Source organism: Fistularia commersonii, chromosome 17 (assembly GCF_037954325.1).
Source record: "Fistularia commersonii isolate RoL2024-O1a breed Wild chromosome 17, RoL_Fcom_v1.0, whole genome shotgun sequence".
Taxonomy (NCBI): domain Eukaryota; kingdom Metazoa; phylum Chordata; class Actinopteri; order Syngnathiformes; family Fistulariidae; genus Fistularia; species Fistularia commersonii.
This window is the reverse complement of record NC_141300.1, coordinates 14,755,070-15,043,427: the sequence shown is the minus strand read 5'-3', so window position 1 is coordinate 15,043,427 and position 288,358 is coordinate 14,755,070. Positions and strand designations below refer to the sequence as shown.

The following is a 288,358-nucleotide window of genomic DNA, read 5'->3' as shown; positions in this document are numbered from 1 at the left end:
AATACCAAAGAACGTGACAGGAGGACCGGTGGGGGGGGTTGGGGGGGCGGACTGAGCGGAATTGAGATGTCCACAGAGGTGTTTCTGGCTATATATTACAGGGTATTTACAGCTGTGCAGATGTCTGTGTTTGTCAGGCGTTGACAGTGAACTTCTTGGCCCAGGTGGAGACAGTCATGTGTTGTAAGGTAGCTGTCTGACTTGGCAGTATTGATGACCGCCTGAGGGTCTTGGAAGGTGAGAGGTATTTATGTCTCAGCTACAAACAGTTGTTCCCTAAAAGTAATGACTACCTGTGCTCCCCCTCCCTGATTTACTGGCAGGCAGGATGCCCTGGACATCCTAAACACACCCTACGGTTGATATATTTGCGAGGTAAAGAGCTGCTTTGTGGCCAATAACCGAATCGGAACGCCAGTTCAGGTGTATGATCGGTGCCGCTGAGGAATTAGTTTGTATGATTTTGTGTTTTGGTTTAATGCATGTTGTTTATGCACAGATTTTGATCAGGGAACAGCTTTTCTCTTAAGAGGCAGGGTGTCATTTGAAAATAAGCTCCTGGGCTTTTCATCTGTAAGATTTACTAGGGATTTTTTGGAAAACACCTCTGCACCAAAAGTGAGAGATGCTCAGATGCACAGAGAATTTCACACAGTCTGTTTCTTGCCTCAAGAAACTATAATTCAGATGTTTTCTTTTTTTTTTTTTTTTTTTTCAAAATATTGCTTCTTCAACTTCAGTGTTGTGGGACAACCTGGTAAACTGAAATTTGGATTTGCTAAAAATAAAGAAAACAATGAACCCGTTCAGATACCACAACTACATGAATAGTTCATGTACATTAACGCATACAGGGATTTGGCTCTGTCAGTCCTACTGACCAGAAAGAAAATGAAGATTGGACAAAAGAACAGTGTCAAACTCATATACACAGCGGGACAAAATTCAAAACTGGCACAAAGTCACGGGCCAACATTGATATTTATTGAAAAAAATCTTCCTCAAAATATAACAGTGACTCTTTTCACCCAAATAAGTTGTGCTTAAAAACTGTATATGGAACAGGCAAAACTTAACAAGCTTACTATGCAACATATAGCTTAATATTAAAATTCAAATTCAAATTAAAAAAACACATCAACGGCATTTATTATTCAAATATAAATTACATAAAAATCGTGCGCTTCTTTTTATTTACAACCGTCTGAGTTAAGTTTTAACCTTTTACCACAGGCTGATAATAAATGTAAAAATGAAATAATAACAATACTAATAATAATAATGATAGTGCATCAAAAAAACATTAATTATAACTCAGTTTGCTACACACTGATCTACTCTGATCATCTGCCTGTTCTTTTACTGTTTTTTGGGAGGTTAGTACGTCACCAGTATTAGCATAAGGTTGCTATGATAACTGTCAACAGAGGAGAAGACGTTTATGGGTCCTGTCGTGATTTTCGTGCCAAAACACCAACAAAGGATTCTGGGATTTGTGATATTAGTGGTACATGTGCTGTAGGTTATTATTCCGGCGGGCCGGCACATACTATTTAGTATGACTTTACGGCCAAAAATAATTACACTGTAGGCCAAAAGTGGCCCGCGGGCCAGAGTTTGACACCTATGGCATACAGGATCAAAAAGACAAACCCCAATGTGCGCAATAACACAATTACAACATGTAATATTGCACGAGTGGCAGTGCAAAGAGATACTATATATATACAGTATGTAAATCATGTACAGCGTCAGGTCGCGATGTTGTGTTTGGTGATGTGATATGAACTGTACTGAGGAAGTGATGATCAAGACGTGGTTAAGAAGTTAATAATGGAACTAGATAACGGAGTCAGCTTTGTTTTTTGGGAGGATGGAGGTGGAGGGAGTCAGGATGTGTTGCTCTGCTTCCACCTAAGATTTAACTTCCAAAAGCAATGAAAACACCAAAGATGGAGATTACAAAACAACATGTGACAGGGTTACAGCTACATCTTTTATAGCCTCTGTGGTTCACCACATTTTCTTCTTCCCCAAATTGCAAAAATACAGTCAATGCATATCCAATTTAATATTCAGATATATGTTTTGGTACATGGGCGGGTGTTTGATTTTTCCATTGAATCAAGAATGTGTTTGCATCCTATAAAATCAGAGACATTGTCTTCCATACAACACCGCACGGTCCCTTATTTAACAGACTGGGTGGTCTCAAAAGTACACCACAAATGCAATGCCACCAAAAAAGATTTAACCTACACTTTACAAAGTAAACAGTTGATAACAGCAGACAGAAAGTTAGGAGTTCGTGAGAAGAACTCATGCTGGCTATTCATGACCTGAAAGCTTGGTGGCCCAAACAAGAGCAATATGGTGCTTCGACAGCAAAATGCTGCGAGAGAGACCTTTGTGATGATTAGTAAAACAAAAGGATCTGCAAATGTGCACAGGGACTTGTTAACTGCATCTCATTCATTCATTCATTCATTCATTCATTCATTCATTCATTCATTCATTTGTTGATCTATCTTGCTTATAGTCCACTCAGGGTCATGAGGGGCTTAGCCTATCGCAGCTTTCGTGGGGCAATGGGCGGTTTACAATCACAGAGCTACATAAACCATTCTCATGCTCATTCAAATGTCTTGGCAATTCTGAGTCTCCAATTCATCTCCTGCATGTTTTTGGATTGTGAGAGGAACCCAGAAGAAAACTACCTAGACACGGGGAGAACATCCAAACTTCTTCTTGCTGTGCAGCGGAAGTGCTAACCATTGTGCCACTGATCGCTAATTGATCATTTGTAGCGTATAAAATTGAACTGATGTTTTTTTTTTTTTTTTTTTGACAGTGTCGCATTCATTCGGTAACCTTTGTTCGATTTCCTTTTTTTCTGCTGGAAGTGTAGATTTTATTATCCCTGCTATTAGATCAATAAATCATGATCTTATCTTATCTTATCTTATCTTATCTTATCTTATCTTATCTTATCTTATCTTATCTTATCTTATCTTATCTTATCTTATCTTATCTTATCTTATCTTATCTTATCTTATCAAATATGCTGCTTGATCTTTTTCCAGACCTGAAATGACTGTTTAAAGATCTGAAAGGACAATGGAGTCATTGGGTTATTGTATACATTTGTCTTAATGTGCACTGTTATGAGTAACAAAGAAAGCAGCTCTTCACATGTATAAATATATAAAACATATTGAAAATAAAAATGAGTCTAAAACCAAATGTCAAAGCATATAATAGTGTATCTAAATATAAGTTAGTCTTACTGACCGTGATTGTGAAAAAAGATTTGGGGATAATAGCCTCTCAGGCTTCAGTTCTGGCCAATCAGCCCTATTCCCCACTTGGCAGTTTTCCCGGTCACTCAGAAGTATCTGTTGTGGAGGCGGTACTCATTCCTCATCGAAAGCAACCCCGCTCTGCAAGACCACACAATTACATGGCATCCTAAAACACCCCCTCAAATTCCTGTGATGGAAAACCCTTCTGATAAGCGAGACTTCTATCGGTCCAACCCAGTTAGCGTAGTTGGTTTGAGGGTCAAACTGGGAATTAAGAAAAAGGAAGAAGATATCTGAATGAAATTAACTTGTTCAGTCATACTTAGACATGAAAATGACGGTTCTCATATGCTTTTGTACGTCAACACAATAACATCCAATTAGAACAAGGCCAGATACAGCTTTCTCTGTAAAAAATTGAAAACATTCTTTTTTATCGCTGCTAAAATGTGTCATGTTAAATATACTTTAGTACACTTCAAAAACTTATACCTCTGAAAACATAGATCACATGTATTCATACAGCCCTGGCGTTTGCAATGTATATACTGTACATTTAAACATACTTCCTTTGTGTTGTAATCTGGGGTCAAATGGTGTGTTGCTATTTTGCTGACCAAAGTGGGGTCAAATGAAGGTGTGAAAGTACGAGGGATTAACCATGACCGAGAGGTTATTTCCCTTCCCCTCTCAACATAAACTTGAGGACTTTGGTTTTCCTCATGTGACTGCGATGTGTTTACAGAGTATGGATTTCCTTCTTAAGTCTTGTCCTCATTGAAAACGAGTGCTTTTTTTTTTTTTTTGCTTTTTTTTTTTTTTTTCCAGCACCTGTTTTTACTTTCTGTCAGAAAGAAGAGAATTTGATCATTAACATTTTTGACCGGCCAAATCAGAAGTTGTTCCAAGATATGTATCAACTTGTCATAGAACACCAACTGCATATTTATATCCAGGTAATGAAACAAAGGGATTATTAGCAAGAAGTTCATATATTGTCTGGAAAATTATTTTATCTAATTTATTATTCAAAACAGAATATAGCAGTGGCATGATGCATTATCACAAGTTATACATATGTACGGATGCAACATAATATTTCAGTTGTATGGCTAATTCCATCTCCATGACAACATGGATTAAATGTACTACTCTTAATAGATGCAGTCACTGAGATACAATGCATGTACTTGAAGTTCACATTGTTTATTCTAGTCGGTAACTCTAGTATATTTGATTAGATAGTCGTAATTCTTTAAAAGAATAATTTCCACCAATCATTGGTAGATATTATTAAATGTCTGAGGCCGCTGAGTGAGACAGGTGAATTTAATTATCGTGTCTCCAAATAGGCAGGTATCCCCGTTGTTTCCACTTTTAGACAGAAACACTCTAACCAGTGAGGAACTCTGCAAACTAAGGGATTCATACATCAGCAGAAAACAATTGCAAAATATTCAGCTAATTGAATGTACTTGATGAATTGGGATATCATGTGAAATATGTTCTGTATGCCTGTGTGCTTCTTATTGCATTAGGGATTACAGTGTGCTGATATGGCTGAGTATGCATGTATGCCATTCCTCAAGAGGACTGCATTCCAAATGTGCCTCTTCATTTTGCTTAAGTACTGTGCATGTGTGTATGTGTGTGTGTGTGTGTGTGTGTAAGTGTATGAGTGCAAATGTGCAAATGTGCAGGTGGGCGCATGTGTCTTTGAGTTTCTCATATTGCTGTCATCCAAAGCTCCCTTGGGTGAGCTCAGTGTGCATGTCCATGAAATGGATATGTTTTTTTCTGCAAAGTCTGATGACACACCTCATTGACCTTTAGTCTTTTAAAAGTTTTTTTTCCTATTGGCCACATATCCTCGCTTCATCCTTGCTTTGCTGGTACTCCTGTAGCAGTTCAGCTGTCAGAAAGACTAATCTACTATGTGTCTATTCAGACTTCAGTAGTTCCAACAGGGCGGTTGAGATCAGCCAATACCTTTACACTCTGTGTCGAGGTAAAGCTGTGTGTTAACTGGTGACTTAAATTAACTCCACTAATTAAAAGTATGAAAAGTATGAGAATAATGAAGCCCCTTGACCTACAAATGGAGCCAAAAGCACTACTGAAGGACGGGGGCACAGAGACAGACAGGGGAAGGGTCCTCATAGTATCCATCCTATAATGTTGGCAAGTGGTCAGAGATATCGGATGTCACAGTGAAGACAAGGCGAGCCGGAGAGATGGCTTGTTGAAAACGTTCGAGTGGACATTTGAAGATTAGTGATTAGTAGCCATGTTCGCCCCTCGAACGCGATTGCATCCTATGCCTCATCTGAAATATCAAATTACATAAACCGAGGTAGGTGGAAGCTGAAACAAAACATAATTCAGCGTCTGATGGATTGCAAGGTCAGAAAAGAAATTAAATTGTGCATCGTAACCGATAACAAGAAGAGTCGACGTGCTCTGTTAGGTTTTCTAATTCCCTCACAAAGGGACACTGAGCTGTGGGTGGCGGATGACATACAGCCACTTCATCTTTTGGGAAGCAATTTTCTTTTTTATTTCATTTGTATCGATAATAGCAGGACTCGTGCTTTCGGCCCACGTGAAGATTTATGCAATCCATGGCACTGTAAAGTGACCATAGAAAAAGAAAGAACATTTGTTCAAAGAACAATATAGACCAGAGGGGTCAAACTCAAATACACAGTGGGCCAAAATTCAAAACTGGAACAAAGTCACGGGCCAACATTGATATTTATTAAAAAAAAATCTTCCTCTGGATATAACAATGACCCCAAACAAGTTTTACTGAAAAGCAAAATATGGAACAAGCATAGATTAATATTATACATTATATGACTTGATATTGCACACATTGCTACCTAAGTAGCAGAGTGCCAGTATTAGCATAAGGTCGCTATGACTACTGCACACAGACGAGGGGGGCGTTCATGGGTCCTGTTGTGATTTTCGTGCCAAAACACCAGCAGAAAATTCTGGGATATGTAGAATTAGTGATAGATGCACAGTAGACTTTACCAGCGGCCCAGCTCTAATAGTCATTTGATATGGCTTTGCCGGCCAGATATAATAACAGTGCAGACCAAATTTGGCCCACTGGCCAGAGTTTGCCACCTATGATATAGACCAGGGGTGTCATTTTCACCGAGGGCCACATCAACATAATGGTTGCCACATGGAACGGTAACAGAATAAATGTAACTAAATGCATCGTCAAATAAATCGAACGATTCTTTAATGTTAAATAACTCTTACAATGTAACAAACATGTTACATACGCATTCCCATCTTTCTTGAAACAGTCTTCCATCTGCATCAACTTTTCTCTCCCTGGACATTTAGTGATGATTTGTATTTGTCAATCAGACCTTTGAAGATGTTCTTGCGGGCCACATAAAATGAATTGGCGGGCAACGTTTGGCCCGCAGACCTTGAGTTTGACATATGTGATATAGACAGTCACAATCTTTAACACGCAGGTAGTTAGTGATGATAAGTAAAGTCAAATTGGAATTATATGGCACCAAATCACAACACATTTGATCCGTGACACTTTACTTGTAGACCGATCGGGGTAGAAAAAGATGGAGTGTGATGGAGACAGAGGAGGATATGAGGGTTCGGAGGGACAGGAAGAAATGATCTCTGACAAATCATAATGGTAGTTCTGACAGTTACATGGGAATAGTTTAAATGATATATTAATAGCTTAAATATTCATAAAAGAAATAGCAATAGAGAATGTCCGGCAAGACGGCTACAGTAGATTAGCCCTGCAAAATGAAAGAACCCAAGGACTTGGGAAAAAAATATGAGCTTTCTATCATGCATTGATGAAGAGATATACGTGCAGACAGGATAGGAAGGGTGGGCGATTTGAAAGAACTGAGCATCATGGGATGTCCCTCAGTAGAGTAAGCCTGTGGCAGCAAGATGAAGCATTTTGAGAGTGGTTTATATTAATCTATGTTTTTAATGCTCATAAATTCCATTTATGTCCGCAAGACTGAACCATGAGTTGCCTGCATCAGGAGATCCAAAGCTTCAATGTTTGGCGCTTTAACCGCTGCACTGTCAAGATTATGGATTGTTAAAGCGGTATTGAGGAATCTGTTGAGAGGATAAATATTGTGAGTCTAACGTTCTCCAGCGTAAAACATTTGTAGGAGCAAATATTTTTTGACATGTTGTTGGGTTTGTTTTGGATTTTTTTGCATTGTTACACGGATTCGTCACGACAATTTTACGAGGCTGCAATTCGGCTGCTTTGCCAAACAATCTGTTTTTGTTTTGCAATAAAACACAGAATGTTCCTCTCCATTTTACTGCGGACAAAAGCCAAGCAGAACTATTTCGCTGAGACCAAGGGGTATACTTCATTTTTACGTACCACTGTCCTTTGCCAATTTCCCAACAGCCTCACATCAGTTAAAGGGGGGCATTACTGGGATTTGTGATAACGTAAAGAACTATTAATGCCACTGCATTCAAAGTGCTTGTCCTTCAGCAAATTAGTTCAGTACACGGTTATATTTGCTTTCTTAGTGGTATCAATTTTAAACAACCTAGCCAAAGTATCGGCTGATATTTAACGTCCCATAACACATTTACTCATTCTTGTGATCACGTTGTATTTGTCAGCGTAAAACCTTCAGCCGTACCGTCTCATGCACACTTGAGCAAAGAATTGTTCATGGGTTGTTTATTGGTAAAAACAGCCCGATAATCTAAGTTTAACAAGTACCAATAGTTCAATTCTTTCGAACGTGTTTCATAAATCGGCAAGAGTAAAATATTATAGTTACAGCTGTGATGAGGCAATGGCTTGGAACACACAAACACACACAAACACACACAAACACACACACACACACACACACACACACTCTAAACACCTCAAAAGGCAACATGCCTCCACATGGCAATAACACGTGATCATTGATCACAATGTAAATGTGCCACCCTTTGGAAACAACAGGCAGCATACAGGTAACGGCTAAAGGATGTCATATCGCAAGTACGCGATCACCGATTGCAATAATAACAAGGTATTCCATGATACTATTTGTGCAATATCATTACAGTGTAATGTGCAATTCATGTCTCAAGTAGTGAATTGGATTTTTTCTTACCTCACTTGGTTTTATAAATAATGTGTCATGCATTAGTCTCTTCAAGTAACAATCTTCACACTGCTTTTGGCAGCATTCAGATGCCCATTAAGGAGTGGAGTCTGGTTTGTGAGGCCGATTGTTTATAGCTGGAAATGAATAATGATGATCCAGGATGCTCCGTTCGTACATTTCTTCATCATTCATAAAACCAAAGTCGTGACCTGATGATCATGGCGGCACCTCACAAAGCTTCGCCATATTTTAAATTGACTGATATGATGGATTATACTTTTTTTTTTGTTTTTTGGAAAGTGCTAAGTGCTTGAGCTCCTGTGGCTCAGATAGATAAATCTCAGCCTCCTTAAGCTTTTTTACTAATGAGCACATTCTAGAGTCATTGCAAGGCAATTATTTTGTTTAATTGTCCCGAGATATACGGTAGCCTATAACTATTTATTTCAAACTATCAGAGTAACTGGGTTTTTTGTTTTTTTTTTTTGCTAATGGATTTTATTTTTTTCTTTCATTTCTCCTCTGTCCTTTCATTTTTCCTTCCTGTGGTTTCCGTGACAACACCCATACGTCCCAGTCTTCCATACCATACTTTTTGGTGTATGTTGCCCGATGCCAGACACGTTGCTATCTGTCCACACAAGTGGTATATAGTATTAAATACAAATTGCTCTTTAACATCGTAAAAATAGCAAGCAAATCATACACATGCTGATGTAATATACAAAACCCTTCCACAATCTCGCATGAGAAATAATCATAAATAGCATATATCATTCCACCAAGTCTATGCTTGGTATGAGGTTGCAAAGTACCAGTTTTGGCAAGCGTGAAGGACACAGCTATCGTCTGGGCAAAGGATCTTCAGTTTCCATCTGCGAGTGACAGATGATCCTTGTCACTTTATGGCTCTTGCAGTCATGCTTATAGTTAAATATGTGAAAGAAAACGAAGAGAGTATATTTCATGCCAGACGTTGAGGTCACGTCCACGCCATTGCAAATTTTTATAATGCTTCACATTCTCACCCACTCTCACCTGATATATGTGTGCGTGAAGGTATATGAGAAATACAAAGTAAAAGTCACATTCAAATTGACAAATGACGGGACATTTTAAATGGAACTTGTCATTCTATAAGATTCATGGCCGCCGTCTCTCGGATTCAAGGCTCATGAAAACCCCCTTGATGTGTGATTATGGATTTGATGAGTTTGAAGTTAACGCTATAATTCCACCCCCCCCCCCCCCCGGTATCGCATTAAAAAAATATCCTGAGTCTTGCATTGTGAAATGTTTATTTCAAAGGTGTTAAAGTGCGTATTTCAAAATGCTAATTGGATTAGAAATGAGCACATCGGAGAGGGACGGCTCAGGTCGGAAGTTTTGGAAACCGAGTCAGAGAGGCCAGAATGAGACGGTCGGTCGACGTGAAGAGAAGAGAGAGTGAATATATCAGTAGATGGATGTTTGAGAGGGAGCTGCCAAACAGGAGGAAAAAGGGGGAGACCAAAGAGATTTGCGGTGGGGTGGAGGAGGGCATGCAGTTAGCGGGTTTGACAGAGTGAAATGCAGAGGATAAGCAAGATGGAAACAGACGATCAGCTGCCGTGACCCATAATTAGGGAGAAGCTGACAGAAAAAGATTATGAATTAAAACATGACAAGTTGCTAGTTCTCAACAAAGTGATAATTGGCTTGAGTTGCACAAACATGCTGTGTGCTTTTCACTGCTGTTTATACAAAAACACATACCTTCGGGATACATAAAGTTGTTCTTATTCTTATTCTTATTCTTATTCTTATTCTTATTCTTATTCTTATTCTTATTCTTATTCTTATTCTTATTCTTATTCTTATTCTTATTCTTATTCTTATACTGTCTCAGAAAATTAGAATATTGTGATAAAGTTCTTTATCTTCTGTAATGCAATAAAAAAAACAAAAAATTGCTTATTCATGCTATTCTAATATTTTGAGATAGGTTTTTCGAGTTTTCTTAAGCTGTAAGCCTTAATCAGCAATATTACAATAATAAAAGGCTTGCAATATTTCAGTTGATTTGAAATGAATCCAGAATGTATGAAATTTTTCTTTTTATAATTGCATTACAGAAGATAAAGAACTTTATCACAATACTCTAATTTTCTGAGACGGTCCTGTGCATTCAGCATCCTTTCCTGTGTTATTTTTATTCCACTGTATTTGTCTTAAAAACACATTATATATGTATATATATATACACTGTATCTATACTACATATACACTGTTTACATATATACACACAAACACACATTCACATATATATATTAAACCAATATGTTTATGTTTTCATAAATGTATTAAAACATTTCTTCATGCTCATCCAATTATAACGCTGGGGTGCTCGTGTGCCAGTGTGTGTGTTACATTCAATACTCGCTCATTTGCAGTGAAGAGAGGAGCAGACCACAGTGAAACCTATTACCTCAATTACCCAATTATCTCAAATGATAGGTGATTAGCAGACATCATCAGCCATTCTTCTGCACCGACACATTCAGAGGAGAGGTTTTCCTGGCTCGGAAATGGCTATAAATGTCTCTTTTCTTCTTTGCGTCAACACACGTTCAGGAGACTCTCACATTTTCCACCCGCTGCCCTACACCTATTCTGACCGGCCTTTCAAGGCAGTGTTTCATTTTTTTTTTTTTTTCCAACGCTGGGGGATGTCGGAAAAAAAAAAGGGCTGGGTCGTGACCTCTCAGCCATAATGTGAGAAGCGTGTGTGTGTATATGTGTGTGTGAGTGATATGTGAGTAGCCCACATTGAGAGGATTTTTTTGCCGCTCGTCTATCCGGCTATTTGTCCTCAAAAAGAAGTCTTGATGAAAAATGTAGATCTGTTCGTTCACAAAACGAATAAATTACGGGGCTAATCAATCCAAAAAGCAACTCTTTCCCGTAATCAGAGTATGTAGGCCAGGTCCTCATTAAACTAATGTCAAAAATGTAAAATGCGAAGACACATCAGTTCCTGATTAGTATCCATCTCCCCCTCCGTCTCCCTTGCATCTTCTCCCCTTTACTCCTACAAGTCACGGCGTCATATCGAGCGACGGAGGACATCGCAAGTGCGCTCCGCAATTTCTAAAAATAAGAGGTTGGGTTTAAACAGCCGTAATCCATGCATGCATAACATGTTGGGTGCAACAGCTTGCATCTAATGTGAGCATGTGTCTGTATCAGGGACCGGCAAGGTCTCTCGCTGGGTCACGAGAATATGTACGCCAGGTAAAAGAACTGTCCGATGAAGGACGGGAGCTCCGGTATCTATTAGTCATCTCCCCTGTGGCACAGTGTCACTTGCCCTCCTTCTTGTCGCTTCCACGCATTCACCCACCCCTTCCCACTGACAGGCGGTGGTAACACAACCAAGGCTATTCTTAGAGTGTATGAAGCTTGTCTCTAGGGAGTTGTCTCGAGGGCTATGATACATCACGCTGACATATTCCCAAAAACACACGCATGAATGCGGGTGTTTGAAGACATTTGTATTTGATCTTTATTAGGAAATGTAGCTTTGGAACCAACATGAACAACTGTTGTCTCAGTAAAAGATGATATTAAAATTCTAATTCAAAATGAACTGACTGGTATGTAGACTGGGTGGCCCTCCTGGGTAAAGAGGTGTTAAACTCTACTAAACACTATTCCAGATCGTAAAAAACAAACAACAAAAAAATCAATCAATCAATCAATCAATCAATCAAAATATACATACATATACATATACATATGTGTGTGTGTGTATATATATATATATATATGTATAATATATAAATATTAAATAATATATATACATACATGTATGTATATATATATGTATATATATAAAGTTCTTTATCTTCTTTATCACACATATATATGTATAACAATGTCTATGGAGTATAGATACAGTGTATATATATATATATATATATATATATATATATATATACATATATGGTGTGTTTTAAGACAAAACAGTGGAATAAAAATAACACAGGAAAGGATGCTGTATGTACAGGACTGTCTCAGAAATTAGAATATTGTGATAAAGTTCTTTATCTTCTGTAATGCAATAGAAAAACAAAAAATGCTTTTTCATGACATTCTAATATTTTGAGATAGGATTTTTGAGTTTTCTTAAGATGTAAGCCATAATCAGCAATATTAAAATTATAAAAAGGCTTGCATTATTTCAGTTGATTTGTTATGAATCCAGAATGTATGACATTTTTGTTTTTGTAATTGCATTACAGAAGATAAAGAACTTTATCACAATATTCTAATTTTCTGAGACAGTCATGTACATTGCAAAAACAATATATTTTCATTTCATATTTTATTTTCATGTGTTTCATTTTGAAATCCACTCTGGAACTCTGTGCTTCTTGCTCCAGGTTTCTGACTCGTCACAATTGACGTCTCTTTTTATTCATTTAATCAATGGACTCGCTGAATCGCAAATAATAATCGATAGCAACTTCTTCTGCTTTCCTCGTGGATCAGAGTTTGCAGAGTTCTTGTGCGCTCTATCCTTCCTGTCATTTCAGATCCAACATTTGGCCAAAATCTCTCAGAACAATGACGTGCTATAAATATATGGCAGACATTACCGGCTAAACTGAGGTTTGTGGAATAAGAGCTGAAGTCATATTTCAAATACATATCATCCAAACCTCACTGATCATTGATTTATAGAATAAAGATGTTATGCGTGCCAGTGAAAAGTTGTTGACAGCGCTGAAGTTGGGAGCCTGTACATATGCTTGTAAACTTCCCGTGTGAACATTAACCCAAAAACTGATATCACTGACCCTCCCTTCGATCCCGGTAACCTTAGACTCATATTCTCCATCCTTGATAGTGGAATTTCATCTTGCTTTTTGGATACAATGTGCGTCACTTAAATGTACATTATATGACAAGGATATAAAAACACTCTCTGTACATTCATTACAGAAACACCTGGCATTCGGAGACAGTTATGACACTCTCATCCATGTAAATTTTGAGGTAATGTCTGAAGCACACGCACCTCATAACACATGCAATCCCGTAAGGCCAAATGCAAATTTTATTCCCTGCCTCAGGTGTGTGTGTGTGTGTGTGTGTGTGTGGTAATGAAAGGAACAGAAGGAAAATGGTTTGGTGTAGCGATGTAGCGGTTCAAACTATGATGAGGACCTTGCACCTCGCCATACTGTTCTAGCAACCCCACACGTGATATACACTTTGAATCAAAACTGTTCTTCAATAAAAGTTTAAGATATGTAATTTCTGGACTATTGAGCGCGCCTGAATATAAGCCGCACCCTTTAAAAATACATATATGGGTACATACATTTTTTCAACTTTGAATTAAACACATACCGGTCACGTCCACAAATACGTACTGGAAATGCTTTTTTCCGAACAGCGCCTGTAACACGGCTGATGAAAAAGATTAATAATAAATAACATGAGGAAAAATCCATTCATCCATCCATCCATTTTCTATCCCTGCTTTGTCCTATTCCGGCTGACCGCTGTCTTCGTCTTCCTCCTGCGCACTGAAACTGAACAGCCCCAGATTTCACGGTAATTGTGACGACATGAAGGTCATCAAAAAAAATCCATGAATTAGCCGCATCATTGTTTAAGCCACAGTGTTCAAAGGGTGTGGAAAAAAGTAGCGTTTTATAGTCCAGAAATCATTTATAGTCCAGAAATCATGATAGAAATCCTCCAAAATAATTCAGTTTTTCTACAAAATGTAAAGGAATTCAGCATGTGGCGCATATGGGTTCTTAGCAATGAATTTATCAGTGATAAGACCATTGACCAAACCCAATATTAGAATATGAACCAGTCAAGAGAAGCTGTACTGGAAGGTCTTGTTGAAAAGTACAACTCAACATTCTGCACTATTTTCCACAAAAAAAAAATGTTCCCTGTTCTCATCACTGCTCCGTATCTATTATAGCTGCAGGGCCAGAGATCCTTTTGTTGCTCATTGTCGATCTACCACTATTTAGTTCACCAGCTCAGAGAGAGTCTGCAGTCATTTGCTCTGCAGCAGACCTTGAATGCTACATTTCTTGTGGTTAATGGCCTCCCATGAGTCTGCCCCTGTTTTACTGCCCAACCTGTGGGAGGCAGAAAGGGATAGAGTGATGATGCCTGAGGGAAAATAAATATATATGAAATAAAAAAAAAAAAAAAAAAAACAAGTTCAGAGTTCAAAAGTTCAGAGATAGACAGCAAGAGAGAAAGAGAGGGAGGGAGAAAAAGACAGATGGAGAGAGAGAGTAACAGAGAAAGTGTCTTCCTGAATGAGATGGATTCGAAAATCATGAATTCATACAAAACTGAAAGAAAGAATTTTAACGAACAGGCGAGGTTTTAGTTTGAGACGTGGTGTAACACGACCCGGCGTCCTGGAGCGAGTCTGATTTCTTCTGATGCATGGGTTGTTCAACAGGAGATGACAGGCCGCTGGACCAAAAGGCTCGTCGTTTATCGACACGGCAGTTTCTCTCGCAGAAAACGTGCATTTAAACCGCGTGTTAAAGTTCACACGAGCTATTCTTACCACCCCAATATAAACGAGAAGATTGACAGTTAAGTCTTGAGTAAGAAAAATTCTTTTGGTGTTCTGTTTGTCTCTTTAAGCCACAAATGTAACTCAGGCCGCAAGCGCTCACCACCCTCACACGAGCTATTTACTTCACATGCTTTCTGGATGTGTGGCAATGTGTTTGTTCGCTGGTTTCTGCACGTAGCATTCAGTATGCAAAGGTCCTGCATGGAGTTCAGGGTTACATTCACAGCCATTAATCATAAAAAAGGCTCCGTTATTGAAAAAAACTGGAATCATGTCGGTTGTTTTTCCAATTCCCCCCCGTTCGGGATTACTCGGGATATAAATCAAGTCTTTGTCTTCTATTGATTCTCATGAAGATATATGTGATCTTAGGTAGCTACTATTGCGATATATAAAATATACAGTGCATGTTAATTGATGTTTCACATGAATGAAAATACGGATACATATTTTATCACAAAAGCGAGCATTTTAGTTGTCAAAGGAAATGAGTCCATCCACCCCAAAACAACAGGGAGCCCTCTCCCGGTAAAATGAGTGTTATTACCCTGGCATAAATGTATTGGATATTAAACATTTTGCTTGGATTTATTTTTACAAACGACTAAGAAGCTGTGGCCAGACTTGACATATGACTTGATAGATAGATAGATAGATAGATAGATAGATAGATAGATAGATAGATAGATAGATAGATAGATAGATAGATAGATAGATAGATAGATAGATAGATAGATAGATAGATAGATAGATAGATAGATAGATAGAGATAGAGATTTTGGTGAACGGACAGTGAAAAATAAAAGAAAAATATTTCCCGTTGCTTACGTGTCCTAATTTCTCTCTCCATACCCATTTTATATTTGTTTTGCTTTTTAGTTGGTTAGCTTGAGGGTTATTAGAAGATAAAAATAAAAGATAAGAATAAGGGTGACATCGGCATATTACAATGTATCAATCAACTTCCTGTCACAATAGTTTGCCTCGTTCTTTAGCGAGAAACTACAACCATTCTTTCACAGACTAGTAATTTTATCCATTGTTGAATTATATGCCTCATTGAAATTTATCAAATAGCAAATAAAAAAATTGTGAGTTGGAATTTCCATTGGTAATAGACACTTCTTATTAGCAAACTTGGTCTGGACACTGAATAATGACCACATCGAAAATCACTGATCCTACGCTTTTTGTCTTTTTATTGTTCTTTGTAACTGTTGTAACTATTGGCATGAAATAAATGTGAAATGATACATGATTAAATTGGTGATATTGGTACATAGAGTTTAAAAGTAGACAAGAGGCACACACTTAAAAAATAGGCATGTTTCACTAGGGATAAATACATCCATTACCTACCCACATTCCCTTATTATGACAAACACTGGTTTACTGAAGGTAGTAAAAACCCTGAACAACAACTCCATCATACCACACTGTATTTTGCAGTCATCACTGAAACAATACAGGCCAACCTCAAGATTTCAGGCACTCATACTGGTAAAAACATCTACTTGCATGCACCGAAAAGCCAGCCACGATGTAGCGTCATTCATTCAATCGTAAAAATTAGGATATAGTTCTGCTTTCATCAAAAAGTGTAAGAGCTGGACACTGTATGCAGGATTGTGCAGTTTCCCATTCATCACTGACTTTCACGTTGGTTGTTCCAGTGGAATGCAGTTTGTGTGTGTGTGTGTGTGTGTGTGTGTGTGTGTGATAGAGGTAAGTGGGTGGTAGAGGCGTGGAGTAACAGAACAAGCTCACAGTGAGGATACACTGTCCTAGTCACCGCACTGCAGTTTGTTGAGAGCTCCCATGGCGCTGGGAATGTTTTTGACTTGCTGGCTGAAAGGTTGAAGTCAAAGTTAGTTGGTGCCTGTTTCCTGGACATTGTCCTGAGATGGCCAACTACTCATTTCCTTTGACTGACCAGGTGCAGAGGCCAGACGAACGGCCAGCATGGGGTCTGTGTGAACATGTGCACATTTTTGTGACCGGAGGAACTTTCACACACACAGCTTTGATCATGTATAAATATACAACTCTAAATGGGTCGGTTCACAATACATCCTTTAACTTTTAAGACCAGTGGGACAAAAGACAGTCCAGACTTTGGTATTGTTTTGCAGAATACCGTTGCCGCGCATTGGATTTTATGAGCCTTGGGGTCTGCACGCTGGGATCAGTGACCATGTTTTTCCTGAGAAAATGTTCACTTATTCAAATCATAAAAATAATTAAAAAGAATCAATCCAGAAAGCTGTTATCCTGCACAGACTAACCCGAAAGGAATTTCTGTTCTGCAGCCCCTCCCGTCAGATGCTACATGGTCTATGTCAGTGGGTTCTGTTTCCATAATGCAGTTTCACCCAAATGTGGTCTTCTATGAATACAATGCGACAAAATCAAACTTAAACATGTTATAAAAGCATTAAGTCACCTGCTGTTGAGTCAAAAGCCTGAAAAACATTTTTGTTTTCAGCATCTGCCAAATGTCATAATGATTGGGAGTAACTGGCTGCCCACGCCGCAAAATAAAACTTGTGTTACCTTTCACCGTTGCACAGAACCCGTTTCCTATTTGTCATGACTGTGCCCAGTGTGTCTGAATTTTTGGGTTTGTTAGATGAGATGAATCCTGAAATGGGATAAACATGCTTGTTCGACTTGCTATTTGAATGCCGTTATAATCAGTATAATTGCAGTATAAATATTTGAAGAGGAAAAAAAAAATGAATCAAACCAAAAATGGTGGAAGAGAGAAGCTCAGAGAGGTCATTCATCATATGACTCATTAGTGATTTAATAACAACTGTGCCACAAGACAATTTCGCTTAAAACACTTTCCCCTGAGATGCACTAATCCAGTGTTTCCCAACCACTGTGCCGCGGCACATTAGTGTGCCGTGAGAGATCATCAGGTGTGTCGTAGAAAAATGCCCACTTTCACCTGATTGGTCCGAAAATTATTCATCCAACGCGAATAATGTGTCTTTCTATGTCTATGTGGGCAGCGTGTCCATTCGATGGCAACGGGTAGCGAATTAACCTGTGCATCTGTGTATCAGAGTGATTAGTGACGCTTTGCGTGATACATTTTTAAAATAAAAAGTACTTGTATCTGCGTAAACAAACAGGCAGCATTGTTGAAAACTACCAAGACGAGTGAGAAAGCAGTGGAAGCTGCTACAAAGTTGCTGAACTCATCTGTAAATCCCAACAGCCACACACCGTAGCAAAACATTAATACTACCTGCCGGCAAAATCATTGTAGAAGAAATGCTCGGCTCTGGCGTTGATAAAGAAATAGCCAGAGTTCTCTCAAATAATACCGTTTTCAGACATATCGATGACATGTCTTCGGACATTGAAAAAAGTGTTCTGGAAAAGTTGCACATCGGTGGGAAATTTGCATTGCAACTTGACGAATCTACAGATATTAGATATATTAGATTTCACACTAACTAAATTGAGAAAACGGTTTCATTCTAATTCGTTAAAAACTGTTATTGACATATTTATTTGGTGGAGTGACGTGTGATTTTTCTAATGTGAACTATGTGCCGTGGCTCAAAAAAGGTTGGGAAACACTGCACTAATAAACGTGTGTGTGGACCTGCAGTGCCATCACCAGCTGCTGCCACACCACTCTGGAAACTACAGTGGGTGGATGTTTGTTTGGACACACTCCGAGCAGCCACAATGTTTTTTAAAGATATATTACATTGTCGGATCTCTAAAATAATAGTACACAAAATGTTCAAACTTAGAAAAGCAATCGCCTGATAAAGATCCATTTTACAGAAGTACGTGCAAGCTTTTCCTGAGCTGGACACAATTGAATAGTTTTAGATGTGTGGGCCTCTGTTGTCCTGTTATATGCCATCTTGGCCAGGTCTCTCGAAAATGAGATGTTCAAAAGGGCTTCCAAACGTCAGACTATCACTCTGCGTATTTGAAATTGCATTTTAACAGACATCTTGATTGGGCTTCTGTGGGGGTTGAATATTTGATAGCTCATCTGTTCTGTAATTCTACTAGTATTCTTATATATACTGTATTTTGACAATTAAGTTATTTAAGCACTGCTGCACATTGGAGGGTCTGATGACTTTCAAACTAATTTATTTGTTTCTGTCATTGGAACCTATCGTCTCAATAGTATCTCAAAAAAAAAAAAGCAATCTGCAGTGATTTTGAAACCCGGAATCAATAAATGTCAGCAGGATTCACAGATAAATCTATTGAAGGCCTCTGATCCTCTGCAATCACCTACGGTGCATGAAGTTCCAACCGTTCTGCAAGGCAGGTTTCAAGAAATTTTCTTCATTGCTTGAAATAATAAATCTTGAGGTTTGGCAAGTCAGATTAGGGAGTCCAGTGTGTATTTTCATTTAGCTGAAGACAAGTGGTGCACGCTAAAGCTCTATTACCCTGCAGATGGTTCCACTCACTTTAGTCAACTGCAGAACATACTGTCTATCCATCCTGGCTACTTGATATCCTGACCAGACTACTGATATGACTGTGTGGACTCTGTGGGAGGATAGACTCCATATAGGAATTCATCAGAGATTTACCATGAGAGATAAATATCTCCCTGTCATAGTCTACATTTCTCATTGATTCAAGTTGCTTAGAAAACACAAAAAAATGACGAGCTTACGATCATATGAAGGATGAAGGAATACATTTTATGTTTGAAAATAGAAGAAAAACAAAAATGAAAAAAAAAAAAGTCATCTTTTTGTAGCAGGAACCATTAATAATTCTTTATTTTCTTGATGGACTAATTCCAAAAAAAAAAAAAAAACATGCACTCAAACTGCTGCATTTTTTTTTACTATTTGCTTGCACTGGTTATTACCAACAGCTGCAACAACTCCAGGCAGGTTTCGGTGGGAATTCATTTTGGCAATGTAGAAAATAATTAACTGATTTGATAAGGCTTTTTTCTTTTTTTTTTCTCTTTTTTTACGAAAACTGTATAAACATTGCTTTCTACTGAGACGGACTTGCCAACCACATAAACCACTATTTTCCCAGGTCGGTCATCTAACTTGCTGAAGCATGATCGGACCTATGGTCTTGACTGTGAATATATTCCTGGAGGAGATACTTCATACATACATAATAGATTTACTGTTTTATATTATTCCACTTGTAATTGTCAACATTGTAGAATATATACAGGAGAATTAAAGAACTTGATGTAGAAACAGTCCCAATGGGGACTTAAAAAATGCTCAAAAACTTGAGTATTCAACAAAAGGAATTTGTCATGAATACATTGTACATGACAGGAAAACATTTTTGCCAGAAATAATCCTACTGATGGATTTTCATGCAAAACAAAACATTCAGCTGAATCCAAGACTGCTACGCATTAGCAGTACATCCTACTGGTAACTTGTAAATTGTATTGTCTCCTTTGAAACTTCATGTAATCCAGTAGCATATAGTTAGATGTTGTGTCAGCAGTATTTGGGTCCTGCTATTATCATGATTAGTGTCACCTTTTTGTTCACCTCTGCCTAAACTGGTTGCAGGTTGGAAAGGGGCATCTATGTCCAAATGGTGCTCTTAAAAATGAATGTCAGCGAAACGATACATTTTGAACATTTTTGAAATATGCCGGTGAAGCAGCAGAGGTGAGGTTTGTACCAGCTAACACTGATTTTGCAGAATCTATGTAGGAATTAATGCTGGATTATTAGCAGGTAACAGCTGGAAGACGGTCTAGAAGAGTGAAAGTTCACCCTGATAATGAAAGGAATGGAATGACGGTTAGCCGCAGCATTCGTGTTTCTGAATGAGAAAACCCGAGTGGAACGGTGAGGTTACAGGGAGTAGAGATAAAGAGGGGGAAGTATTTTAATTACATAGAGTCGACTGTCCAGAACATTGGGGTGTGGAAAAGAGATTGAGAAAAGCTGCAAGGAGTTTGGAATGGGTGGAGGAAAATGTCAGGGGCAATAAAAGATAAAAGAGGAAAACGTAAAAATGAAAGGAAAGGTGTTCAGGAAGATGGTGAGACCAACGACGTTTGGATAAGGGACACTGGAAGTGTCCATCAGAGGGACGGCACGAGTAGATGTTTTTGAAATAAAGTCAGATCAATAGGGTTTGGACATGTGCAGAGGACAAATAGTGGATATCTGGGAAGAAAGATGCTGAGGTAGGAGATGCCGGGCAGGAGGCCTGGAGGAAGAGCACAGACGAGATTTAATCAAAGAGGAGATTAAGTTAGTTGGTGTTCGAGAAGAGGATGCAGACAAAAAGTTTATATGAAGGCAGATGATTCACTGTGGCAATCCAGAAGAGAGCAGCCAAAAGGGCAACTAAGAAACTGGGCATTTTAAAAGCTCAGGTTATTAAACAATTCTGCACATAGGAGGGTCTGATTAGTGTATAAGTGTATAATATAATCTGTTTAAACCCTCGCTTAAAGTACGTCCCAGGGAGACCTTATATTCATTTTAACATTAGGTCCCCTCAAACAGCGGGGTAACCCAAAACACAAACACACACACACACACGCACGCATGCAAATGAGCATACAAACAAGACCTGTGCCACAGTAGCACCCCCCCCCCATTTTGTCAGGCGTGAAAACACAGAAATTAAACGCTGCATGGTTGTGGCTTTTAATTTAGTGAGCTGACAGTTATCCAATAGTCCTGTGGTGACAACTTTACGGTGCAACTGAGCACAGCCTGGAACAGAGACCAGGAGAGACAACCAGTATGCTTCAAACACTTGTACGTACACACAGGCCATTATGCTTCATTAGAAGTTTAAGCAAGGAAAAATTAACCATGACTGCAGTTATTCTCTATTTTAACAATTGTTAATATCTGCTATGATTGACTGGCGACTAGTTGAGGGTTTGACCTGCATCTCACCCAATGACAGCTGGGACAGGCTTCGGCAACCGATAATGGATGGATGGATGGATGGATGGATGAATAAAAATGAAAAAAAAATCAGGATTTATTTGAACCCCTTGTTAAATAGATAATTCGTTAAGGGTTAATTTAATAAATTACTTCAAGCAAACTATGACTGGGTTTGTGTGGACTCTAAAAACTCAGAAAAGAAAAAAAAAAACCGTTCTTGGGACGGTTTTAGCGACAGTGGCTAAGATGTGAATTCCACACTTTTACAAGTGCATTCATGTGGTTGCAAAATGCAAAGAATTGAAATGCCATTTAAGTTGGGAAGAAGGTTATTTAAAGAAGTCTTCCAAATTACAAAACTGCATATTGCCAAAAGCTTGGCGTAACCTTCACTGAATTCAAATGTCATCCTCCATGGGAGAGGGGAAGAATTATGGTGAGCGAGCCTCTCTTCGAGCAGATTTGCCCAAATTCCATTAATAGCTTTTAGGTGACGAATGCAGATCATCTGACTGTCTGTTCAATAGAAGCTAAAACTGACATATTATTATGCATTCGTGCAACAGAGCTCACTACATCCATACATTTTCTCTCCAATTCAGCTCCAATTCAAGCATCCGTCTACCAAATATTCACTATCCCCCCTCTATCTCGATATAGATATTAGTGTGCTTTAAATGTGAGTGAAGAGAGCAGCGAGTGAGCATTTAATGTTGCCTTGGACATCTTTGGTCGGTTAGTATTTTATATGTCCCATTTCAGAATCATAGAAATTGCAATAAGACAAGTTGTGCATTTTATTCAGTCAAAGTCAATGCGAACCCAGGCTGTGTTAACTCCCGTCATGACAATTGGTGTGTGTTAATATGTCTTACGATTGTGCTTGCAGGGATTAGGCCTGTGCTGATACACGTTTGAAGGCTGCAGCACAAGAGTTAGCTTGCTATCTAGCGTGCCATAAGAAAGGATCTTGCAAGGGCAGTAAAGATACAGACAAAGATGCTGATTGGGCTCTTCTGATGACTGGATATATGACAGCACACTTCTCTGGTAAGTTGCTTGGTGAACAAGACGATTGCGAGCTCAGCGATTTGTCTGGTGTAGATGCAGCGGCAGTGAGTGAAGCATAGTTGGTGGTAGCAGATTAGACAACATTGCGATTCTCTAGGTGAGATAAAGAGTGGTAGGAATTAGTCAGAATTAGTATCTGGGTAGGAGGATGCTGAGGGTGGAACTGCCAGGCAACGAGGCCTGGAGTTTAACCAAAGACAAGATATATGTTACGTAGTTAGTTGGTGTAAGGGAAGAAGGTGCAGAGAAAAGGGTCAGGTGGAGACAGAAGGTTTGCCTTTGCGACCCCTGACGGGATCAGCCGAAAGTGGCGACAAAGAAATGTGGGGTTGTAAAAGGTATTTTCATGTTGTTTAACAGCTCTGCACATTGGAGGGTCTAAATATCTATATCTATATCTTTATCTATAAATCTTGCGAATTCAGTACCTCACGTGTCTTTATGTCTATGTTATATGTAAACCAGGAGGCGCTTTCTCCACTGGGAAGCATTCAAATTGGTAATTCCGCAGCTACTTCATTTTTTGCTACACCTATTTTCTTTCCCTCGCTTCTTCACTCATTGCCAAATACTGCACAACTCCGCGGCTCCCCACAGAGGCAGGCAGGCAGGCAGGCTTGCCCATCGCCAGCCCACGTCATCCTCTGAGACATGATAACGCCATTGCTCTTCTCCTGGGGCGATTGTGTGAGACACAGCAACACTTCTGCTTGAAATGTTTTCCTTTTTTTTTTCCATAATATCAATATCACAGACATGCAAATGTATAAATGGCAAATGAGAGAATGAAAATAAACAATAGACACGACTAGATGCAGCACGTACATGTATCCAGTGGAAGCCTTAACCACTGCGTATCCCTGCACTCAGTGTACGTGCAACCACATGCTTTCTTTCTCTGGGACCCGAAGGTGTTCTGTATCATACACAACTGCTTGCAACGGTACAATTATTTTTTTTTGTCTTTTTATTGTAATAGCATTTTCCATAACATTATTAGAAGAAATGTGATATGTCTGTGTTTGTAATAACTACTGAAAGGGATTTTGGAGAGTTTTGTTTTCAATGTAAGGCTTCTTGTCGAGGGCATCTCTGTGTCGAGTTGAAGAGTTCAGAAAATACATCTTTTGGCGAGGCAGTCAATGACTTTCAGCTGTTGTCGTGGCTGTTGTTGAGAAACAGATAGGGAGTCTCATTATTCCGCTTTGTGAGAAAAAAGCATGTGACATGCGATCTCAATGCATAACATGGTGTTTCTATGCGTGCTGTAAATCAGTGTATTATGTAGATAAGTGAGCTCTGTGTGTATGTTTGCTTGTGATTTATGACAGCATCCAGATTCGTGGAATAATGAATTGCTCAATGTTTTGTAATAAACTTGTGACTGTTATGGAGTAACTGGAGAAATATAATTTCTATAATTTTTGAAAGTAGAGAAGGATGATCTTTAGAGAAAAAAAAATCTCAGTCTTGTATTTTCTTGTACCTCCGAAACTCAAAGAACATGCATCAAAAGGAAAAATTTTCTTTTCTTTTTGTTACTTGAGGTCATATTTCCCATCTATTTTAGAATAATACCGAATTCTATCGTCATAACTATGATCGACGATATAGACAATGTAAAATCTTGCATAACTTCCAAAAACCACATCAGAATATGCATGAAATTTATTTATTTCTGGAATCAATGGCATCTTTTTTAGTGAGACACTGAAAAACAGAACCAAGGCAATGATTAAATTTCTGAATAGCACCAAAATGAAAACGATATCAGCATCAAATTACCTCTACATATTTTTTCCACACGAGGAAAGGAAAATCAGGAGGAAATTAGCTCATGGCAGCAAAAAAAAAAAAAACAGCACGAAACTTGAATAATTCCCTAATTAAAATCATTGTACAACAATGCGCTCAATTCTTCACCGAGTGTTTCGTGTATGGCAACACTTGCACTGTGCTGCACTGTGGGAATAGTTTAAAGGTGCCCAAAGTGGATCATGCTGGTCCTGTAACAACACAACAAACCATTAAGGAGAAACAGATAGCATTGGGTGACTGTCTCAGAACTTAGAGGAGAGGGAAATCAATAGTTTCCTCTCTGCCGTAAGACCAGTATGATGTGTGCTTTTTCACAAATGGCTACAAACTGGTGCACGTCAGAACTTTATACGCCTGCTATGTTGGGAAAAAAAAAAAAAAAAAAACGTGTTGATTTCAGCAAAAGTGGTGAACATTATCATCTGTGGAAGGATGGTACAGTTTGCCTGTCACATATATACACTTAAACTCTTTTAAGGCATATAATTTTCAGCTAAATGTGGAAAAGGAATTTTTCCCTATAATTTTGGCATCAAGTTCAACAAAGACCTCCTGATATTCTGCCATCTTTCTTTTTTACCCCAGTTCTTTAACTGGACTCTTGTCACAGCTTTCCTGTGCACGGTATAATGTTCTGGATTTCCCTCTCCCATTTTCCAATTATTTGTTTGTCATTACAACTGTGGCTGTCTCACTTTGGCCCTCATAACACTGACTGGCAATGCGGTTTGTTTTTAACAAGATGTGGGAATGAGAAGTAAAGAGGCACCAGGTTTGTCTTAATGGTGACGTTCAAGGCCGTGCACATGCCGATGCCAGAGGTCTACAGCTCATATTCTGGATATTCATTAAATTGATTTCATCCAGGCTTTTGCGTGCCTGGAGAGAAAGGTGGAGGTACAACGCTCAGTCCGTGATGATATGACGAAAACTGAGATTTACCCAATCATTGTCTTAATGCAACCTATGATTTTACTTCCTGCTCAGAACTCAATGGGGATGTCATTTAGGGCTATTGCACAGCTTTGGTGGAGAACAGGGTTCTGCAGTACAGGGGTCCCTGGACTGGTACCGGTCCGCGGATCATTTGGTACCGATCCGCAAAGAAAATCTTTCTTGGATCAAATTAGTTTTTTTTCCATTAGACCTTCCGGATGTAATTTAGGGAAATACTGTTTCCGCCTTCGCCTTACTGCTGCACTGAGCTCTGTCGTGCCATTTCACACATCAGCTACCACAAGATACCCCTTGGAAAAACATGAGCCCGACACAAAAGTCGCTGGAGAGCTTTTTCGGGAGGAAACAAGCAAACGACTAGACCGCAGAAGTGTCGTAGACTGCATTACGGTGATTTGATGTTATTGTGCAAAATGATTGAAATGGCCTGATATAAAGTGTATTCCCTGTATTCACATGAATACTGTGAACTGACATTTTTTTTTTATGCCTCTAACCGGTCTGCACAAACATTTTCATGCATAAAACTAGTCCTGGTGCAAAAAAGGTTTGGGACCGCTGCTGAAGGATCCTTGAGAAGAAGGATCCCTTCCTCTTGTCCCTTCTCATCCTCTTCTTCACTAGTTTACGAACAATAAGAGCCCTTGCTAGTACATCACTTGATCCCTTACATAGTTTCGTGAACTGATAGTGTTTCAGGTTCTTTCGGTCTTTCAATATTTACCCATTCTTTATTGTCAAGCGCAACGACATTAGAAATAATAAGTTGCATTCTAAATGTGGGTTCTTCCCTAGATACCTTCCGTAGACTAGGTTGTTGTGCTCAGTGTTTAGTGGTTTCAACATTATGTGTGTCAGGCGATGTCATCAAGTGTTTACAATCTGCTCTTTAGTGGGATAACCCACTGGGAGTCTTGGGTCATTTAATCTCTGATGTCAATGTGTTGCCAAGCTTACTGTATTCTGACTGTTCTCCGTTTAAGTCTCGTGGTCGCGGTTACAAGATGGTTGTTGTTGCTGACATCTGCCCCTCATTTTAATCTGACTTTCAGAGGAGAGCCCTGTGATAATCCAGTGAGCATCACATTGTAAAGCTGACAGCGGCATATAGTCTTTGCAGAACACTGAGTTTGTGGATTTATTCAGCTCTCTGACATTCACGTATTCCTCTCTTCTATCTAGCAGTCTAGCAGTTGTTCTAGTAAGAGCACATCACAATGACGTCATGTAGTTGGGGTAATTTATTTGAGTAGATCCGGTCATGCTTTAACAGTGAAAATCCAAGCTTGTTGGTTATTAATATCTTGAGGTAAAGGTTGTTTGGCAGTCTTTTCTCCTCCTGAAGCCTTTTTCTCTGTTTGTAGCTCAAGCGTCTGCCCTAAGATTGGCCATAGTCATCATTCAGCATTTCAGTCAGTGCCCTTGCTTTAATAGCTTATACCTTGACTGACTTGACACTTTGGCTCTTGAATCATAGTTTAGTGAATGTAGCCAGGTTCAAGTCTTATTAAGTTTACAAATCTTTTCTCAATGTATGTAAACCATTAAGGCGCTTGGTCATAAATGGAGGTCGGTGTTCGGAAATCAGACCCTTGCTGCTGTTTTAGACACATAGCAAACAGCTGGAGATTTCCAGAAGCAGAAAACCATGCAAACATGCAGGCAGCAGGCAGTATGTGACTTGAACATCACTGCCAAGGCAAAGATTGTAGTGTTTTGTTTAAAGTCACAGGATCGACGTTCCAGAATCTCATTGTCCAACAAGCTGTGTTTGGTGTCGTGGTCAAAAGAGCTGGTTTTTTAAGGGCGTTTGATGTGTCACGAGTTTCACTGACATCTGCCTCTAGACATTCACCCAAACCAGCTGGACCTACTTCAGTAATATCAGGTTTTCACTCTGAAAGGGGCTTTAGTCTCTTGAACCTGATGTTGTCCAACACGTTCGATTCCCAAAGTGTGAATCAAAAACACCAACTCAGATCATTGTAATCGCTTGAGAATCAAGTGCAACTGCAGCTCAAGACTGGATCTTGAGAACACCTACCAACTTAGTCTTCCAAAATTTGCTGTTTGAGGTTCTCCAGAGTGATGCCAGAAATGCAAGGGACTCTGCCTTGGTCTCCTCCACCAAGATCACTTTCAGTAGCGCGCCACCTTTATTACTGTCCTGAAGCGAACGACTGGGAAGCTAAACATGTGTGCCCTCCTTTCAGGCTGTCCAACTGAGGTCTCACATGTTTTTCCTACCCCCAGGCTGTCTGCCAGAGGTCTCCAGCCTGTCTGGAGTGCCCCCAGGGTAGCCAACAAGAGGCATACACTCTGTCCGACAGCTCATGTCACTGAGGTCACGCATTTGTCAATGGTGCATTGGAGGCACCAGCCTAAGGTCAACCTTCTGTTTGCCCTTTCTGTCTCCAATTGCCCTGTCAGATCTACTGAGCTCCCGATCCCTGCAACGATGGGCAGGCCATACCAAGCCACCCTCTCTCAGGTGAGAACACCTTCTCTTAGGTCTTCAACTAACCATATAAAAGATTCTTCCATATTCATCTCCCCATCCCTGTTACTGGTATATAATCCCAAACTGTAATTGAGGTAGAGCAACGCAAAATCATTTTTTGGTTTTTACCGGTAGGTAAAAAGTAAAGTAGATAAATAAACCAATGAATAAAATTTCAGAGCACCTGAAGTAATGCATCCACCTCTATAGTTGTTCTTTGTATGGATAATGAAATCAAATCTTTTATTTATGAATGTTATCTCTGAATCGCCGGTCCATAACAGGGCCACGTATAGAGGCAAACAAGGCTTCACACATCTGGGCAATCAAGGGGTCTCCAATTAACCTGCTGCACATTTTCATGACTGTGAGAAGAAATTGGAGAACCCAGAGTAAACCCATGCAGACACAGGGAGAACATGCAACTCCTCATAGAATGGCAACCTTGTCAGAATTCAACTTCTCACATTGAGGTGGACCAACATGCGCCAAAATGCCACCATGATATAAGTTAAGTTCGTAAAGTATTGTTCTACGTTTCCTCTTGTAGACTGTTATTTTCAAACATATTGAACAAGAGGCATGGCTGTACCTTTAAGCATTTCTTGTTCGGAGTTGTTATTCTTGGGCGCATGTGCTTTTATTTAACAGCATAACTACTTGAAAAATGACCATGCATTATGTCCCACATAACCAAGCACTGTAAAAAAAAAATTTCAACAAAAAAGTATCAATTTAGGTCATATCTACAGAGAATCATATCCAGAAATATCACGTTTATATTCTTTACATAGAAAACATGTGACTGAAGTTTGAGTTGATATGTTCCGCTCCTTATCATGCAGCTTGATGAGCTTGGTTTGGGTTTAGGTAACCAATGGAAATCAAACTGAATTCAAGCATGCAGAAGGATCAGCAGACTGAACTCAGCTTGAGATTGGTGGCACAGTGGTTCTCGTGTTCCCCCTCAGAGACGGAAGGTCAGTGGTTTGAGTCTGACGTAGAAGTTTTCTGTGTTGCGTTTACTTGTAATCCCAGTGTCTGAGTTGCTTTGCTCCAACAGTCAAAACACATTCAGTAGGTCAATTGGAGCCGGAGTGCAGGATAGGCAGTATAAATAACTAATGAACTTAGAGTTTTTAATCAACCTACTGCTTGTTTTTGCTGCATGAGAAGGCCAGAGAAACCAGGAAGAACCTACACATGCAAAGCTATCCACCTTGAGCCTTGCCCTTAGGCTACTGCTGCAATATGCAATACTATGCTACAACAACAACAATAACAATAATTGAACATTGGATAGTAATGAATTATTTTAAACAGAAATAAATGAGTTTTCAATCAAAACACAAGATTAAAGATAGCTTTTTTAATTTGTATTATTTTTACTTGAGATGTGTTGTGAGTTCAAAGGGTCTCTCTTTATCACTGTAAACTGGGCGGAAGAGTATTGATAGATATTGATTTTTTTTTTTTTTATGAGGTTTCATGTGAGCCAAACATTTGGCACTTTCCTTTTTTAGCTGTGATGAGACATCTGAGTGCATAATTAGCTCACAGTTTACCAATTATAACAATATCAAAATGTCAAGATATGAAAGCCTCAAGTTAGCTCTTTCAATCAACCTACTTTTTTTTTAATATGTGTGAGCAAAATGAAGGATTCTTCTTGTCAGGATAGATTGGAATTATTTTGCTTGATCTTTGACTGCAATGAATGATTATCCCCAGGTAGCACTATGTTGCAGAGGTAAAAGAACAACTTGACAATTGTGATATAATACTGATAGTGTGTTTGCTTTGAAGAAATTGCTGGTCCAAACAAATCATTACAATGAATTGCAACCTAAATATAATCAAATGTATATAATCAAGGATTTGTTCAGCTGCATTTAACCAAAGAGGGTTGTATTGGCTTTTATATTCTAATTATCTAAATGTAACTCGAAAAATAACACAACGCATACTGTGGGCTTCCTCTATTTATCAACACTGTTGTTTACATAAAGAAAACGAATGCATCGCCTTGATGCATCATCTGGATTAGTCTTTAGAAATGACTGTCAAACTGACTGTATAGGAAATTTCCATCCAATATTTATACAGTTTTCCAGAATCAGCACATGGCTATCAAACATACAACTCAAACACTCATTCCTTCAAAGCTCTAAGGATGTGACCCGCTGTGACAATTTATACAATTATGCTTGTACTGTACATGTATTTTTTATTTATTTATTTTTTTAACTTCCTGTTGTTCTCTTTCCCATTTGTGTGTGTGTAATTTCTATGAGGCGAAAGAAGAAAGAAGAAAGAAGAATGTGGAGGGTAAAATCTGAATGGCTTGCAGAATCGGTGCAGAGCAAGCTATGCCATATCAGTGGCCTTATTTTCCTGGTGTTAGTAGGTACACAAAGACAAAAACATATGCATGCAAATAATATCAAAATGAGCCTTTCATCATACTAAGCCCATTTGATCACTTCCAGTCATACTCTAGATCTCCGCACCATCCAGCTGCAGCGGTTATCTTTGTTCAACAGTATAGATTTTAGCAGAGACCCACACTTCAAAAGCTGTGAGTCTTTTTTTATAGTATCTAACCTTTGACCTCACTGACGAGGGAGGCCCTACCAAGTGACGATACATTCTCCAGCTAATGTACTTCTTGGGTCAATCGGAGCACACGCACTTCTGCACTACTTTCAGGTAGCATCAGAGGGGGAAGTTCAACATACCAGAATATCTCATTAAAGTAAGGTGACTGTTACCACATGGGGTTTGTGTCAAGTAAGGTTAACATTACTTTTCTCCTACTGCTCAACCAGATCCTATAACCTCAGGTTGGTTTCTAAGAAAAGAAGCAGCTGCGGGTTTAAATTTTGAATCAAGAGTGAGTAGTCAATCATTGAAATGATGCTATTTTTGGAAACTTGCATGATCTTATTGTGAAATGACGACATACAAGAACACAAGAAACATAATAAGTAATTGCATTTTTAAAAGTTACATTAGGAAGCAAGTTTTATGACTAAAGTCCCGATTATTAAAACAACCTGCCCTCAAGGTAAAAATAACTTATCTCTTGCTGAGGGAGACATTTTGGACTGTATTTTTTTTTCCGTGATCTTGACACAATGTCATAACCGGTAAATAGAGAGTTAATAAAACACAGAAACATAAAGTTTTAAAAGTTTCTCATCACAGCGGAGAGACTTAAAGAAAAAGGACAGTTTGTATAGTTTTTGACTCCATTTGAGGATCCTACGAAAAACAATGGACTTCAATGGACAGTGTTCCATTGTGCCTGTATGAACTCTTTATGGGTTTTGTTGCCTGTTATCAAACATTTATCAAAAACATGCAGTAGGTTAAGTGTAAACTGTAAATTGTTGGTTTAAATATTAATAACTGAAGTCAGTAGATGGTGTCCTGGCGACCATTCCAACCTATCACACACAGTAGACTCCAGCCACCTTGGTGAATTATTATTATCATTAATATATTGCGCATATGAAAAAGGGCTGATGTTTACATTTCATAACAGATATAAGGAACTTCATGTGAATCACTTTGTTCCACCTCACCGTATCATTTTCCCTTTTGCTTCTTTCCAGATCTTGTGCATTCCATCTTGTTCTCTAAATCTCTGGTCTGGAAATTCTTCACCTTTTAATTTAACCAAACACCCCACCTTAAGCATACACAGATGGACGCTCTGTTAGTTTGTGGTAACTGACCCATACAGGTGAACCTCTGGCCCACCGGACACGTCTGTTTGCAAACTGTGACAAAGTATCAGATTTACCCTTTTCTGTAGTTGCAGTAAGCATGGAGGGACATGGGATCTGGGCATGTTTCCTCCGTATAATCACATCCCCACCCGACCTCGCCGTGCAATTTCACTGACACAGGTGGACGAGCCTGTGCACGCCCCTCCCTCCCCCGTCCCCTCCACATTTTATAAAACCAAACAAGACGTGAGTAAACTCCTCACACTGTTGTTCTGAATGAAGGACAAACCTTCCTCAAAATATAGGCTGCTTTCAAACTGAATCATAAAGCGCAGTGTGTTTCAGTGACGCTCAGAACAGCCTAATTAACTAAATGAGCAATAGATTGCAGTGGAAGGTTATTAAGATAAAGTTAATGAAGGTAAAACTAATTAAGTCATTATTAATTGACGTGTCTTACACACCCATTAGCACATTATCAACTGTTACATTTTTACCACACTTATCTGGTTTCTCTGCAGTATAGCCACAGCTAAATAGACATTTAAGTGTCACCCAGCTGGTGACCTGAAAGACTGTTAGGGGAAAGATAGAATTGAATCTCCTGGAGAGTCAACAGATACAGAACTGTGTTTTTTCATACATTCATTTTCTTGTCAGGCTGACATGGTGCTGAATCACAATGCTTTTATTGTACTTGCAGGCATTTCATACGAAGAAATTACGACACATCCCCCTTAAAAGAACTACAAACATTCACGCACGTTTGGTGACAGAATGAACGGTTTCGGAGATCCACAAAGTTGAACAAAGTGCACCAAAACTTGAGCACTTTGCTGAAAAGTCAGGTCGTCGTGACCAAAAACAGCAGACTCTTTAGATGGCTTGACTTATTCTGCACCTCAATACATGATGGGTGGTTTCAAAAACAGCGATCCAATGACTGCTGGGGGGGGGGGGTGAGGACAATAAGCCATTCAGTGCCAAAGCTGGAAAAAAGACATATTCAAACATGTCAAGCATTTGAAAGCAGCAATGAAATGATATGGTGTTAAAAACGACCTGTTAATGTGGTCATACTGTGTGACTTGGGTGAGCACTGTTTCATTGTGGCCATAGAAGAAGTATTTTTGGGGGAAAAGTGTCCAGCTCATTTTGGTCTGAAGTCTCTTTTCCTGTCTTTTTTTAGTATGAATGCTATAAAATCATGTCATCACAATTACAAACACTTCCAAAAGAACTACTTTCTAGGTGTTGATTAACCTACAGCATGGTAAACATGGGTATATATTTATATTTATTGATTTAAATGGATTCTTATTCACCATTATGTAAGCGGTGTTGTGACTTGTGCTTGAATTTGAAGGAAGCAATGAGGTAGCTTTAAAATTACAAAGTCTGAAGCAAGTTTTATCAACTTTCACTTTGTTTAGAAATGGGTTGGGTCACCACTATGCAGCAGAGAGTTACAAACACTGAGCCACGAGCCAAGTTTTGTTTTGTTTGGAGAAAACTCTTTGAGTGTGTCGCACATCCCCCTCCTTTACCCCCCACAGCCTGCGCGAGTGCAGTGCTAAACTTCCTTTTGCAATCCAGAGTGACGAGATGGGGCAATAATTTGTGTTGTGTACCTTCCAAACAATATTTAACTAGAGTTTAGACTCAAAAAACTAAATTTGCTAAGGCTCTTGCATGCAAGTAATCCTAGTTTTACTCAAACAGCAGACTGGAATAATGTGTTGTTATTAGTGCAAACTAAGCGTGATAAAACAGCACTGTGAGTTTGGTTAATTACGCAATTTAACAGTAAAGCAACAATGTGTTCTCAATTACTTTTGTTGCGTAATCGGAGAAGTGGAGTGTGTGCAATGTGTCTTTTTCCGTTTAATTTGATTATTGAAACACATGGATATTCAATAGTGGTCCATTTTTTTTTGTTTTCTCCCAATATAACAGGGGTGGGCAAACTTTTTGTCTCAGGGGCCGCATTGACTTTTAAAATTTGACAGACGGGCCGGGTCAGCATAGCATACGATATATATATATATGTTAGAAAAAACACAGTTGTCAACGGTACATATCGGACTCGTCTGACATTTTCTTTTAATATAGCACCAGCTTGGCTCTGACGGTTGCTTGCATTTCATGCACAAACGGTTTTTTCCCTTGTAGCTTCACGCCCAGCTCATTCATGTGTGTCAGTAATGGCTGAATCACAAAGCCTATCGGTGTCATTCAAAATTCTCAAGCAACTCCAAAAATGAAATGATCTCCTATTTGAGCTCCCACATTCATTGATCCAATCATTCAATCATTCACATTAAGTATGAACTCCGTACCGATCTTCGGCGGGCCGGATTAAAAAGACCAACGGGCCGGATGTGGCCCGCGGGCCGTAGTTTGCCCACTCCTGCAATATAAGATTATCTTGATTAAATACGGTGAAAAATCTGCTCTCTTTCTGGTTAGTTATGATTGTTTTCCTCACGGCAGAACACGGTAGAACCTTGAGACATTGAATGAAATGCAGAGCCAGATAAGAATCCCTCAGTATTAGACTTTCTAACCCATCCTTAGAAGAATGGAATTTACTTATAATACCACCATCATAATGAAAACGCTTTTTCTGATGTTTGCAACAAAGATACTGACACCATAGTGTGGTTGCGGATAGCATGGCTGGACTCTCTGGTCCTCAGTGACAGTGGGGAAGAGCTGTTTGAGGCAGGCCAAGTGATGCAGTAAGACAGTGTTTGCAACTTTTATTTGAACGACACCTCTGACATCAAATCCACCCATGTGTCATTTAAACCCATCCAGCTCGATGACGAAATGAGGTATCCAGGCAAAAGGACATGACGCCTCAATGCGATTTGAATAAAGAAATTAGGAAAGGTAAATGGGATTTTAGATTCAGTGTGTAGTGAATGTGCTGTGTTTGATGACTTGGCAGACACTGGTGTCTGACTAATGGGTTGTGAGACACTGGGTTCTGAACGCAGGGCCAAGGGTTCCCTCTTGGCTCCGGCTTCCTGGCTGGACATTCAGTTTAATTGGACAGCTCAGCTTTTTTTTTCTTCCTTTTAAATCTACACAGAGGGATGCTGTAGATCTGTTCAGTTTTCTGAATCTAAACAGAAAAAAGTTAAAAAAAAAAAAAAAAAGGAAAGAGCAGTCGAACTACAGCAAATGAAAGTGCGCTTGTTATCAGTGTTGCTTTCAGCGCTGTAATCGGAGATTGATTTGTTTTGCTCTTGTACCTCTTTTTCTCCTCTGCAGCTCTTCTGGCTGAACCGATACAAGCCCAACAATTATTGATACATAAGCTAAAGGGGTCATGAAATAATACTCCCTTCTATTTCTGCAGTTTGAAAGGGTTCCCTCTGTCTAATTTGGAGCAGACACTTTTACTAGTCTGTGTGCTCTGTATTAACTTTCAGGAAGGCTGGCGTTTGTGCTTGAAGTGAAACTGAAGACACTATCCTTTCATGATGACTGACTTTTGTTCTCGGGGCACTCATGGAATAATGATTTTCATGTGACGAGAAATCGGATCCATCAGCAACATGTTAGTGTTTACATCAATGGAATATTACGGTGGTTGTTCAGCTGTTATTTCAGCGAGTCGCAATTAGTTTTATTAAAACTTCAAACTTTTTTTTCTTTTTACTTTTTTAATCTTTATTAATCCATGCTGCTGCCAAGGTCTCCCTTGTAAAAGAGATATATCGTCTCAAATGGGCTTAACCTGGTTAAATAAAGAACAAGTTAAAAAAAGCTATAAATATTAATTTGAAATTGTCTCTTGCATGCCATAAAAATTACAAAAAAAAAGTTGTTGCATCTAATACCTGGTGTCTTGATGGTGGCACTTTGAAGAATGCAAGGAAAAAATTGTTGGTCGCTAAGGGAAAAACAGTGAGGCGTCTCTGGTAAATTGTATCAACAGCTACGCTGGCAGGGGAAGACGGCGTGTTGTGTCACATTTTTGCAACTTTTCCAAAGATAAGTGAAAATGAGGTATTATTTCCTGTAAACTAATTACAGAGGAATTTGTGGTGCTTTATCAGCCCCTCTGGGGTCTCCGGGTTTTTAGTGTGAGCTACAGTCCTAGAAGTTGTTCAGATTAGTGCAGACAAAGACAAGACTGCAGCCAGATGTAATTTCTACTCTATATTACGTAATGGGGAATAAAATAAACCTCTTTCTGTCTCTATCTTTCTTTCTTTCAGCGGAAACAGAAACACAAAGTGGCTTGAGATAGCACCTTTGGTGACGCATTCTTTGAGTCATGCAGCGAACCTCATAATAATTTGTCAGATAGTCTTTTGCAAAGCTGCAGGGGGTTCAAGTATTGATAAATAGTTCTTGAAGAAGATAGTCTTTCAACAAGTTAAAGTATCAATTCACAGAGCTTCTCGTTTTATGCCGTGAAAAATGGCTTGTGTTACATTTTCAGCCATATTGGCATCAAAAGGCTTTATTGCCTGTTTCTACTGAACAATGGGTCATTTAACTTGCTCTAAAAGGAATTATTTCAAGAAGTTTAAAACCTTGTGGAGGCAATGTGGATGTTGTCATCCTCTAACCTCTCCTCATGACGTTTGGGGGAAGTAGCGCTTGCAACAAGGCGAGCATTTATTGAGATACTTTTCATCGGTCACATGATCAACCTAGCCAAATGATAACACTATGACTCATGAAAATGACTTTTTGGAAATGTTTTTCTTTCCCCAAAGTGTACAGCCTTTTCTTCAGTTTAATACAACCGATCAAACACACAAGAAATTATTTACTTTTTGCGTATTTCTGTACTTGCCTGCTTCGGCATGACGAAGTATAACTACAATACAAATTGTTCACAGGTCAGCAGATATGTAATCTAAATTGTTTGTATTTCCTTAACCCTTTATTTATAGTTCATTCACTTCCCCTCACTCACCAATACCCTTTCACACACCAAGAAAATGCCCTCGTCATCATAGAAAGACATAAAGACAGCATCTAAAATAGTCAATGTAAGCATCAGCATGTTGTAATCCTATCTTCCCCATGAAAGTGGAGGGTTGCTTGGAGAATATCGTATCGTATCACGATTTACTGCGCAGCTACTGCATAGTTCACCTAAAGGGCTTTGCAGACTTGTGTTTTGGACATGTACAAAGTTGAAGACAAAAGAGGTGGAGAAACACTACCCCGATGTGATACAACAAAACTCAACATGTCCATCTTCTTTTGCCTTTTTCTCGTATTTATTCAGTGTTTGGGCCTCTGTCTAGTCTGCCGCTTCCTGTGACCCTCAGAGAAGGTGCCTTATATTCATTAAGGACATAACAGTCCAAGGCTGTAAGAAGACTATTGGGTTTATGTCAGTGTCAAGGTTCTGATAGAGGGTATAAATCAGAGTGAAAGGAAGAAGAAGCACGGGTCCCTTCTGTTTGACCTCGGCTTAATTCCAGAAGCCCCATTAAAGAAATGCCCTGGATCAATTGATCATGTTCCCCCCTACCCCTGACTCCCACACAATTGACAAGGCCGGCTGATTCATCATTAAGTGTCATTAAATGTCAGACCGTGCATTGTTTATGGGTTCAATCGAAACGCCCGATGTCCGCGTTCAGGGGTCGACATCGAGTGCGGCGAGCGAAACAATATCATTAAAATTCACAGAGGGAGATCCCAAGGTCGTTCAGCATGTAGCTTATGGTGCGAGAACATTAAGAAGCAAAGATTAGGTGGAATCAATTCGAACTTTCAGACAGGAACTTTGTCAGACGAAGCGGATCGTAAGTCACATCTCAAGCTAACAGCTAACGATGCTTTTGAAAAGCATCCATGCAAACAGAAACATCTTCTTGTTAAATCAAACAAGAAAAGACCACAATTGTTTTGGAAAGCTCGGCTTAATATGGCAGACCTACTTTAGTTTAAAGTCCATATCTTAGCCCACGGGTTGGATAATTGGTACATTTTTCATTCATTTGTGCTTTTAACTTCACTGAACTGAACTGGCGATTCCTTTTGGACTATTGGAGCCGCACATTTAAAGGTCAGGGTTATCACGGAGTGACGTGAGAACTTGGCTAACCTTTTTTTCCTGATGAAACACTCAGCAGGGGTTTTATGCCAAATTGTTCCTATTGCTTTTTAATGAGTTCCTATTGCTTTTAAACACACCATATCAGGAGTGCTGACACACTTTAGGCGTTAAAAAGAAAATGTCAGATAGTAAAGGTAGCTCCCTTTTAGTAATGGAAACTTTTTGTTTTAATTTCTCCTCTGGTTTTCTTCTATTCACAACTTTAAATGATATATAATTTATATATCTGCCGCCATCAGTGGGTGGTGAACATGTGGACATGGAAAACCAGTAGTTACTCTTCACGGTTAATCATTCCTCAAGGTTTTCTCAGGTTTTCAGAGTCCATTTTTTGTCCAGTTCTAGATGGAATTCAATCTATAGCTGGACCAATGTTTATACATTTTTTGTTATTTTCCTCACCTTGCTTCCCTATTATTTCATTCCCATAAATCCAGCTACAGTACATAAAGTTTCTTATGTGAAATATAGGCTACTATATGGACTCGTGACAGATGTTATATTTCCTGTAATAGTTGAGTAATATAGTGATAATGATATGTTCAGATGTGTTTCCAGAAAGCGTAGGCTTATTTTCCAGATGAATTTTGATACTATGAGCATCTGATATGAAGACACCTCTTTTGGACAGTGATTGTGCCAATTCACCGTCTGCATAAAGGCATTTCAAAAATAACAGGTATTCATACAAAAATTTAATGCTCTCTTTGTGCAATCAGTCATATTTTGTCAGAACTGGGGGATCATATTTTCTGAAGACTTGGTTCAAATCTAATTTTGTCCATTCTCACAACTCAGCCTAAGGCACATGTACATTTTCACAATTGGAATGTCAAATGATTAATTGCTATTTTGTCAACCATCTCAATGGAATCGAGCGTTTTTCAAAGAAACGTGTCTAGAAATAGTGCAATGTTGAGCACCACTGATATTTTATTTACTACCAGAATTGCCACCCAATGCCAGAAGAAAAAAAAATCAGTAGTAACATCAGGCTTTCAGTTGATTATATGCAAAGTTAGAATTATGCACATGTTAATTCCTGAAGAAAAGATGTAACAAGCCAAATTAGAATTCATTAGCGTTTTGTGTAAATGCAAAGATATTACAAATATATTAATATTGAGATTTAATTAAGACGTATTACAATTTTATATATTAAAATCAGGTTTGGTTCGATGCTAAGTTGCAACTATGATAAAAACCTTGACAAAAGACTCAAGCTTAATATAAGTCAAACTTTCTTGAAAAGGTTGCCATTGTTAATAATCAATTCCTATTTGTGTTTATTCATTCCTTTGCTTGGAGTCAGTTCCTTTGCTTAAGATGTTTTGGACTCGAAGCAAATCCATGTAGACACAAGAAAAAACATGCAAACCCAACACAGAACAGGTGAAGGTGCTCACCGCTGTGCCTCCATGCAGCTTTTTCAACCTAATTTCAACTCATTAATTGTTTATGTTTACCCTTACCACTATATGTGTAACAGATCAGTACGCCAGCGTTGGGTTTTGATGAAGACTCGGACAAAAAATAACTTTGAATGCTAAAATCCATTTAGTCTGAGCAGAAGCAGCGAAAAAAGAAAAGAAAGGAAAAGAAAAGCGCCTGCTGATTAGTCATTATACATATCTTGTCCCTGCACAATTTTACCGGCTGTAAAATAGAGGCGTAACGTTTCCACCAGCAATGCTCCTGACTTCTCCCATGATCAACACGGACAAAGAATAAAAGATGGGAAAAGCTGCTCATAGACCGCCAGGTTGTGAGGATTTTTTTTTTTTTACAAAACAGGTGTCCGAAAAAACTCAATAATCCATTGATTGATGCTTGAACGTTATTGAATATAACGTGGAATTTGTTATTACAATATGCTGTATCACGAATGATGGTTCGATGTTAATGTTGTACAACTGACGCTACAAAATATATATGCTTTTTTTATGCCCTTGTTGGACTCTTCGCAAGTTACAATTTATAGAATGCATATAAGACTTGCATATAATTTATTCTCTGATTGTGTTGAATTTGTAAATAGGTGTCCCCAAGTCTGTTAAATAATAAGTGAATATATTTGTGTGCCATTAGGCTTGAAGAAAATAATCATCAGAAGGTAATTCAGTGTTGGAATACTTTCCTTTTGCCAAAATTGATTCATTAGTAGGTAAATGAGAAAAGGTCTCTACATCAAGTGTGATGGTTTCTCCAAGGAGGCAATTTCTCTATTTTTCTCTGGTTACTGCATTTGTCGATTTATCGGCCAAAACAGTGTATGCTATACTGCGTGTCTGATTTATGTCCTGCAACAACAAAAATTAAGATAAGATAAACTTTATTGATCCCCGTAGGGGAAATTCTTGTTCAGTATAGTGTCAAACAAAATATGGAACAGAGGGCACATATATGTGAGGGCAGAGAGCCTGAAAACATCTGATATATCATGATGAACGTTTTTTCCAAAAAGCCAGAAAGAAGAAAGTTTGGTGTTTAACAGCGTATTTCATCATAGAATCTTCCATTTCTCTAATACCGGAAAAGATATCCTTTTGACAGTGTTAAAAGAGAGCCGATTGAAGAAATGTTGAGAAACGCCCGAAGATCCGCCGAAGTTCTGACGACAATGGACAACAGCTGACTGTGCATCGACAGTGAAAGGCTAATTTTCTAATTTTCCTGAGGTCATCAGAAGCTTCAGGAAGTCACAAGGTTACCCTTCATTTGATCAGCCTATTTTCAATGTGCTAAGCTGAAAGAGTCGAATGTTTGCGTGAGTTGGCTCAGTTCAAAAAATATCAGTGGCTTTTTATCAGTCAATCAAATGACTTAATTACTTTATCTGAAAGGGAAAACTGTGAAACTTTCATCAGAAGCAAATAAAATGAATTGCTTTTTCATCGAAATAATTACTGGCATTGTAACCTAGACAACACCGCTGTGGTCTTGGTGGTTTTGGCGCTGTCTTGGTGAATTTAGTGAATATGGATATCTACATGACAATGAGAGAGAGCCTACATATAATATTGTTTCTGCATATTGTGTGTTGTGTATTGCTGTGGAACCCGACTGAGGTCCTTTTGAAGGCTCTAAGAGAAACATCAAATTTTGTCGTGCATATCCAGTGCTTCAGTTTCCGGAGTGAAATATGCATCATATAGGACCTGCCGGTTGCCGTCGTAAGGGTGTGGTTGCTTCAATATTAAAAACGATACAGTGTTCACGGTAATTTATTCATAGCTCCGAGGTTTTTTCTGTATTTTTCATCCATTTTTCATTATGAAAGAGTAAATAACCACCAGCATGCAGTTACGTTAGTCATAAAAAGTGCATATTCCTCACTCTCGAGAGTGCTAAACTGAGATGGGATGGAGTAGAAAGGACTTTGCCACTATTTTATTTGCTGAGAGTAGTGACACATAAAATGAGCTATAATTTTACAGGGTACAACCATGGCTTTTGACTGGTGATGTGATGCTAACCCTCAGCTACATATTGCCAAGATATCAGGACTCAAGTTGATTAATGTGACTGGTGAGGTGATGAAATCTTCACCAGGGTTCCATTTTCCTCAAAAAACTGTTAAAACAGCTGTGTGTGTGTGTGTGTGTGTGTGTGTGTGTGTGTGTGTGTGTTTCTTTCCCTATAGTTATAAACATATGCACCGGTCTTGCCAATCGAAGAAACTATATCCAAAATGTATATATCCACTTCTTTTTGTTTTATAATTTCAGAATGAGAAAAAAATATGATCAGATGGTAACCAGTAATGTATTATTTATGGTTACAAATTTCATGCAAAAAATAGCCATATTTTTTTAAACATTCATGCAATGATGGGAGCTCATCTTTTCTATTTTTAATCTTTTTTTTTTTTCCAATCGGAGACGAAAGCTGAATCCAATTCTTTTATTGAAGGGGTCATATTCTCGGGTATGTAGGGATCCACCTGAGCGTGGGAGGAGGTCGGAGGGGTGATATGGAGGTGGAATCGATAAATGAATCCGCAAAGTGACAAAAACGGATTTCAATGGCTCACAGAAACGATCGGATTGCAAAGTTGTAGAATAATGTGCTCATGTCGGAACTGAGTTAGGGAGTAGATCAGGGGTCGGGAACCTTTTTGACTGGGGGAGCCATAAAAGCCAAATATTTCTAAATATATTTCAAGAGCCATAGTATTTTTAACGTATTATAAATTAAATGTGTCTTGCTTTTAATGGGACCTCTGGTGCTGCATGTTCCATTTGACCGTTTCATCGATGCAATTTTATTATAGCATATTAGATGTACTGCGGATCCAAATGCAAATTCCTCCTCTGTCCACGCAGTCCGCAATGCACGGAAATCATCGTCTTTTTTTTATTTCCGCCATCTTTCCCGTTACGAGGGTTGACGCAGAAAAACTAGTTGGCTATCTGATAAAATTCATTTCTTCACCTTTACAATAACCCGAACGTGATCGGAAGCTAACGGTTCCCAACCCGACCAACGGGCGACCCGTGATATTTATCTTCAAAACCAATTTCTGTTTACTTTACAATGACACAGCATCATGAAGAAAGTATTTTAAAATCAGTTCCAAACTGTTTTTTTTCTATTTCAGCTCGAAATTGTCTGGGAGCCGTCATCGGAAGGGCCATATATGGCTCGCGAGCCACAGGTTCCCGACCGTCGGAGTAGATCATTACAGAGGTGGAGGAGCAAAACAACTTGTTTTGGGCAAGAGGTTTGGGGTGCACTTGTGTGGAAAGGGAAAGCGCTCAGGTGGCAGGAGTGTTTTAAGAAGCGCCGCGTGAACTCCGTTGGGGGTCGAGATCTGGTTCTTTCACTCGGTATCCACAGATCTCATCTCCCGCCACCTCCACTCCACAGCTCTCATCAGCCCCGATTTTGAAACCTAACATGGCTCTTCACAAATGAGACCCCCCGCACCCTTCACACAGCTGCACTCTAACATGAGTTGATGAAATGATGAGATGGTGTGAGTACTCTTGTCGCTCTGTCTTGGTGAAGAAGAGTTTAAACCATAGGGTTGAATTGGTACTGAAGAAGGGGCATTCTCTTTGAAATATTCAACTCCCTCTGGATTCGAAGGAAAAAAAAAAGACACTTTTTATTTGACCAATTATGTTCTGTATGTTTTTGAACAAGAACTAAGCTGAAGGGTGATTCAAAGAAGAGGGGGCGGGAGAGGTTCAACATTTTTTAAAGACCGTTAAGCTAAGGAAAACACGCCGAGCTAAAGTAATACTCGCACGCACACCTTTCCCCTACATTTGCCGCTAGAATGTCAGACATTGAAATCGGCACATCGACATGCGAGAGAAATAAAATTCTCAAGTGGGCCATTAATAAGCAATTTTACTTCGACCGCTCTTTCCTGCTTCAGTTAGGAAGTTCTGCGTTTTGTGGTTCCTGGAAAAAAAAAAAAAAAAAAAGTCTTGTTATATCAACACTCCAAATCCCATGTCAAATGGAAAATAAGCTTTCTGTTATAGCACCCAATTGAAATTTGTTTGAGAAGCAGAGACTGTGGCGTGACACTTGTTTCCTACAGTTATCAGTGTTGTCTCTGAGGTTTTCAGAGCGCCAATTCACATTAGCATAACTGTGGGGCCCATCTACTCTCCACAGGATTAGTTCAGCTCTCCTCCTACTGTCTGATGGCTCTTTATTCGCATAGATTAAGCCTGGTCGAGGTCCTCACCACCCCGTAGCCGCTAAAGTCATTATCATTCACCACAAGAAGGAATCAGCTAACTAAGGGTCTGCTGTTTAGAATGAGATTGACATCTCTTTAGAGTGGCCGGAGAGAAAAGACTGAGAAACTCACCTTTTGGACTGTGGCGGAGTGGCCATGCAGTTTCTTTTAACACTTGATAGGATGTGTAGGATTTTCAGTCATTTCCCTGCAAAAGCATTAAGTTTGTACGACTTTAAACCTTGTATAGCCTTGCACTTTGAATAACTTCTTCAACTGGATCACACTTACTTTCTTATGTAAAGGTTGTTTATGTCCAACCAAATAGTAGTTATCAACCTTTAACCTTTATGAGCATAAAATTGGAAATTAAATCAAACCCAGGGAAAACTCATTGTAGTGATTTTCCTCCACACGCATGTGATTGTTGCAACATAAGTGGCGCCATCACCGGACAGATGGTACCGACAAGACATACTCGTCTATCGTCCGGATAGATCCGTATAAAGCATGAACTCCAAGAGCGCCGCATCAAGCTCAACTCTAATCCATCAGTTCCAGGTAAAATGGAGTTTACTTTGCAAAGATGCCAGAAAACGACACGCAACTGTTGAAGTCTCTCTGCATTCGTGCGATCGTACGTTTAGATCCCGGCAGATAGGACCGTTCGACATCCGACATCTGCCGCCGCACGGCTCGCTGGAAACGCTGACCCTCTTGTTTGCATTACACCAAAATAAGCAAATCATTATGAAATGTCTCGTTATTGAATGACTATAAAAATTGACAACTCTTGCAAGGGTTTTGAAACAGACCGGGCCATGCGGTCGGCTCAGCTTGAATTTCCACTGTATCGTCTGCTTTTGCCGTCCTGCGTTTTCTTTCGGTTTTCATACTTGTTCTAACCTCCCGCCTAACCCTAACCTCTGCCAGCGTTTTCAGTTTTCTTTCTCTCACACTTTTCATGCTCTCTCTCACCCTTCCTCCTGCCTACACCGCACTTTTTTCTCATCCCTCCTCTCTCTCTCTCTCTCTCTCTCTCTCTCTCTCTCTCCCTCCGACTATGTTGTCTGCCTCAGCTGTTCTCAGTTGCTCTGTGTGCCTTATGCTGTGGGGACAGAGCAGAGCTGCGCTGAGTGGAGCTAAACCAGTCCAGAGGAGTGTAAAGTAGAAAGAGTGAGAGAGAGAGTCAACACAGATTGTACAGGCAAGCAGTGTGGATTAACAGCAGAAACAAAACTGGACCACTTTTTTTTTCCCTTTCTGATACAGGTACTAGATACCAAGATAGAATGTGGATGGTGAGCTAAATGGAGCTGCATGCTCTGTGCCAAGACAAGAAAGTATGGCAGTTATACCATGACCTTGCTGCTCCTCATAGCTTAGTTTGTTTAAGTTAAGCTTCCGCTCGCTGTTGTGGAAAAAGCTCTCTCGCTGTGACGTTGACCCATAATACCCAGCCCGTCTTGCAGGTTCTGCCTCCCGTGGCTTTGGACCGGCTTTCCACCTCTGGCAAAGAAAGAGTTGTTTTTTTTTTGATTTGGCAAGGGACAAGACCCACTCAGAGGCAGTCCGGACAAATCCACTAGCATCACAGGACGACAGATATATTTCTTCGACGACAGAAATATTTCCTCTAAAAGCCATTCCTCTGCTCGATCAGATCTTTGACTGACATCCAGTATCTTTAACATTGCACTGGAGGCGTACACAGAAAGTGCTGCTCTGCCTTCTGTTGCCTCGGGACCATGGGCACTCTCTGGGGCAGCGTTGCGGTTTTATTCGGGGTGTTCCTGTGCAGGACAGAAGGTAGTGGAGCCCAAAAGAACAAGAACAACGCCCCCCGGCTAAAACTCTCATATAAAGGTGAGTTCCAAGCTCTTGTGATTGTCATTTAAAACTATAGGATTCACCTCTTTCACTTTGATGGAAGCCAAGAGTAGAAAAGAGACTTACTTCTTCACCTGACCGCAAAACCGATTCACAAAGATGCTGTAACTCCGACTGCCGTGCCACCAAAAAAAAAAACAGAAAAACTGAATTCGGGCAACTACAACCCGTACATTTGTCCTTGTCTACCAGACGCTTCGACATCAATTCTGATATTTCAGCTGTAGATAATTTATTCCTGGTAACATATGTATCGTAACCAGTCAAAAAAACAGTCGTATTCAATTGAGCAAGTGACATGTACATTTTATTAATTTTGGATGCCCTGTCTAAAGGTGCTAAGGAAGTTCTTGTCTGAGCAGGCAGCTGAGATGGACAAAGCTTCATGAGAGCATTTCTGTGAAAAGGGTAAATTATCTATTTAGAATAATAGGGGCTGTGTGGAGCAGGGGGTCAGATCGGTCGTCCCCGCAATTGAACGTTCCCGGTTCGATTTCCGGTTGTTACTAATCTGTCAAGGTGTTGTTGAGCAAATCACCGAACCCCTGGCGCTGGTCTTTCCGCTCGGGGTTCGTGCGTGACGGGTTAAACGCAATGCTCAAATTTCACCGATGTTAGTGTTATATGCATAACTGAATGTGATGAATAAAGGGGTTTCTATTCGATTATTACAACAAACGATCGGAATAACTTTACTCACTGTGATACATTCGGTATTTTACTTCCAAATCAAATGAAAAACGCTCGCCTCACTTTGTAACTGCAGATTTGTTCATGTACAAAAGTCAGCCTGTGATTCATTCTCTCTTCCTGTCTCACTGTCCCTGTTTTGATCAACTGCAGTGTCAGGTTTGCAATGAAAAGTGATGCCCGACACGGATTGCCTGGCAGTTGAGCTTCATTTATCCCTCTCTCGATTTCCTTTTTTTTTTTTTTTTTTCGCATGTCATTTTCCCCTCTGCTCTTTAGTGATTGGTAATTATACTCAGGATGAATGGTGCAGGTCTGTTTCAGCAGATGGCTTTCTCAAAGTGAAATGTTCCTCCCTCAGCACTGGGAAATCCGTAATTATACACACAAGCATGAGCGCACGCACACACACACACACACACACACACACACGCCAAAAAATACACACTTACTTTCACACACCCACACACAAATACTTGGAGTCGCATGGCCATCTGTAGATAGCTAATGATACCTGTGAGCGTATCAGTCAGTTAAAACCACATGCTGTCAGTTTGGTAAAACACGCCCATGCAGTGATATCTCTATAACAAAGTCAGACCTCCAGGTAGCAGCCTGGGCTGCCTGGTTGGCTGCCGTCTGGAAATTCAGTACTTCCATTAGACTCCATTTGCATTTTGGCTGGTGAGAATAATATCTGGCATCATTATTGGCTGAGGTCAAGGACAAAGCGCAATTTTAGTCTTGATGATTTTTTTTTTTTTCTTCCACACAGTACTAGAGAATTTCAGCGCACAATATTTTTTTTTTGTACTTTCCATTTGGCAAGTGACATGGGATTATTGTATTATGAATCATTTATATCATCACATAAATGATTTATTACCCCTGCGATAGGTGAACTGGGATCAGACTTACCAATTGAAAAGAAGAAATCACAGTGGTGAATTAAAGACCGCTGCCATGCTAAACATCTTGAAAAGTTTCCAGTGCATTGGAAAAATAAAGTGAATTATTATCACATGGGATCTTGAGGTGAGAGAACTATGACCTCCTGAGGTGACAAAAAAATAGTGGGAGAATCAGTCTTAGTCTGAATTAATCTACCAATGCGAATAAAGAAGGCAGTATGTCTTTACACATCTTTCGTTCTTATGAAAAATCAATTATATGATTGCAACAGGGAGCTATTGATTATAAAAGATAGCAGTGGAGCTTGTTACTTACCCTATTGGTAATAATCAGAGTTTTGCACAGAAAATACTCATTGCTGTTAATTCATAGCAGCCACACGAGTACAATGGCATGAATCTTCAACGTTGCAATCGTTTTTTTTAATTCTGAACTACAGGCTGGAATTGTATTTGTACCCGTAATGGCTTTTTAAATTCAGTCTAGAAAGTAATAAAACCATTATTTCACCAATCACAAAATTACATTGCATTTTTCTGTTTATTTTGAATACATTCTACATTTGGAATCAAGTAGCATCTTTATGTCTTGCTATTCATAAACATCTTAATGTTCAGCCCTTAGTTGGATTGTTTATGTTTACATGCTTTTAAACCCTGAGTGACTTTTAATGGCCACAGGAAGTGATCTTCAACACTCACGGGACACAGAATTTGCAGGAATTCTGATAGTTTTGTGCCTTTTTTTCTATAATACATGATGGACATTTCCTTGCAAGTCCTTTCCTTTTACAATTGCAAATGTTGAATTTAATATGATGATATTTTGGCAACATTAATACTGAGTCTATCTTTTATAATAATTATAATACTGTATCTGTAAAGACATCAATATATACCAATCCCACTCTCATGCCTTGCAAATGAAAGCAATATATAAGTGTGTATGTATGTATGTATTCATAAGTATTTATATACATATATCTTTTGACCACAAAGTTTATTTGCTGCAAGACAATTCACAAGTGGCGGAAAATTAACAAGTGTGTGTGTGTGTGTGTGTGTGTGTAATGAGCGTTGTGTATCCAGACTTTCCTTTATCTATTTTACGTTTAATCAGAATATTTAACTTGTTGGATATGTTTTATTGGCTTAATTTAGTTTGACGAAAAAAACATATAAATTCTTGGTTCATTGAAATATTTGCTGCTTACATCAGGCATGGTTGAATGTGAGGTTTAATGAACTCATTGTCAGGCAGTGCCATCCGCCACACGTTAAAGTCATAGTCGTTGAATGAAATGACTGTTCCGGGGCCAAGCATCTGTTTTCACAAATACAGTATAGCACCACACAAGTTATTGTTTAGATGTGTTTCTGCTTTTCCTAAGGAAGCACTTAGATAAAACTCCCTATGCCCTCCAGTTAAGAAAGAAAAAGAGAAAGACAGAGGGAATGTAGGGTAAAAGAGTTTATTTTTATCAGTCTCACATGGGACTGTTGATTCTTTGCATCCATTCCATCTCCCCTCTTATCTCTCTCTCTCTCTCTCTCTCTTCCTCTCTTTTCTTTCACTTTCCATTTTCCTTTCCCTTCTTGTCACTCTCTCACAATCTCATTGTATCAAAGTATCTAAGTGTGGGCGAAAAGGATGACAAAAAAAAGTGTTTTGTAAGTAAGGACAGTTGGTTAAGCTGTTTTACTTACTTGGTTCCTGTAGGAAATAAGAGAAAGTAAGCAATAAAAACAGCTGGTTTACATGAGCGGCCTCAGGCCTGCCTTAAAAAGCTGTTGAGCGAAAGAGAAAATGAGTTAAATGTGGAGATACAGCAAGTGACACCTGCCAAGGATCCTCCAATCCACCTGTCTCTGTCTCTCTATATGCTTCTTAATTTCATAATTAATTTAATACACCATACCATCTCAATATCAATTAATACCACCCAATACCCCCACAAAAGTGTGTGTGTGTGTGTGTGTGTGTGTGTGTGCTAGACTCAAATCATTCACAATTTAAACATTAAACGTCATTAAATTGAAATCTTTATCATTTTTAATGAACGGTATCCAAACATTATTTAGGTCTGTATTTACAAATCTGTTAGTAATCGGATACCTGAGGGGAAACACCCTTGGCACATGTCATAGATTGGAAACATCCCATTTCTTTTACAAAAACACACCTCGTATAATACTTCATAAACATACACGCACACAGAGATACACACAATGCCCACAGAGTGTATGTCTCTCAATGATTATCTTTTAGTAACTTAGCAGTAGTCTCTACTGAATGGCCTGTTGCCATGGACACTACTCCCAAAGACAGCCTTTACAAACCAGAGACCAATTTATTTGTATTGTGGGTGGATGCGGTGATGCTCCCCCTCCTTACTCATAGATTCAGTTTCACGTGAAATAATAAATCGTGCCCGTGCTTGTCTAGCTGTGAATAGAAACAGGTGAATTATTCCCGAAGCAAGTGTTTGTTTCCTTTGGTTTCAATATCGGGCCGTACAAAATAAGACAATCTGTTTGTGTAATCCCGGGGTTAATTCCGCGAGTATAACTGCGTTGTTGGATTTTTTTATATAGTGTTTGTTTTCCAAACGACGTAGCTGTGTGTTATTTAATAGCTCCGTGTTGAAAGGAAAGCATGGATACTGCAATGTAGAACACGTATTCTGCGTCTTTCTCTATATGTCTCGCTGCTTCACTCACAAGCATTGTCTTAATACAGGTGAAAAAGGGTCAGAGGTAACAGGCGGGTCGTATTGTGCTGTCAGAGTAGGGCTTATAGTGGATCCACTAATGATTGATCACCATGGCTACAGAGGAACATAAATCTGGGACACAGCTTTGGACGGTGCCGAGCAGTACTTCAAAACCAAGTTTTTTGTGTCCTTGAGTTTCTTTCCTTTCTTGGTGAGGGAGCTGTGTTTTGTGGTGCTTAGTAATTCACAAAAAAAAAAAAAAAACACCAGAATTTAATATTAAAAAATACCAAAAAAAAAAAGAAAAATTGTGAAAAAATAAAGTCCAAGTTGAACAGCACTGTCAGTAATTAATAAGTACATGAAAACACCATGTTTGGTGACCTGGTAAATAAAATACATTTTCATTTTAATTGAGAGTAAGTAACTCCAGACATAAAAATAGTATCATACGCTTAGAATAGGTTTTGAATTTTAAACCAAGTCTATCCTTTGTCTAAATAGCTTACATTGCATTAAATTGGTCCTTTATGAGCTAAAATGCTTTCAAATCCCTGTGAAAATCATGTTTATTTGTCAAGTTCTCAGAAGAATTTCGGAGTGTGTAGTCATAGTATCTGAGGGCTGGGATCACTCCATGCCCGGAGTTCAGAACGTTTAAGTCTCGTCTCATCGGCAGCGAGAAACAAAAAAAAAAAGCGAGTTTTTCAATGTGCACAACAATGCAGACATCAAGTCGGACCATCTTTTGCTTTACGTGTACATGTGAATGACGCAACCATCCACCTATATTCCTGAGAAAATAGGTCAGTTTTGTTTATCTTTTATTTGTTTTTAATCGAGGGGGACACATAATTATCACGCTTTCTTTTTTTATTATGTTTACGCTTGAAAAGCCTCTTTTTTGACATTTAACCAGTTATTAAATCCTGTTTTTTTTTTTTTCGCCTTTATTAACTTTCATTTTATATTTTGTCCCCATACTATTATCTAAATAACATTTTCAATTTTTTCTTTTTAAAATAATTATGTCATTTTAATTGTAGCACATAATATTCTCTGCCCTATCATGTGTGCGTGGGTGTGTTTGTGTGTGTGTGTAAAATTTCTTTTAACTGGATTTGAAAACATAGCAAAAAAACAAATAAACAATATGAGAATGACATACTCCTGTCCCACTGTCAAAAAAAAAAAAAAAAAAATCCTAACCCATTTTTCCCTGTTTTAAATATCTCAGTAGAATTACACGGACAAAGGTCAACGCCTTGCCTCCTCTGATATGTTTGTTTCTCTCCAACTGGCTTTGCTTGAGCTTGTCTTCTCACTCTCTCGAGTTCTGACACACTTTGAAGAAGGGAAATTCTCCCTGCTAAAACATTCATGAGCATTCTTGGTATTTACTTTCAGAAAAAGAGAGAGAGAGAGAGAGAGAGAGAGAGAGAGAGAGGGAGCTCCAAAGAAACTGTTTTTCGTGCGTGATTTTCCACCCATTTGTGTGGGTGGTCAATGGGTGGCGGTGGGCGCGGGGGGGGGGGGGGGGGGTCGCTGTGTGGTTACCGTTTGTGGGTGAGAACAAAATGTAAGAGGGAGCGATCACGGATAATGCTTGCGTTTGTGTGTGCGTGTTTGCATGTGTGTGTGTTTGCATGTGTGTGTGTGCTACACAAAGGTGTCTCATCATGATGTTACTGTTATAAGGTTGTTACAGTTTTGAACGTTCCATGGTGAACACCCCATAGCCGGCATAGCCTGACATTACACAAGAAAAAAGTTAGTCCAACCCTCAGATAGTTGCTGTGGTTCAGAGAAATTGTGCAGTTGAAACGGTGGAACATTCGAAAAATTATACGAAATAATATATTCCTCCTATTTTTCCAGTGTGATAATAACGATGTCTGCTCGGCTGCTCCGGTCAAGGTCACTTCCTGCAGACAGTTTAATCGTTTTTTCCCATCGTTGGCTCTCATTTGCTGGCATCACCTGCTCAGACCAGATTTGCTTGGCAGTTATCCTTTACTATCAGCCATCTTGCCTGGCTCTGATATACAATTTATAGTCCTGAAATCATTTAGTTACACTTAGATCCAAGGTTACGTTCAGCTCTGCTAGAGAAGTAAGCAGAAAAACCTTTTCTGTTCTGATGTATTCAGCGCATCCAAGAGTCAGGAGTATTTCTTGAGTCGTGGTCGACCCCGGTATTGAAAGTAATACTGTTTCTTCAATACAGCCATTTGACATAACATAAACCATTTGAAATAAACATCTACCTGTATCGGTTTTCATGCCACCCACACTTACAGAGTGCCATTTTTCAAGGTAATCATGCTGTGTCCATTCCGCTTTTCCCTGCAGAAATGCTGGAGTCTAACAACCTTGTGACGTTTGAAGGGCTGGCCAACAGCTCTTCTTACCACACTTTCCTGTTGGATGAGGAGAAGGGAAGACTTGTGGTGGGAGCCAAGGACCACATCTTCTCCTTCAACCTTCTCAATATCAGCAAAGATTTTGCACAGGTTCAACTTCTGTTTGGTTTCTGGCCTTCTCGTTTTGTCCTTTTCATTTTTTTATACATCTATCGCATCCAAAAAAATTCGACGAATCTCCTTCTCGAGTGTCAATCGGAAGCTATTCTTTTTTCCGTACTCTTTTTTCCTGTTTCTACAGAAAAAAAATGCCTCATTAATATTTTAAATCTGTGCTGTCACATGCTATCACATGGTGTGCCAGGCATGTTAGCTACCCTCCACTCACCTGGATAAATAATGGAGTAAACTGAAACAAAATGGATAACAAATCACATTGCGACCCCTTCAGTCCCCTCACACATGCACACACAAAGGTACAGCTCTGTTGAGCGCTTCTGTAGAATTGATTCTTTTCTATCTGTCCTTGTTGAATAGCAATGTGTGTGTTGCAGATCCCCTGGCCACCTTCGCCCAACAGAAGAGATGAATGCAAGTGGGCGGGAAAAGATCTCTCGGTAATAGAATCATCCGCACGTATCCATGGTATTTATTTTCTCTGCGCGCTGACGTATGTTATCTGACATACGGACCACATGCTGCCAATCTTACAGCCTGCGCTGGGATCATCGTTTGACCTGAATCACTTGCCCAGCTCCTGGGAACTCAGTTTGAACGTGTCAAGCTGAGGGAATCGGCATGCTTTAGGGCAAATCTAGTGGTATTAAACCAGGCTTAAAAAAAAAGACCGTCACACTCTCAGGGATCTCAGGATTTAGTGTCGCTATGATAACCGATTGTAAATTTCCATTATTTAAATTTGTGCTGTTGAATCATCTCCCGACGTCGATCAATTCCGCTCCGCTTAAATCTAAAGATTTGGGTTTCGCTTGTCTTCTGATTGGAATTTTGTTAAATATGAAGCTGATAAAAGCTGGGATATTCAGCTGTTACAATCCCATGTCCCGGGCTTGTTAAAGTTTAAGAATAGCTCGTAATGCGTCATGAAACACGTTGAAAACACACTGAAAGGTTGTCTCTACCCCTCACAGAGCGCACGATGAATCCTGCCTTGAATAGCGCCGATTAGCCAATGGACTGGAACGTGAAATCACGGGCAAAGCTGTTTGTGCAGCAATTCACAGCTTGGGCATTGTCCAAGGGAAGCTCTTCTGCCCTTCAATTCCTTTGTATTAATGAAAGGCCATGAAATCCTTTATGTGTTTTCTGTAAACATTATGGCATAGATGAATAGTTCCCCGAGGGATTATTTATCCCTCATAGAATCAGAGGCAGTTGAGAATTAAAGCGAGGCAGGGAATGGATGAAGTGTGAATTTGCTGATGCTCTCCGTTGAATTGTGAGTGCACGTATTTCGCTCTTTAAGGTTTCCATCCAAATACAGGTGTTGTAAGACAGTGAGATCCTTCTACAAATAATGATTTGCCAATTTTTTTGAACTTATAATCTGAATGTTCAGCCGGGATATTAATTGTAACAGATCCAAAAAAACAAACACCTCTTCAACTAAACCGAGCCGGCCGATGACCCAGTAAATTCAGATTAACTTAGTCATGCATATTATGTGTCATTATTCTTTTTTTTTTCTTGTTAATATGTGATGACACAGTCACTTTTAATTTGAGGTCAGGTCTGCTGAGGCACGTGCTGCAAGAACACACGGTAATTGACGTGCCATATGGCGCTTGAGCCATGCATACACACTCAAACACACACACACACACACACACACTTTCATGTGGTATTGTGTATTAAATAATTTTGAGATTAAGCTTTATATATGTTAGAATATCAACATTATTGAATCACTGAATAACCTAAATTCTTGTTGCATTGATACAATATATTATGTATTACAACATGTTTTATTATACTTTAGTTTTTGTTTTTGGTCTAATAATCGTACACTTTTGCTGACTTGTTCCTGCAGTCTAACTTCATGCTGTAGTTTTCTGGCATCAATTCTGGATACATAACAATACTGGGGATGCATGCTAGTGATTTGTTGTGAACTAGATTTGTGAAGTGCTGCACTGTGGAAGATGAAAAAATAGGACATGATCTTGGATGATTATGCTAAATCAGGCCACGAAATTATTCTGAGAATTATTAGTCAGCAGAGTTGTGATGTACTATATCACGCGTCTTTTCTCAGAGGAAATACAAAAGAGTTCGGTCAGTTGTGCACAGATGTGTCTACAAACACGTATAAGGTTTTCCTCTTTGAGGGATCTGTTTGTTTATCCTGCAGATCACAGTAAAATGGATTGGCCGGGACATTATTAACTACTCTTTGGCGGTCATTCTTGTATTAAGACTTCAATATCCAGCACACGGAGACTGGACAGCATAAATCGTTGTCTTGATTTCGATCTTCACTGCCAACTTGTAAACGTTTATGACTAAAATGAACATCAGGGATATTGTTATTCTCAGAGGACTTGGGAGAAGATAGCCCCTTAGCTAGCCTTGCAGTGCTCTTCTGATAGCATCTTTAACACTATTACCATATTTGTTAGTTTAGAAGTTTATTAGGACAGTGTACAAATACATGAAGCACAGAGGCAGAGATGTTTATACCAGATTATAGCTCATAGCTAATTTCCATCTGTAGTCCATTGTCCGTTATAAATGTTATCGAGTGTACCTTACACAGTGTTGGCACTTAAGCATGTACCACATACAGTATTTATATATGTATATGTATATATATATGCACATGTAAAAGTAATTTAAACCCCCGCTGTGATCATTTTAGCAATGGTAAGTACTTTGGGGAGCAAACTTTGTCGTAAAGCCATACATATTTACAAGGTGAAAACAATACGAGCTGCACTCTGTAGACGGCGGTGACATCTTAAACTGATGAACTGAACTGCAACCATAGTCATTCTGAGAGGACTACAACCGTGAACTCATTTTTTTCATCGCAATGAAAAAAACTACTCAAAATGTGAGCGATATATTTATTCTTTATCTTTGTCTCATCAGAGGGAGTGTGCCAACATCATTAAGGTGCTGCAACCATTTAACCAGACTCATCTGTATGTGTGTGGGACAGGAGCCTTCCATCCTGTGTGTGCCTACCTGGAGGTGGGCAAGAAACCAGAGGTAGAGTCAACAAATTATATCATATATTTAACAACATAGTGCCTGATAAAATAGATTTTTCTTAAAGTTGTCTGAATAAGCTGTATGAAATCAATGTGGATTTCCATGTCTGCTCCTCTGCATGAATAAAAGCTTTGCTAAGTCTTTAAAAATTGTTTCATTCAGCAAAATGAAGTGGAAAATCAAACATTGGGTTTCAGTAGAATTTGCCGTTCATCACACTAATATGGAACCACTTTGCATGATTGAGTGTGAGTGTGTGTGTGTGTGTGTGTGTGTGTGTGTGAGAGAGAGAAGGAAATTACTGTCATCTCTTTCAAGTGTCACTGAGAAAAACTTGTAAATGTGTTGTTCCCTTCAGTTCTACAGTTATTTATAAACAATTAGAGGAAAAGAACATTTGTGTGTTCTCTGACAATTTTTCTTTAATTACTTATTCATATTTATTAGTTTATATTCTTTTCAGACTCTTTTTTTATCTAGCGGAAACGTGGTTCAAAGCAAGACCGCTAGATTATTTAAGATTTTAATTACATTTTTTTGCAAATGAAAATCAGACTTAACAATTGTGATCAAACCAACACTAGCTGGATCAAACAGCAATGTCATTTATATACAAAATGTTCAAAACTGCTGCAAGTTTAATATTTCAACACTTTGATTGTTTGGATTTGTTTATTTTCTTTTTCTATTTTTTTTTTTTTTTTTATTACTTTTGGAAGAAAATGTATACCAAAATGGAAAAAAAAAATGACCTAGAATAATGTATATCTGCTGAATTAAAAAAATGATACAAATCTGTAAACAAAACTTTTAGTGTCCCCACATTACAGTTCACATCTTTGTGAGTGACTTTCCATTTATTTTGTATAGGACAGTATTTTCAGATTGGAGCCTCATACAGAAAACGGCAGAGGAAAAAGTCCGTACGATCCAAAGCTGCTCACTGCTTCCATGCTTATTGGTAAGTGACAGACTGGAAACTCCGGTGCTGCTTTTACGTGGACAAAAACATCATACAAAACACGGGAACGTGAAAAGCAAGCACAGCTTTCCTCTTTCATTTTGCTACGTATAAAAGGTGTAAAGTAAGCGGTAGCCCTGTCATTTATTTCAAATGGATATACTTTGTGGTGTGTGTTTACGCTCTGAACTCCTCATTGGCAAAATTGTAAACTCTATTTCAGTTTGACTTTACGTCCTTCAATTCCCGGGTGTGTGTTAACAGCTGCCGCTTTACTTTTCAATTAACAAACAACTTTTGGCCACATTTTTTTTTTTTTTTTTTTTAAAAAAGACAGAACTCTGAGCATTACTTTACTGCCCAACACCAATTAATGCCAGTCACATTCTGTTATATCACAACCTTTACCATAACAGATGGCCATTTTCCAGCCCATCGCTCCTCATCTGCGCTCCTCTCTCATTGTCCTCTCCTACCAGAAGTGTTATGCACAGCCCCGTCTCATACCGCTGTCCCTCCCTATCTGTTCCTCCATGCATTCATCCAACTCCCAGACCCCACATCACCATTTTAATGTCACTTTCAACATCCAAACGCCCCTCCTGTCACTCACTTTGTGTTGTCGTTGGACACCATTTCTACCTGTGCAGTTGAGCTCCCGTGCTAATCGCTCAGGAACTTACGTCTGCATCGTGGGGAAGCGATCACAGCAGATGTTTGTCTCGTCCGGTGTTGATAACATTAAATAAACATTCTGCCCGCAGATGGAGAACTATATGCCGGAACGTCAGCTGACTTCATGGGGCGAGACTTTGCTATTTTCCGTACTCTGGGAAAACATCATCCAATCAGGACAGAACAGCATGATTCCCGCTGGCTAAACGGTAAGGCCACGGTTTTATAAAAAAAAAAAATAAAAAAAAAACAGAAATATGACTTGTTAGCAAATTTGTACGGACATGAAATAAATGTGTTAATGTGTGCCGCAGATCCCCGGTTCGTAGGTGTCCATCTGATTCCAGAGAGCGATAACCCGGAGGACGATAAAATTTACTTGTTCTTCAGAGAAAACGCTATCGACGGAGAGCATGCCGGGAAAGCCACGCACGCTCGCATCGGCCAGCTTTGTAAAGTACGCGTTCATTTATTCGCCCGCGTGTTCAAGACAATCCACTCACAGGGGTCGAAACACATGCACGCACAGAAACATGAACACACTACATTATGTGAAACCCTTGATGGGTGTCTGAGTGGCTTTTATAATGAAAGCTTTCAGGGGCGGTTATATATGATTATATTGGTTCATGCGTTAGCTCTGTTGTGCACAATTCAATCAGCTCAGAAGACAGGAACCTGACAGAAATGTTAAATGTCACCAGAGCTGAAGAGACAATACGGCTGTTATGCTAATGCCAGGGACCGGTGCTGGTGATCGGGCTCGCTGCACCCTCCAGCCCCTGAGGATCATTATGCTAAATCAGTGTTACTGGATCAGAGTTAACATTTCAAATCCTATTCATATGTTTAGGGGGGAAAACCCACCAAGATGAGCGATGCCCCGCTACAACTTCCCATTTAACGGCTTATCCCGCTTAACAGCGTGATTGCCCAGAATCTCAGGAATCTGTTATGCTAAACACAGCACAAGCCATTTATTGTGCAATATGTGGTACCGGGTAATGGACCCGTTATAATTTTTCTGCCATAAATTATCACCGAATAGATTTTTTTTGTGTGTTTCTACGCTATGTTATCTAACAACAATGGTGCTGAGGAGTTATTTAAAACACACCTAGTTCAAGACACACTCGCAGGGGTAGTTTGTTTCCTTTCTAAATAAAGAATATAAAACTCATCCTGCGCTCCTTAATAATCAGCCTGCCTTAATGAAATGTGAGTCTTCTAAATAATCTGCGCCTGTGTTAAATTTAAATTTACTCGATGGAATGTGTGAATATGTGAAAAAGAAATAGTCTGAAAAAAGGTCAAAACACAACACGATCATTGTGCAAAGAAATCACCACCACAGTGATGTACAACTCGTAAGATCAAGAAAAAAGAAAGCTTCAACAAAGTACAACTTATATGCGAGATTAAATATTATTTTATCTAAAATGCAAGACATGTATCTTTTGATGTTACACCTGCAAATAGTCTTGGTATTCTCAGTAACCCATGAATACTGTGAGCAGCATGACATTGGAAGGGTTGGAAATGAATTTGCTTTATTTTTGATCCTATATTACGGTGAAACAGGCATATCGTGATTACGTTAGTGAGAATCTTAGCTTCAGTGAAAAAAATACTTTAGGTGTTTTCTAATGAGGATGGATGCAGAATGAAAAAGCCCATGTTGCAAATGCTGGAAAGCTTTTCTGTCCTTCCCTCTGCCATGAAGCTAGAATGAAATCTGACCTTTTGACCTTTCTGACAGAATGATATGGGAGGTCACAGAAGTCTGGTAAATAAGTGGACCACCTTCTTAAAGGCTCGACTTATTTGCTCCGTGCCCGGCAGCAATGGGATTGACACACATTTTGATGAGCTACGTGAGTAACGGATTCTTGCGTTGTTCTGCTGCTCCCTTTAAAAACGGGTGTGTCTAATAAACCTTTTCTTTGGGTTTCAGAGGATGTTTTTGTTATGAGCACAAAGGATCCAAAGAACCCCGTTATCTATGCTGTGTTTACCACGTCCAGGTACTGCGGATGGCTTTCGAATGGCTTATAACCAGACCCTTAATGAAGCCTCGAAACCTTTGGCGCAATTATTTTTCAATTTCCTTCGTTTGCGATGTTTTTTCTGCACCAGCAACATCTTCAGAGGCTCGGCTGTGTGTATGTATAGCATGGCGGACATCAGGAGGGTGTTTCTGGGTCCCTACGCTCATAGAGACGGACCCAACTATCAGTGGGTACCCTTCCAGGGACGCGTTCCTTACCCGAGGCCAGGCACAGTGAGTTCGACTTTTAAAGGAACTAAAAAAAAAGACTTTTCCAGCAAATATGTTGGAATAATTCCACATTCCATCCACAGTGTCCCAGCAAGACATTTGGAGGTTTCGACACAACCAAAGACCTGCCCGATGAAGTTGTGACTTTTGCCAGAAGCCACCCGGCCATGTTCAACCCCATCTATCCGATTAATCATGGACCAATAATAGTGAAGACAGATGTGGACTATCAGTTCACGCAAATCGTGGTAGATAAAGTTGAAGCAGAAGATGGGCTGTATGATGTCATGTTCATTGGGACGGGTACGAATAATCGTCAGAAATTTGCAACTAAAGTGAAACGCTTAATTCACACCGATACAAAGAGCGCACTTCCATGTATTAACGATAGAAATGTGTATTATTGTTTGCTAGATAAGGGGACGATTCTGAAAGTGGTCTCCATTCCTAGAGGCTCCTGGCATGAGCTGGAAGAAGTCCTGCTGGAGGAAATGACCGTCTTCAGAGTAAGTCCTTCTCTCATCACTTGTATTACTTCTCCAGGTGGGTGCGGTAATCCTTAGGGTTTTTTTTTAATTTTATCCTGTTATTTTATTACAGAAGCCAACAGCAATAACAGTGATGGAACTTTCAACTAAACAGGTAATTAGCGTGATGAATAGTATCAGCAAAGGGCAGAGAGATTAGACTAAGTTCCCTTGACATAAGTCCAATAAACAATGTATGCTGCATGAAAAAAGTTTGGATTCAGCCAACAGCACTGTATGTTTTTCATTATCTTAAATTTTGATGGTTAGATTTTTCCTTAAAAGCTTAAAATGGCTTGCATGTGTTTTTTTTCTTTGATTAATATGAACAGGGAAGTTACTGTCGATGTATTTACAAAAATCAACTTTTGATTCGTGTGCCAATGTTACAAAGTAAGGATTTTTAAATATTTTTGGAAATATAAAACCAAAACATCAGACTGGGTTTAGTTATCAGAGGCCATGAATGAAAAATCCTTACCTGTTGTAAAAGCACTGGATAGTTACTTTAAATATTCTATCACTTTTGAATTTGCTCAGTTTTTTCTCACTGTATAGTTATAATTCACAGCGGCAATACTTTCAGGATTTCAATTTTTGGATTGTTCAGGGTAATTTTACATCGGCCTTTTTACGACAGATAGTGCACAGATGGACATCGAGCTGAAGGTCATTCCCGCCTGTCTGCTTTTGTTGCGTTTAATGAAATACATATTTAATGAAATACAATGAAAGCATTTGTTGTTTGTGTTGAGAAAAGCCTGATAGCACAACATGTGGTTGCCTTTGCTTGTTAGACAATAACTCATCCCGCAGTTAAGATCTTTCTCCGTCCGCCTCCCTAAAACCATTTCTTTTTACCCGTCTTTTACAGCAACAATTATACCTCGGATCAGACATCGGCGTTTCCCAGATGCCATTGCATCGGTGTGAGGTTTATGGGAAAGCCTGTGCTGAATGCTGCCTGGCCAGGGATCCGTACTGCGCTTGGGATGGTGTTGAGTGCTCCAGATACTTCCCCATGGCTAAGCGGTATTTAAGAAGCGCTGCAACTACATGCATGTGTCCATGTGTGTAACACTAAATGGAAATGTTGGCACACACGCAGTCATAGAAAGTCGTAGGCAATTTGCTCTTTGCCTAGAATTTTCCTGGCAACGCTTTTTCAAAAGGATTTCCAGCCCAACTATTTAGAACAAAACTAAGTAATATGTTTGAGAGAATAAACCCGACATTGAAACATAAAAAAGACGACTTCTTTGTTACACTTCAACAACCTCTGTAACTTTCGTCACAGTCAACCATTTGTCGCACAAATTACAAGTTACATATTTAATAAGCAATGTAATATTAATCATTTTAAGGTGAATATTGTCCCGTACTTATTTTGGAATAGCGCGCTAGTCAATGTGCTGAACATTATGAATGTTATCAGTGTTGTCGGTAGAGCATGTTTTCACCCCGCGGCGCTGGGAGGAGCGCCCGCTACAGCTGGTCGATTTCCAAGGGTGCACTGACTTCCTCCAACTTCTTTGCGGCATAAGAGCTTTTTGCTGAGCTTGTTCTAAATATCTGTCTCGAAGAGCATCCCAAAATATACCTGCGGCTACAAAACATGAGGACAATCTAGAGAAAAGGCTACATTCCCTTTATCTATTTTTGAAATGATCTATATAAAGTACATTTATGGTACATGCAGAAATCAATCTTGTTGAAAAATGACCTTCTTTTTTTTTTTAATCCAGGCCTTAATGAGGGAAACCTAGATCTGGGTTTCATGCGAAAGCTAAGGACACAGCCAGACTGTAGTTGGAAGCTGTGAAATCATTTTCAGTTTGCCAGAAACCACCAAAAATATCAGGTCACGTTTCTGCCAGAAAGCTAGTACATGAAACTAACGTCAGTGGTGTTTTATGATTTTCTTGGTGAGCCAGGGGTGAAACAGGCGTTAGAGGTTTGGCAGTAGCCGTGCACTGATCACGCAGTCTGTTTACTTGTGTGCTTGCTGCACAACCTCCCACTCATCGCTCCATTGGGTGTATTGATTTGAAAGCGAGCTGCAGGTTGCCGCTATTAGTTGCACTCCAGAATCCTACACGAACAAAAAAAAAGGAGGCAACCGGAATAAATTCTCACATCAAATCACAAAAACCCCGATACCGAACTAAAACCGGGCTTGAAATTTAGCAGTTTTCCGTGGGGTCTCCATAAGTGTGTTCCGTTATTGTTTCCACCAAATATCTAAAGAGTTATGTTTAACACGGTTCGAAATCTGCAAGATCTGCTTCCCATAGAGGCTGCTGTTGTTGATTAGGTTGGAGTTCCTCTGTCATATACCCTGTAATTAAAGTTATTTTATGAGTCTGTAAGCCGTCTGCAGTTACAGTTTACCCAGTCGAGGTGGCCTCCATTACCGCCGAACATTCAAACCGCATTAAGATTCACACCTACACACACACGCACAGCGCAAGAGCTCTCTTGATATAAAAGATAAATGTGAAAAGGGGCCTGCTTGACTTGAAATTATTTGCCGTTTCTGCAGGAGAACAAGGAGACAAGATATCAGGAACGGAGACCCACTCACTCAGTGCTCAGATTTGCAACACCAAGGTAAATATGCAGACTAGAATGCGGCGTGTCAGTAATCTTGTCACATTCAACTGAGAAATTGTTTTTTGTTTTTTTTGCCTAGATGAACTGAGCGGGCAGAAAACTCTCTTTGATAAAATTGTGTACGGCGTGGAGAACAGCAGCACTTTCCTTGAATGTAGCCCAAAGTCCCAGAGAGCGATGACATACTGGCAGTACCAACGCTCAATGGATGACCACAAACAAGAGGTTAGCACTTATCTGTTTGTCACATTCATTTTATTCTAATAAAATCTCAAAGCAGCGCAGATGACTTAATGACTGAGGGAACTTTGTAACCTGTCGACCGAAATGCTTTAAGAATCTGTTTTTTTTTTTTTTTTTTTTCGCAAGGCCATTGTAGAGCAAAGGGTTAGTCCGCTGGATCCATCATGCAGATTAGTTGACGGTTCACAGGGAGGAGGGGGGAGTGACCCTGGGGGGGGCGAGTTGTATCCCACAGCAACCATGAATGGGGACATAACTGCAGCGGAACTGAATTGTAAATTCTCGGGCCATAGTGTGCCACCAGTAGCGTCGGAGCAGGAAACCAAGAGTATGATGATAACCTGGGCGACACGTCAACTTTGTGGCGTGACCACACCGAAGGACCCGAGTCCCGAACAAATAGGCGGGTTGAAGAGCTGTTTCTGGATCTGGTTTGGTTTGTGGGGCCTCCTGGATTAAAAAGTCTCCACATCCCGTGTAGAGGGTCAAATCATACTGCATGAAGGCAGAAAGGTCTCGGCCTCTGAAGCCTCTATATCAGGAGCGGATTTGCGTGACGGTGCATCTGGTCTCTTCTTCTTAGAGCCAGAGCGGTAGGTGAAGAAAAAGTTGAAGCATCCCTGAAGGAGCTTAGCAAGGCTGCCAAGAGTTCAATCTCTTAGCTGAGCATAAATAAAAGATTTTTATGACGTGTCCATACCACAAAAGGTTTTTAACACTCCAGCCAGTGTCTCTTTTCCTGCAAGACTAGGACCGGAGCCAGCGGTTCACCAGTTGATGAAGTGATAGCTTCACTCAGCCGGGATGAATCGTCTGAAGAAGAAGACATTGGTCAAAGTTTGTGGTCTATCGGGGAGAATTAGAAAGAGCTTCTCCCACCCCCTTTATCAGCAGACATCTTTCTCTACTAGGAATTGAATGCAGGGTTGGGCTGTGAGAGAACAGGGGTCGAATTAAATAGTTGTTCAAGCCTAATGAAAGTCGCTGCCTCCTGAGTCCAGCTGAAAGGGACTGTATTAGAGGTTAGCTTAGTCAGAGGTGCAGCGACTGTACTGAAACTCCTAAGAAACCTGCAGTAGAAAGCGGCTAAACTTTGACAATTTTGTCGTTTTTAGATCGGAGTCAGCCGCTCTGCTAACATCCGAACCGTTTTAAGCCGTTCCGTCTCGATGACGAAACCGAAAACTTACTGGGGAAACATGAAATTCACAGTTCCCTGCTTTAACGCGGCTTATTTTCTAAATGTCTCTGAAGCACTAGGCAAATTGGTGAGGTCCCTTTTTCATTTTTAGAAAAAAAAAAAAAGAATGCTGTCCAAATAGACAAAGACAAATCAGTTCAACATGTTTTAAAAAAAAAAAATCACTGGAAAACAGTGGGGGCATTTTTGAGCCCAAAAGGAATGACCGGATACTCCAAATGAGCGTTCGTTCGTGTCTTAAAGGCCGCTAGTCCTTATTTACTAGAGCGGTCGTCCCCCAAATTAGGAGATTGGCGGATTTATTCACATCTCCTTCTGTCTGAGAGCTGAAATGTACTCAGGCAAAACACTGAACCCCAAATAATTTCCGTTGGCCTGCTTTGCACATTTAATGTAGTGTTTTGAGACTGCCGGGCGTGAGAAGTGTTGTAAGTTAAGACCAACAAAACAGTGAGATGCATCCGGAGGGGAAAGTAGGAAGAAGTTAGGATCCCCAGTAATTCTCTGGGGCACTGATGTGCCTTTTACCCCTGACCTCAACAAACATCCCCACCAGGAGTGTCCGTTTGTCCTCGGTAGAAACAGAAGCTGGCCTCCATGCCGGTGCTGGTGCTCAGCTGGGGGTCATTTGGATGACCGAGCCGCATCCTCTGTATGGACCGGGAAGGAGGCCTTGTGAAGGCATCAGGCTACGGTGACTGTTTTGACAAGATGATTGGCTGAGTTTCAAAGGGAGGAGGGCATGAATCACCAGGGGAACAGAACAGGCCCCGGCAACGTAGCGCAGGTCAGTCAGGAAAAGGTCAAGCATCAAAGGGGTAGTGCAGATTAGGGATGGGTGTAGGCAAACTTGGCTTTCCTGTACAGAGAGACAGGAGACAGAATGACGCAGAGGTCAAACATGATCCGGCGCTGAGGACTCGGACGCGGGGAGTTTTAATACGACGGATCTGGTGATGAGGGAGATAGGAAACGGGTGTGCAGCTGCACAACTGCATTAACAATCCCTAACCTGCAGGGGAGAGGACACAACAAGAGAAAAAAGGCCAAGAACACAAAGATTTTTTTTTTTTTACTCAAGAAGAAATGACGATCAGCAACAATTATTGCACCCATCTGTTGTTGGATTTCAAACTAAAATAATGTTTTCTTTTTTATCATGTGGATTTTTCATTCTGCTCTTCACACTATCTGCCAATTTTCTCCTCCTATAGATCAAATCAGAGGAACGTTTGATTCGCACAGAGCAGGGGCTCTTAATTCGCACACTTGACAAGAGGGATTCTGGCATCTACCTGTGCCAGGCAGTGGAACATGGCTTCATGCAAACAGTTCTGAAGGTGACTTTAGAGGTCATTGATACTGAGCGCCTCGAGGATTTGCTACATCATGATGCCGAGGCGACTGCTAGTACCCCCGTCCAGGACTTTTCCTTACCTCGAGAAACATCTAATCAGAAGTTGTGGTACAGAGACTTCCTGTCATTGGTCAACCACCCGACTCTGAATAGTGTGGACGAGTTTTGTGAGCAGGTTTGGAAGAAAGAGAAAAAGCACAAGAAACAGAAAACTCAGCTGGTGCAGCAAGTACAGCAGCAGCAGCAGCAGCAGCAGCAGCAGCAGCAGCAACATCAGAGGGTTCTAGTGAACAATCGCAGCCAAATGCATGCCCAAGGTCTGGCAGCAAAGTGGAAACACCTGCAAGAGAAGCAGAAAGGACGGAACCGTAGGACCCACGAAGTGGAGAGAGCGCCCCGCAGCGTGTGACCTCCAAGTTCTGACCTAAACTCTCCAAACGGAAATGCAGCCAATATCCATTCAGTACCCCAGATTAACTTACTCCTCCTTACCCTTCAAACTGACGGACGGACTTCTTCTTCCCTGACCGGATAGAGAAAAAAAAACAAAAAACTGTATTAGCACCCAGATCGTCCGACTGGTGAGTTCTGTGCGTGGGCAGCCATGTTTACAGTTTACATCAGTAAAGAGGACTGCAGGAAGCAAGATGCTGTATCACAACGGAGCGTATTATCTCAGCCGGCCTCCGTGGCCTGAAAACTGCCTAAGGACAGTGTAAAACAGCACAAAAAAAAACTGAAAAATCTTAAGCCGCCCTATAATTACGACTGACTCGATGTGGGGATAGTTGTGTGCTTGGCATTGTCTCATAGAATCCTAATCTTTGTCAGTGTGAAAAAAGAGAGGGATGTTATCAACTGAACATAAAGTGGATTATTGTACACGAAATATTAGCACAAAATAAGTTAGGCACACGGAAAGCTCGAGATGGAATATTTGGATTCTTTAGAGAAAAACAAAAATGCCCAAGAACTGCACAAACTGGGTGCCACACTGACCATTTGTCAACAATATAAGGATGTAGCTGTATAAATACTGAATTCTGAGACATCTCATACAAAAGGGAATGCCTTCCAGTTTTGTTATTCCTCATGACACAAGTGTTTTTAAGAAAATGTTGAGAAGAGTTGTTAAACAGGGAGATTTCGTACGCGACTGTGTGTCTACGCCATAGATAAGCTTCACAAAGAAAGGTTTTATTTTTCTGTTTTGTATCTTTTTCACGTGATATTTTTCCCTCCAGTGTGGTCATAAGGCTGACTGTCACAACGTCTACCAACTGCATCATCTCAGTGCATAAACTGTCATGAGTTACTCCATGTTCATTTCATTTTGCCTCTAAAGTTTTTGTTTCCACAATATGTGTATTTATTGATATATAATTATGTGCATTGTGATATTTCCTAATGCGTGTCTTTTTATTTCCCCAAAATAATGACTTTTCAGTCATTTCTCACGATGGATTCAATTTCCCGATGAATAGAACTAATCTTTTAAATCGATGTATTAACACAAATACTTTAATACAAGTGGGAATAGCAATGAGTCACTTCAAATCCGGTATATGTAATGTAAATAATATACACATTACATAGCAAATGCACTGAGCAATAAGAGTATCCAAACTGTTTTTTTTGCTTCCAGAATGATCACTTCTTCACAGCCCGGTGCAACTATCTTACAGCATGTAATGTAAAATCTCTAGGTCTGTGACATAGCTGTTATTATATAGTGCACACACACACACACACACACGCACACACACACACACACACACACACACCGACTAAAGTAGCTGTGAACATGTACATTTAAATGCTACGTTCCATGTTTGATAAGTATGACACTGTGTACTAGTGCATGAGAATACTATTGTAGTGTTCCTGTTTTGCTATAGCAATGATATCCTAGTCTGATGTTGTCACTGTTACTATATTAACTATTTCAAAGTTGTAAATACATTTTCTCCTATAATTCTAAAGTATCTAATTAATAACTCCTGAGGTAGGTATTCCAAAAAAAAAAAAATGACAAGGTCAACTTTCATCGAGATTTCATTGTGTCTTCAAACAGTCACACGCAATAGTCCCAACACAAAGGGCAACGGCGTCCATGGAGCTTTGCAACACATCAGTAGGTCAGACGACATTGTCCGTTGCGTGTTCACGAGCTTCGTGTATCTGTGTAATCAAAACCAGAGGAAGTTGACGATCGGCTTTCATCGTTCTTGGAAAAATATTTTTGGTAACTTTACAAGTTGGACACCTTTGGCGTGGAACATTTAATAATGACGGGCTAATGATAAGATCATCATTATGAAGAGAGAGTATCTGGTTCCTTACAGCATCAGACTTGGACATATGGTGAAAGTGAGGAAATAAAGTACTGCTGCTGCTTTTTGGCATGATGATGATGATGTATTCTGCTGATCTAATAAATGTTTCTTCATAACGTGCTGGTTTTCATTAAATCTACTTTTAATTATGTCCCGTCAAAAGCATGCGCTGAGTGAAATGAAAAACATTTACATAGATTATCAGCTTAGATTCTGGAGTACCTTGCTGTGTTTACTCCCACATTCATCAAAAAAATCTGTCAAAAGCAATGCAACTTTTTTTTACAGAGTTACTTCTGTAATTTTCATCAGTGCTGTACACTGATATAAAAACATAGCTGGGATAATACAGATTATACGTCTGGAAAACAAAAGAAAACACTCAGACACACGTTTAAAAAAAATCATGTTTTTTTCGATCGGTGGATTTCATACGTCAATAAACAGACAGTAAAGCAGCAAATGAATGACTTTTAATCATAAATAATGAGCTAATTTGGTCAGAAATAATGGAAGTAACATAAGGTCTTCTAAAGTTTTCAGCTCATCTGTTTTACATACATGTAACATTATGTTTATACTCAGCAACAAAACAATAAAACCACAGGAAAACAAAAACTCCCGAGACGACCGTTAACCGTGCTAGATTTCTGGTATCAGGTGGTACTAATATAAAACCAAATGATCATCTTTACATGGGGAAAAAAGTGACTTTATATTTTCCATGTGATTTTCAATAAAATATTGACAAAGAGCTATACTTTGGTATGAATGTAGTGGTCTCTGAGAAGAAATTTAAAGCAGATTTCACACTGACTTCTCAATAGTATGTCTGCTCACAATTTTAGTCACCTTTTTCTTTGTTCAAAAGCCAGTCAGCGCATATTTCAAGTGGACTTTGAACCAAACCCCTATGGCCCGTGCAACTGCTGCTACGGAAGGTTGCGGTTTAGGGCTGAATTCTTTTAAATGATTGAAAGGTGGGAGGGCTTCATTTGTCATAGTGATAACTGGGAGAGCGGTGTTATCCTTCCAGAAAGAGACTTTTCAAGATAATCTGAATATCGTGAAGCCGGAGGGTGGATGTCAATAGCGGATTGATTTAAAACTCACCAACTCAACATAAGTGTATGAGTCTGTAAGAAATCTGCTCGGTCATTTCAAGTAACACTTCCTCTGTGTTATTCACGGCAGTCTGTCACTTGGGTTTCGGAAAACGGAGCAAGACTGCCCTCTGGTGACTCTGGGCTCCCTTTCCTTTCCCCTACAATATTATTATAGTTCCAAGGTCCAACACCACCAATGGAAAAAAGGAGTTCCAGCTTCCAAGTAAAATCCACGGAGGAATGAATGGGATTTTGCCAAAGCGTTTTAAAAAAAGGAACACTTCATTCAGTGGAAAATCTGACACATGACTGATGGAGAGCAATTACATTTCTTGTTAAAAATATTGTATTTGATGAAGAGTGCACTCAATATAGATAGAGCATGTTTCCTCCAGGTTATAAAACTCAAGATGTCAGTCAAAACGCCCGTTCACGTTATATTGAATGATCTATTTCTTTTTTTGAAAGACTATAAACATTATCTGAATTGAAAAGAAAGTGGTGAAAATGAAGTTGATCAGGAATAAACAGGATGGAATCAAAGTAAATATGTAAGAGCTATTGTTTACATTGCACAATGTGGGATTTTTTTTTTTTTCTATCTTCAACTTGCAGCTTTTTCTTGCAGCTTAAAGAAAAAGGCATCAGACGAGTCCCCCTCCCATTAGGGGGCTTGCAAAACATTTTAAATGGAGCGGTGATGGAGTCATTTGTTTTACTCCAGTGACAATACTGGGCTGATACCTCGCTGGGTGCTGTAGGGTTATCTGAAGATATGTACTTACACATGCACAACACATGCACAGATTGTTAGTGCTTTCAAACATGTCTGTTCACTGTCAGTTAAACAGAAAAAAAAAACATTGGTTTATCTCTATGATTAATGGGAGATTACAAAAGTTCAGCATCCTAACACTGCCTTGCTCCTGAGGTGACCTCAAAGTTCTTATCACTTATGACCAGACAGCAAATTAAATTCTCCCTCCTCAACTGCCAGTGTCCTCATTATATTTAACAATAAGATGTCCTGCAAAACAGGTACACATCCCTTCCCTCAGAGATATGGTTTATATTGAATTTTTCCCCTCAATGCAATTTCAGTTGTTCTCAAAGACTAGCGGAAAGATATTGTTTTTGACGTCTTTAACAATTTTGGATGGAAGTAAAACAATACAATTTCTCACTTTCAAAGGAAACACAGTTTGAAAAAAAAGCCGGTGCTTGAAGTGAAAGCCCACGGTGTTATTAGCTTTGCGATTCTGGACTTTAAAAGAAAGAGTCTCTGTTACTTCTTTTTTTTCTTCTTTTTAATGATTATATGACCAACGAAAGCAGCCTCAGGGCGATATGGACCAGCATCTCCCTGAGCCGGTCCCAAGCCCGATGCGTCTGGCAGGGCTTACAGCATAAAACTTGCCAAAACCAAGCATGGAAATCAAACCTAATGATCTCATACCGGATCGGTCGAGGCCCGGGTTACAACGACCCCCATTGGTACCGATGACCGACAGGAAATCGGGCAACTGCGGGTCAAAGAAGGAGAGGAAGAAAATGTGTTCGGAAGCAGAGAGACAAGAGGAAAGGCAATAGTCTGGGGTTGAGAGTAGGAAATTTGAATATCGGGACTATCGCAGGAAAAGGTAGAGAGTTGGTCGACAAGATGCAGAGAAAGAAGGTGGATATATCGTGTGTCCAGGAGACCAGGTGGAAAGGTAGTAAGGCTAGAAGCTCAGGAGCAGGCTTTAAGTTGCGCTATCATGTTACTGACAGGAAGAGAAATGGAGTAGGAGTTATCTCGAAGGAGGAGTTTGTTAGGAATGTTCTCGAGGTGAAAAGAATGTCAGATAGACTTATGAGTCTGAGACTGGTAAATTGAAGGTGTGATGCTCAATGTTGTTAGGAGCTATGCCCCGCAGGTGGGATGTTTGTTAGAGGAGAGGGAGAACTTCTGGAATGACTTAGATGAAGTGATGCAGAATAGTCCCAGAAATGACAGAGTGGTAATTGGTGCAGACTTCAATGGACATGTTGGTGAAGGCATTAGAGGGAATGAAGAAGTGATGGGAAGATTTGGTAAATAGAATAAGAACACTGAGGGGCAGATGGTGGTAGACTGTGCAAAAAGGATGAAAATGGCTATAGTGAACACTTTTTTCCAGAAAAGAAAGGAACTTAGGGTAACTTATAAGAGGTAGACTACATCTTGGTAACCTGAAAGAGATCAGTGACTGCAAAGTAGTTGTAGGTGAGAATGTAGCCAGACAGCATAGGATGGTGGTTTGTAGGATGACTCTGGTGACAAGGAAGATCATGAGGACAAAGGCAGAGCAGAGGACAAAGTGGCGGAAGCTGAAAAGGAGGCATGTTAATTGGTTTTCAGGGAGGAGTTGAGACGGGCTCTGGGTGGTCAGGGAGAGCTTCCAGATGACTGGACAACTACACCTTATGTCATCAAGGAGACAGGTAGGAGAGTACTTGGTGTATCATGTAGATAAGGAGACTTGGTGGTGGACTGGGGAAGTGTGGGAACATACAGAGAGTAAGAACATACAGGAATATAGGGATATATAGTGTAAGGTGAAGAGCAAAGGCAAAACAAAGAGTGTACGGTGACTTGTATGCTTAGTTAGACAGTAAAGGGGGAGAGAATGATCTACACATGTTGGCGAAACAGAGAGATAAAGATGGAAAGGATGTACAGCAGGTCCGGGTTACTAAGGATAGGGAGGGAAACGTATTGACGTAAAAGTCAAGGTGGAGGTGGGACTTCATCCGGGATCAGCTCTGAGCCCCATCTTGTTTGTAGTTGTGACAGACAGGCTGACAGATGAGGTTAGACGGGAATCTCCATGGACCATGATGTTTGCAGATGACATTGTGATATGTAGTGAGAGCAGAGAACAGATTGAGGAAAATCTAGTGAGTTGGAAGTATGCTGGAATTGGAGCTCCCAGGCAAGAGGTCTAGAGGAAGACCAAGGAGAAGATTCATGGACATAGTGAGAGAGGATATGAAGGTAGTTGGTGTGAGAGAGGAGGCTACAGAGAACAGGGTTAGATGGAGAAGATTGATTTGCTGTTGCTACCGCTGAAGGGAAAGGCCAAAAAGAGAAGAAAGAAGAAGACCAACTCGGGAAAAATGTGTCAAATATAAATTGACCAGCACGTTGGTGCAGTGGTTGGACTGTCAGCAAGTCCCTGGTTCGATCCTAACAGGAGGTCCTTCCTTTGCATTTCCTCCCCATGCCTGTGTGGGATTCCAACTAGTTCTCCGGTTTCCTCACAAAGTCCAAAATTGCCTAGACTTGTGAGTCTGGGCTCTTTAAAATGTATTTATTTATTTGTTGTTCCTTTGCTGCTTATTTGCCAAAGGTTAATTCATTGTAAGTCATGTGTCACATCCAGCGTTGTAAATCATTGTATAGATTTTTCACTCCGTTGCTCCTCTTATCCTATTCCATCTCATCTCAGTAAAACCAATGAGATGCTTTTTTTTGTTCATCGCCTTCAGTCAGGACTTTAAGTTTTCAGTTATTAGAATTCAAAATATCATTATTCACTCGCCCATTTCCATTTAAAGCCTAATTCGGCTGCAAGACAAAACACTGAACACCAAAAGTTGACATCTAGAGCACACTGAAATACATAAATCATAATTCTATTTTCCTGTTTAATTTGTTAAGCTTTTAATCTGCATGTTTTCTTACTTTTATCAGGCTTGTAATTTTCAGCTTTTGAACCCTTTTATGACCCCTTCCTCAGTTGTATTTGCATTTTATAATTTTTTTTAATAACATTTAATACATATTACTGATGTACTGATTTGCTGATCAGAATCAAATCAGAATATTTAATTGATCCCTCAGGGGAAAATTGCTTTTTTGTTGAAAGCAGCTCCTACTATTGAGTCAAGTGGGGAAGAATCAAAAATAGAACTCTACATAAAAATAAAAAATAAAATTGCGGATACTAAAAATAAAATAAAAAGGACAGTAAAGATCAAAATAAATAAATAAAATGAAAGTTATAGGTACGTAAAAATATATGTATCGTACATACATGTGTATTTACAAGTATATGATTACATGTTGTAATAATGTGTATAAAAAGGGTTTGTTGTACAGTAAAACATTTATTGCACAGAATATAATGGAACTGATGCACATACGGACAATTATTGCACATGATGACACCGAGTGTCTGACACTCAGAGTGAAGAGCAATACAGTCGGATGGCTGCCAGCAGGAATGATTTCCTCTGGTGCTCGGCGGAGCATCGTGGTGGGATCAGTCTGGAAATGAAAGAACTCCTGTACCTGACCAGCATGTCGTGCAGTGAGTTGGTCGCAGTGTCCAGGATGACCTTCACCTTGTGAAGCACTCGCTGATCTGACACCATGTCAGAGGGTCCAGTTTCAAAGAACGATGGCAAAGAATGTGTATTTACTGACATGATAAAATCATATTTAACTGTGCAGGTTTGGACTTCAGGTGAATATATAAAAATAGATTCAATATATAAAATGACTGTATATATATGTACACATCTACAGGACTGTCTCAGGAAATTAGAATATTATGATAAAGTTCTTTATCTTCTGTAATGCAATTACAAAAACAAAAATGTCATACATTCTGGATTCATTACAAATCAACTAATATTGCAAGCCTCATATTATTTTAATATTGCTGATTATGGCTTACATCTTATAAAAACTCAAAATTCCTATCTCAAATTATTAGAATATCATGAAAAAGTAATTTTTGCTTTTTTAATTGCATTACAGAAGATAAAGAACTCTATCAAAATATTCAAATTTTCTGAGACAGTCCTGTATGTTGTAGGGTTTTAGTCAGGGAGACACCCGGGTGACGGTAAAACGTCTGTTTAATGAGCGATAGCTGTTACTGGCCACATCCACGCCACACAAGCCTGCAATACAACTAACTAGTCCTGCTCATTACCAGGTAACCCCCCCCCAAGAATTCATTGCACCCCAAACCCCATCCACAAAATTCCCAGCAACCCCCAAATCACAGAGAAAACAAGCATCAACATAAACCCCAATTTATGTATATTATTTAGATAATATTTAAGAATCACCCCCTCTCAATGAAAAATAGGCACATATCTTATTTGGCAAAGAAAGAAAGACAAGTGAACCTGAAGAAATATGACACCGTATTCAGAGCAAAAGTGCAGCCTAACATGATGCCGTCAGCCTCAACACGTCTGACCTTTTGTCAACGATAGAACGACCCGACACCATCCAGCCCGTCATCCAGGTGAGAAATAACATTTGTATGTCACACCTCGGCTCTCCATCGTACATTATAGATTATTGTTCATCCCAGTGCTCTCTTACTATGGTAATGAGCTGTTCTTTCCCCTGCAGCCTTCACTCATCAAGGGCTTATAGATTTCTGGCAATTTCCCTGTCTGCATCACTAAGTCATTTAGGATGTTTAGGAGTTGGAGTTCCTCGAATTTTCTCTTCTGGAAAACTTAATTTTGTACAATGGTGGACGTTTACTCGATCGTCGTTGGATAATGCTTTGAAGCCCGGTCAGAAACGTATGTGTGTGTGTGTGTGTTTGTCTCCGTGTGCTGTTCTCCATCAGGCCTGGTTAGCGTGTAAGCGTTTCGTTGGCATGCAGAAGCACATCCCTTGCCTGGGGTAAAACAGAGGACAGACCATATAGCTGTGGCAGCTTGGCTGCGGTCGTGCTTGTGGTGAGTTGCAGAGATGTCAGAAAATCTGGACTAAAACTGCTGAGTGACAACATGGCACAAGAGGTTTTGACTGGAAGTATGACAAGACCTTTAGCTCATTTCCTTCGGTATTATGCTTGAATCTCGATTGTTTCAAGGACCGCCGATTCTTTTGTTTGGAGCCAAATGTATATACGGCTAACATGCGATACCAAGACCTTGAAACTTAAATAAAAACGTTATGTTCTAATCGCCGGTATCCCTTACATTATTCACAAATTGTGAAGTATTCAGATGGCATGTGCAGAATACCAATATGTAATGCAGAACCAACAGTAAAGTAAAAATACAGCATGGCATATTTTTCTTTTTTAAGATATACTTGATATGCCATGCAGTATTGTGTCTTGAAAAAGAAAAATCTTTTATCCCCCAAAAGTGCAGCAAAGTTGATATATAAAAAGAGGTTTGCCAAGAAAGTTTTGACAGATCATGGATTTAAACTTGCTTTTTAAAAGAGACTATTTCTTAAGAGATATTTTGTGTAATCACTTTTGCAATGGGTCACAGACCCACAAGACAAACACAGACTAGCAAGTTCAAACTAGACACGGTGGATTCATTAAGAGACGCTAAATGTAATAGATATAGATGAATGTATCACAAAGGGCCAAGGATCCTGCGTGGGATTGCTCAGCGTTAATTATTTCATATTAACGTCTACTAAATCAGGTTGCGGTCGCCATGCTGTGCAATGCAATGGTGTTGAAAGGTTCGGGAGAAGAAGAGGGAGCTGAGCCAAAAAGGGGAAGCTCTCAATTCACCAATCTACGTTCCTACCCTCCTACCCTCACCTATGATCACATAGGTGAGGGTAGGAGGCCCCGGGGAAAACCCAGAACAAGCTGGAGGGACCGGATCTCTATGCTGGCCAGGTAACGCCTCGGGATCCTCCCGGAAGAGCGACACCCCGTGGCTGGGGAGAGTGGGGGGCCTCTCTGCTTCAACTGCGATCCAATCACGGATAAGCGGAAGACAATGGATGGATGGTTATCTTAAAACCATTCCAAACAAATAATATTTGTTTAGGTGAACTGCAGGACAAAAATATAGAATGCTGTTCATTGGAACTGGATCAGACAATTTGTGAGTGAATGAGGGCTTGTGAATGACCTCAGTTGAGTCAAAGGTTTGTGCACCAACTTGAGAAATGATCTTGAGAAATGCAACTGGGGAGCCTCCTGTGAGTTTGACTGTTGTTTGACCACTCGCTTACACACTGACTGAAGTTTGCTCAATGACAGTGTAGCTGTAGTGCAATCCAGGGTTAGGGTCTAGCTCAGTGTCATTTAGGAAAAAAAACAATAGAATATTCATTAGACTTGAATTCACATTTCCATCTAAAGCTATATAAGATAAAATATAAAATAAAATAAAATAAAATAAAATAAAATAAAATAAAATAAAAGGTTATTGGGTAATTTAACAGCATCGCAATATTTCATTACACAAGTGTGCATTTGAACATAAACACTACTGCGCTTCCAAACACCATAAATCGTTTCTTTTTTACATGACCTGGTGATACATAAATATATAAATATTATATGCTTTTTATAAAAAAAACATTTTTTTGTTTGACCCCAAATGAATGTGTGGTGAAGGTGTTTGTTTTGCACAGGAACACTCAGTTAAAGCGCTATAATGTTTTGGGATTCAAATAAGCACCTTTGGTAAGGAGAAAAATCTTGTTTGGACTTGTGACTGTAAACAGGACATGAGCAGCAGCCTCTCGCTTCATCCTCTGTCAAAACTTAAGTGTGCTAACAGATGTGATTTAACATTCAAATGTTTTTAAAGATTCCCAAACAATTCCCAATAAATGTCCTCCATTTGTGATACCACAGCTGCTTGGTGGCGTTTTTCACACCATCATGCATGGGTCACTTATCAGGGCTTGAATGTAAAACTTTTCTGGTCAATTTGCCTGTTGTGTTTTTCATCATTTGTGATTGAATAAAAGTCCACTAGCTTGTAAATTTACTGAAAAAAAAAACACTTTTTTTTATGACACTTGCTCCAATCTAAGTAGTTTTTTTAGTTCCTTGTTGTGCTGAACTGGAACAATCCATGCAAAACATTAAACTATGCCGGCATATCTGGCTTCATTTTCTTTTCTTTTCTCTTACTCTTTGACATTTTAATGGGAAAAATCCAATTTGGGGCATAAGAACAAGCAAAACAAAATGTTTTTCTTGTAACAATAAGCAAATTAAAGACATCTTCTGCAAAGCTTCACTTTTCCAAGTTTATTCTCTCTTAAAATTATTGTCCATTATGGTAATAAAACTCATATCATTCCTTTGCTGGTCACATGACTCAAGACAAGGAAAATTGTTCCAGTAAATGAGTTTGACACTAGACCTCAAAGTATTGCTTATAAAGTCTTGGAAAAATGTCTCGTCTCTTCACAAATTAAAAAGGATCCCGGCCCTTTTTGTTTTTTTCTTGCGGAATTGTCGGTCCACTAATTATAGTTCTATTAAGTCGCACACAAAAACAGTGAGGGCACACAGGCATGAATCAGAGACAACATAGACACAAAACACACTTGCTCTCATCCCATTAATTTTCTTTTTTTTTTTAGTTTCACAGTTGCATCAGTGATTCCTTTTTGTTTTCAAGCATTTAATTGTGTGGCAATGCCTGGAACTGTTCCTTCAGTTCAAGGAAGGCATTTGCTAAGTAGATGAAAAACAAAAGCAAACTGTGTCTCTTAAAAGTTGATATGTTATTTACTTCAATCAAAATCCTTGGGCTAAGTGGTCATCTGCATTTGTATCCAAATATGCGTTAGATGCAACATTGGAAAAAGAAAAAAAAGAAAATTCATAAATAAAAATAATATCAATAAATCATATATATATATATATATATATATATATATATATATATATAATGTTATATAAAATTTTATATAAAATATATAATTTTTGACAGGACTGTCTCAGAAAATTAGAATATTGTGATAAAGTTCTTTATCGTCTGTAATGCAATTACAAAAACAAAAATGTCATACATTCTGGATTAATTACAAATCAACTGAAATATTGTAAGCCTTTTATTATTTTAATATTACTGATTATGGCTTACACTTTAAGAAAACTCAAAAATCCTATCTCAAAATATTAGAATGTCACGAAAAAGTAATTCTTGTTTTTTTGATTTCTTTAATTTATTTATTTTTTTTAACTTTATCACAATATTCTAATTTTCTGAGACAGTTCTGTAGTTCGGGAAAACTAAAAGATATCTGTGTATCCTTTGAGCGGATGTTCTAAAACAGGTCACTGATGCCATTCAACAAAATCATCGAAATGATGTATTGCTCCTCAACTGATTCTTTTGCCAGAGGGAAGATCACATCTGGAACTACCATCAGCCCTAAACACACAATACATCGACTCAAATCCAATTTTCCCCACGCACTCCTACCAATGTTTAACCGACCGAAGGTTTCACACAAATACACAAAGTACACAACTTACATATCATTAAAAAAGTACTATTAGTGCATGAACAATGTTTTCAAGATGTTTTGATACTTCAGGGCTATGTGATATCTACAGACTATGCCAAACGTTCTACCTCATATTCTGGAATATGACATTTATCATTTTGGCCATCACTTCATTTTTATAGTCAGTTACAGTGCTTATAGCATTTTATTTAGTCAATACTTTTTAACACATCTTACAGGTTCATTAAATACCACGGATGAAAAGGAGGAGCTTTGCATCAGAAAAACTTTTTTTATACCAACCATTGTGTTTTCATTTTGGCTCATTGCTGGTGTTCAGAAGTTGATAAAGCTTGTATATGTTTGTAAAGATGAGTCCAGATAAATTTAATTGTTTTTACATAAAGCATAAACTGATGCCAGGGGTCTGTTGTCGTATTTGATACGAGTAATGAGGTTTAGAATTAAAGCTATGAGGGTAGTAGTTCATAACTGGTCTAATACCATTACTTTATAACTAAGTCAGGAACAGGGGGCCCAGTTATTTTTCAAACAACTCAGATTTCACTTAAAATGTCATTTTGTTATACACGATTCACGTACATGAGATAAAATAGAAAGTGTTTATGCATCTATACAAAACCCACGGATAAACAACTTGGTTAACAATTCACATTGGAGTTTTGATGCTTTGGTGCTTTTTTTTTTGCCTGAAAAATATCATGCTCACTGCATTACTACATATGCTAATGAATAATGTCAGTTGGCAGAGTCGACGTTCCTCCAACTGATTCCTCCTCTTGTCTGCATGTAGAAATTTCCTTGGGCAAGACACTGAAACCCAAGTTGCTCTCGAAGACATGGTCAGCACCTTGCATGATAGCTCTGCCACCACTGGTGTGTGTGTGTGTGTGTGTGTGTGTGTGTGTGTGTGTGTGTGTGTGTGTGTGTGTGTGTGTGTGTGAATGGGCGAATGCTTTCTCATGGAAAGCAATTTGAAACCAAAAGGTGTGAAAGCGCAATGTAAGTTGAGACTTACATTACAAGTTGAGACTATTTATGCACTATGCATTTATAATATCTAACTGCTTGAAGGAGAATTGCTTTGGGAGAAGTGTGATATTAGTTTATGATATAGTTGGATCATGGGAAATATATGCTCTTAAAGATGAATGGGAACATAATTAATTTTGCACATGTCAAAATAATTCAAATACACACAAACACACACAAAAAAAAAAATCAATATTCCAATGGCAAATTTCAGCTACCCCAACATACGTTGGAAATCAAGTCAAACTGGCTTCATATCTAAAAGAATCACTGGACTAAGGCGCCACTTGCAAAGCATAATATTGAGAAAAGAGCAGGGTCTCAGAATGTGTTTTAATGGGCCACTGCTTGCTGTTTGGGTCAATATTACTTATTGATAAAATAGAAAGGATGATGTCAGAAAATCATTTTTCAAGTGTGGTCTTGAAAAGAGTATATGACATCACAAACATATGAATCCTTTTATGAGCAGAAAGTGTTGCTCACCTTGCAGTGGAATTGGACTCGACAGCCTCCGATCAACACCCATAGCATTGTTAAGAAATTCAGTGCAAGAGCCGCATGAAGACAAAAAGCTACCATTCATACAGATAATTACTACCAGACAATAGTACCGAACATAAACCAACTGTGGTCAGCCTGAATGTGGTTGTAGAGTGTCTCAATGGACCTGCCAATGTTTGGGATACAAAATGGGTTATACAACCCCTTGTTATTAAAATGCTCGGTGTTAAAAATGTGCGGGCGAACAGCAACGTACGCTCAAGAAATCAACTCTGGGCAGCGTGACATTAAATTTCTCCACAGAAAACCAAAGAATATAGCTAGAACATTTATTTACTAAATGTCTCTGACAGTATGTGCGGTATCGACTCCCAGATCACGCAAACATGAGAGTACTGGTGACTTCCAACCTAGATAATTACAATAATATTACTGTACTAATCCAATTTTGCTTCTAGCGCTCCTCACGCTCTGTGTAGAGCCTCCGAGAGTGGAATAGTTGGTAGAAAGTTCAGCTGCAGCCAGCAATGTTTTCATCCTGAGTCTGGAAATGGTCAAGGATTCCTACTATTACAGAGGACTCTGACTTGGCGCTGATATTAAATGTACCTATTGATATTTTGGAGCCAAAAGACCGTACAGCATTTTAGACGGAGTAGTACATACATATGACTCAGACTCTAATTTCATTAATGTCGATGAGTCGGTTCCTACTACTTTGAGCATTTGGTTTTAGTTATTTTCTTTCCACTTAATGTCTTTACATCAAACACAGAATTGTTTTGTGTATTAAGTTGAATGTTTGCCAAGGTTTAAACACAAAATCAATCATTGTTTGCTCCAGAAAGTCATTCCCTAAAGGTTTGAAACGTTTTATGACTGTTTCAAAGCCACTTCAAACCAAACTGAAAATAATGGCAGACAGAAATTACCACAGCCATTTTCCCTTGTCGCTGCGATAGTCGGGTGGTCTCTGGTGGTCTGGACCAGTAGACGTGCACTTCCAACTCAATTTGTGTGTCACTATTGATATTTCATCAACAAAGACGTATACACGCAGTAAGGCGATCACACACACACACATACACATACATCACTTGCACGCTGCAGTGTGATTTTAAATGAGTTGTTTTCCAGTAGGGGGGGATTTCACACTGCGCTTTTCTCTCTCAAAAAATCAATAATATAGTCTTGATGCATTTTTTTCCTCTTTTTTTTTATCCATCTACCCATGTGTTTTAGCCTTATTGATATAAGAAATTCCGCTAAGTTTTAAGTCTACACTTCTCGCTTTTGAAAGTGATTGCTGAACATTAAAAATGAAGATTAGACTTAATACTTTTAAGACAGGTTTTTATGTTTAGATATCTGTGCCCATCATGAAACATGGCAAAACAGCCATGGGCTGGTCACCTTCACATGAGAGTTTGCTATATTCTTTTATCTAAAAAGACTCCATGATTCACCTGGGACACGGCGGAGATATACAAGGCACAGTTGGATTCATGCACATAAATATAGAGGAAGGGAAAACACATGAAAAATCATGGTCACTTGGACATATCACTCCAGAGACATACTGTAATGCATTTCTCCTCTCCACACTCTGTGACTGACTGAGTGCTGGCTTGGGATGGATCTCAAAACTCGCAGTTTGATGGAAAAAAAGAAAAAGATATAAGATATCAATCATCTGATTATAAGATCAGTCAACAGCCCACAACCCAAAGAACTTCAGATTTTTTGTTATAGTATTTTGGCAAAGTGAGAGTGTGTGGGAACTACGGTGTCACAGTGCATTCAGGTCTGCAGGACTATATCAGAGGTGTATGAAAAAAAATGAGAGAAAGTTTACATACTTATTTCCACTTATCCTCAGACATATGTAGAATGGGTTTGCTTAAAAGTTGGAATCCATATGCAAGAAAGTGAATACAGCAGGTTGTATTTTATGTTTGCACCCAGCACACACAGTAAGCCAACACACCTGGCTTCTCAGTTAGTTGTCCTATAACCTCTACCATCATCTACTTTTATTACAGATGTGGCATTTGGATCCGAGGGTGAGCTCTGCATGCTGCAAGTCTATAAATTTGTGCATCTTGGTAAGTTTGTCTTTTTTAATTTTTTTTTTTCCAATTCCCTTCGCTATCCATGGCAAGTAGAGAATTGTTCTCGACAAAATTTGGGTATAGCCGGTGTGTAAACTTCTCTAGCCACATGATGGCCACCTGTGTAAACGGCCGGCAGCTGGAGTGCTGCCTTTATTGCCATCACAGACCAGATCTGTGTAAAGCAGTGGGGAGCCATGCAGGCAAGGGTTGGCACACACACACACACACACACACACACACACACATATCTTCATCCAAGTATATGTTCACACATACATGGTCAGTTGTAGTCTTTTTTTTTTACGTTTCCTCCGTTGAACACAATGCTGTGGGATAAATATGTAAACAACTTGCGTGGCCGTAAACCATGGAATTGTGAGTGTGTGTGTGTGTGTCCTGGGTGCAGATGAAGTCCACATGTCTGTCTCAGTGGGTCAGACAGGGGGCTGAGAAAGGCTTCTGTTGAATGGAATGGATATTGACACTGCATTAGCATGAATGGAAAATTGTTTTATGTGTTCAGAGGGTGTGAAAGGAGCAAGTCCAAGCTCTGCACACAATGATGCTTTCCCAAACAGTTGTTAAAAATAGCAATGATTAAATGGTCTAATAGGCTTCAGGTCAGGTTTTGTCACTGTGGTGTAAAGCTCAGACACAGCAGTACAACAGAAGACATCTCATGAATAAACATTTATGGAATTGGAGAAATCCCAGTGGCGCATGTATGAAATAAAATACCAACAGAAGTTAGTAAAAGGGTTGTGAAACTGCTGTGGTTAATCTGTGTCCGGGAGTAGCACAGAAAAGCCCTCGGTAAAAGCTCCCAAAAATGCCGGGAATCATACTAATGGAAGCATCTTGGCTAACAGCGAAATGTAATTTAAGACAAGTGAAGTAAATTGACTGAAGGTTGTTTAAAAAGAAATAGAGAGGGACGGCGTTGTTCCTCTCTCTGCAATGACGCAAATTGCTTGAAACTATCGGAGCGGGTGGGGGAAGGAAAGACTCATTCACTCATTCGGGGGCCGATGTGAGAAAGTGGCTATTAATCAATGGCAGTGGCTTAAGATATCGGAAAGGAAACCCTTTTAAATGGACCTTTCATCAGGATATAAGGCAACCATGGTTTAAACAGACGAAATTGGGCGCCACAATCGGTCAAATAGTGTCAGCTTAAAGTAAGCTGACATTGAACAGTTGTCTCAGCCTCTAAAACAGATGAGAGTCTAGAATAACACCACAGAATGGAATAACAGGGATAGTATATGTTACAAGACCTCCATACACAAAGTCCTTCTGTTCGGTAGGAACAGGTGCAACGTGGGAGTTGGAGTCGGATCCCATAGTTGTAAAGGGGTGTGGGGGCAGCTGCTAAATCCTAATGCAATGATTTCCAAAATCTGTCTGTCTTTATTTCAGAAGGATTTCTATTCCTTTTATATCTGCAAATTTACTCATATCTCTCTCCACTTTTATTCAGATTTAATATATGATTGTCATATAGTATTTATTATTATTATTATTATTATTATTATTGTTGTGCTGACTGTTATTATCATTATCATGCTGATTATTATTATTATTATTATTATTATTGTTATTATTATCATTATTATTATTACAGTTATTATTGTGCTGACTGTTATTATTATTATCATGCTGATTATTATTATTATTATTGTGTTGATTATTATTATTATTATTATTATCATTATTATTGTTGTTGTTATTTGTAGTAGTAGTAATACATAGGGTAACGCCAAGAAATGCTCTTGTGCAGAAGATACATATTTTTTTCTCATTATAAGATGAGGAGAAAAAAGGTTAGTGTTGAAACCAAGTGAGAAAGATGGAATGAGCTGGGAAAAATCAACAGCAAAGAGAAAAGTATGTTTTTCAGAGAGCTTTACAGTTGACAGGAGACAGCTTCTAAAAGCGTCGGAAGGATATATGGATATAATTTGACAAATCCTATCATGTTCTCCTTTCCTTTTATGTGCATTCTTTAAAGAGCTGGAGATACATAAAAAAATCAATGGCAACAGACACAGAAACACTTGCAAAAAAAAAGTGTATATGTATATATTTTTTTTTCTTATTTTGTTATGAAACCCATAAATAGTACTTTCATGATCAAGAGTTGTAGAAAAAAAGAACAATGTTAAATTGAAGTACTAGCACATCTTGGATGCATAGACAAAGAAAGAGAGAATTAAAAAGGGAAAAATGATAAAATGAAATGGGCAAGGGAGGAAAAACACAGTGAATTCATCTTTTCATGTAAAAATCCATGGTAACAGAGTCCCTGCGATGACAAAGAGAATGATAACTGAAAAAGACAGAACTACCAGGGTTAAGTGGATGCAAACCTTGGCTCAGGTGTGTGTTAATGTAGAAAGAAGTGGGAAGGAAGTGCTTCAGGGGAAGGAAAAGGGGAGAGGAGAAGGAAAGAGGGGATCTTATTGATATTAAAAGTAGTCGTGATAGGATACCAGTATGAAGAGAATCCCTGCCTCGGAGGCACAGCCTACTCAAACCTGCTGAATAGAGTGATGGGAGAGAGAGATCTCAAAGAAATATAAAGAAAGGAATATATTCCAGCCTTTCAATTGAATACACACCGACATATGCAAACAGCACAGCATGTGGCCTATTTCCAGATCAGTAGTAGTGGCGGAAACCATCTTTAGTGACTCACTAATCTGAAGATTGGATCCTCCCTCCAAGTGTGAACAGAGTTCGGAGCTTGAGCTTCAGTTATTTCCTTGCAGCGCAGAGAGACGGCACGCCAGACACGAGGCTACCCACTCCTCCCCTTTTCAACTCTGTCGTTTCCTGTGCTCCCTTCCAGAGAATGACTGGCTCCACTGGACTCATGGGGTAACACACTGTCTGAGGATACAGTATAGCAGCTCAGGACTCTTTCTCATCTGAGGGGATATAACAATGGATTGATATATTATGATCAGCATCAAACATTTTTAAGACATTAAGGTAGGACTGGGTTTTTTTTTCTTCTTTTCCTCTCTTTTTTTTTCTTTTACTTTTTGTTGCAGAGTGCCGTGCAAGGCATGCAGACAAACAAATAAACAGAAGGACTGACATATGGACAGACAGCAGCAGGCACTGCGGCGTGAATATAGCAACTGGACTCTTCTCCTTGGTTACTAAGACCCAACAAGAATAATAGCCAGAGCATTATCTTTTCCACCAAGGTAGTGGGTGGATGCAGCTTCCAGCAGACTGCTATATAGGAGAAAGCAGAGACTGTATAGAAGCCACAGGGATTTGGTTGATTCACACTGATGATGAGGAAAAAATTGACTTCACTTCAAGTAGACTCATTTCGGATCCATTATACATTACCTAAGACCTCATTAAACACTGCTGCAGGGAATTGAAAAACAGAGAAGAGCGGTCTCTCATTTCATGGACTTCTCTACCTATGTTTATTGTAGTTGCAGGCTGTATAGATCAACTTGGCGTCTGCATCTCCATGAGGATGGAGGAGAACGTACGGACTGTATGTGTCACACTGATGTTGCTTTACCTGAGTCTGCTGAGCGCGGCTAATACGGCGCACAGCATTTTCCCAAGAATACGTCTCTCCTACAAAGGTAAGAAATGCACAAAGTGGGGAACATGTTGTCGTACTACATCATTACCATTTTACTTTGGCTTCAGATAATGTACATATACTGCTTAGCGAAAAAAGGTGTTGCGCAGTATGCACAGGAATGATCCGTGCATCCTGAATGTAAATAGCCAGAGATACAAACAAGAAAAGAATAATAGCATGCATAGTTCTTCAATTTTTTTATTGACTTCTAATGTCGGTTTCTGCCCTTTTATGGTACATTGAAAATATATATATATATTTTTTTTATCAAGGTCGTATGATTTCTTTCTCATCAGGCTTAAATCAATGGGAAAACAACACAACAAATTGAACTGAATATATATAAAATGTATACATAAACCGCAAGGATCAGTCCTTAAATGCAATGTTTGGTTGATTTACTGTCTGTTTAGCTGCAGGGAAAACATTACCATGTGGACTCTACGAAATTCACACATTTTTCAGTCTTTCTCTGAACATCGGTGTTGAAGGAGCTGGCTTGTGGTTTGTTTTGGTACCACTGTCATGGTGGATGAGAATCTACAATGTGGCTGTCTCTCATGCCATAGCGGTGTAAGGGATTGAGGTGATATTTGGCCATGGGAATGAACTACAGTGTGTGTGTGTGTGTGTGTGTGTGTGTGTGTGTTTATTTGTGCGTGGGAGCCTCTGAAGGGGATGTGCATACGCTGATTTCTGGCCTGATTCGTATGTGTCTCTTGGATAATCATAAGGTTTTAATCTCTGAAGATAAACCTCTTGAGTAAACATCACCCTTTTTCTGAGTTTTCCTTGATCTTTAAACCAACAGAAAGTGATTCCTCATAAGCCTGTTAGTCATGGTTGGATATAGGTGTGGAATTTGAACAGTCAATAACTCATAAGTACAGCACTGTTAGACCTCGATTTGACAAGTCTGGATCATCTGCTACGTCTATGTGCAGACTTGCTTTCTGTTTTGCATGTATTCCCTTTTGTATTTTTGTACACTGAACAATATTAGGTCGAGTGAAACAACATGCAGAAGACCATGCTCTTTGAAAATAAAAAAGGCACACATTTGCATAGTAACAAAGTTAAAAACCAACCAGTTCAAGCAGATCAGTGCTAACATACTTAGTCAAAGATTGTCATTGTGAAGTGCCTCCCATTAGTTTGATTTAAAGGACATACTCATGCTTAATTATAACAAATTTTAGATTCATATCTATTTTGACCAAGACCTCTATATACCCCAGAATTTGTTTACCGCCCAAGGGAAGAGCTGCTGCCATGATTGACACCGCAGCTCTTTATCTCTCAGTCTTTCTTCACTATCTTCACTGATACATGTTCTGGCTGGCAAAAGCAATGTGAAACAGGCTGCAGTTGGATCTTATCATTATGGAATGAAAAACATCTAAGTCTTCATACATGCCTCAGGCTCTTCGCCAATGGTTTTTTTTTTTTCTTTTCACACACAGGCGCGCGCACACACACACACACACACACACACTCACACATGCAGGGGTGTGTGGGTGAGAATCTACACAGGTCAGTAGCTGAGATGCATTTAAGGAGGATGGAGATTGGCGTGGTTTTAAAAGTTTAACCCTAGTAAAAAGAGCCTTTACCAAGATAGCTGGTAATCAACCTGCACCTACAGTATATTGTACAAAGACAAATTAGTAATGGAAGGCAATATTTATTATGTCTAAACTGAATTATTTATGACCTGCTTGTGGTCAAATGGGCAGACACAGGGTGAGGGATCAATAGAAATCAGATCAACTTTCTGTCGGTTTCTGGAAATTAATTCCTTTGGGCAGATTTTTCAAGGGCGACCTGACTACAAAGCGGTGGGCCTCACTTGTGAAATACTCTTTCCCTCTTTTATCTAGTCCTCATCTTCTTGTCTAGACTTTTGGACCAGTGATTTCCATTCAAATGTACTTGATCCGCTTTCATCCCAGGCAGCCTTTCATTTGCTTCAACCCCCAATTAACTCCTGCTCCAAAAGACTGTTACCTTAATCATATGGAGAGTTGAGTTACAGTCTCCGACTATGTGGTATTTATAGGAGAACGTTTGGCGGCACAACTTCAAGAGAACTTTAACTAAAGACAGTAATACACCTAATTCAATTGGTCAAAGTTCCAAAATTCCTTGGTTGTTTACATGTAATGTGAAAGCAACCTCCGGTGCGACGCTCCACAAGTCAGATAATAAGAAAAAAGAAATGAAACCTGCATCTTGTATCATCTTTTATTCCTCCGGAGATGGCTGCGTTCTGCATCGGCATCGACCGAGTCTCTCTTTTTAAAGCTTTTTTAAAGGCGTCCGGACATGTGGATTGAATTAAGCACTCGATTCAGGTCAATCATCAATTCTGCCGCTAATGAAGTTGTTTTACAACTCGTACGTGTCAAGGGCGCAGCGAGCTGTGAGTAGGTTGTACGGTCAAGGAAAACACCGCACATGCTGCTGAAGGGTCGATGGGTTTTCCCAACGTGTCAGTGTTTTTAAACACATTTAGATCATGAAATGTTATTTTAATGAAGCTTAAGATTTGACCGTACCTCACGGTGGCAGAATGGATACGTTCTCATGACCGCATAGTATCTCAGCATGTCTGCTAAAGTTATGTTTATTCGGTCTAGGTCTTTGCTCATCAGGAAGGTGTAAATATCTATTTTAAGCATTGGTGGCGAATAAAGTTATTCATTGATGTTAAGCATGTCTGACAGAGTTAATATCTTACTGTATATGTTGGCACTTTCATGTCCTATTTGGGTCAAGCTTACTAAACTGTATTTCTGAACGCTGTGCGCTCATTGCAGCGACAGAAAACAGAATAAAAGACGCTGTCATAAACTATAGCTATATTACTACGGTCCAACAGAATTTTTTGTTTTCTTTTCAGCTAAATGGGGGATATGTGCATCTCCAGCATTATTTAGTAGCACAGCAATGGGTATGCATGGATGTCTCTTTAAATAAATACATAAATGAAAAGTCTTTGTAAGCGGGGAATAACAGCTTCAGTAGTCATGATTATCATTCTCACACATCAAAATACAATATATGCCTTTGCACTGTAGTCAGTCTGTATCACCAGAGGGCTTATATATGTTTTTGCTTGTGTACATTAGCTTAAGGCATTGTTGTAGGCCTGTGTGTGGAACAAAACACACTGGAACGGTGAAAAAGTTAAAAAAAGAAGAAAAAAATGCAGAAAGGGGAACATTACATAAAACTTTCTGGAAGCCTCTGTGGTAGAACATACAGTGTGTAAACGTTGATAAAAAAAATACAATAGCACTAACTGAAAAGGGTGAGCATGAATAAACGTATTAATGATCCATTTCATTTATAACCTTCCGATGCTGCCCTTCCCTCCAAAAAAATCTCCGTATCCTGTAGTGCTTTGAAATGACAGGTGTTGTTGAGAGCAGGTGGGGAAATACCAGCACTGACTAAAGATTTTTCTGTCTGAAAATAAACAAAAGAGGGGGGATTTTTTTTTCCTTCATAAATCTGACGTTCAAAGTCAGCATTCCCAATAACACTATTTCATGCGCAGACACCTGCGATTAAAAATTACCACTTTGGATCGTGGCCGTGAGGCAGTCATACGATGTGTTAAACCACAAGAAAATGGTTACTATGGTGAGAAAAATCTCCCCTACAGGTCAGTGAAAGAACAGGATATGTTATCAACCCACCCCTTTTTACACACAATCACCTTTCTCCGGCTCTCGTTTTGTCCTCGAACATCTCAGCACGCTATCACTCCGCTTGTGTAATGTATGTGCTCCCCAGTTCATCAATCACATTTTCCGCCAGCAGCTGCTGCAACTCTAATATTCTTTTTGACCTTTTCCTGAGGAAAGGAAAAGAAAGCGGCTTAAGTTTGTGAAATGGGAAATACGATGATTGCCTGAGCCTTGAGACACAACAGAGGAATAATACACTAAAAACCAGATAAAGGACGGCGTTGCGTGAGCAGCCCTTAATTCGATTTCAGGACAAAAGTGACGTTTCAGAAATCGTTGGTTAACATAAAAAAGGAACATTACTGTACTGTGTGCTGTATGTCATATAATATCATCCTTTTACACTCCATATGGTACTCATTTTGCAAGGTGACATCAACCCTAATTCCCAAAACACAAGACAATTCCGCGGCACAAGACTCGCAAATATAATGACATTACGCCCCAGATCTCAAGCTCCCGACCCGACGACCCCACGGGCCGCCGTTGTCAACCTCATCCCTCGAGAACACGAGAATTCTCTCACCAGGGGTTAAATTTTGCGCCCTAGAATTGCACCTCGATGTACCGATCCTTCCGGTATTCCGACCCGAGCACCGAGGCTCGATATGAAAATATATCCGTATTTCTGATAACATTGTAATATTGTCTCACACGGATTTAACGTCTGAAATGAATAAGATAAGAATAAGAATAACAACTTTATTTATCCCGAAGGAAATTGTTGTGCCAGAGTTACAAGAAAAACATAACAATGATAAATAATAGAAGAAAATTGTATAAACAGTAAAAAAAGGGGAGAATAAGAGATGCAAATAAATTATAAAGTGTCTTAAGTAACAAGTGAAGACTATAAAGTGTCTTAAGTACCAAGTGAAAGATAAGAAGTGCACAAGAGTATGAAAAAATATTGTACATGAAGCTGTTATGAAATGAAATATTGCATGTATCCTTACTCATGACAAAAAAAAAAAATCAAAAGAGTTTTGAAGAATGTCTTCATAATTTCCTGCCTTTGTGTGTCTGGGACTCGCTGACTTAACAAGAATCTCCTGCAGCATCACTGCAAAGAGAGCTCGAGTCAAAAAGCGCCTTCAGCTGCACACACGCAAGCGAACGCACCGTATTTCTATCTTCGCCACGGTTTTTCTATGCACGGGTGAAGGATGGATCGGAAAGTTTATTATGATTACTTTTCGGCAAATCACCTCCGGCGTCTCTCAACACTCTATGATAAAAGTCCTTTTTTCTATGTCTTTCTATTTGAAGTGGGATCAAGTTAGGGCCATGTGTCTCCCCGGCTCAGTGGCAGATGGAGAAACACCCTCCTCCTCTAACTTCCCTTGCTGAGGGCAAAGAATCCCTTTTGCTCAGGGGGGGCTGGTGGAGCACGGGAGGAAATACAGAAATCCCCTCTTTCCCCCCACGCTTTTTAGTAAAAGCAGCGCTTGTGACTGTCTTTTACTGGTGCCCATAATAACAGGCAAGAAATCTGTTAAATATCGGTTTGTGCATGGCAGCTTCTTGGTAAATCAGTGTAATAAGAAGATGCACCGTTTCATACTGTAATCACGTTAAATCAAACTGATTATTCAACACCTTTGATTATGAGCAAGACATATGTAATTCCTGTGGGAATGGAAGTTTATCTGCCTTTCTTTCTCATTTCATTTCGCTTTTGGGCGTCATTGTGCACCCGGGAGTGTGTGTGCGTGTCACTGTGAATCGGCTGTGTCGTGACATTATTAAGAACGACAGAGGAGAAGTAGATGGAAAATGGGTCTGACATATGCACTGTTTGAATAGCCATTACTTTGAATAGCCATCCGAGTCCGTCAACCAAATAGGTGGTAGCAGTTTGTACCCGCATAAAGGAGCCGTTTGTTACGAAATGAGAGCGACACACAGAAAGTTCAGGATGTAATGATAAGGTTACTTGCTCCGAGTTCGGCGCAACTCGGGGCCGACAATAAGGAGACGGGGGCGACGGTTTGCTTGTGAGTCAAGCGGAAAGACACGGAGAGGGAGATCCTCTCGAGCGGATTAGATAATTGCAGGAAGCATGTCTGAGCCGCGGCAGAGAACGACTGCCACTTCCACCAAAGTACCTGCCATCAAGATGTCTGAGATCTGATGCTGCCCAAACAAACATCGGCCTGTTTCCAACGGCGAAACCTTAATAGCAACCAAATATACACAGTCATCTTCTCTCATGAGGATACCCAATCTTATTTTAAACAAATAAAACCCTCTACGCAGTCAACGCTGTTGCTATGCGTACACAGGATAAACACTCACCTTCCATTTTGGAGATCGAGTATCAGTGAAAATATACGCCGTCTACAAAAACAAATTGTACAATTATCCCCGAAACTCCAGCATGTATAGACACCTTGCTAGTATTTGAGCAGGGTTGCAAAGTATTAGTCATGCACGTATCATTTTTCCACTCTTAACGTAAGATCCTGTTCTTAGGAAATGGAGTATTGGGTGCAGAGAATTCAAAAGAATGTGAGGTTGAATCACTAATCTCAGTTTTTTACAGATTATTCTGCCGGGAGTTTCGAATTTTTCTGGCCACACACGCCAAAACGGTTTCGATATGTACACCTGGTCCCGCCCGGTTGTTTGATATAAGTTATTTTCATCCGGTCGTGCAAAGTTCTGTGTGGTTTTCGCACATAGTCTGGATTCCTTCCTCTCGAGCTTGAGGGTGAAGTGGCTTCTGGAGAGTTCAGCCACATTGACGATAAGTGGCAGCAGCGGCAGCGGATATACCTGATCTCGTGTCTGCTGGAGTAAAATTAGAATACACTACAGACGACTTTTGCTTATTCAGCGGACAATGTGTTTCCGATTAATGCGAACGGCGTATCTGTTTCGCATTGCTACTTATTGGTTTTCATATGAGGATTTGCCATCACTTTTAGGGATGCCTCCCCTGTTTTATTTGGAAAACAGCGACACCAGAACGGATTTATTGTTGGCAATATTGGTCGATGACACATAGAAAGCAGAGGCGTACTGAGAACCGGCAAAGTGCCACGTGGCGTGACGGGACGAGATGAAACGATAACCCCGACTGTTTGGTCTCCTGCCATTGTTTGGGGAAATGATGAAACTGAAACACATGCAGAAGTGTAGCTTTCCCTTGGCCGGGGGACCGAGTCGGAGTTACTGGAGCGGTTAACATTCCCCCGTTGAACTGGATCCGATCACTTTGCAAAATGTGTTTTACGCCCTTTTTGTGTTGTGTTTCTTGATTTGATATCATCTGTGCAGAGCTTTGGCAGCTGAACAGGACATGGGTGTTCCAGAGCCACGGGGTGTCTCTCCAGCCCCAGACCATGCTGCTGGATGAAGGCCATGAAAGGCTTTATCTGGGAGCCAAGAATACCTTGTTCTCCCTGAGTCTGGACCAGGTTAACACGCTGCACAAAGAGGTGGGCCTATTTTCATCCATCATTTCTTGCTGGGATCCGCGACATATTGAACTCTTACATCATTTGAGCAATAAACTAGCCAAGTTGGTGGTGTGTGTGTGTCTGTGTGTGTGGGCTTGTGTGTGTGTGTGCCTGCTTGTCTATCAGTCAATCAAGGAAAAGAATCATGGCATGGCGTGAACAGTAGTTCTGAATAATGAAGCTATGCTGATATGTTATTGTATAATTCAACGCATATCTCAAAATCCATATAAATATAACAAAGTAATGCACAAGGCACGACCATACACTTTTTATCGTAAGTAAAATTAAGTGTAACGGTGTTCTCTTTCAGATCCAGTGGGCCAGTACTGAATCTCAAATACATGAGTGTTTGATGAAGGGGAGAGAAAACGTAAGCAAAAATAAAATATTACAACATACCAACAACATGAACTGTGGTTGCAGAATGTTAAAAGTGACGCGCTGATGCCCAACTAAATACGTGACCCGACTATCTGTACATTCATATGAATATCTTCATGCATATTTCATTGTTAGAGCAAACATAAGGGATATAAAATATTAGCATGCAAAAAAAAAGATTTATACATCTCTTTGTGCTCATAAACCTTTGTCAAACCAGAAGCATTGATGTTACTGAAGATTTAGGAAAAAGCCTTGCGGTTTTCCGTCGTGCACCCTTTTCACGCAGATTCAATCTACCTTCACAAGGTCCCTGATTCATTCCTCAAACTGTTCCAACAGCTGGAGTGTGCAAACTACATAAAGGTGCTACAGCAGTACAACCAGAGCCATTTACTCGTCTGTGGAACGGGCGCTTTTAACCCAGTCTGCGGCCTGGTCAGGGTGGGACACGCCGGCCAGGTAAGTCGAGAAACTCCGAAAAGAAAGGTTATTTCAATGAGGGTGAAAAATAAAGAGGCATGAAGTGATTCTGATAAGACCTCTTTTGCTTTTACATAAGATTAAGAGTAAGAGAGCGTAAGAGACTGGCAGCAAATGGAGCATTAAAGGTTTCACAGTCACTTCAGCACATATTTCAAAACGTCATTTGCAAAACACATTTCTTTAACCCCTGGTGTGAACGACACAAGAAAAAGCATTACCAGTAAATGCCTGGGATCTGCTCAAAATCTGGCATTTATCACTCCAAAGTCAATAACTACATCAAGAACAACTCAATTAATTCAAAACAACTGCGGTTGTAAAAGAGTAATAAAGAATGATAGCCTGCTAGGTTGTTATGACTGTGCAACAGAGGTAAACAAAGGTGTAAAACAGAAAAAAAGGGATTCTAGACAACAAACAAACATGAAAATAAAGCCAGTGTTAACAAGAAACATGATGAACACATTTGTTTTTTTCTTTTTTGGAGGGTGAACTCAACCAGCGGCAGTTTCTGTGGTTGCTGCATTGATGAAAATATCTTACCAAATAGCGTGTTTTCCTTTCAGTGGGTTAGCATTGTGGAACAAGTATGAAGAAACAGCCAGTGTCTTAGCATGCCAGTAATTCTTGCAAATTAGCCTCCCTTTATATTTCCTCCTGAACTTTCCCGACACCTTTTCTTACTTCATCTCAAGATGGTTCATCTCTATTTTTTCCTCTGGTGTCAATACAGTCAGTGCATGATTTCCATTTGAAGGGTTTTAAGACACACCTGTTACTTTTTTATTATTTTTTTTTTAACAGGTTGATCTTTGGCCAGCTTACTTTTTTCCAGTTGGAAGGGAAAGTCACTGATCTAAAATAAGCAGAAACAAAAGTGCTTGTGGATTGTTCGTTGGTTTTATGCCTATATTGTTGGAACCAAGATTATTCAACAGAGAGCTGACATTGAAATGCAAAATACAATAAATTTTAAACAATATATGTTTTATCCGTCTCGCATTAAAGGCCCCGGTTTTAAATTTCCTGCCAAGTGCCAAAGCATTCAGGCATTTTGAGGGAATGTTTTATATGTGCAAGTAGCTAAAAACAGAAATTATTATGAGAAATTAATGCCCGATCAGAGAACTCCAAAGCGTCGAGGAATAAAACCGTTAAATGAAAACATGGTGTAATTTTCCTTTAGAAATCAGCCACATTCCGACGGCGCTCTCGTTCGCTCAACTCCTGATCGGGAAAATATAGCCAGGTGGTGCTGTTTGTGAGAGGAAGCTTTTGGACAGGGAAGATTAATGTTCTTTCTCACTACACTGGGGTGAATTCAAGTGTACATATGTAAACTGCCTGAGAGCATAGGAATGTTTTGCATGCAGACTGATGTAAATGAAAACTGCTGGCGCACATCTGTGTGAGTATGATTGTCAACAGTATGACACATATCTCCCAGATGTCAAGCATTAAGCTGTCCTTTGTGTGTGTGTGTGTGTTTGTGTCTTTGTATGTGTGCTCATGCTAAATTACATGTGCGTGAGAACCTCGAACCCCGTCTTGAATTCCAATTAAACGAGTTGACGGGAAAAAAAAAAAAAAAAAATCTTTGTAACATGAAATATTTTCATTTATTTTGTTTTATTCACACAAAATTTAACAACAGTGAATGTAGACCGTTATGGGTGTGAGCTGTGTGTCTCTATGGGGAACTCACGGGTTGGTTTTTGTTGTAAGTGAGAAATCCTTTCTGAATGCGTCTCCGCCACCTGCTGTGAAAGGCAGCCAAATGAGAAGAAAAGAAGTAGTGAACTACCCATGATGTCAGAGCTCATTGAAAACAGACTCTCATTTGGTCATCCATCACACCCTAACCCATCGATGCTCTTCTCCCGGTCTCATCCATCACTTTCTGATCACATCCCTCCAATTCACATCCATATCATTCCATGTATCGTGAAGTTTCCTTTGGTTTGAAATGTGTGTTTTTAACACATGTGTTCCTTCCCGTGTCCCTGTGTTTGTGTTTGTCACGTTCGTTATTCGCAGGAGAGACTGTTTGTTCTTGAAAAGGACAGCGTTAGAAGTGGCAGAGGACGTTGTCCGTATGATCCGAACAGTTCTTGCTCATCTACAGTCTTTGGTAAGAAACATATTATTCAGCCTAGTTGGGAGACTGAAAGATGTGCACTCGTTATTTTTAAAGAATAAAAGATAAACAAAGGAATATTTTAGGGAGACGGGTCACGCTTTCAACATCTAACCATGCAAGTACTGCCCTCTAGTGGTCGTTTTTCACTGTATTTTGCTACAAAATTCTTTGACTTTGTTTTGTGTGTGTGTGTGTGTGTGTGTGTGTGTGTGTGTGCTATAGGAGGAGAGCTGTATATCGGCCTTTATACCGACTACTGGGAGAACGACGCGGCTTTGTGTCGACTGAACAACCAGACCTACACGCGCACCGAAAGAGACGACAAACAGCTGCTGAATGGTTTGTGAGCCTTTCAGAATGATAATAGGTTTTAAAAGATCCCACAGTTTTGATAACGTGAACTAAACTTCGCATTCTTACTCCTCCTTGTGCTTCTGTCACAGCTGTTTTTAAAATAGTTTGTACATTTGATTATTTCCCAATTGGACAACGTGCAGATGTAGAACCTAAAAAGCTGCATGAAAGACATAAACCCCATGAAATAGAGTAAAAAAAGTAAACAGCGCTGAGCATTCATCTTTCCACAGAACCCAAGTTTGTGGGCTCAGCAGTTATTCCTGACAATGATGACAGGGATGACAATAAAGTTTACTTCTTCTTTACTGAAAGAGAAGTGAACGCCGAAGGCCTGAACAAGGTCGTCTATACCCGCGTGGGACGAGCCTGTGCGGTGAGAATGCAAACGCTATCAATTTCCTGCTGCGAGCCGGCAAAAGCAAGTCACGGCGTCGTCACGATCCATCTTCATGTCTCAGAATGACCAGGGAGGACAGAGGATGCTGGTGAATAGATGGAGCTCCTTTCTGAAAACCCGTCTGATCTGCTCCGTGGCCGGACCCAACGGCATCGATACTCACTTTGATGATCTGGGTGAGACTGCAAGAACACTTTCATTAACCAATTATCAATCATTTATTTTTGTCGCGGTTCTCCTCCGTATGACTTTTTCTTTCACGGTGACATGTGTGTAGAAAAAAACTTGGTTTGGATTTTGAGGGCGCATGTGTTATTGTTAGAAGTGTCAATCTAAAATCTGATATTTGAAACCTTGTGGGTCAGCGAGTGAGTTTGGGTATGTGATAAACAGAAAGCACAATGTGCTAGCGTTTTCTTTGTTTGCATTTTACTTTATCCATTTATCCATTTACTTTATTTTATTTTATTCCTTTCTTGATATTTTTCCCTTTGACAAAGCATCTAAAGCAAAATGCAAGCACCCGATATAATAATAAAAAAAGTGTTTGGATGATGGATCACATGAAATGTGAATACAAACACAAATCAGACACAATGAAACAATTTGAAAGCGCTTACCCACGATACAGGGTAGTCCAATGCGTCATGAGTACATTGTATAGGCACGCATGGGCAAACAGGCACACACACACACACACACACACACACACACACACACACCCATCTGGGACGTCTTGAATGTGCAATTCTTTTTGAGGCTGTGTTCAACTAACAACTGATTCATTCCACATTGTGTTTCAGTGGATGTCTTCCTGCTCCCGAGTAAAGATGGGAAACACCCGGAAATCTTTGGCCTCTTCAGCACAACAAGGTAAGCGGACGATGACGTCACCTTTTCACAGCTCAGAAGAATGGTTTACTCTGTCACGTATTTAATAAAACCCTCTCCGCAGCGCCGTTTTCAAAGGCTACGCCGTGTGCGTGTATCACATGGATGACATCCGAGCAGCATTTAATGGCCCGTTTGCTTTTCGGGAGCGACCCGAGCATCACTGGACACCTTACGAGGACAGAGTCCCCTATCCTCGACCTGGATCTGTGAGTCCTCAAGACTGAAAAACCTCTACAGGGTATCATTTCTTAATGCTACAACATTATGCATTCAAGTGTTCCTTATCTGTCTGTGTCTGATGTCCTCGGAGAGGGACAGTGTTTTCAGCATGTAGGACACACAGGTGAATCTCAGCACTGTTGTAGCTACTTCATCAAGTCATGCAGTGGCCTGATGTATGTCAGCATTTTCTTTTTTTTTTTTTATATTGCAAAAAAGGTGTCAAGGCGATTAATGAATGTCCTGTGTCTCTGCCTTTGCTCCCTCCTTTACTCTATAAAACTGTCACATTATCACAGTGTGCTAGTCAAGTGAATGGCGGCGGCTTCTCCAGCTCAAAGGAGTTTCCCGATGAGGTGTTGCGATTTGTGCGTTCTCATCCCGTGATGTATCACCCGGTCCTTCCCCGACACCGTCGACCCATCCTGTTGTACACTGAGCCTAAACGAAGAAAGTTGACACAGATTGTGGTTGATAGAGTCCAAGCCCAGGATGGACACTACAATGTTCTGTACATAGGAACCGGTAACCCATAACACACATTACACTGCTGCATTCACAACACTATATCTAACGACAAATTATTGAAATTGAAATTAATGTCAAATAATCTGCAAATAGCTGCATTTGGGTAATGAAGGATGAAATGCATAAAAAGCTTGTTTTAGTTGAGCGCTTTGCATAAATGAAACCTGTAATAGCATCGACAATTGACCTTTGCAGTTATGCTCGTGTAGCCGTGTTTATTATTTTTTTTCTCTGCTTTTTCAATAGACGATTCGGTGGTGTTGAAATATATTACAATCTATAACAAAGACACTGACACTATGGAGGAGGTGCTGCTGGAGGAGCTGCAAGTATTTGAGGTACTTTATTTTTAACTTTGAATAACAGCGATTGCAACGCAAACTTCACAAGCATGCAAATTATGTACTGTTGCTATTATAGCTGTCAGTCAATAGAAAATATCGCATCCTTGCTGTGTTTGCAGAAAAAACGTGGTATATTCATCAAAAAACGTAATAAGAATGACTTAAAAATACAACTGAAAATTAATGACAAATCATTGTCTTCTCGAAGGTTCAAGCACCGATAAAAGAGATGATAATATCCCCAAAAAGGGTAAGACTAGCTGAGACGCTACACTTATCATTGCAATTCCATCATTTAGCCACAAGATGATAACATTGTAACACTTTGCCTGACTCTGTCTTGAAATAATTCAGCAGTAACTTGTTGAGAATGACATTCCTGACATCAAGTTTCCTCCTCTGTGGCTCCACAGCAACAGTTATATGTGGGTTCAGACGTGGGCGTGGCTCAGGTCAAGCTGCACCAGTGTGATCTCTATGGTTCAGAATGTGCCGATTGCTGCCTGGCCAGAGACCCGTATTGTGCTTGGGATGGAATTACCTGTTCCAGATTCTACCCTGCTGGAGTCTACACTAAAAGGTACACACTTTGAGACAGGGCTTGTTTGTTGTTTTTTTTTTTTTTTTTTTTTGTTTTTTCCCAAGCAGATATATTTTTAACATCAGATGTCGTGTCTTTATCACATACAAGAGAAATGCCACTGAGGTGTTATGCAACGACGTTCTGCAAGCACTTCTTTCGGATCCTCCCTCCACTTTCTCCTCTTCGTTTTCATCCGATGCACCGATCCTTCATAGTTTCATCAAATGTTTTGAATCAGCCTCTCCGTTATTCCTCCCCACTTTCTGCAGCAGGCGTTACAGGCGACAGGATGTTCGCCATGGCAACGCAGTCCAGCTGTGCAATGGACTGCAAATTGATGGTTGGTGTATAAAATAACCGTGTGTTTCTGTGTGTGAGTCTCTGTGTTTCTTTGAGCATGGTAGTCAGTTTTTGCAACATCTCAGTTGTTTTTCAGGGTAATATTAAAAACATTGTAGTCCAAAGAATAGCACGTGAGGTCGGTGTGACCTAAAATGGTCACGCACGGTGGCAAATCAATACTATCTTCTGTGGTAGATGAGCAGTGGCACCGAGTGGAGGAGCGGCTGGTGTACGGTGTCGAGAGCAACAGCACTTTGCTCAAGTGTGTCCCTCGGTCGCTTCAGGCTAAGGTCATCTGGCTCTTCCAGAAAGGAGAAGAGAAACAGGAGGCGAGTTCTTCATTCATTTATATTTCTTACATCTAAATGGGCAACTAAATATGTTGGATGACATACACAAATGAAATTTTAATAACACGCGAAAAAAAAAAAGATCAAACCGAAACGAAAAAGGGATATATTCTGTCTAACCGTGAGATTTCGAAGATGCTCTTATAATTACAAATGTGGAACTTTTAGCGATGTTTTCCAACTGACAACCTCTTTTTTTTTTTTTTGGAACATTTATTAGAACAAGTTCCTTAACAGAGTCATAGACATTCTTCCAAAACCTCATAACAAGATATACATTATACAATAATCTTTATATGTCACTTATTTCCTCAATAGCAAACGAAAAATAAAATGAAACTGAAGAAAAAAAAAAAAGGCATCTAACTCAGTCAAATAGAGATAGTATCTTCAACTCTCCAAATATTTTTTAATGGGTGCCCATTTGTCAAGATATAGGTCTGTCTGAAATCGTAAGTTTGCTGTTATGCGTGCCATGCAGTTTACATCCTTAAGTCTCTGACGCCACCGGTCCAGGGTAGGTGGGTGGGGTTTGAGCCAGTTTACTGTGATCATTTTATGTACAATTAATAGAAGAACTCTAAGCGAAAACACCTGTTTTTTCCTTAGGTCGCTTGTTGATGCTGTATGACAACCTCTTTTCTCTTCCATCTAGGTTCATATCAGTGATCGGGTCATGATAACATCCCACGGGCTGCTTTTCTTAAAAGTGAGACTCTCTGACGCCGGGGTGTATGTGTGCCAGACAGTAGAGCATGGATATGTGCACACATTAGTGCGCATCAATCTACAAGTGCTAAGCGAGGAAAAGGTCTCGACGCTCCACAAGGCTACGAACAGCGAGGGAGAGAAAGCTTGGACTTCGTGCCAAACCCAGATGAGCCCGCCGCCGGGCCCCAGCATCAGCCCCAGGGCTCTGGCGCCCTCCTCTTTCCCAGGCCCTCACTCCAGGCTCTGGTACAAGGATTTCCTCCAGCTGATCGGCTATGGGAATGCCCACAGAATAGAGGAGTACTGTGAGAAAGTGTGGTGCCTTGATAAAAAACGTAAAAAGACTATGAAACGAAAATTTGCCCTTCCAAACGGGGAGAAAAAAGGAAAAGGAAAGGTGGAGGAAAACTCGCACCGAGTACCCAGACACACCTTGGACACCTGAGGAGACCATACCGGCCGCTAATCTACACACACACACACACACACATACACACACACACACACACACATGACAGAGTCACTTGGTGTTTTCACCGAGTATAATGATCTTGCTGTGCTTTCAAAAAGAGCAGTAACGCACAAACAACGGTAGCCAGCTGTCCAGCTGCTATAGTTACGTTTATAATTCAGTAGTTTTGCTGTTCTCCTAGTCTCCTTTCTCCTTTCACCGACACAGTCTCGGTAAATACTGTAAATGTCCATGAGAAAGCAGAACGGAAGCGGCTGGACGTAGGCTAAAGCGATATCGCCATTGATCAGAAGAGACGGGGCAAAAATATATTTGCTCTTTGGACTGACCGAGGCAAAACAAATTGTCCGTGAAAAAGCAGCTTAAGATCACTTTACCAAATTTCAGCTCCGATTGTCATTTTGGCTTTGTACATGTTGTGTCTGCAAGAGTGCTACGAATGCACTGTCTCGATCTGACCAATAAGAGAGAGACGGGAACAAGTGACCTAATATTTTTGCAGTATGATAACTTATTTTCTTGGTTTCAACTTTTGAGTTCTGTAACTGTTTGAATGTCAAGACCTGAAAAAAAATATATAGTGTTGTTGTTTTTTTTGTAAATTGAGAATTGAGCTCTATCATAATGCTTATTTGGTTCGAATGTAGCCATAACTGTGGTATGTGTGGTTACAGTACTCACAATTCATTCAGTGCAATGTTACAGTACCACTAAGGAATCTTTGAGACATGTTATTATAATTGTGCCCATGGTGAATATAAGTATTTAAGCATTTTAAACCTGGTACAGTAAATGAAAAGGGGGTATATTAGTGAATATACGTTTTATTGTGTCTAAGTTTACATTCGTGGTTGTAGTCAAATGTACTAACAGTATTAATGGATGATACTGTATATGTAACTAAAATCTAGGTTAGATTATTGCGGGCAGATCTCGTAACTGTTCCCCCAATATAGACCTTCACGGTGAACCCGCAATGGACAGCAATGTAAAAACATCACCGTTTTTATTTCTAAGAAAGAAGACAAATAAATGTTAAAGTGACGACAAAAATGTTTTGTTTTTTAAAACAAGTGTTTCATGTAAATTTCACAGGGGGTCTGTGTACCCAAATCAGACTATAAGTCTTTCTTTTCCTGTAAAAAAAAAAAAAAAAAAAAAAAATGTTTTTATCTTATCTCATCGAGTCTATTTGATTATTGTTTTTCTGCTGGTTGCTCCGGTAAATCTATTTTCAAAAAGAAAAAAAAAAAAGGATTCTTTCCCTTGGATCTGAAGAAACTGTATGAATGAGCTAGCGAAGGGATTCTTGCAAACAGGTAAAGGTAAAAGGATAAAAAATCAGCAATCATTTAGTTTCATTCATCCATCCATCATATACCGCTTATCCTTCACTCAGTGTTGGAGGGGTTCTGCAGGCCATCCCAGACGTCAGTGAGCACAACGTGAGTTCACTCGGCGAACAACGGGGCCACATACTGAGACAAACAACAATCCACTTTTTCACTCACATGCCTGAGCAGTTCAGGGTCTCCCATTAACCTGATGCACGTTTTTGCGCTGCGGGAGGAAGCCGGGCGAAGCCCACGTACCATCTAACCGACCTTTTTGCTGTGAGGTGGAACCGCTAACCTCTATGCCTCTGTGCATTTTGCATATTTGAATGTGATAGCCTATATAAATGACAGTAAAGCCATTTTACATCTTGCTTTTGTGGAAAAAAAAGGGCTCTTGCAATAAGATTTGCAAACATAAGTTTGCTACAGTGATACAATGCTAATGAGGATTTTATAGGTTGCACTGATTCTCAGCAGATGTTTAAAAACCACATTTTCAGGGTCCAAAACAAGCAGTGTCAACACAAAAAGCCAACAAAGAGCTTTTTTTTTTTATGCACAATCTCATAATTCTGCATTGTCATTCTAACAGCCACTGCCCAGCGCTTGTGAACATAGTCCAGAACATCATAGCAGTGGCTCTCCTCTGACCTCCCTCCAGCTATCTTTCCTGTCGCACAGCAATTGTGAGTCACTGCTGGGGGAGAAGCATCGGCTCTGATGCTATTCAGAATTTCCTACATGTTTCTAAGTCTCTGTATGGTGAGTCAGCAGCCACTGCCTGCAAGTGTGTCACCATAGGCAGGGCTTAAAACATATGACAAGGTCTGGAACACAAATCTAATTGAGAGATTTCTTAGATTTGAGTCAAATGCAATGAAAACAACAGTTCTGGAATTAGAGTAAAACTGCTTGAAGTCAGTAAGAGGTGCCAGCAAACACATTCATTTCCACATTGAGTCTTTAGCCAAAATGTAATTACTTAAGTTGCAGAAGGATGCTCAATGGCTCCAAATAGCAAGGTTTGTTCTTGTACTGAGCACCTAAACAGATTAGTTATGCTGCCCAGCAGACAGACACACACACACAGACACACACACACACACACACACACACACACACTGCAACACTTGCTCAATGATCAGCAATGTGTAATTGAGACTAAAATGCAAGTCATATAATCTGCATTATTTTTATTCTATTATAATGTTCAACTGGGGCACAAAACGACATGTCTTTGAATTCTCATCTCGATTTGATGATAGATCGGTCGGGACAACCTGAACCCATAAAATTTGCAGACATTTGAGTCGCCCTGACAGTTGGCTTTGACACAGTGGTTTCGTGCTGCAGGATCCTATATGTCATAATGAAATATTGAAGGGCTGGCGCTCCCCAAATAGCCATTGGCAAACTTAACTCAGGGAGCAAACTGTACTATCCAGTATTCTGCAGGATTCATCGAAATAGACTTGAAAACAAAGAGATTTTTAATTCATCAACTCGCAAAACATTGCGGAACCTGGCAACGCACATATTAAAAACACATCAAGATGCTCGCAGTAATAAGGATAAGCGGTCTTCTCAAACCGAACGTTGTTTACTCGTGTGATTCCTATTTGGGGGAACGCTTTAACTGTCTGGACAACAATGATAATGAGGAGCTAGAGAGAGGATGGCCGTTTCGGTGCAAGCTCATCGGGAAAAATGACTAAAACGACTGCCAGATGCACGAGTAAAATATGTCTTGCTGTAATATCTCGGCACACAGCTGTTGTTGATGTTGAAAGTGCGGTGTAACAGCCAGCAGGAAGCCCAGCATATTAAGCCCCAGTAGAAAGGCGTTGTTGATACAGCAGCCAGTGGTCCAGCCCACTGAGCTACTGAGAGGATAAACTCACCAGAGAGACTCGCGTACGACAGACACAACCTGCCAAAACACAGTTTGGCTCGGTGTCCCTTGTGTATTCTGCTTACCCCTGATTTATACAGAATTATACATTCACAAGTGATGCTACTTCCAAAACAGATGCATAGATTGTTTTTGTTTTGTTGGCCATCTTTTGGCTACATTTAAAAAGCTAATCATTTAAGGATTTAATGAAATGAGCTTTGCAAAATCAAAAAGTCAAATCAACCATTTTTGAAGTGATTACTGAAGCTCTACAACACAAAAATACACTCTGGGGGTCTTTTTTTGTTGCAATAATAATAATGTATGAACTGATGCATTTTATTTAAGAAATCACAAGTGGTGACAACATTGTTTCTATATAGAGATACACAGATTTGTCACCCAAATGGATTCTGTCTATGTGCATTTTCTTTTGTCATCCAAATGATAATGTGCAATCTAAAATCATCCAAACAGTAAAAGAAATTGCTTCATAACGAAGGTCTTGCTGGGATGTTTCATGTTGAGTATGCAATCTTGTGTTGTTTCTCTGTGACGACAGGCAAGATGATTACGTGCAAATGTTTTTTTACCTCTTCTCAAGGATTGCATATTATTTTTAAGGATAAAGAGTTGGATTTTGCCAGTGCATACTTTTACAGGCTCACATACCGTAACACACTGGAGTTTGTTACTCATTCATATTCTGTCCAGGTTCACCTGAGTCAGTGGGGGTGCTGAAGGCATTTAAGAATGGAATTCATGCAGCTGATTTATTCCACATGGCTACCATAGCAACAGGCTCTGAAGCAGCCCTGCTTCCTCCTCGCTCTTGCTTTCTCTCTGTCAAGTTCGACGGTGTTCCTGTGGCCCCTGGGCCCTCCTTCCACGGTCACTGCAGACACTTTCAGATCAGCAGCTCTTCTTACCTGAGCTTCAAAAATACATTTTCATCCAGAACTGAATTATATAATAGATTGTGGGGTGGAAATTGATTCTATCAAATCAGCTTTCAGAAAAGGTACATTATCTTATTATTATTATTATTATTATTATTATTATTATTATTTTATTGTCAATTATCAATTATTATTATTAATTATCAATTATCATTATTATTATCATTGTTGTTGTTATTATTATTATTAATGATCAATTATTATTATTAGAATGAATTATCAATTTTTAATCTTATTATCATTATTATTAGCTTTAAAAAAAGCTAATAATAAAAGAAATCAACGTATTTCTTCTAATGATCACGAAGGAAACTACAGAGACCGCACTTAGAGAACCAACTCCAAATGATGGTGCTTATCCTGTATTTATTTTTGCGACGCTTTTACCTCAACTGTCATGTCTCTCTGAGGATCCAGTGCTTTTGTACGCTCTTACTACAAGTGAAGATTTAGGTGAGGGGAAAAAAAAGGCTTAAAGGCAGTGCAAAATTAACATGGAGATAAGCTGTAAACAAGCATCTACTGCTAAAATATGCAGTGGTATATACATATGCTTAGGTACTGCATAAACAAGCCACACATTTTGGTCTTCTTTACATATTTTGAGCATATTTTTACTTCTATATGAATTATTAGCTTCATGGTTTGAGTAAAGGGAGGGGATGAACTGATATGCACAAAAGATCTATTTTATGCTATTCCCTTCATTTTATTAAATGATTTCAGCAAACATTGCTATCAGTGGGGATGCAGTAATATCTCATATGAATTCCGCTGAGCATGTCTGACCATCTGACCACCGCACAGAAGAGGTGGAGCTGTTGTCAAGCTGAAAACACCAGATAAAAACCCGCTTCTCTTATCATCCTCACATGACCGAGATTTGAATTTACATTTGGTGCAATGAACTTGACCGCAAGGATATAAACCCATTTCAAAAATTGAATACCTCTCAAATGTATGCACTCACATAGACAGACGTGGAGTAGAGAGTAACGGTTCACTCGGTGGAAAGACTGTGTGACCGCAGGACAAAGGAAGTACAACAAAGATTAGTGCTGGCAAACCTGAAAAGGACGGAAAATCTGATTCCATGAACAAGGTTGTAAGATATGAATAATGCCTATTCTGACCTCAGGAGGACATCAAATCATCAGAGAACTGTGAGAATGTGTGAAGATTTAATCGTCTCATTTTGAGCCTCCTCGCATTCGTCTCGTCCTAAGATTGCACCGCCTTTCAAGATATTAAAAAATCTCCCCTTGCGTCCTCTTTCTACAAATTGATTGGCCCAGATACAATAACTAATTATTTTTTAGTATTTTCCCACGACTCGTATTGTCCAGTTCACAATCCGAACACCAAGGAAATCTTCACTTTTATCTCCCCACAACTCAGAACGCAAGGCGCCCCGATGGAACGGCGCTGACGAGCAAAAAGGACAATCGGCGGAGAAAGAGCAGTATCTCGTCTTGCACGTAATGTGTTCCCTAATGACTGGTATGTATTTTTGTCACAATAAATGTTACAGCAACAAACACAAAAACATGCACAAGCGCACACACACACACACACACACACACACACACACACACACAAATATGCATAATACACAGAGGGAATCTGATATGATATTGGCCCGGAGACACGATACTCACATAGCCGAGTGTCAACACGGACTATGTGTTATCTCTCTAACACAGCTGTCACAGTCAAAGGCTCACCTTCTGCAAAGGCAACCTAGCAAAGGAGCAAGTGATGGAAATGTATTATTTGATTCACTGTCTTTGCCCCTGTGTTTCAAATAAAGAGCTTTGCATCGACAGAAAACCTTGTTCTATAGTCAGGTCACCAGAGACGAATTTGTTGTCCTTTTCAACCCCTCAATACTCCAGTTAACGGTACAATCAGTGCCTTAAATAAATTTGTTTACCCAGAGTTCAAATAACGGTCTAGAAGCTTTTTTCCCCTGATCAACCCAATTATATAAGGATGATGAATAATGCAAAGATTGATGATAGGCATCAGGAAATGTGTTAACATTTCAGTTTTGTTATACCATTGGGGGCTTGATTTTCAAACATTACTTGATATGCGTGAATTTGACTTGTGGCAAACATTGGAAAAACATGTCTAATCATTCACCTGTTTGTAGCCATTATCTTTTCTGCATTCCCTTCTTAGGGCTGCCTCGTGCATGAGTGCATCCTCTGGGGTTTATATATTATATGTATCTCCCACACAGAGGTTTCTACATTAAAAAGATGCCATCCATCATTCTGTTGGGTTTCAAAAGACGACACCAGACGGATGGAGGGATAGTATGTGTACATCATTTTACTTTTCAGCCAACTCTGCAACTAATAATACTAATAGCCACGGGAAAGAATAAGACGGGAAGAATGAATCAGTAAACATGGAAGAAAAAATGAGAGGAAGACACAGAGATGCAGAATCTCATTTTGGAGTTTCATATGCACGTTACCTTGGTGTGGCTCGGTATGACTGAAATGTCTTTAAATCGTATCGCAACCATATCCCACAACCTGATGTAAGTCTGGAGAGTCTATGAATTAGACATACAAATGCCATTTGCCAGAGATATAATGGTTAATTTGCACATTTTATGCCTGAAAAAAAATGAGATGAATCATGAAATTCCTTTTCATTCCATTCATGTCATTTCATTTAGGTGAATTTGTGTACTTGTTTGCACGCCTGAAAGTCCATATGCACGTATTATGTAAGATTTTAAGGAAAGTAAAGTCCAAACCATGAATGTGTGCAGGGCAAAGTCAGTTGTCATTAATCTGGGTGTAATCACTACACTTGAGTCCCTGTGGGGGCTGGTCTCTCTAATCCATGTCTTTATCCTTGCATCATGATCGTTACATCACGATGACTTTAGCGCGGTGGTAGCCCTAACATCTGGCCCGCATGTTAAACTGCAAACACCACGTGCAGCCCAGCAACTCACAGTATTTTTCTGGGCCAAAAATAGAAGGGTAGAAATGACTCAATGGCACTTTAAATGATGAAGTTTGTTCATTTCAAACCACAAATACGGATACTAACAGCACGATGTAGTGAGATGTTAGTTTATAGAGGGCGAAAGAGGAATAGGCTATTGCGGTGCTACACTAAAATAGGAGACGAAGCCGTCTGCTGAGCATATAATGTATACAACAATAAATAAAGGCAACCAGAGGGTTAAGAGCCGATGAATCTCCGGGGATGATGGGCTGATAAAGGGTGTGAACGGGGGAGGAGAGGAAATTACAAAGGTAAACCTGGAGAGACAAGTGTCGTGTAATCTAATCGTGAGAAATATAAAATTATGATATTTCATCTGTGGTAAGCTTTCCCTCGATGAAGAGAAAAGATAACCGATAAGGAATTTTGCCGCCGCGTTTTTGCTCAACTGTGATCAGTCAGACTTCAGATGTAAAGATGTATTCAGAATTAAAGAGCTTAATGGTGAAGCTCACCCTAGATGTAAGAAAAGCTTTAAAAAGAACATTTAAAAACACCAGAATTCATATGGGGATTGTGATTAAAAGAATCCAATTAGTATTTTTTTATGAGATTTTTTTTTTTTTCATAATGAACAAACAAAGTGTCTTGCAGTTCCATAGTAAAACACAAAAGTGCCGCTCCTGCATTATAATCGTGTATAACTTTATATATAACTTCTCTCAAATATATTGCATCATTGAAACATCCTTGAAAATTGTTTTGTATTTAATATCCTTGAACACCACTGTCGTACTGGATGATTTTAAATTATGGAATATTCTCCAAGCAAAAAAAATGTTTTTTTTTTTAAATATTTAGCGCAATAGTAAAAATGAAAGAGACGGCTCTTGCCTTATGACTGCTAAACCCAGAGGTAAGCCACATTGGCCACATGATATGAAAAAAGTGAAGATTATATGAACAAGTATACATTAATATCATAAATGTCCAGTATGTGGTGGTCTGAAATCTTTCTATAGAAACTGGACTTCAGTTCAGTAGCTCCAAACTGGCCTCTCAGATGAGACCTAGTGTGTCTTCCAAAACCGAACACGTCTATTTGCTCCCACTGTAAAGCTACTCTTTAGCACGCATACAATCATCTGAGCATGTTGGAACTCCGGTAGCCTTGGGGCTTGAGGGACACAGAATCCTTGAATGCCACATAAGATATTATCATCCTTTATTAAACCAACAGTACTAAAACCTCCACTGAGTTTAAATTTACACTAATAAAGCTTGCATATTAATGCAACAAAATGAATACTTCATTTTCAACAGCATCTGGGAGGAGAAAGGGGAGAATAAGGATCCTCGTTTCCCAGGAAGGTTTACCTTTGAATGTAGGCACTGCATAGGCTACAGGCAAGACTGAAGAACATCTGGAACTGTGTAATGACTGTGCATGTGCATTTCATGGAAATGGCTCACCTTCTGGGCACAATTTTGCAGTTTGCTGTTACCTATCAAATTTGCACATTTGCATTAGGTTATTACGGCTGTCACTGAAAGATGATAAATCAAGCATTAGTGTGAATTCATGCATGAATGTTACTGAACACAGATGAATAATGATGGAAAACTCCGGCCTTCACGTCGGGTCAGGAAGAGGACTATTTTTTTCCAGCTAATCTTTTACTAGGCTATTTAATTTTTTTTTCAAAACAAACAAAAAAACAAAAAAACCCCATGTGGAAAATCATCTGTCTGGATGGAGGGGAGTAAATGTTCGAACATAATATGAGGCACTGGATTCAATGAATACATCAGGTACCCTTACACAGCAAGTGTGTGCATCATAGCAGCAGGCAGCTGGGAGCCTGTGGTTTCTGGTGAATATTTGATGAGAGAATGGATCCTCTCCCCAGACGAGTTGAGTACAGTGTGCATACCGAATCACTAACACACACACACACACGTACAGGCACACATATATACAGAGAAAGCGAGAGAGAGAGCGAGGGTGAGATAGAGCAGGAGTTGAAGATTCAGTTGCTGCAGGTGCTAGAAACAGTGATATTATATACTGCATGTACTCTTGAAAAGTATATGACAAAATGAGGTTTTCTATTGTGAAGAACGCCCATCTCACCACTACAACGTCAGACATAGACTCACACAAACGTCAAGCATGTGCATCATTTCACATAAAACTAGCATTTCAGTAGCAATCAATGTTAAAATACTTTTAGTACGTTTTTCAATTATGGGCAGCTTGGCAGACCTTTTTGTTTTTAAATTGGTCTCGTGTTCAAGTTGAGTGCGGGAGCTTTACAGATAGGGTAACAAATCTATAACTATGTTAACAAGTAATATGGAAATGTCAATTCATAAACAAATGTATTTATGTGTATACATGTAAACTCGTCAAGTATCTATATTTTGGCAATTAAACAAACATTGCATACAGAGAGAATCACAATGAGGCAAAGCAGTATCACGCTTTATACAGTGTGACTGTCGGGGACTTTCACATTTATAAATATGTTGGTGCCGTTGTCACATGAAAAAAAGCACCTTGAATTACTTAACAAACAATATCTACCATTTTAACTCAAATTCAAGTAGCAAACTGATGGTTTTTTTATTTTTTACAGTTAAATCAAACTGGATGATAGTAAAACGCACACTAAAATAGAACAGATGACGCTATACTTGTGAGGCGGGAGCCTCCACGTAGTTAAAAACCCCATATTGTTTTACACCTGTTCAATAATATACAGCCTGCTGTCTGGACTTTATCAGAGATAAATTCAAACACCAACTCAAAACGTATTGATTTTATTCATTTGCTTCTGTGATGGTCCCTCACATTAATTTCAAAAAAAATAAAAGTGGAACGTTGCGGAAAACACAGACGGGTGAACTTAACGTAAAACATTTCACACCGTAATGTCTCCAAACGTTCCAGATATCTGATTCTAGAAGGAGAGACCGATCTGCAAAAACGAGGCATTTGAAATTCAACAAAAAGCCTTAAAGCTTGCTGATAATTCCCTATCTCTTTTGAATGTCGTTGAGAATTGCTTTCAATTTCTATCCCATCTTCACACTGAACGCAGCTGTTCTCTTATCTTCATGGTTTACCCCATTATTTGCCAGATATATTTTATTCTTCCCTCCGTTCACTTTCATTTTCAGCCCCCCCACCTCACCCACCTCTTGCCTCTCCTTTCGGCAGTCGACTCTGATCAACAGTGATTTCTTGCTCACTGATTCGTAGGATTTGGGGGTACGAACGGCATTATCCTTAGATTTCACCCGTGACAAGGTAGCGAAGGAGATTTTCGGGCGGGAGCGGGGGCTGGGAGTATGAAAAACGCGATAAGAATAGTAATAGCGATTAGGGTGCAATGATGTCCTCTGAATGCTGTTTCTTTAAGAGTATTTTTAGCCGGGGAGAATGGTCACTCCAGAGAAAAAAAAGCCGGAGTGGCACGAGAGACTGTGGTGTTACAGCACGATGCTGTATAGAGGAAAGGACTATGTTCCCTTGGTGTTTAAGATGAAAATAAGGAAAATCGGAATTGATATTTTCATTTTTATCAACCGGTCACAGTGTGTGTTGTGGGCTATATGGCAAGTCACATGACATCAGCACAACCTAGTCTAAAAAATCTGCATATAGAGACAAGTTTCATCGCCGTGTTAAAACGACCAACTCCAGCTATCCTTAGTTCCATCCACAGAGTATTGCGATTTTTTTCTACTCTTCAGGGCAGATATGTAAATTTAATGACACTGTTGAAGTGTGTGTTATCAGGTTACTGTATATATTACACGGTGACCCTTTCAAACACACAGACACAGAAACCTAGAGACCTGGAGGGGACACTAATACACCTCCATGCAGGTAACTGCTCCACAGAGCTGCCCCTCCGCACAAGGAATAGACATGCCTGGAAAAAACTGCTTTGCCTTCCTCAAGGGACAGCGCCAGAGGTGTGTCTCATATTTTTTTTTTTTTTTTTTCCCTCTTATACTTCCTTTTGCAAACAAATATTGATCTCGAACGGTAGAGTGATCTGAGACTGTGAGGGTATTGTTGCAGTCCCGTCAATGAAAATTACATCTGAACTGGACTGCAAAGCGGCATTAAATGCTACTGTGTCACCCTTGTAAAAATGAGAAGGAAAGAGAAGTGCTGCTGCAGAGCTCTGTTAGTTTGAACGCAGATTGTATGTGAAAGGAAGGGGGTGGAAGCAGCGGCTCGCGTAGGATCAGGCTCTAACATGCAATAAAAACTACAATGGTGCCTAAATGTGGTGTGGCAGACGCCAGATTGAAAGAAATGACGGCAGGCAGTCTAACCTACGAGTTGTTTGGTCAAATGACCGATCGACCTTTTTTCTTATTCTATTGTTAGATTTTTAAGAATCCATTTAGTGCATCTTAGTGAGAAATGAATTGGGAGGATAGCTGCATACGATATACTTAATGCCATTCAAAGACATTTCCCACAGCATTTTACACTTTTATTCCAGGCTATCTAATTTCACGGTAACGTTATTTGAGATATTTCACCCACTTGTAGGATACTATGGCAATATTTGTGTATATCTGAAAGGTTATAATTTTTGATCTGCAGAATGAAAAGGAAGCAATATCAATAGGTGGCGTATCTTGTCATGACACTGGTCCTTCAGCTGCAGTGTTGAAATGATGTGCAGCCCTGAACGAACGTTCTGTCTCTTGGTTTGTGGTATGATATTTAAACGCAGACCAGAGAGATTCCTTGAGACTATAGCTGTTAGCTCTGAACTACATGCACAATGATGAAGATCAGATGCAAAAAGGTAGTGTAATGGGGTTTTGACATTGTTTCTGTTAGATTCCATATCCTCTTTTTGTAAAAAAAAAAGAAAATGCAGGAATGAAAATTAAAAGCCCTTGATTCAACCTACTTTCTTTTGTGAATTCACCCTCAACAAATGTGGTGAAACTGAGGAAAAGAACCTGCAGGTGAAACGTGTTTTAATATTCAAGCTTTTCAAACCGGTTCTCTGTGAGCAACCACATTTTTTTTTTTTTTTCACTTTTTTCTCACTCTAACACTCACATGAGAGTGTGCGATTCATTTTGGGGACTGTTTCTGCAAAAGGAGTAGTGCTGTGAATGTCTATCATGTTTCAGCTGAGTGATTGCAGGATTTAAGTCTGCTCTGGTACGATAAAAGCATGTGTGGGAGTATATAATAATGGCGTGCAAAAGATTGTAGTTATTGCTTTTAAACTGACAAGCAGGAGAGAACTATAGAAAGGAAAACGAGGGTCGCTCATCTGGTGATTGCTTGCTGTCTTACATGATTGTTGATGGGCTCATTGTGCAGGATGAAAACTGTTTAACATTTAAATATGTGAATTCTCCCGAATATTGGCTGAAAGAGTAAAAAAAAAAAAAAAATGACCCTGCCATACAAATCATAACATCGCAGCACAATATTAGTGCTGCACAAAAACGGAAGGGATCACCGCCTATTATGTCCATCAAAAATGTTTCAAAAGACCAGATTGTGAAGATGAGGTTGTTATAATCAGACACTTAAAAGATTTCCAGATGGTTTAAAAGCCCATGGTCAAATTTATATCCCCAGATGGAGATTCTGCTGATGAATGTTTCCTGTTAGGGTCTGCTGCAAAGCCAAATCTGGCGCTTCTTGGACACCATATCAAATCTACAGCTCACACATCACACATGACGTAACACGCCCACACGCCACTTGCTCTCTATCCCTCCCACACATCCCTGCATGCTTACCACATACCGAACAGGAAATTCTCTTCAGTGCAGTGTGTATGCTAATGTGTTTGCAGGGGTGTGTGTGAAACAACCTCCATTAAGACACTGTGCATCCACACACGCACGCGTGCGCGCACACATTTTCGGACAACTCGCTTTGCTTTTCGTGCATTTGACCAATTCAAAGGTTTGACCGAAGGTCGGTCAAGCGCTGGAAAAAGGGCCTTATCGCATCACACCTGGTCATGGGAAAAGATATGAATTCCGTTGCAGTGAAAAGACAAAGGTGCTTTGTGCCTTTGGGTGCCTGGATGTCACAGACGTGTCTTTATCCCCCCAAAAAATGCAGTATTATAATCCCTCTGAAAGGGGACTTCCACGTCAGGGAGTGAAAAGGCAGAAAGATTGGCTAATATTGTAACGGAGGCTAGTAGACACTTATCCGAGGACAAGTCCATAATACGGACGGAGCACCACAGTGGTTATTTGACAATGTATTAATTTCTGTTGAAAACTAATGGTGTCAACAAGCACAGACTGAGACTGTTTGCACAGGATCTGGGTGAATGTGAAGTACTGCAACCAATAACTCTTTGACCGGTGATCAATATCCAGAATGATGCCGATGGATGGAGAGCAGGTTAAAAAAAAAAAATGTACATAAGTAATGCTGCTGAGATGGCTCAAAACACGAGCTATAAACACGACGTGTTTATTCACCACTAATAATATGAGTGATTAAAAATGAATAAATAAAAAAAATATACCCAAGCCAACTGTTCCTGGGGAAAATAAATAAATAAATAAATAAATAATAAATTTAAAAAAAACGTGGGACCAAATTACAAAAGAGGCTAAATCTCGGCGTTTTCCCCGGTGATTACGCATGACTCGGGGGAAATAAATCTCCTTGTCCCCTTTAATTTCAATTTCCGTGCATGATATTGTGATCACCTGTCAGATACGGCGCCTGCGCACTGGAGTGGGAGGCGGAGAGGATGCTGAGCGCTCCGTATCTGCTGCCCTGTGCCCTCCATCCCTCGGTAATCACAGAGACACGGACAGGACATACCCGCGGAGGTTTTGCTCAAGGATGGAAAGGCAGATCAGCTGTTGCTGAAGGTATTTTTCTTTCAGTGCGCGTCCACGGAATAACGCGCCACGATGTTTGACATTGTGACCGCGGAGGGTGAAGGATGCTCGGCTGCATGGAGGGGGGTTGGAGGGTCGGGGTGGTGGTGGTGGTGGGGATAAACGGCGCGGATAAACGGATGTTTTTTTTGAGGGATGCCACCGATGGCAGGGTTTTGCGGGATTTTTTTTTCCCCGCTGATTTAGGATGGGTTCAAACCCGCACGGAGGTGTTCGGCGCCGAAATTACGCGGTAATACGCTTGTGGTCAAGGGCACGGAAATATGCGAGTGTGTTTTCTAATTCCCACAAAGCTGTCATCCCTTTCGTACTCTATGCGGAATAACGTGTTGTCGTGTCTGTGGTGTGATTTTTGCCATTTCCCTTTCAACGCGGATGATAGGCTCCGGTAGATCCTCTTAACCGCCAAAGTACGAGCCATCACTACCGGTGGGATGAGCGTAGTAAAACGTTAAATCCGAAGATAAGTGCCTATCACACACCCGAACTCCACGTTGGTTTCTAACAGAGGAGAAAAGGGAAAAGAAAGGTATTTATTCCCACCCATCATTCGTTGGGCCCCCTTAACCGGATGTGCCTGCAATTTTCTCCAGGGAGAACAACAGATTCCCCGTGTTAACTCGCACTGCTGCGGTCCTGGATGAAATGTTTGTTTTTTCATAATGACAACCGATGCCATTTTGATTATATATCAAGGAAACAGAACGTGGGAGTAAATAAAGGAGCAGGGAAAAAAAAAAAAAAAAAAAAAAAAAAGAGGCTCAATTAATTTAAATTTCAATTATTTTTATGGTCGTTTGGTCTTGAGAGTCAGTGTCTTGTCTCTGGTGTCGTGTCATTTGTTTCGACTGGAGCGGTCTGCCTGGAAAAGCTTCTGGCATTTTAACGCAGGACCCTTTCCTTGGTCGGAGAAGCTTTCTTTCTGGATAGAGGCCATGACTGCAAATAGTAATCTTTTTAGCTGGCTGGTAAATTCTATTACTCAAGCACTGTGGTGTGTCAGAATATGAGGTTTGTATATGCAGTGCGAGCAACACCATATTTCTTTCTACTTGCCATTTAACCCGCCTTGGGAAAAAAAAAAAAAAAAAAAAAGACAAAATTATCCCTGGGAAATTTGCCACACGCGATTATGTAACACACCCAGTGGATTTGTGGTTGATTCAAGTCTTGTGTCAATACCAAATCAAATCAAAACACAGAAATTCTGTATCAGTGGGTGAACGTTATAAGTTTCATCTGCAACTTACAGCTCCTGTTGTAGGACGTTGCAACTTTGTTTTGACACTCTCTTTCATCGTCCTTCTGTCTCGTCCTCTGTTATGTCACACTTCTTCCCCTAAAATCTCCCCCGTTCTGCTTTTCTATCATGCGCTCAGGAAGTCTGATGTTGATGCCGAGCCAGAGGCGAGTCCAGGGAGCAACAGTAGCAGCAGCAGCAGCAGCAGCAGCAGCAGCAGCGGGACTGTAGATGTTCTCTCCACAGCTTCAGTCCCAGCCCCCCCCCAGGCCTCTGCAGCAGAGCCAGGACAGAGAAGCAACAGCTCCTGCTCTGACTCAGACAGCCCTGTAGATTCTAGCTCCTACGACGAGGAGGAGGAGGAGGAGGAGGACGATCCCAACATGTTCTCCTCCAAGTTCCTTAGTGGGGCGAACCCGTTAAATGCGGTGTCGTCCGCCGTGAACAGGTTTGGTCTGTTTGGTGACGAAGGGGACGGGGAGAAAAATCAGAGAACTCCTCCTCCTCCTCCCCAGCAGCAGCAGCAGGGGGTCAAGACATCTGTAGAACGACAACCCGGCAAGGGGCCACAACAACAGAACGGAGCCCAAAACCCCAGACAGGAACCTTCCCTGCAGAGCGGCCATCCTCCTCCCAAACAGGGCTCACCTCAGCGACATGGCAACGGACAGGCAGGACCTCCAAAAAAGCCCGGTGGCCAACAAGTTGCTCCAAAGACTGGGACACAGCCTGAAGGCCAGCAAAGTTCCCCCAAGCCTGGAGGTCAAAAACAGCTTCAGACTAAGAGTGAATCTCAAAGGACTTCATCCCAAGCGGTTCCTCCCGTCACGCCGATGCAACAACAACAGCAAGGTCCCGCTCAGACGGGCTCGTCAAAACTGGAAGCTACGAAGGGACCGCGACAACTCGGCTCATCGACGCCATCGCAGAAACCACAGGTTTCCCCCAAAATCGAACCGAAACAGCAGGCCTTACCTAAGATGGATCCACGGCAGCAAGGGCCCGGGGCGGAAAAGTCTGGGCGTCAGCGAGAAGGTCCGAAGGGAACCAGAGCATCCGATCAGTTACGGGCAGGGTCCTCGTCACCTGCGGCGACAAAAGTTGCACCTCAGTCAAAAGCGGTAACCAAGTCCCTTTGCCCAGTGTGTAAAACCACCGAGTTAAATCTGCACACCGAGCAGCCGCCTCGCCACAAAACCTGCACACGATGTAAATCTGAAGTGTGCAGCTTGTGTGGTTTTAGTCCCCCGGACTCTGATGTAAGTAGCAGTGTTTAGTTTTTGGTTAGTTGTTCTTGAACTAGTTGGTGTAACGCCGTCCGTATCTAGATGTTACCAATCATGTTTCTTTCGTTAGCGCATTTTATTTTTCAAAAGATTTTAAACCACAGCGCTCTCATACTAAATTTTTTGGGTTTGGTGCTTAGTATTCAACTGTATGAAAATGCATTATAACGAGAAGTTAAGTCAAAACAAATTTGCACCATGTATTTTATTTCATTTTGCAATCATAATGCACCATTTCATAATTATTGTGGATGACTTTCAACCCTTTTCCCAAGCTGTTTTGACTTAAAATACCAACAAATTAGAAATAACAAATGAGCCGCAGAACAAACCACTAAAAGGATTCTCAGCCACGGGTCTTAAAAAGGTTATGTAATTAGGCCATCTCTAATTGCTGATGTGCTTATCAATTTTAATGTTAAATACATCTTTTAGTCTCTGGTTTTGACCACCTTTATAATTTTTCCGGTTGTGAAAGTGAAAAAGTGATCAATAATTACGGTTTAAAATGTTTTGTTTTGAACTGATGTTTCATTCTCATGGCCAAATTCTAACCATGTCTTATTTTTTTTATCTTTTATACAGGGTAAAGAGTGGCTTTGTCTTACATGTCAGATACAAAGAGCTCAAGAAACATCTGAACCACAAAGATCACCCATGAAAAAGTCCTCGGCACCTGGCTCACCCAAGAAAATGGAGTCCGCGTCAGAAAAAGCGTCGGTCGACGGTGAAGCCGCTAAACGATTGGGGGCTCGAAAACAGGCCGACCCGAATTCAGCGGCGAAAATTACACAGGAGTCCCAGAGAGCGTCGGGTTCTCAGAAACCAGACCACACAAGCAGTGGTGGACGCAAGCAAAGTAGTGCCACCTCAGCTCCCCAGCAGGAGTCAGGATTCTTCGGCTTCGGTGGGTCTAAACAGGAAGCTACAAAACCCGAAGAGTCAGTGACTGGGAAAATGTTTGGATTCGGCTCCTCCATTTTCAGTTCAGCCTCCACTTTGATTGCCTCAGCTGTTCAGGACGAGCCTAAAGTCACACCACCAGTTTCTCCCAAAATGCAGCCTTCTGAAAAGGTCAAACCACCTACCGCACAAAGGTCAGAGCAAGAGAAGAAACAAGAGCAAGCTCAGCAGCCGAAGGCTCAAACTGCAGGACAGGTTCAAGCAAACAAAGCTCCAACAGAGGCTTTAAAAGCTGGAGTGGCTTCCCCCGGTGTTCCTAAAGCAGGCCAGTCCACTTGTCCTCTCTGCAAGACAGCCCTTAACGTCGGCTCAAAGGCGCCTTCCAACTATAATAAATGCACTGGATGCAAAACTACCGTCTGCAACCAGTGTGGATTTAACCCCATGCCAAATGTTAAGGAGGTAAGACAGAAGTGATATACGCATTGATTTTAGACAAATTGTACTTACTTGAAGGTGAGATTTTTTTTTTTTTTTGATGAAATATTATATCACCTTTTAATTTTAACATTTGGGTGACACGTGTCTTTGTGATTTTAAGCGCTTATATTTTTAGGATTTGAAGCAGTCTGCGGGCTGAGTCCTATTTTGAGTGTTTTTGCTCCGTCGTTCGATATTTCAGCATTTGCACAACGCTACTGAAAAAAGATCATTTGGAAGTGATTAAGTTATCACACAGTTTTATAGCAATTTGTCAAACGTTGTTTAACAATTTGGGAAGGGGAAATAGAGATCCTTGAACCAAACTGAAAATTTGCGAAGGCGCTATGATTTTATTGCCCATTAATGCCTGTATCAGAAAAATTGGTCAAACATGGTAGACAAGCGCTCCAGTGGAATATAAATGTGAAAATATCACATTAAGATGATTGCTTGGTGGGGAAGACATGTTTTATTGATCAAACGGTGCTGATAACGTCATAGTAAATTGCGGCACAAGGACTTTTACACTGATATCTGTAATGTAATACTGTTAGCATGCTCGAGCTTGCCAGCAGAGGTTCAAGGTTACATAATTTGTGATAGTGATATTCCATACCTAGTGACACCGTGGTAACCCCCCCCCCCCCACCTGACAGCAAGAAGCTTCCTTGTTCAATTCCAACTTGGACGTCTCAGTTTGGGGTTCACATGTTCTACCGATGCTTTTTTGTTGTTTCTGGATTCTCTGGTCCCTTCAACCCCTTAGTATGCAATATATTATTTGGACAGACAAAATTGTTGATGGGTCATATTATTCTACATGTGTGTCTATGATAGACTAGTTATTTGTCTTAATGCCACATGTCAGCAGGGATTGGCTCCACTGAACTTGTGGCCCTGATAGCTGGATAGGCATTTTAGAAAATATACCATATCTAAACTAATTGCAAAAACCTTTTCCCCCATTTTGGGGGCATTACGTGACCCATGCTATTGATAATTATATGAAATTCCTTGGAAATAAATTTCTCACATGGGGCTGATTGTGCCTGTTTGTGCAAAAAAAAATTAAGCAAATGCTAATTTTTCACATGATGGAATAATTTAAGGACGAAGAAACATCAACATGTTTTTTTTTGCTTTATATTTCAATGTGCTTGATATTGGATGTTGCTTGATGTCTCTCTGGTCAGATGGGCACCTTATAGCATATTCATTTTATTAACTAACAAGTGTGCTTTCCTTGTTTTGTCTTTAAGGGAAAGGAGTGGCTCTGTCTAAATTGCCAGGTGACAAGAGCAACTGGTGGAATTACACCTCAGAAAGAGACCCCTGTTGCCATATCTCCATCAAAAAAGACCAGTTCAGCACAGCCTGTACCACAAAACCCTTCTGCGCCAGGGTCCCCTCAGAAGAATCTATCAAAGGCTGCACCACAATCACCCAAAGCTGAGGCAGCAAAACAACAAAAGGGTCAGATACAGGCCAGCCCCGGTGCCGGTCAGAAAGCGGGTTCTCAGAAACCGCCCGACAAGACGAGTGTAACTCCACAGAAGAAGGGAGAAGCCGCTGAAGGCGTACAGCAAGTATCAGGAAATTTCTTTGGTTTTGGTGGAGGTAAAAATCAGGCCGACGCTCCAAAGCCTGCAGACTCAGTGACTGGGAAGATGTTTGGATTTGGTTCATCCATATTCAGCTCAGCGTCAACTTTGATATCCTCAGCTGTTCAAGACGAGCCGAAAACTACTCCGCCAGTTTCCCCTAAAATGCCTGCTGCAAAAGACTCCAAATTGTCCACGACGAATAAACCGGAAGAACAGAAGAAACCAGAACAACAGAAGCAGACCAGACGCCCATCAGCAGTACAGCAGAAAGCTGACAAATCTGTGCCAGAGCCTCCAAAGACAGATTCGGCTCTTCCAGGCCTCTCTAAAATTGGCCAGGTTTCCTGTCCTCTCTGCAAATTGGAACTTAACATCGGCTCGAAAGATCATCCCAACTACAATACCTGTACCGAGTGTAAAAAAATAGTCTGTAACCAGTGTGGATTTAATCCCATGCCAAACGTTAAAGAGGTAAGCAAACCAACGATATCCTGTAGTTTACAGACGGTGGCACTGAGAAAGAGACAGGAAGCACAGCTAGAGGAATGTTGAGGTTCTCTTTGAGAGAACCGAGGATGGATGGGATCTGTGAGTCCATTAGACGGAAACTGCAAACCCTTTTTTGACCATCAATCTGTGTTCTCTGACGTCAGAGAGCCTAGATTGATGGTTCGGACTTATACACGTCAGACATACAGAATACGTTTATAGAAAGATGCTGGAGTTGGAACTACCAGTCAGAAACACCAGAGAGGAGAGGTTTGGATGCTGTGAAATTGGACACTAAGTTTGTTGTTTTGAAAGAACAGGATGCAGAGAATAGGGTTAGATCGAAGCATACCAAAGAGAAAAGAAGAACGAAAAAGCATAAATGTGTTTGATGTTACTTCTTCGTTACCTCTTTCAAGATTTTGATGTCAAACTAGGACTGCGTTTATGGATAATCTACCCCTAAAAATTGGCAACATAAATAAGTGGAAAAAAATAAGGGATAAGAAAGCAGTGACTTGTCTCATGTCTCTGGGGGTCATGTGTCAGTCTGCAGGACTGCGTCCCGTCGGACCCTGGTCACTTCAGCTTGAACATGAATAAAACATAAGCCATTCTTCCAAACATGCAAATGAAAACTTCAAATGATAATATTCTGCTCTACACAGGCTACATTAATACTCCACGCCTTGTATCATAGTCAATAACAAGGATAAAGATTTTCAGCATAATAAAGAAAAACATTGTTTAACATCAAAATCCAATGGATGATCACTAAAGGCCACTTTGACAATAATCACAAATCCTTGCCTTAATTAGAAGTAGACAGAGCTGAGTCAATACAGGCTGCAAACAAAATCCGATCTCGACTGTATTCAGTAGACAGTCTGACCAAATCCATATTGTTTTTGTTTTTCTTTAATCATTTTTATTCTCAAGAATTTATCTTTGCCCATTAGAATACTTTGTTGGAAAGTAAAATCAAATTTCACATTTGTCCTCAGCCGGTTGCTACAATGATTGACTTTAAATCAATGGTTTATCGGAACATATAAAACAGAACTCCATCTCTGGACTTTTCATAGTTAGCATTTAAGGAGTTCTTAAAAGGCAATATAACACATTACGAGAAAACCATTCATTAAACTAAACATATATGAATGATAATCTTCCCTGTATTAACCCCTTGATAAACATATCCAGAAGCGAACAAGTAACCAGACGGTTGACTATAAGGCATTTATTTCTTTATCATTTCCAGACAATAGTTGGCAGAAACTGGCAGAAATAGTCAAAATAAATTCTTGCCACGAACAGGCCGGTCCGGTCCTCTCGCAGCCCCCTCAGTGCCAATTTCAAACAAAAGGATTTCAAGTCATTCTCTTAGTGCACATCTTCTTCTGAGAATTTGGTGTCTTGAAGCTGCAAAGCCACGAGAGTCTGTCAGTTCAACCCAGTTATCCTTTCATAGGGCCCATTAGTTTGGTCCCAAGCTTCAGCAGAGTATTAAGGTTGGCTCCCAGAAAGAAGGCTTGTAGCTTGTTGTATTTTCTCAAAACATGGGGTAAACTTGACTATTCTATCATCTAGAGATATTCTTATGCGGAGGTTCTCAGTCATCCAGGTCAGAGTGAATTCTTGTTGAAATCTTCTTTTTGCGGCAACTGGACTTGAATATGTTTCACCCCTCGTCTCAGAGGCTTCTTCAGTTCCGGAGAACTGAGAGGCTCACCGGTAGCTTTTTATTCAGTTCATATTCAATTTTATTCAGTTGATAGAACAAGTTAATTAGAATATATTTGCAGACCTACAATGAAATATACCAATAATGAATTCTAATTTGAATGTATTACATTATTTGTTCGCAGGTGAATGAATGGTTATGTCTAAACTGCCAGATGCAAAGGGCACTAGGAGCATCTGAGCCTCCAGGAACTCCAATGATGAAAAAGCAGGCCTCACCGAACAAAGTCCCCGCATCTCCCAGTCCCCCAAATAAGGAAAGTGCTCAAAAATCTCACAATACAAACAATCAAGGTTCTATTCAATCTCAAGTGAAGAAGACCCCTGCACCCGGCTCACCTCAGAGAAAAATTGCAGAGCAGCCAGTAAAAGCTCTCGGGCAGAAACCTCAGATGGACGACTCTAAGCCGGGTCCCCAGAAAGCATCAAACACAACCGTTAAATCTGGGCAAATGCAGAATAACACTACCTCAACTAAAAAAGAGGAGTCTACCCCTCCGTCTGATTCTGTAAAGTCCAGTGAATCACTAAGCGGAAAAATGTTTGGCTTCGGCTCCTCTATCTTTAGTTCTGCGTCAACGTTGATAAATTCAGCCGTCCAAGAGGAGCCCAAAACACCACAACTCTCGCCCAAGATTTCTGCTGCGAAGGTTACTAAATCATCCCCCAATAAGGAAGAAGACAAAGAGAAGAAGGTAGAGCCAGTCCAGGACTCCAAGACGTCACCAATGTTACCATCTAAACGTCAAGCAGGTCCTTTGAAGAGTGCAGTCAGTTCCCAGGAAGTGTCCGAGAAAGGCCCGTCCACATGTCCGCTGTGTAAGGCTGCGCTCAATTTTGGCTCGAAGGAGCTTCCCAACTACAACAGCTGCACCCGATGCAAAAACACTGTCTGCAACCAGTGCGGATTTAATCCCATGCCAAATCTGTTGGAGGTAACAAAAGCAAATGACATCACTGTGAATATTATGATTATATAAAGAACCCTAAAATGTATATTTTGTCAAGGTTCTATGATTGCATGCATTTGTAAATGGTGATAATTACTTCAAAATGTGTTTTTCAGGTAAAGGAATGGTTATGTCTGAACTGCCAGGTGGAAAGCGCTCCTCATACATCCGAGCCCGTACAACCTGTAAGACCTCATGATGTCGTGAACAAAATGTCTCCATCTAATGTACCGCTAAAGGGGACGGTTACAAATGAAGTGAAAACTCTAAAAAAAGAATCGTCAAACACTGATATTTGTCAAGAAAGAGAGACTACTTTTTCTGACGCCAAACAAAAGAATGGGAATTCTACTCAAGGTTCCCCCCAGAAGTTGGAACCCACTGCTCTTGCAAACAAGAGTGCTAAACGTTTAGAAAATGTCAGACAGGGTATCCAGAAGAGTGACAAGCAAGAGTTTCCGGAGAGCCAGAAGGCACTCGGTTCTCCAAAACGAAGCGACCCTAAAATTCAACCTGCAATCAAACAGACCACGAGCAGTCGTGATGCCGCAAAAACAACAGACTCCGTAACGGGGAAGATGTTTGGTTTTGGCTCTTCAATTTTCAGCTCAGCATCCACTCTGATATCTTCGGCTGTTCAGGAGGAATCCCGCACAACACCGCCAGGCTCTCGTAAGATGTCTGCACCAGCTCAAGTTCTTCCTGCACCCAAGGTGTCTCCTCAAAGTACGCCAAAGGTTTCTTCCAAAATTTTGCCAACGACAGAGCCTGAAACAACATTTCCGAAACGAGACCCGGAGAAGAAGCAAGAAGTGTCAGGCAGAAGCAAACAGGACAAAATGCAACCACAGTCACCAAAGGCAGCCAAGGTTTCCCAACATAATCCAAATGCAGGCCAGGAAAATTGCCCACTCTGTAATGTCAAGCTAAATATGGGGTCAAAGGACCCGGTGAACTACAACACATGTAGTAAGTGTAAGGTCACTGTCTGTACCCAGTGTGGATTTAATCAACTTCTTGAAGGAGAGGTAAGTGAGAGGTTTTTAAGTTGACTATTTTCTGTGATTGTTATATTGTTTTCCGACATATCTAAAATACATCACGCATGCATTTGGTCTTCACTGATCTTTAACCTGCAACATTTGATGTCAACAGCCTATTATGATGCTTTTGGATAACCAAACGCCCTCTGTGTCTTAGGTAAAAGAGTGGCTCTGTCTAAAATGTCAGATGGAAACAGCTGTTAAAGCATCCGAGCCCATTGTGTCATCTACGGTGAAGTCTCAAGCCAGGTCCAGCAAAGTTTCTTCTTCTGCTACAAATGAGTTAAAGGACATTTCTAAACCAAACACGGGTAAAATTGAAAGCCCTGCTATAAAACAGAACAAGATCGCGGGATCAGAGTCCGGTCGGAAAAACGTGTCAACAACATTATTGCAGTCAGGGCAACCTGAAGGAAATAATGAAACACCGCAAGGCAATCAGAAGACCGATTCTAAGAAACAACTTGACCAGAGTAGAGCTGCTTCAGCTCCAAAGCAAGATTCTGGAGGATTATTTAGCCTGGGTGGCTCTAATTCGAAACTGGAGGCAGAAAAGCCCACAGAGTCAGTCGCTGGGAAGATGTTTGGATTCAGTTCATCAATATTCAGCTCGGCATCTACTTTAATAAATTCCGCTGTTCAGGACCAGTCCAGGACTTCTCCACTGGTTTCTCCCAAGATGTCCCCTGCCAAAGAGATTAAGTCTCCTGCAAACCCTAAACTGGAGCAGCAGAAGGAAACAGAGTCAACCCGGCAGATCAAGACACTTCCGAAAGGTCCAACCGAAGGAGCGAAAGCTCCGGCAGAACCCTCAAAGTCTGAGACCGATTCTTCATCAGCTGCCAAGCCAGTCCAGAACAGGTGTCCACTCTGTAAGGATGAAATTAACGTGGGCTCGAAGGATCCTCCCAACTACAATACCTGTACTGAATGCAAAAGCAGAGTCTGTAACCAGTGTGGCTTCAATCCAGTGCCTAATGAAACAACGGTAAGCTTAAGAGAGGAGGTGAGGTAGTTGTCAAGAGTCACCTTGTTGACGGAATCTGTGACATCTCAAATATTTTGAATTTATTTCAATCACACACATACAGGTGCTTTTATATTTTAGAAATCTTAACGTTATTTAACAGGGATCTTGACATTTGCATTTAACTGCTGTTGATAGTGAAAGTGCATGTCTCCTTTATATCTAAATGATCTGTACATTCAATCTATTTTTACCAATGTAATATGAATTACTGAATTCTTAAACTTCAGTTTACAACCTGACACAGTATCATTATATTTAGTGTCATTATCTTAAAAAGAAAATCCCACAGCTGAGAAATATCATACACCAGTTTACTGATAAACATTTGTCCACCATTATGGAAAGTTTTCTCTTACTAGTTCTTTTTTCTCTGTAGGTGAAGGAGTGGTTATGTCTAACATGCCAAACGCAGCGGGCTCTAGGAGCAGCACATCCCCCGGGAGTTGCTTCTATCAACTCTCAGGTATCGTCAAAACAGCAAAAGGGAAACGTCATGAGCTCGGCTAAACTTGAAAAGCAAGAGCCATCAGTGCCACATTCTCCTCAGAGAAAACCACAAGCTGTGGCAGCAAAGCCATCTACAGCGGAGGCTGCTGACAAACCAGAAAGTCAGAAACAGATGAGCGCAGTTCCGACAAAGAACCCGACAAAAGAGCCCCAGAAAATTTCAGGTCCTAACAAACCAGTCCAACAGGCTCCTACCGGAGCCACGCAGCAAGAGTCAGGAGGGTTTTTCGGGTTTGGCAGTGGCAGTAAAAAGTCCGAAGCCGCACAGCCGGCCGAGTCGGTGACGGGAAAAATGTTCGGCTTTGGTTCTTCCATCTTCAGTTCTGCCTCCAGTTTGATTACCTCGGCTGTTCCCGATCAGCCCAAAACCACCCCGCCCATCTCTCCGAAAATGTCCCCGGCGAAAGAAATCAAATCCCCCGCTTCCCAAAAGAATGAACAGAAAAAGCCAGACAAGGTACAGCAGACAAAGACGCCTGTATCAGGACAAGATAAAGTGGACAAAGTCCCATCCGAGATCCCCGGCACCGCAGCGCCTTCACAAGCGGTCAAAGCAGGAACGTCCACTTGTCCGCTTTGTAAGGTCAAACTCAATTTTGGGTCCAAAGAGACACCAAATTACGATACCTGCACTAAATGCAAGGATACTGTCTGTAAGCAGTGTGGATTTAACCCCATGCCAGATACATCGGAGGTGAGTACAACTCTGCTAAATATTTATCAGTCATGCATTTTTCTTAAAATATTTTCAATTCTTCATTGTTTTGAATTGCGGTTGTGCAGCCTTAAAATTACCGTAATTTCCTGACTGTTTAACGCACTTGAATGCAATCCGCAACGGCTAAAAATAAATAAATGTGTACATATATATTGTGTACATATATATTGTCTCTCACTTGTAAAGCGTCTTTGAGTATCATGAAAAGCGCCATAGAAAACCTATGTATTATTATTATTATTATTATTATATATAGGCCGCACTTGTCTACAAGCCGCAGGTGTCCACGTTGTAACACGAGATATTTACACAGTAACATTTCTTTTTTTTTACTTTTAATTTAATACATACGGGTAACATCCACACATACAAACTGGAAATGCTTTATTTTTCTGAACAGTCCATCCATTTTCTATCCCCACCCAGCTGATCGCTATCTTTGTCTTCCTCCTGCGCACTAAAACCATTAAATGTTGTCTTCTTCACTGTCGGAATTGAGAAGCCTCAGAATTTCACGGTCGTTTCATTGGTTGGATGTGACGAGGCTAAATGTTTTGGCGGCATGAAGCTCGTTAGCCCCCAAAAAATCCCAAAATTAGCCGCATCATTGCTAAAGCCGCAGTGTTCAAAGCGTGTGAAAAAAGGGGCGGCTAATAGCTCGGAAATTACGGTACATTAATTGTCGTACCTCAGCAAAAAGGATGAAAATACATTAACTCAGCCTTGACTCTAGAGCTGTAATATATTGGTACACACACAAAAAAATTGGTGATCCAGTGCCTTGTCTTGAAGTTATGTTTTAAAATATATAAGAAATTCTACTACCTTTTCATCACGTATGTCCAGATTTTGAGCCAATTTGTAACTATTGCACAAAAGTACATTGCTGGGTCAATGCTGAAACATTGATGTGGCACCATACTTTATTCTGCTGTTGTATAAAAGTATCCCATCATTTAATGCTAATAAGATACATCAATAAAAAATATACATGAATAATAATGTGGTTTTCCCGTAGGTGAAGGAATGGCTGTGTCTGAATTGCCAGGTGCAAAGAGCTTTAACGGAAGTTGAATCAGCAGAGCCTCCACTGATGAAACCTCAGGTGATGCCTGAAAAATTAGCCACACCTGCAGCTCCTCCAACAGACGAGGCTACAAATAAACAGAAATATACTAAACCCGCACAAAAAGTAGAAGTACTGGACAAAAAACAGGAGGAGAGTTTAATGTCAACCCAATCACAAAAGATTGATGACACCAAAAGTGCTTTCTCTGACCCCACAAAAGATGAGAAAGCGGATTTACCACCGAAAAAAGACCTTCCATCAGTCATTGCTCCTCCCGACAAAGAAACGGCAGCTGTGGTTTCAGACCCCAATAAAGTCAAGAGTGCTCAAGGTCCTCCTGTCCAAACAAATAGTGACATGTCACCCAAGAAGAACAAGGATTCACCAAACCCACCTTTAACTAAAGAAGAATTAGAAAAGAAACAAGAATCGGCTCCAAAACCTGAAACAGTAAAAAGATCAACCGGTGAAAGCGTCAAACCTCCTGATGCATCACTCGCCAAATCTGCATCCCAAACAGCGCAGGCAGCAAGTAAAGATACAGGAAGTTTCTTCAGCTTTGGTAGCGCTAAGTCTCAGCAAGCTGCGTCAAAAACTACCGATGCGGTGACGGGAAAGATGTTGGGATTCGGTTCTACTCTTTTCAGCTCCGCTTCCAGTTTGATAACATCTGCGGTACAAGAGGACTCTAAAAAAACACCACCAAGTTCTCGCAAAATGTCTGCCCCTGTTACAGTGTCGGATAAAACGTTACGGTCTGGAATTTCCCCCAAGTCCAGCCCTCCTGTGTCCCCAAAAGTAACTCCAGCAAAGCAGGCGAAGCTACCGGCCGATCAGGGACCGGAAACAAGGGCACACCAACCCGAGCAGACAAATGCTGCTCTTCCGGGGCAGGTGGTGAACGGGCTGTCAGAGTCTTCAGCACAAGAAGCATCTCAAGTTCCTCAAAAACTGCCACAGTCGACTTGCCCTCTTTGTAAAGTGGAGCTGAACATGGATCCTCCTGCTTACAACACCTGCACCCAGTGCAATACCACTGTTTGCAACAAGTGTGGATTTAGTCCAATGCCAAGTGTAGCAGAGGTAAGAGGAATCTATCTATCTATCTATCTATCTATCTATCTATCTATCTATCTATCTATCTATCTATCTATCTATCTATCTATCTATCTATCTATCTATCTATCTATCTATCTATCTATCTATCTATCTATCTATCTATCTATCTATCTATCTATCTATCTATCTATCTATCTATCTATCTATCTATCTATCTATCTATCTATCTATCTATCTATCTATCTATCTATCTATCTATCTATCTATCTATCTATCTATCTATCTATCTATCTATCTATCTATCTATCTATCTATCTATCTATCTATCTATCTATCTATCTATCTATCTATCTATCTATCTATCTATCTATCTATCTATCTATCTATCTATCTATCTATCTATCTATCTATCTATCTATCTATCTATCTATCTATCTATCTATCTATCTATCTATCTATCTATCTATCTATCTATCTATCTATCTATCTATCTCTTTTATTTTTGGAAAATTGGATGCATTGTTGAAGTGTAATTTTATTTCCTCTTAACTTTTATGTTTGAACACGTTTTAATTGACCTTGAAGCAGTCGTCGGGTTTAATATTGAAACAACAGAGAGGAAATAACCTTGATTTTTTTTTTTTTTTTTTTTTTTCTGCTTCAGGGGAAAGAATGGCTTTGTCTCAACTGCCAAATGAAGAGAGCACTGGGAGCCTCTGAACCTCTTGGACTTCCCTTGATGAAACCCCAGCTTTCACCTTGCAAAGAAAGAACTGCCACGAAAGAGGAGAAAGACACACCAGTTTCTACTCAGGAAGACAAGAAAAACATAACGACCAAGGACGAGTCTATCAATTCTTCCACAACCAAAGAAACTGAATCCCCCGGCCTTGAAGCACCAACAAAGAAAGTTACCCCTCTAAATCCACCCTCGTCCACCGCGCCTGCCATCGCTACCAAAACTGATGCATCATCACCTTTACATAAGCCTTCTGAAGGGACATCTGGGGAGAAACATGGCGTACCCCATTCTCAAGCTCCAAAAGCTGCTGTTTCTACTGCAAAGTCTGCAAATCCATTGGATCCCAAAACAGGAAAATCAGCACCCCAACAACTTGCAGACAAAGGAAAGTCTCCGGCCAAATCTGTTCCCCCGCCTGCTCATCCTGCAAAACAGGAGTCAGGAGGGTTCTTTGGTTTTGGTGGTCCAAAGACACAGCCCGCCACCACAAAATCATCTGAGTCAGTCACTGGAAAGATGTTTGGTTTTGGAACATCTTTTTTGAGCTCGGCTTCCAATTTGATATCATCTGCCGTCCAAGATGAACCAAAAACCACACCTCCTTCTTCTCCCAAAATTGAACCTGAAAAGGAGAGCAAACATCCAACTATCAAGAAAACCGCGGAGGAGAAAGTAGACGCCCCACAGCAGAGAAAAGATCCCTCAACCGTACAAATAAAACTGGACAAAACTGCGTCTGAACCCCTCAAAGTAGCAGCAAGTACACATGGGACCTCAGAAAAAGAACAGTTCATTTGTCCGCTCTGCACCCTGGAACTTAAGATGGAAGACAAAAACCCCATCAACGTCAGCACATGCACAGAGTGCAACACTACCGTCTGCAACCAGTGTGGATTCAATCCGGCGCCAAACATAACCGAGGTAAATCAGTCTTTTATTGTATTTACTTTGGAAAAAAAACATTGAATGCCTGTTTGAGAAGAAGGGGCAAGATGTCATTGGACGCTGTTGTCTGACAATAGAGTTTGCTGTTTAAGTTACCGTCATGTAATCAAATGTAGGCAGTACTTTTTGTAGCTTTAATTGAAGTGTCTGTTTATACGGTAATATACAGAGTTCTTTAATTCAAGACAAAGCCAGAAAAAAATCTACCTGGTATAATTGGTTTGCTGCAATTCAGGAACTCAATGTGTCCTCTGTAAATTCCATCAATGGTTACAAATAGTTATAAAAATGTTGATATAATGCATAATTATAGTTCATGTACAATAATGATGAAAACAGATTTTCATCCCATTTCAAGTTATTTCATGTTTTCTGGATGCCATGCACATCTTAAATGACAGCCCAGTAATGTATTCATTGTGTCGCTGCTTCAAGGTCAAAGAATGGCTCTGTCTGAGATGCCAGACAAAGAGAGCACAAGGAAACTCGGAGTCTACAGAACCTCCTTTGGAGAAAATAAGGCCCCCCTCAACCAAAGGATCTTCAACTCCTGCATCTGAACAAAATAAATTGCTGACATCAGACCAGAAAGAGAAGTTTACAGCAGTTGCAAAAGAGGATACTGTAAAGAAAAACTTAAAGAAAGATCCAATGAAAGATGAGGCCACAGTGTCAACTGCACCCCAAAGGCAAACAAATACCGGTCAAGAACAATCCCAGGATCTTGTTTCTCAGAAGAAGCCTACTGGAAAAGCGCAAGACATGCAGGTTCTAACAACCGCAAATCAAGGAATCAAAGCAGGCGTCACAAAACAAGAAGATGGGAAACCTCTGAAACCACCCTCGAAATCTCCAACCCTTCCAGCCAAATCTGCGCCACCACCAACCCAGCCGGCTAAACAGGACAAAGGTGGCTTTTTTGGCTTTGGAAGTCCTAAAGCACAACCTGCTGCTACAAAGTCAACTGACTCCGTGGCAGGAAAGATGTTTGGTTATGGTTCCTCTTTATTTAGCTCCGCATCGACGTTGATAACGTCGGCTGTTCAAGACGAGCCTAAAACTACGCCGCCCATTTCTCCCAAGATGTCGCCAGCAAAGGAGAGCAAGTCGCCAGTTGCCCAGAAGTCACTGCCACCAAAAGAGGTTCAGCCTATAGCAGTGGCACAGCCCAAAGAAAAAACGTCCGCGGATCTGGCGAAAACCACAGAAGCACCGAAAGAGTCCCCGAAAGAAACTTGTCCACTTTGTAAAGCTGAACTTAATAAGGCTTCCCAGGATCAGCCTAATTTCAATGTCTGCACTGCATGTAAGACAACCGTCTGCAACTTATGTGGATTTAACCCCGAACCTAATACTGAAGGGGTAAGAGTAATTTTTATTTATTTCACAATTCACAATTTTGTATATTTGGGCTTAGAAAAATGTTCATCATTGTCCTTATTTCCTACATTTTCACAAATACAAAGACCATTTGTCAAATTTCTGTATTTCATCATTGAAAATGACAGCTGTAAATTTGATAATTTTCACTTCTTTACACCCAGCCCAATTCATCAAAACCCTTTTGTTATATCTGATGTAAAGCAAATCCTCGAAAAGGGCTGCCAATCTCTTGAGGTTCTGCTGAGACGCTGAGCTTTTTGCAGATTTATTCTCATAACAATGGTGTGCATATTCATTTGCTATAAATAAGTTTGGGTAAACACAGCACACTATAAAAGAGCTTGATAGTGTGGTGGTTCATGTGTTCATAAAGGGGATAAAATGATATATACTTGGAGAGATATCAAGAATACTCAACATATTGATATGTGCAATGTACATAATGAATAATAATAACTTTGGATGAACTGGAATGATACTATATTGATTCAACATCAGACATACAGAGTTAACCCAAGCATGATCCTTGTAAGGAGATACAAACATGCGAGTTTCATGGATAAGATTAAGACCAACAGGATGTGGTCACAGGCAGGATGTGTATCGACGCAGTGCACGTTAAGGATTTCGATTAAGGACTTTTTTTCTTTTTTTGCAATCGTTTCATCCGTCAAGTATGGAGGTGGTTGGAATTTATCAGGGTCTTAAATCCACTTTTTAGAAGCTGATAGGGATCAGAGCTTGTTTGACTGCAGAATTCTGGCTACTGACTTATGCATCCATCAGGGACCTTTCCAGTTTCAGGGATTAGTAATCGGTTCATGTTTAGTGCTGGTTGAAGACCAGCTGCACCACAGATGACTTGCATTAAGTGGCAAATATTTATGTGGTTCTCACTGGACACATTTAAAGTGACAGAAATGATTATAAAGTAAAGCACACATATGAAGACCATGTACCTTTTTTTTATACTTAATTATAATTTTTTTTTTCCCCATCCCTCTCTGTTTGAGACCAAATGTTCTCAAACTCTAACATTTTCATGTCTTTATTCTTCTTTTTTCATGGATTTTTTTTTTTGTCTTGAGGGCTTTTAAAAAGCGGTCCAGCCGACAAATATAAGCCAAGTTGAACTTATTGAATCTAATAGTCTTAGTCTTTTTAATATGTCGAATAGATGATTGTTTGATTTCAGTGGTCTCGCCCTGCTGGGGTAAATTAATGAGATATTTCAATTTATTTTTCTACGTTATCAGCAAGCCGTGAACGGTCAAACAACTGACTAGTTTTTTCAAAGTCAAAGCTGAGAGGAAGCAGCATGCTGCACACAGCATGCGTGTTACAGTATCATAATCTGAACAGTTGGGTTTGAAATTAGATTATGTACTTATTTTACAAAGATAATTAATATTTTAAAATTAATGTAATTGTAAAAAAAAAAAAAAGATTTTCTAGATCTGTTTTTTTATAAATTATGAGAGAAATTGCAGATTTACTAATTTAATTTGTGTGGGTGTGTGTTTTATTTTAATTTATTTATTTTTAATTTGACTGTATTTTTTTATTTCTATTATTTAGAGAGCTCAAGCAAAATTAAATTGCAATGAAGGTCAAGCTACATGTGGGTGGTTGTTGGGTCTGCACAATGACAGTTGTGGCCCGAGTCATTATGTAATGGCGCATGAAAAGGTTGCCTCAGCTTTACTGAAAATGTATTAGAGCTGTTGTGCAACAATATTACTGAGATGGGATTGGCTGATAAAGTAGAGCAATAATCAGGGAATTTCTTGCAGCCAATAAAGAAAGGAGATGGTAAAACCCTGTGACATGCCAAGAAACAGAGGTGAAGCAGATTAACCGTCTACATTTCCCGTAATGACATGTGACACATGTTTTAGTGTTGAACAGCTGGCATTTCTCTGCAGGAACATTTATTTATTCATTCATTGACTTACCCTGAATCAGGTAACCATAATTATTATTAATATCATAATCACAATAATTATTATTATGCAATGTTGGAGGACGGGGTGGACAACCAAGTGACTTTTTCAGCTAGCTCCAAGCCTGGATAAATACACAGGGTTGCGCCAGGAAGGGCATCCGGAGTAAAACTTACGCCAAAACCAAATAGGGGAAATGCGGGTTAACAACGACCGCCACCGGTGCCAATAACCTACAGAGTACTTGTGGAAATTCGGCTATTGTGGGAAGCAGAGAGAGACGAAAAAGGCAAAAGACTGGAACTGAGAGTAAGTTAGCTAGTTGGTTGACATGGATTTACTGTCTGTCCAGGAGAGCAGGGGGAAAGGTAGCAAGGCTAGAAGTGGAGGTGCAGGTTTTAAGTTGTACTATCATAGTTTTGACAGGAAGAGTAATAGAGTAAGAGTTCTCTTGAAGGGGTAGTTTGTTAGGAATGGTCTGGAGGTGAAAAAGTGTCACATAGAAGGAAAAAGACAGGAGGCAGAGCTGGAAGTAGCAGAGATGACGATGTCGAGGTGCCGTTTGGGAGTGACGAGGACGGACAGGGTTAGGAACCAGTGCGTCAGAGGGACAGCGCATGTTAGATGTTTTGGTGATCAGGACAGAGGGGCCGGGCGGAGACGGTTTTGACATTATAAAAAGTAATAGTGAATAAATTGGTCGAAGGACGCTGAGGTTGGAACTGCCGTAAAAGAGGACATGAAGTTGGTTGGTGTGAAAGAAAAGCGTACAGAGAACATGGTTAGATGGAGGAGGTTGATATATTGTGGCAGTCCGTGAAGGTAGCAGCACAAAGGAAAAGAAGAAAAAGAAGATTATTATATACAACCTCTACCACTAATTATAATAATAAAAATGATAAGAGTGCAGGATAAGCAGAAGAAGATGGATGGATGGATGATAACAGTCACATAAATAATCATAATCTTAATCATGATCATAAAAATATTATGGAAATATCACTGTTATTTTTAGTAGTAGAGTAGTAGTTGGAGTAGTATTAAAATGAAGCCCAAGCTTAAAAAAAAAAAATATATATATATATATATATATATATATATATATTTTTTTTTTTTTCAATAATACTAGAAATACTATCAAAAAAAAAAAATATATATATATATTTTTTTTTTTGATAGTATTTCTTGTACCACATGTACTTGTCAGACTCCATCAAAATGTTGTCTTAGTCTTGAGATAAATGTGTCTGTTTTGATTTCATGATTTAAAAATAGTTGCTGACAAATATCAAATACTAGAGAAGACATCATTCCCAAGACCAATATTTATAAATAGTTCTCAATAATGTCGTAATAGGCTCCATTATTCCCCATGACCCTGAGTGCAGGATAAGTGACAGACAATGGATGGATGGATAGATGAAGAAATAGGCCAAATTTAGTAAAATTTTACAATATTGATCAGCTTGTTGAGATTCAAAAGACGGAAAAAATAGTAATACTAATAAAATAATGATAATGACAATAATATTACCAGAAAAACTTTTCTTGATTTTTTTTTTTTTTTTTTTTTCCCCATTTTTTTTTTTACACTCAAAATTATCCAAATCTTTTTTAGACAAATTATTTCATCAGTCCAAAATACTGTTTGATACAGTGGTCGCTACAGTATATCAAAAGTACACGAGTACACATTTATTGAAATAATCTTAATCATTCAGTTTCAGCTGCTCTATTAGAATTCTCAGAAGTTTTTGCTTATTGTTTGAGCTGGAGATGAACCATGGTAATTCAGTAAGATCCAAAACAAATTTATTTTGCATAAGAGATGAGATGAGAACAACTTTATTTATCCCGAAGGAAATTGTTGTGCCAGAGTTTCAAGCAAAAACATAACAATAATAGATAATAGTAGGAGGGAGGGAGAATAAGAAATACAATATGATTTATATGAATGAGCATGAGCATTTGTAATCACTTTTCATTGTAATAACAGGAGGCAGAATCCCAAGGGCAATATTAGTATGGAGCATTAGAACTGAAAGAGATGAGCCTTCTATGTAACTGACACTTCTCTTATTTCTTGCGGACAGCAAGGAGAGGAAGAGACCCGGGTTTGAGGCTAGTTAAAGGAATTGGGAAGCGCGACTGATTACTGTGTACAACCAAGTAAAGCACGAGTTTAGCTTTAACACGTGGATATGATCCTTTGCCCGAAGCTTTCTTATCCACTGAGCCATTTTTCTAATGCAGAACAGCAGATTGTTTCTTTGCAAGTAAACAGAAATCCCCCCATTTTCAATAAAAATAGGTTTAAACAAAAGAAGGTCACTGTAGGCTACGGAAGGCCAGCAGCAAATTTATCCATTTTATCTTTTGCTTCTTCTGCTTCAGCTGACTGCATCAAAAGCCAGGGAGTGACTCTTGTCTGATAAGTAGGGCGCACGTGTGTTGTGCTTTGCCAGCTAAAGCTTCCAGTGACAGAATGAAGGAAAGGTGCTTTATCATATTTTGCACCTGTCATTTCTTTTCATGCTTTGTATTTTAGTACATCGTATGAATATATATCATGTTTATACTTTTACTTTTCAAAAGGTTACTTTTTTATTCTATTTTTTTAAATATATGTTTAATGGAGTTAATCAAATGTATAGTTAATTACATTTTGAGTTTTGATGTTTGAACATAGCTCATGAAAATGTTTGTTTTTTTTCTTTTTATTAAACATTCTTTGATAGTATGCATTATGCGTGACCCACACACTTTTGTCTTCATTCAATTGGGTAATTCTATATATTTACCTGTCTGTTTTCATATTTTCATTTTTTTTAATTTTTTTTATAGAATGTCATGATCCTCCCTGTAGGCTAGACAACAATGCAACAATGTTGACACTAACAGACTCGGTTAAAAATAGTCACTCCTTTGAGATACAAAACAGACCTGCCGCATCGCTTCTCTCCCCAGAAGCCCTGTTTATAGTGAGACACCCAGCTTGCTGTGCTAAAATTAAGAAACCTGATTATTTGACCCTTTTACACAATTACACAATTCTTGAAAGAGTCATCTTTTGATTAAATAAGTATTGCAATAATTTTGTACCGCCACTGACTAATAGTGCCAGTCCATACTTTTTTGTTACTGGTAATCAGGAAAGGCCTAGATACCATCTACCCTTTTCTTTAATTTGTAGATGTATCACCTCACATTTGCTCGCATTTTCTTTGCTCCCTTTTTCCACCGTTGGCTTCGGTTCAATTTCTGATGGTTGATGCATCATTTGTCAAAGAGGAAAAAGGAGTTGTATTTCCTTGTTTTTAGAATGGAGCACTCTGCTTAATAATGATTATAAGGTCAACATTTCTTATTATCAGAGGGCTTGATTTATGAAGGTTTACGCTCTGCAAAGGCTGCTGAAAGCAGTGTATATTAACCGTCTATTGTTTGTGCGAAAGAAATCTGCCAGAAAATCAATAGCAAAGTTCTAGTCCAAGTATAAATAAAAAAAAAAAAGCAGAATGACCTGCATGCTAAGTTGTTTCTTTTGGTAAAAGCACTTTGCCTTAATATGATAGACACTTGTGCACTTTTATAATTTAATTTACAGTTTTGCACTTTAAACTTAACAGTTCTGATTTCCCTAGGTTTTGCATGACCGCATTGTATTTCGCAGTGACATAAATAAACTCGGTCGTGATTCATAAGGTCCGGCAGATTCAATGATGCAGCAGGCCTGCAGGTCAAGACAATAATTTTTGTGTTGTCACTGTGAAGGTCTAATCATCCAACTCATAGCTAATCATGGCCAGCAGCCGCTCCTACAGCTTTCTGGTCTTCAATCATGAAATAGATTTAATTAGAAAAAAGGGCCCTGTGGCGCTGAAGCACGGCTCTCAAACTCAGGGCCGCAAGACAATGGCTTAAGCTGAGGTTGAATTTGGTATTTATGTGTGTATAGAGATTTTTCTTTTGCTTTGCGACCGACTGATTTCAAGGTTGATGTAGAGCGGCCTTTTAAAATTCAGTTGTTTTCCCTGTCTGAGTTGAATCTACTATTAAGTTAGTTAATTGGAGAAGTAGATAGATTAGAGACTTTACCTATACGGGAGATTTTTTCATTTAATCATTGAAGAAAAAACAAATATACACATATACACTGTATAGTGCTGCAGTGTTATTTGGATCAGAATAATATTTTGGTAAAACTTTTATTGTAATTCTTACCTTTTTTGGCACCATACAAATGAATTATTTGTAATGACAAGTTGTATTTACAAATTGCAAATATCTATAATTTTCACAGTTTTCTCCAGTTGGAAACTAACTTAATGGTTTTCAGTTTATTTGTTTATTTTCTTAGAGTCTTATTAATGTACTCTTCTAGTTTTCACAAGAAGACAAATTGATTTTAGGTTTATTTTGAGATCAAGAGCTAAACCGTAATATAAGAGAGGGTGTATTATATCAGTCACAAAAAATCATGAGGAGCAGGAGGTATACAGGACTGTCCCAGAAAATTAGAATATTGTGATAAAGCTCTTTATCTTCTGTAATGCTATTACAAAAAAGAAAATGTCATACATTCTGGATCCAATACAAATCAACTGAAATATTGCAAGCATTTTATTATTTCAATATTGATGATTATGGCTTATATCTTAAGAAAACTTGAAAATCCTATCTCAAAATATTACAATATCATGAAAAAGTAATTTTTGATTTTTTTAATTGCATTACAGAAGATAAAGAACTTTATCAAAATATTCTAATTTTCCGAGACAATCCTGTATATACACTCATATACATGGACTACCATTATCTCCCCAGCATTACAGTTCCTATCACCATTGTAGAGCAAAGTAATAAAACAAATAAGGTTTCCATGTTTGACTCAAGCCTTGACTGTTGTCAACCCGTACAATCTGTCCAAGTAAAAACAGTGAAATCTTAAAGTTGACAGGGAAGCAAAGAAAGCGCAAATGAAAACAACTTCAGCTTTTCATTCTCATGTTGCCACAGTAGACACAATAAATCATATGAGTGAATGTTCATTGATGCTAACTTTTATTACAATAAAAAAAAAAAATGCTGCTCTATATTCTCTTTTACCGTACCATGTCTTTACCCATCCACGTCTTTAATTTTGATCACAATATATGCGGTATCAATTTCGATTATCTTGCTGTCCAAGCTGTAGACGTAAGTCTAATGGGCTGTGATTTCATCAACACGTATTAAGCATTAAGCTCGGTATGTGAAATGTCTTGATTGTGGCTACATTAGGCACATTGTGGGGTGTGAAAAAAAGGATATTAAACAAAACATTTTAAACAGCTGACATTTGATTTATATATGAATGCAAGACATCATTTGAAATGTGTGTTTAATGTGTCATTTATATATCTGCTTTTACAGAAGGAATGGCTGTGTCTAACCTGCCAGACTCGAAGGGCCTTGTCGGGGCAACTGGGAGACTCTGTAAAATTGCCGCAACCTCTCCCAAAGCCGGCCATACCAGAAGCTCAAGCTACACCTGCAGCCAAACAGGCAGAGCTCCAAATTGCAACGGCAAAGGCAGACGCCACGCCAGCTGCCGTTCAATCCCAAGCCACATGTGCTTCCACCAATGCGGCAACAACGGAAGCAAAGGTAGCGTCTGTTTCTGTTGAGAGTGACACCATGGCTACGACAAACTCCACAAACATTGAGCCCAAGACCAAAAGCACTGCAGAAAAGGTTCCACCGGTGGTACCAGAAAAACAGCCTTTGGATGATAAGAAAGAGTCAGAAAAAGTAGAGCCCGCTGGGACAGAACCATCACAGATCGGAGAGACCCAACCTGATCGTCACCAAGACAAAGTCGAGACAAGCAAGGCACAAGCATTAACTGAGGTTACAGATGAAGTAATATTCTCTACTGCTCCAGAGAATGCTAAGGCCAGTGATGTTCTGAGGACTGACACGAAACCAGAACTGTCTGCTTTGGAGACGACTGTCACCACTGTTCAGCCTGATGGTGAACTACAACAAAGTGAGGCCACAACATCTTTAGTGGAAGAAATGTCTCAAGCACCAGAATTAGCACTGGAAGCAGAGCCGCATACAGTGGTAGACAGCGATACAATGGCTGATAAAGAAATTGGTGTTTCTTTAGTTCCAGAGTCACAAACTGAAAGAAATATCATCTCCGAGGTAAGAGAAAATACTTTTTATTATTATCATATTATTGTTATGATTGAGTTATCATTATAAGGAAGTGGGCAACAGAATTGCAGCGCAATTAATGGTGGGAAAAAAACAGAGGTAAATATGCACAAAAAATAATATAATTTTTATAGTATTCTAATAAAATATCCTTGTATTAAAGACATACAATTCCTGTAAAAAAAACTAAAATCTTGGTTTTAAGAATTATATTCAGCTCTCAGCAGGTGCCACGATTATCACAAATATATTGTGCTAGTAATGTTCAAATGTCGTCTGCAATATACTGATCATTGTTACAGTATATCATGCAATGGGTCATTAAGCACATCCATATTAACTGTTATGCTGTTGTCTGACATTTTTTAGGAGCTAGATAAAGGCAAGAAAGAGCCAGTGAAAGAAGCGGAGGTACCTCCGACAGCTGGAAAGACTGAACCAGAGAACGTCGTCTCTGGAACACCTACTGAAAGCAAATCTACAACAGAGGGGCAATTTGAGGATCAGATGAAGATTTTACCTGAATCGAAGGAAGGACCGGAAGCTACCGGTGAAACTAAAAGTGAAATAGTGAAAGATACAGTCATGCCAGCAAAGGAGGAGGTTAAAGCTGAAAAAAGGCGCCTAAGTTTCCAAGCAATGGAAGAGAGCAGTGGAAGTGAACTCACGCCGTCACCTAAAAACCAGAGGAGACGTCTGAAGGTGAGCGATATTTCTTCCAGCAGTGAAGACAGCAAAACGGAAAGCGCCGACTCCTCCATTGAAGATGACGACTTCATCCGCAAGCAGATCATGGGAATGGGTGATGAGGAAGATATCACTCTCTCAGAAGACGATAAAGAAAATAATGTGGCAAAAGAAGAAGCTGTCATGGAGGTTGTGCTTGATAATGCAACAGAAGGTAGAACAGACGATGAAAATGGCTTAGCTACAAAAACAGACCCTTTAAAAACAGTTGTTGCAACTACTCAGGAACTTTCTGAGCCAATGCCCAATATTACTTTCAAGAGAGCTATTCCAGTCATGAAACATAGGCAAAGTACCGAAGAGGAAGTTGAAAGCATCACAGATTCTCTGTCAAAAGGATCGTCCAGTGTTCAGGCGTCTAGTTTTACGCCCGGATCATCACCGACATCTGCATCGTCCCTCGATGAAGACAGTGACAGCAGTCCCAGTCACAGGAGAGTCAGTGGGGACAAGCAGTATCGCAAAGGTAAACAGAGACAACCAAACCAGCCTCTACCAACCATCGAAGACTCTTCTGAGGAAGAGGCAACGAAGGAGGAGAAGTCAAGAAAAGACAATGAAACGATGGCTCGTTGTCAGCCTCCGTTTCAAAATGATAATGTGTCTTCCGCAGAGGATTTAAGACAGTCCTATGTAATGGACAAACCTAAAAGAACATCTGACTCTGAGTGCTCTACCAATGTAGATCCAGATCCAAAGGCAAGGGAAGCTGTACAAAGAGGCAGTAAGCCCTCACCAACGGTCATACCCTTTAATCCCTCCGACCCATCTGAAGAAGATACAATTTCAAAATCATTAAAGAGTGCCGAGGAAGCGTACGAGGAAATCATTCAGAAGACGAAAATTATTCCAGGGGAAAGTCCTCCAGATATAGAGCCAATGTATGGAGGAATGCCCATAGAGGACTATCTTTATGAATCTTTAGTTGAGGACCCTGAAATTAGGGTAACAGGTGCTCTGGAGGCTGATCCTAAACAGGACGTTGGTTCTGAACTTCCAAAGAAACTTAGATCTCCAGAGGAGGTCTATGAAGAGATGATGGAAAAAAAGAGAGAATTAATGATCATAGAACAAGAGTTCCAACAAGCCCAGACAGCCATAGAAAGTTCCACATCTCCCTCGGCTGCTGAGACCTGTATAGTGGTCATACCCAGCGAGGAGACCAGTCCGACTGGAGCGACCGAGCCCCCAACGGGCAGTGAAACCTGGGCTGAACTGCCAGTGAAGAAAAAGAAACGTCCAGCTCCGCCACGGCCTTCTGAACCCCCAAGGCGTAATGAGATGGCCGCTGTTCCCACTAATACTGGGTCTAGAGGTTTCGTAAGACCCATGGTTCCCCAAGATCCCGCGTTAAGAAAGGCACTGTTCCCGATACCCGACCTTAAGATTACCCAGTGTTCCTCGGGAGAAGAGGAGGATGACAGTCTTGCAGACGAGTATGGAGTTGGTATTTCCTCTGATATTACTCCGAGTGACGATTCTGAGACGAAAGAAGACGCAAACTCGCCTTTATTTGACGCCAATGAAATTGAAAGCACCAGTGTGGTGAGTGAATTTCCGGAGCCCAAACCAATTCCGACTCCAATATCAGCTCCAGAGCTAACTACAACACCATCGCCAGTGTCACCCGTGTCCCCTCCGACTTCACCGGCCTCACCGGACTCTAGTTTGGCATCTAATGCCACTTCTTCATCCTCGTTCATGGCTCAAACACCCGTGTCATCAGACTCCACTCCATTGTCTACCCCTCCGTCTGCAGTTGTAGTTACCCATTCCCCTCCTGGTATCTTGCCATCATCACCTGCTTTCATTGAGGATGCACCGCCTTGTTCATCTGAATCTCTAATCACAGTTACCATACCAGACGTTGTGTCTGATCCATCCAAAGCCCACACAACTGTAGTTAAAACATCTATGGCTGAACCACAAGCCCCTGCAGAGGCTCCTCTGCCCGTTGTTGTCGAAATGCCAGACTTGGTTTCATCTCCGTCTCAGCTTCCTCTTAAGGATTCAGCGCTGATACAAGTGTTTGCACCAAGCCCAGCGCCTGTTGTTGTCTCAACACACACAACACCCCATAGTATGGTCCCGCCTGTTATAAGCCTAATTCCTGTTACGACACCAGCCTCAGATCGTACAGTTTCCACTTCTGTCGTCCCAGTCTCACAGCCAGGGCCAGTCATTGTCCAAATGCCTGACCTGGTTTCAACTACATCCTCAGTTTCTTCATCTACCCCATTGCCAGTCTCAGCACTTGTAACTGCCCCTGCTGTGGCTCATCCCAGTGTAGTACACTCAGTCCCTGTTCAACCTGCTGCTCTTTCAATGAGTCCGGTAATAGTTCCGGCACAAGCTCAAACATCCACGACTATAATTAAAAGGAAAGTCCCGCCCCCTCCTCCCCCACGGTCTACCTCAGTTTCAATGGTCGATCCCAATGCAGAACTTTCATCTCAAAGAACTGTCCAGCATGTTTCACCTACGATGGCAACTATCTTACCAATGGAAAATAAAGTTGCTGGCCAGGTAATGCAGTCTGTATTTGTGGATATACAGCCAAGAATTGAGGATGTGAACCCAGATAATGTATCTGTCCCTCAAGTCGTGACCCCAACCAGACAAGGACATGTAGTTATAATTGTCCCCAGTGTGGAAAACCTGTCTCGGCTCAGTCAACTATCACAAGAAGGTACAGGGTTAGTGTCGTACTCTGCTTCTCATTTAACAAGTAGTCAAATATCCCCTCATCCCGTGGATTCAAGTGCTTCTCCCATTGAGGCTGCATCAGATTTATGCATCAGTAAGATAAATTTACCATCTTCTAAGACATCACCAGTTGTTTCGGCAGCACCACCATCACCTCAACCTGCAACAAGGACAGAAGTTTTAGACTCAGTAAAAGTATCGGTTGTAGATACACCGTCACCGCCTCCTGCCGATGTAACCAAAACCATAATTTCTCCAAAGACCCCTGTTTCCAGTGCTGCAACACATATATTGGGATCAGGGGAATCCGTTCCTGTAACAGCAACCGGTCCTTGTCAAACGACCAAGCCACCTCCACCCATACCACCTAAGCCTTTATTGATTCCAGCTGGGCTGGTTTTCAGTCACAAACCAGGGGAGAGTGTAAAGCCACCTCTTCCTGTATCAACGAAATCCGCAACACTGCCCAGGACCAAGCAACCTCCAAATGCTCTGTCACTTAGCTTGACACGACCCGTGGAGTCCAAGTTGGGTACAACATCTCCAAAGTCACCTTTATCTCCTAGACATGCCAAAAGTTTGAAAACATATGTAGTGATAACGTTACCATCTGAGCCTGGGTCGCCAACAGAAGGGATAACAGTCATGGCGCCTGTAAGACGAGGCTCCATCCCGTCCACAAAAGTCTCGGGGGTACGAACTACACCCTCAGAGCAGAAAACACCGACTGAGTCATTCTTAGCACAAACAACAGTGAGAAGGGCATCTGTCCCTACTGTAAGACACCCACCTCCAATATCCACAGCTCCAACTGTGACAGTAGACCATGTGACACCATCTGAAGTATTGTGTACAGAAGTGCTCACAAGCAGAGAATCTTTACCTTCTGTTCATCAACCCCCGGCACCTTTGGTTGAACCTGTATCTCTGTCCTCCGATCAGGACAGTCTAATTAAGGCTCATACAGCACCACTTCCCGTAAAGAAGCCATTTATACCTGTAATCGCCCAGCAGCAACAGCCAATTATTCAGCCCCTATCGCCACCTAAAATAATAACTGAGGGCATCACAGGGTCCAAAGAAGTTCCCGGCCAACCATCAACCATTCAAGCCGCCAATGTACATTTCGTGCTGTCTGACACTGAATATCAAGAAACAGTCGCAGAGAACAAAGCTGTTCCACAACAACTTTCTAACGAAACTGTAGTTTCTCTGACTCAAATGCCAACAATACCTACATTCCCACAGCCTCTGGCTGAAGCTGCTGATGAATCACTGCCACAAGGCAGAGCAGAGGTAGACTCAGTTGGTCTTTGTCCAGAGAATGTAAATCAGATACAGAAGGTACAGCATGAACCGGACATGCTTACCAACGTCATTGTCACAGAGGCAGTTATGATAGCGTCACCAATTGATGCAGGTCAGCAAATACCTGTTCAGCAAATACCAATGGTTGCTAGAGAAATCCTTCATTCTGTAGATCAGGAAATGCAAATGAGTATTACTGGTGCTGATGAAACAAAAAGACCAACAGGACTCCAAACTGTTCAACCAATACAAGTTATGACAATGGACAAACAACTTATTTTGCAACAACCACATCCTGGATCAGAAGCAGTGACTGTCCAAAAAGAATTTGAACCACCAACAAAGTATTTCACACATGACTATGTTGTAACAGTGCCCGAAGTATCAACATTTCATGTTTCACCTTCAGAAGCTGAATTTATCCTGGCCCCTAAATTAGACAAGATGGTACCATTGACAACAGCTGGAAGTATTCCAACTCCCACGACTGCTGGAGTAACACCATCACCTATCAGCATGGAGGGGCAACAAATAGCGATACAACCAGGTTATCCTCCTGTTAAATATGTACCCCAGGAATTTGACTTGCACGCATCCTCAGCCAAACCATATTCTACACCACCAATTGAAGTCCTATCATTGCAACCTGCGTTGACTGAGACTACAGATGTAAGAAAAGAGTCAATACCATCATCAGTGATGCAGCCTCAGATTGTGCCTGCAATGTCAGTTGGTGTCATTACAGCTGAAGAAACCTCCAGTCAGAGGAGAACTTCTGTATCATCCATCGTTAAACCCACTTACGCGACTAGTGAGATATTCACCTATCCTACAGAATATGAAATACCCACGCAATTGGTCAAAACTGAGTCCTTCGCTGCAACCAGGAGAGAATCCATAACTATGCAACAACCCGGATCGATGGCCCAGATTATAAACATGCCAGCTGAAAAAGATGTTCCCAGTGAAGGTCATGCTGTGCAAGACCCCTACAGGAAAGGATCCTTTGCCCCGACGGAAACAGAACTAACGTATTCATCAGAATATGATCACCCACTAGAAATTATAACTACAGAGGCATATAGCAGGAGAACTTCAATACCCGCTGTACAGGATATTCCACAGGGTGTATGTGTGGCCCCACTTACCATAACTCAAATTCAGCAAGAGTCTATTGAGAGTCAAGAGATTCGAGGACCAGAAAAAGTGGTCTCTAGTATGAGTCACATGTACTCTTCGTCAATATCTACCTCTGGCCAACCTCCGGAAGCCTTACCAAGCCTGGTCACTCAGGTGGTTACTACTGAGGTCCAGAGGACCACTGTGTCTGTTGTTCATGAACGATTTCCACCTGCTCCCCCAAGCAGCGTCTCTATCACTATACAGCCAGAAATGGGTAAAGTTCAAGCCCTGCAGAAACAAAATGGGAAGATAATATATCCTGGAGATGTTATTGACTTGCGTACCATGAGAGTTGGTGCGATGATGACAGAACAAGGCATGGATTTGAGACCACCCGAGTCATGTAGACAGTCTTCAAATGAAAATAGTGGACGTCAGATTACTGCAGTACAGCCTGAAATAGTAAATCTCAGTACAGAAGTTACTCCTGCAACAACATTGTCTGTAGTCTCTGACAGCATCACCATAGTCACATGCACAGCAACCATTGCTTCATATAACAACAGTGCAGCAGAGAAACCTCTCGATTTGCAGGGCCCTGTGACATCGTTGCCACTATCCCTTACGACGTACAAACCGTTCGAGCCCCTAACACAGATAGTGTATAGACCTGTGAATGTTCACCCAAAAGTCGCCGCTGGAGCGTCCTCTCCTCAAGAATCACCAATTAATCTTTCATTTGGAGCTCTTTTATCATCCGGAGATAAACCGCCAAGTTCAACAGCTTGCAGTCCTGGTGGGTCTGCCCTTCCCTTAGAAGCCACAGGGGCTGTGGATCTATCCAACTACAGACCAGTGAAAGCAATGGTAGCTCTATCTGGAACAAGCCAAGGAGTCGTGACCACTGTTGTAGAGGATGACGATACTCCGGTGGACCTCACAGCCGGTCGGAGGAGCGTATGTTGTGATGTCATTTATAAGCTTCCTTTTACAGGAAGCTGCAGAACACAACCACCTGTCACAACTCAGCCTGAAAATCTTTTGGGATCCAGAGAAGACCACTACCAGCATGATAATTCTTTGTTTTACGGTATCAAAAGCATTAATGGTGAAAAAGTGTCCGAGTCTGAAACCAAACTCACGGAGGCTGGACTGTTCTCCTATGATTCCAAGAACGACTATGGCTATCTAGGTGGACCCACTGATGGAGCTATAGACCTAACTGCTGCCAAACTTTCTGCTGGTGAGTAGAGTTGGCTGTGGTTGTGTGCATGCATTATGGTCATTTTTCTTCTACTTTTTAAGACTTCTGTCACTAGAGATGTTATGTTGCATAGTTTCTCTAATCAATGCCTTTCTGAATGTTTTCATGTTTGCTTTTCGAATGCATGTTTTATATTTAGATATTAATATTTGCATGTTTTTGTTTTCTGTTTTGTCTTCAAACAGATGCATGCGTGTGCCTGCGTGTCCTCCCTCAATATTTTGGTTTTGCATCCTGTTAGCCACAATGGCTGCAAAAATGCATGTATATTGGCCACCGTCTTTTAAATTTGGATCTAGCGCTAACACAACAGAGCGATTACATTCAAGAGCTGTTTGTGTTTTATTAGTAATATTTTTTTTTTTCTTTTGCCTTAACTGTGGCAGGTAAACCTCTAGACTACACTAGCAAAGCTACTGGAATCTACGCTGGGATATCTACTGCAACATGCGCTCAGGCTCCTGTAACTGGATTTAGTGTAAATAGTGTTTTAAAAACTGCAGATGGAATAGTTTACTCCTCTGTTGCCGCACCGGTTCCATCCACATGTGCAATTACTACCCAACCTGGCTCCATTTTTAGCACGACCTTAACGCCTACGTTAGCAATCCAGAACCAGTCGTTGCCCCATCCCTATGGCTTCATTACTTCGGCAGACCCAGGACAGATAATTCCTTTTGACATAGGGATACCCAAGGAGCTCATACCTACAGCTTTGGCTGACATCATAACAGGCTTTCCGGATATGTACTCGGACACCACCCTGGAAGCAATAGCCGCATCTCTTGACGCATTAGCATCATCCCCGATATTCCCGGGCTTAGATAATACCAAGATGGCCCAATATCAAATGGAGAGAGAATTTTTAGAGCTCGAGAAGCTTAAGCAACTGTGTCTTGCTGAGGAGCTGGAGTGGGAGAGACAAGAGATTCAACGCTATCGTGAACAGGAGCAGGTAATGGTACAAAGAGAGCTTGAGGAGCTTCAGGCTCTCAAACATCAACTCCTTCTACAGCAAGAGGAGGAACATCATGCTCATATGATAGCTCAGCAGGAAACCTATGCCCAGCAAAAAGAGCAGCTACAACAAATCCAACAACTACAACTTCAACTTCAGCGCCAGTTAGATGAGCATTACAGTAGCACCGGTACGACGGGAAATTTCCTTGATGCCAAATATGCCGGGGTAGGGGACAGTGGTCAATACTGGCCCGTCAAGGATGAGTCTACAACTCCTTCTGTTGGAACACATTTGGATGAAAATCAGGACCAATTGAATATAGTGAAGAAACTTCAAGCTGATCAGGACACTGGGAAAAAAATCATTGATAGTGGAGTCCAGACCGATGATGAAGACTCAGCAGAGAAACAGCATGTAGGAAGGAGAAAGAAGAATAAGAGAAATACCGACAGCTCAGCTCAGACAGACGATGAGGACCAAGATGAATGGGATGCCCCCACAAAAGCCAGGCGACGCTCTCGAAAACATTGCAGTGAAGGAAAACACAACTCCAAGGTGTCAAGCATTGCTATCCAAACGGTGGCTGAAATATCGGTGCAGACCGATCACTCCGGAACCATCAAACGACCCAACGTGCAGCTCGACACTAAGGTAGAAATAATTAAGCATATCTCAGCTCCCGAGAACTCTCTCAAAGGTGGCAGTTTGAGCTGCCAGACAGACACGGACAGAAGGCATACACCCATTGAGGTGGGTTATAGCACACAGCTGACGGATGCTCCCTCCAAGTGTAAGGCCGTATACAATCCGGTGCACCCCCTGTCCCCGGACAAGTCGGTCGGGCAGAGAATGCTGACCGCCGATCCGACAAGATTTTCCTCCGGGCCTCGGGTATTAAAGGCCGGTCAAAAGTCTCTATCGGATCCCAAATCCCTCAGTCCAACCACAGAGGATAGGATGGGTGGATACTACGCCGACAGCTACTCAGTAAGTCTGTTCAATATAAGTAGCGGGAATAGGAAATGTGCCGTGAAATGTATCATTTTGATATTTTCAATGGACTTAAATTTGGTCTGGTTTTTTTTTTTTTTTTTTTTGCTCTGCGTTAAAATAATCTCGTGATTGAGAAACGTACGGTATGTTGTTATTTTCCAGGGCCGTGGGTCTCCTTCTGGCACAGGTAAGAAAGTGAAACGGACGCTACCTGATCCCCCTCCCGAGGAAGACCCTCTGACAGGCCGGACAGGCTACAGCACCAATTCGGCCCGTCGCCGTCTCGCCCGCAGCACAACAATGGCCCGAGCAAAGATTCTGCAGGACATTGACAAGGAGCTCGATCTGGTGGAAAGAGAATCTTCTAAGCTCCGCAAAAAACAGGCAGAGTTAGACGAAGAGGAAAAGGAGATCGATGCCAAATTACGGTGAGACGCTACTTTTCTAACATCAGCCGACTAAAACCAAACGCTTTTGTTCTGATACTGTGACATGAATCCATCAATCTGCAATATCCATAACCGCTTAAAGTAATGAATTGCAATCAATATTATTTCATTTGTCATTCATTTCACTCAACCATTATTCCCAATTCATCTGCATGATTCCCCTCCTACCGGAATAGCATTTGGGCTAAAAGGCTGCCTTGACATCATTCAGTGAGACATCTCCACACTTTCATTGTAAAAGGTATTAGTGTGCCAGAAGCCTGAACATACGTTAGTGCTTGTAAGGTTAAATTCTTTGTTTTTTGCAAAAAGGGAAAAAAAATTCAATCGATGTTTTTTTTTTTCCCTCATTACCCTAGTTACCTGGAGATGGGTATCAACAGGCGTAAGGAGGCCTTGCTGAAGGAGCGGGAAAAAAGAGAGAGGGCCTATCTTCAGGGGGTGGCAGAAGAAAGAGATTACATGTCGGACAGCGAGGTCAGCAACATCAGAGAAGCCAGGGGCGACGGGCTTGAGAGACCGCGGACGGCTCCCCAGTCCGAGTTTGACCAGTTTATCACACCACAGACCGAAGCGGACTCGCAATACAATACGTTAACTAGCCCCTACTCTCATTATGCCCAGTATGTGCCTCAGACCCAAACCACTAGCCACTACACACAACAAAACCTCTATCAGCCTCAGTCCCTTTACCACCAGGAGGTATCTCCTTACCAAAATGTACCAACTCTATCACTCTCCCATGGCCAGAATCAGCCTAGCAGCTACCAACACGCAATGCTTTTGCAGCAGGGAAAGCAGCGACAAACCACCCTCTCTGATTTAGAACCCAAGATTACCACAAATTATGAAGTTATACGTAACCAGCCTTTACTTATTGTCCCAGCATCCACGGAAAGCGGCTATGGGGTGGCTCACTTGGGAAGTAAGTACGGCAATTTGGACTTGAGGCTCGGCCTCGAGGAGAGGAGCATTGCCTCGAGTCCAATGTCAAGCATTTCTGCTGACTCCTTCTACACTGACATTGACCACCATAATGCAAGGAATTACGTTTTGATAGAAGACATAGGGGAGCTCACCAAGGCCTCAACTGGACTGGGCAACACAGGTCTGGGCTCCAGCTTTAACCTACCTGATAAAGAATTGTCCAAAGCAGACCGACTACTGAGAGCGGCTGAAGTCAGGCGAACAGAAGAGGTAAGTTCTTTTTGTTCCTTTTCGTCTTTATATTTATCAGCTTGGGGAGTGCACTTTCTACAGTTCCCATTTTTTTAGTGTGTTTCCACCACTTTTTCATGGAATCGTCTCAATATTTCCTATCGCAAATTTGTCAATTCACTTTCCAACCTTTTATCAAAGGAATGAATGAACATGTGATTCGTGATAGGGACTGGACAGTTCATTCGTTGTCTAAGTTCAATTGTTTTCGTGCTTAATTCCCTGCCTCGACAGCAGAGGTGAAACTTAAAGATACATATTTATTCCCTTTTAGGTGGCGGATTTTTTAGGCCCATCTCAGCTTCAGGGCTATGGCAAAGGAGAAGATGACACAATGGAGGAGCCTTATGAGTTGAAGCTACTGAAACAGCAGATCAAGCAAGAGTTCAGGCGAGGAACTGAGGGTCTTGAACACTTACCAGGTCTGGGCCTGCCTCAGTATCTTCCTAGTGACAGCAGTTTTCGCCACTTTCCTAAAAGTGAAAAATATAGCATAGGCAGGCTCACTCTTGAAAAACAGGCTGCAAAGCAACTCCCAGCAGCTGTTCTTTACCAAAAACAGATGAAGAACAAAAAAGCATTAATAGACCCCAAGGCCATCACAAAGTTTTCCCCCATTCAGGAAAGTAGAGATCTGGAGCCTGATTTTGGCAGCTACATCGGGTCAGGGGCAACTTCCGTGACCAATCTCGCTGCCAGAGCAAGGCTACTTCAAGACGAGATTACATTTGGATTAAGAAAAAACTTGTCTGAACAGCAGAAGTATTTGGGTTCTTCTTTGGGTGCCAATCTAGCCGGTTCCCTCAATCTGGGACAGTCCCTGGGCCTGGGATCCACAATCAGGGCAACTGCCCACGATGACGGTACCTATCCAAGTGGCACTCGCTCAAGACCCTCCTCACGCCCCTCTTCCCGCCCCTCCTCTGTCTATGGCCTCGATTTATCTATCAAACGGGACCTTTCCAGCTCCTCGCTTAGACTTAAATCAGACGGAGACGTTTTGGATGCAGCATTTTCCCCCGGCGTAGCCAGAGCGAAGCCTACCAGTTTACCCATCAGCCAAAGCCGGGGACGGATACCCATTGTGGCCCAGAACTCCGAAGAGGAGAGCCCTCTTAGCCCGGTGGGACAGCCTATGGGGATGGCCAGAGCCTCGGCAGGACCGCTGCCTCCCATCTCGGCCGACTCTAGGGACCAGTTTGGGTCCAGTCATTCTCTGCCGGAAGTTCAGCAACATATGAGGGAGGAATCTCGGACCCGCGGCTACGATCGAGATATCGCGTTCATCATGGATGACTTACAAGGCGCCATGTCTGACAGTGAAGGTAAATGGAGCCCGAGAGCGTTGCATCAGCTGGACTGTGTGGACGTTTGTGATGCATGCGAGTGCTGAGTGGTCTTCATGACTGGATGCATCAACTGATTCTTCCTCAGTTATCCGTGCTCCAGATAACTGTTGTTATTTTTCCTTGATTTCTTTTGTTCATGGTCAATGTCAAATTAGTTGTATGCATGCATTCACTTCCTTTCCTTTCTTTCTTTCTTTTTTCTTTCTTTGTGTTTTGCATAATCGCCGATACATACAGTCATACTCATAGCTTGAGTTTATGTGTGTAACTTAGGAGATCTATCCATTTTTGGGTGTGACTTTCTTTGCATGCTTTGTCTTTTTTATTTAAAATCACTCCTTTACTCCTTTACCATTACAAGCAGTGATAAAGTAATTACTTATGATAAAATCAATATCTGTAAGCCTTGCATTCAAAGTTTGTGCACTAAATTACATAAATGCACATTATTTTTAATCTTGAATAAATGTTAATGCATATGGCAGTTTTTGAACACATTTCAACATGTGGTAGACTATCAAGTCCTGAATTTCATTGTGTTCATGGAATTCCTTAAATGAGGATTTAATACCTTTAGTGAGTGTTGCATAATTTGAATCTTTCAAGATCCTCTTTATATGCTCGAATAGATTTCAATTAAAGAGCGAAATAAAATGACCATGTGTTGCACGGCTGCAGTGACATCAATACTACTTATAGAGGGAATTGTTCTTTTTCTCTTGGAACGTACTGAACTGATTCTCAAGTCATCCAATTTGAAAGTATTTCAGGGCCTCCACCACTGTTTCTTACTGAAAACCACTAGCATTTTTTTTCAGAAATGACTACTAAATAACAAAATATTATTGTCTAGCTTGTGTTAGGTATTTGTCTTAATTCCCATTTGTTTTTTATTTATTCATTTGCCTCTGATTTTGCATTCTTGCATGTTTTGAATTACCTATACTTTCCATTTCCATCTAAATAAAATTGTCTGTTGATTGTTTGTTGTGGAGGTCTTATTGCAATGTGATATGTCAAAGTCCCAGATAAACAGTAAATATGATATCATAGTCATCTCCCTAAATAACAAGACCAGACCATTGGTAGTTTCCTACTAGGTTTAATGCATATTCCATATGTGATATTGATATCGATGTACAGTGCAATGATGGATTTCAGGATTCTAAAAATGTAATATGAGTCTGCAGTTTTATATGACACGTTTAAAAGTGGCAACATAGACCCTGCAAACGACACATTTGGTCAGTGACCATTGCGAATCAGTAATTCCTGATAAACGTTGAGATTAAGAGGGTTCAATCCCATTATGGTTTATTTTTTTGGACCATTTCAAGGGACCGTCATAGGTATTTATATGTCAGGAAAATGATATTTGTCCCACATAAAAATGTCAATCTGCCTTGATTGCAGCATTCAGTGAGTCCATCCTGACTTTGAACAGAGATGATGCCAGAATCTTTCATGAAAGTATCAAACACGGTAGAGTATCTTAATAGTACTAGATAAAAACCTTTACGCTTATGATACTCATAAGGCTCAATCTGTCAGTGGGTTTTTTTTGTCCCTCAAATGTATTTTGTCTTCTCCCTAATGCTTTACCCATTGTATGTAAACTAACAGGCTGGTACGACTAGACTTTTAGTAATTTTAAGCATGCATCTAATGTTTATTCCTACTTTTAGTGCATGTGCTGCAGTACAGTCCAAATATTGATATCTAGTCTTAGCACCCCTCCTGTAGTTTAAGCGTGTACTATGTTGCACGTGTTCCTTTAAAGAAGTATGTAACTTTGTACCCCAGCTGGAGGCCCAAACTGGAATATAGAAGGTGAGACTCCATCCCAACTACCATGTAGAAACATAAAGACTGTATGCCTCCATGCTGCATATCATGGTCCTGAATGATTCACTGCTCTGGTTAATTTTGTTAACATACTAGTCCCCATTTCTGAATGACTCGCATCTCAGTAGTACATAGAACATGCCATTTAGCAGACTTCTAGTAAACATGTCTGATCCATTTCGGAATGAAACCCATTGCAGTGGTGCCGGATATCGTTACTGTGTCATACCGCAGCAACTTACTTTACAAATCATTGTGTACATCACGGTTGCACTGTAAGCTTATAAAATCCATTATCAGTATTCATGTTCATGCACTTTTGCTTAAGAAGTCACCTGCACATTGTGTGATCATGCATAAGTGTTGCTGAAAACGTTTCTTAAATTTGCTAATTTCGAAATTGTATTTTATTTTGTCATACAAATTTGACTGTCTGCTTATGGCCATTCAGGCTCCTCTCTCGCACAATCGAATTATATTTACTTTCGAATCCAACATATGCAGATAATAGGCAACTATTTCCCTTGAAACTTGCACAGACAGCTGAACATTTATCCCCATTTACGATAGCGCTTTTTTTTTTAATCGTGGTATTAGCTCACTGAAAAGACAGAGACATGTTTTGTCACAATTTCATACCAAACTGATGCTTACACTCAAAAGAGTGGGTGATGAAGATACTGAGAGTAACTATGCTAATCTTTAACAGATAACAGTAAATGTGGCACACAAATCACATCACATCCTAAAAAGTACAAGGTCTATTTATGTAACACAATTAGCTCTTGCAGATGCATCCCTCACCCTTTCAACATTTTATGCATAACACATGAGTAGTCTTCATATTGTTATTGGGATACATATTAGTTATTGAAGGGAGTTGTAACGCTGTTGTTTCAACAGAAGCGAGGTTTAGGGCTGAGATTAGCCTGTTACTATTCAGATCACAACAATGTTTACAATGTTTTTGTTTTTTTTCTATCAGCAGGAAACACACACATTCAGCGGCAGATATGCAAACAACACATCCACACAGAACTGGGGGGGGGTCAACTTATTCGTACAGGACACATTAACTGTCATTTGTGTCAGAGTGCTCAGTTGATTTCCCACTAGATTTGCTTCTAGAAAGGAAGACGTTCTACCTTCTTCATTTTTATTGTTATTTTAATTTTAGCCTCTCCCATTAGGACTGATTACAAATCATTTCTGGGGAAGGCAGAGCACATCCTTGCGCCCAACGTTTATCAAAACACAAACCAGGTAGAAAGTAAAGACTACAGACACAAAGAAAACACACGGGCACTTTAATTGCGTGTCTTTTAATTTAATAGGGTTTAATGTAATAACAGTCTGAAATACCCCCACTTTGAACTGAATTGACCCTGATTAGAGCAGATCTGTTTTAAGGCTAAAAGAAGTCATCATTTTAATTACTGCTCATTCTTGCCCAGCCTACCATCTCAGGAGGGAGGACACGGACTGGTTTGATAAACCGCGAGAATTACGTCAGCAGGGTGGAAACCTGTCGGAGAGGAGACAGGTGAGATACGAGCTATTGCGATGATTTTTCAGTTTTACTTTTGTGTCGCATATTACTTTTTAATTTTTAAAATCCTCCTCAGATGAAACTGGTCCCTTATGCCTTCCCTCACACACGTATTAAGCTCAAGAGGGACACAAAAGACACCAGTGTATCGGGTAAAAAGCAATCCGACACAAAGATGCGATAAAGCATATCATATGAATATATTCTGCCTTTTATTCACCGATAAATATCCGTTTCCGTTATCCCTCAAGGGAATGGTCTCGGGATTCGTGTGGTCGGTGGGAAGGAGATTCCGGGGAGTCGAGGAGAGATCGGCGCCTATATTGCCAAGGTTATCCCCGGTGGTGCGGCTGAACAAACAGGACAAGTTGTAGAGGGTAAGAACAGAAAAAGAGATGACATTAATGGGCGCAAAAGCAAATATCATTAGTAGTATATCCATTTTCTAAACCCTGGCTGGTGTGCCTGAACAAACAAGATCAGTCGTAGAGGGTAAAAAGTGGAAAAGAAATGATGGTAGCGGGTACGATGATACTGTTTTCATTAATGTCATTGTTTTAAAACAACTTCAAATCATTTCTCTCAAAAAACAAAGGGGAACAGATTGGCATCAATTTCTGTCATCATTAAATTGGATATAAAGTACTTTATACACAGATACAAAACAAATTAGAAAAGAGATGAGGCCAAGTATACCTAAATGAATACGTGTAAGCCATAAGATCAAATTGCTTTTGACAGGCAATTTCAAGGAAATGAGAACCTGAAATCTGAATAGAAGATGATATAATTGCTTTTAAAAGAGAAAATGTTATTGATATGAATCTCTATATAACTCGGATGTTTTGGAAATATGCTCTATATCTTAAGAAGAAGAAGATATTACACTTTGGCGATTAATCCTGTGACTGCTTCACAGGATTAATCGCCAATTAATTCACCGATTAATTCGCCAATTTAATTAATTAACAATTAATTGGTAAAAATGCCCTCCTGGAACGTTGAATTTCACATGTACAGTAAGCGTTTATGATAACCTTCTGTATTGTGATCTGTCATCTCTCATCCCTCACACAAACCCCTCAACAGGGAAGAAACATGTCAGCTCATTGGACTCAGCACTAGGCTATGTTAGTCATTAGTCTATATTTAGCAACAGAAAAGACAGCCAAACGCAAAAACAAGTATATCCTCACAAACACATGCGCAACAAAGCCTGGAAAATCTCTGAAAAACATTTTTAAAAGTTCAGTCTTTGCAACGAGATCTTTATTTGAATTCTGTTCTTTAGAGATATTTTTCCGGGCCTGGCTTGTTCTTTTTACTGGTTACGGCTACAACTGCAATTGCAAAGAGGAGATGACAGCAGGATTGGCAATTGTATTATATTTTCTAGTGTGATTTTTTTTTTTTTTTTTTTTACAAACGAGTAGGAGTACCGGCCACAGCAGCAATATTTACATTCAGTATTTCTAGAATTATACTGCGCTGGCTCTCTGCTTCACTGAAACATAATGTGGCAGCAGAATGGCTTCAGGGGCAATAGAAATAAAAAAAAGGGTGAGGATACAGCGAATTATATTGTGCAGAGAGGGGAGAGTGAATAATTTAAATTTGCTATGGCTCATGCTGGAAAGGAAGATAGAAGAGAACTATTAATTCACGCTTGTATTGTCGCAGTAGCTGAGAATCTGAATGTCACTTTGTGTGTGAGAGGCATCAAGTAGCTCCAGCACTGGCTTGGAGGCTCCGGCCTGCTGTGCAGTGATAATTGTACTATTGATGAAAATGGAAGTAATAACGTAAATATTAGTCCTTCTAGCCTTACCTTTCCCATGACACCTTTTGTGTGAGCACTGATAAATAAACAATATGTCGGTCAGCAGGCAAATATAATTAAGTCGTTTTCCATTGCTAATGCAATGGTCAACCTCCAGTGATCATGTTGAATATACTGAGCGTGACGCCATTCATAACATCTCGGGGGTTGATGTTTGAAATAGCATAACTTTAGTCTATGTTATTCTGTCTTGGGATTGATTCCCCTCCTCCTCCATCAACTGTCTTCCACATATCGTGCTTCAGGAATGCAGGTATTGGAGTGGAACGGAGTTTCTCTGACAGGAAAGACGTATGAAGATGTGCAGTGCATCATGGGGCAGCCATGTGCAGAGGCGGAGCTTTGTGTGAGACTGTAAGTTACAGCTGTTATTCATTAATGCCCCTGTTCCTCTGAAACTGAAATGCTTAGCCTCAATATGTTGTCCTGCATCCATGAATGCGTCGTCTCCTCCCATCCTTCCCTCTAATTCATCCCACACCCTCTCGTCTGACGAAAATCACTCCTCGACATGTCACTGCTAAAACTCACCGGTGAATCTCCCATTATAAAATGTCCCCTATGGATCCAAACAGCGACCTTAACATGCTGTCTGACCCCGAGCTCCCACAAGCCCTGGAGCACCATGTCCAGCTCAAAGCCGGTATGTACAAGTATGTGCTGCACAGTCTGCACGCGTGCACATTCTGCATCTGTATTTTCTTATGTTGCGTTACCACGGATGTTGTTTCGGCAGGCGGACAGCGTTCTCCGGGCGTGGATCCTAAGCAGCTCGCCGCGGAGCTGCAGAAGGTGTCCCAGCAGCAGACGCCGAGCGTGACCGCGACAGGGGTCGGAGCGGCCACTCTGGGAGTGCTGTCCGCTCTGGAGCACTCTGCCGTCCTCTACTCTGGTACAGGATCAGCCGCCTCCAGCGGGGTACCCAGTCCGGGCCAGCCTGCATCTCCTGCCGTAAACAAGAAACAGAGACACAAGGCGAGTTAAATTTTTTGGACCTTTTGTCGATCGGCTAAAATCAATCACGAGGAGGGGATCAAATGAGAATTACAGATTTGATTTTCAACTGTTGAAACTAACAATATATCATACTATTGTGCACTCCTTACCTCACTTGTTACTCAGACACTTATAGTTTTATCACATGTTTACTAAGACACTTTATAGTTTCACTGAGACACTTTATAGTTTATAGTTTATTTTTATTTCTAATTCTGCCTTTTCTTTTTATTATTTATTACTGTTATATTTTCTGTAACTCTGGCACAACAATTTCCTTCGGGATTAATAAAGTTGTTCTTATCTTATCTTATCTTATAGTGGGATCCGTGCTAAGACGAAGTGCCGTATCATGTGTCACGTGATCTTGCTCGAGCTCAGGCTGTTATGATTCCATTAGTATTACATCATTCGACTATTCAAGGGGGAAATTGCACGTGGAGGTCAAATCGCACAACAATGTTCATTTGAGAACGAGCTCATTATGATGAAAGAAGTACAGTGTCGTGGAGTGCGTGACCCTATGAATGTGTCTTATAAAAAAGAAATGTGCATTTACGTTACATACGTTTGCATAATGAAACATTAAAATGCATGACTTTGGACTGCCCAGTTAAATACAGAGGGTGTAGAATGTAAAACAGACTAAAAATAGATTAGAAAAGTAATCCCAAGGCTATAGCTGAGCCATGTTTTATTTGCAGTTTGGGTCTTTCTGAAGAGACATTTGGCTAAAATGTAAATAATCCTTTTAAAGCCATTCCCTTATTTCATCCCTCCCTTTTTAGCCATTGGAGGTAATGAAGACGCCACATCTTATTACTGGAGAAATCCAGGTATGAAATAACTTTTTCTCCTTTCTCAAACAAAACTTGGATCGCTCTACTACAAAAAGTAATATCAAATCGCAAAGTTTGGTCTTCCTCAAATAGCCTCAACTCCTCTTCCCTCAGCTCCAGATCAACTATGACAGGAACCTCGGAAACCTAATCGTCCACGTACTGCAGGCGAGAAACTTAGCTCCGAGGGACAACGATAGCTACTCTGACCCTTTTGTCAAGGTCTATCTACTACCTGGAAGGGGGTGAGTTCAGATTGTGTGTTTTTTGAATGCACTGTATTGTCTGGCCTGTGTCTGTCTCCCAGCTTTGTGCCTGTCTTGTTTTCTCTTCCCCTCTATTTCTTTCTGACTTTATATGAACTGCACTCCATGCAATTGGCTACCAACACGAGTTTGCATAGAAGAGACAAGACAAGATGATTTGATGCCATCATCAGTAATTTAATACATGAATAAATATCCGGCCGGAGAAGATGCATTTTGAAACGAGACGTCAAGTCATATTTTTGAATCGGCGATGTCAATAGTCTTTCTATGAATAGACCCGAGCTTTACCTCGATCTACCTGTTCTGGCTCAGAACATTTCCTTCCGTGCAAGATTTAGGTGTCCTCCTTTGCTCCATTTAATGTCTTCCTGAGAGTCTGAGAATAGCTGGAGCAGGGATCGATTCAGCCTTTATCTGCTCTGTAACAGTATCTGTTTGTAAATAATGACCCCATTAGACCTGCCTCTCACACACTCTATAGAACTGGAAAGAAACCCGTGTTCAAGGACTGTGCTCTTCTCTGGCTGTTTTATTTGACGGGCAATTTTTTTGTCTTGAATAGATTTATTCTGTGCTAAACCACAGCCATCTTATCAATCCTTTCAGGACAGTGTATTTTTTAATCCCCCCCACAAAACCCAAATCATAGAGATTCAATGACTTTCTTTTCATATGAATTTGAGCATAAACACCAAAGAAAACAAACCAAAAAATTGTTTTAAAGTTGGCAGAGAACTCGATTGCCTCTGCTCACAATCCTTAATTGTATTTTATTTGAGCTATTTTGCCCCTCTGACTGTTTTCCGTGTTTTTGCTTTCTTGTTTGTGATATCTGCCCTCCTCTTCCTCTTCTGGACTCCCTCAGCCAAGTCATGGTTGTCCAGAATGCCAGGTAGTGTGGTGCTGTTCTCTGCTTTTAGTTGGTGTCTTTTTTTCTCTATTTCTTTTTTGGTTTTAGTCCCTCTTTTATGTCTCCAGAGTGGTTTTCATTCCTTTTGTTGTGGCCTGTTTTGTGTCTGATAATCTGCTCTATGGCATTTGTTAAGAACACTCCAATCATTGCTTATTTCTTATATGCTATTCACGTTTAACTCTTTTTCTGCTTCAATCAAAGCAATTGAGAAGTTTGTAAATGTTTGTATTTTAATGTGTATGGAATCCCAGGTTCGTGTGTTTTTTTTCCACCATTTGCCTTCAGACCAGAGGATTGATCATGTGACAGAAATCTATGCAGTTCACATTTCATCACCATGTCACAGAATTTTTACCACCTTTGCCCACCAATTTTTGATATCCTGATGTTTCAGTGCTGATAACAAGAGAAGAACGAAGTACGCCCAGAAGACTATGAACCCAGAATGGAACCAGACCGTCATCTACAAGAACATCCATTTGGAACAGGTGCCTGGCCACACACACACACACACACACACACACACACACACACACATACACTCCTTTAGACTATTGTTCATTAATGTTTTCAATTTGTGCCGGACTAGATGCCAAGCATTGGTTTTCTTAACTACGTGCTCAAACATTATCCCAAAGGCTGTTTTCTGTGTCCCTCTGTAATCTCGGCCTCCCGAGAATTAACACCCACCAAACCATAAATCTGTTTAATGTAGATAAAAACTGTCTGTGAATATCTGCTCTTCTCCAGAGCCCCTGTGTTTCCACTGTGAGTGTTCAGTGCAAATGCATAGTATTAGCGGTCAGACAATACAAGCCTTCTGTGCAGTGGATTCATCAGCACTTTTAGTGCAATGTTTTTTTAATCATATTTTACTGCCGGCGTGAGTGGCCTTGAAATTCTGCTGCATCACTCATTTGCCGTGAGATAGCCTTCCATCTCCTCCGACACATACAAATCACGTGTTTACGTTGTTGTACGGGCATGGATGGAAACCAAGTCGATTGTATCCCGTTTCTTCGTCACTGATTAAATTACCTTCCTGTGTTTGCGCTCATTCATGCGCTGCACACATGTTTCGTATATTGTCTCCCTCACTCAGATGCGCATAAGCTAACACAGTTTTGCACTCAGATTTGAAATGCTATTGGAATCCGAGAGCCACGCTCATTATTACGATCTCTCTCTCTTCTCTGCTATTTTCTATTCTCTCCAGTTAAAGAGGAAGACCCTGGAGGTAACAGTGTGGGATTATGACAGATCTTCTTCCAATGACTTCCTTGGAGAAGTGAGTGATTTTCAATGTCAAAAACATTCCTTAACACCGTTGGTGCTTTGTATTTTTCGTATTCTAAGAATGAAAGTCTTTCCTACAAGTTGTTAAACGGCATATTTCATTTTTGCCTCCAAGGCGCTAATATTGGCTCGGAGAGAAGTTTCCTCCCTTTCTCTAAACGTCAATATTCTGCCGGCTTTAGTCGATCTAAATGACTTTTTTTCACATTGTTTTTCCATTTATACTTGTTTTTCAGGTGTTAATTGACTTATCAAACACCGCTCAGCTGGACAATACTCCTCGCTGGCTACCTCTTAAAGAGCAGAGCGAGAGCATTGAACACAGTAGAGCTCATCTTGCCGGTATGCAGGGCCAACCACCTTCGGGATCAGGTCAGGGCCTGGGTCAAGGACAAGGCCAGGGCCAGGGCCATATGTTAGGGCCTGGGATGGACCCTGGGCACGGCACAGGACAGGGTCAAGGACCAGAACAGGGAGATGTGAGTTATGATTCACCTAAAAACTCTGTCATTAAAAGCAGAAGCCATGGAATCTTCCCAGACCCCTCAAAAGGTGAGAGAATTCTTCCCCACTTATGCATAAGTCGACATCCTCTGCTATTTGTGTTCACGTCACTTGCAATGTGTTTGAAATGTTCATAATAACATTACACGGGTAATTGGAAAGTCGTTTAAAAAATGATACGCAAAAGATATAAATTAAAGAAGATTTCATCAAAAGAAATGACACTTTTATCTGCGCCCTGACTAAGATATCCAAACTGAGACTTTGTTTTTGCAGAACCGTTGACTACTCAGACTGCCATTATTCCACTCGGGATGAATAGAAACACTGTAAATCGTGTTTGCTAGAAAAAATATACAATTCTTCCAAACAAGCACGCGTTTAATTACTCCCTTTAATTACTTTACCATTCATGTAATCTCTCAACAGACATGCAAATGTTACCCTTGGAAAAGTCACACAGCAGCACAGGGAGCTCTAAGTCCTCCTCCGATGGTCAGCTGCGTTCCCACGGTCCCTCTCGAAGCCAAAGCAAGAGCAGCGTTACTCAGACTCATCTTGAGGACGCTGGGATAGCCATTGCTGCTGCTGAGGCTGCTGTACAACAGTCCCGCCTGCAACCAAGTAATTCCCAGCCCTACCCTTAAAACACTTCCTATGACATGCTGCCCTTTTCCTGAGCATGCAACCGTTTGTTGAACGTGTTTCTCGAAACCTGAAATGCCACCTACATCTTTCCCCTTTTTGCTGTCTACTCACTTCATCTGAGTAATTTTGCATAGCACAAATTGCTTTGTTTTCATTAGCAATAAACGTTATTTTAATTCTTCAAAACTAAAGACTTTATAATAAGATGAAATAATATTTCAAAAAACAAGGTCGATTAAAATACGTCCGCTAAACCGAAAACATAAACATAGGGTGACCCAAATGTCCTTAACAAAAGATTGATTAAACCGGAAAAGCGTGCTCGATCAAAGTTAAACAGATATCTATGCGCTGAGCATCATTCGAACTAAATTAGATTTCAATAGCTTCAAAAATTTGTGCAACAGCCCTCCTTTGTTTCCACATTTAGTGTGCATGTGTCAGTCCCCAGCCCGACCGTTTCTACTAACGGCCTTTTTGGAGCTGCCCAACTCCAAAACAGAAACCTTACTGGTTTGGCGAATCCTCACATTTCTTGCACAATATTAACCCGACGTTGACAACGTCCATCCATTTACAGTATCCTCAATATCTTAAACTATATACTAAATTTGCAGTTATCTCTACCACTACAAACTATTAAAGCATGAGGTTTCTTCCCAGATTACTCTTCCTTGGCCGCGAAGGACTTTGTGACGATGCAGTCTATCTGTGTGTTTGCATGTGTGTGCCATATGAATGAACCATTAGAAAGTCCCCAAAACACACACACAGACACACATATGGCACACAGACTCCCCTCCCCACTTTGCCCCCCCCCCCACCTGCACTGCCTAAAACAAAGGAGACGAAACGTTGTCAATGAACCAGTCAAACCAGGAAACACAGACAATCAAGATATTCAAAAGTCAACAGGAGGCTCACTCTGCACTCACCGGCCAATGAGAGTAAAGCGCTCAGCTAATCATGAGAGGAGCAGTGTCAAGGGAAGGTGAGGCAACATAGGAAAAACTTAATTCTACCTTTTTTAACTCGTGCATTAAAAAAAAAAAACAAAAAAAAAAAACTTCCTTTAACCTTGATTATAATGCAATCCGCCAAAATATATGAATAACTTGACATGAATTCATTTCATAATTTTTGTGTGTAAGTTTGTGAATATCTGAGAGTGAATGTACCATTTTGTATTGCTTGTGTCATTAAAATACCTGCTTCTTCATGGCGTGGGCGAAATATTATTGCTCACAGACTAAATTGTAAACCGTGCTCAATAATATATTTGCCAGCAGTATGGACCTTCAGAGGAGAAATCTATACATCCCTGGTTGGGAAACATAAATGTCTTCAATAGGAAATTGTTATTAACTGAACAGAACAGTTAAGTCTATGTGTGTGTAATTTCATCTTAACTTTATTTTCATGTATGTACACTGCTCAAAAAAATAAAGGGAACACTTAAAAAACACATCCTAGATCTAAATGAATGAAATATTCTTATGAAATACTTTGCTCTTTACACAGTTGAATGTGCTGACAAAATCAAATGTATTAACCCATGAAGGTCTGGATTAGGAATCACACTCAAAATTAAAGTGTAAAAACAAACTCCAGGCTGATCCAGCTTTGATGTAATGTCCTTAAAACAAGTCAAAATGAATCTGTGTTGCTTCCTGAGTGGACGCGATGATTTCACAGAAGTGTGATTGACTTGGAGTTACATTGTGTCGTTCAAGTGTTCCCTTTATTTTTTTGAGCAGTATATATTTAATGAAGTTCATTTATTCGCAGTTTTTGTTGAGTAAACCAAGCTTTATAATTGACAAGAACAAACTATAAACTATGATGCTGTGATTTCTCTTAAGATGTACCAGCACTTTTCACCTGGTGAAGAGATATACGTGACAGAGTGCATCGCTGTCAGGGAGAACGTAGGGCCGTAGTTTTAATTCAAATAGACATGGCGTGCTGGAGGTGCTTCTGATGACACAGTTGTTTTTTATATGCCCTACATAGACCGACAGAGCGATCTACCAATCTATCTATCCATCTATCTATCCATGTACGATAAATAGGGTTGGATGGATAATAACGGTCTTCTATGTCTTGGTGACACACAGGACCAGGACACCGGCTGGGTGACGTCTCAGGATCTGTAGTGCTTTCGGCCCCGAGCCTCGTGGGTGATGCTTTCGGAGGTCTGGATGGAGGGGAAGGGGAAGGCACCGGGGTGGACAGTGCCATTTTTCAAGTGCCGAGGATGTAAGAGCATCGGTTGTTACTTTTAATTTTTTAGAGTGTCCATTGAAATGGCAGCGATGCCAGATGAAATAGCTTTTTTGCTATGTTTGGTAATGTATTGATTTGTCTTTTTTTTTTCATAGCGGTAAAACAATTCCCAATGGGACGGACAAAAATCAACTAGCTACCCCGGAAAATGAAGGCAAGTTTGCAAAAACGCCAGAAGAAATAAGAAAATGTGAAAGATAAACATCATGGCCTGTCTTTCTTACCTTCATTATATTCTATTGCCCTCTGCTGGATATTGTCTATAAGGACACTTTTTACATTTTTATTTTTGTTTCCATGTTCTCATGTTTTCATGATGATGAACATTCTTAAATGGAGGCAAACTTGAAACTATTGTGCACTCATAAACCTACAGTATTTATCCCGCAGGTTAATAAAGTCATTTGCATATTGTGGACACTGGAAACAAAACAGAGTCACACAGTCCTGCTCCTCGAACGCTATATTCTAAGTGTCTCATGTGAGACAGTTACTACGTACACATATGAGGCTCAGGGTGTCATTTATTACATATGTAAGATACTGAACCCAAACTGGACCATATTTATCAAGATAGAAATATATAATTCTTGATTCAGTTCTTGACCAATTTTAGTGATGCATGACATGAGACTAACAGGTATCCCTGTTTACTCCGTTATTATGTCTGGGGATATTTCATGCAGTGAAACCATGGAAAAACTAATCAGATTTTGTTTATTTTAGGTGGAAAAACTCAAGTAATGGGTGAAATCAAAGTTGCTCTTAAGAAAGAGGTGAAGACAGAGGGTGATCAGTTAGTCTTGGAGATACTTCAGTGCAGAAATATCACTTACAAGTTCAAAAGTCCAGACCACCTACCAGGTATGGACCGTATTTTTGGAATAATTGGTCATTTGGTAATTCTTTGGAAGTTCTTAGATGTCGCAAATTACGATGTCTTGTCTAATTTTCCCGCAGACCTCTATGTAAAACTTTATGTGGTTAACGTGGCGACTCAGAAAAGGATTATCAAGAAGAAAACCAGAATATGTCGGCATGACAGGGAGCCTTCTTTCAATGAGACCTTCAGATTCCCCCTCAACCCAACTGGACACTCCATACAGGTACAAAAGTCATCTAATATGTAATTGTAGGCAGACAAACGTGGAAAAATAGACAACTGTAGCACATGTTGTAAAAATATACTGTATTAACTAGTCTGCTTTCTCACAAAATAAGTAAACCATTTTTCTATATGACTTTATTGGTGCAAACCATTTTGTTTTATGTTGCAGACATGACTAATAGCAAAGCTTTGATTAATGTAAAGGTGATACTTTCAAACATTACATCAATATGCTCATATTTAATGATTAATCAATGCCAAATACAGATCTATCTATCTATCTATCTATCTATCTATCTATCTATCTATCTATCTATCTATCTATCTATCTATCTATCTATCTATCTATCTATCTATCTATCTATCTATCTATCTATCTATCTATCTATCTATCTATCTATCTATCTATCTGTTTGTGTGTGTGTATATATATACACACACACATATTATATATATATGTGTGTGTATGTGTATATATATATATGTGTGTGTGCTGTCTGTCTGTGTGTGTGTTTGTGTGTGTGTGTGTGTGTGTGTGTGTGTGTGTATATAATAATCAGTTGATTTAAATTTGTCATCATTTTGACATTTAATAACATATCAAACTATGCACTTTTTGTATTTCTAGCTTTTCTTAGTTTCCAATGGAGGAAAGTTTGTGAAGAAGACGCTGATTGGGGAAGCGTACATCTGGTTGGACAAGGTGGATATGAGGAAGAGAGTGGTCAGCTGGCACAAGCTGTTTGTGAGCTCCACTCAGACCAACCCTTAAGTGAAACGCCACAACCGAGAAAAATAATGTGGATGGATTAGCGAAAGATGAAGCCAGAATGTATTAGTTTAGAAGTTTAATTTAACAAAAAAAAAAAACAAACAAACGAACAAATCATTCTATTTGATTTATTTCCATTCCATATGCCTCCAAAAAGGGATGAATTATGAGGTAATACCATAACAACTATATAACTCCAACACTGCCAGCACACATGTCCAGCTCTTTCCATGTCAGGTCTCTGCTGGCTGTGGACTTTGTTTGCTAAATGCAAACTCCCTAACAGACTCAACAGCAATGCGGCTTTGGGAGCAATTTTTTTTTTTTTTTCCTGTTCCAATTTCATTGTTCACTGGAGACAGTGTTGTTTTGATGCTGTGCAACTAAGATAACATATCTGCGCTCAGAGGTGATCAATATAAAATACGTGAATTTGGCTTTTAGCCCAGAGCCATCACCTGAATTAACCTCGTGTTGGGTCATCGTACACAAGATGATGATTAGGTGTGTGGGCTTCTTTAAATATCAATAGATGAAGGTATACCTATTTTTTGTATGATATTCTTTCAGTTTCATATAAAAAGGATAAAAACAACGCACCCTATTGAAGAGTCAGAAAGTTTACTTTTTTAAAAGTATGAAGATAAAATATATAGCACTACAGTTTGTAGATATCACTCACGTGGAATACAGAGCATATCAGAGATAGAAATAGAACCCAAAATAAGAAAAGAATGTGATGCATAGTAGATTCAATCACATTAGTAGGTTTAGGGAATCATTTTCGTTCCGATAGACTATATACGATCCATTGTCGACGCATGATCTCTGACCGAGTCCGTGGTTGGCGTGCTGACAATCCAGTAGGCTACTTTTTGTCTATTGTGTAGGCAGTGCTTATTTGTTACTGTGTAGATGTGGATTTTCATGAGCTCGGAGAGGTTTATGAGAAGAAGCTCCTTCAGTCCGCCGGTCACAATAATCACCACAAGATATTCTACAGGGCTGTGATCATTACAAAGGTTAAGGTCAACATCCATTCACACTTATTCATTGGCATGCTTCTATATAGAGCAGGTTACATTTATAATAAAATGAAAAGCGTGTTGTGCTCCGAGCCTCAAACACACGCCGCATTTAATGTTATAAGCCAAGAGGATGACACGTGTTTATCGCATCAGTTCGATGTGCACAATTTTACTTTGGACATAACGCGGATGCTCAGAATATGCGAATATTTATATCTGTGTAGCCCATCGTACGTAAATGTAATGACAGAAGTCATTTTCACAAGTGGTGTCAAAAATCAAATTTGGATATACAGTATGATTTTGCAAGGCGACCCTGATCTGACCCCCCCCAGCAAAAAAAAAAAAAAAAAAAAATTAAAAAAAAAAAAAACTGTCAAGAGTTCCTCTGTGTATCTGGCTTTACTGTAAACCTCACTGTGCTGTTGTGTGTCAATGACTCCTGTTGACAGTGTACCAGCCTTTCTCACTGCCTGCGACCAAAACGCTCACTCAGGCCTGCAGGGGTTTGATCCCACGCAGGTCAGAACACGTGGGGCCAAATGTCGGTACTTCTATTGTGCAGGTGACCCATGTATCTGATTGCCACTATATTGACAGTGTGAAACTTATCATCAAATTGTCTTCGGAATCGTTCCGGATGTGATTAACCTTTTAGGGAGGATGCGATTCGCAGTGCGAACGAAGGAAGTAACGCGTGCACTTAAGGAAAGGATGTCAGTTCGTTCTAAAAGCGGAAGAAAAACACATACGAGGAGTCAAAGATAGTATGCTATAAATGGCAACATGGAGGATTTTTCAGAAAGTTATTTTTGCCGTGCCAAGTTGTTTTTTTTTTAATCAAGACCCATGGGTTCATTTGAGGTACTTCTATGCAACATAAATGTGTTTGAATGCATTTGTTTTTGCAAATACATGTAATATCTGCAGTTATATTGTCTAAAATATGTCTTATTAAAAAGGATATTTTAATTTGTACGTCACTCAATAGTAATATTAGATATATTACTTTTTTAAATTAATATATATTGATGAATATATATTGATGTTAACGGCTGTAAACATCTTCATGAAGCTTGTGCACTTTATAATCGCATTGTTTGTTTTCTTGTCTCATCGAGCCGTCATGACGTACAAGACAAGGTGTATCGTTTTCCTGCAGCTGAATGAAATGAATCATGGCGCACTTGGTAACAGAATATAGGGAGGAGTGCAATTTGTAAATATGTGGCAAACCTAAAACATGTTGACTCAAAGAGATTTCTTCACACACTGCACAAGTTGGGAGAAATCAGTCCACTTAATAGCGGTACAGTAAATGAGACATTTTTCTGAGAATGCTCAGTCATGACTGCTTCTCTTGTGTTTCAATGAACTTTCCTCATGGTAAATACTGTTTGTTCTTCAGCTGTTGCCTGTAATTGTGAAATCACCCCATTTTGTTGTTGTTTCAAAGGGTGTGAATGTGACACAAGTTCTCATGTGTGTACATAAGGTGTCCATTTTCTACGGAGGCTGAATGTTTATATTGTCCAAAATATGAGCATGTGAGTGTCAAAAAATATGAGGAAAAAAAAAAAGATGTATAAATGTAGAGCAATGTGTTATCAAAACATGTGTTGTCAACCAATAACTGTCGTGCAACCATGTCCTATAAACAGCTCAAACAACACTAAAAATCAACTTCAAAAATCGTCTGAGACATAATGTTCTGGGTGTTGCATGTTTTGTTGATGGTTTGTCTGTACATTTTGCCCACAGATTATGTTTAAAAGGAGACTGAATATGTATAGATTTATCTGTATGTCAAATGTAAAGAAATATGCTTGTAAAATTGTCTTGTTTTTCACTCTGTGTAAAAAAAACAAACAAATCTAATGTTATGGTTTTGTGGTTGTACACAGGATGTATTGAGATAATATGCAAATTGTGCTGTAAAAATCAGCTGTCTAAAGAATAAATATCAAGAGGAGACTATATTACCCATGCATTTCAGTTTGTCTTGAAATATAACCGGCAGATGTCAAAAAATACACGCACCATAATGGTATGAATGTTTCATTTCTCATAATTGTAAAATTATCAACGCATAACGGGTGCATCGCTCAAAGTGCAATTCTTAAAACTACCACAAGATAATGTTAAATTTTAAGATTTTCGCAAAGTGTATCAACTGGACATCCGCATTTGAGAATGTAAAAATGCAATACACATTATACTCACATATACTCACATATACTCTTGACATTCCCTATTTTATCCGTCCGTCCATCTCTTAGCGCTTATCTTAGCGGAAGCATGGAGGCCCTGATTTCCCTCACCGAAGACACTTGTTCAAGCTCTTCTTGGGGATCCCAAGGCGCCGGGAGACACACTGTCTCTCCAGCGTTTCCCCCGGGTCTTTCTTGGGGCTTCCTCCCGGTCGAACGTGCCCCCAGCCGGAGAGGTGTCCAGGAGGCGTCCTGACCAGATGCCCTCGCCACCTCGTCCGACTCCATGCGAGAGGAGCAGCGACTCTACTCGGAGTCCCTCCCAGACGGCTAAACTCCTCACGCTGTGTGTAGACACCCTGCGGAGGGAACACACACAGGCTTGGATCTGCAACCTTGCTCTTTCCTGCTGAGCCACTCCTTCTCCTTCAGCTTGAGCAGAGTTCTGCCGGCAGGTTCGAGGGTCACCACCTCACCGGGCAGCAACCATCTTATGACAACAGCTCCTATCTGCCACCTCAGCAATGGAGGTACGGGAGGTTTAATCCTCCAAATGCACCGAGAGGTAAAAGAAGGGGTGTATCAGTGAATGCGTGTAACAAACAGTGACGGCTGGTGAGGCACTGATGTCATCACGGTCAGATTTACAAACATATGAACCCTACAGAGTAGCTTATTCACCATTTTATTGGGAGCAGTTGATGTGTTTTGTTTAAAATACCATATCAGCATTCTTTACAAACTCTAGCATAGAAAGAAAAAAAGAAAAAACGTAAAAAAAACCTTATTATCTCTTACCTTTACTTATAAATGAAGTCCATGCGCCGCTCCTTCTGAGGCATCGATAACTTGCTTGTAGAAGTCTTCCATTTCTTTTTTCAGTTTTAAAAGTCTCTCTGTCTCAATGGAAATCACTGCCAGTAAAGGCAGTCGTCCTTGATCAGTCCTGTTCCAACTGTATGTTTTGAGTCTTTGAGTGTGGTCGCCTGAGGAACAGTTTGAATGAGATCCTTCTGGGCCAAAAAGTTGAGAAGCTGCCCAGGAGATTTACATTCATCCCTCAGCGCTTGTGAGCTATACAGCCCGATGAGATCGGCAAAAAAATAGTTGGATGGCTGCACTTGACTTGCTAACTGTTTACTGTTGCTTGCTATTGCTAATTCTATTATTCTGTAGCTGTGTAGTAAGAAGGATCTCTGGGATCAGCGGTGCCCCCTACCATGAGGCACCGCCACTGCGTGCCTCACTTAATGTCTCTTCGCAGTCGTTTTACGATTACGAGAAACACGAGAAACACGTTACAGTTGTTGACGAAAAACATTATACACATCAGCTAAACTATGGAAATTTAGTGCATATATTAAAAGTGTTTTTTTAATAGTGACATCAACAGAGGCAGCACTATGGTCTCAGTTCATAGCATGCTAGCACAGTTAGCAAAATCATTGTGCAATCCATAGTGGGCTCAGCTGGTTGCCGCGTCACCGCACCTCTCTCCTTCATATATGAACGGTAAATGTGAATTTTTTTTAGCAATTTTGAAAAAAAAAACTAAAAATGACTTTATAGTACAAATCACTGAATGAATGTAACCATTTAATTTTTTTTTTTTTTTTTGCCTTTTTGTCTTTCCGTGATGACACGTGAGGCCTGGCTTCCCCTGCCTCTACTGACTGCACGTCACTGGTAACAAAAGTGTGAGAGTAGAAGACACACACTAAATTATAGCAAGCAATATTGAATTAAATTAAAATTAGAATCTAAAATTAAATATTGAAATATAGCAAACAATTTTAAAACATGTAAAAAGTCAGGGGTTTAATATTCCATGGAAATGGCAATACTCAGCCATGTTGATGAATGAACACAACATTTTATATAGTTTTAGATATAGACATATATTGAGTGCTTAGGGTCAACAGTCCAGAGCAACAGAGAGTGTGGAAAAAAGGTAAAGAAACAGGTTCAGGCAGGTTGGAATGGGTGGGAAAAGTGTCAGGGGTGCTATGTGATAGATGAATATCAGCCCGAATGAAAGGAAAGGTGTGCAAGACAGCGGTGAGACCAGCGATGCTGCATGGACTAGTAACTAGAAACAGGGATATTGATTCAAAGACAGGAGGCAGAGCTAGAGGTTGCAGAGATGAAGATGTTGAGGTTCTTCTTGGGAGAGACCAGGATGGATAGGATCAGGAATGAGTCCATCAGAGGGACAGCATGTTAGATGTTTCGGAGAGAAGGTCAGGGAAGCCAGACTGAGATGGTTGGGTCACGTGCAGAGGAGGGATAGTGAATATATTGGTGGACGAATGCTGGAATTGGAGCTGCCAGGCAGGAGGTGTAGAGGAAGACCAAAGAGAAGATTTATGGATGTAGTGAGAGAGGATGATGTTTGTCGGTGTGAGAGAGGAGATCGATCTGGTGGGGTGACCCCTGAAGTGAAAAAGACGAAAAGAAAAGATGTCCTCATTCATGTTGTTGTTTCTTGATATTATTCATCAACAAATTCAGAAAAAAAGGTGTTGCATTTAAGAATGTAGTGTTGTACAGTGTAGGAATGCACATTGGCAGAAAACCCAATTTCGTGCACCTTGCATCATTTTACCAGCCACCCATTCCTGTGAGTTTAGTGTGTGACCACCAGATGGCAGTATCTTCCGTTATATCATCTATACATGAAACTCACTTCCATCAGTGATGTAAGATACTGTTAATCGTTACAAGATGGTAATCTATAGGTCTCAAATGGTTTCAAATTGGCAAATAAGGGGATATAGTTTGAACCTCTTGTTTTTGTTTTTTTTTTATTACTGAATGGAAATGTTTTCATTTGGAAACACGGGGAAGAAATACTGTTAGCATTGTTGGACAGTCTCTCTTACTCTGACAAGATGTTTAAAAAAAAAAAAGCAAAAAAAAAAAAACACTAACAACAGCAAAAGATAAATAAACAAAAAAAATAAAAAATAAACTGAAATGCTGTCGGGCACTCGATGAGGAAACACAATACTGTCCGTTTTTGGTCTCCCATTTTTTCAAAATTTGCCCAGGGTGAAAGGCATCATGCGGCTTTTGGGATAATTATAAGACCCCAGCTCAGTGCCAGTGGGTTCTAATATTTCCCCATTGAAGGATGTGCACTGCTTTCTCTAATGACTGTTGACATGAATACGTCTTAACGATCCATTGGAGTATCCGTCCTTTTTGATCCCCCTTGGTGGTGCAACCAGCAGGGCACCTTCAAGGAACCTCATAGGTCTTGGTGACTTCAGACCAAGAAGTCTATTAATACGGAGAAAAACGGCAAGGAATGATGAATCCTAACCTTATTGGCGGTATTCACAAACACCAAAATAACTTATTATTAACTCTTAGACTGGTGATGGATGATTGACTAAGTATTTGTATGATCAGATCTGGTGGACCTGTGTTTCAGACACTTGGATGAAGAGAAGAGCAAAACTTTCAACTGTCGTCCTCAAATGGGGGTCACACCATCACGCGCCGAAAAGATCAACTTTAGAATTCTTTAACTCGACTTGCGCTCCGGTTTGGAGGATCAGAATTGAAATCCAGACGAGGCGTCGAGTTTGGCTGAGATGGACGTGGAGACGGTAAAGCCTCCGAACATCTGGAGCTTTCTTGGCTTCTTGGTTGACAAGCTTCTTATTGATGAATTAAGGTACTGGAGGTACAGGGAAAGTGGCAAAACTCTCAGGAAATCTAACGCAGGGTGTTTGAAGAGATTATCTGTCCAGGTTGTGAAATGGTTGAGCGTGTCTTTCTGCTTGCCTGGCGTGTGAAAGGATCCTGGGAGTCTCACTGCCCAGACGAGGCAGTGCCGGGGTCACAATTAGAAATCACCCGGTCCACTATGTCCTCTGTATCCATATTCTCAGCAGGCTGTAAAATGTGATTTGAGTCCATGTTGTGTCATTTGTTTTTTTTTTTTTATCCCACCAACCTACTTTCTTTGAATATTTTAATAAGTATTTTCAATCAATCTTGAATTTAGAAACTCCTTTGTTTTTCCTTTTGTTTAATTTTGTATGAATGATTACATACATTATATACAAAACTCAGTACAGGATTGTCTCAGAAAATTAGAATATTGTGATAAAGTTGGTTATCTTCTGTAATGCAATTAAAAAAAACTAAAATTACTTTTTCATGATATTCTAACACTTTGAGATGGGATTTTTGAGTTTTCTTAAGATGTAAGCCATAATCAGCGTATTAAAATAATTAAAGGTGTGCAATATTTCAGTTGGTTTGTAATGAATCCAGAATGTATGACATTTTTGTTTTTGTATTTGCATTACAGAAGATAAAGAACTTTATCACAATATTCTAATTTTCTGAGACAGTCCTGTATGATCGTTCATGATTTTGAAGTTGAAATAAAATAGCCCAAAAAAATTAAATACTTTAATTGCAATTTTCATTTTGTGCAATTTACATGATACCTAGTTAGGTATAAAAAACAATGTATAAAAATGAAATAAGAGAGTCAAAATAATGGCCCACCCCTGGTGTAGATGACACTTATTTACTCCAAGTTTAGCGATGATTCACTAATAGAATTATAGATTGTTATAGTAAGTTGTTGTCTATTGATGTACAGAATCTAGATGTTTTTTATTTTAAGAATGAAGACTTTTGGAGTTGAACCCTATATGGTAAAGATGCCTCATGAAAAGCTCCTTCAGCAGTTTTCTGGGTCTGTCCAGCTGGCTGCAAGCCTGGTGGTTGACCAAGAACACACCGGAGGGACTATATATCTTGTTTGATCAGGGCAACACCCTTGGGAACGGTTGTAGTGCGTTGCTGGAGGACTACGCAGACAGTTTCCTCCACTACCTGCTTTAACTGAAAACATGGCTGCATGGATGAATAGTCAAGTAGGATAATACTTCTAGACTTCTGTCAGTCTGCCTGATAGATGCAATTTTTTTCTGGTGTTTTAAAACTATTAATTTCAGAGATGTACTGAAGAGAGTTTTTTTTAATTATTATCATTATCATTATTATTATTATTATTATTATTATTCTGTGTGTTGTAGGCATTTTTCGTTATTTATGATAAAAAAAAAAGTAGTAAATACGGATTTCTTAGGAGGGAGCATCCTCCTTTCTGTCATCACACTTCTCCTCGCTATTATGTTTCTCCGCTCGCCGTTGCCTGTCCCATTCTCACCTATCGCCACCCTATCCCACCCAGCTGCAGCCGTGTCTCTGCTGGGGGGAAATAAGTGTGAGGAAGGTAGTGAACAAGGATGCAAAGCCAGTGGTTCGACATGAGAACAGAATAGAAAGAGAAGGAGGGGTACGACAGTGCGGTATAGTGAGAGCATTAGGCGAGGTAGAGATGGGAGAGACAAAGGGAGAAGGGGGGAATGGGAGGAAGGGAGGGTGAGAGGACACGAGAGATGGTGTGTGGTTGCCAGGCAACAATTGATAACCAAATCCCCAAGCATCGTGCCTGTGCTGCCCTGTCCTCCCTCCAGGCCTGAATTACACACACACACACACACATACACACACAGAGCAAGAGCGAGAGAGAGAGAGAGAGAGAGAGAGAGAGAGAGGATCTCCACTTGTTATTCAGTTATTCAATCAAAACGCTGATGCTCTTTTGATCTCTAAATATTGACAAAATAATGTGATTTAATATGTGAATGTTGCACAAGACCTTGTGTGTTGAGTTGTTTTTCAAAGATCTATGTTAGAAAAGAGCCAAATAGTCCCAGATTTGTCTTTATGAAAGAAGGATTGCCGGAGAGAATGTATATCTCACTGTACTCTGACCGGCAGATTTTCACATTGTCTGTGTTGAATCAATAAATCCGTCACTCCCGCAGTGATTCCCATGTGGGACAGTCTCTCGATTGTTGCCACTCCTGCAACCAGAAAGACCGATGGCGGCTGGCGATGATGGCGCAATCAAAAGCAGTAAATCCTTGGATCTCATCAAATTAAATGTAGGAGGGATGAAAAACAAAACATGCAACTTTGCTCAACGTGCATGGCCTTAAAATAAGATAAACTTTATTGATCCCCATAGGGGGAATTCTTATGTTACGGCAGCGTAACACAAATCTCAATAAATATGAATATAAATATAAATGCACGGACAATTAGAAGGCGAGAAAATGCAAAAGACATCAACAAATAATTAGACAACAGACGGAACAACAACGGCAAGGATAGGAACGAACATAATGAAAGAAAAAAAAGACAACCAAAGCTAAACGACAACACAGAAAGAGCGACAATAGCAATGACAAGAATAAAATAAATAAGCAAAAACTAGGTAGGATGCAAATGAGATAGTGGCCTTGTACGTATTGTGAGACACCTTTCAGTTTGTTGCTCCATACACTGAGTTTTTCTCCCTCAGGTGAAATCCACTAATCAATCAACCAATCAGTTAACCAATCAATCACAATTCAAAAAAATGGGGTAGCCCCCCGATGCCAATGGAGTTAAAGCGGCCAGAAATAGGCTCACACAAAAGCCCTAAATGATAGTATTTTGAACACTAGATTGAATTCATTCAAAATAATCTCTACTGTTTGGCACCAGGGAAAGAGAGAGAGAGAGAAAGAGAGAGAGAGAGAGAGAGAGAGAGAGAGAGAGAGAGAGAGAGAGAGAGAGAGAGAGCTCTAGAACCTGTTAGAGCGGCGGATGGCTGGGTGACCAGATTAGATCTGTCAGGATTCGCTAATCTGTGGAAGGACGACAGACGCGCCTCACGTCGCTCCTTCGCCCCGCTCCCATTTACCGGAGGCTGCGAGGGGAGTCGGTGTTGACGCGCGTCGGGGAATTTCCCCCTTCCCCTCCTCTCTCCCCCTTATCCCCCTCCCCTCCACACACACACACACATGCACGCGCAAACACACACCTCCCCGTTACAATGGATACCTGCAGGGTACGAGCCTGGGTGCTTCTAGTCCTGCTGTGGCAGGACGCGTCTTGGGCATCACAGTTTCCGACGCAGCTCATGTAAGTAAAGCTCCCATAATCCCGTTTATTCTGAGGAGGGGGTTTGGATGTTGTGGTCCTTTTGTTGCAAGTGTTCGTCCTTCACAGGCGGTATTTTTTTAAGGGGACACTCACGGCGATACGTGTGCGGTTTTTTTTTTTATTTTTTATTTTTCTATTATTTTTTTTTTAATTTTTGTTGTTGTTGTCTGGGGCAGCAGGGTGTTCTGATCGCCTCCATCATCCTGAGGTAAACACTCTTTGCGCCAAGGTGTCGGTGGTTCCCCCTGGGCGATGACCGATGTTGGTCGTGGATGTGTCCACGGACAGCGTGACAGCTTCCCCGGGAGTTGCTGAGAAGTTACGCTGATTCCTCCTGCTCCTCCACACTAATCTTGGGCCCGTTAAAAACACACTAATTATGGCTTGGAGAGTAGTAAAAGTAGTAAAAAAAAAAAAAAAAAAGAAAAAAAAAGCCTCCCCCGCCAACCCAGCAGATCTAACTAGTCCTTTTATTTGAAAAAAAAAACACCAAATGTCAAAAAAATAACAAAAAATTATAGCATCGTACTTGGGACTATTGTCATCCAGTTCGACATGTCCAAAATCTGTATCTGCAAAGCGCTCATTCATGAGGATTTTTCGATTAAACATGTTTGCATCGCCTGTCCGAACACAGCTGAAGCGTTTGAGCGATAGAAATAAGATTAAACACCCATTACAAATTGGAAAACAAAGTTATTAAAATCAATATGCATTCATAGCAACTATACACACAAATGAATTCTGCTTTATGAATAAAATATGTGTCCATTTTATAGTGCAATATTTTAACACAGTTAAAACACATTTTGGGATCTACTTTGTTTCCTTTGGGTCTATATTTACATTGTATGTAAGTGCATACATTGTGTAAATGTGCGCCGCTCTTCCGACTCCTCGGCTCCATTCCAGCAGGGGGCAGTTCTGTGTGGAGTTTGCACGCCGTCCCCCCCCCCCTTTACCCCCCCTGCGTGGGTTCCCTCAGGGTTTTCCGGTTTCCTCCCACAATCCAGAACATGCATTGGCTTAATTAGAGACATTAAACTGCCCAGATGTGTGAAAGAGCGAATAAATGGTTGTTTTTCTTTCTATTCGGCCCTCTGACTGACCAACGTCCAGTCCAGGTTTTTGAGAGCTTCCTGTTCAATAACGACGAGGATTGGTTCCAGGGTCAGCGCTATAGATAATGAATGAATCTTAAAAGTCGTCTTTCTCTCTCTATACAATTTTCCCTCTCTCTCGCTCTCTTTATTTATAATAGATGTCATGTATGAGTTTGCAAAATGAAATCGGTCTTCATCTGAGGCGGTACGCTTAATATTCAAGGTTTCTCAAGGTTTCTCACATTACCTCTTTCCTCATATTAATAATGACCCAACCGACAGGGGAAAAAAAAAAAAAAAAATCTGATGACTCTCATACAAAGCAAGACATCAATACTATTAAAAAAGAAAAAAAAAAAAAAAAAACAAAGAAAAAAGAAAGAACTGGGAACACAGATTGTATCACTAGAACAGCTGTGACACAGATGGGATTCAAGATGAAACACAGTTGCATGGGTACGGAAAGATTTGTGCTGGTGCCGACTGGGAAAATATGATGTGTTTACAAGAGGTCCTAAAATATGCATTTATTTGGAATTCCAACAACTGATGTAATGAAGTAGCATTTTGTCACAGTTTGTGAGGGGATGCTGTGGAGAGGGAAAATCCTGTCAACCACTGTAAACTGCAAAACGGTTTACGGTACTTCTTAGTTGAATGGGTTACACGATGTGGGTGTGGTGGAGACGCTCAACCCTCATCGTCAATTCCCGCTCGAGTTCGTACCCCAGGAATTGATGAGAAAGAAAACTTCCTATCATCCCGTTTATGCTTATTCATCATCTTTCATGTTATGCTATACGCAGTGCATCGAGACACATTTCAAATCTAACAAGCCTGAATATTTATAGCCTTCGGAGGGTACAATCGACAACGCTGACTGGTTTGAAGCCTTGAGACGTACACTAATTCATGTTCACGCATCGGAGATGGAAAGAAGCGAAGGCTGGATCTACCTGAGACACCGGTAATAACGTGACTATCATAAGGTGACCGTACCGTGCGGCGCACCCTGATTTATTGTTCATTTCCTTTCAATGGGACCGCAATACAAACATAAACATCATATTGCTTTAAGGAAGGCTATAAACTAGCGATTAAAATGAACTTATAAGGGCTATATTCCTATCAGCCGTGACATAAATCATCTACTAAAATATAAGTCTTTGCTTGAATGTAAATCAGGTTGATGTTATGGCACCGTTCAACTAAAGTATATAACATTGTCAATCAAATGACTTATTTCGCTGCAAAGTTGGGCAAATGTTGGCGAGCTTCGGCTGCAGGCTTCACGTAATCTAAGCAGCAAGCAAGGCCAGCGAGCATCTATGGTTATATGGTTACATCTAGGATTAACAATTTTTGGTGAAGACAGTTTAGCATATCTTATTTATAAATCCACTTTATTTGGGGATATGCGGTGACTCTCCGTCAAAATAATTCATTAGATATTTTACAACTAACTTGCTACTTAGAAATGAACCTAAACCAACATTGCACAGCCGGCACCTACACACTCCATTCACATCTAACAATTCTAACTTTGTTGCTGAATCACTGTCACACACACACACACACACACACACATACACACACACATACACACTCCAGCCCTTTTCCTGCACGGATGTTCCAAAACACTGCCTCAGCAATGGTCGCGCTATTGTGCGGTTTCGCCCGTTTGCATAAATCCAAACACCAGTGTAATTCCGCCCCAGGGCTCCACAACAGAGACGTGATGTTGAAACATATCAGTGTCAGTCTTTTCAATGACCCGCTCTGCCATTCTGTTCTTCAGTTTCGCGGATATGAGCAGATCGTGCTTTTAACGGCTGCTCAGAGTTCGAATGATCTGTTCCTCTATTCCTCATTCTTTTATTAGGATGCTAAGGCGTCGCACTGGCTTATAATTCTCCTGTTGAAGACCGTGTAATAGACACATCTCTATTTCCCGTAGTCTTCTCAGGGAACTGAGACATATATTTTGAATTTTTTTTTTTTTTTTATTGAAGTCCCTTTTTTTAACACTCTCCGTAGTGAATGTTTTTTTGTCACAAATTGCTTTTAAAAAATTAATACCGACTCATCATGACTGAACTAGATCAGGCGACGATTTTGAGCGCATCATCGCAATTTTTTTTGTGCAGATGAAATGATACTCATTCTGGCCACGAGCAATGATGTGTGATTAAGGAACTTCTAAATTGTCTTCAGAATGTTTTTCTGACTGAAACAGTTACGTCCTGATCCTAACTAGGCCTTAAATAGCATCAAAACGTCATCCTTCGTCATTAATTTCTCATTCTTCGTCGGAATGGCAGACATAACAATAAATAATACATTTAATGGGCGGATAACATCCAAAGTTTCATTTTTGCAACCAGGCTGTGTGTCCTTGACTGCCGTAATATCCGTTCTGATTTCCGATGATGGCGAAAGCTTACACTTTGCTTTAAGCCGGCCGTAAAGATTGCTCTCAGTCAGAATAACGATGTTAATATGACCGTGGCCTCTCTTTATTTTTGAACAGGTGAGAGCTGAAATCAATTTTTTTTTTTTTTTTTTTTTTTATAAAAAGAATAGTGTAAGTGCTCTCTGAAAAATCCTTCCCAGTAGAAAATACATAATAGGGATCATCTGCCTGATAGCAATCTCAAACAGCCCTTTTCATTATTTTCCTTTCACTAAAGGAAATGATTTTTGTCCGATAAATCCTCTCATTTGCTAAGCTACACCTGTTCAAGATGTCAAATCATCATCAAATAGTAGACAAATATATATGACTTTGACCTCCTTCAAAATTATGAAGGAACTATGATTATGTCAAGGTCATGTTGTCTAGTTGTTTTACTTGATCTTTTGGTAGTAACTTATTTTAATATTTTCTTCAATGTCTATAGCAAAGTGAATAAAGCAGGAATGAAAAAGTTTCTTAGAAGTATGACACCATAGGCTTTTCTTGAGTGTGACTCAGATAGTCGGCAGTGTCCCTGGAATTTTTCAGCCATTTATGGAGTTCCATCATTATTTTTCACTACAGACTGTGAAAATACCTTTTTTTGCAAAGTTTTCCAAAAAAAAAAAGCCAAATCTGGGTTGGTCCAAATTTTACATGGAAACCATATCAACTTCATTTTCTTTTTTCAACCATGGCTACCTTGGATATAGATCGGTCATTTGTGTTTTACATGGAGCATTGCTGGTTTATGGCTTTCCCTCTGCTTTGAGTAATTACACTGTTATTTAATACAGTAACCCACTGAATTAAACACTATTGTTTTGCTCACAATTCTCTGGTTCTGATATGATGGCATCAGAACATCTGTCTCTCTTCCACTTGTATTGTCTCTGCCTTTTGCTGTTCTGCTCTCATTTACTCTTCCTGTGTCTGAAAAGGAAAAAAATAACAATGTAGGCCAGAGTCTGACCCAGTTGCCTTTTGTATGTGAATGTGGTGTGTGTGTGTGTGTGTGTCTGTGTGTTTAATTATACAGGGTTGTATCAGAGAATGCAATAATCAAAACACAGAAGCCAGAGCAGAAAAAAAATGTTGCTACCTCAGCTCAACACCAATTAGTCTATTACTGGTGCTGCATTTTTGAAGTTCCATTTGTAATTGTATTGGCAATGTGAGGGCTGGCATTAAAAAAACAAAAACAAAAGCAAAACAAAACAAGCAAGACATGATATGAAGAGTTCTCAATTTATTCATCTGAATCATTAAGAGAATAAAAGTTATGAAAGGAAGAGGAGTATCATTCTAGTAATGTTCTCTCTCTCATTGTTTAAACGTTTTATACTAACATCTAATTGCATTAATATGGGCTACATATCATTACATTATTAAGGAACCATAAGGTTTTCTCCTAACATGACAGGAATTACAGTCATAGTAAAACTATAAAATATGTTCATGGTTTCTGGCATCCCTTTAATATCAGTTAGTAGCTATATATTGCAGTGAAGGCAATAAAATAAAAACAGCATGCCCACACGGTTGCAAAGGGTTACATTTCGTTTCCCGAGCTTTCTCGCTCTGAACCTTCTTTATTTCTGAATTTATTTTGACCCTGATGTACTTTAGCCGTTTCTTGTCTTGCGGTTTGTGCGTCTGCACCGCTCCAATATGAATTTTTACCACCTCTTATCAACTGTAACGACCCAGATTAGATGCTGTGCACTCATTGCACTTCTAAGGAATATTTTTGTGGGTGTGGACATACGTTTCCTAGTTTTCTATGCTTATTTAATGTGTGTATGCAAGTTTAATATGTTGACTCCCATTGGAGAATTCCAGAGCACGGTCTGTGTTAATGTAAATGCATAACAATGAGAGCATCTGTATCTGTTGTCTGTTCGTACTAAACAAGGTAACACGGACTAAATTCATGTGTGTATTTTATATTTACATGCAACTGTAAATATAAAATAAGTCATTTGGATGCACTTTATTAAAAAAAAAAAAACAGTAGAAGGATTGCAGAAGTATTGCATGAGAATTAAACGCACAACTGGTAATATAACACAATCTTATCGTTAACAGCTATTAAACCCATTAGCTAATACGTTGTGTGATGACTGATTCGTTTCAAAATAGTATTATTATTATTGTTAATTTCTTCAATACAAGCAGCCCTCTTAGATAAAGATGAAATCCAATATGTGGATGCAAGAGGCTGGACATTGAGATTCTCTTTAATATACATAGAAGCGCATTGATCCGGCGCACCTCCTATCTCACGCTTGCCCGTTCACATTACTGTCACCAATAACAAAACTGACTTGTGTCTCATTGGTTACTTTATTGTTTGAACCCACAGAAATTTAAGGTATTGGTTGACATGCAGTGACACATGTTTTATTGGATCCTGCTTGATTGCATGACCCCGACACAGTGCTTCTCTTTGACTGTTTGTTCAGATGATTTCGGCCCGAATGGCTTTGCTGGATTCTTCTCTTTTGCTCCACAGGATTAAAGAATGGGTTGACCAGATGCAAAAAGAACTTGTCACACTGGCAGACACGGCAACGGCTGGAATGACTCTCACTCAGGTATCAAATGCGACACAGTCCTGTTTAGAAATATAGAATAATCAACATTTGAATGCGCTATAGTACCTGTATATGTGCTAGAACTAAAATGTGAATTGTTTTTTTTTTTTTTTTTTTTACTTCGATGAGTGTTGCGTTTTTCCAACATACAGGACTGTCTAAGAAAATTAGAATATTGTGATAAAGCTCTTTATCTTCTGGAATGCAATTAAAAAAACAAAAATTACTTTTTCATGATATTGTAATATTTTGAGATAGGATTGTTGAATTTTCTAAAGATGTAAGCCATAATCAGCAATATTAAAATAATAAAAGGCTTGCAATATTTCAGTTGATTTGTAATGAATCCAGAATGTATGACATTTTTGTTTTAGATAATATAGTAGATAAAGAACTTTATCACAATATTCTAATTTTCCGAGACAGTCCTGTATATATAATTCTCGGTTTCATGATTGCATCGTCTTCCGCTTTAGATTTTTCTGAGAAACCAACACCTGTTTACTGTGGAGCAAAATGATGCAGAGGAGCTGGTTGCTCGGGCAGCCAGGAAGATTGAACAGCTGCTGCGAAAGAGGTCTGCTGCTTTGGAGGTGAGACTCACAAGATGTACACATGTATATTACATAACCAAGGCACGTATGGAAAATTTGTTTCACTTTGCGGTTTGAATATTAGTGTTTACTTTGCTTGCAGTTGCAATCGGAGAAAGACAGTAAAGACAAGTTTATGTTTTAGTGATGAAGGCGATCTTATTGACTACAGCATAATGACAGTCATCAAAAATGGACCTTCTTGAATCTAATACAAATTGTATATATGCGTTTTAGAAGAAGACATATATGCCTGCATGCCTGGGCCCGGCTGCGCACACACACACACACACACACACACACACACACACACACACACACACACACACACACACACACATACACACACACACACACACACACACACACACACACACACACACACACACACACACACCCAAAGGACTGTTTTGCCCACCTGCAAAGGTTTTTGGCAGGATTTTGACAAGGAGAAAGGAAACAAGTCTAACCCTTGTCTCACAAACAACACAGTTCTTTAGTGATACTGTGTACTCTTACTTTCAGCCAACATTGCAACAGCATCGTTTTCATATCATATACCAACAAAACAATGAAATACTTTTCTGGCATCTTGGTCACAATTGCAAAAAAAAATACTGCCTGGAAGAAAATCAAGGCTATGGGAGTTTCTGTGTTAGTTGTGCACTTCACTTATATATGTGTGTACATGTATACTCATGGAAATGACGTAAGATATTGGGCAACAGATTGACATAGACAGTGTGCTGCTAAAATGCTTCTATGTTTCAGATCTTGAAATTTAAATACAGCCATAAACAACCAGAAGCAAAGCATAACTAGATAACTAGGGCTGAGAGCCCAAAGAAATAAACTGTAAAGGTACCTTTCCATAATCACAAGTATATATGGTCTTTTATTACATGACAGCATGACGTTACATTCAAAACATGTGACTTTTGTCCCTGTTTCTTTGGCTATTATATATTTATATATAAAAAAAGAATTAAAAAAAGATGAAATAAATTTTAATGTACTTTGTAAATAGAGGAAAGCTGTGACTACTCATTTGCAGCAGACAAATCTGATATTCATATCAGAATAAGCACAGATAGTGTTTATTTTTGTATAGTGTACAATGAAACTCTTACTTTGCTGTTCGTAGTGCAGTTGGATTTGTATTAAAGTCATAATAAATATGCTCCTCTTATGTTATTATGGATGATTATGCATTGGAGAAAGTACCGAGAGCCAGTCTTATACTCGAGTGGGTGAGAAGCGTGGACTGAAATCTTTTAGGATTCATTGTGATATCGAAAGCTCTGACCCTTGGGAGATTCACTCCTTCCACACTTTTCTTCTCAAACCCAGAACTGGGTCAGTGATGTTCGTCTATTGTTTTCCTTTAGAAATGCACAGCGTCCCTACTACGCCCTCCTTATCTATCCTGCTTTTACGGATGTCAGCGTTTTCTTTACTCAGTGGGAAGAACAACTGAGTGTTTATGAATGGTTCTAGACATCTCTCCTGACACGTTGATGTTGTTATCATATTTGGTGATATGAGGCGCATTAACTTCTAGGACAAAATTTACTTAGCGAATCAACCAAGGGGGAAAAAAAAACGGAAATCTTGGTTTCGAACTTGATGCGCAATCATGTGTTTGTCTTAAGGATAGGGCGTATTTGATTGTCCGCCAAACCCCCTGACATCGATCACTTCTCACTCTTTATTGCATCTTTGTGTCTCATCCTCTCCTGTGAGTAACCTCCAGGCACACTGATATTGGATTGTCTGACTGCAGATATGTGGATGGGGAGATAAACAGATGAATGAGTGTCTGGTTCGGAAATAACGGCAAATACATGAGTATGACGGATAGATAGATTAATGGATAGAGTGAGCAGATAAAGATGGCAGCTCACACTGCAAAGTCAGAATTGCTAGAAATTATAGTTATAACTTGAACCTTCATTGATAGAAATGTACTATTTTTAATGATGTTTTAGTTAAATAAGAACAATGGCAAGAAACGAGCTAACTTTACGGTAGATACTGTCACCGGAGGTGAAAAGTAATAATGTACACTGTTGGTTTATTGCAGAAATTTGATTGTAGACTTAATCTTATAGGATGAAATGATAAGATATTATATACAATAATAGGTGGCGTTGTGGCGGTTAAAGTGGCCGCCCTTTGAATCGAACATTCCTGGTTTCATCGCCGGCTCGTCCTGGCCCGTTGACGTGTTGGAGAACAAAACGCTGAACCCCTAACAGCTTCCACTCATGGTTCATCCATGATGGGATAAACGCAGTGGTCGAATGTGGCTGATGTCGTGGATGTTCCACCTGGTTCTGTGTTGGTTCCCTTCACTTTTCCTCCCAACAGTTCAAAAACATGCAGCGGGTTGATTGGAACAATCGAGGAAATTGTCCAGATGTGTGAATGAGAAAGAGAATGTTTGTCTCCGTAAGTGACCCCACAATTGACCGGCAACCAGTCCAGTGTGTACCCCGCTTCTGGGTGCGTGGATGGTGACGTCCGGTGTCTATCCAAGCCGTTGTGAAATGACTAGAAACTCATCCTGGTTTTGACTTTTTTATAATCTCTCTTTCGGCCTCTAATTCTTCTGTTTGCTTCTGCATGATCGATGACCTTTGCAAGTCCTGGGTTTAAATAGCCACAGGTATGTTAAACAAGTTTGTGTCTATGCATGTCTCCCCGTGCTGCCATAAATAAGTGTGGGGCAGAGTGTAACATACATTATTAATCAATTCTTGGCTGCATACTTTATCAAAGGTTTTACAATACAGGCTCTGGCTTGATATCAACGGGACACGCGCTTTCTGCACATAACCCCTTTAATAAATCTCAGCCTGAAAATCTCAACTGTTTTCCAGTCTAAATGTGCTAGAATGTTTGCCATTGTTAGAGTTTCCAGTAGCTCAGTCTTTTAGAGAAAATAAAAAATTAGGTTGACCAGGTATGATAGGAGTTAATAGTTAATCGTATGATAATAGTTGAAACGGCTCGATTATCTTTCCAGAGATTTTTGTTATTAAAAACTATCATTGCTAGCATACATTTGTTATGAATATTTTATATCTTCTTAACCACAGGAGGGGTCGGAGTTACAGTGTTCTCTCCATGCTTTCCTTATGATGAATAAATCATGCATGTTATGAGAATAAGTAGAGACGTTCAACTGTCAATAAAAATGGGAGTATTAAGTCTGTGATTCGCTACCATCGTATTATAGCAGTAACCTATCACACCTGTCATTCAGTGAAGGCTGTAAAACTGGCTACATATTGTGCCGCATAACAGTTTTTCAGGCACAATGTGTTCTTGTCACATCTGTAGGCCAAAGGCTTTATAATACCCCTCATTGCTGATAGACAATTTTTTTCGTTTTATTTTAGAAAAATAACAAACATGTAATTTTAGTATTTATTGTGCATTTCCAGTCACCTATTTAATAGAAATGTCAGATGAATATAGTTTATAATTTGTGGAACTTCACTGAGTAAAAGGCTGATTTCAAATTTTGCTGATGTTGTGCTCTATGTATAACTGAATGTGATGAGAAAGGCATTTCTTCCTCTAAAAATGTTTATAAATCTAAAGAAGAAAGGGAGAGGGTAGAAGGACCACAAATGTTTATCAAATATAGTTGACTACCTTAAAAGCATGCAAGGTGCCTGAGGCCAGATCCAATTATTTTAGCGCAAGTTTCCCTCCTCCCTCACCCGTCTGTTCGTTCCTAATCTTGCCGTCTATGTACACTGTAATTAAGCCTTAATTATTAACCAAACTATTAAAGTATAGGGCCAAAGAAGTAAAGCTTCCAGACACTGTTATATTGCATAAAATTGTCATGAATAATCCACCTCCTTCTTCCCCACACACATACATGTCCACTGCTGCTACTACAAACTTGGCATTGAACTGTAATATATATTTTCATTTTTACAGCCCAGTACTTCCCTTGCATCTCTTAAGATTAAGCCCCGTGTGCATTGACAAAGTAGATGGCCTTAAACATTACTTACAGAAAAAAAATAATAACATAGTGTTGGTTTTTGAAATCACACTTACTTCCTTTACACTGAATTTGTTGTTTCTGGCAAATAAATGCATATTTGAATAATCTGCCATTTCTGGGCGTTGGACTGATCCCATTCTAATGTCAATAAGACAAATTCTTTTCAAAATATGGTTTTTAAAATTTTCTGTGTGTCAAGGGTTTGGAGGGATCGAAGAAAAATGGGCTGAGAAAGTAATTACAGCATTGAGAGGGAAAATGGAAAAAAAGTATTACAAGGCAGGTGCTATGAAGGATATTTGTTGGGAAATGGATCCTCCGAGGAAACGTTTTGCTTATAGTTTGATCTTTATGAATAAAAATGACTGTAAGGCTTTGGGGGCTCGTGTATGTAAGTATTGTTATTTAAATGTGTCCTCTCACATCCATTCTTTATGATGTTTATAACAAATACCTACATTCGGATACATGCTGGATCAACTTTTATCGTTTCAAAACATACAATTCATTGCTTTGGGTAATATCTTCAAATCAGAGAACAGTGTGTGAAAGTTAATGAAGACAAATTATCTTTCTTGAAAAAACAAAATGGGAACTCCCCCAAAGTCCAATGTTTGGTCCATTGTTATTTTTTATTTTTATAAATGTGAGTTGCTTGTTTTATGCAAGTGATATGGCGAGATTTGCTAAGTTGCTAAAGATGCCTTGAAGATGGTCATCGATGGTGGCAACATAATCATCTTGCACTGAATTTGAAAAAAAAAAAGAAAAAAAAAATTGAAAATCCCTTTACAAAATGAAGAAATAGAGAACTTTAGATTTAGATTTTTTTTTGAAGCATAAATTTAGACCCACCTCTTTATTGTAACATCAACACCTACATTAGCATCGGTATCTATATCTAAACCCAACCAAAATAAAAGCAGAGTTTGTATTTTCCCCATCTTTCTTTTCGAAATGAGAAATCGCATTCCTCCACTGACCCTCCAGTGGAAAAAAAAAAAAAAAAGACTTTTCTTCAGGTTCATTGAAAAACTCAAAAAATGATGAGAAAAGGGTTCTAATCAGTATGAGACGCAGGCTCGGGCGTGAGAACATGTGGCTGTAACCAGACTCACCATTGCAGTACAACCAGGCTCTGAAAATATTGGATAGAAAGCCCATTCATTTGCATCAGTGCCAAATACTATAAAAGTATAATTTTCTGAACTTTTAAAGCTTCATCAATTTTTGTTTTCTCAAAAAGAATTTCCAATGTTTCAAATGTCTACACATCCAAAGAAAGGACAATAAGGGGATCCCCCAGTTACCAAGATGTTATTGTTCTAGTTGATCTGTATCTTTACCAAGCTACATAAAAATGCTAATGAAATCTCTCAACATATCTTAGTGTGGGTAAAATTGTAAAAAAATGTTTTTGTCACGATACTGTCCAGGTAGGGATCTCATGAAGTTTACCGTGCAGTGCAAAAAAATGCAAGTAGCTAAATTTTTTGTCAACTGCCGTTCACTATAGACCGGCGAACTGATCGTCAGCTTCCTCCAAAGTTAACACTTTGCAAACTGTATCCGTCATCAACCCAACATGCGTTGCGTCGATAAAACCATGGCTGCGAGGGTAAATTACAATATGGATTATAAATTACAATTTTGAAAGAAATAACAATTCTTTGTGTTTTTTAACAATACGTTTGAGTACAAGACAAACATTAAATCACGTTCATGCCAATTAGTCCTGCCAGGCAGGGTTCCATTTAACAGAATAACCAAGGGCGTGATGAATTGTAACCGTAAAATACCACATCATAAATCTACAGTTGGTCTTCTTTTTTCTGTCCAGGGGCCGTCAACCCTGTAACACATTGACAACTAAAATTCAATTAATTCCAGGTTTGAAATGGTTCACAACAAAGGTTAAGTGCTGGTGAGAAGGACAAAAAAAAAAAAGCTTCATCCATAAATTTTCAGTGTCTCGATGGAGGCTTCATTTGACTTTTTTGATTGTTAAGAATTGCAGTATTTTGAGGAATGTATTTTGATGAACTGTGTAAGGTAGTTTCAGTATGTTTACAATTTTAAAGGCCCATCGATATGGTTGCATATGAGAACTATGGTCTTTGATTGTATACTAGTAACATGTGAATTGTTTTTATTGAATTGAGTTTTTTGTATATTGTTCATGTGAAAGAAAATCAGCAATTGCTATAGAGTCCTTATGCAGAACATCCATTACATTCTTTGTAATGAAACTACGTTAACATCTATTTTATCCTAGTCCATACTATTCAAGTCTAGTTTAGTCTATTCTGTTTATAAACCATTTGTACGTCGGGACACCGTGATTATAATCGCGCGTCCTGTCATAACAATCTGATCTCAAACAAACCTAGCGGCCGACAACCTCAAGTAAAATACGTCGATTCTGAGGGGAAGGAATTGAGGATGTAGCTCAGAGTTAGTGGCTCCCCATATCTGGTGGATGAAAAGTGTCTTCCAGTTGCTGCACCAGACATGCTCGTCTCCCTGCATCTGAGAGTGATGGATTTTATTGGGGAAGAGTAGAATTTCCACCCGATGCTTCCTCCAACTGGTTTCATTTTAATGCGTCATTTGAATAATTTAGATTTTTTTCAAGCCCCAGGCAGTAGGTTACATCTAATCCCTGGCCACTGATTGGTGACTCATATTTGGCTGTGGAATTTGGATTGGACCTGCTGCCCTTTAACTGCAGTAAGACCACGTCCAGCTTATTTCCCAGTGCTAACAGCCATACTGCCACTGATTCGAAACATCTGCCCGCTTCGTCTCCTGCGGGGGTTTGTGGTCTTCTGTCTTGCCATCTCTTGGGATTCTATGGCAGCTGTTTTCTTTTTGCTGCGCGCCCTCATCTCTAATCTAAATGTGACCCCGCCCTTTATGTTGTTTTCAGCACCTCTACGGTCAGAAATGTCTGAACCTGCCTGGCAAAAAAAATATCACATCCACTCCACGGCTGCAGTTTTTATCCAATTGTAAACCTATCAGCAGTCGGAAAAATATGAATAGTTTTTGCACATCACCGACAGGATCTTAACACCGAGAAACATTGCTCTGTCAATACTTTGGTGATGCGCGATCCCTCCTCCTATATCAATTCCATATTTGCAAACGCCCCATTTTTGGGTTGCTGAAGCAGCAATATTATATTTGTGGAGATCATGTTCTGACTCCCAATGCGTCAACAGCCTGATGAATGGGGAAGGTTCCCTTAGTTATGTCTACATCAACATCTATACCTATATCTATTTTCCACATCTTTCTGTCCTAAATGAGAAATTGCATTCCTCTACTGACGCTGCACTCAAAAATGGATGCTTCTCTGACAAAAATGAGAAGAAAAAGGGGCTCTGGAGCGAAAAACTGTAGTTGTGGACACCCTCGATTTAAACAAGCACATTTCATTGTGTTAACGTCGAAAGAAACATTTGTAATGTAATTATACACCGCAAAATACAAAACACGAGATCCACTTTTAGCAATGCTTTATCAGAAAAAATATGATGTGATCCTTTGTTTATGAAGTTTGCGATTTAGGCAATAGGAGGTATTGATTTGAGGAGGATTTGTGATGCGACTTTTCGTGCATCAAGCAGCCAATTTCAGACTTAGTCAAGGAGAATAAGGACATTTCCTGCACTTTTGCAACACTTTTGACAAATTAAATTCACAAAATCATGGAGAAATGGGGGGAGGGGAGCGTAATTTATCCTGAATTGATTTTAGCAATAATTTATAATAATAACATCAATTTAATAAAAATAGTAACAAATAGACGATCACAATACAAGATAATTTAATAATGATAATAAAAATATTATTATTAATAATGATAAAATTGTGGAAAGTCGTGTTAACAAAACTATGCGCACTTAGTTAAAGAAACCGTGAAAAATGTGAACATGACTTACATGTTTATTATACTGACATCTAAAATCAGAGGAATAGCTGCTTTGTCCCGACCATGTTGTACTTTCAACTCTCATTAAATGTCCCTTGATGACTGTGTTTTTGTTTTTCACTTGTTTTGAGTTTTTACATGAAAGCACTCAGAAGACATGATGCAACTGCACTTGATTTTCTTCCATGGAAGGCGTTTCATCCGAGAGGCTTCTTCAGTTCGAGATGAAACGAGGTGAAACGTCTTCTCATGGAAGACGATTTTGACAAGAATTAACCACGACCTGGATGACAGAGAACCCTCCCGATCAATAATTCATTGACCTTGAAAATGACTCATATAATACATAAATACCTCAGTAATCAGACCTGTTGTGAAATACATGATGTACAGGGTATCAATTGATTGAGAGAAGCGAGTCATACTGATTACAAGAATTGTGAAAAAAAGGTTCTAGTAAATAATAAACAGTTTAAGCAAGTTCAGCAATCAGCTCTATTTATTTATTTATTTATTTGTTTATTTATTTATTTATTTATTTACTTATGTATTTGTTTGTTTGTTCGTTTATTTTTTTTTATTTGATTTTTAATATTTATTTATTTGTTTGTTTATTTATTTGTTTGTTTGTTTGTTTGTTTGTTTTCAATATTTATTTATTTATTTTTACTTTTAATATTTATTCTAATATCTTAGTAGCCTGACAATAATTCTTACACAGTGACAGCTGGGATCGGCTCCAGCGCACCCTGAGTGCAGGATAAGCAGTATGGATAATGAATGAATAAAAATAAAAGAATGAATGAATGAATTAATAAATGGATGGATTTAGTTTTAATTAATTTGGATTTCAATAAAACAAAAAGGGAATTTAGCTGCCAGTTTTTAGTCAGTGAGAATTAATGATGAGCCACATATTCCCTCTTGTCGGATATATTCTGGACGTGAAACAGCAGTCAGGGTATTTACACTAGTTGAATTGTCAACAGAGTAAGAGAATATCCGACTCGGAACAAATAAACACACAATCCGCATGGTACAATTACACAACAACGACACTGTTATTTAATTGATCATTTGATTTAATTCTATAACATCTGCTTGGGGGTGGGGGGGGTGGAGTTAGCTGTGGACAAATTGACCGCAAAGATGCCGACGAACATCAGTGCATTTTAACATGAAATGACCAATAATCAGTAGCCACAGCTCATTCATTCATTCATTTTCCACTCCGCTTATCCCGCTGTCAGGGTTTTGGGTCCATCTCAGCTGTTACTGGGCCAAAGTTGGACTTCAACCCTGACCGACACATATAAAGACCAGCAACAATCCTCTCTCTCTCTCTTAGCAACACTATGCAATATAAATTAATGTTTCTACATATCCTATGATTACCCACTTCATGCCTGTCATTAATTCAGTTGTCTGAAGGTTTTGTGTGAGTTTCTTAAGTGTTCATTGTGTCGCTTGTGAATTTGTTTAAAAGTCATTTTTTTTTATTTGTTGCAAGTGCAGAGCCATACTTTTAATAATCTGTTGTCTGCTGTCACCGTGTTAAAATAATGAGCACAAGATGTGATATTAGGGTGTTTTCGTGTGTGTCTGTGTGTGTGTGTGTGTGTGTGTGTGTGTGTGCGTGTGTGTGTGTATATATTTGTGTGAATGTAATGCAGTAATGAGGAGAAGCTATGATATGATCAGAGATCTTCAAGTCCCCAGAGCAGATGTTACTCAGCCTCCCATCTCTTGCTCTGCACCGATCATATTAAATAGACAAGTGGTGTGTATGTGTGTGTGTGTGTGTGTGTGTGTGTGTGTGTCTGTGTGCTTGCTTCACTTATAGCGTGTATGAAAGCGAATGCAAAAAGACAGAGAGCGGAGAGTGACGGTACTTTTACTTTTCCAGGGACAGGACTACTCATTGAGAAAAAAAAAAAAAACGCAATGAAGTTATTCTTTATTATTGTTATACAGTCGTGTCAGACTTTTTTTTTTTTTTTTCCTAATCCGCCATGCGTTTGGCACCCTGCAAATTCTCCCCTCTGGGACTAATAAAGAGTGTCACATATTTTATCATAATCCACAGCATACCCACTTTTACAGTGAATTAGTTTGTCCAGAAAGTCATAACCTTTAACTGTGAGGAAAGTGAATAATAGTGATTAATAAAATGTGCGATAATTACAATCGCCTTTTTGTCTGAGACGATGATTTCAGTAGTTTGTCAGTATGGAGACGTATTCTAAAAACCTCTCACGAGCAGTGTTGCTGTACATTTCTTTGATAACTCCGACAAGTATATTTTTATATTCTCTCTTAGAAGGAGAGACATCTGGAGTATTTTCCGTGACTGGTATCTGGTGAAGTGGCGCACAAGAAGCGATATAAGTCGGACGGTAGGAGATAAACATCTCAGATGTTGACTTGCAAGAACCAAACAGACAAAAAGGAAAAAAAAAAAGGGACGGGGAGCAGCTGTATATTTACGCTTCCCTTCGGAGGTTTGGCCTCTGAGAGAAGCCATGTGCAGGAGCTCCGCGTTCCCCTGGGCTCTCACAGCTGCAGATGCTGCCTGCTCCTCTCTTTGTTATATTCCCTTTTTTCATTCACTCATTTCACCTCCCTCTCTTTATTCTTTTATGTCTTCTTTTTTTTTTTTTTGTTCTTGCTTCTTCTGCCACCTGTGCCTCTTGCATGGCCTGCCCCCGGCCTCTTCATCTTTCATATGATGCTTCTTTTGCTCTTCGTTCGCTAGGGGACTCCCCCTTTACTCTTTGTGATCCTCTCTGACCCTGTCCGCTCCTTTTAATTTCAAATTTCTATTGTTTTCTTTTTCTGTCAGTCCTCTTCTTTTTTTTTTTTTTTTTTTTTCGTATTGTGTTCAGTTATGCTTCCCTAAATACAACAAATTGAATCATTAATCATTTACATGGGAGGTTGTATTCAATTCAGATTTTGGTATCATTCTCATTTTTCTGCAACCAAAACCCATGTGATTATCTGACCAATGTCTCTAACATCAGTCAGGTTGGTTTTATTATTTCTAGGAACAATCTCATCATGAGTGTAATTACATGATTTTTTTTTTTCTCTTTGGACTTGTCATCCTCTTTTCCCATCTGTTCATAATACGTCTTCTACTTAATCTTTTTCGAATTCTTCCGATTCTGCTACTCATAATGGTCCGTTACACCTTTTTCCATTTTGATTTTCCTGTCATTTCTTTCCGTTCGGGCTCATAATCGAGAATAAATAACCGGAAGACACATAAGAGTGAACGCTGGCGTAAAATGATCTTGGAGGCTGTTTCGACTAATGCAAATACTTCTCGGTGAAGGGTGACGACGTCGTGGCCGTAATGGACAGTTGATTTCATACGAGCGGAGTATTTTGTCACATACATTGATAAATATAACGTCACCTTGACTTTCCTGTGTACGAGTCTGTTCACTATATGCATGTTAGGGTAACAAGAAGAATAACCACCAAGTCTGTTGAGATCAAGACAGAAATAACTTTGTCAAGGTGACAGCATCCGCATGATATAACAACCACTCATTTCCACAGTCTGAATAGCATTTTTATACCATCTATATCTGCAGTTATCAGTTTTCATCCTGGGAGTCACAAATACTAAGCCACACCTTCTACTCTTGCATTGGACTTGCACATCAGTGTTTGCGGTTTACGTTGACTTTTAGTACATTCAGCGACTCAATCATATATATAGATTTTTTTTCTGTTTCCCTTCTCAATGAATTTCACCCGTCAGTTTTCTCTTACCTCCGTGGATTTCAGTACTTGTCTCCTCGTATTCCAGCGGCCCCATTCCCTCATTAAGGTTACAATGCACTCGTTGCAAGTGACAGAGTGACTCATTATGTTGTGGCGCTTGAGTATCTCTGCTGCCATAACTGAGGGAGTGAAAGTGACAGAGAGAGAGAGAGAGAGAGAGTCTAATGAGTAAATCAATCAAGCGTGTTACTGGGTGGACACCCATTAACTAAACAGCTGCAGCGCTAAAAATTGGTGTGCTTCAAGTGACCGTGCTGATAAATTCCCGGAGATCCCTGCCAATTTTAGAATTTATAAGTGTTGTGCGTTAAATGCTTTGCTTAAAACTGTGACAAATTATATTAGTCGATAATATCGTGAACAGAGATGTCAATTATATACATCTCAGGAATATTTTGGTTTAAATTCATTTAATAAATTACCCTTACGCACAAAAAGAGGGGAACATGACTGGCACTCGGAGCAAGAGAATTATGTATTATGTCGTGTATTTGCAAGTGTATTTGCAGTCCCTATGTCCTCTATTGTAAGTTGCTTTGGATAAAAGCGTCTGCCAAATGTAATGTGATGTAATTATATTAATATTTGCTGTGGTTTTTTAAGGGTGTAAATAATACTGTTTCCCAGCATAAGGCAGGTAAGCTAAAAAAAACAAAAAAACAAAAGAACTGATCTGTAAACAACCCGCGCTACGACCGTCCTCTAGCATCCTTTTATTTTGTTAGCGTAAAGTTCTCTCAGCTCTCCAGCTGAAAAGCAGTTTGGTCAGCGGAGCATTTGATGATGAAAAATATAAAATATCCTGAAACATCAAAACAGATCAAACAGGCCGTCTAACTTTCAAACTCGATTTTGTCTGGTGTCTTTCATTCTGTATTCCGTTAACCTCTGTATGTGCATGCATTTGATAAAGATATATAGAGAAAGAGAGTGGAGGGTAATTAAGTGTCTTTCCTCACATACCCTTCTCAACCTCCCCCACGTCTCCCAGAAGGGAGAAGAGCCTTGTCAAAGTTCTGTCATGAATTTTTAACAACCCTGCCTGTCTACTCTCAGAGGAGGTGTGAGTGTACAAATTTCCATCTCTATGTTCATGTATAGAAGGTGAGAAAGGGGTGTTTGAGCATTTTGTAATGCTAGAGCCCAGTTAACTCTAATTATGCAATATATAACATTTCAACAGTGGTTATGTATCATATTACACACTGTCCTGTGCCAGAAAAGAAATATGGCGCCAAAAGAATCCATCTGAAATCAGTATTCCTGTCTTTGTACACTTATTTATCTACATTTTCAAGCATTTGCGTCGCTCGCGCTGTTTTCTCCCGATTATCGAAAACACGTTTGCTTTTTAATTGTCACCGCATTGAAATATTGATGAAGGAAAAAAAAAACAACAATGAAAATTGCACATCGTACTGGAGTCGACCCTGAATGATGACAAGGCAGGAGAGCTCTTGATCATAGGAAAGCATTTGACCAAATTTAATTTAAATTCCTGTCGTATTAAAGGAACAGAGATTGAATAGTATGATACATTTTCAGCAGCCAACGAAAGCAAGTGAGCAAAACCTGCAGCGGCAATTGCTAGCTTTTCTTTCACCACAATCCCAGCTCGTTTCGCTTTTTGATTGCAGCATTTTTTTTTCAATACGTTCCTCATATTTTTCAAGATATAATTACGACGAAGAAGTTGAATACGAGTGAAAAAGGAGCTCAGCCAGAAGGCGAAGCTCTCAATTTACCGGTCGATCTACGTTCCGACCCTCACCTGTGGTCGGGAGCTGCAGGGTTGTGACCGAAAGAACGAGGTGACGGATCCAAACAGCAGAAACGATCTCTCGACTTGGGATCGAGAGCCGAACCGAGGAAATTCTGGGCCTCCGCTTCGGCCGGCGCCCCCGCCGACCCCGTCCTGGATAAGCAGTAGACGCCGGATGGATAGATAATTGTGATGAAGTGTAAAAGTAACTGTCTGAGACTGTGAGTTAGCGCAAACTTTGCGGCTGTGAATGAGCGGTGCAGATGTTGCGGGGGTCACCGTACGCTCCGGGATATTTTTTGTTTGATAAATGTCTGCGTTTAACCAAATTCCCATGACATACTTGCTCTCTGCTGTTAAAGTAAAGGTCATTTGGCATTTGGAGGTAGTGAGAACTCTGAAGAAAGTGCATTTATTGCAGACTACTCTCCTCTTTTTTTACGAGCCTCTCAATTCCATACCGATCCAATCCTCCACCATTACTCATCTTTGGACTCACATTGTGTCATGGTATTTCCCAGCATATTCTAAAGGATGTGGGTTCTGGTTATTTCCTTATTTGCGTCTCGGGACGGGGATGTGCAGGTCATGATCTTGGTAACATACTGTTATGGATAAGGACTATCATGGAATTAATATACTTTTACAATTGTATTAACCGCTCCCGGTTTCCAGTGTCAGTGTGTTGTCTTTTACCCTTGATGCGTCGTGAGTGCATTAGTGATAAACAAATGTACAGCGAATTGTTGAGGTTAATTACATTTATATCCCTTGTTATTTAGCGGTATCCAATTTGAGTGACAGACTCTGTGTTGATAATCCAATTGCTCTTGACTTTATTCAGTGATCTGCTTTCCTTACATGCCTCATTGCCCTCTTGGTGCGCGCACATGAAAATACACACACAATCACACACCGACACATGGGCTTTGTGAATTGCTCTTCACTGTACAACCTTTTCAATTTTATATTATTATGTGGCCTTTAGCAGACAGTGTTGTAAGACCTTGATGTGCCATGTTCATAGCGCTGCAAATGAAAACATAATTCCTTCTTTGTCTCCTGGATGGGCTCAGATTGTTTCTAAAATACTCGCTTTCGCTTGGGTTTCCATAATTAGATTGATGGTCTGAAGAAGACATAACTTGTAACTCCCTGTTGTATTTTACTCCCCAGAAACTGGCTACAGCTGCTGAAAACTTCCAGATGGCACATCAGTGGAAAGATGAGTTTGAGGTAATAAGGGAACTGGAAAAAAAAAAACAACAAAAAAAAACCAAACTAACTGGCATGCACGCTGACAAGAATATGTAAAGAGCATATTTCAAATATGAAGAGGTTTTATGTGTTTTATGCGGACTGTATAGGTGTATGAATAGCTTTAGCCTGTTTTGATTTGTGTTGTTAGAAGGAATATTATTTTTATAGATAATACATTAATAGAGTGACAGAGCTTTGTGCTTTAATGGACTATTAAGTGGAAAGATGAGTTTGAGGTAATAAGGGAACTGGAAAAAAAAACAAAAAAACAAAAAAAACAGACAAACTAACTAGCATGCACTCTGACAAGAATATGTAAAGAGCACATTCCAAATATGAAGAGGTTTTATGTGTTTTATGCTGAGTGTATAGGTGTTTGAATAGCTTTAGCCTGTTTTAAATTGTGTTGTTAGAAGGAGTATTATTTTTAGAGATAATGCATGAATAGATTGACAGAGCTTTGTGCTTTAATGGACTATGAATCTTTTTGCTTTTCCTCAAGAGCACTTGTTCGGTCGAATTATCACAGATCTGGTTTGCCACAAAGAATATCATCCTTCAGCTGTCAATTAAACAGTGACAAAATCATTTTAATCCTTATATATTGTTAATACTTGTGTTTACAGGATGATGAAATTGCCTACTACAATGCAAAGGACAATGTAAGTGCGCTCTTTCCCCCTCGCTGGAATTGCTCTATTTCAATCTGAGCCCCTGAACACGTGCAGGTCAAACTCAGACGGCGGTCAGTTAAACGGCTGCACAGCAACCTGGAGTCCAGCCTTAACATTTTATCATATTGCTTTCTCTCTTCTATTCATCCTTTTGTTCACCAACAATCATATTCATTTTTTTTTTTTTCAGTTAGAATTTGCTTCAGCCTTTTCCCTCCAATCTGTTCTTTCTTACCCTTTTTTTTTTTTTTTTTTTTTTTTTTTTACAAGATATTCCTCTTGTGCAGGCTTGTCTAATCCATCCAACACTCCACCCTCCCTTTCAGGTGAAACGGTTTCTACCATGTTTCTCCTCTAATTGACAGATGAGATATATGAGCTGGCTACACTGTTGCTTTATGAGGACACAAGTGTTCACACACTCCCTCCCAAGCGCCGCTTGCTTTCTGCTTTCTCTCTACCTCACTATTTCTATCCACTGGATTTGTTCCTCCACGCCTCATCTCATCTTTATAAATATATATTTGCACAGACAGACGCGTATGTATTGTCGTTAATGATGTAAATCCTGGAATGCATATGAAGTAAAGATACTGTCTCCTGCAATATCTCCAAAGAAGAAAATCAGTTTTAAAATAGGTGGGAGCTTATAATGGATGATCATGATGTCTTGTCAAAAAGGCGTGATAAGGTTGCTTAGCTGGTATGTTCTGAAAATCCATTAAATCTACAATGGATTTTCAAGCAAGCAAAACAAAAATATCCTCAAAACAACAAAAAGTGAGGCGTTCTTTAAAGTTACAAAAAGCAGTTATCAGCAGTAATAGCTTATCGTTTCTTCCCCCAGATGGACGCAAATGAAACGGAGGGACGAAAATACAGAATCCGTCCGGACTTTAAGGAGGATCCATCATTTAAACGTTTGACTGATCATGGCCATACGGCCGTGCACATCCCTACCGACATCTACGACGGCTGTGAGTATATACACAAGTCCATCAACACCGACGCGGCTCGGAAGGACAAGAAATTCCCTCATATTAATTCTCCAGAGTCTATGCACAACCTAACCTAAACCTCAAACCAAGCTTGGTGGAACGTTTAATGTCAGCCGAGCTTATCCTGCTCGATGGGTCGCGGGGGAATTCAGCAAAGCCTTGCTGACGTTGGACGGAGGTTTGGGGCGCCAGAAGAAAATAGCCAGCATCCATTATTGTCGTTCTTGTGTCGTCAGTGTACATCCAGCTTTGCTTAGAGAGGTTTCATTCATAAAAAAGTTGGAAAATATGGTGGGTTTTTTTTTTGAGGAATTTTATATTTCAGGGTTGTTTTACAGTCCTCATACATAGACGTGTTGACAAATATACAAGTGAAATGTTTCATTCACATTTTGATGTAAGATTTGGAAGCAGCCTTGGTACTTTAGCGACATGCATACTTAACATTGTTTAACCAGGCCAAGGCTGCAAAAATCATTCTTAATGTGTGGAAATATTATAACATCTTTAAACTATCAACCAAGGTTTGATTTGCCTATCATGGTGCTCTCTAAGTGTCCTGATCCCTTCATTATAATTAGTCATCAGGATCTTTAGAGCTATTTTTTTACTGTTGTTTAAAATATAGCAGTAAAAAAAAAAAAAGGCTACTAAATCCAGTAACACTGAAATATGGATTCCAAAAAAAAGCTCTTCTGCACACACCAAACTTTGCCTTTGGTCTTAGATGAAATAATTCAACATATTTATTCTGCTCTGAGCCAAATTTGTGTTTTTCCATGTTTGCGTATACTTTACCGTGCACGGCTCAGTGCTGTGATGCCGTTAGCCTCGGCCGCTGCTTCCTGCTGTGTCTGTAATATATGTATGTACATACATTATGTATGTCTATAAAATAAGTAGGAGGAATTTTATAACTCAGGAAGAAATTTGTGAGCACACGCATATATTGATACATTTGAAAATGTTAGAAATACCTTTAAATGCATAAACAGAGGGTCACGTTTGATTTACACACAGAGACTCCAGACTCCAAATTTCTACTGTACGATGTCTGTTGCGGATTCCAGATTGTCATTATAAATTTTGGCCAAATAAATCAGTACAATCAGCGATCCCTTTATTATATGGTTATAAAAGAGAATCTGGAACATTAAATGTTTAATAGCTCTTTGGCCTTGCGCATGCTGGTGTGGGTGGCTCTTTAAATACTGCTAAATTATAACCTCTGCCAAGGAGGGTAATGCTTCCACCATGCCATGTCATTTTGTTTCCCTGATAAAATAACATCGCTGGTCTGATTTTAGCTCAACTAAATGAATAGCTGCATGATTTATAAAGAAGCTACTGTATCTATTTCCATTTTTATGATTCAGTTTCTATTTCTGAATTTTCACATTGGTGAAGGGACAGGGTCGTGCTTTGTGTTACCTGGACATCTTTAACCAAATGGATGTTTCCTGTTTGTTATAAAGTACTATTTTTTCACCTGATCATGTGGTGACATTTACTTTGAGAGGTTCACAATTATTTGATTTCCATGAGTCACTATGACATTAGCGGAGCTCAAGTTGAATACAAATGACTTAAGGATGGTCTCTTGAATACCTTAACGTTGCCTAGATAATGCATTATATTTGCACAACTTTATTTTCCTCCACCTTTAACAGTACAGATTAATATAGTTGATAATATTTACATAAGGGACGGAGAAATAAAACTGTTATTTACCTGTGTAAAGATTCCTTCACGAAGACACATGGTTCAGGGTGAGTCCAGTAACACAATTCTTTTCACTACAAGGCCCATTTATTGTTGGCTAAAAGTTCATTTGCTCTGTTTTGTTAAACACCATAGATGCACGTCTGGGCGTGACCTACTATATTCATGTTTATTTATAAATGATCTTTCATTGATGTATGGCTTGATTTAAAGGGACCCTGCTGTGAAAGTCATTGCACAGCAGGGCTTTTTACCCCGCTGTGTGACCGTCTGGCTTCAAGGTTATACACTTCACCTTTTAGCTGACCTGAGACACAGAATCTGCGATGAAAGATAAGGGCGGACACTCCTGGTTTAAGGATGCGTTGTTGTTAAATGTGCAACCCAGGTTTTTCAGCGGGGTTTTAAACCTGTCATGTCATTTTTATTTTTTTTTAACCTGAAGCTAAGAAGCTATATTCTGGGATTGGCGCCATTACTTCTCACATTCCCTTTCTTTCAAGGATGTTGGTAGCATGTAATGAGTATGCATAGATCGTCTGAGCCGCTGGAATCCATCCAACGCTGATGTCTGATCGCGATGAGATGAAAGTAACTAAAGATGAGTCGGCGCACACTCGTGGTCGTGTGTGTCTGTGTGTGTACGTGCAGGCGTATTTATGTGGGATGTGAAAATAGACATGCACTCAAATTATGGAACCGGTTTTTGTTGTCGTTGTTAGAATGAAAAGTCAGCTGATGCAAATTGCTGTTAAGATGGAGAGTTGCTTTTGGTAAAATTATTTGAACCAGTCCAGCATCGTACAGCAACTCCAGAAAACAGGAATAAAGACATTTAATTTTCAATTTTGATTGAATTTTCAATTCAATTCCAATTTAATTGACATTTAATTTTCAATTCCAGAGATGTTAAATATACCAAAGGAGCAGTTTGAAGGCATCTCCTCTCAAACCAACCCTACTACATCCATTTCTATCATTTTCTTTAGTTTTTAAAAGCTAAAGCAAGTTATTTTATCAAAAAAAAAGGGCTTAGCCATTTATAACCGCTTCCAATGACTGTCTACATATTTTGAGCCAAATGCTGTCATTTTATTCTCTGTCAATTTTCCTGAAAACCACAGAGGAATAGATTTGAGGTGCAGCAATCCCAGAAATTGAGCTACGTGCACGTACGTACATGGTGTTGACATTTTGTAGAAGACCAAAGCATTAATCAAGCAAATATATGGCAAGAAAAGGTGTGAATCGTCAATTGAATACACACACACACACACACACACACTCCTCTAATGTATACATATATACCATAGAACATGGATGTTTTATGCCTTTAGAGAAAAAAAGAGTCATATCTATTGAAGTCTCAACTTTCCAATCTCCACCCCTATAAATGTTCCAAGAGTAGCCATTTCTCAGTTGAAGAAAATTGGATTTCTGGGTTAAAGTGGGAGACAAGTCATCCTCTTAAGGCAGCAGCACATCACATCTGTAAACCCTGCCTTAGAGGAAGTTGATGGTGTTATGATAAGAAGGTCACAATAACTATATATACTTTATGTACAAAAGTATTCGGGCACCTGGACATTATTCGTGCGATAGTTTAATGGCATCTGATTCAAAAAACAAACAAATATTGGCCTTAATATGACATGGGTACCCTTAGCAGTTATAGCAGTGTCCGAAATAACTACTAGAATGGCTTTCTAGAAATTGTGTGCTTTTGGGATTATTTTTTTTTTTCTTTTTTAATGTAGAGGAGCATTTGAAAGGACTAATGATTATTGCTTCCTGTAATAACGGCATTATTTAAACATTCAGACTGAAAAATGTGTTCATATATTGTTTGAAGGGAGATAAATATAGCAATTGAAATAAATTTTTCAAGACCATTTTCTGAAAGTTGTAGAGTATATCATGTTTAAGTGTAGGGGTGATATTAATTTTCCTTTCAACCAGTGAAGTCCATGGACTCATTTATGTTACAGAAAGTGTATTCAGATTGATATCCCAGTACGATTAATTGATCACAGGGTGTGAAATGAATGTGTAAGATATAGTTAAATGCACTTAAAATGAAAAAAAAAAATGAGTTTTTGGATAACCCGTACCTTGTGTATGAACTGCAAGCAACACTCTGTGTTTCTAGATTCGTTAACTATTTACTGAGCTCATCTTTCTGTAGGCAGATGTAACACATATTCTGAAATGTTATTATCTAGCATGGGTTAGAGTGATATTTTCACACACTCTTTAACATACTACACTTAATGAGAGAAATACATTTCTGTGCTAGTATACACACGCACGCATATTTTTCATCCCCTCTCTTTTATAATAAAACGGCTTTCCGGGCAACTGAGGCTTCATTAACTCCCCACTCTTGAGGCGTGCATGCAAATGAACTGTGTTTGCTTTGCACATTAATGAGCCACGTCACACTCAATACAGGATATCAATCCATCTCAAACACACACACTTAACTGCTTTCACATACAGATGACTTCAGCTATATGAGAGTGCACACACAAAATAATATTATACGAGAAAGGTGGTTCACCAGTAACCTACTCTTAGATGTGATCACTGTAAATGAGTGTCAGCCCTGAGAAATAGGTGAATATAAGCAAACCGACTGTTCAATATATTCAACAAATATCTAAATCAGGGGTGTCAAACTCATTTTGGTCCTGTGGCCACATACGGTCTAATTTGATGTCAAGGGGGCCGGACCGGTAAAATCATTACCTAGAAGTAACACTAAGTCTACATTTTTCCTTGGTTTTAGCGTAAATAAGGTTAAGTCAGTCATGAAAAAAAAATATATAATATGAACTGTTCCTCTAAAAGATACATTAATTAATTAATATTAAAAATGAATATTAGAAAAGAATTGATGAAATTACACCCTAAAGATATTGTTGAGTTAAAAGAAAAAAATGTGTCACTGAGGGAAAATTTGCCACTAGAATTTATTAGAAAATTGATTGGTAGCATGTATAAGTATAAGAGGTATAATGTTTAAAAGGCTATTCTGGTTATTAAGTCAATCTTTTTAATTTTGCACTTTTTTTTTGGTATTGTTTTTGTGTTTTTTTTAAAAAAAAGTTTAAACACTGTCTCTCAATGTTTTTTCATTAAAAAAATTATTTTGTATTGAATTTTGAAGCAAAAAAATACATTGCAAAGATACTTTTTCATTTTTCCTCGCTCATTTTTTTTGAAACCCACTGTATAAAACGCATCATGAGAAAAAACGCGTGGGCCACAATATCACAAACATTTGATTTCAGGCAGGGGGCCACAAAATATTGTTCCGAGGGCCACACTTGGCCCGCGGGCCGCGAGTCTGAGACCCCTGATCTAAATGGAATGAAATTCTCGCATAAATTCTCAAGGGATTAACATCTAAATGGGGAGAAAGGTAGTCATTGTGGGTCAAGATGAGCAAATTCTTTTCTGCATCTTTCATACTAAGTGTTTTTGTAGCTTTTTTTCAGGCCACTGTGTCACTGAATGCAAACCCATCGGCTATAACAACTTCCAATCAATCGCACATGTGTAAAAAGAGGCGCAGAGAGATACTACTTATCTAGGGCGTGGGTTCAAATCATGTTTTCGTCTGTATAGAAGATGGCAAAGAACACTATGTGTGCTGACAAATGATTGCAGAGGTGATACGGCCCCGTTTGTGAATCACGATTGATGCATCTAAAATGTCCATATTTTTCTGCTGCCACTGTGTTTTGATTATTGTTATTGTGGGTTTTATTTTGACACGCTTGTTTTTATGTGTATGTTTGTGTGGATATCTATAGCCACTATTGTATTGAATGAGCTGAACTGGACAGAAGCTTTGGAGGACGTGTTCAAAAAGAACAGAGAGGACGATCCAACCCTTCTCTGGCAGGTGTTTGGCAGTGCCACAGGCCTGGCTCGGTATTACCCAGGTAGGGGCAAACCATGAGACTTGACATTTTACGATGCAGGAAACCTTTTAATCCACTGTACTTCTTGTCGAATTCCGTAAATATCTTCGCAGGTTACCCATTATATGGGTAACTCTCTCTAGGCCAGGGGTGTCGAACTCATTTTGGTCCTTGGGCCGCATACGACCTAATTTGATGTCAAGGGGGCCGGACCAGTAAAATTATTACCCAGAAGTAACACTAAGTCCAAATTTTTCCTTTGTTTAAGTGTAAAGGAAGTAAACAGGTAAATTATAAAAATCTTTAGATGTTATGAACTGTTCCTCTAAAAAATATATGATGAAATTATATTATCAATGAATATCAAAAAAGAATTGATGGAATTACCCCCCTAAAAAAATTGTCAAGTTAAAAGAAAAAAAACGTGTCACTGTGGGAAAATCTGCCACTAGAATTTATTAGAAATTTGATTGTTAGCATGTATAAGAGGAGGTATAATGTTTACAAGGCTATTCCGGTTATTAAATCAATCTTTTTAATTTTGCCCAATTTTTTTTTCCTTTAGTTTTTGTGTTTTTTTATAGAAATAAGAAAAGAAAAGATCATTTTAACAATGTCACTAGGTGTTTTTTCCTCAAAATAATCATATTGTTTTCAAATTTTGAAGCAAAAAATACATTGCAAAGTTATTTTTTCATTTTTTCCTTGCCCGTTTTTTTTTTTTAAACCCACTGTATAAAACCCCCAGATGCACGTGAGAAAAAATGTGCGGGCAACATTATCACAAAGATTTAATTTCAGGCAGGGGGGTCACAAAATATTGTCTGAGACCCCCACCATAGGCCATAAGACATAACATGGGAACACACTATAAAAAATTTAAGTGGTGTAATTGCTTTGGTATTAAGCACTTAAAGCAGACCATCAGGATCATTTCTGTAATTTGAAAACTCAACTTACAAGCTATTTGTGTATCATACTGGATTCCATTGTTTTCTTCTTTAACAAATGGGATGGGTTGTAATCAGTATCATATTTTTGGCTGATATAAAAAAAAAATAACATGACTTTAATTTCCCAAAACGTTCAGGAAAAAAAAAAGACTTCTTTTCATTGCATAAACAATTAAAAAAAAAAAAGAAAAGAAAAAAACTGAAATGAAACGGTGTTGCTCTGTGATTTAAATGTCAAACTCGTCAAGCCGAGTGTAATACGATACATTTCTTGCAGGTAGGTTATATCTTTTTCATTTTTTTTTTTCATTAACACGGTTTTCTCTTTCAAACTACATTTAGTCATGGTGGGTTTATCTGCACCTAACGCAAGTGGTTTAATAAATTTTTGTTCACATCTTCTTTACAACCTGACATACATAATACAGTGTAAAAACTTTTCAAGACTTTTTTGCTGGCACCTTTGTGAAAGCAAATAGAGACCAGTTTATCACCATTGTGTTTCCTTTACCTAAAATGTCATTTTAGGAGGCATTAAGCTCTTGCCTACATGTTAAAAGTCATTTTGAATACAATTTCTTTGGATAACTTAGATGTTTTTTTTTCATCTACAGTGACACTGGCGACACTTAGCTGACTGATAACAAACTACAAGATATTTGCAATCAGTCAGTGAGACAGACTGAGTTTTCATTAAATAGCAATACATGGTGTGTTGACATTTTGTTGCAGAACCTACTAATCAACACCGTTTTAATTTCCTCCTGAAAGCTTCTCCCTGGATGGATGCCCGCAAGACTCCGAGTAAGATAGACTTATATGACGTACGTCGGAGACCATGGTAAGAGTACAAAAACCCACACTCCTGCCTTAATTAGTTGGGAATAAAAATAGAAAAGAAAAAATATATTATATCGATTTTTTTTTTAATTTGTTGGTTGCAGTGATTGCATTCTGTGAGCTTTCCAATTATTATCCCTTTATACCTACTCATTTGTCTTGCTTAACTAATGTTATTTTGCAGTAGTGTTATTAATTAGTAAAATTCTAATACTTTAAACAATAAATACCAGTGCAACTTTTTATTGAACAAGCATAAAGTACAAAAGTTGCAGGACTAAGTTTATCCTCTTTTTCACAATGCAATGTGGATATTTTTAGAATGTGACAGGTACTTCAATTAGAAATTATATAAAATATCATTTTTTTTTAGCCATATTTGCCATTGGTATGGCTTTTTGAATGCTTTGAAATCCATCCAGGTACATCCAAGGAGCAGCGTCTCCCAAAGACATGTTGATACTTGTGGACGCGTAAGTCACGCCATTCCATTATCGATCCATAATCTTATATCAGCCATCGCTCCCTCTGATTTTAATGCATGCCTCTTCTAGTTGAACTGAAAATTGTAACAGGTTTCGATTAGATGCGACATTCCTTATTATAATCTCTCAATCCTTTGAGAGTAAGACCTACGATATTGGTGTGTAATGTTTTTTTTTTTTCATTGTTTTTTAATTTATTTATTGCAGGAGCGGGAGTGTTTCTGGCTTGACTCTTAAACTGATCAGGACATCTGTCAGTGAGATGCTGGAAACTCTGTCCGACGACGACTATGTCAATGTAGTTTACGTGAGTATTATATTAATCTCTCGTCGCTAAGCATTGGACCATACATTTTTTTAATATTTAAATGCAACAGTAGCGTTACACTTGGAGACAGTACACTTGAGTAAGCTCCCATTCACATAAATCTATATGCATTTAAGTGAAGACACACATGAAGCCATTACACAGTTGTCCACACACAGGAGGGAAAGAGATGGACAACAAATAATGACATATGGATTTCTTCATGGTCTTGCCACCCTAAAACGAGCCTTTAATGAAAAACCCACAGCTCTGTTTCATGTACAGGATTAAAACTCGGCACTTCATCTCAACAACCCTCTCCTTGTGTGTGCACGCGCGCGTGTGTGTGTGTGTGTGTGTGTGTGTGTGTGTGTGTGTGTGTGCATGCATTCACAAACACCCTGAGATGTGTGCACAGTTTCACTGCTCCCCAAAGAAGTGCAGCTCTAGCTGCGACCACTATGAACCACAGGAAACATTCATTCATCACTGTCTGGATCTCTATTACTTTTTTCCTTTCATCACAGAGCAACACAATTTTCCATTGCATTTCGCTGCATTCGTCTCCTCGTGCATTGGACACCTCCTGTTCTATATGCAATTTGGCTAATATTACCGTCTTCATTGCTCCATTTTTCTTTCCCCTCATTCTTACCCATCAACCGATTCCATAATTCTTCACCATTTAGTTTTCGCGGGATCCATTCTATGGGATTACACTCATACAGAGGCAATCAGACGACTGCGTGATCCATAGATTTGTACCAGTGGATGTATTTATTGAGGACGGTATTTTCAGAGATTGAAGCTGTTTTGAAGCTGCTTTGTTCTCATTTCACACATACAGCATTCAGATGATTTCATCTTCCCTTCGGTTACTTTGCCTTAGACAAAATGCCTTGTGTTTCACAGTGACCCGGAATTCTGCAAAGGTGTGCAATTATCAGCATCTGTCAAGGAATCGGGTGTGTGCATGTGTTAATCTGGCAGGGTGAGAAACAATGAGGAGATTTTTTTTTTTTTTAAATCATTGAGTCCAATTAAATGTAGACTTGTGTTTGTATGTTTTTTTTTTCATGTTTAAATGGATGTACTATGGATTTGATGCTTTATATAACAACGTTGCGAGCCGTGTACAAATATAAGAACATGTTCTTGAAGATAAGGTAAAGGGACCGCAAGATGGATTTCACTTTTGTTTGCAGTCGTTACAATTTCTCACATCACTTTTGAAGTTGTGATCACTAGATCTTGGTCATTAACACACATACGATGAATGGAAACACAGTAAAAAGCTTCTAAATTATGAAAAACATACTTTGTCCGGTTGTTTGTGCATCTTTTAGTACAGATAATGGCACTGCAAGAATCAATTTTACAAGCTTTTGAAATGTCGTTATTACCAAAAGTAATGATTTTAAGAAAAAAAAAAAAATCCTAATTTCATGTCACGACTAAATAACTGTATCTTGCCTTTTTTTTTTCTTTTTTTTCAACCACCAAAAATATCACTATTCTTTCGATATGTCACCTCGTCTCTCTTTCTGTCATTGTCTCATTCACACATCGGCACCCCCCAGCACATGCATAGCACCCTGTCACGGCCCCGAAGGTGTTGTAACTTGACACTAAATCATTAATCTTTGATATTACCCATAAATCCATCCTTATTAACGGTAGCCCAGGGACTAAGATGGCATTTGGTCATGGAAGATGCTCGCACAGAAGAAGCTGGAGTGGGTCAGAGAAATGTGGATGGCTGCTCCTTCCCCTCCTGTTTCTCTCCTCCCTCGTCCTAATCCTTTACATATTAGTCCGGTATAACGTTTTTTTTTACTCTCTTTCCCTCCCCTCACTCTCCAAACTCACCAAAACACAGAACCACTTTTATTCAGGCGGGTTAGTCGGTGTTACTGCTATTAGCCGGTGTCAGTCCAGTGGGCAAGCCAAAGTGCCAAAGCAAAGTAGCAGAGTGTCCAGGAGGATTAAGCCTTGAAGATTAGCTTTCTCTCTTGTGTCATCACTAATCCAATTCCAAGCTCCGGACCATCACACACACACACACACACACACAGACACACACACACATACACACAGTGCGAGAGAGAAACAGCAGCAGTTATAAAAGGATCACAAAAGAACAATGTTTTTTTTTTAAGTAGAATGCATTCATATTTTTAGGGACATCCACCAGCCTATCTAAAACACTATATTCTAACTCACGTTCAGTGATACACTAAGTTTGTTTCTATGTTTTTCAATCTTACACGCATAGAATGTAATTAATGAAAGATTGTGGTATTACATGTGTTGGTCCATTATTTTCTATAAGGTAATTTCTCACTCTCTGTCTTTTGAATTCACACCTTTCCTTTCTCTGCCCTCTTTGTGTTTTCTCCTCATCCTCCCACATTCCTGTCTCACCTTACCGACTCCTCTCCTTTATATAGACGATGTTGTAAAAGGTCCAAGACTGCGCTGTGTGGGCAATTATGTGAAATCCCATTGTCTCTATGTGTATGTTTGAGGTTACATGTCTTTATTTGCCAGCACCTTGATATAGTCTTTGTGTCAAGACATCCTTGTTGCATTATTGCCTTTCCTTCCTATTGAGAGGTTCGTCCATTCCAGTCAAACCCATAGAAACTTCAAGGACTACATGCACATTGGAAACATATATATATAGATATATATGTACATCCCTATTTATATATATATATTGTGAGAGGTCTTGATGCCTTGCTGATTGTTTAGGATATTGTCCATTTCTCAGTGAGAAGCACTGCTAAGTTGTCAGATAGCTATCTTTTTTTTTTTTTTATCAAGATGTTCTTACTAATTTAAAATTCTGTACATCATCCTTCATACACCATTATAATCCATAGCATTATAATAATGTGATTTATTTTATTTATATATTTTTTCTGCACTCAAAGCCATTGCATCCATTATCCTCACGAGCTTTGTCAGCTCTTTGCTTCTCTGTTCATTCTTGTCTAAATGGGTTTTCAGATACTCTATCATTGAACATATGAATATCAGTTTGTCTTCTGCTACTGCTCAGTAGAGAAGAATAGGGACTTTTGATTAGTGTTGAGTGGAGTGTTTTTGCATACGGTGTGTGTTCTGTGAGGTGGTAATGAGGAAGGCTCACCTTAAAGAAAGAGTGTTACTGCCTAACCTTGTTCTTATACAGCAGAATCTTGTTACCATGGGTACCGAATCGTTGAGCTTAGAGGATGTGAAGCAATTAGTTGGGCTTGATGAATGTGTCTGTTTACCACTGTCTGTTAATAGCCAAGGCCAGGTGGGAGTGTGTGTGTGTGTGTGTGTGTGTGTGTGTGTGTGTTTCACTTGTGTCATGTATATCTACACATGTTTTGAATGGGCAAATGGGTTTTAGACTAAATCTCATTCCTTCTGTTTCCCAGTTTAACACTAGGGTGAAAAAAACAGCCTGTTTTGACCATCTGGTACAAGCAAACGTGAGGAACAAGAAGTTGCTGAAGGATGCGGTCCAGAACATCACTGCGAAAGGAATTACAAACTACACGAAAGGCTTTGAGTTTGCATTTGAGCAACTCTCTGCAGTAAGATTTCTCAATTTTATTTTTATACTGAAAAAGACACGTTATCTTTCATTTTCACGGACCTCATATGGGGAGATTGTGCATAAAATTGAAAACATGACTAGGTGTTATCTGTTTATTGACCTTCATTGCCATCTGCTGGACAAACATGTCACGACTTCCATGTAACCACCCTGAATATTTATTGCTGAAGATCAGGGTGTCAAACTTAAGTTTATACTGGGAAGACATTAATATTTTTGTTCGTGAGATAAAGAGGTTTCTAAATATAATACTTTACAATAGTGCATCCTGGCATAATAATTGCATTTGCTTATGATTGATTATTATGTGCTTTTGTAATAACAAACTTAGAGAAGCATAAAACAGTAAAGCAAATGTATAAACACAATGAACTGCAAAATAAAATCTAATATTATGGGGTACATTTAGTTTATGGATGTATCTACCAATCAATATTTTGGGAAATGCGAAATGATACTCAAACAGGGAAATAAATGTAACTTCTTGTTTTTTTGGTTTTTTTTTTTTGCATTTTTTCTTTTCTTTCCTTTGCTCTCATTCAATTAGACTAATGTGAGCAGAGCAAACTGCAATAAGATAATCATGCTGTTCACTGATGGGGGAGAAGAAAGAGCCCAGGCCATCCTGGAGAAGTACAATGCTGAGAAGAAAGTATGTTTCACACAAAAACACACCCAGCGACAAATTCGCAAAGCTGTTTTCCATGCACATTGTGAAGATGTTAATTTATCTCTGTGAATGAATCAAAGGTAAAACTAAACCAATTCTTCAGAAGCCTTTTAAATGTATTTTTAGATAGAGAGAATTGCCGAAAGTTTGAAACGAGAAAATTTCAAGCGAGTATATAATTCCTCCGAGTCAAATCGACACAAGTCAGATTATTTTTCATTCGGCGGCGAATCAACGCGGTTGCTTTTTGACACTTTATAGGAAGACAACTCTCCTTTTAAATTATTAACAGAGACCCAACATACGTTGAGGGCAGTTGGCGAGGAAAATCTGCTTTTTACCGGTCAACAGGCTTGGATAGATCCCAGCGCAACGTGGGTGGCCTTCTGTCTCGACTGATTGCGTTACAAATCGAGCGAGAGGGAGAAGGACAGAGAAAAAAAAAGTCAAAGTCGCATAGTGATGGGGGCTGGATCTGGTTTGGCACAAACAATCTCTTCCTACTACGAACAGAACCGCTGACAGTTACATGGTTAAAGATGAACGTAATGCACTAACAGCTTTGACATTCATGAAAGAAATGAGAATGGAGGACACATAGAAAGACGGCTGCAGTAGTTCAAGAGACGCCCCCTGGGAAGCTGCAGACATGAGGGAAAAATGAGAAAGCCTAAGGATTTGGGGGAATATTTTTCATGCTACAAATGTATGAGAATGGGAAAAAAAAAAAAAAAAAATGAAATTCTTAGTTTTGCATTTAGTGTCTGTCATCAATGGATTTGGTATTTACAGTTAACAAATGCAGTTATTAACAGAAAATGACTGAGGAGATCTCACTGCAGTCTTGCACAAAAGTGCAGTGACTTTTGGAGATGACTTTTTACATTTATTTTGCTCTGTGATATTTAATTATTCCAAAGCTGAAAGCATTTCCTTCACTTTACTTCATGCCATTTGCCAGCGGGTCCCTCGTCTCGACGAGGAATATATGATATCATCTGCTTGAATGTGAAATCTGGTATTTTGGTTGAATCTTTGTTTACTTTAAAACTTACAGAAGGTTTTTACATTCCAGGTAAGGATCTTTACCTTTTCAGTTGGACAACATAACTATGATAAAGGACCCATTCAGTGGATGGCCTGCTCTAACAAAGGTGCAGCACAAAATTAGCATCTTGTTTTTATTCATGTATTATACAGAAAGGTCTCCGCTCTAATTTCCATGTTTTTGTCATCTAATATTAGTTGAAGGTAATGCACAAGAGATGATTTCATAACGCTCGGGTGATGAACATGGTTCTTCTATGCTCTTCTATGTTCTTGTTCTTGCAAATGAAGAATTCGATGTGTCAAGGAGTGATTCATCAAGATAATCTCATCTTTTTCTCTTTCTGTCTAACTTGTCTTTGCCTGTCATACTTACACAAACATCAAAACACAAAAATATCTTGTATCATCTGTAACTTCCTGAATATGACATACTTGTTTCCCACCATTTGTGTCTTACCTAATCAAGGTTACTTCTATGAGATTCCCTCAATAGGAGCCATCAGAATAAATACACAGGTAATGATCTCACACGAAACATTTCATCAACTAATTGTCTATTCATTTTTTTTTATGCACACAAGCACTGATGTTTGAAATGATATTGTCCTTTTTTTTTACAATTCAGGAATACCTTGATGTCCTGGGAAGACCCATGGTTCTGGCAGACAAGCAGGCCAAACAAGTACAGTGGACTAATGTCTACCTTGATGCTCTGGTATAACATTTTCTGGTGTAACATCTATTTCTAAAACAGAATTTACATATTCACATGATTTATTCATTCGCTTCTGTCTCAATCAGGAACTGGGACTGGTTATCACTGGAACACTTCCCGTTTTCAATAAAACCAAGACTAAGGATGACAGGAATGGAGAGGTGATCAAAATAAATTCATCCCTATGTGTTAACCTCGAATTTTTCAGCTTCACATATTTCTTTAACTGTATATTTTCTCAGCATCAAAATCAATTGATCCTTGGCGTGATGGGAATCGATGTTTCTCTATATGACATCAAGAAGCTCACGCCACGTTTCACGGTGAGCTTCCATTTCACACGTGATCACGTGCCTATAAATATCAAATAAATAAATATCAAGTAAATGTCAAACCTAAAAGTCTTAACAAGTATTCTGACGCACTCAGTCAGTCAGAGATTTCCCTCTGGAAGAATTACCAAGGGATGGGATTCATATTAGAATTGTTTTTAGAAAAGGGTCCACGCAGTCGTCCACTAATCAAAATAATCTGTGGGACTATTTGGATTTTTTTTTTGTTTGTTTGTTTTCTTTTTTCCTGCACATGAATTTCTTTAACTTCAATTTTTGCTTTAGATTGGCCCAAATGGATACTACTTTGCTATTGATCCCAATGGATACGTCCTGCTACATCCCAATCTCCAGCCAAAGGTATGAAGTGCAGTTCTATGTGTCTTTTATTGATTGATTGATTGATTATTCATTCATTTATTTATTCATTAATTGGTTGTGAAAAAGATCATACTGACCTATTATACTTGTTCTACTTAAGACCTTAAAACACTTTATAGCCTTGACTTTGACACTTTATAGTTTTATTTGTATTTCTTATTCTACCCCCCCCCTTTTTTTTTTACTGTTTATACAATTTCCAACTATTATTTATTATTGTTATGTTTTACTTGAAACTCTGGCACAACAATTTCCTTCGGGATAAATAAAGTTATTCTTATTCTTATTCTTATTCTTATTCTTATTCTTATTCTTATTCTTATTCTTATTCTTATTCTTATTCTTATTCTTATTCTTATTCTTATTCTTATTCTTATACTGTATTCTAACTATTGGACATGGCTGAATTGTAATGGCTTTCAAACCTGCAGGCTAACATGTCAAGTTGAAGACTCATTTTAAACATTTCTGAACATTGTCATTTTATCATATAAAAAAAGAGTAATTTCCTCAATCAAAGTAAAGTTATATTAATCCTTATATGTAAGCAAATGCCCACAAATCAATGCTAAGAGATCGCCATTTTCTCCCAGGGGCATGAATACTTCCGGGCTTGGCTTTATCTTTGTATTAATAGTATTGAAAATACAACCTCAACACAGAATAGAACCACTGCAAGGTGGAGGAAAAATCTGCATTTTTTTAAGAATAAAAAAAGAAAATCATGAATCAAAGTTAGTTTGAATTGAATTTCAAGTCAAAAATACACCTTGGTTCACCTGCCTGGCACACTCACGACGAGCAACAATACAACTACAAATACCCAACAGCTGGTATTACGGTGCAATCCAACACAAATTGGTCAACACCAGAAGTTCACCCATTTCCCTTTTTTGGGGAAAGGTGCTCTGACATGATGCACAGCGGCCATATGTTGCCTGTTTTCCATCTTATGGGCCATGCTATGCTCACGCTGAATCCTAGAACACACAAAGTTTCCTACTGTTAAGTCAAGCACGACTGTCTATATTCTTATTCACATCAACAAAATATTTACAGGTCCACATTTTTGCACCGAACCAAGTATTAAACTGCATTTGCATTCATTTCAAATGAAGTGATCACAACATCTGCTTGAATCTGGAACTGACCGGTGATCCGGGATTACAACACTTACAAACAAGTTGCCATCAAAGTGCAACCATTACAGTGTATTTTATAGGCCTTCAAATGTATATCTAAATCCTTTTTTTTAAATAATTTTCTTAGAAAAGGATCAGAAACAGGAAGCTCAGGCTCACTAATAGGTTTGCTGTCACTTTTCATGAGGTGAGACAGTAGAGATATTGTAGACCTTGAATAGACACAATTTGTATTTGTGTAGAAATTTGTAGTCTCATAGATGTGCAGTTAGACCAGGGGTGGGTTATTATTTTGGCTAGCGGGCCACATTTCTTATTTAATTTCTATGCCTGGGCCAACAAGGTATTATGCAAACTGAACAAAATTGCAATTTGAATCTTTACATTCTTTGGCATTTTATTTCACCTTTAAAATCAATAATGATCATATAAATGTATTTAAGCCTTCAGACAAAATTAAAAAAAGGAAAAAAAAATAAGGAGTTTCTAAATTCAATATTGATTGAAAATTCTTATTCAAATATTCAAAGAAAATTGTTTAAAAATTGATTAAAAAGCAAAATGGGCAGGATGTGGCCCGCGGGCCGTAAAAGCCCAAGTCTGATGTAGACAAATAAAGCGTACACAAGAGTAATTTGTCCTGTGAGATCTGTTTTGTAATCTGCAGATTTGCAGATTTCTGCAAACTACATTCAGAAAACCCCTTTAATTAACATAAATAATATCCTGCTTGATCAGACATGAATAGAAAAAATGTTTGTTGTTTGTTTTTTTTATTCTAAACATGAGATAGCATAAGCAGGTTTGCCAAGGATCGGTTCAAAAAAGGAAGTGATGAATGTCGATAACATATTATATATAACACATGTAATAATGAAGGGAAGATTAGCTGTCATCGTCTTTAGAGATTTAAAATAGGCTTTGCAAATTGTAGAATAACATCATACACAAATGCATGTTTATACATCTTACGCCATGCTATCTATGTCAAAACAAGAGCAACTTAGCTTTTTTTTGCATAAAGGCTTGTAAGGACAACTTGCAGAGATATTACAGAATAGAGCTGGAAAAACCTTTTCATTGCTATTAATACTGTTTTTCCCCAAACAGAGAGAATTCCTCACAATGTGACCGTAAACAACTTCATTTGTGAACAATCTTCCATCTTCTTCATTTTAATGTTGTTTTTATACCACCCTTTGTTCCCATTTTCATTCTTTTCATATTTCATTCCTTTCTTGTGAAAGCTTGATGTTTGAATCTGTGTCCCCTGTTGTTTCCCCCCCTTGATCTTTTATTCTTTCTTTTCTTTTTTCTTTTTTTTTTTGCGATTTCATGTTGAGACGTTTCATCTTCCATTCCTGCCTCATTCATTTACCCTGAAATGTAAGCAATTCTACTAATGAATCGATACATTGATTTTTTGATTGTATGATTCTTCTATCTTCTTTCTATTTCCTTTTCACTGAGGGTCATAATTTTCACAATTCATCCGTTTGGTGCAAGCATGCAAAGGAAACATTTACAAAAGGCATGCTATAAGAAGCAGAGTCACCTGCAAATCAAAAAGCAAAGATTAAATGTTGCTTTAAATCAAAAGTCCCCAAACTTTTTCCTGCGAACTTTTAACTTCTCTGATAACATACAATATATAATATATAATATATAGTATATAACTCATGTAATAATGAAGGGAATGTTAGCTGTCATCGTCTTTAGAGATTTAAAATAGGCTTTGCAAATTGTAGAATAACATCACACACAAATGCATGTTCATACACGTTGCGCCATGCTATCTACGTCAAAACAAGAGCAACTTTTTTTTGCATAAAGGCTTGTAGCGACAACGTGGACAGATATTACAGAAGGGGGCCGGGACAGTTTGTATCAAAAAGTATGACAATCGCAGAGGTCCCTTTGAGACTTTTGAGGGCTACCAGATCATCGCACATTTCAAAGTTTGCACAAACTCCACGAATAAAAAATATCTAGCTGAGCTTGGCATACAAATGTCCTCTGCTGAGCTTACGGTCCACTTTTTAGCTTTGACAGTTTGTCTGCTCGTATTTGGCCTTGCAAGCTATCATACTTGTCTTTGTGACGGGATTCATTATGTCGGCGCAGATTGTATTCTTTGAATACAGTCGCCGTCTCTTGACAGATGAGACAAACAGGCTTTTCTTTGAATTGAACAAAAAATAATGGTTTGTCCGATGCAGGAGAAATAACCTGCATTCTGAATCTATTTTTCTCTTGCCTAATCTTTTTGCCATTATTCTGTGTTATTTCTTTTTTTTTTTTGTTTTGAGGGAGGGGTTTCAGATAAGGCACAATCTGCAGATGTTATGTAATAAAATGTTACGTTCTATGCATCTACAAGTCACGATTATGGCCAGAATGAAAAAAATAAAATAAAATCATAATACATCTCTGGTATTATTCAGGGGCCGGGCAAAATGCGAAGGCGGGCCGCATCCGGCCCCCAGGCCGTAGTTTGTGGACCACTGCTTTAAATCAATGACAAAAATAGCGGTTATTTTATTTTAATTTCTTTTTAACATATGTTTTCTTTTTGTTGGTTGCACATATTTTGTGGCAGAGCTGACACTGTCACCGGTTTTCTTTCTTTTTTTTTTTTTCTTTTTTTTTTGTACAAAACAAGATATTCCAACAAATCCAAACCCAATGCAGAAAATGGTATTATCAACAGAATGTACAGTCTTTCTCAGACAAAATTTTGGGGTGAACAGGTTTATATTAAATTCAATGTGCTGCTTTTTTATGATGAAGCACTAGATTACTGCTAAAATTTCATACAGCTATAAACCCACTCAGACAGATAGGTTTTTAAGACAAGACATTCATAGGGTCCACTGTCACTTTGCATCATTTCTGAAACAGCTGAGTCTGGTGACATGGATATCTTCTCAAAACTCTTCCATATGTTTCTCTTTGTTATTTATGCCCTTGATTTGATTTGAATTCATTTGTGTGTGAAATATATTGATTGATAATCACATATAACCTTGAAATGAAGAAGAAGACTGATTTTGTTGGAATTCAACAGATAAAAAAAAAAAAAAATCTTTGCATTAACTGGTGTGGTCTTTTTAACTGTCATTCTAATCAAAAACAAATGGTTTCCCCAGAATCCTAAATTTCAGGAGCCTGTCACTCTGGACTTTCTGGACGCTGAACTAGAGAATGATATCAAAGTTGAGGTACCACTCCCACCCCTTACCACACACACACACACACACACAATGAAACAGGCAAATTCCTTTTTCTAAGTCTCCTGAGCAAACTATTGTGTTGTCATGATACTTTTTCTTCCCAATAGATTAGAAGAATGATGATTGACGGAGAGACAGGCGAACGCACAATTCAGACGCTGGTTAAAACTCATGATGAGGTAAAAGAGAACAGATACAAGGGAGATTGTACCCCATCCACATGCTGCATGCGAAGGTCATCTTATTGCAAGAACCTTAAATTGTTTTTGTCAGGGCCTGTCAGCATGGGTCCATTGAGTCGTTTCTGTAGTATTGACTTAACGTCATAATATTTTGCAGCAGGAGTTACTTTGACTTTTTTGACAGCTGGCTGTAAGAACAGGATGAGATTTAAAGCCTTCCACTTTTTCCCATGGGTTTTTTTGATCAAAAATGCATGGAGACAAAGGCAGATATCAAACTCTCCATTGTACAGGACTGTCTCAGAAAATTAGAATATTGTGACAAAGTTCTATATCTTCTGTAATGCAATTAAAAAAAACAAACAAAAAAACTTTTTCATGATATTCTCATATTTTGAGATAGGATTTTTGAGTTTTCTTAAGATGCAAGCCATAATGAGGAATAGTAATATAATAAAAGGCTTGCAATATTTCAGTTGATTTGTAATGAATCCAGAATGTATGACATTTTTGCTTTTGTAATTGCATTACAGAAGATAAAGAACTTTATCGCAATATTCTAATTTTCTGAGACAGTCCTGTATATTATAATGAAACATGGCTACCTGCTGAAAGTATTGTAATACTTAGCAACAAAAACACTTTGAAATTTTCCTGCTGTGACAGAATCAGCAGTCAAACTTAAAAAAATTACTTTTCAAAATGATACCGTATTCCGCTCATTGTTTTGCTTTTATTTACAGCAAATGATTGTTTTTGGATGTTATTGGATTAATGCTACTGCTGCTTTATCATGCATCTCACATGTACAGACATTAAAGATAATCATCATTTCAGTTACTTTATTATTTATCATGCAGATAGATGGATGGATAGATAGATAGTGTAGCGAGTCACAAATGTTGGTGTTAATGATGATGCTTGTTTTCTGTGTGATTTTGGGGTTGCTGGGAATGATGTGTTCAATGAATTCTGTTTTTGTTTTTTGTTTTTTTACCCGGAATTTAGCGGGAACAGTGAGTTGTATTGCAGGCTTGCTATTGCTTATTAAAAAGACGTTTTATCGTCACACGGGTGTTTCCCCAGACTAAAGCGCTCCAATTGATAAATAGATAGATAGCTATTGCTCCATTTTCTTGACTCATTTTATCCATGTGTCACCTTGGCAGAGGTACATTGACCGTGGAGTCAGAACTTACACGTGGGCACCTGTCAATGGAACAGATTACAGGTGGGGCCGTCTCAGCAGCACCAAAGCAAAAATAAAATTCTGTTTATTCTTCTGGCACTATTTGAGTATGGACAATTCAGTATGGAAGCTCACCAATTAATGGAGGACTTTACTGAAGCCAACAGTGGTCACACTTTTGTTTCTTACAAGAGGTTTTCCTTGGCCAATGAAAATACACACACCAAATTTTCAACATCCAACTCAGGGCTCTCAGACTCGCAGCCAATTGAACAATATTTTGTGGCCCCCTGCTTGATATCAAATCTTTGTATTAGTGCGGCCTGCACGTTTTTTCTCATGTGCATCTGGGGGTTTTATACAGTGGGTTTAAAAAAAAAAAGAAGGAAAAAACAGGCAAGGAAAAATATGAAAAAGTAACTTTGTAATGTTTTTTTTTTGCTTGAAGATTTGAAAACAAATGATTTTTTGACGAAAAAACGTCTGGTGAGATTGTTAAAACAATCTTTTCTTTTCGGATTTCTATAAAAAACACAAAAATGATAGCAAAAAGAGGGTTAAATTAAAAAAAAAAAGATTTAATAACCAGAATATACATGCTACCAATCAATTTTTTAATATATTCTAGTGGCAGATTTTCCCCACAGTGACACAATTTTCTCTTTTAACTCAACAATATTTTGGGGGTGGAATTTCATCAATTCTTTTTTAATATTCATTCTTAATATTAATTCATAATGTATTTTTTTTATTGGAAGAGTTCATTACATATAGAATTTTTAGAATTCACCTGGTCACTTCCTTTACACTAAAACAAAGGAAAACGTTGGCCTTAATGTTACTTTTAGGTAATGATTTTACTGGTCCGGCCCCCTTGACATCAAATTAGGCCGTTTGAGGCCCCCGGACCAAAATGAGTTTGAGACCCCTGATCAAGCTGAACACGCAGGCCTGACTAAGTTGATACCCTGTCTCTCGACTCCACTTCAACCAGAACCAGTCAGAAGTACCTCAGAGAAAATATCTTTGGTTTCTTCGTCTTTGCTTCAAATGTACTTTCAGGAAGTTCTTTCACCGGTTTGTCTCCGTGTTTCTCTCCTGCAGCCTCGCCCTTGTTCTGCCTAAATACAGTGAACACTTCATTCAAGCAAAACTGGGGGAAAACATGAAACAAGCTATGTGTAAGTATAATAAGAAAAGAGAACGTAATGTGTTCATGCAAATCGACGAGATTTCATTATTCTGGTTCCTTTCAACTGGCTCTCAAGCATTTTTTCTTTGAGCAGTATCCTTCAGTATTTCCACTTTGCTTAGCGTGGAACCGCAGCCACTCCTTTTTCGTGTGCTGGTCAGATCAGCGGATCCCCACAGTGTTTTTCATTTGTAGTTCAACCCACCGGTCAGCCAGCATGCACACCCACACATACTCGTGCAGATAATTTGTTTCTCCAGAACCCAGTCCAAGCACTTACTCTTTGATTTTCGTGCCTACAATTTGCTGTTCTGCCTTATTCAGTCCATTGGTCTGGCATTCATTCTTGGCTTAGGAAAAGACAAAATCGTAGTCTTCTGTTTCTGCCTTCCTATTCTCAACTTCTCGAGTTGCTGTTTATTTATTTATTTGGTTATTGTTTTCCTGCAAGATTCCCCCTGAGGAAACTGGAATAAAACCAATCAACCAAAAAAGAAAAAAACAGAGTTCTAGAGAATCAATGCAGAGGCTATAAATTTAAATCTGATTACGTTCACAGTTAGTAGCCTGTCAGTGTTTGCTATTTTTGTCTTTGTCTTTTGTATTTTCCTGTCTTTGTCAAGCAAAATAGTCATTAATGACCCAAGTTAGGTCACTTGCACAACAACTATGTTTGCAGGTAATTTTCATTTGTATTTGAAGTCTGACACAAATTATTCTCTTCTGTTGTGTCATTTTGCAGCATCCTCTTGGGGCAAGTATTCATTCATTTGTGTTCTGTGTTGTTTAATGCTCCTTTTTTGCATAAAAACCTCTGTCCTCTGGTCACATTTGTACCATACTCAGTCTGCGATGGCAAATAGATCGAGGAACATGGTGCATGAACGGAAAATAATGACTTTAAATGAAGGATATTATTTGAGGAACACAGGACAAAGTTCATAACCATCTTTCTTTGGAGGACGTTTCATCACTTTGATGTGACTTTATAAATCGTAAAACGGCTTAACGGCGCAGTTATTCCAGCAGATGAGATTTTGACTGAGTGCCGCGGCCTCAATGTCACTCCCTCTCCGCCATAACAAGTCCGTCACCGAGCCGTGGCGGCTGTCAGAACGTTTACAAGCCCTTTAAAAGAAAGTAACACGACGCTGCTCTCTGTCACAGAGTTCTCTGATTGGAAGATCGGATATCGAAATTTCCCCGTACGGTCATCTGAAATTTCACAGCCGAGCCGGACCAACAATACCTCATTTCATCTTGTTACCACCCGGAAGCAGATAGCCCGTGGTTCCACTTGTCCGTCACATACATCACTACCCAAAGCATTCATCCATATGGCTGGAATGCTGCAATCGCTGACTAAAAGCGACAAGAGAGCTAAACAGCTTGTGGGGCAAAAACTCGCCTTGCCAAAGTTACTACCTTGTCTTCAGAGACCGAGGGACTATGAATCTGCCTGTCATTTTTTTTTTTTTTTTTGCATGCGGGACATTATTTTATCCCGCACCAAATTTCCATGACTGCGCTTAAACTCAGCACCTTGTAATTGTTTTTGCAGACCGCACCACATGATTCAGTATATTTGAATTTTACTGTCCAAAACAAAAGATGAAAGAATGATGACAATGAATGTCCATCGTGTCCTTTATGAGATAAGAAGTACTGGCCTCTGATCTAAATTGAGACCAGACTGCGGCTGAAAGAAAACAATAGAATCGCATTATTTATGGCCGTGTTTGACTTTGCATGCTTATGCTCATATTGTCCTGAGATTATCACTCTACTAGATTACCAAGTGAGAATTTTGATTTTTTTTTTTTTTTCTTTTTATTATTAACACTGATATATCTAATTGTTTTTCTTATTTGCGTTTTTCTCTCTTTTCTTTTCTGTCGAAAAAGGGCAAAAAGGCAAGTATTTCAAACCATAACTTTCCCCCTCTATTTTTATTCAGTAGTTTTCTTTGTGACTCCTTGCGTGTGTGTGTGTGTGTGTGTGTGTGTGTGTGTGTGTGTGTGTGTGTGTCCTGTTGGATTGGTCCCTAGAGTTTGCGTTGACATATGTTATCCAACGTCACATCGTCAAAACAAATATTGCCTTTTAATCTGCAATATAAAATGACCTGTTGGTATTGGCAGAACTTACTCTGCTAAGCACCTGTACTTTATGTAATGATAATATTGCCACAAGTTGAGCCTAAGACAAGTTCTTTTGTGCCTTTAAAAGCAATGGAAACGGTACAGCAGGAGAGATTTGATGAATTTGGTTACACGTACATTGCTCCAAGGTGAGTGATTTGGAAATACTTCCTGTATAGATGAACTAATGTGTGTCAGATAGGGACGCTGACCCAAATTGTTTTGACAGGGATTACTGCAAAGACCTGAAGTTGATGCTCAACAGCACCCAGTTTCTCCCTGACTTTAACCAGTACATCGATAGGAACACTCCAGATGCGTGTGAGTTATGCGTCCTTTTCACGTTGCGTCAACGTACCGCGCATGTTGTATTCCGATATGTTTGTACGCCTGTAAGTATCATTGTACATATTGATATAATGTACTGTATTGTATTGTATTGCACGGTGAAAATTTGTGACCGTTCAAATTTATGCCCTATATTCCTATTAGTGAAAATGCAATTTTCAGGTTGCATTGGTCAGCATCTGAAGGTCAGTGCATGACTTTAGTCATTAGATTAGTAGATTCTTGGCAGAGTGACATCAGCTAGATTGACTGACTTTCCTGGAAGCTGTATACTGTCATGCTCCACAATGACTCATAATGTTTGATTTGTCATCACCTAATGGATCCTATCTATGGCACGGCTTGCCACTATCATCTACCTAATGCACCCGGCTATCCTCGCTCCAAAGGTCAAGTCAAAAATCGTGGCATCGGGGCCGTTATGTTGTTGCAAGTGCGAGTCTGTGAACAGATGTGTCCTTATGAAAAATTGTGGACATGATTTGTGACAGTTAAAACTGTATAGATACTTTTCTCATATTATTCACTTAATATGTTCTTTCTTTGACAGCTGGCTTTGAAATGAATACCTCAGTACACCCTCGCTCCAAAATATAAGCAGTCAGACCTTAAAGCACGCACTGCAATTTCAGTGTGTGTTTTCTAAAGTAGAGGGGACTTACAGAAACATGTAACCCTCCCAGATGATAGCCCGACAACATAAAAGTAAAAGCGCAGTCAATGATTTAATAATTGTCTCTCCTTAAAATTTTCACCGGTGCACAGTTTAGACTGCCATTACTATTCGTCCCCAAGTGGATGGAATAATTGCACTTTGTAAACACCGTCTGTCTTTAATTCATAGGTAATGTGTCCCTTGTGAGTCGACTAATCCTGGATGCTGGTCTGACAGCAGAGCTGGTTAGATCTTGGAAAGACCAGACAGTGTGAGTATAAAACCTCTCTGTCCGTCTCTGCTTTAAGCAATGAAACATGTTCTTGTGATGGAGCTCTTTCTGCGTGTAACCAAACCTGACTCTTGCATCACGCTTCTTACCCGCCGTTCCACTGTTAACTTCAGTTGGGTGATTTCATCATGTCTTGACCTCGCTAGCAGACGCCATTTGCTACGGCGGGTCCGTTATTGCTCCGTTGCGGTCAAATTATACACTCATCGTGCGGTACGATTCAGTGCGTGTGCACATCAACAACAAGTTTACTTATGGTCTGGCAGCAGGTGACGGCAGGAACGAGAGGCTAGGTGGTTGGGCTTCAGCGCCCGGAAGTGGTTGGAGAGGGGTCGGAGTCCGCAGGGGGCAGCAAAGCAGGGACGACGCAGACGGGGGTTCGGACTCCGGTCTTATCGAAAGGCTTGGCGCCGTCTGGCACGCTGCTGATCCGACAGGGTTGGCGCTCCACCCTCCGCTCACTGGCCTCCGTTCTGCGGTCACTGGATGCACAGGGACAAATTAGGATACGCCGGGACTCATCCTGACAGGGGTTGGCACTTCGGTCTCCTGTCTCTGGATGCGTAGGGAAACAAACGTAGTTAATGATAATTTATCCTTTATTAATCCCCGTGGGGAAATTCGTTCTCGGCAAATCAACCCATCATGGATGGACCGTGAGCAGCAGGCTGCCGTCCACCAGCAGTTAGGGGTTCAGTATCTTGCTTTTCAGTGTCTTCCAACAACAAACGACTATCTTGCATTCACAAATAGTGCAGAAATGTTTGTCGCTCACCAGTACAAATAATCCGTATAACGTTTCTTTTACAGAGAATCAAAGGATGTCTACTTTCAGCTGAATAACCTTGATTTTCGAAATATCCTGTCTTGTTGTGCTTCTCCATCGGCACTAAAGAAATTGCAGGCTGCTTTTCAACATTATCTTTTGTAGCTAATGACAAACACCATAATTAATTGTGTTTGTATTCAAACATAGGCAGAATCTTTTTCAATATAAATGCTACATAAAGTGCCATTTTCACGACTTTCTACCGTCAGCCACACATAGTTTCTTTCACTTCGATCCTGTATCTCCTGTGAGGATCAAGAGTCTTTGGTTTACACCGATTTTTCAGTATCACTCATGAAACACAAAGGCCGGTGTTTGCTTTGCACATTCAAACACCATGAGCTGCAAACCTGGTCATTTTTGAGCTTCATCGTGTATTTCTTTATGTCTTTGCAAAATGTGTTTTAGGTGAAATGCTTCTACCTGTTTTCATCGTGTGTTGTGTGGCTGTGTTTCCTAATAACCATTTGTGAACATTTCTTGTTATCAAGGAAAACAGATGCCCTTCTCGAGTAGAATACTTGATAAAAACGATTTAATGAAGGAAAATGAATGTCTAGCTGGGGAAACATGATTAAAGCGAGTTTGTTTATCAACCAATCCTTAGCTCTGCCAGACTAGACTTTTTTGAATGAAAAGTAAAATGATGCCTTCAGTGTGTTTCCTTTCATGGTATGCCCACTTGTCTGAAATAATATAAGAACACACTCACACAAAAAACATGGTTTCTGTTTAACATTAGGACACAATGACTCAAGTGACTGGTAATGAAACAATCTGTTTCATGTCAGCAGATCGGTGTCACAGTTCAAAAAGACTGAGGAGCTTGTCATCGCAATTGACTTTCGTATTTGATATATTGATACATTTTTATATACCCAGGGAAGGAATAGTGGCCAGATTTGTTGCCACAGACGGAGGAATCACAAGAGTCTATCCAAGAAGGTACTCTCCTCGCTCTGGCATTGTTTTCAAAGGCATTATTTCTGACATTATAAAAAAAAAAAAAAAAACGGATGACAGGCTTTGGCCGCGACTGATGGTGTAAATGTGTGAGGTGTAAATGGTCGCAGACTTTTTTTAGATTGAATTCTGTTATTTTCACCTGTTCCATTGGGTCATTTTCCAGAACATGGATGATTAGACACTTAAAGCAGAAATCCCAGACTTTGCCAGGCCAGTACATTGCATGGGTCAACTCCAAAGATCCGGCTGCCAAATATGACTCATTTTCCTCTTTTTCATTGTTACTCCTTTTGCCTGCACAACATCTGGGGATTCCACGTGGTCAGAATATAATATTCCTCTTTAAGATCGATCTATATTCTGCACGACTGTAAAACAAATACTAATCACTTAATGCTTTTTCTGGGTTATGCTACTCTCATATCAGTCCCTCTTTAAAATGAGTCACATTTGGCCATATATTTGCTTTGTGTTTAAACGCTACGACACCCTATTCATTGCATAATGTGACTATATTATTGTTTTTAGTGCTGGGGAAGAGTGGACCGAAAACCCCGAGACATACGAGTCCAGCTTCTACAAAAGGACACTGGACAATGAAATCTATATTTTCACCGCTCCATCTTTTAGCAGTAAGAACAGAAGATACGTATGTCTACTTTTGTGTGTGTGTGTGTGTGTGTGTGTGAGCATCTTCGGTGTGGTCTGGCACTGAGCCTATCCAGCTCTCTGCATTTGGATGTCATCCCAATCCTATTGGCAAAGATCACACTTTCAGGCCTCTGACATCATGGTCTTTATCCTTCTAGTTTTCCTGCTGTTTCTGTCAGCACTCATCCCAGCCCTCAGTGCTGGCCTGTGTACTTCCTCTCTGACTTATCTACACTGATTGCTCTAACAGACAGTAGGACAGGCAAACATCAGCATAATATAGTTGGGCTTGCAGCTACACTCAACTGGATTAGCACATGTCCTGGTTTTTTGGGCTCCCGCTAACTAAAATTTCAGGCCACTAAAATGTGTTGAATATGGAAAATGGGTCTTTTTTTTTTTTTTTTAACCCATTTTAAAAGTCACTGACCTTCTCGAATGTTTGTGCATTTCAACAGTGTTTGAATGGCCTTGATTACAGTTTAAACTGTGTTACAATTTTCTGTGTGGTATCCTTCATAAATTGCAGCAGAGGGCAGGGAGGGTGTTTCTGAGCCAGGTATTCTTGTGAGCAAAGCTGTAGATCTCACCATCGATGAAGTCACGCTCAAACCAGCAGGTCGGTCTCTGTAATTTTAGATTGATAGCCACTTGGGATGATGAATAGACTCAATAGGTATTTGCGAAAGTCGAACTTGTTGTTTTCTCCTGTGCTCTGCAGTGGTGGGAGTGAAACTCAATATCACATACTGGATGAACAGTTTCATGAATGCTACGCTGAAACTCAATGTAAGTTCTGTGACTTGAGATAGAATTTCATATAATTCATTTCATTAATTGCTCTGTATCACGAATTCCTATCTTGTTCCTTGGTTCACTTTAGTGCAAAGATGAAATCTGTGGCTGTCTAAGGAATGACAAGGTACACAAAAAGACATTCAGTAGAACATGTAAAACCTAATAAATATTCCTTCTCTTTGACAAAAAGACCAATGTCGGAACCATAAATTCAATTTATAGATTTGAAACGTATTACACCGATGCACTGTTTATTTGAATTAGAAGCATGAATCAGACCCTACACAGTCTTACAACTTTAATCAATAGTGTTTTGAGACACTTGTCTGTCCACTTTGTAGCATGTAGATTGTGTCATCTTGGATGATGGGGGATTTCTGCTCATTTCCAATCAGGATGATTACATAAGCCTGGTGAGTTATCACATGTTTTTTCCTCCACGATGCAAGCTTTTGTCATTGAAAAAGACTAATGACACAAGGAAAAAAAAAAGGATTTTTTCCTTGTGTCATTAAAATGTTTTTTTTTTTTTTTTGTCAGAATCAATACGCAAATGAAACGTCAACCGTGTGCTTCAGTTGTAGCATATGTGTAGACAAATCAGTAATTTGTTGTATCGTCGCATCTAGCTCAAATTACGATTCAACAAAAAAACAATTTTGAGTAATGCATTCCAGATGAGTTCAAGCCAAATGGTCTACAGATGGATGTGTTATGTATTTTATCAAGCCTGTCAGCCAGATAGAACATAAAGCCCCGTTAACCTTGGTGTTTTCCGTATCTGTAAACTTGTCTAGATAGGTCAGTTCTTCGGAGAGGTGGATCCTGTGCTGATGATCAACCTGGTCAACACTTCGCTCTACTCTTTCAACAAAACGTATGACTATCAGTCAGTCTGTGACCCGGAGAAAGACAGCAAGGCGGCCGCAGGACCTCGCTCCGTCTATGTGGTTAGATACTTACTTCCATTGCATGTGTCAGAACTCCCTTGTCGTTCTGCTGTTGCTCTATCGACCCTCAGTGACGTATTACGGCGGTTTACATCCATGCGGTTACGTTACCGCTTCCCACTTTCCACATTTAAACATACGTTTCATATAAATTTCCACAACTCCATTTCAACATTTTTTCATCAATACATTGGTTTTTACCATTTCTTTCTGTTGTTGAGTTAATCTCTTTCCTTGTTTGTTCGTGTCCCTCTCAAGCCCACCATAGCAGAGCTGTTGAGTATTGGCTGGTGGGCTTCCAGTGCAGCCTGGTAAGTATACAAAATGTGAAATGTGTGTGTCAGTTCTTTCTTTCTTTATTTATTCTAGATGATGCAAACCTTGAAGCTGTATAAAAAAAGCCATATTGAACTCAGCTGTGATAGTCTAACATATGACTCATCTGGGTTTTATTTCTTATTTTGTTTGTTTGATTTCATTTTATGTTCCCAACTTTCTCACCTAGGTCAATACTCCAGCAGTTCCTCATCGGTCTGATGTTCCCCAACCTCACAGGAGCAGGTGAGTAACAAAATCCTTTATCAATTTTGCACTGAACTTTACTTCACGAGCCTCTCTCTTTATTTCCAGCGGAGTCATCAGAAGATGACATACCAGACGCCATGTTTAAAGAGAGCTGCATCACCGAGCAGACTCAGTACTTCTTTGACAATGACGAAAGATCTTATTCTGGTGTCTTGGACTGTGGTAACTGTTCTCGGTGTGTGTTAATGTGTGTCATGTGAGAATGTTGAGGGAACGCCGAACCTTGAGCTGTTAGAGAGTCTTCGTGCAAAGGGAGCCCACATAATATTGTCCCAGGGTTTCTGTCAATTTTTGAATTGACGAGCACACGTGTTCACAAACCACTGCACGGTTATTTTGGTCACACCCCCTTTTGTGTATGTGTATGTGTGTGTGTGTGTTTTAACTGAGGTGTTATATATGGCTTTTAAGACAGAAAGTTATGTGTCTCATGTGTCTATTGCTTTACTCCACATTGTTAACGACGGTAGACAGAGAAACTTTTATAACGGCCATAAAATATAATCCCAAGGGAAAGGAAGGGGTGTGTGTCGGTGTGCATGCTCACAAATATACCTGACTGTATGTGGTATTGTGTGAAAAGACCAGATATTTTTTGGAATTCCAGGTGTGTGTGGTTCTTACAGCACGAGATAGTTGTCGCTTACACGTATTTATGTGACAATTTGAAGGATGTACAGAGCGGAGAAGCTGCCAAACACCAACCTGGTGTTCCTGATCACCGATGCCAAGGCGACGTGTTTGTCGTGTGACCCCCGACCCCTGCGCCAGGCTGAACAACCCTGTATCCTTCCACTTAAGTCATAAAAATAGAACATAGACTTACATTTCTTTTTACTTTCCGCCTCCTCTATCCATCACATACATGACAACAAAGCTTTGCGCTCTGATTCCAAGGACACACACTTAAGCTGTCCAGGCTCCCTCCGAAGTGTTTGCGGGTGAACAGTTAACCAGATGCTCGACATATGAAAGCTTATATCATGTTACTCAAACATTGTATTTTTTTTTTTTTTTGTTTCTGGGCAGCATACTGATCCGCCATCAGAATGAAATAGGGTTAAGAGGAGAGATACGCTTGTGTGTAAATACATATTCAGGATATCTGTTTGACAGATGTGGTCAGAATGTTGCTACTATTGAGTTTAACAGTAAATGTGTCCTTATTAGTTTTTCCAGAAGTATCGCAGGGTCTTTAGTTACTGGTCACCAACAAGGCAGCACATATATACAGAAATAACTATGTTACAACATGAATAATGGATTCTTTACTGCTTCATTTTTCATTTGTAATGGACTGATGGGCTGTCAAATGAAGACTTCGAAAAACAAGTATGAGCTGTTGAAATGAAATGAAACTTTTTATTTCACCCTTTATTCGCTGCAATTGCTTTGGTTTTTATTTAAAGTGTTAGATCATGCATCGTGTTATCCTGAAAAGAATCCGTTCAGCTGAAGGTCCCAATCCGTGTGAGCTGGCTCAGAACCCCAGATACCGCAAGGGGCCAGATGTCTGTTTTGACAACAATGAAAATGTAAGAAACACCAAGGGATGTTTTTTAGAATATCGTAAAAATCAGCTCTTCAAGCGACACTTGGCAGTTAAAGTCTGGTTTTAATCCTATAGGGATAAATTTTTCATTTCATATCTTTCATCCCATTAATTTTTGATTTCAACATGCCTTGCATTTTTTTTTTTAATTTTCCTCTTGCCTCATACATTCTTTTCACTTATCATTCAATATTTGTTTTTCTTTTATCCTTTTTGAATTCTGTTCTTGTTCATCTTGGTAGGAGGAGCCCTCGTGCCCAGTCAGCAGAGCATCTGTACTCCGACACACACCCCTCATTTTGTTTCTGCTGCTGACTTCTGGGTTAGTGAACCCATAATCCTTCCAAGATATCTTCCCTGAAATAATCGAGTATCTTGGTCTTTTTTCCACTCCTATCGTGTTTAAAAACATTTCAGGTCCAATCCCCTGCAGTGTTTGAGTTCGGACTTTAAATAATGTAAACTTAATAGTTTGGTTATGGGAATGGACGTGTAACCAGGAAAAAAAGTTTAATATTAACAGATGTTTCCTTGCACACCACTTTTTTTTTTTTTTCTGGTTAATTTTCTCATTTTATAGAAGGAAAAGTTACTTGCAGCCAATGCAGAAGAAAATGTAACCATAAGGAAGTGGCCAGTTTTGATTTAAGCTCATATTACCCCTCAAACAAACCTTGATCACCTACATTTTAATGATCTTTTATTTTAAAAAGACATCACCCACCTGATTTTTGTGTGTGTATGTATGTATGTACATACGTGTATATCATGTTCTCCATCCTAGTGAATGAACACCCTACTTTTTTTTTTGTTTCCCATCCATTTTTGCCAACTGTTTTTTTATTTTTTGTTATTTTTACCTTATTTTCACCTTCGTACCTTAACTGATGGTCAGAAAATTGTCAATAAAAAATGTTAAATTAATGTGACACCAATGATAATATCAGCACTGTCTAAAGAAAAAAAAAACAATACTTTACATATATTCATATAGATATATATATATATATATATACATACATACATACATATATACATGCATATATCTATTTCTGCTGGTAGTCAAACCTAGTTTGGATATTTTCTGGCTGATTTTGATGTAGTTTGTATAAAACTTGATAACATGACAAAGATGGCAATACAATCTTCACACCCAAAGGAAAAATTCATTACGTGATTTCCCAAGAAAAAAGCACTCGTGGAAGTTTATATATAGATAAATCAGTAAAACAAAGGGCCACGGTAGATAAATTAAATGCATCGCCACCCAACTTTAAATAGTTTATAAGACACCTAAATATTTGGAAAAAAATATATTTCCCATATCTTTGTGAACTCAGTCTTTCATTGTGTTTTAATGGCTTAGATCATCTACATAACAGGGCACTAATTCATGTACGGGTGTGTTTATATTGTGGGAAGTGTGTGCTAGAAAGCAAAAGGAAGGGAAGGACTAACATAGGAAGTACATGAGGAGAGTAAAAAGAAGCCGAGGCGCTTTTTCCCCATTCCATCTGCCCCATTACTGCTGGGTGAGTTCCTTATAGGAAGAGAGTTTATGCCCAGACAAGTCCATTTTGCTATTGAAGTATCCAGATAAAGCTCCACGTCGCTTTCCTGCCCTTTGAATATGGAATTCTCCCACCTCCTCCTCCTCCCAGGCCCTTTGGCAGGCGTGAACTTCCCGAATGCACTCATCAAACTAAAAAAAGCCAGAAATAATGTCGCCGGCAGGTGTACCTATGAAGACGGTCTGAACATAATATGATGTAGAATGTCATGAAATTCATTTCGGTTGCTTCAAAAACTATAACGGTAATTGTGTTATTTGCTAAAACTGATTCATTGGCAATTTTTTTTTGTCCAACAGGAGGATGATTCAGATTGTGGTGGAGGGACCTGTCTGAGCCCGTGTCTTTGGCCAATGCTTGGGCTCCAACTGCTGCTACTGTGGCTCAGCACATCTTTGCAAAACTCATGACCCCCAATACACACACACACACACACACGCTCACAGACGCACACACACACACACACACTCACACACATACGTCCACAAATCGATGATCTCATTTCACAAGAGGCCAAATGACACGATTATTATAGCATCCAGGATGTATGCAGATAATTTGCAACACGGCATTTTTGTTTGAGCGGTATCAGCAAATTTCATTTTCCAATGCCAAAGGTTGCTCATTCATTTCCTCCTCGTCTTTTTCGAAAAACACAGACACATTTGCTGTGCTCATCGACAATAATTTCCATTTATGTACTCCTAAATAGTATCCAATGGTGCAAGAGTAAGAGCTAACCAAACCCTTTAACTCTGCCTCATTTGTTTCTCTGATTTATTTAGAGGATGCTCATGAGTTGCTCCACTATGCCAACTGAATATCATTCGAAGGCTGTATGGTCACTGACAGCGTTGATTAGTGTAGTTGTTGATATTGTTTGTTGCTATTATATTTGTATATGAATCATTATGCTGTAATACTTGTTTCTTTCAACTTCCAGTGCAACTATGATGAGTGTTGAGTGTTTAAATGTACTGTACCCAAACTTTTTTGTACTCAAAATCAACTGGCATCTCATGAATAGCTAGGTGTTGTATTGTAGCAGCATGTGCTCAGTACAGAGCGAAAGACAACACCGATACTCTGACACCAAAGCTTCATGCAGTATAAAAGAACATGGATACACACCAACCCACCGCTGAGAATCTGCTGGATAGTTTATTTTAAGAAATTCCTCAGATGTGGGAGTGCATCGATGTTCGAGTCATAACGTGAGGTAGATTCTTCACTGAGAGCATCTTTATAATTCAAACTCCGGTACATTATGGTTTGAAATGTATTTGTTCTCGGTCTGACAACTCCGGTTGCTCTTGATTTGATGCATCAAATTCCCAGTGCCTACATAGTAGCTTACACCTTCAATTAAACAAAGCGTTACATCGAACTTGTATTTGTATCACGCATCTGAGCTAATGCTTGCTGCAGTATATCGGAGAAGGTACTTTTTTGCTGCGACTCATCGGAAAAACGGGCCAAATCTGCTGCTGCTGCTGCTGCCGGTTTCCCAAATTATGAGGCCCTTACAAAAAAAAAAAAAAAAAAAAAAAAAAAGAGAAAGAACCAGTGATTTTGATCACATAAGAGGAATATCCCGTTCCTCCATGGTCAAACGATCGTAACACACACTCGTGTTATAACATCTCTCGTTATTACTCCGTCGTCCGTCGCCTTTGCGGATCGTCGGACTCGGGAGACGATACGACTCGTGAATGAGATGAGCATATCAAAATGACTGTTTCTTTGTTTTCTTCTCTTCGCTGTTCTCTTACGCTTGTTTCTCCATCGCGTTGCTCTTCAAGTGCTGTGAAGCAGACACCGAAGGCTCGGTGGCGAAAAAAAGGCTGCAACGTCCCGGGATGAGCTCGTTCTATGTTTGAACACGATCCACGCCTGGGGTCAACATCGGGGTTCACTGGAGAGAACTTTGACACCAGTAGTGATACGACATTGCCTTACCTTACCATTTATCGCGAAGATCTCACAATGCATGCCTCGTGAAATTTTGGCCACGTCAATTTTATTTCTTTATCAAGTACAGTTGAGTTCTCTCCACCTTGCCTCTATGGTGAGCTGCTGGCTTTAAGTGTTCAGGTTATGCCTGTCTATCAAAGTTGCGTGCTGAATTGTGTTTTTACCCCAGGGGTCCCTCGTCTGTGCAGGCATGTCTGTGCACCTCCCCTCCCCCCGACTCCATCCCGATATCTGATTGTGCTTTAATACTGTACATGAATTACTCTTTTGTGGAACTTGACTAGCTTGAATACATTTTGTAAACATTTGTACACTAATACTATTTACTGTATAAAAGAGAAAATAATAGAAAGGGAAAATGTTTATAATATGGTGTTGATTATTGTGCAAATATAATATATTCACAATAAAAGTGTTGTATTGATATGAAAAAAAGACACCTTTTTTTAATTTGTGACATCTGGTCAGTGATTTTCCAAGTAAACGCGTCATCTGTCTTTTCAAAGTTTAAGACAAATGTCTGAAAAGTGAAGGATGTTTGCATCAGCATTATATTCCTACTCAGTTTTCCAAGTATTTTATAGCTCATAGCAAATTTTAAAATACTGACAACTATAATAGATACTACTTGAAATGTGGTCTTGAGAGAAAACTAAATATAACTTTAGAGTTAATAAATCACCATCCATATTTGAAGTGTTTTCTTATGTCTACTTAAAACCAAATGGAGTTTAGCCAAAAGAAAAAAAGAAAACATAGTAGTAATATTTGCAAGTGTTTCCTTTGTCATTCTGTTGCACAGCTGACTTGGTTTTCAAAAAAATTGAGTTCCTCACTGGGTTTTCTTTTCAGATCTTGATGCTGATTGGGCAAAAAAAAACTGAAGACTCATCTCCATGTGTGTACAAAGTGTGTGTTCTGCCGTTGCAACATCATCCTCAAGTTTTTAACTGCAAGTCTCAAAGAACTGACTCTAAAATATTATAAGATGCAACTATCGCTAGGGGGTTTCCAATAAAGGTTTGATTATTGCAAAAAAAAAAAAAATGTTATGTAGATTGGTACACAGACAACAATATGCTGTCTATTTGCATTTTTATTCATATCAAATTCATGCATGTGTTGAATTAAGCGAAAGTTTGCAATTTTGATTTTTTATTGCAAATATAAAGCACGGAGAAGAAACATCCATTTTTTTTTTAAAGCTGTGAGATGTCTGTTTTGCACTCTCTTGATAAAAATTATTCTACAACTCTAAAAATATTTGACATACTAACACATAATCAAATGGTCAATGGTCTCCACTTAATTAGCACTTTCACACCTTACAGTTTCCAAGCGCTTTGCACTGGATTTATCCATTCACACATGCAATTCCAACATTTCACGATTCCATACCAGCGGTAGAAGAGCTGCAACACGAGGCACCAACACGAGCATCGGGAGTGGCTTGTCCAAGGACACCTGGCATGCAGACAGGAGGATTGTGTGTATATATGAATATTTGTGTGTGTGTGTGTGTGTATGTGTAACATATACCATCATCCAAGATAAATGATAAATAAATGATAAATCATTATGGAACATAATTATTGATGTAGGACAGAAAGTATATTACTGCATTGCTATTGTGATGTGTAATTTTCCACAAGACGGGCCGTAATTGATAAAAGCGATGCGTTAATCTATTTTCCTGATTTTTCAGCTTTTATACTCCAACCTGCTATAAGGCATTGCCTTGCATCCATGCATTTTCACTTAACTCTGAGATTGACGAAAAGAAGCTTCATCCAAAGAAATAATTAGGCCGGTTACATGCTGTGTTCCAGGGCCCTCCCAAAATTTGTCATTGCTCTGGCAACACTGAAGTCCGAGCGGCCGTGGAAAGTCAGAAGCAAAAAAGCGGAAAAAAATACAACAACACAAAAGAGAACTTACTGTATTTAAAATATTTTTAATGCTTGATGGCATTCGTGTTTATCCACCATTAATCAAAGCATTAATATTGTTTGGACTGGAAAATCTTAAACGGTTTGTTTCTCTTTGCAGATTTGTCAGTGGGAGGTCCCGCTATGTTTGCTATATTGTTATAATTGAGGGGAGAGCTTGTAATGGGATACTCTTAAATGGGACAAGGTCGTACCCTTTAACATGCCTGGCTTAAGAAATTACAGATGCAGAAAATGCAGGGAATAGTTCCACAGCACACACGCAGTTGTAATTTAGAAAAATAAGATCAAAGAAGTCACCGAGTTCTTTGTTTGTCTTTGTTTGTTTTTGTTGATTCTTGTATTATCATCTGATGCCATGTCAACTTACCAACTCCGCGGCAGTAATATCAGGCATGTCTGTTTAACTGTAAGTAAAATTAAACAGTTTAATTAAATTTTAACCACTGCAAACAATGATTTATTTATTTATTTATTTCTTATTATTATCATTATTATTTTTTTAATTCAATTTAATATAGCATTTATGTTTAAAGAAGATCCGACACTGAATGATAAAATATGACATCTAAAGATATCAATTATGGTTTAAATGGTGAATTTTGAAGTTATCCTAATTTGACTTCATTATATTCAGGCAGTTGATATTACATCTTTAAATGAGTCCTGTGTATTACTGGAAACCAGTTTAACCTTCAGGACCCTCGACTCGACCCGTAAGTGTGCTCATGGATAAGTGTGACATTAGTAAACCCCTTAAAAGTTCATGGATGTTATTTCATTACAAAAAAAAACAACTTTAAGTGTGCCAATTCTGTTTTTAGTACAGTACATAAACCCAGTGACGCGGTGAATCAGCCATCAGCACTAAAATGAACACAAACACTCTCGGCGGCCTCAGGTTCATGACACCCGAGGGGTGATCTCCCACGTCTCGATAAACTCTCCTGAAACTCTAAAATGGTTTACATTATAAGCAGCGGTTTAAACGGTCGACATTTGTTTTGTTCGTCATTAGCGATTAGTTCAAAGAGCTCAAAACATAGATACAACAAAGATTCGAAACAAAGATTATAATAAGGGTGGCCAGTTTTAATCACTTAAGATGGAAGGATAGGGATATGACTGTTAGTGTATTTCTAGCTTTGATATCCGGTATTAAATCGTATTCGTCTAATATTCTTTCCATAGTCCCAAAAGACACAAATATCTATCTGTGGACATAACATAAACAGCATTATGAATCACATCGGACTTCCAATGCCCCTGCTTACTGTGAAATACAGATAGTGTGTACGTTCGCAAAAACAGAAAAGTACATTTTACCGCGTCCAAATATTTTCTATGGCTTGTCTCGCTCTTGGCATCTGGTCTCTTTGCTTCCCGTCCAATCTGGCAGCATCGTCGGCAAATGCTAGAAAGCTAGTCTGTGACAAGCTGAACGTCAGAAAGAACACAAAGATTCATTTGGCAGATATTTTTCATAAATACCAAAGGCTTTTTATGCAATCCCATAAATACGACCGCAGTCTGTTCTCATCTTTTTCTAGGTTGGACCTCCCTGTTCTCTCCCGCTCTCTTTTAGCACACTGTGAGATCTGTTCCTAAAATGATTGGCAGGTATAACACTGGGAAACCGTGTCCAGGTATATGGTGTCAAATATGGTGCACATTGTGCATTTAAACCTAGACTGGGTTTGATTTTTGGCTCTGCAACGTGTTTCGAAGCCAGGGGAGAAGCCGTGATTTTTAAACTTTTTTTTTTGTTTTTAAATCATTGAGCAAATAACCGAACAACTTCAAGTCATCGACGGTTAACTTGATGTCAAGTGTCCAGTGTACGGTATGATCGAAAAATACACTTTTAAGAAACACGACATCGATGTTTCAGATATTCATGACACTTGGTTCAAATATCTGAGTTGGGATTAAAACTGATAAATGCTTTCTGTTATGAAAAGTCTTTTCAATCAACGAGGTTATGATATTTTTTTAATGTTTAATAGATAACACATCTTGGAGATGACGTGCAAAAATCATTAGTTTTATGTATGCTTGGCATGGCAAGGCTTCAAGGTGTATTCCACAGACGGACTTCGAGGAACCGTTCTAAACGCAGTTTGTGTTTCCCACTGATATGTTGATTACGGTAAGTAATGGATATTGATTAAATTTATGAGATCATGTGCTTTGAATTGCACCTTATTTCTAGGATTTTTTTTTCTTTACCCTCTGTTATTTTATATGACAAGCAACCCGATGTGAGTCATTAGGGGCTAAATTAGGAACAAACAAGGAGGCAAGTGAAGGTTCAGAGACTTGGACTCTACTCTTTCTCTTGTTTTTAAAGGCAGCTGTTTTCTTCCACCTTTTTTTTCCCTTGTTTGCATAAATGTTGTGACAATGCAGTAATTTTACCGTTATATACTTGAGTCTTGGATAGCCTGTATGTTTGGAATTTATACTGTGTACAGTTTGACACATTTTTCAAATCATTTTCAACGTTTCAATCTCAAATCCTGAAGGGGAAACAATGGACCGTGCACAGGAAAGCTCTTTTTAAGAAAAAAAAAACAGTTTTTTTTTCAAATAACAATAGCACAAATGTGCATGTAAACATTACCTATTTTTGTATACTTTTCAGTTTGTCTCGGTGTTCTCCTGAGCAACCGAAGGCCCATCACAATGGGATGGATGTGAGATGGTAACGTGTTTGTGCAACACGCTTCATGTTTAGCATGCTAAAGGATGTGTGATTTAAACATTTATGTTTTGTGTGAATACACAAACTCCCAAGGCCATTTTGTCCATGAATTCTTCTTCTGCCTTAGCTGTTCACATCAACACCCATAAACAGAAAAAAAAAATGGAGCAGCCAAAAGATTGAAGGTGGACTGCACATTTTCAAGAACTTCCTTTGTTTGATTGATGAAGTTGGCGGAGAACTTTTTTTTAGAATATGACACATGAAAAATCAATAAAAATGAAATGGTCATTTTACTTGTGGAAGCATTGTGTTAAACATGATCAAAAAAAAAAAAAAAAAAAAAAGATGACGTCTTCTAGCTTCGTACTCTGAAGGAATAAAAAAAAAAAAAAGTAATGGGAAAATTACCAAAGCATTGAAATAAGGTTAGTTCATGCTCCACATCCGAAAACCCCCATCTCCTTTTTTTTTTCTTTCTTGTGCACTTGAATGTTTGTGCAATGTATTTTTGTTCTCATTACCGTCAGCTCATATCTATTACCACCAATAAATACAATTACAGGCACTGACAACAGGAAATCACTGTTTATTTAAGGAGATCTCATGACACACATATCTGTGTTTACAGGCACCAAACACGCACCCATAATTTCTTGCATATTACCTCTCGTACATAAGGTCATATCTGGAACAGAAGCAGAAAAAAAAAAATCACACGTCACATTGAGATCCAGTTAATTGGCTGCAGACCATCTGCCCAAATGGACACACACATGCACAGATGTATAGCGATATAAAAACACTTTGCAAAGACATGACTCATACAGCACTCATGAAAATTTTACACGTATTTGCCTGAGGTCTATTAATGCTCCATACGCAAATAAACATAGAGTGATGAGCTTTCACCGATCTGATTTGTACCTTCCACTCAAGAGCTTTCACCGCTCCAACATGCTCACTTTCCCGTTGCAGTCATTCATTTTTTTTTTTTCCACCCCACACCTCTTTTCACTTTCCCTCTTTCAAGCTGTTGGTTCTCCGTATCATCACCATCTCCCACTGTACTTCCTCTGTCCATCAGTTGCATGAAGATATAGGTTTCTGGGAATAACTAGCCACAGATGTGAGGAGTCTTTAATGGTGACGGCACTCGTATGAGTGAAGTGTGGGCTACTAGGTCTCTCTCTGATTTCCATCCTCCGGTAGTGGCTTTCAGACACACAGAAAACACCCACTGGATTCTTGCTTGGAAAGTCAGTAATGAGACTGTGGTGATGAGCCTTTTTGTAATGTTTTTTTTTTTTTGTTTGTTTTGTTTTATTACCCAGCTTGCTTCACAATGCCGCATCTTCTCTGTGAACTTCTCCATATGGGAAGTAACAAGAAGCACAGAAAAGCGTGTTTTAATGCCTGTTTACCCGTGTCAGTGGGTGGCTTTTCACATATATGTGCATAAGAGAAGCTAGACAAAGAGGGAGAAAAGAGAGGAGACTGGTGCCGTGCTCCAGTGAAAGCATCTGACTCATGGCTGATCCTTCATTACTGCAAATTACTCTGTGGTGCTTTAAGGAATCCACAGAAGTATTACTCATTGAACATGAGACAAAATAAAGATATGGTCTCGTCCTACATATTCTCTTCCTACGAATTTATCCACGCTTTGGCAAATGGCGTGACTGTAGAGATAATTCCCTTGACGCAGTGACTCAAATTCTGCATTATGACATACTGTGTGCTGTGAGTGTGCGCCTCTATTGGACTTGACTTCGACCGAGTGGCTACCGTTTCGGGTATTTACGAAGTAAATATTCCCCAATTCTGCACTGTCACGTTGGAACATGGAGTGATTGTGATGTATTGATGCCTTCTGCTGGCCAGAAACTCACATTTTATACGACATTATGGGTGAGAAGGACAGCGGCACAAATAATGCCCCCATCCTTAAGTGCATCCCCAGCAAGATTCCCATCTTCCACTGTCTGTCATTGCAGTCAAATACTGCTCACGCTATTGAATGACATGTTTATACATTTTTTTTTTTTAATAATGTATGACTGGATGCCTTCCAGTATGTTCTGTGTTGTTGCTGTTTTAATCTAAGACACAGCAAAGTATTTTTTTATCCAATTTATTCAGATCTGAACTTTCTTTTTTTTTTTAGTACTACAAGGTGGTATATTCTGTTTTTTTATTTCATTTTATCTAAGGCACAGCAATGATTTTTTTATCCAATTTATTCGGAACTGACCTTTCTTTCTTTTTTTTTAGCACTAAAAGGTGGTATATTCTGTTTTTTTTTTAATTTTATTTTTTATTTTATGGAAGACACAGCAAAGATTTTTATCCAATTTATTCGGAACTGAACTGTCCTTTTTTTTAGCACTACAAGGTGATATATTCTGTTTTTTTTATTTTTAATTTTTTTTTATTTTATCTAAGACACAGCTAATGATATTTTATCCAATTTATTCGAAACTGAACTTTCTTTTTTTTTAGTACTACAAGGTGGTATATTCTGTTTTTTTCTTTTTATTTCATCTAAGACACAGCAAAGATTTTTTTATCCAATTTATTCAGAACTGAACTTTCATTTTTTTTAGCACTAAAAGGTGGTATATTCTGTTTTTTTTATTATTTTTTTTTTTATTTTACCTAAGACACAGCAAATTGTTTTTTTATCCAATTTATTTGGAACTGAACTTTCATTTTTTTTAGCACTACAATGTGGTATATTCTGTTTTATATATATATATATATATATATATATTTTATCTAAGACAGCAAAAAAAAATTCTGTCCAATTTATTCGGAACTGAACTTTCTTTTCTTTTAGTTCTACAAGGTGGTATATTCTGTTTTTTCTTTTCATTTCATCTAAGACACAGCAAAGATTTTTTTATCCAATTTATTCGGAACTGAACTTCCTTTTTTTTAGTACAACAAGGTGGCGATAACGATTATAAAGTATTGATAAATCCACAATTGAAAGCAGAAAAAAAAAAAAAAAAAAACTGTAAAAAAGCATGACCACTGTACAAAGCTTACGTTTTCCTAACTTGTCTCATCACAAGGCATGGAAATCACACGGTTAGTTGTTTTGCTTCAAGCAGCAATGCGTGACATTTGGGGCAGATGAGCGCAGAGCAGTGCGGAGGGTGGGGGTTCCTGCAAAGTCTCACAGTGGAGGAAGGGGCGTCGAGGAAGGAGGGAAGGAGGGAAGGAGGGAAGGAACTACTTAGAGCAGAGACGCATCCTTCGCGCAGCAGTAGAAGCAACATCTTCCAGACTCAACGCTTCGCTTTCCAAACTTGCCCGGTGACGCGACCATGTGGATTTACAAGATCGCAATCACGCTTTTCATCATTTCTTGTTCCGGTAAGTTTTAAACTACCCACGACTGAAATGTATTTATTTTATTTTTTTTCACATTCCCTGCTTTCCGGGACGAGGATCGCGCCGTGTCTCTGGCAGCTTTCCTAGTTTGTTGCTCATAGCGCAACTTAAAAAGTGTGCTTTAAATCCCATTTACGAGCACCCGTTGTGTGAAAAGTCACTAATCTGGAATCTGGAATCTGCAAGTTATGGGCGCAGCTTTTATGCAATGCATGACAACGCGGGTTAAGTTTGGCATTCTGGATGGAAAGATGTTGTTGATGAGGAAGGATGTAGCAGATTCTTGCTCAGCTGAACTATTTTTTTTTTTTTTTTTTTTTTTTTTTTTTCCCCCGGGCGGTTGCGAAATCTCGTTTATTCCACGATCGAGTGGAATAAACCCCGTCGCCTAGAAATAACGACGTGAACGTTCAGCGTTCATCTGGAGGCTCTGGATCGATCACTTTGGTCTGTTCGATCCACACATTATGATCACATCAACAACTGGGTTTCTGTCATTTTCAGGTTTAAAAACATGTGGATTTTCAATGCGTCATTTTGCGCGCTTTTGATGAATGGTTGCGCATCATTTGAAGAAAAGCTGGCAGATTTATACGCGTGGCTGTTTTCTGTTAAACTGGAGTCATGAGTTAAAATCCACAGGGATAAAACGAAGTAAAAAAAGAGTGAATATCATTATAGATATGTTATCTTTACGGCTATTCATGGTGTAGAGGTTTTCTTTCAGGCAGGTGTCTCACTCATTTCCGTGAGTAAACTGTTTTTTTTTTTTTTTTTGTACAGTTAGTTTAGTAAGAATTAAAACAAACATAAAACATGAACAAGAATAGCCTGAAACAGATGAGTTTTTTTTTTTTTCTTCTTTTTTTCCCAACTGGCTATTAAATAAATAAATCAGAGTACCTGACTGAAACAAAGTTTAGTGGCCATATCCTGGAATTGCAAGTTGGGCTTTGGTCACACAATGGCAATGGACTGAACTGGCTTTTCCTTTTAGATTTATATTGAAAAAGAAACATCCTCTAAATGTGTGTGTGTGTGTGTGTGTGATTGTAGGAGGTGGGTAAATAGATAACATGCAGACCATAAATCCTGTAAAATGTTACATTCAAACATCCTAAATCAGTTAGTGTGGGTCAACATCGTTTCTTAATCAAAATGATTTAGTCAACTTTCAGTTTACTAGCATTTTGGTTTTCCAAACCAATCTTCAGCCCTCATGATGGCCAGTACTTCTTATAATACATTTTGTAATTCTTGTTTATCTTTGAGTGACCAAACAAAGAGGTTAATGAAAACAACACACGTCTGTTTTCAGTTTGAATGGAGGAGAGCTGCGGGTAGAGCTGGCAAAGGTGCCATTTTATTTGTTGACAGTGGCTCACTGGAATGATTTCTGGAAACAATTTTGAAATCTTCCAAAGTAGTGTTGCTTGGAGAATATTAACAAACTCCTGGAATCTTAGATGTTTCAACTAAGTTCCATTTTAACCAAAATTAACCAGTTATTCAATATTCTTTTGGTGGAGGAAGATTATATAGCAGTCAGAAGAGTCACAGCGCTATTAGAGACAAAACTTTGCCATAGTCTTGTAAGATCTTATTCTATAATTATAGACCCAGGCCTCAATGAGATCTCTTGGGTTCTTTTGGGGTTCATCAATTCAGGAAAGAACAGTAATTACAATTTCGCCCTACTTTGGGTTTGCATGGACTCGCTGACAGCTAACTCAACATACCGTCAGCGTTTGACACGAGTTGCGCTTATAGAGCAGGATTTCTCAGCTGTAGTAAAAACCTGTGTTAAAAAAAAAAAAGAGTAAATCGGCAGCCGGAGGGTAGTAACGTGCACGACAAGGCCCCGAGTATTGCTGAAGTTAGAAAAATGCAAGCCTCTGGGAGCTAAACAGAAAAATGCTTTGTCTCATTAGACTGTCACAACTTAATATCATGACTACTGAGGGTAAAGCAATAATTGGAGCAAAGCTCAATTCAAATAGCGATTTTGTTGCAGGTGCAGATGCAAGCCAGTGCAGAAAGGTGTGACAGATATCCTCATCCAAACCGTTTATCTCGCTGAGATATAATCCAAATAAAATAGCTCGTCCATGAAACAGAACAACTGTCAGGTGGAGCTCATGAATGGGACTCGTGCAAGAAAAAAAAAAAAAAAAAAAACATAGACACATTGATTTCATGAATCATCTGTACAAACAATTTAGGAAAGCATTCCATGCTCAAAAATGTATCCGGAAACAAAACTATGAAAGTGAAACCACAGAATGATTGATGGATTTTGCGGATTTATTTGCATCGACAAAATTCAGGTTTCAGGTTCCCGAAGTGTGCTTGTAAAAAAAATGGAAACAACCGTTTTGCCGGTCACCTGCGATAGCATCCCGAAATCCTCTCCATGATTCGTGCTTAGTTTGTGCCTCCTTTTGTGTCCGTGTATCTGTTTACTATTTATCGAGTTGTTTTTTTGTTTTTTTATGTCAAAACCAATCAATTTTGTATCCGGTGCAACACGACAGCCTGCACAGCAGCACATCATTCAAAGTGTGGGTATTTTTTTCCAATTGCCTGTCTTTCTCAGGATCCTCCACTTCTAAATAACATAAACATGTGTTTCTGTTGTTCTGCTTCTGAGACCAGGCCCTCGATCTCAGAGCAGGTAAAATTCCTCTTTTTTTCTGTGCCAATTTCATGAGTGAAGTGCACTGGATGCCTGACCTTTCGGGCCATCAGTTATTTTCATTTACCATTCTTGTGTTTCACATGTATTCATTTAGAACAGGTGGTATTCATCATGTTTAAATGTGACATTTACAACTGTTTCCTGATGATCTAAGTCTTTGGTGAATCTGACTTAGCACATTTGTACAGGTGTGTTTTAAGATAAATTGGTTACATATTGGGAATTAAACTGATTGCTTTTGATGCCTAAGCCTAATTTACACTGGCTTAACCCCAACATTCATGACTTAAAATCCCCACTGGATGCTGTTGTTGCTGATTAAATACTGGCAACGTATCGTGAATTGCTCGCGGAGGAAAAGTCGCCCTGGTGATTGTGCAGAGCTTCAAGTTATGACTTTTCGGAACATTTCTGTGACGTTAAGTTCAACTTAATGATGCGATTTCACAAGCATTCTGTGTTATTATCAGAGGGCAGAAGAAATGCGCTCCAGGATTACCAGAAGACTGATGGCGTACGTCTGGTCATCATATCTCCCAACACTTCCCACCACACTAAAAGCAGGAGGATCAGCATGGAAAAGTGTGTTAAATCTTGCAGCCGCAACAAAAGACTCCCGTTTACCTGCAGGTATGTCTGACGAGAAACACTTCATGGGCTGCTTTTTTTTTTTTTTTTTTGTAATTGTACAGTAGTTGCCTAACTTGTTCTTAATCTTTTTTCCTGTTTAAGATGAATTGATTTGTACGCTTTTGTTTACTAATATAATGTGTAGTGAGTTTTGCACCCAGAGGAAACTAGGACGGTGTCCCTCATGTTTCTCTGTCCTCCTGTTTTTTTTCTCTGTTTTCTCTAGAGCTTTCCTCTATGATCATAAAAACAGGAAATGCCAGTTGCTGTCCTTTGACAGGAACTCTCCACTAACACAGTCACAGCTAGACTCAAACTACCAGCTCTATCAAAAGAAAGGTAACCATCTCACCTTTTCTCTTTACCAATTGACTCTAGCGTTGCCTAGTTGTGGAGTTCTATGAGGAGTTATTTTCATTTGACCAAATGGATAAATTTTTCAAAAATTTTCAGCAATGCTTTACTCCCCGCAGTTTTATGAGACAAGTTGAAAAATATTTCCAAAAATTATTTTTGATGGCATTTTTTAAAGCTCTATCTAGAACGAGGACATGGTAAGGGGAAAAAAAAAAAAAAAAAAAAAAAATTGACATATTTATTCATCACACATCACGGTCCATTTCATATCTTCAAGCGGTGTTTGGTTACACAACGTAAACCATCACACCCAACCCCTGCAGAATTAGATCGCCCATAAATGTGCTCTGTAGCTTTTGCTGCTCGATTCACATGTTTTGCTGAATATCATGAAAACAGTTTTTTTTTTTCTTTACTTTGCAATGTTTGTGTTTAGCACAGCATTGCAACTGAACCAGCGCCTTGTCTGTTTACTTCATCATCCAGTATCCCCAAAGCTGTGTTCAGTGCGTCCTTCTCTTTTACTGTGATTTACTTCTGTCTTTCAGACTATGTAAGAGAGTGCATTGTGGGTACCGGTCAGAGTTACAGAGGCCGTAGGTCGGTCACAGTGAGTGGGATCTCCTGCCAGGCCTGGGCTTCTCCAATACCTCATGAACACAAGTAAGAGCTCATTCGTGTTCTGCACCAGGGGTCTCAGACTCGCGGCCCGCGGGCCGATTGTGGCCCACGGGACAATATTTTGTGGCCCCCTGCCTGAAATTAAATCTTTGTGTTGGTGCGGCCCGTGTGTTTTTTCTCACATGCATCTGGGGGTTTTATACAGTGGGTTTAAAAAAAAAAATGGGCAAGGAAAAAATGAAAAAGTAACTTTGCCATGTATTTTTTTTGCTTCAAAATTTGAAAACGAAATGATTTTTTGATGGACAAAAACATCTCGTGACATTGTTAAAACGATCTTTTCTTTTCTTATGTCTATAAAAAAACACAAAAATTATAGCAAAAAAAACCAAAAAAAACAGGCGAAATTAAAAAGATCGATTTAATAACCAGAACAGCCACCATCAGCCTTGTAAACATTATACCTCCTCTTATACATATTACCAGTACATTTTCTAATAAATCCGAGTGGCAAAATTTCATACAGTGACAATATTTTCCCTTTTAACTCAACAATATTTTAATTTTTTCAATTCTTTTTTAATATAAATTCGTCATGTATTTTTTAGATGAACAGTTCATTACATATAAAGATTTTTATAATTGACCTCCTTTACACTGAAACAAAAGAAAAATCTGGACTTAGTGCTACTTCTAGATAATGATTTTACTGGTCCGGCTCCCTTGCCATCAAATTAGGCCGTATGTGGCCTCCGGACCAAAATGAGTTTGACACCCCTGGTCTACACACACACGTGATAATGGTGAAAATGGATCTGCACTTTTTTTTTTATGTTGTGAACATCACTGCTCTCATACTTCCATGCAACAGATGTTTGCTCCTGTATCCCAGTGATGTAACATCCCAAATGTGCAGATGATTTTGCACAAACTCACAAAGTTTGAAACATTTTTCAAACGGCCTCCCCGTTCGGAGATTTAACTCAACATTGCCCCCCGTGGTAAACAGCGGTACAGCTCTTTTAGTCCGCATCTGTTAAGCTTCCAGAAGGACCAAAATAACAACGAAATGAATGCAGGACACGCATGACCAGCTCCGTCCATATTTGTATGCGTATCCTGCATAAAGCATAAATGAGCCTCAAGTCTGATCCACATTAACTGAAATGTCAAACAAACCACAGTCAAAGCTGTTCTCACTTACTAGTGTCTTGTTAGTAATGCAATTTGCCAGTAGCCTGAGGCCAGTATACATATGTGGTTGTACACGCGGCTGTGACGGGTCGGGTTGATTAGGCTGCAGTTAGAAGTTGTTAGTCACAACTGACCTCAGTGTAACACTTTAACAGTAAAACAAATTTCCCCTTTGACAAACTTTGTTTAAATTGAAGAACGCGTTCATGATTTTTAGCCTGAATTTGAAGCATATCTTATCCGCCTGTTTCAGTAAATTCTTCTCTGACATAGAATCCAAGTTAAATTTAATTCGCAGGCATGGGTTCTGAAGCAGCATATCGTAACGCAATTAACGCAAGTCTTGAACTGTTTATTATTACAATAAGTAAAGTTTTGTTTATCTGTTGGATTATGGAAGCAGTTGAAGACTAAATCAGCATTAACAATAACATTTGCAACAACATTTCATAAATGTCTATGGTAATCAACTGGCATAAAACGCAAGGACTTCAATGACTAGAAATGTGAACCGTGAATGAAATTCCTCATTGCAGATGTGTTTATTCAAAAGGAGGATGATTCTACCTATCCAAATAAAAAACCAAACTCCATACCACTGATGAGAGTAAATCACAATATGTTTAATGACTTTGTAATACCAGAAAATGAATCTCAATTAACAATGATTAATGAATGAAACTGAACGGGGTAAACTATTTAATATTGCTGTATAATAATCATTTTACACATAATTTTTTTACTGGACATGTAGATAAAAAATGGGCAAAATAAGCAGACGAGGTATCATTTAATTGAATCGTGTAACCAGAATGGTACACATGACGCATTCACCTCATCTAAAAACCTCCATTACCTTTTGAACCTCATGCTGCACCTTCTTTCTTTTCCATTCCCCTTTGCTCAGGGGTATTAAATGACCGTGATTTGGTTCGCTGTGAGTTTCCACTGTCGCAAACAAATCAAAGAGGGCAATGAACATTTGTACCTCTGGTGAACCCACTTTATCAAATGGCCATTAGAGTCTGTAAATCAAGAAATTAAACCCAGGCGCTTCAACACATTCCATCAGTCAGCTCACTGACTGCTCTTTCTGATGCACAGGCACAAGTGTGTGCAAATATGTGCCCGCCCGCGTGTGTGCACACACACACACACACATGAACAATCTGAATTGTTCAAGATGATGTTTGTTACTTTATTCATCCAAATGCTTTCAGTGAACATTCACACAAACATTCATCAAGTCTTCCCTGAAACAGTCAGTGCACCCCAAAAATGCTATGTCTCCGTTTTCACACACACACACACACACACACACACACACACACACACACACGCATAAAAGTATACATGGATACAGACGTGCACTCCATATGCACACGGATATACTGTATCGCTTTTTGAAATTTTATTTCATCCATTTCCTATTTTATTTATATTTTCCCTTTGCGGTCAAGTACTATCTTCGATACCTTTTTTTTTATCTATAATAAAAATCTGTGAGGTTTTAGCATTCAAACACGGCAGTAAGTGATGATTTAAAACCTGCATCGGGTCATTTTCACAATACGTTCGATCGTTTGCTGATTAAAATGTTCTGCCCTTTCATTTCCGCTAGATGCTACTGAAACATCTTCATCTAAAATTTCACGCTGTGCCTCCGATAGGTTTAATTCCAAGAAGTTCAGGAAGAAGGACCTGAGAGAAAACTACTGCCGTAACCCAGACAATTCCACAGTGGGACCCTGGTGTTTTACCACTGACCCGCGGCCACACCTGAGGTACCAGGAGTGTGGCATACCACAGTGTTCACAAGGTAGGCTCACCGCAGTTACACAAAACTTTTCTGAGTGGACATCAATCCTATAATAATGCCTAAGCCACATTTAAAATTGCTTCGCCAATTGAGGTTTAATAGTCTGAAATTAGGCAATCACATCGTGCCTTGAATTCACGAGCGCTCGGTCTCACTGCGGCGCTCCTATCTACATTCTCAGAGGCCAGCTGCCGGCCTCTCCAGGTGTGTGTTGTAGTTTTTTTCCATCAGGTTCAGATTAAGCACATGCTTCAAACTTAAAGAGGCTGGTGTTTGAATGTCAGAGGAGATTAATCCCCTTTTCCTTTCCTAATGATAAATTGCGGGGTATTATATATCGGCTTTTTTGTTAAAACGTTTCTCAGTTTTTAAAACTTCGATACTTTTCTGATTATGTTACGAGAAAAAAAGAAGGTCACAAGGAGCCTCCGTGTCATTTTACACGACATTATTGTTAAATACTCATTTCTCCCTGAAATAAGGTGACGTTTGCTATCCAAGGATTTTTCTTTACATGATGCAGGTTAATGTTTACGAGCAACGAAGCCGCACTTCAGTAAAACAAGATGGTCATCTATCCCGCTCTGACGCTCACATATGGCGTCCCAGCAGGTTATCAAAAGTTTTACAGCAGGAATTATAACCCTTCAGTTTGATCAAACGGAATAAAACAAGTAAATAATTAACTGGCTGTTGAAAAAAAATCAGTTCTGTCTTATTGGAAGCAAACTTATTGGATGTAATCAAACCTGGCTTGCACGAGCAAACATGCACAAACAGTATGATGTTCTCCTCAGTCGAAACAGCAAAACAATCTGTTTTTAATCCGCATGATCTGTTTTGGTTATGACAGAGTGATCCTCAGCCACATTAGTCTCACACAATTGATGCACATAATCCAGTTGATGCCTTATGGGCTTCAGTTGTACAATTTCATAACTTAATAAGATCTACTCAAAATGGAGAAAAAAAAGGATTAAAGCTATTATTAGAAGCATCTAAAACAAAACTAAACCTCACGTAGGTGTCACTGTGTTACGTTGTGTTGTTATTGTCTAAGCTGTTTGTTTTGTTGTCTTTGTATGTGCGCACATTTGTGCTTGTGTGTGTGTGTGTGTGTGTGTGTCATGGCTGCAAAGTCGAATGTATGAACTGTAATGGAGAAGATTACAGAGGGCCCATGGACCACACAGGGAGTGGAAAGGAATGTCAACGCTGGGACCTGGATGAACCACACAAGCACCTGTACCATACCAAGAGGTTTCACTTACACACTTATGCATGCATATATAAATTTCCATCACTTTGCATTACGTTAAATTGTCCGTCACCCTTCAGCCCACACACATAGATTTATATGGGAATATGTGAAAAGTTGGAGATTACATGATTTGATAGGTTGATGTAATGGTTTGCGGGTGATGTGCACTTGTTTGAGTGGATGAATTACTCGTAATTTAGTGTGTGTGTATGTGTGTGGGGGGGGAGATGCTTTGTGAAAGTAATGTTGAACTTTGAGTTGTTAGCAGTGATTGATGACAAAACTCTTCATTCAGACGTAATAGGCCTTAATTCCTATAAGCTGCTGGTTGATTGGAAACCACTTGTGAGATTGACCTTGATATTTTCGGAAGGTCACATACAGTACTTTACTGTGTATTAGTAGCGGTATATATCTAGGTCCGTATATACACCCGGGTATATCTTGGCGATAGAGCTGTATGTGTCCGTGTGTGTCTGTGTGTGTGTGTGTGTGTGTGAAATGAGTGATCCAGTTAGTCGCATGGCAGGTGGTCTGGATTTGTTGAGACTCGTTAACACATTTATAATCATCCAAGTGTTTGTGTTAATGTAATCCCAAACTCCTCATAGCACTAATGTAATGAGAGGGTCTGATAGCCATAAATTGCACGCCCGGAGGCTGAATACCCAGAGGGAGATGAAACTTTGGGATGACTGTACAGTAGAAAACCTGCGGCAGTGCAGCCTTTTATCCTCCTAACTCCCGTAAGCTCTGAAGAGATTCACAGATGGACACGCTACACCGCTGTTTTTGCCTTAGTTTTGCACAGCACACTTTGGTGTCTGTACTAGCGTTTAAAAAAGAAGCGGAAATATAAAACGTGTCCTTCGGGACGCCGTCTGTAGCCAAAGCTATCACAGTACGTATAACATGAGATTGTGCTAGACGGTCTTAAATAGACTCTCTTATATTAAGCCTTTGCCAATAAGCTTTTGCCATAATGCATTCTTTGCGTTAGGTATCCTGACAAAGGTCTAGATGATAACTACTGTAGGAACCCTGATGGACGTCCCAGACCGTGGTGTTTCACAACAGACCCAAATACAGTCTGGGAATACTGTAACATCAGAGTGTGTGGTAAGCATGCATTTCTTCTCTTTTTTTTTTTTTGTGCGGTTGAATGTATTTGTCATACTAAGTCTGTTTTTATTTCATAGCAATTAGAATATGTTTGCAACACACACACACACACCTTTTAAATTTGTCCATTTGTTATGTTTTCTCTAATAGCCAGAGTGTTTATTTTTCCTCAGCGCCGTCAGCCAGCTTGTTTATTGTTCCATGCCAGCTCTTGCGTGTGGTGGTCTGACTGTTGAAGGCTCAGTTACTGCTCCACATCAACATCCTGTTACAAATATAGATACAACACTAGGGTCATACACACCATAAGCAGATTATATCTGTTATATCTTGTACCAAGAATAAGCAGTTTGGCTGATGAATTTGAGATAGGTGGACATGTGATTTGATGAGGTTTTTTTTTTTTTTTTATTATGTAATTGTGTCGTTATTTTGGAGGTGCTCGGAAATCTATTTGTAAATTGCCCTGTAATCACTGTCCCTCGCTCAGATACAGAAGTTTGTTGCGACAAGACCAAGTTTAGGACCCAGCTAGAGTTAACGAAATCAAAGTAATGGGGAAAGAATAAGCGAGAGAGAGAGAGAGAGAGAGAGAGAGAGACTTTATTTGCTTATTCTTCCTTTTTTCTGTTGCAGTCCATGTGTATCTTTTTAAAATATTGCTTGCCAGTTAAGGGGTTGATCGAAAGTTTTCAAAAGCATCACATATGATGGCAGACATCATTATATTTAGCGTTAAACTTTACGAGAAGAACTCCTTTAACTGGGGACACATGCAACTTCTTAGCCATTCTCCTTTTTTGCTAAATTCTTATCTTTTAATATTGTTTATTTAGTTTAAGTAAATATGTCATACTGTTTATTACTAGTATACATTTTATACAGTGTCTGTTGCATAGTAGTTCCAAGCAGATATAAATGGAGTGGATTAAAAAACGGAAAATTAATAGGAGAAATTATATATTTGTGCATCTGAAACTTAAATGGGCTGTATAGAAATACTAAATAACCAAACAAATAATGCTATAGTTATGCATGTGGTGATCTTGAGGCTTCCATTTTTCTTGGAACGAGGAATAGTCCTCAAAAAGCATACTATTACAACATTTTTTTTTAATATTCATACATTTATTAATTTAAATATATGTATATTTTTCTGTGACTATTTCATCAATTAGTTCATCTAACTTTCAATTTTGTCCTACTGTTAATCTTAATTAAAATTGTGATACCTACAATAGGCATGCTATTCAAAGTCAATATTATTTAAATTACATATGGGTTAACTTTTAGACATCTATATAATGTTGGTAAAAGATAAATTGATCCCCATAGGGGAAATTCCTTTTTCATAGCAGCATAACAGTTGTTATGTCAAAAATAAGTATGAATACAAATATAAATAGAGAAACAGTTAGAAGATAGAAAATAACAAAGACATCCACAAATAATTAGACAGGAGGGATAAGAATGGACAACAGATTGGAACAGTCAGGGTGAAAAATAGCCAACCAAAACTAAACTACAATATAAATAACAATGTGACAATAGCAATGACAAGAATACAGTAAATAAACAAAAATAGTCAGGATGCGTGTGGGCCGGGACCAACAAGGATAAAAAAGACATGACATGTGAATGGGTGAGGTAGTAAATACAAAGATAATCATAATACAAATAATACTTAAAATACAAATTGTAATATTTATTCTAATAATAATTAATTCATAAAGTGCATTCCATCAAATCGCTCTACAAACCAGAAGAAATAGGACGCTGTGTTCACTTTTTCAGCATGATATTATCTTTTATCTATATTTTTTCCAACAAGTTTCCATGTGCGAGAACTGATGACTTTTAAATTTTTTTCATGTCATGTTATATTTCCACAGAAACACCCCCTAAACAGAACGTGGTGGAAACAACCGAGTGTTTTGAAGGGAGAGGAGAAGCTTACAGGGGGACAACAGACATTGCATCCAATGGACTCCCATGTCAACGCTGGGACTCTCAGTACCCTCATAATCACACATTTACACCTCAAGCGTACCCTTGCAAGTGAGCCTGACCTTTACAAAAAATATTTGGACGCTTTTTCACCTGCCTGCGTGTACAACGCTGTAAATCTTTGCAGATTACAGGATACATTTCTCTGTGATTGCCAGGGATCTTAGAGAAAACTTCTGCCGGAATCCAGATGGCCAGGAATCCCCCTGGTGTTTTACGACGGACCCAAGAGTCCGTACAATGTTCTGCAACCACATCCCTGAGTGCAGCGCGCAAAGGAAGCCTGTTACTGGTGAGAGATATTTTTATTTGAAAACAAGCAAAGACAGACCTGTTTTATATCCACAGAAGAGAAATATTCAACATTTTTTCATGATGAGAAACAGAGAATGTGCGACCACATATACTGGAACAATGTTTTTCTCCCCCGCAGGCAAGTCGTGCCCTATAGGCCTCTGGGAAGGCCTGGCCACAATTCCTAACATATACAAACAATTAGCATTCTGTATTGTCACTGCCTTCGCCTGAGTATCAAATGCTCATTTCTAAATTGACCTCTAATGAATTTCATATTGATGCATAACCTCTCCGACTGATAACAAACTCTTTGCAAAGTTGTGTGTCGGTAAATCTCTTAAAATTCAAGACAGTTTACAATAAAGTCACTTTCAAAGTATCATTCTTGTTACTACTTTTAGTTATCAGCTAGTTTTGATAAAGATAGACTTCTTTTTGGGGTACATGGGTGTCAGGAAGTTTGCATAGTACTTTGTGCTGGACATATTATTTTTTTAAAGAACTGTTAAATGCATGGCTTCTATTATTTTTTTTTAATTTTTTTTATTTTTTGTCTTAAAGACTGCTATGTGAGCCATGGGGAAAATTATCAAGGAGTGCAGTCGATGACAAGATCAAACCTTCCATGTGCCCCCTGGAGGGACCATCTCCTCAGGTCAGTCCACAGTATTCTCGCCATTTCTAAACTAAAACAGAACTCCACTATGATGAATAAAACAGAAGTGCACCATCAATTAAAGTACAGACAAGCGCATTTGCTAAAAAAACAAGGAGAGAGATGATAGTTAGCTGCAATCAGCAGCAACTAAAATTCTAGACTTTTGCAGAACAGTGATCATTGAGATTAAAACCAGACAGCAGCGATTTGAAAACTACCCAGATTTAAGAGACATGATAGAAAAGCCTCGCTTGAGAAATGTGCTTTTATTAAAACAAGTATTCGCAATATTGTAATTTGCGTGCATGAGATGTGCGGTTCGATCAGGGGAGGTACCGCATCTTTCACCCCCCAGTTAAGTGTAATGGTTGTAAGCACGTTTCTCAGAGGAGAAACAACTCTTGCGTTTGCAATGAGTAACTTTTCTAGAAGTGTTTCCGTGAAGATGATTCAACTCTGCAAGTATGACTCCCAGTGATAACTCCACCGGGGGATATGGACTTCACTCCTCTCCTTTGACCCCGAACCCCTCCTTTGTTTGAAAACTTCAAAGTCCGTCAGCTCCAGCGCCTGGCTTCTGCCCAGGGGTCAAAGGTCAGGGTTTGTGAGTCACTGGGAGTGTAGACAGTTAGCTGCGGGAAATACAACAAACATATCTCAGGATTGTTTTCATTCTGTGCAGAGCATCTCCTCCACAATGCCTCTAAAGCCCCTGCCTTATCATTTGGAGGAATTCAGCGTGAGAAAAGGTTTAGTTTACGGTTTTGAATTACCTCCATGATAACCCTCTCATGAAGGATCTGTCTACATTGAGATGTAATAAATATGGACGTGTTGGTTAGTGCTTGCAGTCTCAATGAATAATTTCTTTTTCTTATCTTGTCCTGATGGAGAGAACCTACATCGCCGTGTAGAGTAACCAAACTAAGTGAGGTGTTTTTATCAGTAATATACAACCTGCAACCAAGCATTTCTTTCATCAGCATCGTGACATTTTTGAAAAAAGGTAAACATATTTGGAAAACCTCTTTTTGTTTAATTTATGTTGATGAAAAAAACTTTTTTTTTGGGTTTCTTTTCTCGTCTAGAGGTGGGAGTGGCCTGATCACAGCTGGCCCGGAGAGAAACTATTGCAGAAACCCCGATAAGGACAAACATGGTCTGTGGTGTTTTACAAACAATTCTGCCATACCTTGGGACTACTGCAATGTAGAACCCTGTGAGTAGCTGCATGCTGGTTTATGCAAAACCTCCATAGAAATGCACAAAACAATTAGGAATTTGTGAAGCGATTGATTATTGGAAAACACTGTTTGCCTTGAACTATAGCTTTATTATCATTACAATGTGATATGTACACACTGAAGGAGTTAAAATCTCAACATACCATGAATTAAAATTCAAGCGCTATGGAACTGTTTGATATAGATCGACAATAAAATACAAAATCCTTCGTGGGAGCAATCCCTATCTTGTGCCAATTTATTTTTCTAAATCCCTAATCCTCTTCTCTTCTCGGCAGGTAATTCTTCACAGAGCACTGCTCCGCCGAGTGAGTGTCCCTCTCACATTGTGTGCCAATTTACATTTCAACTATATCGCATTTCAGAAAGAACTTGCACTTTTTACCGCCGCTACATTTTCAATGCCTTTCATTACAAGTTAACTCTGAACTGAAGAACCTATGAAATCAATTGAAAAAAATCAAATCAAAATAGGCACTTGGTTCGAGTCGAAATAAAGCTTTGAGCGGTGTGTAGTCGAAATAAAAGTTAAAAATATTGATTTTCGCACCCAAATGTTGCCACATGGTTTCACTTTATAGGATTCAGCATCTGTCAGAAAATAAGAAACTCAAATGAGTTCCAAGACTTGAATCCCAAAACAGATTTGTTTATCAGACTTTTCTATTTTCTATTTTTCTTCTCTGGATTGAGTCCTCTCATGACCCTTGAGATTGATCTGATGCCTCTGTATATAAAACTACAGTATATGTGTGTGTGTGTGTGTGTGTGTGTGTGTGTGTGTGTGTGTGTGTGTGTCAAACAAGCTGGAACTTCTTACATACACATGCAATCAAACAATGACAACTCAGGAGCCAGATGTCATACTCAACGATGAAGAATGAAATGGGAAGATTAGTCATGGATAATATTCGTTGTGGTTTAGCGAGACATTTGGATGTTTGTGTAAAAGCGTCATTGTGGAAAAACACACCTTTGAAAATGAAAAATGCCAATAAGTACAGTAGTATTTTGCTATTACCATGAGCTTAAAGTACTGCTTTGTGTTTTTGTGAATCTCATCATCCAAAATGCCCCTGTGCAGACAACCTTGTTTGGTAATAAACTATACTATTGTTTTGTTTTTTTTAATAACATTGCTCAGATTTTCAAGATCCATAAAAGCATGAAGTTTCAATTTTACACTTGTATGCATTGTGTACTCAAAGATCTAAATTAGCATGTATTTCATTGCAAATAGAATGTATCATTAGACAATAATAACAGAACAATTCTTTCACAATCATTTTGCAATGAATACAAGTGATGTATTTTGACATGATTCAAATTTGGCTGAACTCATTCAACAATACCTACAGAAAAACTGGTGTAGTTTTGCCGTTTACGTTCTTTACTGTCTTATAGACACGCACATTTATCGAGACGTGTGTTGATATATGTGCGTTTCTGCTTTTTCAGGTGAATTGTCTGTCGCATGTTTTGTCCACAAGAGTCCCAGGATTGTAGGAGGCGGTCCAGTGAGCATCACCGACGGGAGCTGGATGGTCAGCATACAAAAAGGGTAAGACAATGTCATATGTATTTCACTTGTGGTGGAAAATAAAAGGGAAAAACACACATCTGCTGCCCAGTTTGAGATGGCTGCTGGATCAAAATATATGAACTAAACAAAGGTTTGAAAAAACCCGCACACCAAGAGGGCTCCAAAGCAAAGATTTGATAATTTATTTTTGCGTGATGTTTCGAGCGACGGTAACATATTTGTTAAGCATCTGAAGAAGAGGGGATCGTGGCTCGAGACGTCGTGCTAAAATAAATTATCTTTTCTTTTGAGCTCACTTGGTGTGCAGATTTTTTCAAACAATGGATATGTATTTCATCTACCATTATAAATATCACCTTTAAGGACACTGCAGTTAAGTATTGTTTCATCTTTCATTTGAATGGGTTGAACTGCAGAAAGATACACCGGCAGTTTATCAAGATCTAAATTATTCAAAATGTAACTGGCAAGACCGCCCACACACACACACACACACACGCATGAATGCACACAAGCACACACGTACACATTTTAAATGGAAGGTGACTCCTTTTTTTTTTATTTTTAAAACCATACAGACACGTCCTCTGTGCATCAACAAATTAAAATGATGCCTCTGATTGCCTTTCATGCACGGCCATAAGCCGTCGTCATTCAACGAACCTTACTTAAAATACTTAAGTTGACTTGCCGTCCTTTGTACAAGCAATTTTCCAGCCTACTTCAACGTCATCTCTATCCTCACACAGTCTGTCTGATTTGTTAAGGTCATTTCCAGTGTCATTGTTGCAACTCTGTTCCAGCATGGAAAAAGCACCACTGACTAATATCAGTGTCACATGCCTATAAAAGTTGAGAAAAAAATCTGCCATCCCATCAGTGACCCTTCAAATAAACAATATTATATATATATATATATAATCAGTGACCCTTCAAATAAACAATTGTATATTTATATATATATATATATATATTATCAGTGACCCTTCAAATAAACAATTGTATATTTATATATATATATATATTATCAGTGATCCTTCAAATAAACAATTGTATATTCATTTATATATATATATATATATACATACATACATACATACATACATACATACATACATATATATATATGTATATATTATAATATTTCTATCACAGTTGTATAAACTTTGCAAGGTTGGTCTTAAGGGCAAAATATTTTTTGTATTTATACATCAGAAAATGGTCGCGTCGGGACAAACATAGAATTTGGAGTAACATATTGTTTACATCAATTTTGTGATTGGTTTAATTTTTGCCTTTTTTTCAGGTCCTCCCACTGGTGTGGGGGATCACTCATACGGGAGGAGTGGGTACTAACAGACATACAATGCTTTTCATCTTGGTAAATGAACATTTTTTACAATGCTTTCATCAACTCTTATTGATATATTATAATAGTTTTTTTGTTTTTTTTGGTGAATTCACTAGTCACACTGCTGCTTTTTATATTCAATGGTCGGTTTGCATCCATTTTCTAATTTTTCACAATTTTTCTCAATTTCATCATTTTGCAATATTTTATCGTGCATTTTACTTTTTCAGTTATCCAGACCTCAGTGAGTATCGAGTGTGGCTGGGAGTCACTGATATTCGAGAAGGTTCAGACTGGTCGAAGAGACAAGTAGTCAGCATCGCTCACATGATCTGCGGACCCAAGGGGTCTAATTTAACTCTCCTCAGGTTGTCTAGGTGAGTTCTAGGAAAATCCACAAGAATTTATGCAGAGGGTGTAAAGCCATGCTTATCTTGCTTTTTATCTTCTTTGGTTGCACAATATGTCCAGACCTGCACTTCCCGCTGACAATGTCCATACAATTCAACTTCCGGTGGATGGGTGCTCCATCCCAGAAGGAACAATGTGTAAAATGTATGGATGGGGAGAGACCAAAGGTAATGATATTCTTAATCGGATTTACGCCAAAGCTGTTGTGTCAATTGAGGGTTCTCGATCATCCAGGTCACGGTTAATTCTTTTTTTTTTTCATGGCGTGCGGATGTGAATGTTTTCCCTTGAAGACATGTCACCTATCATCTCAGATGCTTTTTCAGTTCAAACGGACTAAGGAGAGTTTTTCCATATATGCAGCGGGTTTGCGGTGTCTTGTTATGTTAATGGAAGAGTTGTTTGGAAGAAACTAGGTTGAATGGAGTTGTTGTGTTGATGGATTCAGACACAAGGAAGGAGAGGAAACAGTTAATGTGAAATTCACTATCGTGCAACCATATATGGAAGAGGTTCAAAAATAAAACCCCGCCTTCTCAATAATTCATCATCTTTAAAATGATTTTATTAAATTCAAAACCAGGTGCTCACTGAAATTGTAGAATGTGTACAGGTTATTGTTTATTGGGACAGAAACAATACAACTCTTTATTCATTGCATTTAGGGACCGGCAATGACGACATGCTCAAGGTTGTTGAACTACCCATTGTCAGCAATGAAAGATGTAGGACGATGCATAGAGGCAACTTACCCATCACCAACACCCAGATGTGTGCAGGAGGCAGGAGGAATGAGGGAGTCTGTGAGGTAAACTGCTACTACTGCTCATTCATTCTGTTTCATTTTATAATCTGACATGAAATAATCATTTCAGTGAGTATAGTTTGATTAATTTTCCCTTCATGACTTTATGCAGAAATATTTGGTTTGGATCAATTTAGATCATTTTATATATATATATACATATATATATATGTATATATATGTGTGTGTGTATATATGTTTGTATGTATGCATGTACAGTATGTATGTGTGTGTGTAAATATATGTCTGCATGTACATATATGTATATATATATATGTATATATATACACACACACGCATATATTTATGTGTATATACAGTATATATATATGCTGAAAACATACCTCTTCACCAAGCACTACCCTACTATTAGCGCTTAGCCCCCCCTAACCCCCCCCCCCCCCAAAAAAAAAAAAAACCAAGAAGTGAATGTAAGTTTGTATATGGTTTAGAGATGGCTATTTGTTAGAGTGGATACTTCTGAATAACGACTACTGGTACTTTGGATCTTCGGTTATTGAATTGCAATTTTTGTAAGTTGCTTTGGATAAAAGCATCTGCCAAATGACTGTAAAAAAAATATATATATATATATGTATATATATATATATATATATATATATTATTTATTAAATGTGTTGTTTGTATCTGTTGGCTCAGCTTTGGTCTATAGCTTATAGTAAACAAAGCAGTGACCAATTGTTGCAAAATATTTCATCAGTAATCGACCCACAAATTGTCGTCTGGAGCTTTAGATTAAAACAGCCCATGCTCATGAATACTGGTGGTCTTTTTACTAACACAGGTGAAATGCCCTTGGAAAAGGAAAATAATGATGAAGTCCATAAAATGTGTTTTGCATTTTTTTCTTTTATGCAGAGGGATTATGGTGGCCCACTTGTGTGTCAGGATGGTGAGATCAAGGTTATTGTGGGAGTAAGTGTCCACGGTAGAAGCTGTGCCAGGGCCAACCAACCTGGCATTTTCATCAATGTTCCATTCTACACACAGTGGATCTACAAGGTCTTCAGATCTTACCCGAACCAAGAGAACATCTAAAGAGTCAACAGTGAATAAATAACAGCCAGAAAAGTATATGAAACCTTGAGCCTCTAATTTTGTAACAAATGACTCCCCATCTCGGGATCTTTTCACATTAGGGCTTGAGGAACTGTTGTTCTACTCTCCTTTAATTCAGAATAATTCATGTAATTCAAAGGGTAACTATTGAACCATTATGTAAAACATGCATTGAAACATCTAATCAGAAAAATTGGCACTTAGTGCAGGTTGAATGTAACTGTAAGGTGTCTTTCAGATGGAGCAGTTATCGCGACGAGGCAATTTCACCGTTGCCCCCCAAGGCGACTGTGGTACCAAGTCATGATTCCACAGTAAAAAAAAAACAAAAAAAAAACCAGCTATGTTAGTTAGCAGATGAATACTTTTTTTATTATTCCTGGCATTACTTGAATAGTTTCAACGTGCAGTGGTTTGGCAGCTCCTTCTGTTGAGTACTTTAATGGGCCATTTCAAAAACTATCCAGTGGCAGGGCAATATAAAGGGCACTTTATCCGAGCTCCGTGCATCTGCAGGGGACTTAAATGGAGTAGTCCTTGCTGTACATAGTATTTTAATGAGTGAATTTGTGACACTCGTAAGAGAATTTGGGTCTTATAGATCTATGACACGTGGTAGGGAGATAAGTCTTGTACAGTGTATTATCTACATATCAGCTTTCAATCAAGTTTCCGCTTCATATCGATGCTACTTGAAAACAGCACTCTTAAACCTGCAGTATTCAAATTTGATCAGAGAGCCGTTATCATACTCTCCGTGATCGGCGTTGCTGGAAAGCGATCTTTATTTTATTTGTTTTTTTTTTTGGATAAGCAAAAAAAATAGTGTTATATTTATGTGTCTTCTTGAATGTTCCATTCCCTTCCATACGTTTGACATTAGTCCTATGTGTCTGATTTTGTAAGTTTCACTCCGGCGATGTCTTTATGCCATAAAAGAAACCACATAAGGAGTGTGTGTATTTGTGTGTGCACTTGTGTATTATTCTCTTTTCAAAGTCAGACCTTGGCAGAACTCCAATTCCCATTCACTGTGGATACAGCATCACAAAGTCTGCCACTTCAAATCTTGTCATAAAAAAAGAGTGGGGTGGTCTTGGTGACTTTTTAAAGGACGCTCAACATAGATGATTGAATTACCCTTGAAACAAATGAACACACAAACCAATTTACATGCCTCTTTAACCAGTGTAAATGAAGGAGGTTGTCGTCGTAACTACATTTTGAAAGAGATGTGAATACGCATGCTGTGAATGATGCTACAAGCTGCTATGTATTAAAGGTTGTACAGTATTGTTTTATATTTTCAGTCATATGTTTCTACTATGGATTTTAAACCACATGTATATCACATTTGCTTAATGTAAACCCAATTTTATTAATTTGCAACGGATTCGGATATGTTCCTATATTAAGTGTGTTTCTTTATCTGTTCTGCACTCCTATTATAAATGTAACATTCGGTGAGTTAACTTGTTGGACTGTTTTGATTGCCTGTGCGTAATATCCCTCGACTTTCCCTCATTTCTAAGTCAACGATGTTATTGTTGCCTACCAGAAGATGGCACCACAGTAGCATAGAGCCCCTCAGGATGTGTTGGCAATGACACTTCAACTGATTTAGACAAGCAACATACATCCAGTCCCATATTTATAGATTTAGCCGTCCACGCACATGCACAATGACGAACTGTTCTAGGCCACTGTGCCCATTTCAGCACGGTAGTTGTTTTCCCCCTATCAGCCTGCTCAGAAAAGGGAATGCAGAGATAGATAATGCAGATAATGTGTGTGTGTGTGTGTGTGTGTGTGCATGTACATATGGGTGTGCAAAGTGAAGCGATCAAAGGTGAAAGAGCCACAGGAGAGCAGGGACAGAGAGAGACGAAGATTAAACGCTGTATCCATGTATGCTGTATAAAGAAATTTATGGCACTAGTTGGAAATTCACTGGGATTGGCCATTTCTGATGCTCTGCACACTGAATGCTTTGTGCACCAATTCTGGCACTCCAACATAAAATATCCATCCTCGCACAGACAGACATGGACCGCTCTGATAACAGATACTTTAGATGCATCAAAGTATATTGAAGTGTAAGATGTTTGCTTTCATCTTCAGGTCAGCTGGATGAACAGAAAGACAGAGAGTAGAGATAAATAAGAAGCCGGTCAGAAGGATAAGAGCACAGAAACACAGGCACACACACACTGTGAGGGTCAGTATACGACTGTGAGATCTACAGCATACATGTGGCTAATGATCCAGAGAACATGGCTTGTGTCAGGGCACTTCACACTGGCTAAAAAGCACTTGTGAATCTACTCTGACACACACTAGACTGGGACTGCGCACACTCTAAATACAGTGTATGTATGTGTGTGTGTGTGTGTGTGTGTGTGTGTGTGTGTGTGTGTGTGTGCGCATGTCTGTGCACACCAGAATATGTGTGAGTGTAACTTGAGAAGAGAGCATACCGAGAAAAGGCTTTGCCTTACACCATGTGTAGCCTAACTCGCTCAAGTGGTTTTATAGCAAACACATAAGCTGACTAGATTTTTATACCATCACAGACATTAGTGATAATTGTGATTTCAGTATGTAGGAAAGATTTGCTGTTGTTTGTCAGACATGTTTGTCTGATGAGGTTTGCTAGACAGAAGCATCATTCAATTTGAAATAATGAACTGGTTCCAGTATGCATGAACAGGCTCGGTGTAAGATGGTGTAATGAATAAAAATGGAATTTCCGAATCCATCGCGAGCGAAATATCTGGAGCAGTCGCAGGAGCCTGACGTACACAGAGATCGATCAGCATCTCAATCCTTTTATGAAGGGTTACGTTTACTAATAAGTAAAAGATAAGGGGACTTGCTGTTCCCGGGAAAAGCTTTTAACATCCAATTTTCTCATATTAAAGGTCATTGGGTTTCAAAATGATTTAGGAATATCTTTCATAAACTAATCAGGTGGTGTTTCTAATGCAAGCTTTTAAGAATTATCTTTCTTTTATCATTATGATGTGCTGTAACTTGATGCAGCATCTACCCCCACACCTCGTTTACCATCAACATGGATGTCATCTTCGCAGCCTCTGTGGTGTAAAAAATAACACACAGCAAACACTTCGCGGAAATGCTTTTCCCTTGGACATAAAATTATCGGCAACATTAATTTGTATCGTTTTTCTGGAGAATGGCCAAAAAGACTTTTTTTTTTTTCCTATTTATTTATTTTTTAATGCCTTTGCAGACAGTTGCCTTGGACTTTATTGAGCTTAGCAGAACATTTAACTAAAAACTCAGGGCGGTTGAGTGCTCTATATACTCCCATGCAAAAGGAAGCACAATACTCATTAAATTAACTATCCAAATCATACCAATTCCTTAATAAATGCCTGGACAGCAGACACATATTGATTTTTTATGGCAGAAAAAAAAAAAAAAATTGATGAGGCATGCAGTCAGCAATCTGTAAAAGAACAGGAACAGCAAATCACCCATTGCTGTTTGGTGATAGTAGCTTGTTTCATTTAAAATTACATTGTGGAAGTAGCTGTAATTAATATGCTCAAATTAACAATGGATTTGATTACTCATTCATCGGTCTGAGGGATTACATGTATCTGTAGCCCCCAGGGGTTTTGAAGGTAAGCCATACCTTAGAAATTAAGCTTTTATCTGAGCTGTTTTTTGTTTATCCTAATGTACATAATGTAATGTATCTGTCTTTCGGCCGCTGAAATACATTTTACACAAGACTGCCTTATACACTTTTTTTCTGAATATTACTGACGGCATGAAAAAATGATGCATGAGGCGATGGTCAACGTCATACCACAGCTTGTGAAAATGTTTCTTTTGGCTGCTATCTAAACAGCGTCTTGTGATTGAACATTTATCACAAAATTGGAAAAAAAAAATCCCTACAGAAAAAAAGCCAGGAATGTAATCAAACACTCGTTGCTTCGTTTCTCTTCCACATTTTACACCGTCCGAGTCATTCATGTCGTGAACCGAATATGCGGTCAGGTTTGTATGCATATTTTTGTAAAAAGAATAGAAATAGTGACTTGATATATACAGGATAGCAACATTTTGATCAATATGCTCAAACTTATCACCATCACGGCATCACTTTTAATAACATTTGCATTATCATGGTTCTTGACCGCAGTTGTTAATGGCTTTCGATTTGCAAATTTAACTGGAACAGAATGATGGAGAAATGTAAGAGGAAGGCGCTGAACAGATACACACAGGCTACACCAAAACACATGCAGAATTCCTGGAGGGTAATTATCATCAGAAAGATAGCCATTGGGTTCAGAGACTGACAAAACTAAAGGTCCTAGCTGTGAACAGCTGCTCACTGCTGTCAGCGTTGGAAAGAGCAGCTGTGATGACAAGAGGTGACTCTGTCATCTGTGGAGCTGCAGAGCTGCAGCCGTCTGAGCGGGGAGGGGGCAGAGGTCTACATTTAGCTGGTCCATCAGAGAACCATGTGTACACAGATATCCAACGAGAATATTCCCCGTATGGTTAATTACATCTTACTCGGATGATCATTGTGTCTGTCAACTGTCAATGGTTTGATTGAGCCTCTTTAAGCACAAAATATATACACTGCTCAAAAAACATAAAGGGAACACTTAAAAAAACACATCCTAGATCTAAATGAATGAAATATTCTTATGAAATACTTTGCTCTTTACACAGTTGAATGTGCTGACAACAAAATCACACAAAAATGATCAATGGAAATCAAATGTATCAACCCATGGAGGTCTGGATTAGGAATCACACTCAAAATTAAAGTGTAAAAACAAACTCCAGGCTGATCCAACTTTGATGTAATGTCCTTAAAACAAGTCAAAATGAATCTGTGTTGCTTCCTGAGTGGACACTATGATTTCACAGAAGTGTGATTGACTTGGAGTTACATTGTGTTGTTCAAGTGTTCCCTTTATTTTTTTGAGCAGTATATATATATATATATATTTTTTTTTTTTTTTTTTTTTTACTTGAATACACCAATGACTTCTTGAAAATGAGCAGAGAAAAAAATGCACCATTTACTTTTGTATTGCGGAGGTGTTTTTAAAAATAAGATCGGATATTCAATAGTATTTAGTTATAACCTCCAATGGGTCTGCAGCTACGGTATATTGTACGGGTAAACACGCTAAACAAGTGAAAAGTAACTTGTGGTTCGATTCCAGAAGACAACGATTAGCAGGATTCTTCTTGCATTAACTTGTTTTATCGAAGATCCAGTTTCCATCCAAGTACAACCTAGGACTTTTGTTTTCAACACATTAATGGAGTAAAAGCTAAACACAATGCAGATGTACTATCATGACAAGTGTTTTCGAGATAAGTTTATCTGCCCGGACAAGTGCACAGTTCCTCTCTCCCAAGAGACAGACAAAGCCACAGATACTCTTCCATTCCCTTATTAGCTCAGTCCATATCATTACTTAAACAGAAGACTCATTTACAATTCTTTTTACCTGTGGGTTTTATGCTAATGATTTTTTTTTTCTTGACTAGCACATTTTGCCCTCAAATCCAAATGTTTGATCAAATATTCTTTACCTCAGAATTAGATCCATCTCGCAAGGTTCAACCTTCTAGACAGAGAGCATATCCATAACTTATAAAGCCTGCATAGATCTTTTTTTTTGGCCATTTATTCTTTCTTTTCTACTTTTTTAAATATGTACATAGAAGCTAATGGGTGAAATTTTTCATGGTGGCAGCTACATTTAATTATTTACTTAAGCTTGCTAGATATCTGGTATCTGTTGAACAGTTCACACACAACCCTCAAGTGCTCCCCGGGCCGTTGGCAAGTGCAAAATCCTGGCTGAAATCATGTAAAATTAACAATCTGACATGTGGTGAAGTTTAGTTTTACTGGTGGGGAACAGAAACACGAGCCAGTGCGGTCTGGAGGGAAACCGAGAGCAAGGTTAAGCAGGGTCGATTACCAGAGAGCATAAAAAGTGTGGCAAATAGTTGGAATAAAGTAAGTAAATGAGCTTATGTGGAGATCAGACTGAGTGCAGGTGACTGAGCACCGGGTGAATGTGGCTCTGGCACACCTGCAGGTAATCACTGCTCACGCATACCAACTCACACAGATGGATAACCAATTTGAAAATGATAAAGTTTCATTTTACTATGTTTTTTTTTTTTTGTCAGTGTTTTATCTGCAGTTAGTGATTTAAACCGCCATTCTGCTAAAATATATCAGTCCTCACAGGATCTTACATACCATGCCCTGCACTAGCAATAACATCTGTGTCTGATCTTCACTTCATGAATCATTCAATTTGAATGATCGTCATCGTAACACTAACTCACTGACCACATTACTCAAGTGGAATTTTACTTTATTACCTCATTACAAACATTACAATCTACAATCTCGATTTTGTCTTGTGTATAATGTTCTTTGTTCGTTCGTTGTTTACTATCAACCCCAGCCAAATTCCTTGTAGGTGTGAACATGAAACCGATTCTGATTCAGATTTGTATTCATGACGGTCTAATCCGAGATAATATTTTTGACACATATTTGAAATACCAGTCTCGTGTCACTTGAGCGTTTCAGTGAACGCGTATTTAAAACATATTTATGTCAAAATTCATATCAATGGAATGGACAATTCACATAACCCTGTATCTCAACAATTCAACAACTATGAAAATTACCATAAAAATGATTTGCCAACAAATGTGTGGCGATCTTTTACTGTACGCCGATTTCTGTAATCTTTACACTAAACAATTCACCTATTTGACATACCTTGTGCATTAAATGGCTTGTCACTACACTGGCACAAGGCCATTTATATATAAAAGTACCGCGCATCCTTGGATGCACAATCCATGGCACTGTTTGCAGCGCGAGCAGCCGTGTCATTAGAATTAGATGTTGCAGCGTCTACTTTCCCAGAGGTGACACATTGAGGGAATCGGCATGTTTGTACGGGCAACTGATAGCTCACAGGTGACAATAAAACCTCCAGCTGTGAACGGTCAGTAATCCTTCAACATTACGCTGTTTGGCTTATTAAATGTAAACCCTTATAACCTCTTTGGAATATTCCTGGACATTTTGTTGGCTGATAAGGGTCTGTTCATGAAGCGTTTGTCCTTAAAAACAGCAAGTGCATTTAGTAAATTAGCAATTAGGAGATTTATGGACGTCGTGGGAGAGGATATGAAGTTAGTTGGTGTGAAAGAGGAGGATACGGAGAATAGGGTTGGATAGAGAAGGTTGATTTGCTGCGGTGAACCCTGAAGGGAAAAATCTTGAGGGAAAGAAGAAGAAGACACTTTACGCAGTTATAGACATTAGCAGGATAATGCATTTTGACTGCTTGAGTATAGACCTAACTCCTTGCATCCCATAATATCTTACCATGGGTCTTTACAGAAAGCTGGCATTGGCTCAAATACGACATTATATGCCAATTTCTAATATCTTTGTCCAATCCGTGCATATTATTGTTCATTATATTACATTTTTGGGCTAGCTTGTATGCCTTATCATATTACTCATATTACTTTGGGCTTTTTCAGATCTTCATGTTGGTCTTTTGTGGATTAGTTCTCCTTTTTCTTTGACTTTTGGAGTCTTTTGTAGTCTGTTTCCAAGTTTCTTCATTTTTTAAGGCTCTTATCCATATTCCTATTATTTTTTTTTTCTATCCAGAGTTGCTCCCTTCTTGAACTTAAGAAAAGTCTAGACTTCCCCTTGGAAAATTATAAACAAAAAAGGTTGTTTTATTCATCTTTTTGGACACTCTTGGACAGATTTGCTTCAGAACCTGGGTAAAAAATTTTTTGCAACAGTTTTCACATTAGACAAAGTGATCGTTCTCTTGCCATTACATGAGTAATGTTTACCAAAAGTCAGAAGACTAAACAATATTGAAAAATATTAAAAGAAAAATAACAAAATTGCAAGAAAGGATAAGCTGTTGTTTTTAAGACACATGTGGAAAATGATTGATATCAACTTATTTCACTTGTGAAATAAAATCCTTTTTTTGTGTATCATGTTTGGCTGGGATGGAATCTTTCTTTTCCTTTTGTCACGACACATTTCTGACTCCAAAAGAATCGAGGAAAGGTATTAGTTTACCTTTTTGTTGACTCAGTTGCTAATCACGATGTATACTATTTCATATAAAAACACACGTTTTGTATCAAAGTATGCTTTATATTTCTGGGGTTTGAAGCTGATGACTTTTGTGGTAATCAGACAAATAAAAGACCCATATGTACAACTTTAGGGAAAAAAAAGTAATTGAAAAAAAATCAGTTCCAGATGTTTTGCATGTTGGAGATTGCAACACAAATAGCAAATAGAAGCTCCAGAGAGCGTGAGTGTTTCAATTTCATGCTGAATCTGTTAAACCTGCTGCTGATTATATGAGCAACTAAAGTGTATTCAAAACAAAGAAAATAAAAAAGGTCACCAGCAAAAAACTGAATTGTATCACGCAACCTTCAACTAACATTAACAAGAAAAATAATTTGACCTTGGAATGAATTAATTTTCCATGTCAGCATTTGCATGAACGGTTTATCTATTGAAAATAATATGTGACCTATTTCTTTGACTCAAACAATTCAAGACAATGGCAAATGCACCAACTCTAAAGCAAGTTACTGGTTGAATGCAAACCCAACCAGTAACCATATACTGGATTTGATTAAATAATACAAATTTAGGTTGGGTTTGGGACAATATGACCGAACCTATGCCGTGTTCGAGAGGTTCGTGCTTCTGCCTCACAGCACGAAGAGCCCTGATTCGATTCCGACATGGGATCTTGCTGTGCGGAGATTGCATGTTCTCCCTGTGTGTGTGTGTGGGTTTCCTCCAACAGTCTAAAAATCCAGGTTAACTGGAAAAATGGGGAAAATTGATCAGATGAATGACTGGTTGTCTGTCTGTATATGTGGCCCAACGATTGACTGGCGACCAGTCCATTGTGCATGCCGTCTCTCGCCCAATGACAGCTGGGATAGGCTGGATAGATAAGCAACTATATGTATATATGTATATTTCTTTGGATTAATATCATCATCTGGTTTCCTTTATACCAGTCGGGGTTTTTATGGCTCAGACCTCATGCAGTAAGTTTCTCGTTTCTTTTTTCTTTTTTCTTCTACCGACACATCAAGTGTTTAACACCACGACTCCCCCTTACTCTGATTTCCAAGTTTTTGATGATAACCAGCAAACAGCTAAAGCCACATTGAAAACCACCTACACAACAAACAGAGCTGTTGACTGTCGTTTTTTCAAGCTGAGGGAAAGCACACAGAAAGACAAGCACAGAGAGATAGATAGATAGATAGATAGATAGATAGATAGATAGATAGATAGATAGATAGATAGATAGATAGATAGATAGATAGATAGATAGATAGATAGATAGATAGATAGATAGATAGATAGATAGATAGATAGATAGATAGATAGATAGATAGATAGATAGATAAATGGACATTTAAGCTCAATGTGGTCTTCTCTGGTAATAAAGTAGCAGAGGAACTTCATTGCAAACACACATATTTGCATATCCCCACCATATTAATCAGTCACTTTGCAAATATTTCACAAAACTCCCACCTTCTCCCCAATCCTCCCATGAATTTATATGTATGAACAGAAGGCAGAAAGCGGTTTAGTCAAGCGCAGTCTGTTCATAGATACCATGCCATTTTGCAATTAAATTAGGTCTGAATTGTTAGACTGCACATATCGCTCCGACAGGACAGGTTTGGTTTGTATTCAAATCCAGAATCTGTTACTAACCAACCAAAAATGAACACTCGAGAAGATTTCAAAAGATAATCATCCACAGATCTGCAAAACAGTGCAGGAAAACACCCACAAAGGCCAGAATGCTTGTCACAAGGGCACACAGAGCCAGGGGACCAAAGAGACGAAATACTCAGTTGCTCAACTGCTAAAAGAAAACCATGACATTTGCATGGGTCAGCATCCCAAGGTGAGCATAGCATATGGTTTTAAATGCCTACGTGGCAAAAGAGTTCTGTCTGTGCACAGAATATCGGTTCTCTAACACAGATAATTTAATGTCACACAATCTCTCTCGGAGATCAATCTGTGTCTGTTTTTCATGATATCTCAAAGCCGAGATCAATCACTGCACTAAATCAGTTGGTCTAGCAATGCCTATGTTGATATTAATCATTAGTTATTCAATCAGGGTCCCCGAGATGCAGCAGGACAGACTCAGAGACAGACAGGCAGGAACGCGCACAGCAGCGTGAATCATCCAATGCAGGGAAGGGCCAAGGGACATTAAACAGCAATCTGCGAGATCAGATAAGTCTCAAAGTGACAACTGACCTCAATATTTTTTACCAGTATTATTTACTTTCATGTCAAAAATGAACTTCCGCGAGGAGACCCCGATTGACTTTTTATATGGTGATGATGATGATGATGAAATTGACCCTGCTGTACTGCTGGAAATAAACATTTAATAGGACAGACTTCTAAATAAATGAAAATATAAATCGACCAAAATATACATATATTTTTTTTTCCCATTTGTATTATCTCTGCCGTGCACTTAGATGTTCTGAAGAGTAAGATTTGGTACGGAATAAATCCATTAGTTGTTGGAGAAGGCTGTGGGGAGACAGTATGATCATAAATACTGACTGTCCACCCATAGTGTGCTGCAAGGTAACTCTAGCAAAGCCTGAGTCAAACATTACTTCAATACAATATAGATTTGTTTATCCTTTGTCACGCAAACAAATTGCATGTGAGGGGAGTGGAGGAAAGCTATCTTCCTTTATCCCATCAACCCAGCCAAAGTGCCTCTGAGCAAGGAACCCAATCCCCAGCTGCACCCTAACTGCCACATGACGGCATAGCCTCTCTCAATTGTTTTTGTTTACCACATTGTTTTTATGCTCATAACAAACTAATGTCCCCTCGGGAATTAATTAACTATACAAATTAAAAACTGTTTGGTTTCTGCTAGTGCAAGCGAGACCCGCAATGTTTGTGATACGTGGGCCATATTATGTAATGATACACTGCAAATGGATTATTATTCAAGTGAATACATTGCAATTTTAAAAGGAACTGATCAGCGTCTATCTGTCTGACAGTCGTTCTGTCTCTTTCCCCTTCACCTTGCCAGTATCTGTCTGAGTCCTTCTATCAGAGAGGCAGAGATGTTTTATCTGGGTAAAGTACACCACGGTGCAGTAATATCTCCTGAGACAACCAGGAAGCTGATAGATATCACTCTACAAACATGCTGCTCCTCCCAGGACTCTACACAGAGATAATGCACGTCTTTCTCCTCCATCCATTTTCTCTCCTCTGTCTGTTTCTGAATGTGCCTTAGATTTTCTTTTCAATTTTTTCTATATGTGCCATCCCATGTCTTTCCCTTTCCATCTATCTCTTTCTGTCAGGTTCATCTCATGGGGATAGAGGTCTGTTGCCTCTCCCAGTTGGATATTCTGCAGATATTAGCCCTCCGTGTTCTCTCTAACCTGGGATAGAATTAGAAACACCGCCCCCCGTGTATGAGAGCCTATTCAGGTACACTGGTTTGGATATAGACGTATTTCGATGAATTTGTGTTAGGTGCCAGCAGTCCTGCAGTGAGCGTGTGTCTAGTGCGTCACCCTACTTTCCCAGACTCGGATCCAAGTGGCTCTTGGCATATGGTGACCACAGGATAGTGCTATGTGTGCCACCGAATAACCTTTGACGTAAAAGTTGATTCCTTTCCTATGCTCTCCTTCCACATAAAATAAATAAATAAATGAAAATATGCGATCTGTGTTTATTATTATTCTCATGTTTTATCCGTTTATCATCAGGGTTCAATAATTGAACATCAATTCTTACCCTTACCTTTGGTTATACTAAAGGTTATATTGAGCTTGCCCTTTATTTACATTTGAATTGCATCATGACAAGATACTCTGATAAACTATGTTTAGCTAATTTACCTATCACAAACATACACATACACACATATAAGAATAAGAATAATAACAACTTTATTTATCTCGAAGGAAATTGTTGTGCCAGAGTTACAAGAAAAACACAACAATAATAAATAATAGTTGAAAAAAAAGGGAGAACAAGAAATACAAATAAGCTATAACGTGTCTTAAGTAACAAGTGAAGACTATAAAGCGTCTTTAGTCCCAAGTGAAAGATAAGGAGTGCATAAGAGTATGAAAAAATATTGTACATATTTTGCTCCCTTTTCTCTGTCTATCTCCCGTTTTCTCTCTGTCTACAAATTCAACTCTTATTTTGATCACGACCTGTGAAGAATGTTGTTTCTTGATGCTGCCTCCTTCCCTGCACTTCAGGAATTCTGAAGTAAATAGATGACCTAAAAGACTAACTGCAAAACTCAATATAGGACAAGAATAATGGTGGAGGATCCTGTGGTCACGTGACTACATCTACAACGAAAGCAAATTTTGACAAGCAATGGATTCATCTGCACACAAGCCATTATACACCTTGTCTATCCCAATAGCCTCAGCAGAAATGAGTTGAATGATTCTAGCTGTTAATATGATAATCAATTATACATGTGTCAGAAGTAATGGCTACAGCCAGCACAAAAGGACGTCGGTATTCAACCGAAAGACCAAAAGAATTATTAGAGGAAGCATTATTTCCTTAGGATATGAAAAAGGATTAAAGCTCAGGGCTTGTGGGAGACTTGAATTGTTTTTTTTTTTTTCCCTTTCTCTCGGGTTATCTCAGGTAAAATGTATTCAGGTATTATTAAATGGCTAAAAATGGCCAATACATTTATAGCAACCTAAATTCAGGTGTTAGTGGTGTTTATGTGTGTGTGTGTGTGTGTGCGTATGTGTGTGTTGTGTATGCTTTGACTGCATGTGCTTTTGCATGCAAGTATGAAAATGCCCTTGGAGACTTTGGTGTTTGTGTGTTATACGATGTGTGTGCTGACACAGGCACTTGGGAGATGTGTCTAAGAAAAAAAAAAACAGAATGAAAAGGCCTTTTTACATTTGGAAAACTGTCCAGAGAACACATTTGGCATTTTTGCTGCAGCCCTGCAAGATGGCCATAAGTCACTGCAAACTCTGCATATATTCCACAGTACTGACGATATTTTACAAAACTATGCGATTTGGAATGCATTCAGAATGAGCCAAATGCTTTAAAATAGAACGCTGTCTGTCATAGCACATGCAATCAAATGAATTCTTTTTGCACGTCCTTTACACCTGTTTTGTTCCAAATGCGCTTCCGATCTTATTTCTGCAAAACTTCTTTACATACCATGAGCAGCATCTGATAAATTTGAAGATTCCCTCAAATCGGAAAGCACGTTCACCTCAATCCGCCACATGTTGAATGATAATACCTGAATACAGGGCATGTAACCCTTACCTAGAATTCTTTCCTTCTTGTAGACTGACCTCTTTCTTTTACATTCTGCTCTCTGCGCTTTTTCATCAGCCTTCCTTTCAGCCTCGCCATTGCATCGTGTTATGTACACCGCTCTCTTTGATTGTAAACAAGATTTACTGTCTTTTTATGTATCTACATGGGTGCTTGTACTAAGAGGCAGAGTGCTCTAAAATGGGGAAAATTAGGTCAATCACCAAGACTGCTCCTTATCCTCTTTTACAATGGCAGACATTCACAGACATGTGTGATGTTTATTGCTTCTCTGATTATAGTTGCCCAGCAGCTGTGTCTTTGTGTCTCTGTAAAACTGTCACTCATCTGCCTTGTGCTTGTGTTAAGTATCTTTTAGTCTGGATATTCATCTGCGCTCGACAGAGCTCGCATGTGTGTTCACATTAAGAATAGATGCACTGCCATCTCGTCATAGCAGACTGTTTATTTTTGCATGTATTCTGTTCGAAGTGCCGTTTGTCAGTTGCGCCACTTAAATGCTGTTGGCATCGTCATGTTCACACAGGTTACTGATGGTTCATCTAAATCCCGTCATCGGCTACTAAATTTTCGATACTCCGTTTTATGTTCCTTGAATGCACAATACCTTTCTAATCAATTTTTGACCGATACATTTTCCGCTTTTCCTTTCGGCTTTTCCGTTCAGGGGTCGCCACAGCAAATTAACCATCTCCCTCTAACCCTATTCTCTGTATCTTCCTCTCTAGCACCAACAAACTTCATATCCTCTCTCACTACCTCCATAAATCTTCTCTTTGGTCTTCCTCTACACCTCCTGCTTGGCAGCTCCAATTCCAGCAGCCGTCTGCCAATATATTCACTATCCCTCCTCTGCACATGACCGAACCATCTCAGTCTGGCTTCTCTGACATTCTCTCCCAAACATCTAACATGCTGTCCCTCTGATGGACTCATTCCTGATCCTATCCATCCTGGTCACTCCCAAAGAGAACCTCAATTTCTTCATCTCTGCGACCTCCAGCTCTGCCTCCCATCTTTTCGTCATTGTCACTGTTTCTAAACCATACATCACTGCTGATCTCACCACCGTCTTGTACACCTTTCCTTTCACTCTGGCTGATATTCTCCTATCAGACATTACCCCTGACACTTTTCTCCACCCTTTCCAACCTGCCTGAACCCGTTTCTTTACCTCTTTTCCATACTCTCTTTTACTCTGGACTGTTGACCCTAAGAACTTGAAATCCTCAAACTTCTTGATCTCCACTCCCTGTAGCCTCACCGTTCCACCTGGGCCCCTCTCATTGAAACACATATATTCTAGTCTTGCTGTGACTAACCTTCATTCCTCTTCTTTCCAGAGCATACCTCCACCTCTCAAGATTTTCCTCAACCCCGCTCTTGCTATAGATCACAATGTCATCTTCAAACATCATGGTCCATGGAGATTCCTGTCTAACCTCATTTGCCAGCCTGTCCATCATCACTGCAAACAAGAAGGGGCTCAGAGCTGATCCCTGATGAAGACCCACCTCCACCTTAAACATCTCTGTTACACCTACAGCACACCTCATCACTGTCTCACAGGTAGCATACATGTTTTGCACCAGTCTAACATACTTCTGCGCCATTCCAGAATTCTTCATACAACACCAGAGCTCTTCTCTCAGCACCCTGTCACATACCTTTTCTTGATCTCATTTAGAGTATACATGATGGGGGCACAAGCCAGTGTCTCTCTGAACCGGTCACAAGTCTGGATAAATGCAGAGGGTTGCGTCAGGAAGGACACCCAGCGTAAAATTTGTGCCAAAATGAACTATGTATATCATCCTAAGAACCTCATTCCAGATCGGTTGGGGCCTGGGTTAACAATGACCACCATTGGTGCTGATAACCTACAGGGTACAAATGGAAATTGGGCTGCTGTGAGTCAAAGAAGGAGAGGAGGAAGGATGTGAAGTTAGTTGATGTGAAAGAGGAGGATACAGAGAATAGGGTTAGATGGAGACGGTTGATTCTCTGTGGCGACCCCTGAAGGGAAAAGCTGTAAGCTGTAAATACTTGTGTGTGTAGATGTATCTCTTTTTTTAAATCATTTTGCTTATTTGAAAATAGGGTCGTGCAGTGGTAAGAACTTCTGCTTGACACTGAAAATTGTCCAGACGTGTGAATGATCCAGTGAATTGGTGCCAGTCTCTATATCTGCCCCTGAATGAATGAAAATAAGGAATGGACTGCGTTTAAACGAATGTGACCATATTATTAGGTTGATGCAAGGCTAACGGTGGCCCTCTTCTCCAGCCTGTTCTTAGATATGTATAAATGTAATTCACAGGACATACAGAAGAAAAACATGGCTGAATAAAATTGAAAACACCAATGGCTGATGAGTAAAAGACAAAGGCGTGGATGTTGCTCTTTCCTTGCACATCCATGTAAGTAAAATGGCCTCTAATTATAGGGCGCTTTCACACCTCGCAGTTTAAATGTGCTTTACACGAGACAGCGTTTACCCATTCAAAAAAGGCACGCACACACAGATGCCATGCAAGGTGCAAACCTGATCATGGGGAGCAACTGGGGGTTCAGTGTCCCACCCAAGAAGACTTGCAGATAGGAGGAGCTGGGAATCAAATTGACAACCTTGTGATTCTACCACCTGAGTCACAGCCACCCAGTTAAGTTAAGCTATAATAAAGGCTTTGCAAGTTGCATCATTAGGTTCTGTATGAGTTATTGCCAGAGAAATTTTGAGCAACCCTCTAGTATGCAAGTGACACTAAACTAGCGACCGACTGACACTAAAGTATCCAGAAAATCGAAAACAAAAAAGTCATAGAAGAGAGAGTAACGGCGCTTTAACTTAGAGTGAGTTTTAAACAACTGCTCTTTATTTACACTAAAATGACAACGACAAGTAAATGCAAGTGAATGGTGCACTCTTCCTTTACAAGTCATAATCAAATTTTCAACTCTATCTTTGAAATTTTCTAATATGTGATTCAGAAAGGAGCCACAACATACACACAACACACATATGTTATGTGTGATGTGTATGACTCTTTCTTTTCCTCTGTCAAAAAAAGACACATCCTACATAAATAAGTGAATACCTTCTAGAGTTGTATTTTGTCAATTATGTAGTTACTAGACACACACATACACATACTCACACACACACACTGTTTTGTAATGTGTTTGTTTGATAACACACACTAGCTGAACTAAGTTTAAATTTCTTCAGAAACTGTTCCAGAAATTTCAGAGCCATTCTAATGAAATTGTTTATGAGGAACAAAGAAAACACGGTTGAAGGACAAGTCATTGAGATGAAACACGTGATATAACTTTATTTTTGTTCTTGTTCGCATTGATTTAAATTTACATTGTAAATATAAAATTTAATATTCTCTCCTATAAACAATAATGACAATAATAATCCAGCAATGATACATTAACTTACTTACTAGTGAAATGAAATGCTTGCTTGGTACTCTGCAATAACAATCTAGTTATATGTCATTTTATTTATCCAACTATGACAATACATTTATGCCATGCTGGCACTTGACAACCATCTGTAATACATATAATCATATTGGGCTTTCATGGCTCAGGGTTTTAAAGCGAACATCTGAAAACTGAACCTTCCCAGTTCAAGTCCTGCGATGGCCATTCATCTCGTTTCTTAAGGAAGTGTTGTGGAGCAAGATACTGAGCACCTCACTGCTCCCCAGGCACAGCTTAGGGGTCTTCCTACTCCTCATGGTTCATCTGGGGCTAAATTCAGTGGGTGAATTTCACCGACGTTGTGCTGCGTGTATGTAACTGAATATTGACAATAAAGTGCTTTCTTACTTTCTATACTGGGCATTATTGTGCCAACGTTCTTAATCTCCACCCGCGCTCTTGCCCATCCAACATCCAACTCCAGCCCTGACTCATTCGCCAAAGTCAAAACTCAAGTACTCAAACTCAAAGAACGCAAAGTATCTGTGTCCTGTACTTTCAGTTCTTGATATCACCTTCCCTGTCAAGCCACTTTCATATCTTTACCGATAAAGTGCACCCTTTGCAACTATCTCATTTTGAACTCTGGCCTGCGGAGCCATCAGCTGTAGGCACCACATGCTCAAGTCTTCTTAATTATTATTATTATTATTTTTTCAATCAAAGCAAGCAAGATTTTGTACAGCCCTGGATTTAGAATTATTCTGCAATTTTTGTGTGTGTGGGCACATTTGTATTGTTCTATTGATGTTGCCTATAATATTTTTTCCTTTGGTAAATGTATAAATTTGCTTTATTTTATTTTGCATTGTTTTGGATTTTGCGGTGTATCTTAACCCTTGAACACATGTTTTCAATATGTTCTAATGTCAATCTTTTTTGGCTGCTGTTACTTTCTTCTTCTGCTGTCCGTATTGGAATATTGATCTTTACACATTAATTTCTTTCATATGACTTGATGGATAGCATTTATATGTAAGTCAATTGTTTAACAAGGTAGGGTGCTTCATCTGTGAGATGATCTGAAAGTTCCTGTGGCAGCCATAATACATGATTGATTTTCACTAAATCTTTAACATTTCTTGCATGCTTTTAATGATTTTTTTTTTTTTTTTCTGATGACATTCATTGCTTGTCAGACAGGAGGACTGTCTGACATTGTGTAGTTGTCTGTTGTGTATGTGTATGTGTATGTGTGTGTGTGTGTGTGTGTGTGTGTGTGTATAGTATTGATGTCTTTCATTTTCAATCCGCTAATGCAAAATTCTTCCCTCATAAGTCTCTAAACACCTCCAGTACCATAAACAGGGGGGCCTAAATTATTTATAGAAAAAGACTACATGTTGAAATCAAATATTTAAACTAGTATCTCAAAATCTATATAACCATGGCTTCTGTTCCATTGAACCAAAATGCGGGTATAACCAATCGTTCATCAATAACAACAGTCTATCAATCAACTGACCAAGCGCACAATCACACAATGAATCAATGACTGAATCTCAGTCAGTTGCTCACAAAAAGGTCAGTGACATTCAAATTAGCTGAAAAGTAGACGAGGGAGAAAAGTCAAAGTAGGTCAATATCAGTTATACAACGCTGTCTAAAGCTCAGTTTTTTTCCCTTTAAATTTAATTTGTTTTTGTCCCACTTGGGTGAGCCTGTGAGATGATGGTAATGCTGAATCTGTTTTTTAAATCAGCAATCACTGTCATATGTCACTCTCAATAGGATTTCACATATCACTGTCGGTACAATTTTTTACCCGAGGATGCAGAACACAGACCCACAGAAAAATAAATACTGAAGCGAACATTTATTGTGAAAAAGAGGTTACGTTTCTTCAATTTCTAAATAAGTTTGTGAGCATGTGGCTGACTCAGTGAGCATAGTGAGGATCTTCCCTAAAGGGACCGAACTGTTAAATCCAACTGAGTAGGTGACTGTCTTGAGGGTAGAGTGAACCTGAGGCACAGGGAGAATCAATGCCTCTCAAAATGAAAAGCTGACACGAGGGAAAACAACACTGAATCTTTAAGCCTGACTTAGAGCCTGTTTAATAAGGCTTTGCATGTGTAATAATGTGTGTAAACCTTTTTTTTTTTTTTTATTTGTTAACAGTTGCTGCTAATGGGTGCAAGCGGTTGATAATATTCATCATGCATTTCTATTAAGGCGTGCAAGATATCGAGAGTAGAAAATGCAAATAGTTTACTTTTGGAAAGCCGTTTTGATGTAATAGACCTTATCAGTAATTAGAGTCCTTTTGACAGCATCTGTAAAAAAGAAAAAGGACAGTACATTTAATAAACAGGCAAAGTTGACCTGATGCTTTGCAACGATTTCTACTAAAGGGAGATATAGGTGCAATATAAAACATCGTTTTTTTTCATAGGTGTTCATATTCTTGTCGAGATTTTTACTGTAAACCGTTTGATATTTCATTCACTGACATATATACCAGAACTGATTTTATTGAAGATGTTCTGAGTTTACACAGATATAAGTGGTTTTGCTCTGTAGGAGGAAAGGAACTCACACTTTGTAAGTCAGTGGTGATGTGACCTCAGGACTGAGGGTGGAAGCTGGAGGAGGGGGGCAAAAATTGACCTCTGTTGTACATCTCTTCAGTTTGAGATGACATTTATTTTGGTGGCTCCTGAGCATGGACCATAAATCCATTAGAAATTAGTAGAACTGGGTTGACTAAGATCTACACAAAGGAGGAGGGAACAAAGTGCATCGAGGGGGTAAAACATGCAACCATTTTAACCCTCACAGATACATAATACTATTATACTGCTGATTGTACTGTATATTATGTGTCGCTTCCGTTTGCGTTTGGCTCATGGCTGGCTTGCGCTTGGTGAGTGCACACCTGGTGCAGATTGCCATGTGTTGGGAGCGCACAGCTGGCACTAGTTACCGGCAATCAGCTTAAAAGCTGGAGCTTCAAGTCTCACTGGTTCCCCTCTGCCTCTCGCAATATCTCGCCGCGTTTTCGGTTTCTGTCTCCGATGCCCTCCTTCCTCATTTGTTCCTTTCTCTTGTTGGTGTGTGCCGGAATCTCTTGCCGAGTTGCCCCCGACCAAGCTTATCCATTGTCAGTGTATGCCTTCAGCACGGCCCTGACTAGGCTTCCCTCATCAGTATGCCGGCCCATTTTCACCTGTCCGGCTGTCCTGACCGTGTTTCCCTTGGTTGTGTATGCCAGTGCTTCCCGTCAAGTCACCTGTGACCCAACCGGGCCCTCTCCCTTGCCAGTGTATGCTTCCACCTTGTGCCTGCCCATCCCATTGGTGTAGGCTAGCGCTTCCTGCCTGGTGTCATTCCTCCCCCCGTTTCAACCCCTGTCTGTTTGGTGAGGAGTCCTCTGTCCGTAAGAACTTCATAGAATATGGTACATCCAATGGAATGCTGGCCTTGTGAGTTTGTTGCAATGCAAAACCAATTTAGTTCCATTCATCTTCTCTTGAGACCTGTTCCTTAGGTCACCAAATTGGATCCCCTTAACTTCCCAGCTACGACTAGAAATTGTGTACATAAAAGTATCGCTCCCTCCCCCCCAAGCTGGTGGATGATGGACCAGAATCTCCTTGGCACCTTCTGAAAGTTGTTCTCCATGGTCTCACCAAACATCTCCCATGCCTGAGTTTTTGCCTTGACAACGACCACAGCAGCTTGCTGCCTGGCCTGCTGGAGTCTGTCAGCTGCCTCCAGAGCCCCTGCAGGCCAGAAAGACTCGATAAAAGGTTCAGCTTGACAGTATCCCTCTCTGCTGGGGTCCACCAATGAGTTGGGGGGGTTATTGCCTCACCAGGCACCAGTCTGCTGCCTCAACAATGGAGGCACGGAACATGGTCCACTCAGACTCAATGTTCCCCGCCTCTAGGAACATGGACCGTTACCTCTCTAGCTCAGGCTCCTTCCCTGCCAGAGAGGTAACTGTCCATGTTCCTAGAGCCAGCTTCTGTGGCTGCGGACCAGACTTCCAAGGTCCTGCGCTTCGATTACTACCCAGCTCATATCCCACCCGATCCCCATGGGTCCATCCTATGGGTGGTGAGCCCAAGGGAAGGGGGACCCAGGCTGCCCTGGCCAAGGCCCATGGGTGCAGCCCAGCCACCAGGCGCTTGGCCTCAAGCCCGGGTCCCTGGTCCAGGCTCCAGGGAAGGGCCCCAGTGACCCATGTCCGGGCAAGGGAAAACCAGGTCTATTTGTCTTTTTCTTCACTGGAGTCTTCTTGAGCCACACTTTGTCTGGTCCCTAGCCCTGCCCTTGCTTGGGTGACCCTGCCATAAACAAAAAGCCCCCAACAACACAGCTCCTAGGGATCAATGGGACATGCAAACCCGTCCACCACGATAAGCCAATCTTCTCTTGGCTACGCATCATCTTAAAAATCCCCAAATATCCCAATATATGAACATTTCAGTGAATTCTGACCCTGTGAGGGTCGTCACCATGAGGAAAAGTGTGAAATTTTTCTTCTCCTTTAGCTTAAATGAAATTGGAAACTGGCTGTTAAATTTGAGAATTTGAAAGGTCTTGTACATGTCCTGCTCCCGGTGGAGGAATTGTTTGATGCCTTTATCTTATTCTTTTTTCACTGGTGCCAGAGGCTAAGGCTGGTTACAGTGCAGATTTGGTCTCTTCTCACACTAAAAGGTTCAGGCCTCCTCTTTGAATAATAGTCCAAATTTGAAGAGAATAAAATAAAAAAAGAAAATGTGTTTTCTTTTTTCTTGACTTTGGTTCTATGCATCTATATTGATGAACAAGAAACTCTGGAGGCAATGAAGAATTGAAAGAAAAAAGGGGGCTGGTTTCTATTACTGCCCTTCAATGCATGTTTCCACCCAGTTGTGCTTAAATTTTGTCGTATGTAGATGACAGATTATTAGCAATTCGCTATTGTGGCCCTCTCACAAGACATGAAGCTACCACTGTGTGCAGACATCAAATAGAGCTAGTTTAGTCCCAAAATGATGGACCATATTCATTTTCACACCAATCCCAGTTAATTGCACCGAGGGGGAAAAAAAAAAAAAAAAAACTAAATTCGGTATGAGACTAACCACCTTCCCTTTCAGTGGATCAATTTTCTCTCCTTAACATATTTTCAGTTTGTTTGGGCGATCCTTAATTTACAAGTCAAATTTGTGATTTTTTTTATTTCGATATTTTGTGGTTGCATAGTTTTAAAGCAGGTCTTGTTCTCTCTCTGTTTTTCTATCATGTCATCCTGTCAAAGGTTGGCCTAAATGAATGAATGGATGTTTATTTATTGTTTCTGGATCTTATTGTCATTGATATACATACATATATATATATATATACACACACACAAATATATGTATTATCTTCTACTTATCAATATAAAAGGCATGTAGAACAGATGACAAAAGATAATTTGCACACATGCTACTTGATTTTAACTCAATTAACTTGGTAAGAAATCATTGTGCTTGCTGCCGGCTTGAACAAATTGTGTTAAAAACACACAGAAGTCAAAATGAATTTGGTGATGAAGCACAATCTGCAGCGGAAACTTGCGATGATACTTTTGTTTCGCCTTTGGATATTTCGACAGGATGGAAAATAGAGCATTTATTTGGGAGCATGACTCACACGAGGTTGTACGCCAACTCTACCCATCTCTAAGCGTACTTTCTCTGAGCTCCCCCACTAGTGTGTTGGGCCGTGCACAAGTTAGATCTTATCCTCCCTCCAGTGTGAACGATCCTCCCAAGATGCTCATGGAGAGACCTCCGATCTGCCTTCTGTTATTGTCAGATGAGGGAACTTTTTCGTGTGGTGAGCGTAACAATAAAATCCCAATGATGACATATACCCTCCACTAAGAAACATTTAAATGATTTTGTTTTAAATTGTGAATAGGAAAGACATTTATTTATGAAGATGTTGTGATCGATTGATGTGACACTCAGGGGCAGCGTGGACGGACAATGATTACATTTTGTACCAGGTTATTTGATGCTCTTTGCACGGTAGATTAAAAGATGAAGTAATTAATTTTAGCAGGTGATTGGAAATAATTTATCTATACACTCTGGCATATGCAGAGCTCAGTAATTATCCACAAAGGTGATCTGCCATTGATGATTTAGGCAGCCATATCGAAGCAGCCCCTCCTGTACTATCACTAGAATCTCTTTCTGTTTTTCATTCTTGCGCCGTGTAACACGACAGATGGACTGCAGCTAAAATATCAAGAGGCGATCACCCCTTATGCCCCAAACACAAATCTGTCAACAAATTGCCACACTGAGATTCTCACAAGCAAGGTCTCAAAATCCGTGCTCTCTTTATTTGACTTTTACCTGCAAAGAACCTCCAAATAAAAGATAGAGATGGTCTGATGGAGCCGGGGGTCGAGTAAACAATGACTAATGATCGATTTGATGAAAGTCTTTACAGTAATCAGAAGCCCCGACATCTTTTAATTGAAAAACATCCTTTTTTTTGTGTGTGTAAGTGATGCGTTTGTGCACATATGGCACGAGTCCTTCTTAAAAGCTATGACCTGATGCTGTTCTACATTTGATCCACGCCTTCTATCTTCCTCTTTTCCCTCTCTCTCTCACTCTGTGTGCACGCGCACGTGACTGTGTGTGCGCATGAACGTATAGATGTTGAGTCATAGTCGTGATCTACTTGAGAGTTTGCCTTTTCCTCCTTCGTTTGTGAGTGTCTGTTTCTGGGTCACAGTTAAAGTGATGTGAGCTGAAGGTGACAAGGAAAAAAAAAAAAGAGGAGCTTTAATAGCATTTATCTGAGATCAGAGAATATTAGAAACTTCCATTTTCATGAGATGAAATTTGACCTTTTTATGTCTGGCATGACAAAACAAGAGCCAAGGGCTAGAATAAATATTTCATAGTTTATAGTTCAGACATTCTCACAGTAATGCTGTCATATTGAAAACACAAAAGATGCACACTCCTGCTGAATGTTTAGCTGTGGTTTGTTTGCAGAAGTTCTTAAGCTCTTGTTAGTGGTAATAAAGATCAATGAGCGTGAGTGGCAAAAATGACAAGACAACAAACATTAATGTTGTTTAACAGTGCTAATGCTGTTAAACAAAAGAATGGACAGGTTTGACATTAAAATTATGTAGCGATCAGCCGTTTGCTGCTGCACTGTTATGATAGTAATCATGTAGCGGCTTTATTAAATGGAAAATGATGGCCAGTTCTCATCAAGCAAATACTGATTAAATCCCAACGAACAATGTGTGCGAGGGAAAAAAAAAAATCATACCAGGAGGGGTCAGCTGGGAATATCAGCCATTATTGAGGAAGATTTATAAATGGATAGCAGATAGCAAGACAAAAAGAGAAAGGGAGAGGTATAGAGATGGATAAAGAGAGAAAAAATGCTTTGGATGAATCAGAACAGCTAAATTGTAACTGAGCCTCGGAGTCAAGTGAATCTTGCATCTTGAACGTTTTATATCTGGCATCCAACACTCACTCTCACACACACACACACACACACACACACACACACACACAAACACACACACACACACACACACACACACATACACACACATATACGCACTCCTCTCTCTCTCTCTCTTTCTCTTAATGTTGGCCAGAGAATGTTTTGTTGCATGTTGCACATACTGACGTCTGAATGCACCTTTTTTAAACCCAATATCATTGAAAGAGGAAACTAACCTCTTCAAGCTACACTTGTGGCAGATGGACATTTCCTCAATGTTTCCTTTTTCTCTTAGAACTATTCACAGCGGCGAGAGCAAGTGTAGCAGGCTCATTATCATTAGTTGAGCACTAGTCACATCCAGCCATAGGGAAAACAGAATTTTAAACAAATCATATCCATATTTTACAACAGTGATACTGACTTCATTTTCCTTTCGGCTCAAAGCTCTAAAGACTGGCACAGAGCCATCTAAATGCTTACAGTCATCCACCCCAAAAAATGTAGCACTACAAATGTTCCAGGAGAACCAAAGATTTTGTCAATGCCCCCAAGTACATAAACAAAAATAATATTCCATTATCTATCCCATTCAGTGAATGCTGACACGCTAACAAAACTAGCAGCTCAACATTTTACCTTCACATTTAAGTGAATGCATATTGAATTATAATAAGTGGCATCATCCATCCATCCATCCATCCATCCATCCATCCATCCATCCATCCATCCATCCATCG

At 39.4% G+C, this 288,358-nt stretch overlaps 5 protein-coding genes across 6 annotated transcripts; all 5 read left to right on the top strand.

The window, feature by feature from the left end:
* Positions 1–44,949: 44,949 nt before the first annotated feature.
* Positions 44,950–67,948, top strand: sema3ab (sema domain, immunoglobulin domain (Ig), short basic domain, secreted, (semaphorin) 3Ab). The gene is made up of 17 exons (XM_086162997.1): positions 44,950–45,705; positions 52,397–52,557; positions 52,962–53,024; positions 55,519–55,638; positions 56,512–56,602; positions 57,367–57,486; positions 57,592–57,734; positions 59,037–59,151; positions 59,232–59,301; positions 59,414–59,558; positions 59,639–59,858; positions 59,970–60,061; positions 60,156–60,197; positions 60,957–61,114; positions 62,625–62,692; positions 62,775–62,920; positions 65,354–67,948. The coding sequence occupies exons 1-17, from the start codon at positions 45,588–45,590 to the stop codon at positions 65,903–65,905; spliced, it is 2,424 nt and encodes an 807-aa protein (XP_086019123.1). The 5' UTR covers positions 44,950–45,587; the 3' UTR covers positions 65,906–67,948.
* Positions 67,949–84,625: 16,677 nt separating this feature from the next.
* On the top strand, positions 84,626–101,939 carry sema3e (sema domain, immunoglobulin domain (Ig), short basic domain, secreted, (semaphorin) 3E). 2 transcript variants are annotated; one of them, XM_086163318.1, is made up of 18 exons: positions 84,626–84,835; positions 85,300–85,458; positions 92,498–92,658; positions 92,993–93,052; positions 93,406–93,525; positions 95,587–95,680; positions 95,912–96,028; positions 96,277–96,419; positions 96,505–96,619; positions 97,247–97,316; positions 97,399–97,543; positions 97,856–98,081; positions 98,331–98,422; positions 98,637–98,678; positions 98,842–99,008; positions 99,284–99,351; positions 99,549–99,682; positions 100,359–101,939. In XM_086163318.1, the coding sequence occupies exons 2-18, from the start codon at positions 85,338–85,340 to the stop codon at positions 100,857–100,859; spliced, it is 2,376 nt and encodes a 791-aa protein (XP_086019444.1). In that variant the 5' UTR covers positions 84,626–84,835; positions 85,300–85,337; the 3' UTR covers positions 100,860–101,939. The 2 variants fall into 2 exon arrangements, with proteins under 2 accessions (XP_086019444.1, XP_086019443.1); XM_086163317.1 differs by having other exon boundaries at positions 99,281–99,351.
* Positions 101,940–116,605: 14,666 nt separating this feature from the next.
* pclob (piccolo presynaptic cytomatrix protein b) lies at positions 116,606–170,310 on the top strand. Its single transcript, XM_086163697.1, has 36 exons — positions 116,606–117,493; positions 118,094–118,873; positions 120,154–120,969; positions 122,856–123,665; positions 123,797–124,708; positions 124,881–125,711; positions 126,130–126,954; positions 127,997–129,130; positions 129,771–130,769; positions 131,229–132,155; positions 139,535–140,311; positions 140,693–147,449; positions 147,857–149,418; positions 149,587–149,852; positions 150,233–151,070; positions 151,366–152,416; positions 153,854–153,922; positions 154,244–154,270; positions 155,740–155,828; positions 155,911–155,986; positions 156,086–156,211; positions 157,920–158,028; positions 158,250–158,317; positions 158,411–158,649; positions 159,459–159,506; positions 159,624–159,754; positions 160,644–160,670; positions 161,086–161,179; positions 161,908–161,979; positions 162,224–162,539; positions 162,921–163,115; positions 165,257–165,398; positions 165,521–165,579; positions 166,152–166,289; positions 166,386–166,531; positions 167,162–170,310. Exons 1-36 carry the CDS (start codon positions 116,606–116,608, stop codon positions 167,303–167,305), a joined length of 22,488 nt encoding a protein of 7,495 aa, XP_086019823.1. The 3' UTR covers positions 167,306–170,310.
* Positions 170,311–177,388: 7,078 nt separating this feature from the next.
* On the top strand, positions 177,389–235,620 carry LOC147225316 (voltage-dependent calcium channel subunit alpha-2/delta-1). Its single transcript, XM_086163802.1, has 40 exons — positions 177,389–177,548; positions 183,643–183,724; positions 184,201–184,317; positions 199,015–199,074; positions 199,725–199,760; positions 200,620–200,749; positions 206,311–206,442; positions 208,146–208,215; positions 208,637–208,687; positions 208,907–209,006; positions 212,438–212,596; positions 213,167–213,271; positions 214,365–214,443; positions 214,806–214,855; positions 214,965–215,054; positions 215,141–215,215; positions 215,297–215,377; positions 215,672–215,746; positions 217,037–217,096; positions 220,074–220,130; positions 220,250–220,321; positions 221,494–221,555; positions 222,618–222,694; positions 224,935–224,995; positions 225,076–225,167; positions 226,039–226,120; positions 227,853–227,915; positions 228,465–228,568; positions 229,117–229,206; positions 229,309–229,376; positions 229,471–229,509; positions 229,727–229,798; positions 230,183–230,335; positions 230,594–230,646; positions 230,841–230,896; positions 230,966–231,095; positions 231,592–231,704; positions 232,373–232,455; positions 232,715–232,794; positions 234,343–235,620. The coding sequence occupies exons 1-40, from the start codon at positions 177,460–177,462 to the stop codon at positions 234,377–234,379; spliced, it is 3,285 nt and encodes a 1,094-aa protein (XP_086019928.1). The 5' UTR covers positions 177,389–177,459; the 3' UTR covers positions 234,380–235,620.
* Positions 235,621–243,913: 8,293 nt separating this feature from the next.
* Positions 243,914–263,504, top strand: hgfb (hepatocyte growth factor b). The gene is made up of 18 exons (XM_086163801.1): positions 243,914–244,051; positions 247,238–247,397; positions 247,624–247,736; positions 248,303–248,417; positions 251,240–251,388; positions 252,528–252,648; positions 253,650–253,768; positions 255,664–255,829; positions 255,937–256,070; positions 256,637–256,730; positions 257,822–257,952; positions 258,256–258,285; positions 259,436–259,538; positions 260,827–260,901; positions 261,102–261,248; positions 261,343–261,449; positions 261,948–262,090; positions 262,967–263,504. Exons 1-18 carry the CDS (start codon positions 244,003–244,005, stop codon positions 263,144–263,146), a joined length of 2,136 nt encoding a protein of 711 aa, XP_086019927.1. The 5' UTR covers positions 243,914–244,002; the 3' UTR covers positions 263,147–263,504.
* The last annotated feature ends 24,854 nt before the right edge of the window (positions 263,505–288,358 follow it).

Coding starts and splice junctions, on each gene's coding strand:
- sema3ab (XM_086162997.1), top strand. CDS start 45,588: ATGGGCACTCTCTGGGGCAGCGTTGCGGTTTTATTCGGGGTGTTCCTG. Junction 59,302..59,413: donor GCTGTGTTTACCACGTCCAG/GTACTGCGGATG, acceptor TTTCTGCACCAG/CAACATCTTCAGAGGCTCGG. Junction 60,062..60,155: donor AGGAAATGACCGTCTTCAGA/GTAAGTCCTTCT, acceptor ATTTTATTACAG/AAGCCAACAGCAATAACAGT.
- sema3e (XM_086163317.1), top strand. CDS start 85,338: ATGAGGATGGAGGAGAACGTACGGACTGTATGTGTCACACTGATGTTG. Junction 93,526..95,586: donor GGGTGGGACACGCCGGCCAG/GTAAGTCGAGAA, acceptor CGTTATTCGCAG/GAGAGACTGTTTGTTCTTGA. Junction 95,681..95,911: donor TTGCTCATCTACAGTCTTTG/GTAAGAAACATA, acceptor TGTGTGCTATAG/GAGGAGAGCTGTATATCGGC.
- pclob (XM_086163697.1), top strand. CDS start 116,606: ATGTTCTCCTCCAAGTTCCTTAGTGGGGCGAACCCGTTAAATGCGGTG. Junction 147,450..147,856: donor TGCTGCCAAACTTTCTGCTG/GTGAGTAGAGTT, acceptor TAACTGTGGCAG/GTAAACCTCTAGACTACACT. Junction 156,212..157,919: donor AACAGGACAAGTTGTAGAGG/GTAAGAACAGAA, acceptor ATCGTGCTTCAG/GAATGCAGGTATTGGAGTGG.
- LOC147225316 (XM_086163802.1), top strand. CDS start 177,460: ATGGATACCTGCAGGGTACGAGCCTGGGTGCTTCTAGTCCTGCTGTGG. Junction 177,549..183,642: donor CAGTTTCCGACGCAGCTCAT/GTAAGTAAAGCT, acceptor TTTGCTCCACAG/GATTAAAGAATGGGTTGACC. Junction 206,443..208,145: donor CCTGGCTCGGTATTACCCAG/GTAGGGGCAAAC, acceptor TCCTCCTGAAAG/CTTCTCCCTGGATGGATGCC.
- hgfb (XM_086163801.1), top strand. CDS start 244,003: ATGTGGATTTACAAGATCGCAATCACGCTTTTCATCATTTCTTGTTCC. Junction 251,389..252,527: donor CATACCACAGTGTTCACAAG/GTAGGCTCACCG, acceptor ATGGCTGCAAAG/TCGAATGTATGAACTGTAAT. Junction 255,830..255,936: donor CCTCAAGCGTACCCTTGCAA/GTGAGCCTGACC, acceptor TGTGATTGCCAG/GGATCTTAGAGAAAACTTCT.